At 42.9% G+C, this 268210-nt stretch overlaps 4 protein-coding genes, 1 long non-coding RNA gene, 1 other non-coding gene and 3 pseudogenes across 14 annotated transcripts; 5 read left to right on the top strand and 4 right to left on the bottom strand.

Moving 5' to 3' along the window:
- The first annotated feature begins 14589 nt into the window (after positions 1 to 14589).
- Positions 14590 to 15001, top strand: LOC138836313 (elongin-B pseudogene; annotated as a pseudogene).
- A 3984-nt stretch (positions 15002 to 18985) lies between these two features.
- Wee1 (WEE1 G2 checkpoint kinase) lies at positions 18986 to 42974 on the bottom strand. Of its 2 annotated transcripts, XM_070035286.1 has the most exons (12): positions 42138 to 42974; positions 40300 to 40505; positions 38769 to 38829; positions 38153 to 38325; positions 36313 to 36434; positions 33828 to 33974; positions 31717 to 31812; positions 31552 to 31637; positions 30154 to 30324; positions 29921 to 30066; positions 26523 to 26611; positions 18986 to 19218 (listed from the first exon to the last, which is right to left on the bottom strand). In XM_070035286.1, the coding sequence occupies exons 1-12, from the start codon at positions 42705 to 42707 to the stop codon at positions 19100 to 19102; spliced, it is 1986 nt and encodes a 661-aa protein (XP_069891387.1). In that variant the 5' UTR covers positions 42708 to 42974; the 3' UTR covers positions 18986 to 19099. The 2 variants fall into 2 exon arrangements, with proteins under 2 accessions (XP_069891387.1, XP_069891388.1); XM_070035287.1 differs by lacking the exon at positions 18986 to 19218 and having other exon boundaries at positions 25253 to 26611; positions 42138 to 42969.
- Positions 42975 to 43406: 432 nt separating this feature from the next.
- On the top strand, positions 43407 to 52812 carry LOC138836519 (uncharacterized). Of its 4 annotated transcripts, none has more exons than XR_011374960.1 (3): positions 43407 to 43601; positions 50215 to 50398; positions 52490 to 52812. It is a non-coding gene; the product is annotated as an uncharacterized lncRNA (long non-coding RNA). The 4 variants fall into 4 exon arrangements; XR_011374961.1 differs by having other exon boundaries at positions 50211 to 50398; XR_011374963.1 differs by lacking the exon at positions 43407 to 43601 and adding an exon at positions 43760 to 44103.
- A 9643-nt stretch (positions 52813 to 62455) lies between these two features.
- Znf143 (zinc finger protein 143) lies at positions 62456 to 109150 on the bottom strand. 3 transcript variants are annotated; one of them, XM_070035285.1, is made up of 16 exons: positions 109033 to 109150; positions 100500 to 100614; positions 100094 to 100186; positions 98382 to 98465; positions 96855 to 96938; positions 95334 to 95530; positions 91534 to 91608; positions 86707 to 86826; positions 82454 to 82529; positions 80089 to 80214; positions 79225 to 79404; positions 74969 to 75196; positions 71303 to 71451; positions 68383 to 68544; positions 64373 to 64519; positions 62456 to 63398 (listed from the first exon to the last, which is right to left on the bottom strand). In XM_070035285.1, the coding sequence occupies exons 1-16, from the start codon at positions 109072 to 109074 to the stop codon at positions 63315 to 63317; spliced, it is 1962 nt and encodes a 653-aa protein (XP_069891386.1). In that variant the 5' UTR covers positions 109075 to 109150; the 3' UTR covers positions 62456 to 63314. The 3 variants fall into 3 exon arrangements, with proteins under 3 accessions (XP_069891386.1, XP_069891384.1, XP_069891385.1); XM_070035283.1 differs by having other exon boundaries at positions 100500 to 100618; positions 109033 to 109149; XM_070035284.1 differs by having other exon boundaries at positions 96855 to 96935; positions 100500 to 100618; positions 109033 to 109149.
- An 8971-nt stretch (positions 109151 to 118121) lies between these two features.
- Positions 118122 to 188359, bottom strand: Ipo7 (importin 7). 2 transcript variants are annotated; one of them, XM_070035281.1, is made up of 25 exons: positions 188118 to 188359; positions 169761 to 169842; positions 163362 to 163515; positions 159919 to 160077; positions 156071 to 156227; positions 152496 to 152585; positions 148737 to 148831; positions 148525 to 148609; positions 146276 to 146410; positions 144463 to 144562; positions 142044 to 142120; positions 141518 to 141634; positions 138832 to 138921; positions 138280 to 138445; positions 137682 to 137842; positions 134964 to 135092; positions 131658 to 131724; positions 131448 to 131573; positions 130201 to 130298; positions 127794 to 127889; positions 127141 to 127361; positions 126850 to 127055; positions 125511 to 125717; positions 121105 to 121221; positions 118122 to 120025 (listed from the first exon to the last, which is right to left on the bottom strand). In XM_070035281.1, exons 1-25 carry the CDS (start codon positions 188199 to 188201, stop codon positions 119928 to 119930), a joined length of 3117 nt encoding a protein of 1038 aa, XP_069891382.1. In that variant the 5' UTR covers positions 188202 to 188359; the 3' UTR covers positions 118122 to 119927. The 2 variants fall into 2 exon arrangements, with proteins under 2 accessions (XP_069891382.1, XP_069891383.1); XM_070035282.1 differs by lacking the exon at positions 169761 to 169842 and having other exon boundaries at positions 188118 to 188191.
- Positions 138521 to 138703, bottom strand: LOC138836664 (small nucleolar RNA SNORA23). Its single transcript, XR_011374982.1, has one exon. It is a non-coding gene; the product is annotated as a small nucleolar RNA SNORA23 (small nucleolar RNA).
- A 36394-nt stretch (positions 188360 to 224753) lies between the features above and the next one.
- Positions 224754 to 225446, top strand: LOC138836312 (selenoprotein W-like; annotated as a pseudogene).
- Positions 225447 to 228891: 3445 nt separating this feature from the next.
- Positions 228892 to 259270, top strand: Tmem41b (transmembrane protein 41B). 2 transcript variants are annotated; one of them, XM_070035279.1, is made up of 8 exons: positions 228892 to 228989; positions 229110 to 229235; positions 233414 to 233531; positions 237764 to 237892; positions 245572 to 245665; positions 246285 to 246389; positions 252760 to 252898; positions 256408 to 259270. In XM_070035279.1, the coding sequence occupies exons 2-8, from the start codon at positions 229115 to 229117 to the stop codon at positions 256575 to 256577; spliced, it is 876 nt and encodes a 291-aa protein (XP_069891380.1). In that variant the 5' UTR covers positions 228892 to 228989; positions 229110 to 229114; the 3' UTR covers positions 256578 to 259270. The 2 variants fall into 2 exon arrangements, with proteins under 2 accessions (XP_069891380.1, XP_069891381.1); XM_070035280.1 differs by lacking the exon at positions 252760 to 252898 and having other exon boundaries at positions 256408 to 256530.
- Positions 251204 to 251771, top strand: LOC138836547 (small ribosomal subunit protein eS25-like; annotated as a pseudogene).
- Positions 259271 to 268210: the final 8940 nt, after the last annotated feature.

Here is a 268210-nt window from a genome sequence, read left to right as displayed (position 1 = left end):
ATTCACAATTAAAACAACCTGGTCTTTTCTATTTTTTCCCATAAAAGGAACACACTTTGACTCCCTTAGGCACACTAGCTGAGGGAAATCCCCAAGTGAAGTCAGCACACAAATTCATCTCCCCCCACCCCCCAGGGACTCCATGCAGATGTGTGGCAGTGGAAAGGACCTGAACAGGGGTGCGAAAGAAGAGCCCCAGGGCTGAGAGCTGGTGGTAAGTGAGGCATGGAGAGTTTGCATGACTAACCTGGGGGAAAAAACCCACCAGAGAGCTATTTCTATTTAAACTCAACAAAATGAAGAAGTAAACATGCTTGAACTTAACTTGGCTTTAAAAGGAAACCAATGGTGCCCTTGGAGTTTTTGTTGGGTGAGAGGTGGGAGTGGGTGGGGAAGGATAAGGAGGGACAGTCCAGTCAAGACTCCAGTGACCTTCACAGGAAAACCAAACTGTCCCTCAGGCAGCCTGATTACCCAGCCTCAGGCAAAAGTTCAGTATTAGTGGGAAGCATGTCTGATTCCATAAAACCCATTAGTATTGATTTTAGACCACCAAACTAAAAAGATGACTTCTAGTCATCACAAAAATCAACAGGTGTTCTGGGGATGTGTGGTAAAGCACTTATCCTAGTTCAAGACCCTGAGTTGACACCATAATACAAGAGCAACCACAATAAATCGATCCAAGAAAAACTACACATCAGCCCAGAAAAAGCTGAAACAATTTTGGAAATCTTATGGACCTCCTGAAACTCTATCCTTCCTAGTTGAAACCAGACCTAATTAATGACCCCCTGATGGCTCTGAATAATTACAACGTGTTCGACGTGGACGCTATTTTTCTAGTCTGCTAATAGGACTGTAATGAATAAAGACAAATTCACGTAAAAGAAATCCCGAGTTCGGAGACTTGTTAAGTATATTCTTTTCTCTAGATTGGCTGTAGATGCCTATGCAGAGCAAAGGAACATAGGAAGAGGGTCCCTGGGCCTTGCAGCAAGGATATCTTCCTAAGGGCTCAAAGGGGACCCAGTTTTCCCGTCCCAACGTGCAGGCACTGAAGGCTCTGGACTCAGTGGGCTCAGGGCTTCACGCCCAGCTGGTTTGTGAGGCTGGATTAATTAGGTTGGCTCTGTTTTGCTTTGTTTCCTTGGAAATACGGCGGCTGCAGGTCGGCTCACGGGTATTTAAGTTTTAGTCTCCAGTTCTGACCGTAGATTGTCAGCACGTGTCCAAGAAGTAACCAGCGTGATCTGGGCGCTAGGCTCAGCCACACGACCCTTAGAGGGATGGGCAGAGTGGAGCCTGGAGGGCCCAGGCCCGAGTGGGCCCTGCTCCCTGACGCCTCAACCCGCGGCCTGGCACAGCCCGCGGGCTCCCTCGCCTGGGCGCGCCCGGCCACTGCCCCGGCCCCGGCGCCCGCACACACGCGCGCGCGCGCGGGTCCTGCCACGAGCTGCACGCGCGGCCCCCGGCGGTGGCCGCAGCTGCACACCTAGCACCGGCTGAGGCTCAGATCGCTGAAGAACCGGGAGAGGGGCAGGGCAGGGACGCAGTGCCCCGCCGATGGCCCATCGCAGCCGCCTCCCGGACTGTGTTTCCTAAAACCTCGCCACCCAACCTGGCTTAGGTGCCAACGGTTGGCTCCTTGCACGACACTCCACACTCCCGGGTCTGGCACCGCAGCTGAACCCCTAACGAGGGCGCTTTGCGTGTCGGAACCGTGGGCGTCAGCACGCCTTGCAGCAGGGGGTCCTGGTCGGGGAGATGAGATACCGGGGGGGGGGGGGGGGGGAGATCGGAGGGGAAGCCGGGGAGAGGACACGGAGCGGGTCCCGAGTTCAGCTTCTGCGTGGACCGTAGGCCTCGCCGAGAGCCCCTCGCAGCCTGGCGCCGTGTGGATGGCGGTGACACGGTGGGGACCCTGCGTGGGGCCCCTCTAGAAGAGCTAAGGCCGGACACTGGAAGTTCTTAGGCGGCCAGTGAGCAGCGGGCCTGTGGGCTGTAGGTAGAGCGCCGGCTTAGCGCGCGGGAGACTCCAGCTGGGTTCCACTGAGCGCGAGAAGAAGGGAGGGGAGGGGGGTCCTGGCGCAGCGGAGCGTCCAGCGGGCCCGGCCCAGGCTTCTCAGGCCTTGGGCGCCAGGGCCGCCTGCAGGGGGCGCGATGTCCCTTGGTGACGGCTGGGCTTGCAACTCCAGACCCAGAAATAGAAGCTGACATCAGCTGAAAGGAACGAGACTGAGACGGGAGAAAAAAGAAACCCAACAGCTATGAATAATCCTGACGAAACCCGTGTGGACAAGTATTTCCAAACATGGAAGCAAGGAAGGGTTAACTATGGCAGGAATGCGAGGGGCAAGGAGTGTGGGCAGGGGAGAGGGGGGAGGGTAAAATTCCATGTGCGTCAAATACATTCCAAGGGGAGTAAAATGGTAATTATTTTATTTTTTGGGGGGGGTCCGGTTGTGGGGCCTGAACTCTGGGCCTGGGTGCTGTCCCTCAGCTCAAGGCTAGCGCTCTACCACTTGAGCCACAGCACCACTTCCGGCTTTTACCTTTTTGCTTATGTGGTGCTGAGGAATCGAACACAGGGCCTCATGCATGCAAGGCAAGCACTCTACCACTGAGCCACCTTCCCAGCCCTGGTAATTATTTTAAAGAGATACCATAGGCAAACTATGGTAAATGGGAGAAAGCAGGTATAGGTATGGTGTTCGTGGATAAGTGTCAGCCTTCTCAAAACTTGGAAACAATGGGAGTCATCACAAAACAGGAAATTAATTTGCAAAACTATAAAAATTGGACAGTTTTTAAAAATATATTTTATTGTTATTATAAAGGCTAGAGTTACCTAAGTCAGGCAAAGAGTACATTTCTTTTTTTTTTTTTAATCTTTTTTTTTTCTTTTTTTTTTTTGGTCTGGTCATGGGGCCTGAACTCTGGGCCTGGGCGCTGTCCCTCAGCTCTTCAGCTCAAGGCTAGCGCTCTGCCACTTCCGGCTTTTTTCTTTTTTTGCTTATATGGTGCTGAGGAATTGAACCCAGAGCCTCAGGCATGCAAGGCAAGCGCTCTACCTCTGAGCCATCTTCCCAGCCCCAAGAGTACATTTCTTTTTGAAATGTACAATGTCACCCCTTCCTTCACTCTCTTCCAGTTTTTCCCTCCCATCCCTACCCACAAGTTATATAGCTCATTTCCAACATAATGTCTAGTGAGTACCACTGCTGCATTTGTTCACCCTTTGTCCCTCCTAGACATGACTTTTAAAACTAAGCTTGAGAAAAATAGCACTACTGAAGAACAAGCAGAAAAACAGTTTTAATGGACAAAGTTTACTTAAATAAATAAAAACAAAACCTGTTATTCCAGCACTCGGAAGTCAGAAGATTCTCAAATTTGGAGCCAGCCTGGGCTACAGGAACTTACAGCAACCTTGCCTTTAGCACCTTTACAAAAGACTTAAAACAAAACATTTTAAAATTATAATGCATATTGAAATGGTAGCGCTTAGGGGTAAAGGGAGAAGGGGTTAATAGTAGAACTCATGTTCCAGGCCCTGATTTGGATCCACAAAAAATAAACAAACACAAAATGGTAAAAAATAAATAAGTTCTTTCTCTTCAGTATGGAGCATTAAACTCAAGGGCCTTGTAGTTCCCAGAACCCTATCATTTAAGCCACACCTCCAGTTTTGCTCAGTTCTTTTTTATGTAAGTATCTTGAGGATATCAATTAAAGAATTGCCACAGTTCAGACAAAGGGTCGTGAAAGGAAAAGAAAGAATGTCTTAAGTGTGTCTGTCCAATTTCGTGGTTTTAAATACCAATGCTGCTCTCTGTGATCTTCAAAGAATCCCTAACCCAGCCTCTGTCCAGAGCTCCACACTCAAAGGTCCTTCTGTCTACTTGACCTTTCCACTTAGATAGCTAATGAGCATCTCAAATGTAAGTGCCCACAACTGACCATTCATTCTCCATTTGCTTCACCCAAACACTCCCCCTATACACACACAATCGTTTCTTTCTGAGAGTTAATAGCAAGTCAGTTTTTTCACTTGCTCTAGCCAAAAGTGCAGACTTATCCTTGACTTCCTCTCTTTTATTATCATTTTTATTATTAGTTTTAAGTAGTTGTACAAAGGGGATTCAGTCCAATGTGTCAGTTTATGAGTATAATTCATCTCGATCAATGTCACCTCTTCCACCATTCTCCCCCATCTCTCCCAACCACAAAAATCCTCCTGGTTCCATTTTCACTTATGTACATTGAATGTATAACTGTACTTACCTACTCTCCTTTCTTTTTTCTTTTTTCTTTTTTTTTTTGCCAGTCATGGGGCCTGAGCTCTGGGCCTGGGCGCTGTCCCTCAGCTCTTCAGCTCAAGGCTTGCACTCTACCACTTGAGCCACAGCGCCACTTCTGGCTTTTTTTGCTTATGTGGTGCTGAGGAATCGAACCCAGGGCCTCATGTATTCAAGGCAAGCACTCTACCACTGAGCCACCTTCCCAGCCCCCTACTCTCCTTTCTTCCTTCCTTCTCTCTCTCTCCCTCTCCTCCCTCTTTCTCTCCCCTCCTCTCTTCCTCTCCCTCCTCCCTCCCCCCCACTGTTTTTTGTTGTTGTTCTTAGATGCTGAATTCAGCACCTGGGCGCTGTCCTAGAGCTAGTGCTCTACCACTTTGAGGCTCAGTGCCACTTCTGGTTAACTGGAAATCAGAGTCTCACAGACTTTCATGCCCCAGCTGGCTTCAAATTGTAATCCTCAGATCTCAGTGCCCTGAGTAGCTAGAATTACAGGCATGAGCCATGGGCACCTGGCTACAGCTGGGGATTTTCAGGTTGTAAGTCCTTACATTATACCATCCTGAAATTACTGAGTTTCAGTCTTAGTTATATCTACCCCGAAGCAATGGTCAGGAAAAGAAGCTAACATACTCAAAAGGCAGAACTGCCTCAGTCCCTTTCCCAAACCAATTTCTGGACCATGGGGATGATGATTCTCTGGATAGTTTAGGACAAAATGCTGGGGCTGACCCACAAAGGGCCTAACTTCCTCATAGGCTTCTCAGGAGAAATTCTGCCATTGTCCTGGATGGCCTAGTGTCCCTGTGGATAACACATTCTATAGTTTCATCTTAGAATCTCTGACCCCTTGGTGTAATCCCTGTTTTTACTGTATTTGATGTCAGTGACCTGCATCTTGAATATACATTTTTCTGATTTGGGGAGGGGAAGGGAAATAACAAAATGCTGAAATAAGGATAGAGGTTGACCCATTGTTATAATGAGATGTACAAAACACTATGCTGAAAACCAACTTTACAACTTGGCAGGGGACGGGGGGAGAGGGAGGTGTTGGAGAAGTGGGGAGGGAAAGGATGGTAGGGAAAAACAAAGGAAGGGGTAACAATGCTTGGTAAAAAATGTACTCACCTTACTCATGTAACTGTAACCCCTCTGTACAATATCTTTATTACATATGTTAAAAAAAAAATCTCTGACCCGTGGTCTCTCATGACCTGTGCCCTTCTTATAACTTGTCTCTCTCTCTATTACCACCACCCCTCTCCCCACCCCACTTGGGTAACACGCTGACTTTTGCCATTATCTAGAAGTATGCTGACAAAATCCCAATCTCCAAACACAGCCACTTGCTCTTGCATTATCCCTTCTTATCTCACACTATCTATGTATGTGTCTTACTTCTTGTCCCCACATACTGCTGGGCAATGAGAGGTAAATCCTACTATCCTGTGGACTGCTGCCTCCTGCATCTGGCCTCTTCTAGCTTTGCAGTGCTTTCTGTTTTGTTTTGTGTGTTTTTTTTTAATTTTTTTATTGTAAAGATACTATACAGAGGGTTACAGTTACATGAGTGAGGTAATGAGTACACTTCCTCTTGAACATTGTTACCCCCTCCATTGTTTTCCCCCTACCATCCCCTCCCTCCCTCCCTTCCCCAAGGTTCTTTTTTTTTTTTTTTATTGTGATTAAGTGATTACTTAATTTCCGGTAATTCACAGTATTGTGGAATAATGATGCTCGTTTAAAGTCACAAGTTCATTCTAGCTTTCCTGGAGCAAATTGTCTATCACAGTCTGTAATATATAACGGTGCTCACATGTTATATACCATATATGTGATCAGCAGCATGGGGATATTTGGTAGTGGTTCAACCAGATGAGTGGGAGTTCTTTGTTTCTTAAGTCCTGTTAGTTTTGTCATATCACCTAACATTTTGGATTTATCATCCACTTATCAGGGAGACCATATACTGTTTGTCTCTTCGTTCTTGGCTTACCTCGCTCAACATGATTCCTTCTAGCTCCATCCATTTCCCTGCAAATGCCATTATTTTATCATTTCTAATGGCTGCATAATATTCCATTGTGTATAGATACCACAATTTTTGGATCCATTCATCTGTGGTGGGGCATCTAGGTTGTTTCCATATCCTAGCTATTGCGAACAGTGCTGCAATAAACATGGAGGTGCACGTGTCCTTGTATATTGGTTCCTGTTGTTCAGGGTAGATGCCTAGAAGTGGTATGACTGGGTCGTAAGGGAGGTCAATCTTTAGCTTTCTAAGGACCCTCCAGACTGCTTTCCAAAGTGGTTGTATGAGTGTACATTCCCACCAGCAGTGTAATAGCGTTCCTCGTTCTCCACATCCCCTCCAGCATTTGTCGTTGGCTGATTTGTGGATGTGGGCCATTCTGACTGGGGTAAGGTGGTATCTCAGGGTTGTCTTTATTTGCATTTCCTTCACCACCAGGGATGATGAACATTTCCTCATGTGTTTCTTTGCCATTTTTATTTCTTCATTTGAGAAGTCCCTCTTTAGTTCCCTTGCCCATTTAGTAATTGGTTTGTTAGGTTTGGGAGGGATTAGTTTCTTGAGTTCCCTGTATATACAGGATGTTAACCCCTTGTCTGATATATTGCTGGTAAATATTTTTTCCCAATTAGTTGGTTGTCTTTCTAGCTTGGTTGCGATAGCTTTATCTGTGTAGAAGCTTTTTATTTTAAGGTAGTCCCATTTGTCAAGTCTCTCTCCAACTTGTTGTGACCCTGGGACTCTGTTCAGGAAGTTCCTTCCTGTGCCTATTAGTTCAAGTGTCTCTCCTACTCTGTCCTGCAGTAGTTTCAGAGATTCAGGTTTAATGTTAAGGTCTTTAATCCATTTTGAGTTGATGTTGGTGCATGATGATAGGCTGGGGTCCACTTTTAGTTTTCTGCATGTGGCTGCCCAGTTTTCCCAGCACCAGCGGTTGAAGAGGCTGTGTTTCTTCCATTGTATGTCTTTGGCTCCTTTGTCGAATATCAGCTGGCTGTAGGCCTGTGGATTTATTTCTGGATCTTCTATTCTGTTCCATTGGTCTTTGGGTCTGTTTTTGTGCCAGTACCATGCTGTCTTTGTTATTATAGCTCTGTAGTAGAGTTTGAAGTTCGGCATGGATAGCCCTCCCATATTGTCTTTATCCCCTAGAATTGTTTTGGCTATTCTAGGTCTTTTGTTGTTCCATATGAATTTTTGGACTGTTTTCTGTATTTCAGTGATGTACGTCATTGGGATTTTAATAGGAATTGCGTTGAATTTGTATATTAGTTTTGGAAGTATTACCATCTTTACTATATTAAGTCGGCCTATCCAAGAGCATGGGAGGTCTTTCTATTTCCTAGTGTCTTCTGCAATTTCTTTCTTTAACTTTTTATAGTTCTCATTAAATAGTTCTTTTACATCTTTGGTTAGGTTAATTCCTAAATATTTTATTTTTCGGGAGGTTATTGTGAATGGGGTTGCTCCCTTTATTTCCCTCTCTTCCTGTACATTATCAGTGTATAGGAAGGCAACTGATTTTTGTGGGTTTATTTTGTATCCTGCTATTTTTCCGAAGTGATTTATGATTTCTAAGAGTTTGGGGATGGAGTTTTTGGGATCGTGGAGGTATAGTATCATGTCGTCTGCAAAAAGGGATAACTTAACTTCTTCTTTCCCTATGCGGATCCCTTTAATGTCTTTTTCTTGCCTTATTGCTCTGGCTAAGGGTTCTAGGACTATATTGAAGAGGAGTGGAGACAGTGGGCATCCTTGCCTTGTTCCTGATTTTAGGAGAATTGGTTGTAGCTTTTCCCCTTAAGTATAATATTGTCTATTGGTCTGTCATAAATGGCTTTTATTGTTTTTAGAAATGTTCCTTCTATTCCTATTTTCTCCAGAGCTTTTAGCATGAATGAATGTTGAATTTTGTCAAAGGCCTTTTCTGCATCTGTGGCGATAATCATGTGATTCTTGACCTTGGCTCTGTTGATATGTTGGATTATATTTATTGACTTACGTATGTTAAACCATCCCTGTGTCTCTGGGATGAAGCCTACCTGGTCATAGTGAATTTTTTTTTATGTGTTTCTGGATTCTGTTAGCTAGAATCTTGTTAAGGATCTTTGCATCTGTGTTCATCAAGGAGATTGGCCTGTAATTCTCCTTTTTGGTTGGGTCTTTGCCTGGTTTGGGGATGAGTGTGATATTGGCTTCGTAGAATGAGTTTGGGATAGCTCCCTCCTTCTCTGTTTCTCTGAAGAGCTTGAGGATTATGGGTATTAGTTCTTGTTTAAAGGTCTTATAGAATTCTGCTGTGAATCCATTTGGTCCTGGGCTTTTTTTTGTTGGAAGACTTTTGATAGCTTCCTGTATCTCAATATAGGATATTGGCTTATTTAATTGGTTAACTTCTTCTTTGCTCAGTTTGGGCAACTTGTATTTCTCTAAAAATGCATCCATTTCTGCCCGATTTTCTTCCTTTAGAGAGTATAGCTTTTGAAAGTAGTCTGTTAGAATTGTTTGGATATCTTGGGTACGTGTGGTGATGTTTCCCTTGGCATCCCTAATCCTATTAATATGGGTTTCCTCTCTTCTTTTTTTAATTAATCTAGCCAATGGGCCATCAATTTTGTTTATTTTTTCAAAGAACCAGCTTTTTGTTTGGTTTATTTTGGTTATGGTTTTCTGATTTTCTAATTGGTTAATCTCTGCTTTTAATTTGGTTATCTGGCTTCGTCTAGTAGCTTTAGGTCCCATTTTTTCTTGTTTTTCTAGCTGTTTTAATTGCAACATGAGATTATTTACTTGGTCTGTCTCCATTCTCTTGATGTGGGCACTGAGGGCAATAAATTTGCCCCTCAGGACTGCTTTTGCTGTGTCCCACAAGTTTCTTTGTGAGGTGTTTTCATTTTCATTGAGTTGTAGGAAATGCTTTATTTCTTCTCTGATCTCTTCTGTTATCCAGGCATTGTTAAGGAGTGTGCTGTTCAATTTCCATGTATTAGAGAAATTTCTTCGGTATGCTTTGTTATTGAGAGCTAGCTTGATTCCACTGTGGTCAGATAGGATACAGGGGATTATGTCGATCCCTTTGTATTTGCTTAAGTTCCTTGCATGAACTATGATATGGTCTATTTTGGAGAAAGTTCCGTGAGCTGCTGAGAAGAATGTGTACTGTGTTGTTTTAGGGTGAAATACTCGGTAGATGTCAGTTAATTCCGCTTGAAGTATGGCCTCTCTTAATTCGGTAGCTTCTTTGCCAATCCTCTAGTTGGTAGACCTGTCCTTTGGCGAGAGTGGTGTGTTAAAGTCTCCTAGTATTATCGTGGGATCTATTTTATTCTGTAAGTTTGAGAGCATTTGTTTGACATATCTGGGTGCACCAATATTTGGGGCATATAAGTTGATGATGATTATATCCTCCTCTTGGATTGTTCCCTTTATTAATATGTAGTGTCCATCCTTGTCTTTCTGTACTGATTTTAATGAAAAGTTTATTTTGTCAGATATCAGGATAGCTACACCTGCTTTCTTACTGGGGGCGTTTGATTGGTAGATCCTTTTCCACCCCTTCACTCTGAGTTTGTTTGTATGTTTGGCTGAGAGGTGGGTCTCCTGAAGGCAACAGATGGATGGGTCTTGTTTTCTGATCCAGTCCTCAGTTCGTTTTCTTTTAATTGGTGAATTCAGCCCATTTATATTAAGAGAAAGTATAGAGAGATGCATTGTTGTCCCTGCCATTCCGTTTTCCTAAGTTTTTCTTCTTTCCTTTCCTCCTGTGCTTGCTCAGTTAGACTTTGAGTAACGCCTGTTTGGGGCAGGCCCCAGTTCCTGGTTGCTTTCTTCAGGTTGTGTCCCCCCTCTTAGAATTCTTTGTAATGCTGGCTTAATGTTTATGTATTCATTTAGTTTTTCTTTGCTATTAAAAGTTTTCAGTTCTCCATCGAATGTGAATGCTAGCTTTGCCGGGTATATCAGTCTGGGTTGGCAGTTATTGGCTCTCAGGGCTCGTACGGTGCTTTCCCAGGCTTTTCTTGTATTCATTGTTTGTGTGGAGAGATCTGCAGTAATTCTTATTTTTTCCCATTGTAGTATAGCTCCTTCTTCATTTTTGCTGCATGCAGGATTGTTTCCTTATTATTCATATCTATCATTTTTACTATAATGTGTCTAGAAGTGTTTCTCCTGGGGTCTTGCTTGTTGGGTGTTCGATAAGCTTTTGTGATGTAGTTAAGATGGTCGTTTTTGAGGTGGGGAAAATTTTCATTGATTATATTGTTAAATAGGTGTTGCATTCCCTTGCTCTGGAATTCCTCACCTTCGTCCACTCCAATTATGTGAAGGTTAAATTTTTTAGCATTATCTGCTTGCTCTTGAATATCCCTTTGGTTTAATTTGAGTGATTTTTCCATATCTGTCACTTTTTGGTCCAGTTGGTGTATTCTGTCTTCTGTATCTGACACTCTACCTTCCATTTCATTCACTCTGTTGACAGTGGCTTCTATTGTGGTTTGCATGGAGGAAATGGATCCCTTTATGGATTCAATATTGGTTCTCAGAGTACTGATCTCACCTCTCAATGAGGTATGCATTACCTCTAATTTGGCGTTTATCTCACTTCTTACTGAGGTTTGTGCAGCTTCTATTTTTGCATGCATCTCTTGTTTGATACCCTGTATCTCTTTGGATAGTTCATCCTTGTGCTCTTTCAATTTCTGATCAATTTCTCGCTTTATTTCTTGAGTCATTGCCTCCAGCAACCCTTGGATGTAGCTTTTGTCTTCCATTCCTGCTTTGCTCCCACTGGGGCTGTCCCCTGCGTGGCTGCTGGCTTTTGAGGTGAGCTTGCTGTCCTGGGTGGTGGTAAACCTTGTGATTTTTCTCTGTGATTTTCGCATGGAGGTTCAGGAGACTGCTCTTCAATTTTGTTTTGGTGTGTCTGTCTTTGCTTGGTTGCTGATTCTGTATTGGTAGAGAGAGTCTGTGCCTGATCTGGGTTCTGTTGGGAGCCTATTTCCAGCTGCTATTCCGACTTACTTAGGATTCTCAGCTCTTTGCTGTAGATTGCTGGCAGTTCCTGCCTTTGGAAGGGTTGAGCAGCCTAGACTGCTTGTGTTTGCTCCTACGGGTGCTCTTGTGAAGAACAGATGCTCTGGATGCACTCTCCCAAATACTGGAGTCTGCTATGGGCTCCTGATGTGTTTTTGTTTGTTTGTTTTGGGCTAGTTGTGGGCTTGAACTCTAGGTTTGGGTGCTGTCCCTCAGCTTTTCAGCTCAAGGCTGGCATGGCACCCTACCATTTGAGCCACAGCACCACTTCTGACCCTTTTTGCTTTTGTCATGCTGAGGAATCAGATCCAGGGCCTCATACATCCAAGACTATTACTCTATTGCTGAGCCGCCTTAACAGTCTGAGCTCCTGCTTACTATCAGGTGCTGGCAGCCTGTGTTGCCCAATTCCCAGTCTAGGGTATATGGGTGGAGTTTTGGTGGGGTTTGGGCTTCTCTTGTCCTGGGCCTCCAGGTCTTTTGTTGTCACAGGCGTGCTTCCTGGGGAGTGTTGTTTCCTGGTTTTCTCCCCTCTGTTGAGGCGTATGCTCAGCTTTTTACTTCAATTGGGAGGAGTTGGTTGTGTTGTTCAGGCGCCGGATCCCCGGGCCTGGTTCCGGCCCCAGCCTGGAGCGCGCTTGTTAGGCCTGTGCTGATGTGTGTACCACCTAGGTTATGCAGCCTGGAGCGCACTCGTTAGGCCTGTGCTGATGTGTATACCACCTAGGTTATACAGCCTGGGGGACACAGTTCAAATTTCTTCTACTGTTGGTAGTCTTGACCCAGGGGCACTGTTCCTGGCTTGGGCATTTAAGCTCCCTTCCAGGGGTGCTCTTGCTCTAGCCTGGCCAGCTGAGTGTGCTCCACGGGCTGGTGGAGCTCTCAAACAGTTCCCAGTTTTAGTGGGTCCTGTGGTCCGGGTGTTAGGGTAGGGAGTCTAGGTCAGGGTCTGGGGATTCCCTCCAGCTCTGGTCTCCCTTGAGGGATACACTTCCCCTGTGGGGTACTCACCCTGGAGCTGGTTGTTTCTGTGTGGTGTAGGTTGTCAGTTGTTGTTGCAATCCAGGCTGGGTTGGGCGGTGGTGGCTCTGTGTGATTCTTTTCTGTCTCTGCCTCTGTCAAAGCTGTCGGGTCAAAAGTGTCCACGCTCAGGCAGCTTCTTCGCGGTACCTCTGGGGCCCAAGCGGCCCAGCCAGGTCGCTGCAATCGCGATCGGGTGGGCGGGTGGTCTGCCGACAGGTCCCTTTGTCGCGCTGCTGGTGCCAAGCAGCTTTGGCGGGATGGAGCCTCTCTGCTCGGGTGGAGAGTGAGGGGTGGGGGTGGGATCCTCGTGGAGACTCCCGGCTGGTAGGTTTCTCTGTTCCTGGCGATCCGCTGTTCTGCAAACCAGTACCTGGTGATCTGAAAGCGGCCCCCTGTGTCTCTGCTGTCTCTAGGGCTCCCGCAGCCCCCGCCGGGCTGGTTGGCCGGCGGCTTGGCGCACTGCCGCGCGGCCAGTAAAGGTTGGGGGAGGGGTCTTCGCTTTTCTCTGTTCTGAAATTCTTCTTTTCCTCTCTTTCTTTTTTTGTTATTCTCCGCCTCTGGTTTTTCTCTGAGTGTTCGCTTTTTGTTGTTGTCGGTCTCTTGGGGAGATTAAGCGTTGGAACTCGAACTCTCTTTTTGGTTGGAGAGAGCTGTGGCGTTTCCCTACTGCTCCGTCGCCATCTTGGTCCCCCCACTTGTTTTGTGTTTTTGTTACTACAAAGGCCCTTCAGTTATTTTCTTCTTAGTCCTCTTCTCTAACAGAACCCTCTTCCTTCTTTCCTTTTTAAAAATTCCTTTTTTTCCTTCTTCCCTCCCTCCTTTCCTTTCTCCTTCCTTCTACCCTCCCTCCCTTTCTCCCTCTTTCCCTTCCTTCCTTCTTTCCTTCTTCCTTCCCTCCTACCTTCCTCACTTCCTTCCTTCTTCTTTCTTGACACAAGGTCTTGCTATTAGCCCAAGTTTAAACTGCAAATTCTCCTGTGCCTCAGCCTCCAGAATGCTGAGCTCGCAGGTGAGTAGCAACACATGTGACTCATAGATTTCACGCTTGAAATTTTCTTTTCCTGGGGCTATTAAGGTGCTAAGCACCATACATTCTTTTCCTTGTTAGCTATGTTTGATCTTTTTTTTTTTTTTTTTTTTGGTTGTGGGGCCTGAACTCTGGGCCTGGGCACTGTCCCTCAGCTCTTCAGCTCAAGACTAGGGCTCTACCACTTGAGCCACAGTGCCACTTTTGGCTTTTTCTGCTTATGTGGTGCTGAGGAATCAAACCCAGGGCCTCATGCATGCAAGGCAAGCGCTCTACCACTGAGCCACCTTCCCAGCCCCTTGATCATTTTTTTGAATACTTAATGTTTCATGTAATTTTTTTTTTTCGGTCAGCTGTGGGGCTTGAACTCTGGGCCTGGGCACTGTCCCTGAGCTCTTCAGTTCAAGGCTACAACTCTACCACTTGAACCACAGCACCACTTCCAGTTTTCTGGTGGTTAATTAGAGATAAGAGTTTCCACAGACTTTCCTGCCCAGGCTGGCTTTGAACCGTGATCCTCAGATCTCAGCTTCCTGAGTAGCATGAGCCACCAGTGCTTGGCTTCATGTAATCTTAGTATCAGCTGTAAACATAGCAATTCTAATCCTCCTTGTGTAGATAATTCAAGGACCTCAAAGGCCAAACGAGCCAAAGTTAAATGTGTGCTGAGTGACAGAGCCAGAATTCAAATCCTTATCAGCTTGTTTACTTGCTTGGTTGGGTGTTTTGGGACATCTCACTGTGTAGCCCAGATTAGCTTCAGACTCCAGCCTCAACTTCAAGTGTTGAGATTACAAAGTGTGATACCATACCTGGTTCTGTTCTATCTCCTGGGATGTTCTTTCTCCCTCTACCTTAGTGATAATTCCTTTTTCTTCATCAAACTTATTCAGCGTTGCCATTCCCAGGCTCTGTCCTAGGTTAACATATCTGTCAGATGACCATACACACAAGGTTCAACTATCTATAAATGCCAATTATGCTCAAATCAAAATCCTGGCCTTGGCATGTAGCTTATTGCTCATTGGCTATTGCTACACAGAAGCCCTCAGAAACCTTAAACTCTCGTAGCTCAAGTGGTAGAGTGCTAACCTTGATTAAAAGAAGCTCAGAGAGGAGCGGGCGCGGGGGGGGGGGGGGGGGACGCTGCCCGCTGCCCCCCAGGATGTGTTCCTCATGATCCGGCGCCACAAGACCACCATCTTCACGGACGCCAAGGAGTTGAGCACCGTGTTCGAGCTGAAGCGCATCGTCGAGGGCATCCTCAAGCGGCCACCGGACGAGCAGCAGCTCTACAAGGACAACCAGCTTCTAGATGATGGGAAAACACTGGGCGAGTGTGGCGTCACCAGCCAGACAGCACGGCCACAGGCCCCAGCCACAGTGGGCCTAGCCTTCCGGGCAGATGAAGCCTTTGAGGGCCTGCGCATCAAGCCCTTCTCCAGCCCACCAGAGCTTCCAGATGTGATGAAGCCTCAGGATTCCGGAGGCAGCGCCAATGAACAAGCTGTGCAGTGAGGGCCCCAGGCATGCCCCCAGAGGCTCATTCCCCCTACCCCCAATAAAAGAGATTTGGGTGTCTGCCAAAAAAAAAAAAAAAGAAGAAGAAGCTCAGAGACAGTGCCCAGGCCCTGAGTTCAAGCCCCAAGACTGGCAAAAAAGGAGAAAGAAGCCTTAAACTCTGTGTCTACAACCAAACTTCTAAGCAGAACCTGGTGGAACACACCCACAATCCTAGCCTTTAGGAAGTAGAGGTAGGAGGATCCCAAGTTCATGTCCATGCTGGGCTACATAGCAAGCCATTATACAAAAAATACAAAAAAAAAAATTAATGGAATATTCTAGGAAGGTAATGTTACTTACTGGCAGAGCACTTACTTAGCATCTAGGTTGGATCTCTAGTATTAGATAAAGCCCTAGATTCGATCTCTAGCATTTCAAGGAGAAAAAAAAAAGATTGTTATCAAAATTGAACTAAAACATGTTGCTTCGTGTGACATGCATACTGCATAGCAGGGTATAATTAAGACCTCTCCTGGATAGAAAAGAAATTTGGCCAGGTGCTAGTGGCTCACACCTATAATCCTAGCTACTCAGGAAGCTGAGATCTGAGGGTATGGATTCAAAGCCATCCCGGTCAGAAAAGTCCATGAGACTCTTATCTCCCATAAACTACCCTCAAAAAAATTAAAACTGGAGATCTAGCTCCAATAGTACAGCAATAGTCTTGATCAAAAGGGACAATGCCCAGACCCTGAGGTAAAAAAAAAAAAAAAAAGAAAGAAAAAAAACTTGAGCAGTATTTGTTGTAACCAATTTGAGTTCAATGGGCACCAGAGGTTTATACCTCTAATCCTATTCAGGAGGCTGAAATCTGAGGATTGAGATTCGAAGTCAGCCTGGGCAGAAAACTCCATGAGACTCCTATCTCCAAAAAACCATAAGTGGCACTGTAGCTCAAGTAGTAGAGTCCTTGCCTTGAGCGAAAGAAGCTGATGCCCAGTCCTAAATGTTCATTTTCTTCAAGTTAGTGAATATAAAAACACAATTCTGTGTTCCCTTTAAGATCTTCAATTGTTGAGCTATGAATTCTCATCCCGCCCCATGTCCTCGGGGCTGGGCTAGGCTGGGCTCGGGCCAGTTGCCCGCTGTGCACTGGGTTAAGACTTGGATCATAGAGGGCACACAGAGTTGGTGTGAGCACACACAGTGCATTTGCCTGCATATTTAGACATAGTCTGGTTTTTTGTTTTTGTTTTTGTTTGTCGGTCGTGGAGCCTGAACTCTGGGCCTGGGCGCTGTCCCTCAGCTCTTCAGCTCAAGGCTAGCGCTCTACCACTTGAGCCACAGCGCCACTTCCGGCTTTTTTCTTTTTTGCTTATGTGGTGCTGAGGAATCGAACCCAGGGCCTTGAGCATGCAAGGCAAGTGCTCTACCACTGAGCCACCTTCCCAGCCCCCATGAGTGAAAATTCTTAGGGGCATGGAAAAAGTAACCAAGGATCTGGCAACAGAGCTTCAAAACAAAACTAGCTATGAAGATGGGAGGGGGTAAAGGCTAAGCGCTTGGTGACTAGGTTTCTTGTGAATTCCCATTGGGATGGAAGGATGGAGAGTAATTTGAGTCTCAAAAGAAACTTTAGATAGCATTAAGGAAACCCAGTTGATCTGTGAGTGAAAATACTTGAACTCAAGGCCTGGGCACTATCCCTGAGCTTCTTTTGCTCAAGGCTATCACTGTACCACTTGAGCCACAGAGCTACCTCTGGCTTTTTCTATTTATGTGGTACTAAGGAACCAAACCCAGGGCTTCATATATGCGAGGCAAGCACTCTACCACTAAGCCACATTTCCAGATCCATGAGTGAAAATTCTTTTTTTTTTTTTTTTTTGGGGGGGTGGGGGGTGGGTCCAGTCATGGGGCCTGAACTCTGGGCCTGGGCGCTGTCCCTCAGCTCTTCAGCTCAAGGCTAGTGCTCTACCACTTGAGCCACAGCGCCACTTCCGGCTTTTTTCTTTTTTGCTTATGTGGTGCTGAGGAATCAAACCCAGGGCCTTGAGCATGCAAGGCAAGTGCTCTACCACTGAGCCACCTTCCCAGCCCCCATGAGTGAAAATTCTTAGGAGCATGGAAAAAGTAACCAAGGACTTTTTAAGAAAGAAAAATTGGGGGCTGGGAATGTGGCTTTGTGATAGTGTGCTTGCTTAGCATGCATGAAGCCCTGGGTTCAATTCCTCAGTACCACATAAACAGAAAAAGCCAGAAGTGGGACTGTGGCTCAAGTAGTAGAGTGCTAGCCTTGAGCAAAAGAAGTTCAGGGACAGTACCCAGGCCCAGAGTTCAAGCCCCAAGACTGGCAAAAAAGAAAAAAAGAAAAAAAAATTGAGAGATAGGCCATCAGAAAGAATGATACCACCCCATTTGTTGGGAAATGGAAATACTTGGAAAAAAATTATATTAAGTGAAGTAAGCCAGACCCAAAGGAACATAGGTCCCATGGTTTCCTTTATTTGCAAAAACTAGTATACGCATAGGATAATCTTACCAGACAAGCAGAAAAGGTCAAAAGCTATGTACATATGACCTTATAAGATAATGCTAAGCGAAATGAACACCAAGATATGGACACAAGAGATTTTTTTGTTTGTTGCTGTTATTTTTAATGTGCTATGTGATTTTTTAAAATTTCTTTTATATGTTCTTTCCCGTATGGTATAACCCCTGTTGTCACTGTATTTGATTCTGGTGCCCTGGATCTTATATATACGTTTTTCTAATTTGGGGAGGGGAAGGGTTGGGATAAAATGCTGAAACAAGGATACAGGTTGACGCACTGTAACAATGAGACATACAAGACACTATGTTGAAAATGAACTTTACAACTTTGGGAGTGGGGGAGGCTGAGGGAGAGTTGGGGAAGTGGGAAGGGAAGGTATGGTAGGGGAAAAACAAAGGAGGGGTAACAATGATCCATAGGAAATGTACTCATTACCTTATTCATGTAACTGTAACCCCTCTGAAAAATTGGGAGATAGGGCTTTCTAGAAGGACAATTGAGTCTTCAAGCAGCAGCTAAACTAGAAGAATGGAAGGGAAACCCTGAATGTGGGCCTCAAATAGATCAAGGATCAGTGACTGGTTCCAGATGCTTCAACTTTCCCCATTGAAGCCTAGAATCATTTGACTCTGATCTCAGCCTCCTGAGTAGTTAGGATTACAGGCATGAGCCACTGGTGCCTGGCCTGCTCCCATTTCTGGAAAATAATTTGTTGGTACTTACTGTGCCTGTCTCCTCATCCTCACCCCACTGCCAAGTGGCTTTTGGTCCCTTCTCTACTGGCATTGCTCATCCAGTCTCCTAATAAACTCTTGAGAGACACTTTCTTGGAAAATGTGAGCCATTTCCTAGCCCTTTTTAAAATACTCACAGTTAATTTTTTCTCCGGACATTTTTCATGGTGTCCACATTAAGTGTTCCAATTTTCCTAATTCTTATTTTGTTCTGTCTTTGCACAGCTTTGCTGACTTTACTCTGATCTTTCATTAGTATTTGTCCTCAACAATCATAGGTTGGAAAAATATGATTCTTTGCAATAAGATCTAGTTGAAATTGTCTCTGCTCTTACTAAACTTAGTTCTTATTCCTAACTTGTTTAACTCTCTTGAGCCTCCATATTCTTACCTCCACAAAGGTAACTTCTCTTCTAAATTATCATCCTAAATAGTGGTACACTGAACTGACCTGTATTTCCCGCTAGCATAATGGATTAGCAGACATAAATTAGAATTACAGGGGCTGGGAATGTGGCTTATTGGTAGGGTGCTTGCCTAGCATACATGAAGCCCTGGGGTTTGATTTCTCAGTACCACATCAACAGAAAAAGCCAGAAGTAGCACTGCAGTTCAAGTGGTAGAGTGCTAGCTCTGAGCAAAAGAAATTCAGGGACAGTGTCCAGGCCCTGAATTCAAGCCCCAGGACTGGCAAAAAATAAAATAATATAAATTAGAATTACAGATGTGCAAACTTATGATAGCATAAGGATATCAGAACTCCAAACAAACATATAGTCTTCAAAATATTTATTAATCATATAAAAGTAAACAATATGATCTATGATAGAAATGTCCTTTGGAAGTATGTTTCTTCAAGGGCTCACCTGGCCGAAGTTTCTTAGATTCTTAGTTTAATGAAGTTTCAATAGAGCATGACATCTTTTCCTGGTAAATCTTCCTAGAGCATAGATAGATATTTCTCCTTACTCCAGTGACTTTTGAACTGCATTGAAAATTAGGGACATCTGCCACAAAGAAAAAAAATTCAATGATGTTCAGATGAGTGCCTATTAACGTTTTTGAAAGCTAATTGTTGGGAGAGGGACAATTTCAATGATGTTTTATTCTTTCATTTTTTATTTAAATAAAAATCTACTTTGCTGAACTTCTGAGAAATTTGGAACAATATAACCAGTTTGAAGTAGTAACTACTACACCCACTAACTCTGCAATGTCTGCAATTTAAAAATAACGAGACAGGAAGTGGCGCTATGGCTCAAGTGGTAGAGTGCTGGCCTCAAGCAAAAGGTCAGAGACAGCACCCAAGTCCTGAGTTCAAGCCTCAGGACAGGCACCAGAGGTAGATGAGTGGGGAGATAGGCAATGTCTATCTGTTTTAAAATAATGAGACAGGTTGGGTGGCAGTGGCTCACACCTGTAATCCTAGCTACTCAGGAGATTTGAAATATCACAGTCCAAAGCCAGCTTGGGCAGGAAAAGTCCATGAGACTCTTCCATGAGCTGGAAGTGGAGCTGTATCTTAAGTGGTAGAATGCTAGCCTTGAGCACAAAAGCTTAGGGACGGTGCTTAAGCCAGGAGTTCTAACTAAGACCAGCATAAAAAATAAAAATAAAAAGCATTTCCTCAAAATCTCTAGTCCCAGAATTCACCTGATTTTCACAATATTCATAAAACCTTGAAAACTTTTTTTACCCGCTCTCTTTGATTTTTTTTTTTTTTTTTTTTGTCTGTCAGTGGTGGAAGCTGTAACCTGGGCCTGGTTGCTGTTCCTCAGCATTCTGGCTCAAGGCTAGCACCCTACCACTTGAGCCACAGCACCACTTCTAGCTTTTTTCCGAACCCATGGCCTCGTGCATGCGAGGCAAGCACTCTATCACTGAGCCTAAGCTTCCCATTGGCCTTCAAAGTGTTCACAAAAATTTCTGGGTACTGATAGCTCATTCCTATAATACTAGTCAGGAGGCTGAGATCTAAACCAGCCCAGGCAAATCTTCAAGATTCTTACCTTCAATTAAATAGCAAAAACCCAGAACTAGAAGTATGACTGAAATGGTAGGGCACTAGCTGTGGGAAAAAAAAAAAGCAAGGCAAGAGATCTGAGTTCGAGCCCCAGTACAGATACACAGGCACACATGGACATATACAGTTCACAAAAAATGCCTTAAGGAGGACTGGAGACATGGCTCAAGTGGTAGAGCACCAGGCATGAGCAAGAAAGCCAAGCAACTAAAAAGAAGAAAAAAGACAAGCAGCTGAGTTCAGTTGGTACCTAGAACCAACACACACACAAAAATGCAGGAAAGCAGCAGCATTTTCATTGGTTGGCTAAAGTCAAGGAGTTATTTTATGGAGAAGAAAAACTAGTCTAGTGCCAGGATGCTGTTATTTAAGAATTAGGTGATGGCCCTTTATAATAATAATTTTTTAAAGAATAAACATTCACAAAACAACAACAACAAAGAATTAGGTGACCTGAAGTATTACCTAAACTCAGCTATTACAAAACTTTTTGAGCTATGCTTCCATTTCTGCGTTTTGCTGGTTAATTGGAGATGAGTCTCTCAAATTTGTCTGCTTAGGCTGGCTTCTAATATCATTTCTCAGATTTCCATTTCCTGAATTGCTAGGATTACAGGTATGACCCACCAAGCACCCAGCATAATTTTTTTTTTTTTTTTTTTTTAGCTGGTCATGGGGCTTGAACTCTGGGCCTCGGCACTGAGCGCTCTACCGCTTTTCTAGTGGTTTATTAGATATAAGAGTCTCACCAACTTTCCTGCCCAGGCTGGCTTTGAACCATAATTCTCAGATCTCAGCCTCCTGAGTAGCTAGGATTACAGATGTGAGCCACCGGCACTCGGCTTCATAAATTTTTTAAAACATCATTTCTTGACTTCTGAAACAAGAGTGAAAGCTTTAGAATTGGCTCTTCAAAATATTACTTTCACTAATTAAAGGGACACTGCTCTCTTGAATTCTGATAAAACTAAGGAGTTTTCATTTGCAGTCAGCTTCAATGTGATTCCTATCTTACTTCCTTTGCTAGTCAGCTTTTGAAAAATGTTTAATCACTGGTAAATAAGTATTTATCAAACAGTAACATACTTCTGCATTTATTATTTTCTCTAAGTTCTTCAGTAATTCATTGGCATTTAAATTCCTAAACCTCAGCCAGGTGCTAGTGGCTCATGCCCTGCAATCCTAGCTACTCAGGAGACTGAGATCTGAGGATCACGGTTCAAAGCCAGCCCGGGCAGGAAAGTCTGTGAGAATCTGATCTCCAATAAACCACCAGAAAACTGGAAGTGGCGCTGTGGCTCAAGTGGTAGAGCACTAGCCTTGAGCTGAAGAGCTGAGGAACAGCTTCTAGGTCCAGAGTTCAAGCCCCACAACCGACAAAGAAAAAAAAAGAAAAAAAAGTAATAGGGCACTATTCCTGAGCAAATGAGCTCAGGGATAGAGCCCAGGCCCTGAATTCAAGCCCTACTACTGACAAAATAATAATGATAAAATCAATCAATCCCAAACCTTGATTTTTTACTTTCTCATTCTGTTACTGAAAACAAAAACTGCTTAAACTACCATACTCCCATCTAAAGAAATCTCATTCCTCTTTCATTACAGTGACAACTCTTGACATTATCTCCTGGAATCCAGTCTCCACTATCAACACCCTCCAAGGTATGCCATCTTGAGAACACTATTCTACCTTGCCTAGCCCCCTTTACTACAACATTAAGCACATGCTACTGTCATTATAAATTTACATGAATCTCCTCTATTTCACTGTCTTTGGTCTACCAGTTGGCACAGAATGCACTCCACAAAGTTGAAAATGAACCTCTTATACTCACAGGGAAATAGATAGAACTAGAAAAAATCATTTTGAGTGAGATAAGCTGAGAGCAAAGAAATAAATGGCACATGGTGTCCCTGATATGTGGATGCTAAATCCACAATGCAAGGAGATACCACAGGACTAAGGAAACAAAGGACCTCCACTCATTTTGTTTTATCATTACTAAATGACCCCATGTTTTTGACTACATATATATATATATATATATATATATATATATATATATATGTATATGTATACATAGGAGGACACAGAAACAGAAGGAAATGGGAAAACATACAACAGAGGGGCCCATCAGCTGCACTGGACATTGATGAAAATGAACTAAGCGGACTGGGAAGTTGGCTCAGTGGTAGAGCGCTTGCCTTGCATGCCTGAGGCCCTGGGTTTGATTCCTCAGCACCACATAAGCAAAAAGAAAAAAGCCGGAAGTGGTACTGTGGCTCAAGTGGTAGAACGCTAGCCTTGAGCTGAAGAGCTGAGGGACAGCGCCCAGGCCCAGAGTTCAGGCCCCACAACCGGACCCAAAAAGAAAAAGAAAAAGAAGATGAACTAAGCAACTGAAGGGCAACAATGGGAGGGAGGGAATATGAGAGGCAAAGAGGGAACAGCTTATACTAAACAAAAGGCAAGAAATGTACATATCACCTGATGTGGAAGAAATAGTTGTATTGTCAAAGCTCATAGAATTCATAAAGTTTGGGCTGGGAAGGTGGCTCAGTGGTAAAGCGCTTGCCTTGCATGCATGAGGCCCTGAGTTCGATTCCTCAGCACCACATCACCAAAAAGAAAAAAAGCCAGAAGTGGTGCTGTGGCTCAAGTGGTAGAGTGCTAGCCTTGAGCTGAAGAGCTGAGGGAAAGCACCCAGGCCCAGAGTTCAGGCCCCACGACCGGACCCAAAAAACAAAAACAAAAACAGAATTCACAAAGTTTATAGAACACGATAATGACTATTTGCCTTATGAAGGTTAGAATGTGTTTGTGATTTTAACTAAGTATCACTATCTCACAATACTGTGAAATCTATGTAATCACTTAACCACAATAAAAAAAATTATTAAAAGAAAAAGAATTTAAGACAAAAAAAAATGAGCCTACTAGCTTTCTGATGGCTTAAGAATTCCCTCTATGGCTGGGAATGTGGCTTAGAGGGTTTGTCTAGCATGTATGAAGCCCTGGGTTTGATTCCTCAGTACCACATAAACAAATAACAACAAAAAAGCCAGAAGTGGTGCAGTGATCTCAAGTGGTAGAGTGCTGGTCTTGAGCAAAAGAAGCTCAAGGACAGTGCTCAGGCCCTGAGTTCAAGTGCCAGGACTGGCAAAAATTAAAATAAAAATCCCTCTAGACACCAAATACCAGACTTTTCTCCTAAATCTAATATGCTTTAAGCAGTATGTGAAGTTTCCCACAAATCTTGATGAAAAGCACCTTTTCTATGAAGCAAGTACACTAGAGAAAAATGTACCATAGTGGGGAGTGGGGAATGTACCTAGCCTGGCACCCGTGGCTCACACCTGTAATTCTATGTACTCAAGAGGCTGAGATCTGAGTTTGAAGCCAGCCTGAGCAAGAAAGTCCTTGACTCTTTTTTTTTTTTGGGGTCCAGTAGTGGGGCCTGAACTCTGGGCCTGGGCACTGTCCCTCAGCTCTTCAGCTCAAGGCTAGCACTCTACCACTTGAGCCATAGGGCCACTTCTGGCTTTTTTTCTTTTTGCTTATGTGGTGCTGAGGAATCGAACCCAGGGCCTCAGGCATGCAAGGCAAGCGCTCTACCACTGAGCCACCTTCTCAGCCCCAGTCCTTGGCTCTTATCTCCAATAAACCACCAAAAAACTGGAAGTGGTGCTGTGGCTCAAGTGGTAGAGCACTAGCCTTGAGCTGAAGAGCTGAGGGACAGCACCCAGGCCGAGATCAAGCCCCATGACAGAGACAGACAGACAGACAGGCAGACAGACAGACAGACACACACACCTTAGTGACTTGGGAGTAATCAAGACATTACATTGTCTTTTTTCCCCCAAAGGCTATTGAAGTACTTCTCCAGTCTAAACAGCTTCTATATCTGATTTACCCACTAGCTTCTATATCTAAGTTACCCCTCACCTACCTCTCATAGTTCTAAATTTTCCTTTTTAAGATGCCACAGGGGCTGAGTATAGTACTACATACTGATCTATAACCTAACACTCTGGAGGCTGAGACAAGAGGATAAATCCAAGGACAGTCTAGGCTATATAGTAATATCCTGTCCCAAAAAGCAAAATGCAAGATTCCATAGGCTGAGGAGCTAAAATAATTACAATGATCTTACAAGATCTATTTTAATCTACTCAATAGCCTTCACAGGCTTCTGATTCTGTCAGAAGAAAAATCACAGTAAAACTACCACTAGTCACTTCAATTTACACTAAATTCATACAAGCCAGCCTAATTTAGTGAGTTCTCAGTACATATCAGTTACAAATCAGCTGCCATGGAGAATATACCTGTAATCTCAGTTTATCAGCAAGTGAGACTGAGGCTCTGATAGACATCTGGTCCAAGACAGATGTGAAGGCTTGAGCATGTAATACACTCAGGAGGTCCTATTAGAAGGACTGAGGCCCAAGACGAGCCTGACCAAGAGATCCTGTCTGAAATACAACTAAAAATAAACAAGGGCTAGGGATGTGGTTCAAGTAAATGGTAGAGTGTATGCTTAGTAAGCAAAAGTCCCTGAAACCACCAAAAAGTTATCTTATCATTTTACTTAGTAATCTACAGCTATTTAAAATTATGTTACATAGCACTTGTAGCAAGTCTGACACCTAAATACACAATGTATTATATTTAGCCAAATGCTGGTGGCTCCCATCTATAATCCTACTCAGGAGATCGAGATTTGAGGATTGCAGTTCAAAGCTAGCTCAGGGAGTAAAGTCCATGAGACTCTTATCACCAATTAAGTCAGAAGTGAAGCTGTGGTTTAAGTGGTAGTGAGCTAGCCTCAAGTGAAAAAGCACAGGGGCAGTACCCAGACCCTGAGTTCAAGCCCCAGGACTGGCACACACACAAAAATTTTAAGTTGATGGCCATATTTTCATGCAGTCCCAAAATATATCAACTGTTGCTCCTCATTCAATAGCCAGTAGGTACAATATTTCACCAAAAACATGTGCTCCACTTTTAGTACTTTATATGTATAATACAGTAGCAACAGAGATAAAATAGAAAACAGGACCAGAGATTTAACTAATTACAGTAAGCTCAGAGTGATTTTTAATATGCCAATGGATGTTGATGAAACATATGTAACAAACAAGTGCAAACAGGATTTAGACCAAAATTAATGAGAAAGCAAAGAAACAATGTTTTTTTCTTTTTTGACAACATTAGCCAATATCATTAGTCAAATGGCTAATACACATAAAATGTACTTAGTGAAGAACTTGCAAGAGTCATTCTGGCGTTTTAAACAGCTATGTACAGTATTATCAAAGTCAGTTTATATATACAAATATTGAAGAGAAACCAGGTCAAACATTTAAAAACAGATTAACTATACATCAAGTACAAAACTTGGGCAGAGAAAAGAGACATTTTTAAAAAAAAGTCAGGAAAGCACATTATCAGAAAAATTACAAAACTAGTAATAATTACACTATATTAATACATCATTCCAAAGGTGGGGGTGGGGTGCATTATTTTCAATGCACTAGCTTCAAAGTTAAAAAAAGCGAATAAGACAAATTAGCTGCTTTTATCAAGAGCAGCTACGTATTTCACATAATTGTTTCAAAAAGAAAGCCTATTAACAACGATGATTGTTTAATGCTACAATTTTACAGCAAAGACAAAACTAAAATAGCAGCAAATTCACAAGGCAATACTTCCATAGAATTGTATCACTCCATGGTTTATGCAATGCCTACAAAGTGCTCCCAGTTGAAGATACAAGTATAATTCACAATTAAAAAACAAAAAGATTGACACACAGGTGCTTCAGAGGCTGAGTAGTACTGAGTCTTAGCATTGTATGCTTATAATAAAGCCCTTGAATCCTTTCTACAAGTCACAACAGGATAGATTCCTTTTATTGCAATGCAACACAAAGTATGCACAGCATACCACCACAGTGGTTAATCCTGCAACAGCTGATACAACATCCAACAGCGACTGACATCCTAAAGAAAAAGTCCAGCAAGATTGATTAGACAAAAGCCTGATATAGCAACTGTTGAAATACAGCTTTCAACTGTAATTCACAAAAAAGATACTAAAAGGTATTTTAGTAAAACCACTGATACCAATCAATAAAGTAATTGAAACGTGAATTCTAGCAGTGATTTCAACCTAGTTTCCTCTCGTCACAGTTTTTTGGGGAGGAGGGAAATGAGCAGTTCAGTATATAGTAAGGCTGACAGAGCGGTTCATTTTCTTTCCAATAAGTCGAGAGGTTCTATTACTCTGGGTGGTAGACCTCGTGGCCATCCGGTCAGTGAAGAGTACTCTTTCCTCAGCTGCAGCTTTTGCCATCTGAGCTTTCTTGAGTTCTCTGAGGACAAGAAACAAAGGATTTTTTACTTGTTTATCTACTATATTAATCCTAGGAAGAAATTCTAAGAGGCCAAACAAACTGTGTTATCAATTGAGAAATATCCACCTACCATCATTATTCTAAGATATAAATGACAAATGGAAAAATAACATGAAACTTTAACTTACACTCAACTTCGTTTTGTGCTTTTGTAATTATAATATCACATATGCTTTTTTTGGGGGGGGCGGGGGGGCGCGCCAGTCGTGGGGCCTGAAATCTGGGCCTGGGTACTGTCCCTTAGCTCTTCACCTCAAGGCTAGAGCTCTACCACTTGAGCCACATCACCACTTCCGGCTTTTTTTTTCTGCTTATGTGGTGCTGAGGAATCGAACCCAGGGCCTCATGGATGCAAGGCAAGCGCTCTACCACTGAGCCACCTTCCCAGCCCTCACATATGCTTTTATACCAAGTGAGATGAAAGGAAAATCTTACTTCTTATTCTCAAAAGTATGATGGGTATCAATCTAGTATATAAACATTCTAATATTTAGTATAAGATTTCTATAATCTTAAAATTTAATATAAAACTTTTTGAGTTACTTTAATTAGGCCAGAATCAATATGGTAGCAATAAATTAAAAGAATTAGAAATGACAGATGTGGTGGTACATGCTTGCAATCCCAGCTATTGGGCAGGTGGAAATAGAAGGATTAAGAGATGAAAGACAACAAGACAATTGGGCACTGGTAGCTCACACCTGAAATCCTGGCTACTCAGGAGGCTGAGATCTGGGGACTATGGTTTGAAGCCAACCCAGGCAGAAAAGTTCATGAGACTCTTATCTCCAATTAACTACTCAGAAAAAGCCCGAAGTGGCACTGATTATTAAGTAGTAGAGTGCTAGCCTTGAGCACAAAGTGTCTCAGGGACAGTGCCTAGGCCCTGAGTTCAAGCCTCCAGACTGGCAAAAAAAAAAAAAAAAAAAAGCAAGATCTATCTCAAAGCCAACACTGATGGCTCACACCTATAATCCTAGCTATTCAGGAGGCTAAGATCTGAGGATCACAGTTAGAACCCAGCCCAGACAGGAAAGTCCATGAGATTCTTATCTCCAATTAATCACAGAAAAAGCCAGAAAGACATTATAGCTCAAGTGGTAGAATGCTAACCTTTAGCAAAAGGAGTTCAGGGACAGTGCCCAGGCCCAGAGTTCAAGTCTCAGGTCTGTCAAAATAAATACATTAAATAATAAAAATAAATCAATCTCAAAAAAATAAATTGGGCTGGTCGCTGGTGGCTCACGCCTGTAATCCTAGCTACTCAGGAGGCTGAGATCTGAGGATCTCGGTTCAAAGCCAGCCCAGGCAGGAGAGACCATGAGACTCCTATCTCCAATAAATCACCAGAAAACCGGAAGTGGCACTGTAGCTCAAGTGGTAGAGCACTCGCCTTGAGCTGAAGAGCTGAGGGACAGCACCCAGGCCCAGAGTTCAAGCCCCACGACCGACAAAAAATAAAAATAAAAAATAAAATAAATAAATTGGGGGACCAGGAAGGTGGCTCAGTGGTAGAGTGCTTGCCTCGCATGCATGAGGCCCTGAGTTTGATTCTCAGCACCATATAAACAGAAAAAGCTGGAAGTGGTGCAGTGGCTCAAGTGGTAGAGCGCTAGCCTTGAGGTGAAGAGCTGAGGGACAGCACCCAGGCCCAGAGTTCAAGCCCCACAATGGACAAAAAAATAAACAAACAGGGGCTGGGAAGGTGGCTCAGTGGTAGAACGTTTGCCTTGCATGCCTGAGGCCCTGGGTTCTATTCCTCAGCACCACATAAGCAGAAAAAGCCAGAAGTGGCGCTGTGGCTCAAGTGGTAGAGCGCTAGCCTTGAGCTGAAGAGCTGAGGGACAGCGCCCAGGCCCAGAGTTCAGGCCCCACGACCGGACCCAAAAAAAATAAATAAATAAAATAAACAAACAAACAGAGGGGCATGGCTCACTGGCAAAGCACATCAGGTATAGAGTTTGAGTCCCAGTGTTGGAGGGGAAGGGGAAAGGGAAAAGAGGGGTAAAGGGAAAATAAAGGAGGAAAGGAAAAGGAAAATTAAGCTATGTGGGATGCCAGTGGTTCACACCTGTATTTCTACCTACTCAGAAGGCCAATATCTGAATATCTCCATTCAAAGCCAAGTGGGCAGGCAAGTCCATGAGATTCTTATCTCCAATTAATCACAAAAAAGCTGGAAGTGGAGCAGTGGCTCAAGTGGTAGACCACTAGGCTTGAGCATCAAAGCTTAGGAACAGTATCTAGGTTCAAGCCCCAAGACAAATAAGGGACAAATTGTGAGCAAATGCAGCAGTGGTACTCACTAGACGCTATATTGAAAATGAACTGTACATCTTAGGGATGTGAGAGAGAAACTGGGAAAGAGAGGGTATGGGTGATATTGTCCCAAAAGAAATATACTCTTTACCTGACTTATGTAACTAGCTTCATACATCACTTTTACAATAACAATAAAAAAAAAATTTAACTAGCCAGGTGCTGGTGGCTCACCTATAATGCTAGCTACTCAGGAGGCTGAGATTTGAGAATGGGGTTTGAAGGAGCCCAGGCAGAAAAGTACTCATGACTGTTATCTTTAATTAACCACTCAAAAACTGGAAGCGGTGCTGTGGCTCAAAGTTATAGAGTGCCAGTCTTGAGCAAAAGAGCTCAAGGACAGCATCCAGACCCTGAGTTTAAGCCCCACACTGCCAAAAATAATAAATAAATTATAAGCTGGGTATGGTAGTACATACCTCTCTACTCAGGAGGAAGAGGTAGGAGGATCACAATGTGAGACTGACCTGGGCAAAAATGAGACTTTATCTGAAAACAAAGCAAAAAAGCTATAGGTATGGTTCAAGTGGTAAAGGGTGGCCTAGCAAGTGTAAGGCTTTGAATTCAAATCTCTATACCAAAGGAAAAAAAAGTGATCTGTGGTTACTAATACCCATATTTCTCTTTTGATATCCTTTTACCAAATATGTAGAAAGGAATGTTCTAAGGGAAATATTTTTGTGAAAGGGTCTGAGGAACAACAAAACTGGCATAGGATAGGGTCTTGTAGCTTTTTCTCTTTTACCAAATGGAGAATATAAAAATTTGTAAACACACATTAGTCTTGTGTGTAACTACAAAGCTTATTAACTACATAGACTTAATAGTTAAAACTTTCATTGTTTAACAACCTACCAAGCTACTACATGCTTCATTGACAGAAAGCTTAAATAACTTTTTATTACATACAACCTAAGAATGAAAAAGAAAAATACAAATGGTACTTACTTCTGCAAAAGTGAGTTTTTAAACTTTTCAGCATTCAATTCTATTCGTAACTGTTCTGCACTCTTTCTAGAAGCAGACAACAATACAGAATGCTTCACCAGTGCCATTGCTGAAGGTCTTTTCTCAGGATCTGGATGAATCATAACCTTAGAAACAAAAGTAAAATTGAAACAGAAATATACAACTTAACTTTGAACAGTGTCAATAAAATGCTTCATATAAAAAATGCTTACTTTTAGCAACTCTGTAAATTCCTGGGAAAGCACTTGGGGAATCCGAGGTAATCGACCCTGTCTGATTTCATGCCATTGGTCTCCATTTCTGGGAAGAGGTTCAGCACCAGCAGCACATACTACTGTGAGGGCGAGGGCAAAAATATCTGCTTTTGGTAGGTGGGTATAGTTCTGAAAAAAAATTTTTTTGAAAATTTAATGACAATATTAAAATGGTCAAAGTAAAAGATTATATATCAATGGTAATTTAATTGAGGTGTTGGACCAAAAAAAAAAAACCCCTCTAATGTCACTATGTCTTCAGAGACCAAGCTAAGTTGGAGATTTCTTTTTTTGTGTGCTGGTCCTAGAGCTTAAACTCAGGGTTTGGCCACTGTGCCTAACCTTTCTTGCTCAAGGCTCTACTTCCAGCATTTTGCTGGTTAATTGGAGGTAAGAGTCTCAGGGACTTTCCTGCTTAGGCTGCTTTAGCTTTTTTTTTTTTTTTTTTTTTTTGTCGGTCGTGGGGCTTGAACTCTGGGCTTGGGCGCTGTCCCTCAGCTCTTCAGCTCAAGGCGAGCGCTCTACCACTTGAGCTACAGCGCCACTTCCGGTTTTCTGGTGGTTTATTGGAGATAGGAGTCTCACGGTCTCTCCTGCCCGGGCTGGCTTTGAACCGCGATCCTCAGATCTCAGCCTCCTGAGTAGCTAGGATTACAGGCGTGAGCCACCAGCGCCCGGCTTGCTTTAGCTTTTTTGATCAAGGCTATTGCTCTACACCTTGAGCCACATTCTCTACTTCTGGTATTTTGATAGTTAGCTAGAGATAATAGTCTTTCAGATTAGTCTACAGAGGCTAGCTTTGAACCTTGATCTGAAGATCTCAGACTCCTAAGTAGCCAGAGTTATAGGTATGATCCACCAGTGCCTGGCCTGACATGATTTTTATTTTTATTTTTGTCAGTTGTGAGGCTTGAACTCAGGGGCTGGGTGCTGCCCCTGAGCTTGTTTGCTGAAGGCTAGGGCTCTGCCACTTTGAGTAATAGTGTTACTTTTGGTTTTCTGGAGATAGGAGTTTCATGGACTTTCCTGCCAGGGCTGGCTTTGAACCACAATCCTCAGATCTCAGCTTCCTAAGTAGCTAGGATTACAGGCATGAGCCACCTGCACCCGGCTTCTGACGATTTTAAAATACTGAAAGACACTAATACTTTGATCTTCAAAAACACTATGAAATTTTAAAATTCTACCAGTAAAATAAGGTCATACCTCTTTAACTATAACACTATTGCTATAATACTCTCAGATGTTTCCTATTTCTATTTCATTTGTTTTTAAAGTTTTGACAAAAGCTAATTTGTATTCTATCAACTAATAGGTATCACAAAGCAAATATTAATATTTAAGGAGAAAAATTACCTCCTGTAAAACTTCATTTGCAAGAAAACGGCTATCACCTTCTTCAACTTGTGGACTAGAAATTCTTGTTACATGCCCAAGATCACCTAGAACATTAAAAAAAGGTATAGCCAAGAATTCAAGTATCTCTAAATTTTAACATAATAATCCAGTTATCTGTCTTACCTATTTTAAACATAACTTTGTTCGATATCCACTCATCTTCATCTCCTTCTTCAGAAACAGCATTTGGGATTGAGGTTCGAGATATGAAAATATTACCTGTTAAAAAGTTAAGTAAGTAAGCTAAACTAATAGTATAATCAAAGCTTACAAGTAATATTAAACACCACGCAGGAAACTTTAAAAATTCAGATTCTTGGGCTGAGAATGTGGCTTAGTGGTAGAGTGCTTGCCTAGCATGCATTAAGCCCTCAGTTCAATTCCTCAAATCCACATAAACAAAAAACCAGAAGTGGCACTGTGGCTCAAGTGGTAGATTGCTAACCTTGAGCAAAAGCAGCTCAGGGACAGTGCCCAAGCCCAAGCACCAGGACAGGCAAAAAGTAAATAAAAATGCAGATTCTCATGTCCATTCCAACTAAATAAGGACCAGACTGTGTTTCCTTGGAATTTGTTTTCAAGATTAGCAGTGGCCTCTGAATATAAGAAATTCACTGTTAGACCTTTGTCATCTGCATACTAATCTCCACCAAATTATCAATAAACATAACAAAAATAACAGTCATTTGTGGTGGGGTTTTTTTTTTTACTATTATGTTTTTGTTCTGGTCCTTGAACTCAGGATTTGGGCACTGTCCCTGAGCTTTTTTGCTCAGTCTTTTGGTCCCTGTACTATGTTAACTCAGTGATAGCTTCAATTTCTTTTTTTTTTGGGTCGGTCATGGGGCTTGAACTCTGGGCCTGGGTGCTGTCCCTCAGCTCTTCAGCTCAAGGCAAGCGTTCTACCACTTGAGCCACAGCATCACTTCCAGTTTTCTGGTGGTTAACAAGATAAGAGTTTCACGAACTTTCCTCCCCGGCTGGCTTTGAACTGTGATCCTCAGATCTCAATCTCCTGAGTAGCTAGGAGGCATAAGACAACAGTACCTGGCTAATTTAAAGATTTTTAAATGTCACATTCCTCTACATCTTTTATCCTTTGTATATTGTAATATAAGGTCTACTATATATATCTTAACACTTTCTGCAACATAAAAATATAGTTAAGCCTTACTAATTCAGATTTACTGCCATTATTCCAAATATATTTTTTTTCCTTTTGAAACTATTAACTTCAGTGAGTTCCTTTATAGAAATTTTTACACAAAACTGAGAATATAAGATGAGTAAAATGACCTAAATTGTTATGAATCAACTCATTTCTATAGACTAAAAATTTAAAAACTAAAAAGCTCAGCTTACACCAGGTGTAGCTATTCAGGAGGCTGAGATCTGAGGATCATGGTTCAAAGCCAGCCCAGGCAGGAATGTCCATGAGACTCTTATCTCCAATTAACCACCAGAAAATCCAAAGCAGAGCTGTGGCTCAAAGTAGTAGAGTACTTGAGCAACAGAGCTCATAGATAGTGCCCCAGCCCTGAGTTCAAGCCCCATGACTGAAGGAAAAAAAAAAACAAAACACACACAAAAAAAACCCAAACCTCAACTAACAAACAAGCAAACAACCTAAAATGACTTGTCTGATTCCATTAACACTTCATTACAACTTTCTACTCATAGGAAATATAGGGAAGAATCAAGTTAAAGATACAAGGAAGCAGCCTTATTCTGCAAAACAAGTCTGTATCATTGGGAAAGAATAAAACCTACAAAAGTATATATAATTAAATGCACTATGTGGTCCTAAAATAGATGCCAATTTTAACAAATCAACTGTGAAAGTCCTGTATCAAATGGTGAAAATTTTAATATGGTCTGGCAGAGAAGAGTGAACAGGTTTTTTAGTTTCCCCATCATAATTTCCCCATACTTTTACTAAAAGGTCTGGACTCTGTCTCTGAGCTTTTGTGTTCAAGGATAGTGCTTTACCACTTGAGCCATCACTCAACTTCCAGCTTTTTGGTGGTTAATTGGAGATAAGGGTTTCATGGACTTTCCTGCCTGGATTAGCTTTGAACTGAGCTCCTCAGATGTCAGCCTCCTGAGTAGCTAGGATTTACAGATGTGAGCCATGGATGCCTGGTAACAATGAAATAACATGTTTTCATATTGTCAAAATGATTTGCTTTCTATAACACCCAAAAAGCACAGGATCAAGAATCTGAAATACTTACTAGGTTTTATGTCCATGTGAACCAAAGACATTGAATGAATGTATCTCAAACCCCGACCAACTTGCAGAAGGAGATCTTTCAACTCTGCTTCTGTAAAGTAACTCATGATTCTGTAGTTTTCACTTATAGCATCAGCTAAACTTCCACCTACCAGAAATAACAGAAATCAACATTTTCTTCTTTTGGAAAGTTATTTTTCTCAAACAAGAAAGCAACATTCAGTGGAACCACTACTTTCTCTCTGCTGTGAAATGAAGGTGTTTTTTTTTTTGTTGTTGTTGTTTTATGGGTTTTTTTGTTTTTGACACCAGTACTGGGGGTTGGAGTCTGTGAGGCTATTATCTCCAATTAACCACAACAAAATCAGAAGTGGCAATGTGGCTCAAGTGGTAGAGCGCTCACCTTGAGCTGAAGAACTCAGGGACAGTGCCCAGGCCCAGATTTCAAGCTCGATGACCGACAAAATAAAAAAAAACTTTCTAAACTCATACTTTGTCTCAACAGTACGATTACTATTATTACTATTTAGATCTTAAGAATAATAAAATCAGAGCCGGGCGTTGGTGGCTCACGCCTGTAATCCTAGCTACTCAGGAGGCTGAGATGTGAGGATCGCGGTTCAAAGCCAGCCCGGGCAGGAGAGACCGTGAGACTCCTATCTCCAATAAAACCATCAGAAAACCGGAAGTAGCGCTGTAGCTCAAGTGGTAGAGCGCTCGCCTTGAGCTGAAGAGCTGAGGGACAGCGCCCAGGCCCAGAGTTCAAGCCCCACGACCGACAAAAAAAAAAAAAAAAAAAAAGAATAATAAAATCAGGCTGGGTGTCAGTAGCTCATGCCTATAATCCTAGCTAGTCAGGAGGCTGAGATTTGAGGATCACAGTTCAAAGCCAGCCCAGACAGGAAAATCTGTGAGATTCTCTTATTAACCACCAGAAAACAAAAAAAGAGTAGTAAAATCAGGGCAGTAATATGGCTTAGTAGTAGAGTGTCTGGCCTAGCATGCAGGTAGCCCTGGGTACAATCCCTTACTACCACATAAAGAGAAAAGGCCAGAAGTGGTGCTACAGTGATAGAGTGCTAGTTGAGCAAAAGAAGTTCAGTGACAGTGCCCAGGCCCCGAGTTCAAGCCTCAGGACTGGCAAAAAAATAAAAATAAAAAAATAAAGGTCAAACAATATTTAGTCAGGAAAGGAGGTCCTACAACTTGGAAACTAAATAATGTAAAATGTGTATTTAAAACAAAAATAGGTGCAGCTGTGAAGCTGGGGGAAAAAAAAAAAAAAGCTATGACTTATCATAGAGCATTAGTCTTGAGCAAAAAAAGCTAAGGGACAATGCCCAGGCCCTGACTTCCAGCATTAGGCCAACAAACACAAAACATAAAATATAAATTGTCCAACCTCAGATATTCTTGTTTTTTGTTTTTTTTTTGGGGGGGGGGGGTCCAGTCGTGGGACCTGAACTCTGGGCCTGGGCGCTGTCCCTCAACTCTTCAGCTCAAGGCAAATGCTCTACCACTTGAGCCACAGTGCCACTTCCAGCTTTTTCTTTTTGCTTATGTGGTGCTGAGGAATCAAACCCAGGACCTCATGCATGCAAGGCAAGCGCTCTACCACAGAGCCACCTTCCCAGCCCCTTTTATTTGGTTTTTATCAATACAAGGTTTTAAACTTGGGTCCTCACATTTGCTAAGCAAAAACTCTCCCACTTGAGTTATTATCTCCAGTCCTTTTTGCTTTAGTTTTATTTATTTATTTATTTATTTATGCATGTATGTGTGTATGTATGTATGTCAGTTGTGGGGCTTGAACTCTGGGCCTGGGCACTGTCCCTAAGCTCTTCAGCACAAGGCTAGTGCCCTACCACTTGAGCCACAGTGCCACTTCCTGCTTTATTTTTAATAGAGTCTCCTATTTGGGCCAAGATCCGATCTGCTGCCTTCCATGTACGTGGGATCACAAGCACAAGCAACCATGCCTGGTTTTGAGGTAGAATCTCACTTTTTGCCTAGGCTGGCCTCAAACTGCACAAATCTCTTATCATCCATAGTAAGACTGTAGGCCTGAGCCACCACATCTGGCCTTCAGGCATCTTTTATAGATGCCAAAAGTGAACTAAGACAATTTTAACTACTATGTAGTTAACATAAGGACACCAGAAAATACAAGGAAAAGCCACTGTCCTTCCCCGAGATGACCATTTTGTAATAATATAATCTAGTATACAAAGTTCCATTACTGTATTATGTACAAAGTGCTTCAGAGGGAAGATTACAATGCAATTGCATGCAAAATTTATGTTATACCTCTGATCACTGAGTCTCTAAGACACGAGAAGAAGCTGAGGCTATTGCTCAGTGGGGTTAGCACATGTGAAGCCCTGAGCTCTATCCCCAGAAATGCCAAAAGAAAAACTTAAAGATAATAATAATATATTTCATTATTGTTTTTTCAAGCTCACAAGTTTATACAAACTATTACTTACCATTACAATATTCATTCTGTATAAGCATATGATCGTCTTCTGCCCAGGCAGAGAAATATCGAACGACATGAGAATGCTGTCCAAGCACTGCGTGAGCATATACTTCTCTCAAAGCATTCTGCCTTAGAGAGATTAAACATTAACAAAATTATAAACATTTTTACTTAAGACTAAAGTAAATTAATTTTTTTGTTTGTTTTTTTTGGGTCCGGTCGTGGGGCCTGAACTCTGGGCCTGGGCTCTGTCCCTCAGCTCTTCAGCTCAAGACTAGCGCTCTACCACTTGAGCCACAGCGCCACTTCCGGCTTTTTTCTTTTTGCTTATGTGGTGCTGAGGAATCGAACCCAGGGCCTTGAGCATGCAAGGCAAGCGCTCTACCACTGAGCCACCTTCCCAGCCCCAGCAAATTAATTTTACCTGAAGCTTTCATAAAATAATTTTACTTTTATAACTATTATGCTGAAAAGCAACTTGCTTAAAAGGGGGTTTACCATAAATGGTTGATTTTTTTTTGGGGGGGGGGTCCGGTCGTGGGGCCTGAACTCTGGGCCTGGGCACTGTCCCTCAGCTCTTCAGCTCAAGGCTAGCGCTCTACCACTTGAGCCACAGCGCCACTTCTGGCTTTTTTCTTTTTGCTTATGTGGTGCTAAGGAATCGAACCCAGGGCCTCATGCATGCAAGGCAAGCGCTCTACCACTGAGCCACCTTCCCAGCCCTAAATGGTTAATTTTTAAAGCCTGTTTTTTTTTTTTAGTTAACATCCATGAATTTATATTATAATGAAGTCAGATCTTTTCTCAGTTGTAGGGCTACCAAATTTTCTGACAGTCTTTTTTCTTTTTTGTGCCAATCCTGAGGTTTGAACTCAGGACCTGAGTGCTGTTTTTTTTTTGTTTAAGGATGGTGCCCTTCCACTTAAGCAACAGCTCCACTTCTGGCTTTTTTGGTGGTTAATTGAAGATCAGATTGAAGATCAGTCTCACAAACTTTCCTGCTCAGGCTAGCTTCTGTGATTGTAAGATCTCAGCCTCTTGAGTAGCTAGGATTACAGGTCTAAGCCACAGACACATGGCTTTGACAATCTTCTTTAATAGAAGCCTTTGGAATAAAAATCAGAAAAAAAAATCTGGGGTAGGAGAAGCAGGCTCAAACTCAGTCTTCCTGCCTGAATGAAATTGTAAGTGAGTGCTACCATGTCTATGAAATTACATTCTAAAACAAACACTACATATTCCCTAATAAAACCAGTAAAAACAAATGATACAAAAGTAAAAGGATATGGTTAAATCTGTATCTTCTCAAAAAGTGTAAGAGTTTAGTAATTTTCTGTGTGTATGTTTGTCGTGGGGCCTGAACTCGGCCTGGGCACTGTCCCTCAGCTCTTCAGCTCAAGGTGAGCACTCTACCACTTGAGCCACAGCACTACTTGTGGCTTTTTCTGCTTATGAGGTGCTGAGAAATTGAACCCAGGGCCTCATGCATGTAAGGCAAGCCCTGTACCAGAGCCACCATCCCAGCCCCAAGAGTTCAGTATTTGATAAATTAAAACTTATATGCAATAACATAAGAGGCAAAAACCAAACAACAGCCAGGCACTGGTAGCTCATATCTGTAATCCTAGCAATGCAGGAGGCTGAGATGTGAGGGTCGCCCTTCAAAGCCAGACCTGGCAGGAAAGGCCATGAAACTCTTACCTCCAATAAACTACCAGAAAACTGAAAGTGGCACTCTGGTTCAAGTGGTAGAGGGCTTCTTTGAGCTGAAGAGATGAGGACAGCGCCCAGGCCCAGAGTATATGCCCCATGACAAAAACAAAAACAAAACAAAACTTAATACATACTCATCAACAGAGCCTGCCAATGGCTTTTTTGATCGCTTAATGGCATAAACGCATCCATCCAGCCTCTTCACACACTTAAATACAGATCCAAATTCTCCAGACCCAATTTTCTCCAACTCATGAAATTCGGTGGTGTATCGTGACTTCATATTGCTTTCAGTAATTGTAATTCTCTGCAATAAAAAGATTATTCCTTGGAAGTAAAGCTGTGGCTCAAGTGGTAGAATACCAGCCTTGAGTGAAAAAGCTAAGGGACAACACCCAGGTGGCTAAGTTTAACCCCCCATTATCACTATTGAGACAAAAACAAAACAATATTCCACCTTTGTAAAATTGATTTTTTTGCTATGGTGACAGGACAGTATGTAAAATTTTTAAATCATTCTACCTTACATTTTACTGCTTACTCAGCATATTTACATCATTACTTATTAGGGCAGAACATTAGATTTCTGAATAGCTGAAAGCAACTTATAAGCCAGTATGGTGGCCCATACCTATAACCCCAGCATTCCAAAGGCTTACTACATTTGCCACCAGAATGGGCTACACAATAAGACCGTTTCAAAAACACAAAACAAAAATCACCAGTACACAAAACAAAAAAGTAATTTACTTTAGCAGGTCTTGTTTCATCTTCAAACTCACAATCACTGACTTCCATATCTTCACAAGAACTGAAAAAAAAACATAATTTTAATAAATATATCTAATAGACTTGACTTGAGAACCAAAGCTTTATCTTTGTGTGTGTGTGTGTGTGTGTGTGTGTGTGTGAGGGGGGGGGGGAGGGGAGTGTCATGGGGCTTGAACTCTGAGCCTGGGTACTGTCCTTGAGCTCTTCAGCTCAAGGCTAGAGCTCTACCACTTGAGTACAGTGCCATTTCTGGTTTTCTGGTCATTTATTGGAGATAAGCACCAGGCCAAAGCTTTACCTATTAAGTACATAGTATATAGCTGGGTGACAGGTGCCGGGTATCAGTGGCTCTGGCCTATAATCCCAGCTACTCAGGAGGCTGAAATCTGAAGATCACGGTTCAAAGCCAAGCCCGCGCAGGAAAGTCCTTGAGCTCTTATCTCCAATTAACCACCAGAAAACCAGAAGTGGCGCTGTGGCTTAAGTGGCAGAGTGCTAGCCTTGAGCTCAAGAGCTGAGGGACAGCGCCTAGGCCCAGAGTTCAATTCCCATGACCAACCGACTGACCCCCTCACCCACACCCACACTAGTATACAGTACAATGAGTTTTAATGGATAAAAAGAGGGGAAAAACACTTGATTTTATAATCATGAATTCAATCCAGCTGATGGAAAAGTCCCTGATGAGACAGGCTCCCTAAACCACTAGCACACATAACGAAACACATTCTCAACCAACTTTTCGCCTGCCTCATTTTTTTTTTTTTTTGCCTGCCTCATTGTTGACAGCAGACTTCCAAAAGGTATCCAGGTTTTTTATTGCTTGCTTTCTCTTTTGTTGTTGGTGGTGGTGGTCATGGGGTTTGAACTCTGGGCCTTGGTGCTGTCCCTGAGCTCTTCAGCTCAAGGCGAGTGCTCTACCACTTAAGCCACAGCAACATGTCCGTTTTTTGATAGTTAATTGGAGGTAAGAGTCTCATTGACTTTCCTGCCCAGGCTGGCCTTGAACTGTGATCTCAGATCTCAGCCTCCTGAGTTGCTAGGATTATAGGAGTGAGCCACCGGCACCAGGGCAAATTTCATTTTTTGAGTGTCATGTATGTTTATGCTCTCTGTTTTTCTCTTGGTAGCATTTAATCTCAGGAGATAGTGGGAAGTAATCGGTTGTAGGCAAGGAATACTATAAGAAAGAAAGCAATAGCCAGGCACCAGTGGCTCTCGCCTGTAATCCTAGCAACTCAGAAGGGTGAGATCTGAGGATCACGCTTCAAAGCCAAGACCAGCAGTAAAGTACATGAGACTCTCATTTATCTCCAACTAACCACCAGAAAACCAGAAGTGGAGCTGTGGCTCAAGTGGCAGAGTGCTTGTCTTGAGCTCTAGAGATGAGGGAGAGCGCCAAGGCCCAGAGTTCAAGCCCCATGACCGACAAAAAAAGAAAAGAAAAAAAAAAATGTGGCAAGTATATGAAACCAATCAGGTGTGCAGGCAAATTATTAAATTTACTTACTCATTCCAATATGTTCTCTTTCTTCGACGACACTCTCCTGAGGAATGAAGCAATAAAGAATCTGGGGTAAAAGGATTAATATTCACTTGAGGAGTTGGTCTCGGGTCAAATTCTCTTTTTCCTGATCGTTCTGTGTCCGTGAATAGAGAACAACTCCGGAGTTTAATAGCGCTGGAATCTATTCCTCGGGCTTTAGACAGCAAACTCTAGGGAAGAGAAGAAAACAAAACAAAAAATTGGACCCAAATCCAGTTTTCTCAACAGGCCTTTTAAGTGGCTTAATGTGTAGGGGGCTGTAAAAGTAGCTCAGTAATAGAATATGTGCAATTCCATTTCTAGCACCCCACAAAAAACAAAAAAACATGGGCTGGGAAGGTGGCTCAGTGGTAGAGTGCTTGCCTTGCATGCATGAGGCCCTGGGTTCGATTCCTCAGCACCATATAAGCAGAAAAGGCTGAAAGTGGCACCGTGGCTCAAGTGGTAGAGTGTTAGCCTTGAGCTGAAGAGCTGAGGGACAGCGCCCAGGCCCAGAGTTCAGGCCCCATGAACAGCAAAAAAACAAAACAAAACAAAAAAAAAACGACACAGATTTGCTATACTGCAAGTCAAACAGACAGTGGCTAAATTAGGGCTGTTAAGGGGGAATCCTCCCTACCTACCTATCTGAAAAAGCCAGCAAAGTAAGGTCTGTAATCCTAAATGGAACATTTATACTGACTAAAACGAAGTTCATCTCATTTTTCAAAAAGTGAACAAAATCTTTCAACCATCTAAAAAGAGAAAGCAGTGTGCCTTACAATCTCCCCTCCCCCATCCAAACCGGGCTTTGAAAACCACAGGCAGGACTCCGCCCCTCCCTTGCAGAGGGATCTTGCCTTGGGCAAGTCTCACAAACACTAAAGTTCCCAGCGCACGAACTCCGAAGTGGTGATTAACGGTACACCGACCAGAGGCTGTCTGTGCAGACTCACTTTAAAGTTACGGAGCCTTCAGGTGTGATATGAGGATCCTCACTTGGAAATGTCCCCTTCCTATAGTGTCGTGTGGTCTCTTCAGTCCCAAGGGTCGTCACCTGCACACTCAGTGGCCATCCCACAAAACAGGTGCTCCACACAGCCACTGCTGGAAGTCACGTAACACAGGTGACTTCCTGGCCACACATCACTCGCCGCCCAAACGGACGGACACGACCAGCCGCAGGTCAGAACGAAGCGTTCTGGCCCCCAAAAGAGACTTAAAAGCCAAAACCTTCACCCTCCCCCGGCCATAAAAAAGGACTTAAAAAGCCACACTGAGTTAGGGAGTGTGTCTCCACGCCCGGAAATGCAAGGAAGGCTAGCTATCCACTCCCAAGTGGAGGTGAAGACACCCCCCCCACCTCACCCTGTCCCCCCCCCCCCATCGCTCAAGCTACAAAACCATAGGCGCAGGTAATTTTGTTTTTAACCGACCTCCTTCTGCCCGCACCGCCCAAATTACAAGCCCGACAGCGGAGTTTCAAAAGGCACCATATGGCTCCCGCATCTTTGCACACCCGGGCTAAAAAAGTAGCCGGGGCGGCAGCTCCCCACCCACCTGCCCTGCCCCCAGTGTAAGATAAAGACGCTCCCGAAGAGGCCCATTGTTCAATTACATAATCTTAACGGCCAGCAGCTTCTGGGCCGGGCTAGAAAGAGGGGCTGCCAACTTTCAGTGGCAGCGCTTGAGAGCGAGTGGGGTGCGGCCGGGCGGTTATGTAACCGAACCCCGGCGGCAGCGGTGGCGGCGGAGCCTCGGCCTTCCAAGGAAAAAAAAAAAAAAAAAAAAAGGCCCAGCCACCCCGCGACCCGCCAGCTCACCTTCGGTGTGTGCGGGGTGTCGAAGAGCCGCAGCTTGCGGAAGGTCTTGTGCGGCGGGGTGCCCGGCTGGTCGGGCAGCGGCGAGCCGGGCACCACGATGGCCCGCCGCGCCCCGCACACCCGCGGGGACGCTTCCCCCGGGGCCCCGCAGCGCACCGGAGAGAACGAGCTGCCCAGGAAGTAGCTGGCAGTCGGAGACTTGACCGGCGATGAGGAGCCGAAGCCTTCCTCTTCCCACGAGTCGCCCTCCGCCCCGCCGCCCGCAGCGTCCGCGTCCGGGCTGGCGCCCTGCAGCAGTATGTCCTCCTCCAGCTCCCCGGGACTCCCGGGGGCCGGGCCGGGAGAGCGGCGGTGCTCCGGCCCCGGCTCCGCGGGGCTGCGCGCGGGCGGCAGCGGCGAGTCGGGCTCCTGAAAGGCCGAGTCCTCCCCGGTGCTGTGGCCGCTGCCCTCCTCCTCTTCCTCCTCCTCCTCTTCCTCACAGTCGCTGCAAGGAGAGAAGATCAGCTTCTGCCGCAGAGTGCAGGCGGCTCCGAAGCGGCGGGGCGGCGGCTGTCGGCTCAGGAAGCTCATCGCTGGCCTGGGGTTGGGGCCGAGGGCCCGAGAGCCGAAGCCGGCCGAGTCCAGGTCGCGGCCGGCCCAGGGGGGCGGGTCCGCCACGTGCAACTGGGCGCGTCGGGCGGCGGCGGCGGGCCTGCGCGGCGGCGGCGACCACTCCCGGGCGCTGGGAGCTGGGGGCGCGGCGGCGGGCACGGGGCGGACTGTCCAGAAGACGCTGGGTGGCTCGGGCGCCGAGGCTGGGGTCTCGGAAAGTCCAGCCGCAAGTTCGGGCTCTGCGGCTTCCCGCGACCGTTAACCACGTGAGGGCCCAGCCCACCAATCCCCGCCCAGCCCTGGGTTTGAAAAAAAGGGAGGGCGCGACGTAGCCCGCGGGGGTGGGACCAGCTACGCGATTTTGGCGCGAACCTGCTGGCTCCGCCCTCTCACTCGGCGCGCCGCCAGGCCGGGGCGGAGCCGCGGAGCGCTAGTGCTCACTCGGCGGTGGTGAGGCCGGGCTCGGAACCCCGAGGTCACTGTGGGTGGGAGAGCTGGAGGGAACGGTCGTCTGGCCGGAGTCGGGGTTGGGGGCCGCCGCAGACCGTGAGGCCCTTCAGCCCCACGCTCCTCGGGGCTGGGCCTCGGGGACGTCCTGGGCGTGGCTGTGCGAAGTCACGTTCCGGTGGCAAGGTCTGGAGCGGGGGGGGGGGGGGGGGGGGGGTGGCGGCTACTGCCTCAGGCTGCTTCCGAACCGTCGGCCGAACCCTCCGAGTCCATGCGGGAAGGGCGAGCGAATTGAGCTGTGCGTGCTGGGACACTGGCACCGGTGTTCTCGGTCTGTCCCCTCTCACCCCGGGTGGCCACGTGCCCACCCCGACGTGAGCTCCGCCGGCCCGGAGCCAGCTCGGCGGCGGGGCCGGACTTCGCCTGGTAAACATGCAAAACCCTGGCCCCTCCCCCCTCGCCCTCCCCCCCCCCTCCCTGCGGCCTTCCCCCCTCCCCCTCCGTCCCGCCAGCCCCCGCACCACACTGAGCCACCACTAAGCTACTACGGTGTTTTGGTTTGGTTTGCGTTGGCCGAACTGATTGGCCTGGTGTGCAGTTCTCCCTCGTAACAGGACTCTTCTTCCTTCTTAGTGGTGGTGGTTTGCGGGTCCTGGGGCTTGAGCCTCTTTGTGCTTGAGCCACGGCGCCACTTTTTCTGCGTAGTTTATTGGAGTCTCACGCGGACTTTCCAACTGCGTCCTCAGAGCTCAGCCTCCTGTGTAGTTAGGATTACAGGCGTGCGCCACCAGCGCCCTGACAGTAGGAATTCACTGACAGTAGGAATTTCCAGAGTCCAAGGACATAAGATTGCCAAACTTACCTGCAGAAAATCAATTTGGATACTCAGTCACAGTAGATTAGAGCTCACTTTTTGTGAATTCTGGAGGTAAGTGTTCTTGTGGATTTGCTCTGATTCACATTGCTAGACAGAAGTCTTGGGTTGAATGGCCTTTTACATTTTTTTTTTTTTTGTCAGCTGTGGGGCTTGAACTCTGGACCTGGTTGCTGTCTCTTGGCTCCTCAGCTCAAGGCAAGCACTCTACCGCTTGAGCCACAGTGCCACTTCTGGTTCTTATAGTGGTTTATGGGAGATAAGAGTCTCACACTTTCCTGCTTGGGCTGGACTGATCCTCAGGTCTCAGCCTCCTCAGGAGCTAGGATTACAGGTATGAGCCACCGCACCCAACTTTTTACACTTATTTCTGATATCTTTTAGCCCTCTGTGAGTTCCACCAGTTTCTGATGTATGCTGTTCTATTCCAACACTTATAAAGGCTCAGATCAAAATACCTTTTTTTTTTGTAAAGAATCTATGAAACCTGGCATCGATGATTATTGCCTGTAATCCTAAAGATTGCCTTTCAAAGATAGCCTGAACAGGAAAGTCCCTGAGACTCTTCTGCAATTAACCACCAGAAAAAGGGGAAACAGCACTGTGGCTCAAAGTGGTAGAGCACTAGCCTAAGCAAAAAAAGTTTAGAAACAACAAGCCGGGCACCAGTGGCTCATGCCTATAATCCTAGCTACTCAGGAGGCTGAGGTCTGAGGATCGAAGTTCAAAGCCAGCCTGGCAGGAAAGTCTGTGAGACCCTTATCTCCCATAAACCACTAGAAAACCGGAAGTGGCGCTGTAGCTCAAGTTGTAGAGCGTTGGCCTTGAACTGAAGAGCTGAGGGATAGCGCCCAAGCCCAGAGTTCAAGCCCCACAACCGACCAAAAAATAAAAATGAAATAATAACAATAATAATAAATGGGAAGGGGAAACAAAGGAGGAGGCTACAATGCTTGATAAGAAATGTACTCATTATCTTGCCCATGTAATTGTAACCCCTCTGTACAGTATTTTCACAATAAAAAATAAATAAAACTTTAAAAATAATAAGTTTAGGAACAGTGCCTAGGCTCTGAGTTCAAGTCCAAGACTGGCAAAAAAAAAAAAAGTCAATGATTGTATCCCAGACTGGCCTCCATCCTCTGGCCATCTCTCCTGCTCCAGCCTCTGGTGTGCTGGGATCACAGCACCCAGCCAAGCTGAATTTTTAATGAAAATACATCTTAGTACTTAACAGAGAATTTCCTGAGATCACAACTGATGACCCAGTAAAGAACCAACAACTGCCAGGCATTTCCTAGCAAATACATAAATATATCTTTTTGGAGGCTAACCCAAACTTTAAACTAGTACAGGATCAGAACAGTGCTCTGGTCCATTTCAGGGAGAAGCATTCTCAGATACACAGATGCCAGGACTAAAGAAGTGATAGCTAACACTCTCCTGCTGCTAACCCTTATCCTCTTCTGTCACATCTGAGGACAACATTATTTGATTATTTAGATATTTAACATTTACTCAATTGTATGCCAATGTTAATAAACAACTTTTAAAACATTTTATTGGTCAACAGCTTGAGTTGTGTGTAAAAATGTGCTATTTATGTAAATAGGAACTTTAAAGGCCCCTGGACACCTGTTGAGTTTCCAATGAAACCTTGCTATATGAGTTCTGTGACATCAAACTCACCCCCCCATACACATACACATGCTCAGACACACGCACACACCTTTAGTGCATTCCCAATACTGTTTATTGTCTTAACAGCCTTCATAGTTATCTTAAATTATATCGTCACTATACCCTTTTAGAAAAATGTTCTTGTTGATAGGGACCTTTTCTGCAGTGTTCATTGTAGTGATCTGATATGGATTAGGTGCTCGCTCATAAGAGTCTAGCCAGTAATAGTTTGTTTCCTAAATTAGCAGATTTGCTGATATTCTTCCCTTTGTAAGACTTTGAGAGGTTAGAGGCATGACTCAATTGGTAAGAGTCCTAGCTAGCCACTGGGCAAAAGCATCAGGTACCTCATTCAAGTCCCTGACCTAACAAAAACCAAATTTGAACAGATTACAACTTTACTCAATGAAAGTTTTGACTAGGGGCTGGGAAGATGGCTCAGTGGTAGAGCACTTGCCTTGCATGCCTGAGGCCCTGGGTTCGATTCCTCAGCACCACATAAGAAAAAAGAAAAAAGCCGGAAGTGGCGCTGTGGCACAAGTGGTAGAGCGCTAGCCTTGAGCTGAAGAGCTGAGGGACAGCGCCCAGGCCCAGAGTTCAGGCCCCATAACCGGACCCAAAAAAAAAAAAAAAAAGTTTGGACTAGATTAATGAGTATCACACCTTATTTATTTCCTCCTTTATCTGTATTTTCCTTTTCCTGTCTCAAATAAAAATATAAATTGTGGGCTTGGAAGGTGGCTTAGTGGTAGAATGCAAGGCTACCATGCATGAAACCCCTGGTTTGATTCCTCAGTTCCACATGAACAGAAAAAGCTGGAATTGATGCTCTGGCTCAAGTGGTAGAGTGCTAGCCTTGAGCAAAAGAAGTTCAGGGACAGTGCCCAGGCCCTGAGTTCAAGCCCCAGGATTGACAAATTTAAAAAAGTTTCTTTAAATTAATTATCTATCTATCTATCTATCTATCTATCTATCTATCTATCTATCTATCTATCTATCTATCTATGTGTGGTAAGATACCAGCTCAATTCCCTTCTCTGGAGGTAAAACTTTTAATAGTATTTGTTTTGTCTTCTTTTCACTCCTACTTTGCTACCTATGAGCTCCCTAAAATGGGCTGGAGCAAAAGGGCCTGGGAATAGTTTTGGTTCAGAGTGAAATGCACAACAAATGTGTAGAATGACTTAGGGGAAAATAAGCATTTTTATAAAGTTGAAAATGTGTGTGGTAGAGTGCATATTGTTGAGGCCCTGGGCTGATTTCCACACAGGAAAACAACAAAATCCTAGAGCCACTCACTCCCTTATAATGCCTTTGCCTACGTGTCCCTCATACCTACACTGGACACATCCATTACTGATTGTTGGTTATCAACTTGCACTTGATTGGGTATTGCTGTTGTGGAATTGAGGACTGTGGAACATTTATTTTGTGTACTCCTTTCCTTCCCACCCAGTTTTGTCTTTATTTAGAGCCTAGCTCTATGCCTCAGTCCCTGAGGAAGTACTTAGTAAATGTTTCTGGAATGATTAAAGGAAATTATAGTCATCTTTAAAACCAGTTCAGAAGTAGGAAACCCAAGTCCTGTGTCCTCCAACTAAACACATGGCACAATGTTATGGTTTAAATACAGCCACAACCTAACTGAAGTTTTAAGTAACTGTCCTGATTTTTTTTTTTTCTAATTTCAAACTGAAGTAGAGGACACACTGTTCTAGAGAGAAGGGTTCCACCCACCTGCCCGGCATAGCTAAGTCATGTTTTTAGTCCTTTCCCCTCCCAGTATTATTTCCAAGCATAATGTTGCCTGGCAACTTGTGCAGAATTCACATGCTTGTGGTAATGTTGCAATAACTGAGTAAAAATTGTGTGTACAGTGGGGGGAAAGAATCTTGTTTGTCTTCTTTGACCCATTAGCCAGTAAAAGGCTTTAATGCCACTATTGTCAGCCCATTCAGTCTTCTTTGACAGCAAAACAACTAACATTCTTGCCCTAAAGATTTATAATTGAGATTTTTAAATCGCCCTCTCTACTTTAAATACATATAGCAGAGTCTAAATGCATATGCTTAATAACATTAGGTTTGAAATCTTATAGAACTAAGAACTTGTACTCACTAGATAGGTGCTTTACCTTCAGCCTTTAGTTTCTTTCAACTGGGATGGAATGTAGTAACTCTAGTTTTTGTTTTTTGTTTTTTGTTTTTCCGGTCCGGTCGTGGGCCTGAACTCTGGGCCTGGGCACTGTCCCTCAGCTCTTCAGCTCAAGGCTAGCGCTCTACCACTTGAGCCACAGCGCCACTTCCAGCTTTTTTCTTTTTGCTTATGTGGTGCTGAGGAATCGAACCCAGGGCCTCATGCATGCAAGGCAAGCGCTCTACCACTGAGCCATCTTCCCAGCCCAGTAACTCTAGTTTTTTTCTCATGCTTCTCCCCCCCTTTACAGATACATAAAGGACTGTTTGGGGGAGTTGTCACTTACTTTGACAATACTGACCTGAGCTTGCTAGGCAAGCTTGCCAGTCTCTACCACTTAAGGCATACCTCTGTACTTTTAAGGAGTTTCAATAACTGAAAAGGTCACTTCACAAATCATTAATGGGAAATCGTGAATTCAGTATGCTCAAAAAAAAGAAAGAAAGAAAGAAAGCATAGATAATTGTTAATTTGTCTGCCCTTTGGATTTGAGACATACAGGAAATAACCTGGATAACCAAGAAGAATGAGGACATGAGGACTGGTCATTTGTGATTATTTATACCAGCTGTGTTGAAATGACTGCAGCACAAAATATGTTAAGACTCTTCTTCAGTGAGTGGAGGTTGTGGGGGGTTGTATTACTAGCAGGGAAAGGAGATAAGATAGACACCCTAGTGGGGCAATGGTGGCTCACTCCTGTAATCCTAGCTAGTCAGGAGGCTGAGATCTGAGGATCGTGGTTCAAAGCCAGTCTGGGCAGGAAAGTCCATGGGACTCTTATCTCCAATAAACCACCAGAAAACCGGAAGTGGTGCTGTGGTGTTTGCCTTGAGCTGAAGAGCTGAGGGGCAGCACCCAGGCCCAGAGTTCAAACCCCACAACCAAAAAAAGAAAAAAAAAAAAAAAAAAGACACACCCAATTGCTGTTTTTTTGTTAGCAACTTGAGCTTGTTTGGTATTGCTATGTTTTGATGATTCAGTGGTGAGTCACTTTTAAAGTTCTGCAAATGTCCTGCTCAGCTCCAACAGAGTTGAGAGATACACTCATGGAGTAGCTACTCCATGGATAGATAATCCAGTTGTGTGACATATTCAGCCAGTTGGAAGCACATATACATATATAGATGACACTGGTTCCTAAATGCAGAAATAAGCTTTAGTTGGAGGTCTTCTTTTGAGTGTCTGTTTTTTTTTCCCCCAAGCATTTATTTCAGAGGGCTGGGAATGTAGCTTAGTGGTAGAGTGCTTGCCTAGTATGCATGAAGACCTGGGTTCGATTCCTCAGTACCATATAAACAGAAAAGCCCCCTGAACTTTTTTTACTCAAGGCTAGTACTCTACCACTTTGAGCCACAATGCCACTTCTGGCTTTTTCTGTTTATGTGGTACTGAGGAATTGAACCCACGGCTTCATGCATGTTAGGCAAGCACTCTACCACTAAGCCACCTTCCTAGCCCTTTACTTACATTTTATGGACAAATAAAATGAAATATATTGTTAGAAATATAGCCCAGTGGGGGCTGGGAAGGTGGCTCAGTGGTAGAGTGCTTGCTGTGCATGCATGAGGCCCTGGGTTTGATTCCTCAGCCCCACATAAGCAGAAAAAGCAGGAAGTGGCTCTGTGGCTTGAGTGGTAAAGCGCTAGCCTTGAGCTGAAAAGCTGAGGGACAGTGTCCAAGCCCAGAGTTCAAGCCCCACGAGCGACCAAAAAAAAGAATATAGCCCAGTGGTAGAGCATTTGCTTAAATATGCTCAAGGACTGGTTTTACTGTAGTACCTAAGGGGGGAAAAGTCACAGATTTAAAAGTGCTGCCACAAATTATTACTGATGCTATTTTTATTATATATTAATTGAATTATATAGTAATTGAATAAGTTTCCTATGACTCATTCCTGTAATCCTATTCAGAAGATTCAGATCTGAGAATCAAGATTCATAGAAAAATCCATGAAACTCCTGTTTCCAATTAACCACCAAAAAGCTGGAAGTAGAGCTGTGGCTCAAGTGATAGACTACCAGCCTTTGAGCAAAAACTGAGGCACAGCACTCAGGACCAAAGTTCAAGTCCCAAGAATAGCCAAAGTAAGAAAAAAAAAGAAAGAAAATGTCACAGTGAAACTTAGGACTTTTTGTTGTTGTTTGGGTGCCAGTACTGGGGCTTAGCCATAGCTGGTGCTAGCTCAAGGCTAGTACTCTACTATTTCTGTTTCAGCCACAGCTCTACTTCCAGCCTTTTGGTGGTTAATTGGAGATTAGAGTCTCACAGACTTTCTTGCCCAGGCAGGCTTTGAAACTGGATCTTCAGCTGTCAGCTTCCTGAGTACCTAAGATTATAAACATGAGCCACTAGCATCTGGCAGGACTGCAGACTTTTATTGGGTCCTGGACACATAAGGATAGTCAATTCTAGAAAATGGATTATGATGTACTGAAGCCACAGCACCACTTCCACATCTGGTTTTTTGGAGGTAAGAGTTTCATGGCCTTTATTGCTGGGGCTGGCTTTGAATGGTGATCCCTCAGATCTCAGCTTCCTGAGTAGCTAGGGTTACAGACATGAGCCACCAATGCCCACCTTGTACTTGTCTTCTAGAGACTAGTTTGCATTATCAACTATTCCCAAATGTTGGGTAGGGAAAGTCTTGACCTTAAATGGTCAGACCAGGTTGTCATTTTTCACAGGCAGTGTGGGGATGTGTCATTAAGTGCCTGTTACAAGTCATTGCATTGACATCAGCAATCCAGGATGTGATTTCTTCTCAATATCCAGGCTAGAATTCTCAGCCATCCTCTCTTTGCCTAACTCCTGTATTATTCCTCCTCCACAGAGAATGCATTGGGTAAGATGAAAGGTAAGAATTGGGCAGGGCTGGGAAGGTGGCTCAGTGGTAGAGTGCTTGCCTTGCATGCATGAGGCCCTGAGTTTGATTCCTCAGCACCACATCAGCAGAAAAAGCCAGAAGTGGCACTGTGACTTAAGTGGTAGAGTGCAAGCCTTGAGCTGAAGAGCTGAGGGACAGCGCCCAGGCCCAGAGTTCAGGCCCCACGACTGACAACAACAAAAAAAAAGTTAATTAGGAGATTTGGCGAGTCACTGGTTTCAGCTGTTGAGGCAGGATATACTTGATGTGAGATTGGGAAGTGGATCCAGAGGAATGCAGATTTGCACTTCTACTTTTTTGTTTTATCATAAATCCCAAATGGCCAGGCACATTGGCTTACTCCTGGTGGCTTACTAGCTGTTCAGGAGGCTGAGATCTGAGGATTGCAATTCCAAGCTGGCCTGGGCAGGAAAGACCCAGTGAGACTCTTATCTCCAGCTAACCACCAGAAAACCAGAAGTTGTGCTGTGGCTCAAAGTGGTGGAGTGCTAGTGTTGGGATAGCACTCAGACCTGAATTCAAGCCCACTACTGGCAAAAATATATATATATAATAAAATCCACATATTTTATTTATGTATTATTTATCTTTTTTTTTTTTTTTTGGGTCCGGTCGTGGGGCCTGAACTCTGGGCCTGGGCGCTGTCCCTCAGCTCTTCAGCTCAAGGCTAGCACTCTACCACTTGAGCCACAGCGCCACTTCCGGCTTTTTTCTTTTTGCTTATGTGGTGCTGAGGAATCGAACCCAGGGCCTCAGGCATGCAAGGCAAGCGCTCTACCACTGAGCCACCTTCTCAGCCCTATTATTTATCTTTTTGTGCTGGTCCTGGATCATGAACTCTGAGCCTGAGATTTGTGCTCAAAGTTAGAGCTCTACCACTTGAGCCACAGCTTCACTTCTGGCTCAGATCTCAGCCTCCTGAATAGCTAGGATTATAAGTGTGAGCCATCAGTGCCAGGCAATTACTCCCCACAACCCTTTTTTTTTTTTTTAATTTTTTATTGTGAAAATACCATACAGAGGGGCTGAGAAGGTGGCTCAGTGGTAGAGTGCTTGCCTTGCATGCATGAGGCCCTGGGTTCGATTCCTCAGCACCACATAAGCAGAAATAAAAAAGCCGTAAGTGGTGCTGTGGCTCAAGCAGTAGAGTGCTAGCCTTGAGCTGAAGAGCTGAGGGACAGTGCCCAGGCCCAGAGTTCAGGCCCCACGACCGGACCCCCCCCCCAAAAAAAATATATATATATATACCATACAGAGGGGTTACAATTACATGGGCAAGGTAATGAGTACATTTTTTTTATTCTTTTGCTTTTGCTTATTTATTTTTATTATTATTTTTTATTCTTTTGCTTTTGTTTATTTTTTTTTCTTTTTTGCCAGTCCTGGGGCTTGAACTCAGGGCCTGGGCATTGTCCCTGAGCTTCTTTTTGCTCAAAGCTAATGCTCTACCACTTGAGCCACAGCACCACTTCTGGCTTTTTTTCTGTATATGTGATACTGAGGAATCCAGGGCTTGATGCTTGTTAGGCAAGCACTCTACCACTGAGCCACCTTACCAGCCCGATGAGTTACCAGCCCGATGAGTACATTTCTTATCAAGCATTGTTACCGCCTCCTGTTTCCCCTTCCCATCCCTCCCATCTCCCCCTCCCCCGCAACCCTTTTGTTTTTTTTCAGTCATACTGGTGAGGTCAGCTCCTGGAAGGCAAGAAGACTCCACCTCCCTCGCAGCAAAGTCTCCGCCCAGAACCTGTGTTACCTAGGCAACTGGCACACCTGAAAGAGGTCACCTCGATGTGGCCACACCTTTCCCTACCTCTACCCTAGATAAAGCCTAGACCAGTGCCAGCCGTCCTCTTTCCAAGCCTTGTGGAGTGCCAACATGGCCTGGTGCCAGCCAGAACGATGAATTAACCTAGCCCTTACCTGAATACCACGTGCGTGCCTGGTACTGTTCTTACTCAACCTCTTTTTAAAAACCTGAATAAACCTACACCTTACCTGAATACCACGTGTGTGCCTGGTACTGTTCTTATTCAACCTCTTTTTAAAAACCTACCAGTGGGGGCTTGAACTCAGGTCCTGGGCTCTGTCCCTGAGCTTTTTTGCTCAAGGTTAGTGCTGTACCACTTTGAACTATTGTGCCACTTTTGGTTTTCTGGTGGTTAATTGGTGATAAGAGTCTCAAGGACTTTCCTGCATGGGCTAGCTTTGAACCATGATCCTCAGATCTCAGCCTATTGAGTAGCTAGGATTATAGGTGTGAGCCACTAGTTCCCAGCTGACTTCATTTTTTTTTTTTTTTTTTTTTTTTTGGTCTGGTCGTGGGGCCTGAACTCGGCCTGGACACTGTCCCTCAGCTCTTCAGCTCAAGGCTAGCGCTCTACCACTTGAGCCACAGCGCCACTTCCAGCTTTTTTCTTTTTGCTTATGTGGTGCTGAGGAATCGAACCCAGGGCCTCAGGCATGCAAGACAAGCACTCTACCACTGAGCCACCTTCCCAGCCCATAATAGACTGAATGATATACAAAACTATCAGAGTGCCTACCCAAGAAAGCCAAAGGAGGCCTATTGTTATCTCTAAAGTGGGACAAGACAGAATTATGATACATGAATCCAGGACAGACTTATACCTGTAACCCTATTTTCTTAGGCGGCTGAGATCTGGAGTATAGGGTTAAAGCCAGCCTGAACAGAAAAGTCTGCAAAACTCTTCAGTAAAATGCTGGACTGGAAATGTGGCTCAAGTGGTAGAGTGCCAGCTGTGAGTGAAAATGTAAGGCCCTGAGTTCAAGCCCTAGTACCAGTATATAATACAGTACTAGCAGTCAACTAAGAATAGTGGTTAAGGGATAGAGCATGGTTCAAGGGATAGAACACCTATCTAACAAGCACAAGGCCCTGAGTTTAAATTCTACTACCTCTGAAAACATTCTTCATCCTCATCATCTAGTAGTTGGAAGCCAGGCAGATGTCCTTGATTATCCAACATTCTTGGTACATATGGAGGGCTCCTCTGTTTCAGGTCTCGACTAGTCTCTTCCTCCTTACTCTAGGAAAAGAAGCCTGGTATATAATTCCATGTATGTATGAAAATGACAGAAATTCCCTTATATACTACTATATGCTCATAAAAAATCAAGGAAGGAAGAAACACACACACACAAAAAAAAAAAAAACACAAAAGGAAGAAAGGAAGGAAGGAGAAAGAAAAGGAGCCTTGAACTTTGTTTCTTAATCTGTTTACTTCATCCAGCCTGGCCTTCCTCACAGCCTCCGACAAGCAGCCTTGTGCTCTGGTTTCAGTCTGTGAGAGGTGCTGATAAGAAAAAGAGCTTCCTGCCCTACGCCCCCGCCCCCCCCCAATTTGCCTCCCAAAGGGCTTTGTTCTCAGTTAGCCTAGTGAAAGTATTAGGATTGCTGACCACACCCACCTGCAGTGTTAGCCCAACTTCCAGCCTTCCATTTAAGGTATTTGAAGTAACCAGTCCTTTGTTCTTTTGTTCATCCCCCCCCCTGCCCCCCCATTCAGCCTCCTCCACCAGCTCTGCTTACTTCCAGGGCCCTATGTGGCCAGTATTCTGTCAAGTGACCTTAAGAAACAACAGAAGAGCTACACACAAAAAAACCAGACAATGTAAATAAAGATATAATATTCTTTTTCCAGTCCTGTGGCTTTCCACCTGTGTGCTCTCCCTGAACTTCTTTTTGCTCAAAGCTAGTGTTCTACCATTTGAGCCACAGCACCACTTCTGCCTTTTTCTGAGTAGTTTACTGGAGTCTCACAGAGGGGCTAGGAAGTTGGCTCAGTGGTAGAGCGCTTGCCTTGCATGCCTGAGGCCCTGGGTTCAATTTCTCAGTACCACATAAGCAAAAAGAAAAAAAACCAGAAGTGGTGCTGTGGCTCAAGTGGTAGAGTGCTAGCAAAAAGAAAAAAACCAGAAGTGGTGCTGTGGCTCAAGTGGTAGAGTGCTAGCAAAAAGAAAAAAGCCAGAAGTGGCGCTGTGGCTCAAGTGGTAGAGCGCTAGCCTTGAGCTGAAGAGCTGAGCTGAGGGACAGCGCCCAGGCCCAGAGTTCAGGCCCCACGACTAGCCCAAAAAAAAAAAGTCTCACAGACTTTTTTGACCTGGTTGGCTTTGAACCAAGATCATCAGATCTCAGCCTCCTGAGTAGCTAGGATTACAGGCGTGAGCCTCAGGCACCCAGCTAGAAAGAATAGTCTTTTCCCTCGTATTGTTTCCAACAGTAATTTGTTTTTATTACTTTGGATACCTAGTTATAGTCTCTAATCGATAATAATTCTCTTCCCTAACATTTTGACTTATTGTCATTACATTTACTGGCACTTCTAGAGCAGCATCAAATAATAGAAGTGATGCACATTCTTGTCTTCTTCCTGACCTTAGTGGAGATTTCAAGGATAATGGTGCTTTAGCCAGATGTTGGCTCAGACCCGTAACCCTAGATACTCAGGAGGCTGAGATCTGAAAATGGCAATTCAAAGCCAGCCCAGGCTGCAAAGTCCATGATGAGACTCTAATCTCCAATTAACCATCAAAAAGCCAGTAATAGCACTGTGGCTCTAGTGGTAGAATAGCAGCCTTGATTAAAAAAGCTCAAAGAGCATGCCTAGGCCCTGAGTTCAAGCCCCAGGTTTGGTGAAGAAGAAGGAAGCCCCTTGCCACAACAACAAAGAAGTGGCCTCCTGTGTTTCTTAGCTTGTGTCCTCCTTCAACGACATCACTACTGTAACCATATCACTGTCTCCCCAGTGGCCTGCTGGTTCCCCCCAAAAGGACCACCTAGATAATTTAGGATAGTCTCTCTACCTCAAGATCTCACATCTGCAGAGTCCCTTTGACACAGAAAATTAAGCACAACCTACTTGTGGGGACGAGATTTTGGCCATATTGAGGAAGGTACTGTAGCCATCCACATCCCTTGATGTCACCAGGCTGTTCTACCCAGAGCAAGCCATCTAAAACTATCCTACACAATCCCAAAGCCAAGAGGAGTCCTGGGCAGTATGAATCCCTTGATTTGTTGGAACAGTTTTCTTTTAGGCTATTTCTAAACTTTTTAACTATTAAAACTAATGTGACTATAACTTTACGACATGTGATTGGATGAAATATTTCTGGGTCAAGGAATTGTGCATTTTTAAATTTGTTTCTATAAATCCTTGCCCAGAATGTCAACTTTTTGGGTTGAGGTGCTAGAAATGGAAATTAATGCCTTATATGTGCTTGGCAAGTGCCAAGTTGAGCTCCCCCAACCCCATCAAAAAAATTTTTATTTCCCAATTTGATAGAGAAAATATGGGATCTTGTGTGTGTGTGTGTGTGTGTGTGTGTGTGTGTTTCTTATAGTAGGGTTTGAATTCAGGGTCTTGTACTTGCTTGGCTGCTTGTTAACAGCTACCACTCTACCACTTGAGCCATGCCTGAAGCTCAGCTTTTAGGTGAGTATTTTGGATAGAGTCTCTCAAACTCTCCTGCTGAGGCTGGCTTTGAACTGAGGTCCTCTGGATCTTAACCTCCTAAGTATCTATCTGGATGCTGGTGTAAGCCTGCAGCATCCGGCTTCATACAGGTTTCCTTTCTTAATTTTATCATTTTTATTTTGAATCATTCCAGTAGACTTTTAATATTGATTTCTCTTATTATAAGTGGGTCTATGCAATTTTTCATTTGTTTAAAAGGCCATTTCTTTTTTCTTTTTTCTTTTTTTTTTGGGTCGGTCATGGGGCCTGAACTCTGGGCCTGGGCGCTGTCCCTCAGCTCTTCAGCTCAAGGCTAGCGCTCTACCACTTGAGCCACAGCGCCACGTCTGGCTTTTTTCTTTTTGCTTATGTGGTGCTGAGGAATCGAAACCAGGGCCTCAGGCATGCAAGGCAAGCACTCTACCACTGAGCCACCTTCCCAGCCCTAAAAGGCCATTTCTTGACCAGAGTATTGCTTAAGTGGTACAGCAACAGCCATGAGCAAGAAAGTCATACAAGAATATAAGGCCCTGGGCTGGGAAGGTGGCTCAGTGGTAGAGCGCTTGCCTTGCATGCCTGAGGCCCTGGGTTCGATTCCTCAGCACCACATAAGCAAAAAGAAAAAAGCCGGAAGTGGCGCTGTGGCTCAAGTGGTAGAGCGCTAGCCTTGAGCTGAAGAGCTGAGGGACAGCGCCCAGGCCCAGAGTTCAGGCCCACGACCGGACCCAAAAAAAAAAAAAGAATATAAGGCCCTGAGTTTAAGCTTTGTTACCAACACATCCTCATGTACACAATAATAGTAACAATAGTAGTGATAGCCATTTCTGTGTTGTTCCTGTGATTTATTGGCACAATCAGGTGAAAAGTTATGTCAGGATTATAGGCCCCTCTGAAGATGATGGTAGGGACAGAGGTTTTTCAATGAGCAAGGAAGAATCTGTAGAACTAAGATCCTTGTTGACTTCCAAAACAGGAAGGATTCCTTGAGGTTGTACTAAGCTAAACTTAGAAACAGTTTAGTGATCTGGGTTCCAGGGTTCTTGGAGAGGTGATGGAGGCATTCAGAAGTTAGGAGCAAGGCAAGCAAAGGGATATTTATTTTGGAGCTCCTGTTCAAGACTATGCAACAGAGGCTAGCATGGTAGCTTCTTATCTTTAAGTAAAGCTTTCCTGGCATGTGCAAGCCTCTGGGTTCAATCCCTAGCACCACCAGAAAACAACTTGTGCAAGATGTGGTGATGCATACCTATAATCTCATTCCAGAGGCAGAACTAGGAGGATCACAAGTTTGAGGCCAGCTTGGTCTGTTGACACCTGTCACAGTCCCTTTTCTGTGACTACAACAACAAAATACAGACTGGATATATATATATATATATATATATTTTTTTTTTTTTTTTTTTTGGTTGTGGGGCCTGAACTCTGGACCTGGGCGCTGTCCCTCAGCTCTTCAGCTCAAGGCTAGTGGTCTTCCACTTGAGCTACAGGGCCACTTCCAATTTTCTGGTGGTTTATTGGAGATAATAGTCTCACAGATGGGCGGGAGTTGGCTCAGTGGTAAAGTGCTTGCCTTGCATGCATGAGGCCCTGGATTTGATTCCTCAGTGCTGGTGCCACATAAGCAGAAAAATCTGGAAGTGGCACTTATGACTCAAATGGTAGAGTACTAACCTTGAGCTGAAGAGCTGAGGGACAGCACCCAGGCCCAGAGTTCAGGCCCCACGACCGACAAAAACCCATGACTGACAAAAAAAATAAATAAAGTCACAGACTTTCCTGCCCGGGTTGGCTTTGAACAGTGATCCTCAGATCCCAGCCTCCTGAGTAGCTAGAATTACAGGAGTGAGCCACTGGCACCTGGCCAAACTGTATAATTTATAAAGAAAAGAAATTTGTCACATATCAGCAGACTTGGATGTCCAAGACTGAGAGGCCAAATATCATAGGGTTTTTTATTTTTTGCCAGTCCTGGGGCTTCAACTAAGGATCTGAGTACTGTTTTTGGACTTTTTTTTTTTGGTTGGTCAGAGGGCTTGAATTCAGGGCCTGGGTGCTGACCCTGAGCTTCTGGCTCAAGGCTAGACGGTACCATTTTGAGCACCACTTCCAGTTTTCTGGTGGTTAATTGGAGATAAGTTTCTCATGAACTTTCCTACCTAAGCTGGCTTTGAACTGTGATCCTCAGATCTGAGCCTCCTGAGTAACTAGGATTACAGGCATAAGCCACCAACTCCCAGCTCTCTATTTGTTTTTTGTTGGTTTGTTGCTGTCCGTCAGCTCTTCAGCTCAAGGCTAGCGCTCTACCACTTGAGCCCCAGTGCACTTTCGGTTTTCTGAGTGGTTTATTGGCAATAAGAGTCTCATGGATTTTCCTGCCCAGGCTGCCTTTGAACCTCGATCCTCAGATCTCAGCCCCCTGAGTAGCTAGGATTACAGCCCTGAGCCACTGGCACCCAACTCCATGAGCTTTTTAATTCAAGGCTAGCACTCTATCACTTGAGTCATAGCTCCATCACTGGCACTTTGGTGGTTAATTGGAAATAAGAGTCTCACAAACTTTCCTGCCTCAACTAACTTTGAATTGTGATTTTTAGATCTCAGCCCTGTGTAGCTAGAGTTACAGGCATGAGCCATTGGCACCCAGCTTGTAAGGGCCTTCTTGGTGGTCATAGCACAGTGAAAGGTGCATGGCAAGAGGTTGTTTAAACCAGAGAGAAAACATCAGGATTGAAGGTTTCCCTTTTGGTGAATTTATCTCTGATAGTCTCTTAAAGAGCTTACCTTTTAGCTGGCACTGGTGGCTCATACCCTGTAATCCTAGCTACTCAAGATGCTAAGGTCTGAGGATCATGGTTGGAAGCCAGCCCAGGCAGGAAAGTCCGAGATACTCTTATCTCCCAATAAACTGCTCAGAAAAGGCTGGAAATCGAACTGTTGTGGTTGTGAAGAGCTAGCTAGCCTTGAGCCCAAAGAAGGTCAGAGACAATGCCCAGGCCCTGAGTTTAATGAGCCCCAAGACTGGTGAGAGAAAGAGAGAGAGAGAGAGAGAGAGAGAGAGACAGAGACAGAGACAGAGACAGAGACAGAGACAGAGACAGAGAGAGAAACTATCCTCCCAGATTGGCTGTAAATATTTCTTCCAGGTGGCAGTCGATATCCTTCTCTTCCCTTCTTTCTCCTAGCCTGAAATGACTTCCATCAGGGTGTGAGGGCTCAGAACAGGATATCTCAGAGTATGTTTTGACATTCTGCACTTTTTTTTTTTGTCAGTCCAGAGGCTTGCTCTCAGGGCTGCCTGGGCACTTTCACTGAGCTTCCTTCGCTCAAGGCTAGGACTCTCACCACTAGAATCACAGCTCCACTTCTGGCTCTTTGGTGGTTAGAGATTAAAAGTTGTATAGCCGGGGCTGGGAAGGTGGCTCAGTGGTAGAGTGCTTGCCTTGCACGCTCAAGGCCCTGGGTTCGATTCCTCAGCCCCACATAAGCAAAAAGAAAAAAGCCGGAAGTGGCACTGTGGCTCAAGTGGTAGAGTGCTAGCCTTGAGCTGAAGAGTTGAGGGACAGCGCCCAGGCCCAGAGTTCAGGCCCCACGACCGGACCAAAAAAAAAAAAAAAAAGTTGTATAGCCTTTACTGTCAGGGCTGGCTTTGAACAGAGATCCTCAGATTTTAGCCTCCTGAGTAGCTAGGATTATAGGTGTGAGCCACCTGAATACTGAGTAGTTTAAAAGGGGGGAGAGGAAGAAAAAGCAATTTGAGAACCATGGTCTTGGGCTGGGAATGTGGCTTAGATGTAGAGTGCTTGCCTAGCATGTATGAAGCACCAGGTTCAATTCCTCAGTAGCACATGCACAGAAAAAGCCAGAAGTGGTGCTGTGGCTCAAGTGGTTGAGTGCTAGCCTTGAGCAAAAGAAGCTCAAGACAGTGTACAGATCCTGAGTTCATGCCCCAGGACTGGCAAAAAATAAATGAAAAGGCCTTTGACCTGTTCACTATAAATTCCCTATCCCCATCTCACTCCTCTGCTTCTCCCAGAACACAGAACTAAATCCATTCTGAAGCTGTTATCCAAGGCAAGTTTCTCCAGCAGAAATGCAACTGTGTTGTGCCCTTTCCCTCAGGAAACAGAAAACACTGACTCAACAGAAGAGGAGACTGAAGTTAACACCATACAGAGAGCCCAGAGTTTGTCTCAGGATATTGTCTACTCTTCAGGCCTATTTCCCCTAAAAATCATGTATAGCACAAACCCCTATGGAACCCAAGCGACTCCCCACCCCACCCCCCTTTTGGGATAGGGTCTCTAAGAATGGTCATGAATGGCAAACTCCTGCAATCTCAGCCCTCAGGAGACTGAGGCAGAAGTGAAAACTCAAGCCCAGTCTAGGCTACAAATTGAGATCCTGGTTTGTTTTTGTTTTTGTTTTGAGACAGGTGTCTCTTGATAGCCCAGGATAGTCTTTAATGAGAAATTTTTCTGCCTCAGCCTCAAAACTGCTGGGATTATAGGTGTGCACCACCATGCCCAATTTTGCTTTTTTCGACTCAGGTTTTGTGTGGCTTTCCTGTGCTCATGCATACAGTAAATTTGCATGCCTTTTTTCTGTTAGTGTGTCTATTGACAGTGTTATTTTTGTCAGCTTACTTCATTACACTCAATTATCAAAACTTCAGAGGGAATATGTCTTTTTTCCTACTAAAGACTGTACAAGTCAGGACACTGTGTCAGAAGGAAGTGGTACACAGGCCGATGAAGTGGCTATGGATGGCTCCCTGACCTCTATAGCACCCTCTACTGACAACGAACCCCAGAGCCTACCACATGCCTTTCATTCATGAGCCAGTTTCTTTCCTTTTGGGCTTTGAACAACCCACAAGAGGGCTAGGGTTATGGTTCAAGTGGTAGAACATCTGCTTAGCAACTGCAAAGTACTGAGTTTAAGCCCCAGCACTGGGGGGAAGAAAAAAAAAAAAAGGGAACCAGGCACCAGTGGCTCGTGCTTGTAATGCTAGCTACTCAGGATGCTGAGATCTGAGGACTGTGGTTCAAAGCCAGCCCAGGCAGTGAGACTCTTATCTCCAATTAACCACTGAAAAACTGAAAGGGAGCTTTGGCTCAAAGTAGCATGCTAGCCTTGAGCAAAAAAGCTCAGGGTCAGCACCCAGGCCTTAAGCCCCAGGATATTGGAGGGGGGGGTGGGCGGTGCAGGAGAGGTTATTTTTGTTGTCGCTGTTTTTCTGTTTGAAAGAGCACAAGCAATTTCAGGATAGAATGTCATAAAGAGTACATTTTTTTTTTGTCAATCATAGGGCTGTGCAGACAGTAGCTAGTGAAGTTGCCATAGGGTCTCTTCACAGCGCAGGATGTACAGTGAGTCATCAAACATAAAAATCTCCAAGAGGGATTGTAGTAAATGGAGCTAGTTGCTACAGAATTCTCTGCAATATATCCTGGAAATGTTCAAGGTAAACCCTTCTTCCCATTCAAGAAAACACCCTGATCTTACTCTTCTCCCAGACACAACTTAAGGTTGCTACAAAGAAAAACACACCTGGCCTACAGTTTCCACTCCTTATAAGAATTTAGAGACTAGGGGCTGGGAAGGTGGCTCAGTGGTAGAGTACTTGCCTTGGTATGAGGCCCTAGGTTCATTTCCTCAGCATCACATAAGCAGAAAAAGCTGGAAGTGGTGCTGTGACTCAAGTGGTAGAGCGCTAGCCTTGAGCTGAAGAGCTGAGGGACAGCGCCCAGGCCCAGAGTTCAGGCCCCACAGCTGACAAAAAAATAAATAAATAAAAATTAGAGACCAAAGTAAGGGAGTTTCAATGTTCCTTCACAGGTACAGCTGACCAGAGGGCCAGATCTGTCTCCTCCTTGCTGCAGGGGCAAGCCTAGGCTCTCCAACCCATACTCTGCCTTTCACAGCTACAGGCTTGGGAGCCATCATTGGATACTGTTTCCTCATGTATACAATGTAGTGGTCTCATGACAGTAAATCCCACAAGCCCACCGCAAGTCCACAAAAAATATACATGGAAAGTGCTTATTCTGTGTGTTACACACAATATGCTGTCAACCTATGTGTGCTGGAACATTCCCCCCAAACTCCACCCAAATTTAATAAAACAAATAAAAGGTAACATTTAAAAAATTGCTGTATTCAAAATTAATAATAAACTTTAGGGTAAATAAGCTTTAAAACAAAAGTACATAAGCAAAAATAAATAATTTACACCAGTGTACTAGCCTAATTTTCAGAGTAAAGCCATTTCCAATTATTTATAGCAGTTACCTGGGCACCAACTTGTGGTCAAACTTTAGAGTATTAATTATCATTTAAAAACAGTTACAAAAAAACTGAACACTTAGTAAAATCTTTAACAAAACCCAAACACTGGATTTAATGTTTTAATTTTAAATAACCAAACTTTATAATTTTATACATAATCCAATGTAATGCTAGTGCATTACAAATTGAAAAGTTGGTATGTAACAGGAAAGGGAAACAAGAAATGTACAGTCTTCAAACCATGAAACAAATAAAAATGGACAATATATAACAGAACAAAAACTGCAGACACTCTACTAACAGGGGAAATATCTGAAGGCTTCACACCTTTATTGTCCATGATGGCTTTTGGAGTTTTGATTGTTTGACATCTAGAACCTTCAACAGTTTTCGTTACAGCCTTTATTCTCTTTTTCACAGTAAGTTAAAAATCCATCATAAGACTCCATTAAGACTTCAGTGGTCTTGCGAGTAGATTGCAATCTGATAAAAGAGTAACATGAAAATGTACTGTATTGCCCTAATTTCAGGCTTGTACACAATCACTTTGGGAACTTATTCCAGGGGTTATATACACAAAAGTGTCAAGAATAAAATGTTCTCCACTCTTGCATTAAAATGTGTACAGTGTATCGGGAATGGAACTTCTGGTTTTCCTGGGCCCCGGCTTCAGGGATTTCTGCTGCCAGAAGATGAAAGGCTCCTGCTTTATTGCTCCATTGTTCTGAGGATTAATCATCCAACCCTGGTGTTTCTCCTTGTTGGATCCTAGATGCTATTCTAATGGCTTCTTCCAGAGATGGCTGTTCTCCAAGCTGAAACAGAAGATATACCTCAAGAATTAACAATCCAAAAGCCACAATCAAAATAGTGCTGAAGAAATATTACATGGCAGAAATAAAACTTCTCTTCATAATTCTGACTCTTGGGCTTGTTAAAGACAATCTCTTGTTAGGAAGCTCAAAAAAAAATAGTAGACTGGGACTGTGGTTTAGTGGTAAGAGTGCTTGCCTAACATGAATGAAGCCCTGGGTTCGATTCTTCAGTACCACACACACAGAAAAAGCCAGAAGTGGCACTGTGGCTCAAGTAATAGAGTGCTAGCCTTGAGCAAAAGCAGCTCAGGAACAGTGCCCAGGAAATAAGTCCAAGCCCTAGGACTGGTAAAAAAAAAAACAAAAAAACAAAAAAAAACAAAACCAAAAACAAAAAAGCTACTGTTGACTCTATTATTAAGCACATAAAACTCACCTTCTCTACAGGAGAATAGTTTATTTGGGATTTTTTTTTGTGTGTGTGTGTGTGTGTATACTAGTCCCGGGGCTTGAACTCAGGGCCTGGATGCTGTCCCCTTTGTGCTCAAAGCTAGCATTCTACTACTTGAACCACAACTCTATTTCTAGCTTTCTTCGTGGCTAATTGGAGATGAGTCACAGATTTACCTGTCTGAGCTGACTTCAAACTGAGATCCTCAGATCTCAGCCTCCTGAGATGTTAGGATTATAGACCATGGTCGCCTAGTTTATACTTTTATTTTGACAGTGAGGATAGCTATCTGAATGCATACAGGGATACATGCCTGAATTTGTTTTTCTTGCTATCAATTTCTCAACAACATGCAAAGTAGTAAAGTCACTTTGAGATCACCTAAATATACCTATTTCCTTAAAAGCTAGGTATCCAGATCATTCTGTATCCTGCTTCCTCTAAGCTATATAAAACCCAGGACCCCAGGTTAAGAGCTATGAAGCACTGCTGTCAACTGAGGACTGGATGTCCTTGTACTCACCTGAACTGCAATCTGGGTGCCATTGGATGTTGCCACTAAGGTTAGAGGTCTGGTTTCTGTGGTTACTAAGTGATGGCTATGCTGCTGGTGCCCCATTTCTGATGAGGCAGTGTGGAATGCTGCCAGGTCTTGAGCCACAATCGCAACCTTAACCAAATTAAATAAAACACATATGAAGAATTCAATCTACGATGCAAATAAGTTAAAGTCCATTTTATACAAGGTACTGTAAGTTTATAGAAGCCTATCACTGAAGAAACCTTATGTATTGCCTTATCTAGACTCTTTTTTTTTTTTTTTGGGGTCTGGTCGTGAGGCCTGAACTCTGGGCCTGGGTGTTGTCCCTCAGCTCTTCAGCTCAAGGCTAGCGCTCTACCACTTGAACCACAGCACCACTTCCAGCTTTTTTCTTTTTGCTTATGTGGTGCTGAGGAATCGAACCCAGGGCTTCAGGCATGTAAGGCAAGCGCTCTACCACTGAGCCACCTTCCCAGCCCCAGAATCTGGAGTCTTAATGCAAAGAGACACTGGAAGACTTGAAATTCCTGAAGTTATCTTGATGGTCAGGTTGGATTGGGGGCTGCCTGTCTGTCATTTTTCTCTCATCTTTCTGTCTCCCAGCCCCTTGTCTAGACTCTTGAGGAAGACTCACAGAGAGGAGATTTATCTAAGATTACAAAATTAACAAACAGTACAACAGGGTACAGGACACAGAAAAGTGATGTGTCACACCATGTTCCATCAGATACAGCTGTCCCTAGGTTCTGTTTCCTGTAAGTACCTACTTGGGAAATTAAACAGATAGACTAATTACTATCATAATGTCTATTTAGTTCTGAGAGCGGATCAGTTCTGTGACAGACACTATTTTTTCCTGTTTACCTGTTATGTTTCCTAACTAGAATTAACTGGTAAAACTGAAAAGATCAGTGACATTACTGACAAAAAGAAGCATCTCTTCTCATACTCATTTCCTATCTTTGACTCCAGGGAACTTTTTCCTAATCCTCCTGAAGTTCCTAGCCAGAAGAAACAACAGACTTTTGTGACTCTTGTACCACAATCACACAATGATAGTGTACCAGGGATTGACCTCAGGGATTGAACTGCCACTCACGCAGTCCCTTTTCAACTTGAGCTGTGCCTTTAACTCCTTTGTACAATTGTCACTTTTTTTTTTTGGTCGGTTGTGGGGCTTGAACTCTGGGCCTGGGCGCTGTCCCTGAGCTCTTCAGCTCAAGGCGAGCGCTCTACCACTTGAGCCACAGCACCACTTCCAGTTTTATGACGGTTAACGGGAGATAAGAATCTCATAGATGTTCCTGTCCAGGCTGGCTTTGAACCACAATCCTCATATCTCAGTCTCCAGAAGTTAAATAGCAAAAATCTAATCCACAAATCAAAGGAATGATAAAAAATTCCAAATTAAAATTTAGTGAATCAGCCAGCCACCCGTTGCTCACACCTGTAATCCTAGCTATGCAGAAGCTGAAATTTGAGGATTGTAGTTCAAGGCCAGCCCAGGCAGGAAAGTCCTTAAGACTCTTTTCTATAATTAACCAGAAAACCAGAAGTGGCACTGTGGCTCAAAGTGGTAGAATGCTAACCTTGCATGAAAAGAGCTCAGGGAAAGAGCCCAGGCCCCAAGTTCAAGCCCCTAAACCACCACCACCAACAACAAAACAGTGGTAGAGCGCTTGCCTTGCATGCATGAGGCCCTGGGTTCGATTCCTCAGCACCACATAAGCAGAAAACGCTGGAAGTGGCGCTGTGTCTCCAGTGGTAGAGTGCTAGCCTTGAGCTGAAGAGCTGAGGGACAGCGCCCAGGCCCAGATTTTAGGATCCACAACTGGACCCCCATAAAAAAAATTTTTTTTTTTTTGAATGAGCTGGGTGCCAGTGGCTCAGGCCTGTAATCCTAGCTCCTCAGGAGGCTGGGATCTGAAGATCGCAGTTCAAAGCCAGCCCCAGCAGGGAAATCGGTGAGATTTTTTTTTTTTGGATGGTTCCTGGGGCCTGAACTCTGGGCTTAGGCACTGTCCCTCAGCTCTTCAGCTGAAGGCTAGCACTCTACTACTTGAGTCACAGTGCTACTTTCCAGCTTTTTCTGCTTATGTGGTGCTGAGGAATCGAACCCAGGGTCTCACGCATACAAGGTAAGCACTCTACCACTGAGCCTCCCTCTCCCCATGAGATTCTTATCTCCAATTAACTGCTCAGAAAACCAGAAGTGGCACTGTGGCTCAAGAGCTGAAGGGCTGAGACAGCACCCAGGTCCAGAGTCCAAGCCCCACAACCGACAAAAAAAGAAAAAAAAATTTTTTTAAAATGAAAGCTAACTAATATCAAGAATGAAAGATCCATTTCCAGAGCCTATCTCTATTAGGATAATAAAACAGTTAGGGCTGATGGCATTAGGTTCGAGGATAGAACAGCCAGTAAGCCTAAAAGTCCAGAATTCAAGCTCAGTCCTGTTATCATTATACTAATGATAAAGGCAATTTAGATGCAAAACACAAACTCCACTAGAAACAAAAGGTGGTGGGAGGGGGGCTATGGATAGAGCTCAGGATCTGTCCTGGCCTGGCACTAGAGAGGTCAGAGGTTTGATCCCAGTACCACTTTTTTAAAAAAAAGGGGGTATGAGAAATAATAAGAGAAGAAGAAAAGGGAAAATGGAGAGAAGGTGGGAGAAACAGAAGGAGAATGAGTCAGAGAAGGGTTTTGTTCCTGTGAACATAAACAACTTAAGTGTTTTTAAGTGTTACAGATAATTCACAGGCTGAGTCCAAACATCCTAAGGGGAAGCCAACATTTGTGCAATGGTCTACAGCTGCAGCAGAAGGAACAGTGACAATGTCTAGTCTCATATCTTCAGTTTCCCAAAGCTGTCTACTTTTATTTTGGCTATAAAAGCCTCATCTCTGGCTTAGTGGTAGAGTATTTGCCTAGCATGTGTGAAGCCCTGAGTTCGATTCCTCAGTGCCACATAAATAGAAAGGCCAGAAGTGGTGCTTGGCTCAAGTGGTAGAGTACTAGCCTTGAGCACAGAGAAGCTCAGGCTCCAAGACTGAGTTCAAGCTCCAAGACTGGCAAAAAAAAAAAAAAAAAACAACCAAAAAAAAAAAAAAAAAAAAAAAAAACCCTCATCTCCAGACTAGTTGAAGGACCCATAAGCTCCAGACAAGGATCTGAGGAATGTTTGCCTTAGGGTCACTGTTTTTAAAGACTAGCAACTATAGCTGTAAATCTATCTTAGGTAATACCCAGCCAGGTATTTACCCAAACAGGGCTATAAACCTATTCAGGAGCCTTAGAGCCTCAGAAATGACGCATTAGTTGGGAATATCAGCCTGAAGGCTAGTGGTTGTTTTGGTCATTTGGTTGGTTGGTCTGTTTATCTGTCTCTCTCAAGCAAATAGTATAATAAAATACATGAGGGCTGGGGAAGGGGGCTTAGAGGTAGAGTGCTTGCCTAGCATGCATGAAGCCCTGGGTTCCATTCCTCAGTACCATATAAACAGAAAAATATAGAGTGGCTCCAGCGATAGAAGCTCTGGGACAGTGTAAAGGCCAAGTTCAAGGCCCAGGACTGCCAAAAACAAAAACAAACCATGAATCACAGGGCACTGGTGGCTCAAGCCTATAATCCTAGCTACTCAGGAGGCTGAGATCTGAGGATGAGGGGGTTCAAAGCCAGCCCAAGCAGAAAAGTACATGAGAGTCTTATTTTCAATTAACCACCAGAAAACCAGAAGTGGCGCTGTTACTGCATTAACCTTGAGCAAAAGAGCTCAGGGACAGCGCTCAGGCCCTGAGTGTAAGCCCCATGACCAACCAAAAAAGAAAAAAGATTCTCATGGACTTTCCTTCTAGAGCTGGCCTTAAACCTCAGTTCTCATATCTCAGCTTCCTGAGTAGCTAGGATTACACATGTGGACCACGGGTACTTAAATATAGTTTTACTACTGATGTATGTACTATTTGATATAAAAGTCAGAAGTATTTACCTGTTGTCCTTCTGTGCCCTCAGCAGTGACCATAGCGACAGAGTGTGTTCCTGCTGAGGAGATGACTGCATCATGAGTAGGCACTGTGATAGGCGTGCCATCCTGTGTTACCATTGTGATGGTGTTGCCAATGGCCTGCATGTCAGCCTGAGATATATTGACCTGCAAAAAAAAAATAGTTCATTTTACTGCTCAGTCAATATTTCTTGCTGCATTTGTCATAAGTAAGGATTGAGCTTAATCCTTGCATAAGTTTACTTTGTAGGAACAAATATACCTTTACAAAGGAATTGAATTCATATAATCCTTTTTATCTCTATTGCTAATTTAGATGATTATTTCTGCAATAATTTCTATAATAATTCAACTTCTCTCTAATCCTGCTCTCATTACTCTCTATACCTTGATACTTTTTTTTTTTTTGGCCAGTCCTGGGGCTTGAACTCAAAGCCTGCGCACTGTCCCTGAGTTTCTTTTTTTTTTTTTTGCCAGTCATGGGCCTTGAACTCTGGGCCTGGGTGCTGTCCCTCAGCTCTTCAGCTCAAGGCTAGCACTCTACCACTTGAGCCATAGCACCACTTCTGTTTTTTTTCTGCTTATGTGGTGCTGAGGAATCGAACCCAGGGCCTCATGCATGCAAGGCAAGCGCTCTACCACTGAGCCACCTTCCCAGCCCCTGTCCCTGAGTTTCTTTTGCTCTCTACCACTTGAGCCACAGAGCCACTTCTGGCTTTTTTTGTTTATGCAGTACTGAGGAATTAAACCCAGGACTTCATGCATGCTAAGCAAGCATTAAGCCACATTCCAAGCCCATACCTTGATACTTTTCTAAAACAAAGAAGAGCAAGTCTCATCGTGCTCCCTACTTAATTTTTTTTTTGGGGGGTCCAGTCGTGAGGCCTGAACTCTGGGCCTGGGCGCTGTCCCTCAGCTCTTCAGCTCAAGGCTAGCGCTCTACCACTTGAGCCACAGCGCCACTTCCGGCTTTTTTCTTTTTGCTTATGTGGTGCTGAGGAATCGAACCCAGGGCCTCATGCATGCAAGGCAAGCACTCTACCACTGAGCACCTTCCCAGCCCCCCTACTTAAATTCTTATCCTTAACTACAGTTCAGACTTCTTACATGACATTCCTGACCTTTCATCATCTGGCTTCTACAAATTCTCCAGATTCATCTTCTACTATATTCAAATGTGCATCTGACAGCCATGACTGTTTGCAGTTCACACAGTGTCACATTTTGTTATATTTTCATGGCTTTGCTGTTTCCTTCGTTCTCTCCCTGGTAAACTCAAGAAAATCCTCTAAAACCTCTCTGATAATGACCATTCTTTAGGAAGGCCTCTAGGATTTCTTCTGAGAATTACCCTTTACTTTAGAGATGTCTTTCTCCTGCTAGACTCTGAAACCTCTCATCATTTTCTTCTAGTACTGTACCTAGTACTGGTAGATGATTAATAAATGTCTATGTTTGACTGACTTAATCTCTCAAATCTCTGAAAGACATGGGAAAATTAGGTATAGAGAGAACTGATATAGGAAGGATAGTTATTTTGAAATACATGGAGAGGAATTACATTTTGTATGGTCAGAGACTGAGCTATGAATGGATGACACTAGAGTTACTGAACAATGGGACAGGCTGCCTCTTTAGAGAAACTGCCCAACCATCCAGAGTATCTCAGTAGGGGTAGTTTCAAAGCTGCTGCAAAAAGGATTTCTCTTGAATAAGGAGGGAGAAAGATTAGATCGAATGACCTCAGAGGAACTCTGTATGTGGTGATCTCATTAAAGACAAAGTGTTAGGGTTGACATTGAATTAAAACTAGGTTAAGTAATTCTGTTCAACCTTGTATATTAATCAATGGAAAGAACGCACTGTGCTGAGAACTGTGTTATTGAAGTGGGCAATGTGGAAGGGATGTGATGCAATGGTAGGGGTACCTTGTATTATTCAATCCAGAATATGTGCAGTTTCTGAGCTAATGCCAGAATGGTAACGGGTATCAAAACAAAGGCAAATTAAATGTGAAATAATGTGAGATGGGTAAGGAAAAAGGCTCTGAGGATAAAGAAATACAAACTAGAGGAGAAAAGGGACATCATACCCTATGTACCTATTTTTACCAGATTCTAAAACACCTTTAGCTAAAGCTTAAAAGAAAATCAAAGCTGAATTAATGTAGACTAATGGCACCTAGAAAATAATGACAGCTATCCAAAAATAGCTTTTCTTGTGGAAAACTGAAATGTCTACTCATAAACTCTGTGAAGCAGGTTGAATGAACTACCAAGGCTCCTAGTAAAAAGAGTATGGGAAATTTTGAGGTTTGCCTGATACTTATTTCCCAGCATTTTAAAAAATGTTTCCATCACATCCGCATCACCTCAGCCAATGATGTGTTACTGCTTTCTCATTCTCCCTTTCATTCTTTGAGAGGTGTTTCATACCTTGACTCAATCACCTCACCTTTTCCCCCCACCTTCGATACTGTCCCTGAACTTTTACTCAGAGCTAGTGCTTTACCACTTGAGCCACAGCTCCACTCCCCCTGCTCTGCCCACCCCCTTTTTCCCTGTAATTTATTGGAGGTAAGAGTCTCACCGACTTTCCTGCCAGCTGGCTTTGAATCAACAATCCTCAGCTCTCAGCCTTCTGAGTAGCTAATGTTACAAGCATGAGCCACCGGCTCATTACCTCACCTGTGCTATGCTAGTAATACCATTTGGATTTTACAGAGGTGCAAGCCTTTCCTCTATTAATCTTGCTTCACATAATCTTTTCAACAGAATACAGAAAACCTTTAGGGTGCCTGTCACTGCCTAGCAACTTTATGTCTTCATATTCAAGACCCAGCTTGTCTTTCAAGCCCCAGTACACAGAGAAGTATTAACTTGTTTGGTTTTTGGTAGATACTTACATGTTGAGTCCCATCCTGGGATATGAGTGTAACTTGCTGACTCAAACCAGACTGAGTTACTGTGGCTACTTGTGTAGATACAACATCATCCCCTTCAACGCCTGTAACATATGTGATCTGGGACCCTTTAAGAACATCTTCACCTTGACCTGTTTTAAAATAAATGAATGATTTTTGTGACCAAGTAACCAATCTTTACAAAACAGAAGACATTTTAAATATTAAAATTATGTGTATATATATATATATATATATATATATATATATATATATATATATATATATAGTTAAAATGTATTACATTCTAAACCATGAAAATTGGCTTCTTCTACCTCCACATTACCAAATCAAATCAGTCCAAATCAAACCTTTCCCATGAAATTTAAGCGCTTTTATTTTTCTCTTGGTTGGAATAATTACATGATATTGTTTGTATACATGTGTTGGGGATAAGGAGAAGAGGAACTGTATAGAAAGACTGGCAGAAATAACTCTCAATATAAGATAATATCTTCTAAATTCTTTTTTTTTTTTTTTTTGGGTCTGGTTGTGGGGCCTGAACACTGGGCCTGGGCGCTGTCCCTCAGCTCTTCAGCTCAAGGCTAGCACTCTACCACTTGAGCCACAGCGCCACTTCCGGCTTTTTGCTTATGTGGTGCTGAGGAATCGAACCCAGGGCCTCATGCATGCAAGGCAAGCACTCTACCACTGGGCCACCTTCCCAGCCCAGTTTTTTTTTTTTGTTTGTTTTTGTTTTTTGTTTTTTTGGGTCTGGTCATGGGGCCTGAACTCTGGGCCTGGACGCTGTCCCTCAGCTCTTCAGCTCAAGGCTAGCGCTCTACCACTTGAGCCACAGCGCCACTTCCGGCTTTTTTCTTTTTGCTTATGTGGTGCTGAGGAATCGAACCCAGGGCCTCTGGCATGCAAGGCAAACGCTCTACCACTGAGCCACCTTCCCAGCCCCCTAAATTCTTGTAGTAACTTCAGATGCCATAAAGGGAAAAAGGCAGTCTTCCTAAACATTAACCACAAAACCAGAATGGTTTGTAAATAAATCTACTAACTCATTTAACACAGAGGGTACAAGTTATCAGCACACAATGACATCATTGTGTAAAGCAATGTAATGCTGTATATCTGGAGTGAAGTTAATCATTTAATAAGTGACAAAACAGGAATACTGGCTCACTTCTTTATCTCACAAAGAATCAGTAAACAGTAACTTCTACAAGTCATTACTGCTATTCTTGGCAACCAATGAGATTACAGATCCATCTCTTCCAATATTTTCCACTATCCATGACACCAGAGAGGAAATTTTTTCCTTCCCCAATTAAAAGGACTATACTAATTTCAGAACATTTCCAAAGTCAGTGGTTGATGCACGCTTTCATTTGACTACAGTCATCAAGGTGTAATTTCCAGATGGTCATTATTCTACTCCTTTTTATTTCACAGCTATTTACTTTTTATTATTCCAAAGACTTAGAAAACTCAGGGGTTATATAAGAGAAAAAGAACACAGATCTATTCCTACTAGAAAAGCAATTGTAGTTTTAGTTTTTTTTTTTTTTTTTGTCGGTCGTGGGGCTTGAACTCTGGGCCTGAGCGCTGTCCCTCAGCTCTTCAGCTCAAGGCGAGCGCTCTACCACTTGAGCTACAGCGCCACTTCCGGTTTTCTGGTGGTTTATTGGAGATAGGAGTCTCACGGTCTCTCCTGCCCGGGCTGGCTTTGAACCGCGATCCTCAGATCTCAGCCTCCTGAGTAGCTAGGATTACAGGCGTGAGCCACCAGCGCCCGGCTTGTAGTTTTAGTTTTTTAAATGTTATTATAGGCAAAGGAATAAGAACCCCTAATAATCTGAATTATCAACATGTAAGGAAAAGAATAAAAAAAGCCTTATAAACCACATTTTATATAATTAAAGTCAGCTTTCTAACTAGAAAGATTTAGCAGTTATAGTATCATTTTATTTCCTTTGAACAATTTCCAAGTATACCATTAATTGTAGTCATCATGATGTACAACTGCTACAGAATTTACTCCTGCTGCCTAACTAGAATTTCATACCCTTTGACCAACATCTCCCCACACAGTATAAATCTAACTTGGAGTACTTTGGCTAGAAAATAATTTAGCACTCAAGACCACAGGAACTGGGGCTGGGAAGGTGGCTCAGTGGTAGAGTGCTTGCCTTGCATGCATGAGGAATCTAACCCAGGGCCTCAGGCATACAAGGCAAGTGCTCTACCACTGAGCCACCTTCCCAGCCCCCAATTCTTTATTCTTCAACCAATTTTTTACCTAAAATTTTTTTTTTTTTTTTGGGTCCGGTCGTGGGGCCTGAACTCTGAGCCTGGGCGCTGTCCCTCAGCTCTTCAGCTCAAGGCTAGCACTCTACCACTTGAGCCACAGCGCCACTTCCAGCTTTTTTCTTATGTGGTGCTGAAGAATCGAACCCAGGGCCTCAAGCATGCAAGGCAAGTGCTCTACCACTGAGCCACCTTCTCAGCCCTTACCTAAATATTTTGACTATTTCAATCAGTTGTTAAAAACGAGAAAAGAGTGAGGAGCCAATCGCTCATGCTTGTAATCCTAGCTACTCAGGTGGCTGAGATCTGAGGATTGCAGTTCAAAGCTACCCTGGACAGGAAAGTACATGAAACTCTTATCTCCAATTAACCACCAAAAAGTTGGAAATAGAGTTATGGTTCAAGTAATAAAGAGTGCTAGCCTTGAGCATAAGAGCTCAAGTACAGTGCCCAACCCCTGAATTCCAGACTCAGGATAGACACAAGAGAGAGAGAGAGACAGACAGACAGATAGAGAGGCAGAGAGAGACAGGGACAAAGAGACAGAGAGAAAAATGACAGAGAGACAGAGACAGAGAGAAAGAGAACAGAGAGACAGAGAGGGAAGGTGGGAGGGTAAGATAGCCAGGTGTTGGCTCTCATGCCTATAATCCCAGCTACTCAGGAGGTTGAGGTTCTCAGTTTGAAGCTAGCCTGGACTGAAAAGTTTATAAGACTTTATCTCCAATTAACCAGCAAAATGCTTAATCGGAGGCATGGCTCAAACAGCAAAATACCTAGTCCTGAGCAAGAAAGTTTAGCAAGCTCAAGGGCCTAAGTTCAAGCCCCCATACTGTCTTCTTACTGCATTGAGGAAATAATGAATTGTCTCTTATACCTAAGAGCATTTGAATCAATGAAGGATTATTTGGAACACTTCTCTGCTCTTTAATTAAGACAAGCATCATTAATGAACCTAAATTAACTACTCCAGTCTCATCCTCTAGGCTTCTTTCACTATCTCCAAATTATTTTCCTTTCCCAGCTTGTAGGCCTGTCAAATATGCCAGTCTCTCTACATGGCAGTTTTCTTGCCCTTACCTCTGCTGCCCTTCCCCAAACCAATTTTCCTCACCTAGTTAACAAAATTCATTTTCATCTCTCCAAAAATGGTTTTACAGGAAAACCATTTCCCACTCATAACTACCTGGAGTACCAGTATCTTCCTCTGATAGCACTTATGCTACTTGTAAGTTATGTTTGTGTGATTATATGAACAAAGTTTCATGATTTGGAAAACTACCATAGATAATAAGTTATGTGCCTAGCTGTTAAGATTCCCACTCGGGAACAGACAGAATGGACAAAACTTACCTGGAGGAGGCTCAAAGAAGGCTTCCTGCTCCTCCTCGATGGGCTCTGTGTCATTGTGGGCTGTCCGTTTGTGCATGGCCAGGGTGGAGATCTGTTTGTATGTCTTCCCACAGTGGTTACAGTTGTATGGTTTGGAGTGAGTGTGAACAACGTGATGTTTATACAAACTGGAATATTCTGTAAACCTTTTGTCACACCCAGGAACTGTACAAACATATGGCTTTTCTCCTAGGTAAAGAACATATAAAAAAGTCACCTTCTACATAGGCAGATAGTTATACCTGAGAGGCGTTGGGACATCTAAAAATACTAGTTGCCGGGCGCTGGTGGCTCACACCTGTAATCCTAGCTACTCAGGAGGCTGAGATCTGAGGATCGGGGTTCAAAGCCAGCCCGGGCAGGAGAGACTGTGAGACTCCTATCTCCAATAAACCACCAGAAAACTGGAAGTGGCGCTGTAGCTCAAGTGGTAGAGCGCTCGCCTTGGGCTGAAGAGCTGAGGGACAGTGCCCAGGCCCAGAGTTCAAGCCCCACTGCCGACCAAAAAAAAAAAAAAAAAAAAATACTAGTTGATCAATCTGGCTTGAGGTGTAACAGCACTTGCCTAGTTTATGTGGGAGGCCAAGTTCAATCCCCAGCACTGAGGGATGGGGGGAGGGAAGAAAAATCCCAAATCCCTTCTCATTCTACAATAAAACCATATAAGAAAAGAATACCAAAACAAAAAATTCTCTTTATTGTGGTTATGGATTTTGACTTGGCTCAGAAGGCAGTTTGCATCCTGAGAGAATTAATGGCCTGGGCATAAATCTTTCTTTTCCCTTAATTTCAAAGGAAATTAAGAACTTGGTTTGAGAAAAGTAAGGATGGAGTTATTGCCCAGTCGAATTTTAATGAAATTTTGATGAAATTGATTGCTTCCTATAAGTAATATAGATATCATTAATGCCATTATTTTAATATTAACAATAATAAGTATAAGTATTACTATAACCAATACAGCTTACCCTAACAATTTTCTAAAGATAATGAAAAGGAATTTTCTAAAATGTCTATTGAACATATTTAGACGTGTCAGTGTCTAAAAGGGCATACATGTTTCATTTAAGTCCATCCGACTTTTTCTTCTCAGTTCTAGAGACTGAATTCAGGGCTTATATTTGCTAGTCATGTGCTCAACCACTTGAGCTACTGTTTTCTATCCCTTTATTTGATACCCTCCCCAAATACTTGGGGAGAGTATTCAATCGGCAGAAGCTCTAATGCTGAGCCATGTCCCCAGCCATATAATATGACTTATTATTGCCAATCAAATGCTATTCAGGACCAGGCACCAGTGGTCAATGCCTATAATCCTAGCTACTCTGGAGGTTAAGAGCTTAGGATGAAAGTTCAAAGCTAGCCTGAGCAGGAAAGTTTGTGAGACTCTTATCTCCAATTAGGCACAAAAAGCCAGATATGGAGTTGTGTCTCAAGTGGTAGAGTGCTAGCCTTGAGAGAGAAAGGTGAAGGAAAGCACCTTGAGTTCGAGCATCAGGACTGGTCTAAAGGAAAAGAAAAGCTATTCAGGGACTGGAGGTGTAGCTCAAGTGCTAGAAAACCAGAGGAGAGCAAGAAAGCCAAGTGAGAGCTCAAGAACCTGAGTCTAAGTTCCAGTAGCAACACACACACACACACACACACACACACACACACACACACACACACACACACACACACACACACACACACACACACACACACACACACACACACACACACACACACACACACACTACTCAGTATTTACTAACAGCAAGCACATTATAAAGGCAAGTAAAAGTTTTAATTCTTTTTTTTTTTTGGTCATGGAGCTTAAACTCTGGGCCTGGGTGCTGTCCCTTAGCTCTTCAGCTCAGGCTAGCACTCTACCACTTGAACCACAGTACCACTTCCAAAGTTGTTTTTTGGTTTTTTTTGGGAGGGGAGAGGGTCGGTCATGGGGCCTGAACTCTGGGTCTGGACGCTGTCCCTCAGCTCTTCAGCTCAAGGCTAGCGCTCTACCACTTGAGCCACAGCACCACTTCCGGCTTTTTCTGCTTATGTGGTGGTGAGGAATTGAACCCAGGGCCTCATGCCTGCAAGGCAAGTGCTCTTCTATTGAGCCACTTTCCCAGCCTCCTAAATATATTAGAAAAAAAAAAGGGAGGGGCTGGGAAGGTGGCTCAGTGATAGAGCGCTTGCCTTGCAGGCATGAGGCCCTGGGTTCCATTCCTCAGCACCACATAAGCAAAAAGAAAAAAGCCGGAAGTGGCGCTGTGGCTCAAGTGGTAGAGCGCTAGTCTTGAGCTGAAGAGCTGAGGGACAGTGCCCAGGCCCAGAGTTCAGGCCCCATGACTGGACCAAAAAAAAGCCAGGTGCCAGTGGCTCATGCCTGTAATCCTACTCAGGAGGCTGATTAGGATCTGGTTAAAGTCGGCCCGAGCAGGAAAGTCCATGACACCCTTATCTCCAGTTAACCACCAGAAAACCAGAAATGGAGCTGTGGCTCAAAGTGGTAGAGCACTAGACTTGTGTTGAAGAGCTCAGGGATAGTACCCAAGCCCAGAGTTGAAGCCCCAGGACAAAAAAAACCCCAACAAACCTCCATCTAAATTGAGTGCTAGTGGTCCACATATGTAATCCTAGCTACTCAGGAAGCTGAGATCCAGGACTGAAGTTCAAAGCCTGCAGAGGCAGGAAAGTCTGTGACATTTTTATTCCTGATCAGCCAACAAAAAAGCCAGAATAAGTGAAGTAAGCCAGGCCCAGAGACTCTTTTTTTTATTTTTTGGTCAGTCATGGGGCTTGAACTCTGGGCTTGGGCGCTGTCCCTGTGCTCTTCAGCTCAAAGGCGAGTGCTCTACCCCTTGAGCCACAGCGCCACTTCCAGTTTTCTAGTGGTTTATTGGAGATAAGAGTCTCACAGACTTTCCTGCCTGGGCTGGCTTTGAACCATGATCCTCAGATCTCAGCCTCCTGAGTAGCTAGTATTACAGGTATGAGCCACCAGTGCCCAGCCTGTGAGACTCTAAAAAAACCAGAAAACTGGAAGTGGCACTGTGGCTCAAGTGGTAGAGTGCTAGTCTTGAGCTGAAGAGCTGAGGGACAGCGTCCAGGCTGAGTTCAAGCCTCATGGCTGACCAAAGAAAAAAAAAAGCGGGCTGGGAAGATGGCTCAGTGGTAGAGCGCGTGCCTTGCATGCCTGAGGCCCTGGGTTTGATTCCTCAGCACCACATAAGCAAAAAGAAAAAAGCTGGAAGTGGCACTGTGGCTCAAGTGGTAGAGCGCTAGCCTTAAGCTGAAGAGCTGAGGGACAGCGTCCAGGCCCAGAGTTCAGGCCCCACAACCGGACCCCCCCCCAAAAAAAAAAAAAGAAAAAAGAAAGCAACAGAAAAAGAGATAGAGAGGAAAGGGGAGGAGAAAAGAAAGAAGAGGAGGGGAAAAGGAGGGAATGGAAGAGAAAGGGAAGGGGAGAGGTGAAGGTGAAGACGAAAGGAGGGGAGGGGAGGGGAAAGGAGCTATGACATGGTTGAACCTCAAAAAGCTGCCAGGCATGGTGGTACAGGCCTGTAATCCCAGCATTCAGGAGAATTTTGAGTTTGCTGCTATCTTTGCTACACAGTGATACTCAGTTTCTAAGCATAAACAAAGAAACCCACTACACTAAAGCCTGACTTTGCCATAGCATTGTGTTCACATACTAGGAGACTCTAATCAGCAAGTCCATGTATACTTTATCTCCCTAAATAAATAGCCTCTGCATCTGCATCTCTAGTGTCTGGCAGTTAAGCCCATAAAAGATGCTCAATGATTAACAAATAAACATCTGAATGTTAAATAGTACTTTTTTTTTTTTTTTTGGTCAGTCATGTGTCTGGAACTCCAGGCCTGGGCATTGTCCCTCTGCTCTTTAACTCAAGGCTTGCGCTCTATCACTTGAGCCACAGTGCCACTTCTGGTTTTCTGGTGGTTAACTGGAGATAAGTTTCATGGACTTTCCTGCACGAGCTGGCTTTGAACCAGGATCCTCAGATCTCAGCCTCCTGAGTAGCTAGGCGTGAGCCACCAGCGCCTGGCTAAACAGTATTTTTTAACTGAAAAACTTTAAAAATGCTTAACCCCTTTCCAACATGTCATGTTATAGGAAGGAGGGAAGAGATTAGCTGGAAAGGTTTCTGGAAGAAACCATGGCAGGAGTCAAATTGAAACAAGATGAATGGATGTGTGACAGTTACCTGTGTGTATCCGCACATGGTTTTTATAATTGGTTGCACTGGCAAATGCCCTTCCACATCCTGGTTCTGTGCAGTAATAGGGTCTTTCTCCTGTGTGTGTCCTAATGTGCACTTTCCTGATATTTGATGTTGTAAAGGACCGACCACAGCCTTCAATGGGACACTTAAAGGGCCTTTCTCCTGAAAATATAAAATGGAATAAATTAAATGGTACAAAAACACATAGAAGATTGGAAGGTCTTATCCTTCAGTTCTGTCTAGGATCATACTCAAAACTACCATTTTTGTGCTGAGGTTCCCTTTCGGGCATTTCTCATTTTCTTGGAAAAGGCATCTTCTACTACAAACTTAAATTTTCATAAGGAAAGCTGAATAGCATTCAAAACTCATCAGTGACTATATGACTTCCCAAGACAGAATCATCTAGATAGGCATAAATTGAGCAGAAAAAAACAGAGAAAGAAACAAAAGAAAGAATAAGGATTAAGAAAAACTCCAGGATATCCTAAAAGTTTATTTATTCTATATTATTGAAAAGAAATTTAATTTTAGTCTTTTTATAATCTGTTGCCTTGACAGAATATACATTATGCTGAACATGTTACTATTTTCACATATAAATTTATGAAAACATTAATCTGCCAATTATACTACTTTTTTTCATATTTGCTTTGTATAACCTTGGAACCTAAAGGCTTTTAACTGTTAGGCAAGAAGTAGCCTTTGCCTATGAGATCTTTGTGCTCAAATTAAACAACTTCTAGGGAGAAGCCCCCTTCAACACACACACAAATATACATACCCCCACATACCCAACAGACACACATAAAATGGCTATATATGATATTCTATTCTCATCAGTACCTGTATGGGTTCTGATATGTTTCTGTAGATCTCCTGAAGTTTTGAAAGATTTAGTACAATTATCTTCTGAACATCGATATGGCTTTTCTCCAGTATGAGTTCTAAAATGACTTTTTAATCCATAACCTTTAAGGGAAATTCCAAAAAATTAATACTTCTCTAAACAAGCAGACTGGGATAAAGCAATTACAAATATAGCAAAGCTGGGCACTTATGATCCTACCTTCTCAGGAGGCTGAGATATGAAAAAGTGCTGTTCAGAGTCAGTCTCGACAGACAAATCCGAGACCTTTTTTTTTTGTGTTGGCCATGATACTTGAACTCAAGGCTTGGAATTGTTCCTGAGTTTTTCTGCTCAAGGCTGCTAGTCTCCCACTTTGAGCCACAGAACCATTGCCTGTTTTCTGATGGTTAATTGGAGATAAGCGTCTTGTGGAGGCTGGGCATGTGGCTTAGTGGTAGAGTGCTTGCCTAGCATGCATGAAGCCTTGGGTTTAACATTCCTCAGCACCACATAAACAGAAAAGACCAGAAGAGGCACTGTGGCTCAAGTGGTAGAGCAATAGCCTTGAGCACTGAGAGGCTGAGGGACAGAGCCCAGGCGCTAAGTTCAAGCCCCAGGACTGGCAAAAAAAAAAGAAGAAGAAGAAAAAGAAAAAACGGTTCAAAGCTGGCTTTGAACCTTGATCCTCTGATCTCAGCCTTCTGAGTAGCTAGAATTACAGACATGTGCACATGTGCATGCGTACCTGTGTGTGTGTGTGTGTTAAATAATAAGGGCAAAATACTGGGCAAATTCAGTGGAAAAACTACTAAAAATGCATGAGAAAATATTGAGCTCAGGCCTGTCATGCCAAAAACTCAATATTTTATCTTTGTTTAGAAAATGATGTGATCTCTTCCTTTTTCCTTTTTATTTTTTGCCAGTCCTGGGGCTTAAACTAGGGGCCTGGGTATTATTTTTGCTCAAAGCTAGCACTCTATCACTTGAGGCACAACTTTACTTCCAGCTTTTTCTATGATTAACTGTAGATAAATCCCACAGGGCTGGGAATGTGGCTTAGTGACAGTGCTTGCTTAGCATGCATGAAGCCCTAGATGTGATTCCTCAGTAACACATAAATGGAAAAAGCCCGAAGTGGTGTTGTGGCTCAAGTGGTAGAGTGCTAGCCTTGAACAAAAAGAAGCTCAGGCCCTGAGTTCAAGCCCCAGGACTGGTTAAAAAAAAAAGTCTCAAAGATTTTCCTGTCTGGCTGGCTTCAAACCTTGATCATCAGATCTCACCCTCCTACATAGCAAAGATTATATTGTGAGCCACCAGCACCTAGCCCTTTCTTTTCTTTTTTTTTTTTTGTTGGCCATTTCCGGTTTTCTGGTGGTTAATTGGAGATAAATAGTCTCATGGACTTTTCCTGCCCAGACTGATTGGCTTTGAACTGTAATCCTCAGATCTTAGCCTCCTGAATAACTAGGATTACAGATGTGAGCCACCAGCTCCTCCCACTTTTTTGTGTGTGCCAGTCCTGGGGTCTTGAACCCAAGGCCTTGTACTGTCCCTGAGATTTTTCAGCTCAAAGCTAGCATTATACCACTTGAGTTACCTTTCTACTTTGGCTTTTTGGAGGTTAATTGGTTAATTGTGGCTGTGAATCACAATCCACAGATCTCAGCCTCTTGAGTAGAAAGAATTATGGTACTTTTTTTTTTTTTTTTGGGTCCAGTCATGGGCCTGAACTCTGGGCTTGGGCGCTGTCCCTCAGCTCTTCAGCTCAAGGCTGGCGCTCTACCACTTGAGCCACAGCACCACTTCTGGCTTTTTTTTCTGCTTATGTGGTGCTGAGGAATCGAACCCAGGGCCTCATGCATGCAAGGCAGGCACTCTACCACTGAGCCACCTTCCCAGCCCCTTGAGTAGAAAGAATTATGGGCATGAGCCACCATCACCCAGCTGACTCATCCTTTTAAAAATGCCCTAATTTTATCCAATGTTACTCATAACTCATACTCCCAAAGCTTAAAGTAGAATTAAGATAAAAATGAGAAATGGAAGGCAGGAGGCTTAATCAAGTCTAAGCTCCACCACATGAGTCCCGAGAGTGGCCCTGGCCAACTAAGTCCCAATTTCTCCATACTCAAGGTGCCTGTATTAATTAAACTGAAAGGTCACCTTCTAAAACTTGGTTTTATTTTTCCTGCTTTTTTTTTTTAAAGTAGGTTGTGAAGTGAGGTGAGGTTCAAATGGTAGAGTGCCAGCCTTGAGAGAAGCTAAAAACCTCATGTGCTTCTGTAGACATGAGAGTTCCTGCCTCTAGCCTGTATGCTCAGTTCTCCTTTAGAACCAATAAACAAAAATTTATGTTTTTACCTGTTGCAAATGCTTTCCCACAGCCCGCATGCTCACACTGATAAGGCCGGTCTCCTGTGTGTGACCTCTCATGGACCTGTTATTAAAATATAAGCACAATTATATTTTCTTTATACATTCTTAGGTTAAGATGATCTCAACACAGGACTACTTTTTTCTCTCACTGATGACTTGGGTTTTTGCTTGTTTTTGCCAGTATCAGGGTTTGAACTCAGGGCCTTATACTCACTTGGCAGTGTTCTACAACTTGAGCCATGCCTCCAAGCTTTGCTTTTGCTGGTTATTTTGGAGATGAAATCTGGTAAATAGCTGAGCCCAAGCTGCCTTCAAATTTTGATCCTCTAGATCTCAGCTTCTAGAGTAGCTAGGATTATAGGCATGCATAATCAGTGGCTGGCTTAGTACATTTTTTTTTTTTTTTAAGACAGCCAGGCACCAGTGGCTCATGCCTATGCCTATCCTAGGTACTGAGGAGGAGGCAGAGTACTGAGGATCAAAGTTCAAAGCCAGCCAAGAGCTGGTGGCTCATGGCCCTCATTAAACCTCAGGAGGCTGAAATCTTAGGGCCATGCTTCAAAAGCCAGCTAGGGCAGGAAATTCCATAATTCGGAGGTAGAGCTATGACTCAAGAGACAGAGCACTAGCCTTGGACAAAAAAGCTTAAGGACAGCAATCAGGCACTGAGCTGAAGTCCCAAGACAGGCACAAAAACAAAACAAAACAAACAATAAAGTTCAGAGCAGCCCTGCCAGACAAAACCAAGAACTTTCATTTCCAATTAACCAGCAGAAAGCTAGAAGTGGAGGTGTAGCTCAAGTAGTAGAGCACCAGCCATGAGCAAAAGAACTGAGTGGAAGTGGGAAGCCCAGAAACAGCACAAAAATAAATAAAACAACAACAAAAGACACCTTTTTCACAAAACTATAGCTCAATATAGGCCTAAATGGTATATATTAAAGGGGACTCCTTTGACTCCTTTTAAACAAGGTAAGGGAACATTGAAATTTCAGTATTTCCAGAGTGGCCAAAAGTACAATAAACTAGAGAACTAGTAACAGAGTGCAGGAAGATAGTTAGTACCCAAAGTAAGTTAAAAGTGTGAAGAAGCAGGGCAGTCCTTCCTTCCTTCCTTCCTTCCTTCCTTCCTTCCTTCCTTCCTTCCTTCCTTCCTTCCTTCCTTCCTTCCTTCCTTCCTTCCTTCCTTCCTTCCTTCCTTCCTTCCTTCCTTCCTTCCTTCCTTCCTTCCTTCCTTCCTTCCTTCCTTCCTTCTTCCTTTCTTTTCTTGGTCATGGAGCTTGAACCCTGAGTCTGGGAGCTGTCCCTGAGCTCTTCAGCTCAAGGCAAGCACTCTATCACTTGAGCCACAGCACTACTTCCAATTTTCTGGTGGTGTGGTTTATTGGTGATAAAGAGTCTCACAGAAGGGCTGGGAAGGTGGCTCAGTGGTAGAGTGCTTGCCTTGCATGCCTGAGGCCCTGGGTTCGATTCCTCAGCACCACATAAGAAAAAAGAAAAAAAGCCGGAAGTGGCGCTGTGGCTCAAGTGGTAGAGCGCTAGCCTTGAGCTGAAGAACTGAGGGACAGCGTCCAGGCCCAGAGTTCAGGCCCCATGACCGGACCCAAAAAAACAAAAAGCAAAAACAAACAAACAAAAAAAACAGGGCTGGAAAGGTGGCCCAGTGGTAGAGTGCTTGCCTTGCATGCATGAGGCCCTGGGTTCGATTCCTCAGCACCACATAAGCAAAAAGCCGGAAGTGGCGCTGTGGCTCAAGTGGTAGAGTGCTAGCCTTGAGCTGAAGAGCTGAGGGACAGCGCCCAGGCTCAGAGTTCAGGCCCCACGACTGGACCCCCCCCCCCCAAAAAAAAAAAGAGTCTCACAGAAGCTGGGCACCGGTGGCTCATGCCTGTAATCCTAGCTACTCAGGAGGCTGAGATCTGAGGATTGAGGTTCAAAGCCAGCCCGGTCAGGAAACTCCGTGAAACTCTTATCTCCAATAAACCACCACAAAACTGGAAGTGGCGCTGTAGCTCAAGTGCTAGAGCACTAGCCTTGAGCTGAAGAGCTGAGGGACAGTGCTCAGGCCCAGAGTTCAAGGCCCACGACCGACAAAAAAAAAGAGTCTCACAGAAAAGCCGGGTGCCAGTGACTCACGTCTAATCCTAGCTACTCAGAAGGCTGAGATCTGAGGATCATGGTTCAAAGCCAGCCCAGGCAGGAAAGTCTGTGAAACTCTTATCCCCAATAAACAACTAGAAAACTGAAGTGGTCCCCAAGTGGTAGAGCACTTGCCTTGAGTTGAAGAGCTGAGGGACAGTGCTCAGGCCCAGAGTTCAAGCCCCACGACAAAAAAAAAAAAAAAAGAGTCTCACAGACTTTCCTGCCCAGACTGTGATCCTCAGATTTCAGCCTCCTGAGTACCTAGGATTATAGGTATGAGCCACCAGTGCCAAGCTAAAATGAGTAATCTTGAGAGTAACCAACAAACACTGAACATTTCATGCATGTCATTTCACTCTGTTTAGTGCCTTACATGAACTGTATTAACTTATTTAATTCTCACAACCGTTCTATAGGGATTTAATTTTGTAGATGGAAAAAATGAGGTATCAAAAGGTTAGTAAACATACCCAAATCACACACTGCCATATGAGGAAGATAGGCTCTCAGGCCACTACTGCAAAGATGCTAAATTTACACTTCCTGATACATTATAAATTGTTCAATAAATATTAACACGGAGAGTCAGTCTACTCAACTGCTTTCTATTGTAATTAAAATTAAAATATTTGGCCCAAATACTTGGAATGCAACACAATTTTCCAATGCCGAGGAACTGAACCTAGGACTTTGTGCATACTAAGCATAACACCAACTTTTGCTAGATTCCAGAGAATTACTGTTAACACAAAAATTAAAAATACCTCTGAAGCTGGGTGCTGCTGGCTCTCGTCTATAATCCTAGCTACTCAGGAGGCTGGAATCCAAGGACCACAATTCAGAGCTAGGCTGGGCAAGAAAAGTCCAAGACTCTTTTCTTTTTCTTTTTTTGTTGTCAGTCATAGGCTTGAACTCTGGGCCTGAGCACTGTCCCTCAGCCTTTCAGCTCAAGGCAAATGCTCTACCACTTGAGTCACAGCGCCACTTCTGGTTTTCTGGTAGTTAACTGGAGATAAGAGTCTCATGGACTTTCCTGCTTGGGCTGGCTTTGAACCACAATCCTCAGATGTCAGCTTCCTGAGTAGCTAGGATTACAGGTGTGAGCCGCTGGAACCTGGCACCTGAGACTCTTATCTCCAATTAATCAACAGAAAACAGGAGGTGGCGCTTGGGCTCAAATTAGTAGAGTGCTAGCCTTGAGCAAAAGAGCTCAGGGAAAGTACCCAGGCTCCAAATTCAAGCCCCCACAACCGACAAAACAAAAATAAACAAGTCTATCAAATAATTATATAAATTTTGTACTTGAAATTTATTGAATCCATACGTAATTACCATGTGCCAAATAGTATGTTAGAATGAGGGATATATAAAGAAACATAGTATGGTAGAATAAGGGATATATAAAGAACATACAGTACAATTATTTAAAAAAAATAATCATTTCTAGGGACTGGGAAGTTGGCTCAGTGGTAGAATGCTTGCCTCGCATGCATGAGGCCCTGGGTTCGATTCCTCAGCACCACATAAGCAGAAAAAAGCCGGAAGTGGCGCTGTGGCTCAAGTGGTAGAGCACCAGCCTTGAGCTGAAGAGCTGAGGGACAGCACCCAGGCCCAGAGTTTAGACCCTATGACCGGACCCCCCCCCCAAAAAAAAAGGAAGAAAGAAAGAAATAATCATTTCTAGAATCTATATAGCCCTTTGTTGAGTCTGAATGTGAATATATCAACCTTTTTTTTGTGATTTGCCAGTACTAAGACTTGAACTCAGGGCCTGGGCATTGTCCCTTCGCTTTTTTTGCTAAAGGCTAGCACTCTACCAGTATCATAAGTGGGAGAAAACAGTGGTATTTGAACACTATAAGCATACCAGGGTGCTGGAATGTGGTTGAGTGGTAGAGTGCCTGCCTAGCATGCATAAAGCCCTGAGTTTGATTCCTCAGTGCCACATAAATAGAAAAAGGTGGAAGTAGTGCTGTGGCTCAAGTGGTAGAGTGCTAGCCTTGAGCAAAAGAAGCTCAAGGACTGGCAATAAAAACAAAAAAAGCATACTGTACGGGTATTCTCATAACTAGATACAATATTTCTCTTGCATGTACCTTAAGATGATGAGCTGTTGTGTATAATTTTCCACACCCCTCGTATTGACATCGAAATGCCTTTTCTCCACTTTGTTGAGGTTTAGCAGTTACTCTTGTTGCATGCCCTTGTAAGACAATCTAAAAAGAAATAAGTATGAAGTTTAAAATTACATAGAAATTAAAAAGATAGATAAACTGTAATTTGAGTTCTAGACTTGGGTCATCACTGGATGTCTATAATGCTAAATCAGGTTCCTCCTATTGCATGGCTGAAGTCAGCCCCTTTAGAATAGTCATTGACACTTCTGGGAGCCAAAGGAATGCATAGCTGAAGCTTACAAATCCATTTCCATTCTTTTAGAAAACATCTATTGTATGCAGATATTCCTAGACATACTCAAGGAGTATCTGTAACTGTACTTTTTTTGTTTTTATTTTTGTTTGTTTTTGCCAGTGTTGGTGTTTGAACTCAGGGCCTGGGCACTGAATTTTTTTTGCTTTTGCTCAAGGTTAGCACTACCACTTGAGCCACAGTTGCCACTTCCAGCTTTTTCTGTTTAAGTAGTACTGAGGAATCAAACCCAGGGCTTTATGCATGCTAGGCAAGCACTCTACCACTAAGCCACATTCCCAGCCACTGTGCTTTTTTTTTTTTTTTAAGACTTGAATACAAAAACAATGTAGAGGCATTTTAAATTTCAGAAGTAATGAAAATAAAATCTTTAGGTCAGCTGTAAAAAATGTTAGAGAGTCCAGTCTAAACTTGTATATATCTTTATTTTTTCCTGGACATAATACCATAAGAATTCAAAGAATAGGGGCTGGGAAGGTGGCTCAGTGGTAGAGCGCTTGCCTTGCATGCCTGAGTGCCTGGGTTCGATTCCTCAGCACGACATAAGCAAAAAGAAAAAAGCCGGAAGTGGCGCTGTGGCTCCAGTGGTAGAGCACTAGCCTTGAGCTGAAGAGCTGAGGGACAGCACCCAGGCCCAGAGTTCAGGCCCTATGACCGGACCCCCCCCCCCAAAAAAAAAAAAAAGAATTCAAAGAATAGCAGTGATTTTAAATACTTTTTAAAGATGACCATCTATTTCAAAAATTATGATATCATAAAAGTTAAATAATGGTTTTCTTCTCTTTTTGTTTTATGTGCCAGCTCTAGGGCTTGCATCAGGGCCTGGGTGCTATCTTTCAGCTTTTTAACTCAAAACTAACGCTCTTCTACTTGAGCTACAGCCCTATTTCCAGCTGTTTTTGGTATTTAATCAGACAAGAGCCTCACAGACTTTCCTGCCTGGGCTGGCTTCGAACCATGATCCTGACCTCAGCCTCCTGAGTAGCTAGGATTATAAGCATGAGCCAATGGTGCCCTATGGTTTTATTTGTTGGTGTTTGTTTTTTGCCAGTCCTAGGGCTGGAACTCAGGGCTGGGCACTGTCCCTGAGCTTCATTTGCTCAAGTCTAGCACTCTACCATATGAGCCACAGTGCCATTTCCAGCTTTTTCTGTTCACATGGCACTGAGGAATCGAACCCAGGGCTTCATGCATGCTAGGCAAGCACTCTACCACTAGGTCACATTCCCAGCCCTCCCCCATGGTTTTATTATTATTATTATTTTTATTTTGCCAGTCCTGGGGCTTGAACTCAGGGCCTGGGCACTATCCCTGAGCTTCTTTTGCTAAAGGCTAGCACTCTACCACTTGAGCCACAGCATCACTTTTGGCTTTTTCTGTTTATGTGGTACTGAGGAATCGAACTCAGGGCTTCATGCATGCTAGGCAAGCAATCTACCGCTAAGCCATATTCCCAGCCCCTCTTTATTATTTTATATATGTTATTTTTGCTGGTACTAGATTTTTTTTTTTTTTTGTAGGTCGTGGGGCTTGAACTCTGGGCCTGGGCACTGTCCCTCAACTCTTCAGCTCAAGGCAAGGGCTCTACCACTTGAGCCACAGTGCCACTTCAGGTTTTCTGGTGGTTTATTGGAGATAAGTTTCATGGAGTTTCCTGCCCAGGCTGGCTTTGAACTGCAATCCTCAGATCTCAGCCTCCTGAGTAACTAGTATAACAAGCGTGAGCCACCGACGCCCGGCTTGGTACTAGATCTTGAGTTCAAGGTCTAATGTTCTTACTTTTCTTTTTTGGTCACAACTAATACTCTACTACTGGAGCAAGGTTTCCAGTCTAGCTTTTATTTTGCTGGTTAATTGAGAATGGAATCTTGTGGGCTTTTTGGCCTAAGGTGGCTTCAAGCCTTGGTGTGTCAAGTGACTCTTTAGGCTTTTTGGTAATAGTGTTGTAATAACCTGCTATGTAGACTGTCACACATCAAAAATTATTCTTCTGGAGCTTTGGTTTCATTGTGATATTCCTATACATGTATATATTTACTTTGATCAAAATTACTCCATCTCTTTAGCTCTTTCTTGTCACCTCCTAGCTTCTACACTTTAAATAACTTTTAACAAGTTTCATTCTTTGTTCCTTTGTGTTCCTAGATGCTGTCCTTGAGCTTCTGTGCTCCAAAAAAGCATTCAGGGCTCCATTTTTGGCTTTTTTTTTTTTTTTTTTTTAATGGTGGTCAGTTAGAGATAAGAGTCCATCCATCCTGGCTTTGAACTGGGATCCTCAGATCTCAGCCCCTCCTGTGTAGCTAGGATTATAGATATGAACCACTGGCACCCGGTTTATTTATTTTTGCCAGTCCTGGGGCTTGAACTCAGGGCCTGAGCACTGTCCCTGAGCTTCTTTTGCTCATGGTTAGCACTCTACCACTTGAGCCACAGCATCACTTCCAGCTCAGAAAATGACTTCATGGTTATTTATGTTTAATGTGTATTCTGAGAATTCTAATAACTTCTCTGCTATAAATTCGCTGTTGATTTTTTCAAATCCCATAGGGCCTAGTTGCCTGCCAGTAAAAGAATATATTGCACTAAATCAGTGATTTTTTTTTGGAAGAAGTCAAATTCCCACAGCAAAGAAAATATTGCATATCATTCTACTATATAAAATGGATAAAGAAATTACTGCTACTGGCCCATGCAGTTGTAGGAACTCAAGAGTCCTGTCATTCCTTGAGAGAACTCAGAAAAGCCATAGCTCTCCCAAAGACATAGAAAGTCATTATAGGGGCTGGGAAGGTAGCTCAGTAGTAGAGTGTCTGCCCTGTATGCATGAGGCCCTGGGTTCAATTCTTCAGCACCACATAAGCAGAAAAAGCTGGAACTGGCATTGTGGCTCAAGTGGTAGTGAAGAGCTTTGGGACAGTGCCCAGGACCAGATTTCAGGCTCCTTGACCGACAAAAAAAAAAAAAAAAAAAAAAGTCATTATACAAGAAAATGACCTAAGTATATTTCTGAAGCATAAATTCTAGTAGTCATTATAGACCACTGCATTTTAAGGAGTTGCAAATCCCAGGGGTGAACATTGGACAGAATCTAAGATTAAATTTCAAGGTGACCTCAATAATAAAAAAGGTTAACTAACCTTTATTGAGGAGTTGTACTTACATGATGTCCTGTGATGAGTATTTTATATAAAAGGTATAATCTGTTCCTTATATCAATGATTTACAAATATGAAAAATGAGACTCATGGTGGTTAAGTATAACTTGGTCAGAGTCAAAAGCTAGGAAGTGAAATTTGAACAAACTGGACCTAGAGTTCAAGTTGTCAGCCAACCAAGCCTCAGGTTGTCGCAGGCCAGTGGTAGCTAACTGGTAGAACTCCAAGGATCACTGAGTGAGAGACCAGTGGGGTTGAGGGTAACTACTACATTTTGTTATCTAGCTAAGTATGTCAAATTACACTTACTATAATGACACATGGTAGATACAACCTCCATTATCTGATGTGTACAAATCTGTGTATTTTGAAGTAATTTATATGTGTAGGAAAAATGCCTCACACGTGCAATCCTAGCTATTCAGGAGGCTGAGAAGCTGAAGACTGCAGCTTGAAACCAGCCCAAACAGGAGATTCTTATTTCCAATAACCAGCAAAAATCTGGATGAAGTTAAGCACCAGCTTTAGGCAACAAAGGCTCAGGCTATGAGTTCAAGCCCCAGGACTGGCAAAAGAAAGTCTCATGCCCGGCACTGGTGGCTCATGCCTGGAATCCTAGCTACTCAGGAGGCTAAGATCTGAGGATCATAGTTCAAAGCCAGCCCAGGCAGGAAAGTCCCTGAAACTTTTTTTTTTTTGGTCCATTTGTGGGGCCTGAACTCTGGGCCTGGGCGCTGTCCCTCAGCTCTTCAGCTCAAGGCTAGCACTCTACCACTTGAGCCACAGTGCCACTTCCGGCTTTTTTTTTCTTATGTGGTGCTGAGGAATCGAACCCAGGGCCTCAGGCATGCAAGGCAAGCACTCTACCACTGAGCCAACTTCCCAGCCCCAAGTCCCTGAAACTCTTATCTCCAATAAACCACCAGAAAACTGGAAGTGGTACTGTGATTCAATAGAGTGCTCACTTTGAACTGAAGAGCTGAGGGACAGCACCCGAGCCCAGAGTTCAAGCTCCACGACCCAAAAACAAAAAAAAAGTCTCATAAACTGCGCACAATGATGACTCCAAGTATAGCTCTAGCATGTGGGAGGCTAAGATAGGAGGACTGTGAGGTCAAGGTCAGCCTGGATTTATTCAAAGATCCTTATATGAACTAGAAGAGAGCAAGACAAGGGGTTACACTGTCCAAAAAATAAATGTACTAATTAACTGACTTATGTAACTGTAACCTCTGTGTAAATTACCTTTATAATAATAAAAAAATTAAAAAAAAAGACCCTCATAATAAAACAAAATGAAAAACCCTCAAAGAACAAAAATCCTCCAGCTTTACATACCTGCATTTTTTTCTCTTGTTCATTTTCTCCAATCATTCCAGTACCTGTTACACTTTCACTTCCATCAATAGACACCTACAGGAATAAAAGAAAGCTTAAACCCTGTGGCAGTGAGGATGGAACCCCAAGTTTCATCCATTCTAGGTAAACACTCTACCACTGAGTTAGACCTTTTCCCTCAAAGACCTTTGAGATATACAAGTTGAATACAAGAAAAATAAATCATGACCACCACCCCCCATGTTATTTTTATTTAATCTTTCTGAATTCCCACCCCTTTCCTCTTTTTATTTTTTATGCTATTGGGATTAAACTCAAGCCTTGCACTTGCAAGGCAGGTACTCTACTATCTGAGCCTGGCCTCTTGCTCCTTTTTGCCATGGTTATACTTTTTTTTTTTTTGTCGGTCGTGGGGCTTGAACTCTGGGCCTGGGCGCTGTCCCTCAGCTCTTCAGCTCAAGGCGAGCGCTCTACCACTTGAGCTACAGCACTACTTCCGGTTTTCTGGTGGTTTATTGGAGATAGGAGTCTCACAGTCTTTCCTGCCCGGGCTGGCTTTGAACCGCGATCCTCAGATCTCAGCCTCCTTGAGTAGCTAGGATTACAGGCGTGAGCCACCAGCGCCCGGCTGCCATGGTTATACTTTATGCCTAGGCAAGCCTGGGTTATAATCATCCTACTTGTTTCCTCATATCCATGGGGATGGCTCATGCTACTGTACTTAGCCATTGAGTGAGATGGAAGTCTCCTCAACTTTCTATACCTAGACTTTCCTCAAATTACAATTCCTCAATCTCTACTTCCCAAGTAACTAGGATTATAAGCGTGAGTCACCGTGCCCAGTTCCTCAAATTTTATTAGCATCAGTTTGTTCTAGAAGGATTTTTGTTGTTGCTGTTGTTGTTGTTGTTGGTTACAAGACTTCAACTCAGGGCCTGGGCACTGTCCCTGAGCTCTTTTGCTCAAGGCTAGCACTTTACTACTTTGAGGTATAGAACACTTCCAGTTTTTGAGTGTTTAATTGGAAATTAAAGTCTCATGGGGACTTTTCTGCCCAAGCTGGCTTTGAACCATTATCCTCAGATTTCAGACTCCTGAATAGCTAGGATTACAGATGTGAGCCACTGGCACCCGGTGTTCTACAAGTTTTATTTTGTCATGTCCTATATATGAACACAATGTGTCTTTTTTTTTTTGGTTGGTTGTGGGGCTTGAACTCTGGCTTGGGTGCTGGCACTGCACTCTTCAGTTCAAGGCGAGCGTTCTACTGCTTGAGCCACAGCGCCACTTCCGGTTTTCTAGTGGTTTATTGGAGATAAGAGTCTTACGGACTTTCCTGCCTGGGCTGGCTTTGAACCATGATCCTCAGATCTCAGCCTCCTGAGTAGTTAGGATTACAGGCATGAGCCACCGGCGCCCAGCCACAATGTGTCTTTATCAGTCTCACTCCTCAGATTATTTTTTTCTATGTTGCCTACAATGGCTTTGAATTTCTAGAGTAACAGTCTTGCGCTAATGTTCCAAGTAATTGGGACTATAAACACACACAACCATATCTACCTCAGAGACAAACTATTTTGCCTGGAATGGGGTACATATTTGAGATCATGAATTCAAGATACATCTCAATGCCCTCCCCTCAAACAAAGAAAGCTAGCCACTGGTGGCTCATATGTACATGGTTCAAAGCCAGCCCAGGCAGGGAAGCCCATGAGATTCTTTTTTTTTTCCAGTCCGAGGGCTTGAACTCAGGGCATGGGCACTGTCCTTGAGCTGCTTTTGCTCTAGCACTCTACCACTTGAGCCACAGTGCCACTTCTGGCATTTTGTTCATGTGGTACTGAGGAATTGAACCCAGGACTTCATGCATGCTAGGCAAGCACTCTCCCAATAAGTTAGATTCCCAGCCCTCCATGAGACACTTATCTCCAATTAACCACAAAAAAAGCTGGAAGTGGAAGTATGGCTCAAATTGCAGAGCACTAACCTTGGCCAAAATCAGCCCAGGGACAGTATCCAGGTCCTGAGATCACGCCCCAGGATTGGTAAAATAAACCAAACAAAGTAAATACTAAATCATTATCAACCCTGTGATGTAAAATTTGAGATTGTTTTCCTTTACTTTTATTTTTTTTGTCAATATTGGGGTTTGAACTCAAGGCCTTGCTCAGTTTGCTTGCTTTATTGGTGCTTGATCATGTGAACCATATATATATATATATATATATTTTTTTTTTTTTTTTTTTGGTCCAGTCGTGGGGCCTGAACTCTGGGCCTGGGCGCTGTCCCTCAGCTCTTCAGCTCAAGGCTAGAGCTCTACCACTTGAGCCCAGCACCACGTCCGGCTTTTTTCTTTTTGCTTATGTGGTGCTGAGGAATCAAACCCAGGGCCTCAGGCATGCAAGGCAAGCGCTCTACCACTGAGCCAACTTCCCAGCCCGTGTGAACCATATTTTGACTCTACTTTTGCTAGATATTTTGGAGATGGAGTCTTGTGAGCTTTTCTGCTGAGCCTGGCTTCTAACTGCTATCCTTTAGAACTCAGCATCCTAAGTAGCTACGATTATAGATATGAGCCATCAGTACTGAGTTTCCTTACTCTTTCTAATCTCTACTTTCTTAATTCAAAATCAGTTCTATTTATGCTTTATTCTTCTTTTATGGCACCCATCCTTGATTATCTATTTTTGTGAATTGTCAGTTATCTATTTCTTTTCTTCTTATCTATTTCTTTTTCTTCCTTACCTCATTCCTCTTTCTCTCTTAATATTTGTACATTTCACTTTTGGAGAAAAGATCTTGTTAATGTAGCCTAGGCTAATGTGGAACTTGCTATGTAGCCTAGTTGGAGCTTGAACCTAAGTCTCTTGCCTCAAATTTCTGAGTGCTTAGATTAGAGGCAAGTACTACCATGGTTGGTTTCTACTTCTTTTAAAATATATGGTAGTCTCTCTCTCTCTCCCCCTTTTTTTATTTTTGGTGCTGGTCCAGGGGCTTGAACTCAGTGCCTATGTGTTATCCCTGAACTTCTTTGCTCAGTGCTAGCATTCTAACATTTACGCCACAGCTCTACTTCTAGCTTTTTGGTGTTAACAGAAGATAATAATCGTCGGACACTGGTGGCTCACGCCTGTAATCCTAGCTACTGAGGAGGCTGAGATCTGAGGATCGCGGTTCAAAGCCAGCCCGGGCAGGAAAGTCCATGAGACTCTTATCTCCAATAAATCACTCGAAAACCAGAAGTGGTGCTGTGGCTCAAGCAGTAGAGCGTTCACTTTGAGCTGAAGCGCGCAGGGACAGTGCCCAGGCGCAGAGTTCAAGCCCCACGACCAACCAAAAAACAAAACAAAACAAAACAAAAAAAGAAGATAATAATCTCATGGAGAGTTAGGAATGTACCTTAGTGGCAGAGTACTTGCCTAGCATGCATGAAGCTCTGGGTTCTATTCCTCAGTACAACATAAACAGAAAATGCCAGAAATGGCACTGTGGCTCAACTGGTAGAGTGCTACCCTTGAGCAAAAAGAGCTCAGGGACAGTGCTCAGGCTGAGTTCAAGCCCCAGGTCTTGGAGGAAAAAAAAGTCTCATGGACTATCCTGCCTAGGCTAGATTTGAACTGTGATCCTCAGATCTCAGCTCCCTGAGGGGCTAGGATCATAGGCATGAGCCACCAGAGCCTAGCGATGGTTTCTTTGATGCTGTCTGATTTTGATTCTAATTGCTCATTTCTTGATAAAGTATGCTTTTTTTTTTTTTTTTTTTTTTTTACTTTTCATGTAAAACAGAGGCTTTATCATACCTTTGCTGCATACTGTTCCAAAGCACTGATGGTGTCAGGGTCAATTGTTGCATCCCCAGTATGCAGCCCTGCCACTGTTCCATCAGCTTGAATTGCCAAGATGGTGTCAGATTGTGGAACTTGCACTGCATGGTGGATGTAGGCTGTGGTGCCATCTTCCAGTTGAACTGCCTGCAATGCACTCTGGTCATAACTATCTGGGGAGGTGGATGAGAAGGAAATTAAATGAAAAGTCCAATAAATAGTCTAATACAAATTTAACAAATGAATGAACTTTTACTAAGTAGTTACTATGACACGGGACCATGTTCCTTGTTTGTGTTGCTTCTTTCAATCCTTTGAGGCTACATTTACCACCTCCACTGTACAAATGGGTATCTGAGGTTTGGGGGAATTTAAGTTCCTCTCCTTAGGAATCATGATTTTTTTTTTTTTTTTGGTGCCACTCCTGGGGCTTGAACTCTGGACTCAGGGTTTGGGTGCTGTCCCTGAGCATTTATGATCAATGCTAGTACTCTAGCACTTGAGCCACAGCTTCACTTCTGGCTTTTTAGGTGGTTAGTTGGAGATAAGAGTATCATGGACTTTCCTACCCAGGCTAGTTTTGAACCGCAATCCTCAGATGTCAGCCTGTGAGTAGATAGGATTATAGGCAATGAGCCATTGGCACCTGGCAGGAGGTTTTTGTTGCTGCTTAAACTCTGGGCCTTACGTTTGCAAGGCAGGCACTCTATTACTTGGGCCATATTTCCAGCCTTTTTTATTTTATTTTTTGAATAAGGTTTATGCCCAAGCCAACCTGAATCACAATCCTACTTACAGTTCACACACAACTGGGATAATAGGTACAATCCACCATGCTCATTGTATTAGTTGAGATGAGCTCTCTTAAACTTTGAGCAAGGCTGGCCTTGAAATTTATTTCTTTGGTTCTGTACCTCCCAAGTAGTTAAGTGTTGCAAGCGTGAGCTCCCATACCTGGCTAGAAATTAGGAAATTTTAAAAATTTAAGAAGCAATAGTATGTGCTGGTGGCTCATGCCTGTAATCCTAGCTACTAAGGAGGCTGAGATCTGAGGATGATGGTTCAAAGCCAGCATGGGCAGGAAAGTCCATGAGACTCTTATCTCCAATAAACCATCAGGAAACCAGAAGTGGCACTGTGGCTCAAGTGGTAGAGCACTTGCTTTGAGCTGAAGAGCTGATGGACAGCACCCAGGCCCAGAGTTCAATCCCCAAAACTGACAAAAATAAAATTTTAAAAAGTAGTACATAGAGAAAAATAGGATTTGAACTCATGTCAGTTTATGGTGTTCCAACTTGAGATCCCAGTGTCCAAGGTGTTTGCTATTCCAAACTGTTCTTGGATAGCTCAGATTATCAGAAAGTTTTTCCTTAAATCATGCCCAAATATGCTGCCTTGTACTTCAAAGAATAAACACTTTAGAAGCTAACGGCAAATTTTATTTTTTCCACACTACTATTTCTCCCTAATTCTATCTTGTTTCCAAAGCTATCGTACCTTTAGAGGTATGGTGAATAAATGCGGTGGTTCCATCTTCTAACTGTACTGCTTGACCATCTTCTAGACGCAAACTGTCCCCTGCTCAAGGACAAGACTTACATTTAGATTTCATGTGTTCCAGCATCTAATTAACTTACTTGGCAACAACCGTCAGTAAGCCATTAAATACATCATGACAACTGACACTTGCTTTATGAATTTCTGCACATTTAAGCCATTTCAATAAAGCTGCTTTGAGAAAGTATTTAAAGATAAAAATAAGAATATATTTGTTTGACAAAGGATGTGGAAAGTTGAAAGGGGGAAAAAAGAAGACTATGAGTGACACACAGGATTCTAGCACAGACAATAGATTCATTTAGAACTGTTACCTACTCTACAGTGGGGTCTGTGGAATAATTTCTTTTCCACTATCTTTTATTTACTTATTTATTTTTAATTGATTGATATATATATATTTTTTTGGGGGGGGGGGTCAGCTGTGAGGCTTGAGCTCTGAGCCTAGGCGCTGTCCCTGAGCTTCTTTTGCTCAAGGCTAGCACTCTACCATTTGAGCCACAGTGCGACTTCCGGTTTTTTCTGCTTATGTGGTACTGAGGAATCGAACTCTACCACTAAGCCACATTCCCAACCCCTATCTTTTAATTTTTGTTTTTCTGTCAGTCATAGGGCTTGAAATCAGGGCCTGGGTGCTGTCCTGAGCTTTTTTTTTTTTTGCCAGTTGTGGGGCCTGAACTCTAGACCTGGGCACTGTCCCTCAGCTTTTCAGCTCAAGGCTAGCGCTCTACCACTTGAGCCACAGCGCCACTTCTGGCTTTTTCTGTTTATGTGGTGCTAAGGAATCGAACCCAGGGCCTCATGCATGCAAGGCAAGCCACCTTCCCAACCCTCCCTGAGCTTTTTACAAGGCCAGTGCTCTACTACTTTGAGCTACAGCACCACTTGCTGTTTTCTGATGCTTAATTGGAAATAAGAGTCTCATGGGCTTTTCTTGTCCAGGCTGGCTTCAAACCACACTCCTTAGAGCTCAGCCTCTTTGGTAGCTAGGATTACAAAGATGAGCCACTGGCATTCAACATTTTCTACTGTCTTTGAACAAAAGACCTGTTTAAATAAAAACAGTCTACAGCTGGGATCTGGTGGCTCCCACCTGCTAGCTACTCAGGAGGCTGAGATCTGAGAATCACAGTTCAAAGCCAGCCTGGGCAGAAAAATCCATAAGACTCTTATCTCCAATGAACTACTCAGAAAAAGTTGGAAGTAGCACTGTAGCTCAAGTGGTAGAACACTAGCCTTGAGCACAAAGGCTTAGGACCAGCACCTAGTCCGGAGTTCAGGCCCCAGGGCCAGCAAAAACAAACAAAAAACAATCTACAGATCCTCTCTTTCGCATCTAGTGACTTCCGTTTTCAGAAGGAAGACCAGAAATCAGGAATAAGTTTAGGTAGTAAGTGGGAACTGGAAGCAGCAAGTACTGAATGTGACAATCAGGAGTATTTCCTGTGTTGTATCTTAAACACTTACTACTTTTAGGTATAGGTACATGTTGAACATAGGCAGCAGAACCATCCTCCAGTTGAATGACCTGGCCATCAATGAGTCTTCCATCTGCAATGAAATGTAAAGTCAATAAATTAGGACAAATGAAAAGTTAAAACTTTATACAATTTCAAAATAATAGCAACTATAAAAACATACACTACTTAAGCTCATGTTCATCTTGATTCTTCCCTCAATGTTCTGAGGCAATGCAATAACACATCCAGTGATCCTATAGAAAGCAAAAAATCCTCCCTCAGCCATCCTTCCTCCCCTCCCATTTTCAATCACATGAGTTCAAGAGGAAGAGTGGCGCATACGGCAACCTACATCAGGTTGAACCTCTATATATTTTTCAAAATCTCTTAGGATTAATGACCTTGACCATAGGAAGCTGAAAGATATCAGGATATAAGAAGCCAGTTATCGCTGGGAAGGTGGCTCAGTGGTAGAGCGCTTGCCTTGCATGCCTGAGGCCCTGGGTTCAATTCCTCAGCACCACATAAGCAAAAAGAAAAAAGCCGGAAGTGGCGCAGTGGCTCAAGTGGTAGAGTGCTAGCCTTGAGCTGAAGAGCTGAGGGACAGCGCCCAGGCCCAGAGTTCAAGCCCCACGACCGGACCCCCCAGCCAAAAAAAAGAAGCCAGTTATCATTCTCACCTCTGGTGGGTAGATAGACCCTAGTCTATGCCTGGTAGGTTTCCATAAAAACAAGGAGTTTTGGAACCGAGCTATTTCCTAGAGCGAACTAAACACCAATAAAAGACAAAATTCCTCAAACAAAACCAAATGTCTTTTTTTTTTTTTTAAGCTAATCCTGGGACTTGATGGGCACTGTCCTTGAGCTTCTTTTGCTCAAAGCTTGCATTCTACCACTTGAGCCACAATGCTGCTTCCAGCCTTTTCTGTTTGTGTGGTACTGAGGAATCAAACCCTGGGTGGGCTTCATGCATGCTAGGCAAGTACTCTACCACTAAACCATAGTCCCAGCCCAAATCAAATGTCTTTACTCTTTAAATAACTGTAATTTAAAAAAAGCAAGAATGTTCTTAAGAGAAATATCAGAGAGATCTGGAGGCATGGCTCAGTGGTAGGTCATTTGCTTAACCAGTGTAAGGCCTTGAGTTCAAATCCCAGTAGTACTACCACCCCACCCCCCCAAAATAAAAAATGGGTGTCCGTGTCTTCTATCTGTATATCCTAGCTACTCAGCCAGCCTGAGCAGAAAAAGTCATGAGAAAAAGTCTTATCTCTAATTAACCACTAAGAACAGCTAGAAATGAAAGCTATGCTCAAGTAATAGAGCACCAGTCTTGAGCAAAGAAGCTAAGAGACAGCTAAAACCCTGAGTTCACACTATGAGGGCACACACATGCGCACACACACACACACACACACACACACACACACACACACACGGAAGAACAAAGAAGGAAACAAAGAAAGAGGCTAAAAACCAGAGATACTTCCTACTCTGCTCTCCTCTACTAATTTTGGTGCCCCAAAATATCTTTCAAATATCTTGAACGATGTCCCTAAATTATCAAAACAAAATTTTAGTTCAATTGAAATAATTTTAAATTATCATATGCAATATAGCATCTTTAGGAAATTGAAAATGTAGTAAAGTTACTAGGGGCTCCAACTTTACAGTTCTAAAACACTGTATTAACAAACTGGTTGTGTAAGAGACACATACCTTTAGAATTGTGTTGTATGTAAGCAGTAGAACCATCTGCAAGTGTCACTGCTTGTAAGCTTACACCTTCCATATTTTCTAAATTGTCACCATCTAGTATAAAACAAAATTGCTTTCTTTAGATACTATCATACACATACACATATACTGATTAAACTATTTTTTAAAGAAGAAAACTAGGCAAAAGGTATAATACTTAACTCTTAAGACTCTTTCTTAGCATTTAGAAAAAGTATTTCCCTACTCTACCAGCATGCATGACATGAATGGCAAGTTAAAAACAATACTCATAAAAAGGCCTTAGTATGAGCTGGATCTCACTAAATAAGAAACACAGTGTTACAGATTTTTCCTTAAGATAAATGTTATTTCCAAACCCACACAATCCCCTTAAATGAATGCTCACCTGCCACGGTAACTGCCTCTGTCAGGCATAAGGTAACATGTTGAGCCTCCATGCCTCCTCCAGGAAACTCTGTCATTCCCTGAGAATCCCGATTTATTTGGGCTAACAACATTTTCTGCCTTGAAGAAAAATATAGACACTTAAGAATGATACTTAGGAAAAAGTTGCAAATAATTGTGAACCTTAAAAGTGGTATTTGAAAGACGATGATATCTCACTTAAGACTAAAAAAGTAGCACTGGACATATAGCTCAGTAAATGTACACCTGCACAGGGAAGCTTCAGAAATAAGGCTGGTTTGCTTTCAGTGCGATTAGTGTGTATGAAGAAGAATGAAGTAGAAAGGCTGGGCTCCAGGCTGTTCAGGAGGTTGAGATCCAAGAATCAAAACCAGCTCAGATAGGAAAGTCTATAAGACGTTTATTTCCAAACAACCATCCAAAAGCCAGAAGTTGAAATGTGGCTCAAGGGGTACAGTGATAGACTGGCAAAAATATTTTCTAAAACATCTGTTCATACTCATTCTCTATGTTATCTTGTGTGTGTATGTGTACGCACATGCGTGTGTGCATGCAGGTACTCACGCACACGCATGTGCCAAGGAACAAGGCTAATAGCCCATCCATGCTAGGCAAGCATCCTACTACTGACTTGTACAACCTCAGCTCAAAACAAGAATTTTACTAACAATTCTAATGGTGTAACTCCTTTGAATGGTTAACTGACAGATTAACAAAATGTGTACCAGGAAGATGTTTTGTATGAGAGAGGATTTAAGGGAAGGTAGGTAGAGAGAGAGGAATGGTGGATGAATACAGTCATAGTATTCAATGGAACCAGGTAACTTGAGGAATGGGTGGTGTTGGGATAGATGTGGGAGAAAATGATGGAATGGGTGACATTGATCAAGATGCACTGTAACATAAATTGACAAGTTGAATTGAAACCCCTTTGTACAAATATTTAAAGATAATAACCAACTAAAAGTTTTATTAACAGATATTTCTTAGTATATTTTCTTTTAATAATGTCTTTGGGATTCTCAACTAATAAGCATCTCAATTTCAAAAATCTCCCAGCAACAGATGACACTGCACAAAAAGAAATGTACTCATTACGTGACTCATGTAAACATAACCCCTCTGTACTTCACCTCTATAATAACAATAAAGTAAATTAAAAAAAAAAAAGATGTGGCTCAAGTGGTAGAGCACTAGCCTTGAGCAAAAGAAGCTCAGGGACAGTGCCCAGGCCCTGAGTTCAAGCACAAGACTGACAAAAAAAAGGCTGGGAACGTGGCTCAGTGGTAGAGTGCTTGCCTAGCATGCATGAAGTCTTGGGTTCAATTCCTCAGTACCACGCAAACAGAAAAAGCCGGAAGCAGCACTGTGGCTCAAGTAGTAGAATGCTAGCTTTGAGCAAAAGAACCTCAGGAATAGTGCTCAGGCCCTGAGTTCAAGCCTCAGGACTGGCAAAAACAAACAAACAAATGGAGTTTAACATATATTTGTTGTTTTTTTATTTCTTTTTGTGCCAATCCTAAGGCTTGAACTCAGGGTCTAGACATTGTCCCTGAGCTTTTTTTTTTGGGGGGGGGTGAGAGGGGGTCTGGTCGTGGGGCCTGAACTCTGGACCTGGGCACTGTCCCTCAGCTCTTCAGCTCAAGGCTAGTGCTCTACCACTTGAGCCACAGTGCCACTTCCGGCTTTTTTTTTCTTTTTCTTTTTTTTGGGTCCGGTCGTAGGGCTTGAACTCTGGGCCTGGGCACTGTCCCTCAGCTCTTCAGCTCAAGGCTAATACTCTACCACTTGAGCCACAGTGCCACTTCCAGCTTTTTTCTTTTTGCTCATGTGGTGCTGAGGAATTGAACCCAGGGCCTCAGGCATGCAAGGCAAGCGCTCTACCACTGAGCCACCTTCCAAGCCGCCCTTTTTTTTTTCTTTTTGCTTATGTGGTGCTGAGGAATCAAACCCAGGGCCTCATGCAAGCAAGGCAAGCACTCTACCACTAAGCCAACTTCCCAGCCCCTCCCTGAGCATTTTTTGCTCAAGGTTAATACTCTACCACTTGAGCCATACCTCCACTTCCCACTCTTTGATGGTTAAATGGATATTAAGAGTCTCATTAACTTTCCTCCCTGGGCTGGTTTCAAACTGCGATCCTCAGATCTCAGCCTCATGATTAGCTAGGATTACAGGTATGAGCCACTAGAGCCCAGAAGGCTTGACTGAAAAAAATGCAGATCTGAAATACATCAACTAAAAACATGCACCTATACTGACTGTCAAGACTCAATCGAACTTCCTATCTACAAGTCTGCCAGTGATTTTTTTTTTTTTTTTTTTTGCCAGTCCTGGGTTTGAACTCAGGGCCTGGGCACTGTCCCTGAGCTTCTTTTGCTCAGGGCTAGCACTCTACTCCTTGAGGAACAGTGCCACTTCTGGCCTTTTCTGTTTATGAAGTACTGAGGAACAGAACCCAGGACTTCATGCATGCTAGGCAAGCACTCTACCACATTCCCAGCCCTCTGCCCTTTAACTATACAGATCGTTAGTTTAGATGTGTGTCTCAAGTGGTAGAATGACTAGTGAGCAGCAAGAATAGGTGAATGACAATGAAAAACATTATAGGACAGTGGAAAACTTCAGGTTATATCTGTCCCTCACCCTTTTTATGTTTCCTGAACTGAACTCATGATCCTGTGCACGGTGAGCACTAGCATTCTACTCAGCAATACAAAGAGTGAATGTTCAACGAATGAGACAGATCAATATGATATGATGTGAAGCATTCCATTAAAGAAACGTACACTTTAAATTTCTATATTCCTAAGCTTTCTCTCCCATCCCTTTTTTGGTGGGGGGAATGGGGCTTGAACACAGGGGCAGGGTACTCCACCTAATAGCAAAAGAATAAATGTAGACTGACTACATTCATGTTTTTCATAATATACTTAACAGGCCAGGTGCAGAGGCATACATTTTAATCTCAGCTACAGAGGAGGCATAAATAGAGGATCGAGGTCCAGATCAGCCTGGGCAAAAACATAAGGTTCTAAAAAACTGAAGTAAAGCCGGGCAAAGGTGGCTCCCACCTGTAATCCTAGCTACTCAGGAGGCTGAGATCAGAGGATCATGGTTCAGAGGCAGCCCAGGCAGGAAGTCCATGAGACTCTTATCACCAATAAACCACCAGAAAACCGGAAGTGGCGCTGTGACTCAAGTGGTAGAGCATTCGCCTTGAGCTGAAGAGCTGAGAGACAGTGCCCAGGCCCAGAGTTCAAGCCTCACAACCAAAAAAAAAAAAAAAAAAAAAAAAAGTGATTTCAAAAGAAAGACCAGGCAGTATATATTATGGTTTGATTCCCAGCAGGCCAGTCCCTGAAAGGATGATCAATGTGAAGCCAAAAGTGTAATGGAGATTCCAGGACTGTGGAACACATATAGAGGAAACCATAAGCAGCAGCGCCAGAAAGATCCCATGTGGGCTGCAACTCATAAGAAAGACAGCAGGAGCAGGTCTGCCTAAGGACTGGAGCTAACCATTGACTCCAGATACTAGACACAAAGTTTAGGATTTAATATTTGCTCTGCTGGGTGTGAATCTTGCTTTGGTTCAGTTCTTCCTCAATACTTGTCCACTCTCTTCTTTGGTATGAGAATGTCTCCCATTTTATGTTGGAAATATAACTGTTTTGGTATTACAGAAGCTCACTGCTAACAGTTTGCCTTGAATCTCAGGAGACTTTGGACTTGGACTTTCAAGCAATGCTGAAACTGCTAAGACTTTGGGGACTCTTGGAGATGAACTAAACACATGTTGAGAATACAGGTATAAGCATTTGGGACCTAGGGACAGAATGTTATGGTCTGAATTCAAAGTGTCCCCCAAAGACTGTATATTAAAGGGTTACCAACTAAAGGGCTTTTAGGAAGTGACTGGATGCTCAGGGCTCTGATCTAATCAATAGTTAATCTCTTAATGGATTCAAAAAATGTTGGGATGGGAGGCTAGTTAAGAGAAGTAGGTCTCTGTGGACATGCCCTGAAAAAATATAGCTTGCTCTTGGCTCCTGCCTGCCTGTCTCTCTGCTTCTGGACCATCATGTGGTAAGCAACTTTGTTCTACAGTGATGGACTGCCTCAACATGGCCCAGACAAAACAATCCCTCATGGACTTCTGAAACTCTGAGTTAAAATAAATTTATCTCAGATGACCCTGCCTATAATCCTAGCTCTTCAGGAGGCTGAAGTTTAAGGATTCAGGTTTGAAGTCAACAGGGCAGACAAATCCTCCAGACAATCTCCAATTAACTAGTAAAACACTGGAAGTAGAGCAAGTGGCTCAAGTGGCAGAGTGCCAGTTGTGCACAAAAAAGCTAAGCAAGAGCTCCAGACCCTGAGTTCAAGCCCCAATATCAGCTCTCCAATCCCCCTCCCACACATAATTCCATCTCATAATTAAGTTTAGAAAGGAGCAATGGTACATGAACTCTTTCAAAAATCATTTTGGCCAGACATCAGTGCCTCACGTCTATAATCCTAGCTACTCAGGAGTTTGGTATCTGAGGATCACAGGTTGAAGCCAGGTTGGGCAGAAATGTCCCTGAGACTCTTACCTCCAATAAACTACTCAGGAAAAGCCGGAAGTTGGATGGGAATGTGTCTTAGTAGAGTGCTTGCCTAGCATGCATGAAGCCCTATGTTTGATTCCTCAGTACCAAATAAACAACAACAAAAAGTCAGTGCTGTGGCTCAAGTGCTAGCCTTGAGCAAAAGCAGCTCAGGGACAGTGTACAGGCCCTGAGTTCAAGCCCCAGGACCAGAAAAAAAAATCATTTTGGCCTGAAATAAAGCCAGGAACAAAAAGTAAAATCTCAGACTTAAAACACAAACCCTGATTCTCAGAAAAGAGAAACAAGAACACTACATTAAACCTCAAAACTAACAAATAATGAGTCAGGCCAGGCACTCAAGCTTGTAATCTAGCTACTTGGTAGGAAAAGAAAGGAATGGCGGAATTGTGGTTTGAAAACAAAACAGAAGTTTGAAACTCCATCTCAATCAATGGCTGGGCATGGTGGCCTACCTTTGTTAACACAGCCATGGGGGAAGCACAATGGTTGGGTGAAGTGGCAATGCTTATCATCACCAGCTACATGGGGAAGCATAAAAAAGGAACACAGACACCCCTTCCCGCCCACAGCATCTTTACAATAAAATAAAGTTAAAAAGAAAGAGGAAAAAAAGGAATACAGCCCAAGGTCACCTGGGCATAAACTGAGAACCAGCCTAAAAAGATAACAAATGTAAAAAGTGGTACAGTGCCTGCCTAGCAACATGAGGCTCTGTGTTCAATCCGTAGTACAAAACAGTAACTAAGTAACTAAACAAACAATAATTTGGCAAGCCAGACACTGAAGGTCATTCTTGTAATTTTAGCTAGTCAGGAAGCTGAGATTTGAGGATCAAGGTTTAAAGTCAGCCTAGACAGAAAGTCTGTAAGAATCTTACCTTCAAATAGCAAAAAGCTGGAAATGGAGGTATGGCTCAAATTGTAGAGCACTAGCCTTAAGCAGAAAAAGCCAAGTGAGAGTTTGAGGGTGAGTTCAAACCTCAGTACCAGCATCAAGAGAGTGGCAGAGGGGGGGGGGCAGGGAGAGAAGGAGAGAGGGAGAGGATGGAAGGGAGGGAAGGAGATAGAACCCAATGAGCCTTTACTTCATAGCAATATTCCAACATGCAAAATAAGTGCTTAGACAAATGCAGCAACGGTACTCACTAGACATTATGTTGAAAATGAACTCTACAACTTGTGGATAAGGATGGGAGGGAAAAACTGGGAGAGTGAGAGGGAAGGGGTGACATTGTCCAAAAAGAAATGTACTTTTTACCTAACTTAGGTAACTGTTAACCTTTCTGTATATTACCTTTGTTAATAACAATAAAAAAAACAAAAAAAAGTAAAAATTAAAAAAAGAAGATCTAAGACATACATGTGTATCTTTTCAAAAGATATACAAATGACCAATAAACACATGGTGAAATGCACATCATTAGCTACCAGAGAAATGCAAGTCAGACCCACAAGATATATTTCATACCCACTAGCATGGCTATGAAAAAGAATGATAATAGGTATTAGCAACCAAGAGGAGAAAGGGGAACCCTTTCCTTGGTAGATGGCACAAAAAGTTTTGACAGTAGCTGGGTACCAGTGGCTTACACCTGTAATCTTCACTACACAGAAGCTGAGATGTGAGGATTGTGGTTTGAAGCCAGAGCAGGCAGTAAAGTCTAGGTGACTTAAATCCAATAAACTGCTCAGAAAAAGCCAGCAGTAGCACTGTGGCTCAAGTGGTAGAGTGCTAGCCTTGAACAAAAAAACAGCTCAGAGAAAGTGTCCAGGCTGAGTTCAAGAGACAGGACAGGCAAAATAAATAAATAAAAAGTCTGATTGTGGTTGAAAGCCAGCCAGGGCAGCAAAGTCCCTGAGACTCTTATCTCCAATTAACTACCAGAAAAAACAAACAAACAAAAATAATGGAAGTGGCACTTTGGCTCAAGTGGCAAAGCACTTGCCTTGAGCTGAAGAGCTCAAGGACAGCACCCAGGCCCAGAGAGTTCAAGCCATGACCGACCAAAAAAAAAAAAAAAAAAAGTTTGTCAGTTTCTTAAGATTCAATGTAGTGTGCTAATGGCTCATGCCTGTAATTCTAGCTACTCAGTAGACTGAGATCTCAGGATTCAGGTTCAAAGCCAGCTTGGGCAGGAAAGTCCATGAGATGCCTATCTCCAATCAACAACCAAAATGCTAGAAGTAAAAAAAAAAAAAATGCTAGAAGTAGTTTAAGTTGAAGAAAGCCAGCCTTGAGTGAAAAAGCTAAGGGACAGTGCACAGGCCTTGAGTTTAAGCCCCAGTATCAGAAAAAAAAAAAAAAAATCCATGTAGAATTACAATTCAGTAGCCCTAACCCTCCATATATATGCCCAAGAAACATAAAACCTATGTCACCTGAAAGCTTGTACTTAGATGTTTTAGAAACATGCCTAATAGCAAAAGGTAAAAACATCCATGTGTCCATTAATGAAAAAAATGTGCTATAACCGTATGTATAATGGAAAAATTAAAGCAGAACTAACATATGCACTGACATGAACTGGCAAATACCAACCTAGGCAAAATAAGCCAGTCAGGGTTCACATACTATATGATTTTATTTATTTGAAATGTGAAAAATAGGTAAATCTACAGATTTAAGGGTAGGGAAGAAATAAGGGAGTAAAGTGTAGGTAGTTTGGGACAATGGTGAACATATTCTGAAGTTGACTGTGATAAGCATATAAATATAAGTGGTAGGTATAAGAAATGTACAACTCAGAAAATATCGAAATTCACCTAAGCAGTGTATTAAGGTATGTAAATTCAGTCAATAAAGCTGTTATTAAAGTGGGAGAAATGTAAATTATTAAGTATTTTCCAAATAACCAAAATACCCCAGGAGAAATTATTTATACATATTATTGGGACTTTGGGGAAATCTCATCATAAATAATATTTATAAGTACACATTGCCAAGAAAATAGTACTCAATAATACTCATGTTTTAAGTACATCAGAACACGTGTATGTTCTAGTAAGATTAAGGACAAAGCCAATCATAACCAGGGATCTACATTTTCTCACCCGCTGATTTAAGAAGCTTCCAAAATAAAGGGAGTTGATTCAAGACAATTGTCTGGCAATAGCTTTTTTCTTTTTCTTTTTTTCACTTTTAAAAACTTTGGGTAACAAAAGGGGGAATTGAAGGGGGAGAAAAAACCAACAAAACAAGAGCGACAAGGGGTAACAAAAAATTTGGTTCAGGTCTCACAAATTATATTCTTTGGCCAAAATCGGGAGGGAAAAAGAAGGGGAGGAAGAAAATAATAAGTTGTTAGCTTCTAATTTTCAATATTGTTTCAGCGATCTTAAAAAAAAATAGACAAAACACAAGGAAAACCAAGAGATCTGCCCGCGATTATGCGGGGGAAACTCTTGGCGCGGTGGACAGACGGGGTCCCGAGTGGGCCCCGGGCCAGACTAGCAGCCGGCGCCCCTGCTGGGGCCTGGCGCTAACCGTGGCCCCAGCGTCCCGAACCGAGATGCTCCGACTCGGCGCGCCTGGGGACACGCTCCCCGCGAAGGTCAGGCGCTGAAACGCCGCCGGGCGCCCGAGGACTCCACCCTCCCCACTCCCTCCCCTCGGCGGTCCCCAAGGGGAACAGGCGGGGCGCGGCGCGGAGACCAGGTGGGGGGGGCGTCCGCAGTGAGAAAAGCTCTGCCGCCCTAGAGTGGCGGCTGCGGGTTATTAATAAACTCCGCTTCTGCTCAGGCGCCGTACCGAAGCGGCCGTAGCATCGGCAAGGCCTGAAGCCCAGGCTTGGAAGCGAGAAGCCAAAGCCCAGGCCCAATGGGCCCGCGCCGCCGCGTTGAGGGCGGCGGCCGGGCGAAGAATAATGCACACTGGGTAAAAACACATTTATATACGAACCTCCGAGAAAATTTTCCAACAATTCCTTCGTCCGACCACCATGCACCAGGACAGGAAACAGCCGCCCGGCCCCCAGGCCCCGCAACTCGCATAGGAAGTCTGAGGCCCGCCCTCAGCTTCCATTGGGCTGTCAGTATGTCACTCAACGGACGCTTCCTGCTTCCTATTGGTTCAAATTCAGGCGACGCCAAGGGAAACTCCATTAGTCCCTTACGTCATCCTAGCCTGGCCTTCCCGCCAGCGTCTGAGTGGCTCGTGCGAAGTGCAGAATCTAAGCTTCTACGTCTGACTGGTTGGCAGAACGGCTCGTCCCAGCCCTACACCACTTCGCTAAGACGTGAAGTATGCCGATTCTGGGGCCCGGGCGGCAGACGCCATCTTGTAGCGAGGGTGGGAGGCTGGTCCTTGTGATTACCCGGGAGGGAGAAGGAGTGACGGGCGCCATTTTCCCCACAGGGGCGAGGACGCAGCTTGGGGGCTCCCGGTGGGCTTGCCGGAGCACATTCTGGAGACCGGATGGCCTTTGCCTCGCGGTTGCCGGATGTTGTCTCGTCCGGAGGGAGGAGAAGGGAAGGAGGAGGACTGGCTGCGAGGCCCTCAGGCTCCCCGGAGATTCCCAGTGCTGGCCGAGGCCTTGGGTCTCGGGCGAGGGCTCTGCTTGGCGGAGAGCGGGCGTGTGCCGGGAGCCGGCTTCCTGGCGTGCCGGTGTTTCCACCGTCGCCGGGCGGGTGTAGCGAGGACGGGTTGGCGGAAGGGTGATCCTTCAGCCCCTGCGGAGCTCGGTGGCCGGGGCCTTGGACTCCGCAGGGAGACGATGTCGGTTCTGCTGTGCGGTCTTGTCCTTTTGGGTCTTGAGTTTGAAGTCGATTGAAATGCTGTCCTTGCATTTGTATGTTTTCTCCCTGTTGTGTGTCGTGGAATTAAAGTCAAAAGGATGGGAAGAGCATTGGGTGGGAATCCCGAATAGGTTCGTTATGGCATGAGTGATACTGCTTCTTGCTCTCAACCCAATCCTTTTCTAAACCATTGGCAAAGCTAGTAAACCCTCATTTGTTTGGCAAGCTAGATCATGGCAGTTCTCTCTTTTAAGTCGAGTGTGTACGAAGAATGGGGAGGCTGGGCTCAGATTTGAATCCTTTCATAAACTGGGAGATTAAGGTGATTATATAATGGATAATCAGGGCTTTGGTTATATTTTCGCTTAGAACTGACTCTAGTTTGAGTTTGGAATGTTGTTTCTGTACATCTCCTTGATATCCAAATACAATGTGAAAGAAAATCGTTTTGATGCATAATAAACAATTTTAAAGTAGTTCTGATTTTTTGTGGGGGTGGGGTCGGTGGCTCACGCCTGTGATCTAGCTACTCAGTTCCGATTATTTACAGGCCACGGTGTCAGATTACATTGGATTAGGCCACCTGATAAGTAGGGGTTTTGCTCATTTCAAGTTCACAATAGCTTCTCTTGAGAAAATGAAAAACACGTGCTTTTGGTTTAAACTTTGTGCATCCTTCAGAAAATATCTGTATTTTATAACCAAAACTTTGCCTTTTTTTTTTTTTTTCCCCCAGATAGGTTCTCATGTAGGCCAGGTTGGCCTGGAACTCCTACCTTAGTTTCCAGAGTGCAAGGATTACAGGAGTATATCACTAGCTGCACTATTAAAACTTTTTTCAGGGCTGGGAATGTGGCATAGTGGCAAGAGTGCTTGCCTAGCATGCATGAGGCCCTGGATTCGATTCCTCAGTACCACATACACAGAAAAAGCTTGAAGTGGCATGGTCAAGTGGTTAAGAGTTCTAGCCTTGAGCAAAAGCTCAGGAACAGTGTCCAGGCTTCTGAGTTCAAGCCCCAGGACTAGCAAAATAATTTTCAATTTGTGAAGCAGTGAAAACTTGTATTAATCCCACACAAGTTTTTCTAACTATAGCTCTATGAAAGGTGGTTTTTGGTTTTTTTTTGGGTCCAGTCGTGGGGCCTGAACTCGGCCTGGGTGCTGTCCCTCAGCTCTTCAGCTCAAGGCTAGCACTCCACCACTTGAGCCACAGTGCTACTTCCAGCTTTATTTTTCTGCTTATGTGGTGCTGAGGAATGGAACCCAAGGCCTCATGCATGCAAGGCAAGCGCTCTACCACTGAGCCACCTTCCCAGCCCTGAAAGGGTTTTTTTGGTTGGTATTTTGTGCCAGTACCAGGGCTTGAATTCAGGGCCAAGTTGCTTAGCTATTTCATTCATTCCAGTACAGCTTTATTGCTAATTAGTGGAAGATGAAGGTTATCAGACTTCTGCTTGGGGTAACTTGAAACCACTGAACTCGGATTATAGACCCATGCCACCACATTGATGCATTAAACACTTAAAATCAGTTTTTGTGGGAGAAGACTTCTAGGTGACTTATCTATAACAGATTTTAATAATTCCCTCCCACCTCCCTATTAAACACTAAAGAATTGAAAACCCACAGTTGGTTTCATTAGGAGATGTGGCTATTGATGTCTTATTTTAGCACCTGTTGGTAAGGTAAAACAACCTATTTCCCACTTATAGGGAAGATAGTTATAATGTATATTGACAAAACATAGCAGTTCCTGGTCGAGATGTGCAAATAAAGTTTTACCTATCTCTTCCCAGTCCCCATTATATGGTTTATAGAGGTTCTTAAGCACCTTGACAACTTTGAAATTTTGAGGAAAGCTAGGAAAAAAATACACCTCAAATAGTTGGGCGCTGGTGGCTCACGCCTATAATCCTAGCTATTCAGGAGGTTGAGATCTGAGGATCACAGTTCAAAGCCAGTCCGGGCAGGAAACTCCTCGAGACTATCTCCAATAAACCACTAGAAAACCGGGAAGTGATGCTGTGGCTCAAGCTGTAGAACACTTGCCTTGAGTTGACTCCCAAGCCGAGTTCAAGCCCCAAGACCAACAAAAAAACCCCAAACAAACCCAAGTGATCCACTTTTGTAGCAAACAGTGGATCAATAGCTGAATCCTCATATTTGTAGACAATTTATTTAATCCGAGTTATCTTCCACACTGAAAGTGACATATCAGATGACATTCTATTTGTCAGGGTTTAATGAAAACCATATATATATATATATATATATATATATATATATTTATTTATTCATTTGGAATCTTTGGAGTTCTCAATATGTATGTTGTCAAACCACAGGTATTGGTAGCATGATTTTCATCATTTCAAAGTGGTTTATACTACCAAATATGTGTGCAAGTTTTCCATGTTAAAGTTCTATTCTTCAACCACGTACTAGGTCTGTTCCATCTTTGCAAATACCCAACTCGGGGGCTGGGAAGGTGGCTCAGTGGTAGAGCACTTGCCTTGCACGCATGAGGCCCTGGATTTGATTCCCAAGCACCACATAAGCAAAAAGAAAAAAGCCGGAAGTGGTGTTGTGACTCAAGTGGTAGAGCGCTAGCCTTGAGCTGAAGAGCTGAGGGACAGTGCCCAGGCCCAGAATTCAGGCCCCACGACCGGACCCCCCCCCCCAAAAAAAAAATTCAAAAAAAAAAAAAAAAAAAGGAAAATACCCAACTCGAACAATAGGTCCAACATATACCAATTATTTATGTATATTAGGGTTAAGTAATGACAAACTAGGAAGATACTCAGTATGTGTGCTCCTGGGGATTGAATCTAGGACCTGGAATAAACTAGGCAAGGAATGTACTTGAAACATACACCTTCACCCCTGTATGTCTGTGAAACTGATTGGCTCTGCAAGATTCTACCATTTTTGTCTTCTGATTACTTTGATTAAGTCCATTTTAGAACATTCCAGACAAAAGGAAAACTAATGTCAATGTAAAACACCAGGTGCTGGTGGTGCATGCCTATAATCTTAGCTACTCAGGAGGCTGAGATCTGAGGATCACAGTTTAAAACCAGTCTAGACAGGAAAGTCCACGACACCTCCAATAAACAAAAAAAAGCTGAAGTAGAACTGTGGCTCAAATAGTAGAACAGACTTGAACATAAAAAAGCTCAGGGACAGCAGGGTGCTTGCTGGTGGCTCTGTAATCCTAGCTACTCAGGAGGCTGAGATCTGAAGATCATGGTTCAAAGCCAGCCTGGGCAGGAAAAGCTGTAAAACTCTTATCTCCAATAAACCACTCAAAAAACTGGAAGTGGTGGCTCTGTGGCTCAAATGTAGTGCTAGCCTTGAGCTGAAGAGCTGAGGGACAGCAGCCAGGCCGAGTTCAAGCCCCATGACCAACCAAAAAATAAATAAATAAATAAAAAGCTCAGGGACAGCCCCCGAGACTGGCCAAAAAAAAGTCTAAGAGTACAACAGTACAGTTACACAGTAATCCAGGAATGAAATAGCTGTCTGCCATTACTGGGGCCTGAATTCAGGGCCAGGGTGGATACTGTACCATGAGCTATAGCTCCTCTTTGTTTTTTTGGATGGTTAACTGGAGGTAAAGTTGCATAGTTGAACCCTGATCCTACACCTCAGACTCCTGAATAGCTAAGATTACAGGTATGAGCCACCAGTGCCTGACTCCATGAGATTCTTACAGGTGTGAGCCACCAGCAAGTGGCTATTAAATTCTTAATACGGGCTGGAAAGGTGGTTCAGTGGCAGAGTGCTTGCCTTGCATGCATGAAGCCCTGGGGTGATTCCTCGGCACCACATAAGCAAAAAGAAAAAAGCCGGAAGTGGCACTGTGGCTCAAGTGGTAGAGCGCTAGCCTTGAGCTGAAGAGCTGAGGGACAGTGCCCAGGCCCAGAATTCAGGCCCCACGACTGGACCCTCCCCCCCCCCAAAAAAAATTCTTAATACATCTTACAGTAAAAGTTAAATGCAACACAGCAAAAGGAAAAAAAAAAAGGCATTTAACATTTTATCCCTTTAGTCTGATAGGTAATATACACAAGTATTTTGGTGGGAGAGGGGGGAGTGGGCCTGAACTCAGGGCTTGGGCACTGTCCCGGAGCTCTTTTGCTCAAGGCTCATAGACTACCATTTTGAGCTACAGCACCACATCCTGTTTTATGTTGGTTAATTGGAGATAAAGAGTCAAGTAGACTTTCCTGTCAGGGCTGGCTTCAAACCATGATCCTCAGATCTCAGCCTCTGGAGTTGCTAAGATTACAGGTATGAGCCACCAGTGCCTGGCTCTTCATGTTATTTTATTTAATTAAAAAAAAATTTTTTTTTTTGGGGGGGGGGTCCGGTCATGGCGCCTGAACTCTGGTCCTGGGCACTGTCCCTCAGCTCTTCAGCTCAAGGCTAGCCCTCTACCACTTGAGCCACAGTGCCACTTCCGGCTTTTTTCTTTTTGCTTATGTGGTGCTGAGGAATGGAACCCAAGGCCTCATGCATGCAAGGCAAGTGCTCTACCACTGAGCCACCTTCCCAGCCTGTTATTTTATTTTTTGCCAGTACTGGGGCTTGAACTAGGCCTGGGCGCTGTCCCTGAGCCTTTCGGTGCTCAAGGCTAGCACTTTACCACTGGAGCCAAGCTCTACTTCTGGCCTCTTCTGTTTATGTGGTACTAAGGAATCAAACCCAGGGCTTCATGTATATTGGAAAGCTTTCTACCACTAAGCCACATTCCCAGCCCTCATGTTATATATTTTTTAGAACAAAACATATGTAGAAAACTGGTTAGATTTGAGTGCCAGTAGCTCATGCTTGTAATCCTAGCTACTCAAGTTGCTGAGCTCTGAATGTAGCAGGGAAAAGTTCATGAAACTTCTATCTCCAATTAACCACTAAAAAGTTGGAGGTGGAGCTGTAGCTAGTAATGAAGAAGCTAAGGGATGCAACATAAACCTGTCTTCAAGCCCCAGTACTCCCACACACACAAATACTGTGGGCCTGGATGTAGCTCAGTAGAAAGAGCATACACAAACAAGGAACTGAGTTGGATCCTTAGCTTCTCAAGGAGGAACAGAGCAGCTGCTTATGAAGCTGTGGCAGGAGGGTTGAGTTCAAAGCCAGACCCATCTACAAAAACAAAAACAAAACACTTGAGTGCTGATGGACTATGCCTCTAATCCTAGCTAATCTGGGAAGCAAAGATGGAAAAGATTGCTGTTTTAGGCCAGCCCAGGCAGGAAAGTTCGAGACCTGATCAACCAATAGCTGGTGTACAAGACATCCTAGTGATATGTAAAGTTGTTGTAATCAAGACTGTGGTTCCTAGCTGGGCACTGGTGGCTAATACCTTTAATCTAGCTAGCTACTCAGGAGTCTGAGATCTGAGGATCATAGTTTGAACCAACTCTGGCAGGAAAGTCTCCATGAGACTCTTATCTCCAATCAACCAGCAGAAAACTGCACTCAAGCCCAAAGTTCAAGCCCCAAATCGATCCAGAAAAGACCATGGTTTCAAGCCAGCCTAGGCAGAAAACTTTGGGAAATTCCATCAAAATAGAAGCTGGGTGGGTAGCTTGTCATTTGGGGCTATAACAGGAACCCTTTAAAAATAAGCAGATCATCTGGGTGCTGGTGGCTCAGGCCTGTAATCCTTACTACTCAGGAGGCTGAGATCTGAGGATCCCAGTTCAAAGCCATCTGGGGCAGGAAAGTCGGTGAGAATTTTATCTCAAATTAACCACCAGAAAACCACAAGTGGCACCGTGGCTCAAGTGGTAGAGCGCTAGCCTTGAGCTGAAGAACTAAGGGACAGCACCCAAGCCCAGAGTTTTAAGAAGCACAAGCGACCCCCCCCCCAAAAAAAGTGCAGATCACAGAGGATCATGATTCAAATATAGCCCAGGCAGTTAACTCTGTGTCAACTTGTTCTTCCAATTAAGCAGCAAAAAGTCCAAAATAAAGCTGTGACTCAAGTTGTAGAGCACTAGACTTGAGCAAAAGAGGACAGCACCCAGACCCGTAATTTACGCTCCTGTACTAGCACAAAAAGAAATCACCACCTGAGCAAGAAGTGAAACTAGCTGCACACTGGTGGCTCCTGCCAGTACCCTAGCTACTCAAGAGACAGATCTAAGGATTGCAGTTCAAAGCCAGCCCTGGCAGGAAAGTCTATAAAACTGTTAACTTCAATTAACCACCAGAAAACCAGAAGTGGCACTGTGACTTGTGATTCAAAGTGGCAGAGTGCTGGACTTGAGCAAAAAGTTCAGGGACAGTAGCCAGGGCCTGAGTTCAAGTCCCATTGCCAACAACCACCACAAAAGGAAAACATTCAGTGCAAAACCAAGGCTGGAGACATGATAAACACTACAGCATATTCCCAGCAAGTGTGAACCCAGGTTCAAATCCTAGTATTTCTCACTGAAAATGTTAAATGTATATAAAACTTTCTCAGGCACCTACCCAAGTCATTACAAGTCAGGATATGGTAAAGACACCTGTGCATTTATGTTCACCGTTGCTCTGTTCACAATACCTAAGTTATAGAAACAGCCCAACATCCAACAACAGATAAATGGCTCAAAAAAAGTGGCATTTATATGTGTAATTTTACTCATCCATTATAATTAAGATTGTATTAACTGCAGAGAAATGGATGGACTTAGAACAACCCATACTGAGGTAAACCAAACTCAGAGACACAAACAGCATAGGTTTTCTCTCATATGTGGAAGTTACATCTAAACTATAACTGGATATAACCTATGTAGGACATCTATCTAGGCATATTCACACATAGACTACAGGATACACTGAGGAGAGAACCCCAAAGTTCAGAATATGGAAACATTTTTTTGTTATTGTTGATGATATTTGTTTTAGGGGGTAAAAGGGGAATACAGAAATAGAGGAAGGATGAAAAATGTAATCATGCTATTCAGTATACATTACATGGAAAATGATCTATGTAACTTGTGGGCAGAAAAAAGGGGAAAATTACAGGGAAGTGAAGAAAAGGGAGACACCGTCCAATAGAAATGCATGCTGGGGCTCCATGGCTTATACCTTTAATCCTAGCCACTCAGGAGCCTTGAGATTGGAGGATCCTGGTTCAAAGCCAGCCTGGACAGGAAAGGCTGTGTAACTCTTATCCCCAGTAAGCCACCAGAAAACAGGAAGTGGCTCAAGTAATAGAACTCTGTCCTTGAGCAGAAGAGCTGAGGGCCAGTGCTCAGGGCCAGAGTCCAAGCTACATGACATCAAAAAAAAAAAAAAAAAAAAAAAAAAGTAATCCCTCTGTACAGCGTGGAAAGTAGGGTCTGGTGGTGCACACCTGTAAGTCTAACTACTCAGGAGGCTGAGGACTATGGTTTGAAACCAGCCAGGGCAGTGAAGTCTCTGGCACTCTCATCTCCAATTAACTATCAAAAAGCTGGAAGTCAAACTGTGACTAAAGTGGCGAGTACTAGACTTGAGCAACAAATCTCAAGACCACTGTCAGCATTTTATTTTAATTTTTTTTGCCAGTTGTAGAGCCGAATCTCACTGAGACTTTTTCCGCCTGAACAAGGATCCTCAAATCTTGACCTCCAGATTATAGGCATGAGCCACCAGTACTTAGTGACATTTTTAAGGCCTTTTTTTCATGTTTGTTTCAAAGCAGCATATAGGTCACCCCTACCTCTAGTTTCATCCTAAGTATAGCAGAGTGAAAAAGTTGGCAGGGCCAAAAAACTCTGGGTAAGGCTTTATCATTAAAAAAAAAAAAACTATATGTACAACTATATGTACAAAAAGTACTGTATCTTATACAAACCCAGGCATTATGACTTAAGATCTATAAGAAATTTAAGGAAATCATAAAGATTAAGGTATATATTTGATACATTAGAAACTACAACTTAAACATTAATATGTCTCAATTAACATCTATAGAGATTAGATTGGATTATATGACACAAGACAAATCTTTCTTCTTTTCCATGCCAATACACATTTCCTTAAACAAAATCTCAGAAAACAAGAATTTTTGTTTTGTACATGGGAATAACTAAAACCTTTATTAGATATTTTTTTTCAGTAACAATAATGTGAAACCTGGAATTTTCAAAGAGCAGTGAGTTCTGAAATCTTATCAAGTAGACTAGATATAACGGGACAAATAAAAGTTAAGACCAGAATGTCAATAGTATTCAGAGCTCCACTCTGTAGACAACGTTGTAATACACAACTCCATTTTTATTTTTACTGATTTTATATAATTGTGAAATCCCCTAAAGCAACCTAAGATACACTTGGTGTCCAACTTTGGGGGAAAAGGGAGTAGAAACACACTTGATTAACATTTTTCAGCCACACATCTTAGACATTTTTTTCCCCAAGATTTTAGTAGTAAATTCATAAATATAGGAAATACCTTCACTCCTTCAATGTTAAAATAGAAAACCAAACAGTGCCAACAGCAGTGGCTAAATTACTGGTATACAAGAAAAACACAACACCAATGAGTTTTCTTAATTATGCATTTTAAATATCAATATGTGCATTTCATTTTACAGTTATAAATTTTCTAATCTGTTTTAGACAACAGCATGTAGTAGTTTTGAATCCACTGAGATGTTGCTTTCAATTTGAAATATTTGTGTATACATGTATATAAAAAATAATCCAATGTATGAGTCATCCTACAGATGTTTAAGATCAGTAAAAGCTTTTTTTTGAACATGCAGTTAGGAAGAGAGGGAAGCAACCCAACCTCTCTACACTGTCTTGTTGCTGGCTTGTTTTTGCAGTGGTATCAATAGTGGTTTTGGGAGGGAACCATGTGCCTTCAGCCTAAGTAGTTAACATCAGATACCACAATCTTTAAGAGGGGTAGAAAACATGGAGAAAGGGGAATAGGCCAGTTTAAAAGAACAAATGAAGTGTGTATTTTGTGTACTTATACAAGATAAAAACAGGCCAATGGGAAGGAGATAATTATAATTAAGAACAAAAGTGCAATCAAATCACGACATAATAGCCGAATTAAGTTCTTTTAATAGATTGCATATATAGATGTTTAGCCATACTCTTAAGATCACCTCTTTAAGAGTAGAACTTCATATATCCAATTTACACGCTTCAGATATTACCTTTCCTATTTGTTACAGTAAGGTCTTATATCCAAATATCCACTTGTACACTGAGAGCTTTAAGGAAGGAAAAAAAAAAAAGAGGACACAGAGGGAGTTGCCATTTTTAGCAGCAATGAATATCACTAACCCCTTTTTACATACCGAATTCAAGTCACTATCAGAGGTGAGTGCACCACAAAGTTACCAGGTACAAAATTGCTAGTTCATTTTTAAATTAATAATTAACCTGAAATTACCCCACCCCCACCCCATTATATCCCTTCTTATAAACAGCAAACATTTTTGCTTTTATACATAGGCTAGCAGGCTTGTTTCAATATGAAAGTGCTAATTCATTTACAGATTTTTAAATCAGTTATGTAGTGCTACAATAAATGTCCAATAATCTACACGGGAACAATCTTTGATGAATGATGAAGAAAATGAATAAGGCTATCAGATTACCTTATCATATTTACATATAAAGGTTACCCAATGGTAAGAGACAGAAATTGAATACTCATAGGTGTAAAAATTACATCTACCTTTGAGCTTTATACTGTAAATGAGACATTTTAAATAGTCCTGTAGCCCATGCCTATTTTTTTTCCTCAGAAAAAGAAAAGCTGCCTTCATGACATCCCCTCGTTTCAGATTTCCACAGTGTCATTTGAAGCTTCAGAGTCTGGATCTTACTTTCTTCAAAAAATAAAGAAAATACCCCTCCCCAAGTTTCCCTACCCCAATCCCTCTGGTTTTTCTTCCAGTGCCAGGTTGCATGATCAGGTCCCACCTCCTGGGGTTTTCTTGTCCATCTATTGATCAATTAGTTTAGAATAGATAACATGAACCAGTTCTGGAACCACTACTAGGAGGAACACAAGCTCTTCACTACAATCACACAGCAGGAAAGAAAGTGATATACTCAATTCATCCCTGGTGCTGGGCCTCCAAAATTAAAAGAACTTGGCACGACTGGAGCACTAAATTTGTATCCTCCATGCTTCTCAATCATTTTGGATTCTAGAAAACAAAAAAATAAAACTTTTAGTCTTTCTCGAACTCCAAATGTGTACTATATAGAAGATAATCTAGTGTGTATTATAGACTTTGTTCTGCTCACTATGTAAAAAAGTCACCTTATATAAAGAATTTTATTCAAGCCAGGCGCTGGTGGCTCACGCCTGTAATCCTAGCTACTAAGGAGGCTGAGATCTGAGGATCACGGTTTAAAGCCAGCCCGGGCAGGAGAGACCGTGAGACTCCTATCTCCAATAAACCACCAGAAAACCAGAAGTGGCGCTGTAGCTCAAGTGGTAGAGCACTGGCCTTGAGCTGAAGAGCTGAGGGACAGCACCCAGGCCCAGAGTTCAAGCCCCACAACCGACCAAAAAAAAAAAAGAATTTTATCCTATCAGACTAGCTAATTATTATGAGCAGACTGTGAACCTGAGCTCAACCAATTTAAGCTAAGAGGCAGGGCCTGTTTCCTTAGGGATGAATAGGGACACAGCCTGTGTTCTTGTTTGTCAGATTTTTGGCTGATGCCACAACCTTATGCAGAAATAAATTTTCCATTGCTGACAAAGACAAACCAACACCAAACAAAAACCCACGTCTGCAACAGAACTTTCCATTATCAAACCATCACCTTGAGCTGAAAAGCAATATTCAATCCCTACACAAAGTAGTCTTTCATTTATATATTAAAAATCAACAAACTATAAAAAAAACCAAGGTCATTTCTCCTAATCCTCTCAGCAGAATATCAAGCACCTGCAATAGCTATGTACCTTTGTATTAATTCATTTGGAATGCTAGAGAGGGACAACAGGGTTTAGCATGTGTGAAGCAAGAATTTCACTCAGCTACACTTGCCACTTGCCTTCAATGTTAAATCCTTTCATAAAATTTTAAAGCTTTACAAACACACACACACACACACACACACACACACACACACACACACACACACACACACACACACACACACACACACACACACACACACACACACACACACACACACACACACACACACACACACACACACACACACACACACACACACACGAATGAGAGGTTATATTTCACTACCATACCATGGGCTGCTCTTCTTTGATCAGCTAGAGTTGCTATGTCCTGTAACTGTTTTCTTTGTTCTTCATTAAGACCATGAGTCAAAGCCTGGTACCACACAGGATTACGATTCTGAATAGCTGTATTGAAACAAACCGGAGAAAATAGAGCATTAATAACAGATGTTCCTTTCTATTTTGTTCCCAATTCAGTCACATAAAATACTTAAAATTCTGCTCTATTTTATATTTCTCAAGGAATCAGGAATTTTAAAAGTTATTTTTGAAATGAGGGCTGGGAAGGTGGCTCAATGGTAGAATGCTTGCCTCGCATGCATTAGGCCCTGGGATTTGATTCCTCTGCACCATATAAACAGAAAAAAAGCTGGAAGTGGCACTGTGGCTGAAGTGGTAGAGCACTAGCCTTGAGTTCAAGCCCCACAACTAACAAAAATTTAAGAAAATTTAAAAATTAAAGTAAAAAGAAATGAAAGGGGACTGGGAAGGTGGCTGAATGATAAGAGTGCTTGCCTTGCATGAATGAGGCCCTGGGTTCAATTCCAGAGTACCAGAAAAGCAGAAAAGGCCGGAAGTGATACTGTGGCTCAAGTGATAGAGGGCTAGCCTTGAGCTGAAGAGCTGAGGGACAGCGCCTGGACCCAGAGTTCAGGCCCCACGACCGGCATAAATAATAAATGAATAAATAAATAAATTTCTTGATGGATCCTACCAATTTTTTAAAAGATAATGGGGATAAGAAGTCCAGTTTACCTTCGGCCTCAAAAAAAAAAATCTAATTGCTCTCATAATTGGTAAAAGATTGTCTACAACTCAGTTTTACACAAGTAATCAAATAAGACTTCAGGAATAAAATTAACTCCCTTCAAAGCTTCACAGTTAACCCAACTTAGGAAATGACCAAATTTCAAAAAAAAAAAAATTAGTACTAAACTTAAAAAGATACTAAAAACACTAGAGACAGGAGAAAGATAAATGTTACAAAACAAATCCTTAACTTGTTTGGCCTACTCAAAAATCAACCTTCCTTTTCTTTCTCTTTCTTTCTCTCTCTACCCCCTCCCCCCCCTCTTTCCTCCCTTCTTTTCTGCCAGTCCTAGGTTTGGCCCTACTAGTTTATGGCCCATCCTAGCTACTCAGGAGGCTGAGATGTGAGGGTCACTGTTTAAAGCCAGCCTGGGCAGTGAAGTCGGTGAGACTCTTATCTCCAATTAACTAAAAAGCTGAAAGTGGAGCAGTGGTAGACTGCTAACATTGGGCAAAGAAGCTCAGGTATAGCACCTAGGCCCTGAGTTCAAGTCTTAGGATAGACACACTCTATTTCTCTTTCTCTTCCTCCCCCCACCCCCGCCTCTCTTGGTCAGTCATGAGGTTTGAACTCCACTTGGGCACTATCCCTCAGCTCTTCAGCTAAAGGCGAGCTTTTACCACTTGAGCCATAGCATCACTTCAGATTTTGAGTGGTTTATTGGAGATAAGAGTTTTACCTGGGCTGGGAAGGTGGTTCAGTGGGTAGAGTGCTTGTCTTGCATGCATGAGGCCCTGGGTTTGGTTCCTCAGCACCACATAAGCAGAAAAAGCCAGAAATGGAGCTATGGCTCAAGCAGAAGTCTAGCCTTGAGCTGAAGAGCTGAGGGGCAGCGCCAAGGCCCAGAGTTCAAGTCCCACAACACACACTTCCCTGCCGGGAGATCCTCAGGTCTCAGCTTCCTGAGTAGCTAGGATTACAGGCATGAGCCACCAACTCCAGACTCGCACACTTTCTTTTTTTTTTTTTTTGGGTCCAGTCATGGGGCCTGAACTCTGGGCCTAGGTGCTGTCCCTCAGCTCTTCAGCTCAAGGCTAGCACTCTACCACTTGAGCCACAGTGCCACTTCCGGCTTTTTTCTTTTTGTTTATGTGGTGCTGAGGAATCGAACCCAGGGCCTCAGGCATGCAAGGCAAGTGCTCTACCACTGAGCCACATTCCCAGCCCTGGCACACTTTCTTATCATGCATTTCCTGACTGGAGATACAACTCTGTGATAGAGAGTGGTTGTTTTGAATGTATGAGGGCCTGGTTCAAACCCAAAAACCATCAATTAGCCATTAGACATTTTTTTTGGGGGGCGGGGGGAGAGGGGAGGTAGAGGGAAGGTCAGTCATGGCTTGGGCACTATCCCTGAGCTCCTCAGCTCAAGGCTAGCGCTCTACCACTTGAGCTACAGCACCACTTCCAGTTTTCTGAGTGCATTATTGGAGATAAGCCTCTCATGGACTTCCTGCCCATGTTGGCTTTGAACTACAATCCTCAGATCTTAGACTCCTGAGTAGCTAAGATTACAGGCATGAGTTACCAGTGCCCAGTGCCATTTTATCTTCAATTGATCGAACTCTGGAAGTGACACAGTGGCTCAACTAGTGGAGTGCTAGCCTTGAGCAAAAGAGCTCAGGGACAGTGCCCAAGCCCCAAATTCAAGCCCCATGACTGGGGAAAAGAAACAAAACAAAAACATGTTTATCAAGACAAAAGGCTTTACAATTTACTCTAATATGGACTTGTTCAGAAACCAAAAACAAAAGAAAAAAAAAAAACAATTAAATGACAACTGTTTTGTCATGGTCTTAGAATACTTAAAACTTGGTTAACAGATCTGTATCAAAGTTCTACCCCTACTCATTACCTGAGTTATGGAACATCCTGTGTATCACTTTTATAGTAACAATAGAAAAAGAAATTTGGGCTGGGAAGGTGGATCAGTGGTAGAGTGCTTGCCTTGTATTCATGAGGCCCTGGGTTTGATTCCTGAGCACCATATAAGCAGAAAAAGCTGGAAGTGGCACTGTGGCTCAAGGGGTAGAGCTCTAGCCTTGAGCTGGAGAGCTGAGGAACAGTGCCCAGGCCCAAAGTTTAGGCCTCATGACCGGCAAAAGGAAAAAAAAAAAGAGAGAGAGAGAGAGAAAAAGAAAATTAAAAAAAGTTTCTACCCTCTGTACAAGATAATAAGAAAAATTTCTATGTGGGAATGATAAATAGGAATAACTACAGGGAAAACAAGTGTTTATTTTTTTTTTTTTTAATTTATTTATTTTTTGGTCCGGTCATGGGGCCTGAACTCTGGATCTGGGTGCTGTCCCTCAGCTCTTCAGCTCAAGGCTAGCACTCTACCACTTAAGCCACAGCGCCACTTCTGGCTTTTTTTCTTTTTGCTTATGTGGTGCTGAGGAATCAAACCCAGGGCCTCATGCATGCAAGCGCTCTACCACTGGGCCACCTTCCCAGCCCCAGGGAAAAAAAATAATTTTAAATAGCATTGGGATTTAATTTATTAGGATAGGTCTAATAGACCTTGAAATCCAAATAAATGCTTGTAACTAAAATGGCATCTAGTATTCTGGAATCATATACTTTGACACATCCAGAAGTATATGAATATTTAGGTATATATAATCCAAAAATCTTAGTTAAAGCTAAAATCCTGCCAGCTGTCCTAATTTAAAATGCTGAATTAAATTAGTTAATACAGAACATAGGAAAAAAAGAAAGCTGAATTGCAACTGATGATATGGATAGTCATACAGCCTTGATAGGTAAACCAGAGAAGAATGAATAAAGGTACTTAAAGCTGAGTGTAATGGCATATGCCTGTTATCTCAGCTCTGAAAGTTTATGCAAGAGGACGTTAAAAAGCCAGCTATGCTACAAATTGAAACCCTGTCTTAAAAACAAAACAGGCTCATGCCTGTAATCCTATCAACTCAGGAGGCTGAGATCTGAGGTTCTCGGTTCAAAGCCAGCCTGGGCAGGAAAGTCCGTGAGATTCTCATCTCCAGTAAACCACTAAAAAACCAGAAGTGGCACTGTGGCTCAGTGGTAGAGTGCTTGCCTAGCATGCATGGAGCCCTGAGTTTGACTCCTCAGTACAACATAAATAGAAAAAGCTGGAAGTAGCACTGTGCCTCAAGTGGTAGAGTGTTAGCCTTGAGCAAAAAGCAGCTCAGGGACAGTGCCTAGTACTGAGTTCAAGTCCTAGGACTGGCAAAAAAAAAAAAACCACACAAAAAAAATCCAAAACCAAAAATCCCCTCAGTATACTGAAAAACAAATCTAAAAATACCCAAATGTAAAATAATGAGGAAAAAATAATCTTAAACTCAAACCCAAATTTGATGAAAACATTAGAAATAATTTGCTTTGACCTTAAAGAATAGGCCCAAATATTAGGAGCGATGGGTAACAATGTTGTCAGACACCTTGTATTCATATACTGCTTTGTAGAATGGGAACTTCTTTGTACAACTACTTAAGAGATAATAAATTTTTTTAAATGTTAAAAAAAAAACCACAAAAAAATAGAAGAAAAAAAAAAAAAGAAGAGGCACAAATAACAGATTTCTTCAATGAAATGGCTCCATTCAGTTAGTTGACTTACTTTGGAATATAGCTTTAAATATCTGATACTCATCAACAGGGTTGTCTTCATCATCAATGATTGTAGAGTAGCCTTCCAGAGCTGTCTCCTCAGCATCGTCTTCTTCCCAGTCTTCATCATCTCCATCTTCTCCTGCTTGCTTGGCCAGAATCTCCAAATATTCTTGCCCATCTTCATCAATGTCATCTTCATCACTCCCAAGTTCCTCTGCAAAGTCATAAGATTGATACTGAAATATTTTGTTACTAACCAAAGTGACAGCTATATAACACTTGCAGTAAAAATTACAAATCATAAAATTCAAGTTCCAAGAATTTGTATTTAAATACATCTCACAATAAACAGACACATCACAACCCTGAGCTACACCTCCTAATGCAAGAGGGTTTTTTTTTTTTTTTTTGGGGGGGGGGGTCCAGTCGTGGGCCTTAACTCTGGGCCTGGGTGCTGTCCCTCAGCTCTTCAGCTCAAGGCTAGTGTTCTACCACTTGAGCCACTTCCGGCTTTTTTTTCCTGCTCATGTGGTGCTGAGGAATCGAATCCCGGGCCTCAGGCATGCAAGGCAAGCGCTCTACCACTGAGCCATCTTCCCAGCCCAAAAGGTTTTAAAAGGTTTTATGTAGGATTGAATATCTTGAAATATTTTACTTGCCCTTGAGTTCTCCTGGTTGAAAACTGGTACAAACTAAATACTGATAACAAAATATAAATCCATATAATTTCTAATTTGAGAATTACATTATAAAGTCTATATTAGACTCAAATTCTTTTTGCTTTAGCCTACGATTACATATTTTTCCGTTTTTCAAAAACCACTGTCAAGAGGCAGAAAGGCTCTGTTATCCCAATCTGAGACATAACAAGGAGTACAAAAATAGAGATTATAAAAATATTGAATCATCACTGTACCTGGCTTTTATTTACTTTTGTTTTCCAGTGCCAAACATATGTAGAGTCAAGTGTGTGTGTTAGCTGTGGGGCTTGAACGCGCTAGGCCTAGTGCTGTCTCTCAGTTCTTCAGTTCAAGGCAAGTACTCTGCCACACAGTGCCACTTCTGGTTTTCAGGTGGTTAATTGCAGGTAAGTCTCAGGACTTTCCTGACTGGGCTGGCTTTGAACCCTAATCCTCAGATCTCAGCCTCCTTGAGTAGCCAGGATTACAGGTATGAGCAACTGGTGCTTTTGCAGTTAGTAAGAAGACAAATCTTTCTACGAATTAACCAATTTTACAGAACTTGGCTATATCATAGATTTGTTGGGACAAAGGCCAGCAAACAAGTTCAGCCAATGGTATTTATAACAAGGTATGTTTTATATTTTTGCATCACAAATGCCTTACCAGTTTCATCATCATCTTCAGCTTCATCATCATCATCGCTGTCATTTTCATGTTCTGCATGACAGGCATATGCTCTTTTTAATCCATTAAATAAAAGGATAAAAGCTGGCAAGATCTGTCCTGATACTTGATTTAAAACTTGTGGTATTTGTTCCATATCAATAAGAGCACACAGACCCAGTACACACATCTTTCTATCATGAAGCCTAAAAAGAGATAAAATAAAATTTTTTTCTTTATTTAATTAAAATGATAAGAGCTCCTCATAAAGTTCCAATTTATTTCACTTACCCTAAGAAACAGTCAACATCATTAAGCCACTGTGTAATAAAATGATTTGTAACCGGTTCAACATTATTAGGGAAGCGCAGATTTTCTAAGGTATTGAGTAGTAGGTGTGGATTGTAATACAAAGCTGCAATTGCAACTTGCAGGCACATTGTTCGAAGTTCACTTGTCTTGACCTCTCTTGTCAGTCTCTCTAATGCTGCCTCCACAAATAAGGGAATGCACTGTAAAGAAAGAATCCAAGATATTTCAAAATCTGCCCATATTAACTTATTACATAACTAACCTTTTGCCCCATTACATGACCCAAATTTAATTTAAAGGCATTGCACCAGAAAATCTAATCTTGGAGAAATGAAGTCTTCACTCAGCTATTAGAGCCTGACCATTTATCAGTTATGGATTCACAAGGTTCCTATTTAAACTGACCATGAAAATTTAACTATTGGAAGTCTTCAAGCTACCTTGAATGATAACAAAGCACATATAAAACTGTCACATTTCTCTACATATTAAATACATGACCATTATTAATTCTTGTTAAATTTTAAATGGGCATAATATTGTACAAAATACATACTAAATGTTCCCTCTCTGATGAAAGAGTGGAAAGATTAGCTCTCTTAAGCCTCAAATATGAAGTTAGCCTTCCTGACCTGATCAATGCCACGCCCTTTGCACTGTAGAATGATGACCTCTAACAATTTTGCAGCATGACACTCTGCATCTTCTCCTGCAACTCCTGTAAGAACCTAAAAACCACAGAAATTAAAAAATGCAACAAGGCTCCAAGATATTTAAACCAGAGAAATAATTATCTTTTCCAATTATATGGGTCAGGTAATGAATACATTTCCTGAGACTCTTATCTCCAATTAACCATTCACAAAACCAGAAGTGGTACTGTGGCTCAAGTGGTAAACCACTAACTAGCCTTGAGCTGAAGAGCTGAGAGACAGTACCCAGGCCCAGAGTTCAAGCCCCACTGATTCCCCCCCCCCAAATTCTATTAGTTAAAAAAAAAAAAAAATCAAGTAGCATATACCATATAACTGTCTGTTGATTTCTCAGGAAATGGCAGCGTACTTTGATGTAAAAATCTCAGATTTTAGCTGGGCACTTGTAGCTTATACATATAATCCTAGATACTCAGGGGGATGAGATCTGTGGATCACCATTTAAAACCAGCCCAGGCAGAAAAGTCGATTAAGATTCTCTCTCTCTCTCTCTTTTTTTGGTCTGGTCGTGGGTCCTGAACTCTGGGCCTGGGGGCTGTCCCTCAGCTATTCAGCTCAAGGCTACTACCATTTGAGCCACAGTGCCACTTCCGGCTTTTTTCTTTTTGCTTATGTTGTGCTGAGGAATCGAACCCAGGGACTCATGTATGCAAGGCAAGCGCTCTACCACTGAGCCACCTTCCCAGCCCCTCGAGTAAGCCCCATCAGAAAACCAGATGTGGCACTGTGGCTCAAAATGACATAGCACCAGTCTTCAGCAACTGTTCAGGGACAGTATGGCCAGGCCCTGAATTCAAGCTCAACCACCACCTAAAAAAACTCAATCCAGAATTATAAAGGGCAACAGTGACTCAAGCCTGTAATCCTAACTAATCAAGAGGCTGAGATCTGAGGATCACAATTTAAAGCCAGCCTGAGAAAGAAAGTCTTGGAGACTATTACCTCTAATTAACCAGCAAAAAGCCAAAGTAGAGATATGGCTCAAGTGATAGAGGGCTAGCCTTGAGCAAAGCAGCTTAGCACAGAGTAGAGTTCGAGCCCTCGAACCAGTATACACAAATATTCAGATGTCAGCCAAGCACTGATTACACCTGAAATCCTAGCTGTTCACAAGACAGAAAGCTAAGGAGGGGAGAGGGAGTTTCCAAAGACAGCTGGGACAGAAAAGGGGCTGCTTCTTGTATCAGAAAACCAGCCCAAAGTAAGCTCCAAGCACTCTCAAACTCAAAACATTATTTATTTGGGGGGGGGGGTAAGGGAGCAGGGGGTAGGTTGTGGGGCTTGAACTCTGTGGGCCTGGGCACTGTACCTAGCTCTACAGCTCAAGGCAAGCCCTCTACCACTTGAGCCACAGCACCACTTCTGGTTTTCAGGTAGTTAATTGGAGAGGAGTCTCACAGACTTTCCTGCCCAGGCTGGCTTTGAACTGTAATCCTCAGATCTCAGCCTCTGGAGTAGCTAGGATTACAGTGTGAGCCACTGACACCCAGCTCAAAACATTTATAAAACTCCTGTTTTTACTGGAGTTTTAAGAGACATAGATTTTTTTTTTCCTTTTGTGTCACTCAGGGCTTGAACCTGAGTGGTTGGGCACTGTCCCTGAGCTCTATTTGCTTAGTGCTTGTGCTCTACCACTTTGAGCCCCAGCTCTACTTCTGGTTTTCTGGTGGCTAATTGGAAGTAAGAGTCTCAGGGACTTTCCCGCTCAGGCTGGCTTCTATAACCACCATCTTCAGATCTCAGCCTCCTGAGTAGCTAGGATTATAGGCTTAAGCCACAGTGCCCAGCTTCAAAGATGTTTCTTTTCTTCTTTGTTTTACCTGTTTATTTTGTCTATGGTCCATACACCCATCTACCCTTCCTTTCTTCCTCCTACCCTTGAACACAGGCCTTTACATGGAAGGCAAATGCTGTACTACTGAGCTACATTCCCTAGCCCTCTACAGTTTTTTGGTTATTTTTTAATAATTAATTTGCAATATTGTTATTTGTAAGGGTGATATACAGAGAGATTACAATTACATGGGTCAGGTAATGAATACATTTCCTTTCTTATAGTGTCTTCTGTTTTCCAATTTTCTCCCAGTCCCACCCTCCCATCTCTTTCACTTTCTTCTGGGTCCAATGAGCTGCACTGCTTCATTTCTTTCACCTTTTTCCCATTCCCCCTACACTCCTGAAGTTAAACACTTGAATAGGTTAATAAGTTGTTAAGCCTTTAATTCTGTTATACCCACGATTGATATGTTTGTCACAATGTGGTATTGCATGTATCGTCATAATGTTCTAATAGCAACTCAAAATCTGACATCTGAAAACGACTTACCTTTTTACACATACTGTATATCATCTCAAGATACTTGGTATCAGAAAGAAGGGTGTCTGTATCAACTGTTACATAATTATGTAGAAGAGGCATCATGTCTGTATTAATAAAAAGCAATGATTATATATCTTTACTAAATTGTTTGCATATGGGAAAAAAACCTCCAAGGGAAAGGCAAACCTATAATTTGTCACTCAGTTTTTAACTCAACGTTAATTAAACTCCTTTGTATTTAGTATTGGGTTATAAATACATTTATATGGAATAGTTATGGAGTGTATTTTTAAAAAAAAAAAACACTAACTATAATATTAACAGAATGCTTTTAGGTCCTTGTTGACCTGTTATTTGCAAATAAAATGTTACCCAGGCACTGGTGGTTTATGTGTATAATCCTAGCTATGCAGGAAGCTAAGATGTGAGGATCACAGTTCAAAGCCAAGCCAGGCAGGAAAATCTAAGACTCTTATCAAAAACCTACACTATAGGGGCTGGGAAGGTGGCTCAGTGGTAGAGCACTTGCCTTGCATGCTTGAGGCCCTGGGTTCAATTCCTCAGCACAACATAAGCAAAAAGAAAAAAGCCGGAAGTGGCGCTGTGGCTCAAGTAGTAGAGTGCTAGCCTTGAGCTGAAGAGCTGAGGGACAGTGCCTAGGCCCAGAGTTCAGGCGCCACGACCGGATCCAAAACAAAAAACCAAACAAGAAACACCTACACTATAGCCAGGTGCTACAGTACATTAATAACAGCTCAGCACCAGTGGCTCACACCTGTAATTCTAGCTACTTAGTAGGCTGAGATATGAGGATTGCAGTCCAAGCCAGCCCAGGCTTATCTCCAGCCCGGTTTATCTCCAATAAACCACCAGAAACCAGAAGTGGCACTGTGGCTCAAGTGGTAGAGCACTTGCCTTGAGCTGAAGAGCTGAGGGACAGCACTCTAGTCCAGAGTTCAAGCCCCACGACTGACCAAAATCAAAAACAAAAAAACCCCACCAACACTATCAAAACAGCCAGAACTGGAGCTGTGGCTTGAGAGGTAGAGTGCGAGCTTTTAGGAAAGGAAGCTCAGGGACAGCACCTAGATCCTGAGTTCATGCCCAAGGACCAGCATAAAAATTTATAAAAATCATAAAAATATTTTAAAAGTTAAGTAGTCAAGAATATGTGTTCAAATAATAAATTAAAATTAAAAAGTGAGGGTGGGAGCACAAAATTACTTAGTATTTCCCCAATAAGTTGACTTTACCTGTGAAGTAATCAAAGCCATCCTGTTGAAAGACCTCAAATACAAGGGGTAGCAGCTGCCACATCTGTGGTGACACTTGTTGACATGTCAAGCTATGTGCTAAGGAGAAGATCTCCTCATAGAATTCTAAAAGAAAATACCAAGTCATCAATAAAAATCTTAATCATATAAACTGGCACTAAATGCTTAACACAATTAGAGTTATTATACCTAAGACATGCTGTTGTAAAACAGTACCAATGACCTGTAGGCAGATTCCTTCAAGCTGCTGGGTTATCTAAAAAAAAAGGGGGGAAGGGGAACAATAAGGAAGGAATTATTAAAATAGTAAAATATTTTACTACAGATAAATATAATATTAAAACATTATTATTTGTCTATTTGGAACTGACATGTATTATGAAATTATGAACCAATTCAAAATGGAAATTTCATGCAGTATCATTACTGTAAGAAAACCACAAGAAATTACCTACCTTATTTATAAAAAATAACATTCTGGAGAAAACAGGACATGCAATTTTTTTTTTAAAGTATGTAAGTATAGACCAATTAGGACCAAATAGAAATCAAGTCACAGTGATTTAAAAGACTAATGATTTGAAGGCAATGTCAATAGTCATTTCCAATGCCAACAGTCGTTTTCATTTTTCAAGTTATATTACATACTGATCTATGAAAATGTGAGCCCAGGGCCCACCCAATCAAGATGAAAGGAAAATACAAATTCTTCTTTACTTATTAGTGAGCTCCTCAATTGGACTCCAAATCTATGAAAGCTATCAGAATGTTTTTTGGTTTGTTTTTTTGGTACTGGGGACTCAATCCAGGACATGATACTTGTAAGACAACCACTTTGCCATTGAGTTACATCCCAGCCTGGACATCAGAATATTAAGAGATGAATATGAGAGAGAATTAATAAATGTATATACCAATCAAATATAAAAACAGAACATCCATTTTAAATAGTACATAATGTATTTCCAACTTTTTAAGAAAATTTGCAAGAGTTTTTATGCTTCTTCAATTATAATACAAAATTTTAGCCAGGCACCAGTGGCTCCAGCCTGTAGTCCTAGCTACTTAGGAAGTTGATCCAAAGCTCAAAGCTAACATAGGCAGCAAAGTCCAAGAGACTCTTTATTTCCAATTAATTATTGGGGGGGGGGCAGGGGGCGGGGAAGAGGCCCAAAGTAGAGCTGTTGCTTTAATGGCAGAATGCTAGCTCATGTCTAGACCTTGAGTTCAAGTCCCAGGACTGGCACACAAAAAGAGACAGACAAACAGAGGGGGAGAAGGAGGGGAAAGGGGAGGGGGAAGACAGGGAAAGGGAAAGGGTGAGAGGGAGAGAGACAGGGACAGAATATAAACCTTTATAACAGATGTATCTGCACTGAAACTATCAACACAAAATTCACACTGTAGTTACTCCCAAGGGAATGGAAGGGAGTAGGGACAAGATTCAACTGTATCTTAAACTGCTGGATCTGGTGTGTAGCTCAGTGTAGTGTACATGAGGCCCCATATTCAATATACTGCATCAATGGAAAAAGGAAGGAGAGGAAGAAAAAAGGAAAGAGGCTGAATTAATTTTTGTTGGGAAATAAAATCTTAAGAAAACAATGTAAAAATGCTCAAATGCAATAAATTAGGTAATGAGTAAGTAGAATCAGTTTGTTTTCTGTCCTTTATTTTTTTGTATGCTTTAGGTGATTCAACATCTAAAATTCCAAATTATTCCCTTATTTTTCCAAAGGACAACTGGTGGCTCAGACCTGTAATCCTGGCTACTCAGATGGCTGAGATTTGAGGATCATGGTTCAAAGCCAGATCAGGAAGGAAAATCCATGAGACTCTTATCTCCAATTAACCAAGAGAAAAGCAGAACTGTTGCTTTGGCTCAAAGTACACTCAGGCCCTGATTTCAAGCCTCATGACCGAGTGGGGGAGGGGGAGAGGCAAAGAGAATGATAATGATTGCAGAACAATTTGAATGTATATTAACACTAGTTAATTGCTTAAATGGTTATTGGTAAATTTTATTATATATTATACAGAATTTCTCAAAGCAAAATTACTTTTTTCTGTATGTTGGTAGTGGGGCTCCAACTCAGGAACTGGGTATTGTTCCTTAGTTTTCTATTCAAGGCTAGTGCTCTACCACTTAAACCACAGCTCTACTTCTGGATTTTTGGTGATTTATTGAAGGCTGACTTCCTGCCCAGGTTAGCTTTGAATGACAATTCTCAGATCTTAGCCTCCTGAGTAATTAGGATTACAGATATGAGGCAATGATGCTGGGCCAAACCAAAGTAAACTTAAAATGCAAATTGGTGGTAGAGTATTTACAAGTTATCACACTTCTGGATCAGAGAAACATAACCTAATAGTCACTGGCACTGAGCCAAACCAATTTTTTTTAAATAGTTACTTTAGTAGTTAGTTTAGTAAAGATAAGGACCACACAGGAAGAGTGAGCAGCAGAACTTGGAAACCGGTTGTCCCAAATTAATATTTAAATGAAAATTGGTGATAGTACACTTAATGTATCACCATACTTATGGAACCTAGAAACATAACTTAACAGGGAACCAAAAATCCTGAGACACAAAAAGATGAAATCGGGGCTGGGAAGGTGGCTCAGTGGTAGAGCACTTGCCTTGCATGCACGAGGCCCTGGGTTCAATTCCTCAGCACCACATAAGCAAAAAGAAAAAAGCCGGAAGTGGAACTGTGGCTCAAGTGGTAGAGCACTAGCCTTGAGCTGAAGATCTAAGGGACAGTGCCCAGGCCCAGAGTTCAGGCCCCATGACTGGGACCCCCCCCCCAAAAAAAAAAAAAAAAAAAAAGATGAAATCTTAGCCGGGCGCCCGTGGCTCATACCTGTAATCCTAGCTAATTAGGAGGCTGATATATGAGGATCAAGGTTCAAAGCCCATGAGACATTTTTTTTTTTTTTGGTCGGTCATGGGCCTGAACTCTGAGCCTGGGTGCTGTCCCTTAGCACTTCAGCTCAAGGCTAGCACTCTACCACTTAAGCCACAGTGCCACTTCCGGCTTTTTCTGCTTATGTGGTGTTAGGAATTGAACCCAGGGCCTCATGCATGCAAGGCAAGCGCTCTACCACTGAGCCACCTTCCCAGCCCCCCCATGAGACTCTTATCTCCAATAAACCACTAGAAAACTGGAAGTGGCGCTGTGGCTCAAGTGGTACAGTGCTCGCCTTGAGCTGAAGAGCGCAGGACAGCGCCCAAGCCCAGAGTTCAAGCCCCACAATCTACCAAACAAAAAAACCCAAAAAAACAAATACCTGCTTCCTAAACCTACCTAGCTTTTTGGAACTTAAATATTTAAGCTATCAATTGTATCTTTTGAAAAAGGAATTAAAAATGCCCAAATCAAAATGGGTGAGATGGTCGTAATTACCTAAGTCAAAGCCTTCCCAAAACCACTGAATGCTTACTATAAAATGACCTTCCCTAAAACTTGTGCAACACTGAACCATTATCTTACCTCTTTATGATCCTCAACCACACTAAGAAGTGTGTCAATTGTATTCAGAATTCCCATAGCAGTAACTGCTTTGTCATCACTTCCTTCTTCATCTGGCCCAGTCTGGATTACCTGGTTAAATGTCATTGCCTAAAGTGGAGAAAATGCAACTCAAATCCACCACTGAAGCAATATTAACAGTTTCGCCCAAGATTTATTTTGTCTGAGATAGAGTCTCACTATATAGCCCTGGCTGGCCTCAAAATGCATAATCCTCCTAATTCAACTTTCTGTGTACTCAGAATTCAGACATACATGCTACAGGCTGGCTTGGACTTTGCTACCACTTGGATAACACCTTCACTGCCTGGCTTTTTGGTGGTTATTCTAGAGATTTGAGCTTCTCATACTTTTCTGCCTGGGCTGGCTTTAAACCATGATCCTTCAGATCTCAGCATCCTGAATAATAAATATTATAGGCAAGAGTCACTGTTTTCCCTGGGACAGCATAACAAATGAATGGCTTCCAGGTGATTAATAAATTTATAAGCTTAGGCTCTATAATCAAAGGATCCTATTCTGCCACTAGATAGGAAAATAAACTCTTGGCCATTCTTGACATATCATTTAGGGGTTTTCAGAGATAATGTTGAGTAAATAAAGCAAGTAAGTAATGACCGTAATATATAAATATTTTTATTAATAGTACAGGCTAAAGATGAGCACAGCAAAGTGCCTGTAATCCTAGATAGTCATGGTGCTGAGGCAAGATAGCCTAAAAGTTCAGGGTGTTCAAACAATAGAAAAAAATTTTGGCAGGAAGTAGAACACTAGCCCAGCAAGCAAGAAGCTGAGTCCAAAACTCCAGTAATGTCCGGCCACCAGTGGCTTAAGCCTGTAATCCTAGCTACTCAGGAGGTTGAGATCTGAGGATTGCCCAGGCAGGAAAGACCTTGAGACTCTTATCTGCAATAAACCACCAGAAAACAGAAAGTGGCGCTGTGGCTCAAAGTGGTAGAGTGCTAGCTTTGAGCTAAAGAGCTCAGGGACAGCACCAAGGCCTAGAGTTCAAGTCCCACGACTGACAAAAAAACAAACCAAAACAAAACAAAAAACAACAACCTCCAGTAATGAAAAATAAAAAAGACTGGTAACATATTACATACAGTATTCTAAATATAATCCTTCCAATCACATTTGTTCATTTTTTTCTGTTTAAAACCAAACTCATTGTTTTGAGTACTCCAAAACAACAGAGATGCTATATACAGCCTAAATAATGAAGACTATAAACTCTACTGTCTACCATACACAAGTTATTTAACCTTTAAATACTTCACATTTTCTCTTTTCTTTTTCTTTTTTTTGTCAGTTGTGGGGTTTGATCTTTGGACCTGGGCACTGCCCCTCAGCTCTTCAGCTTAAGGCAAGAACTCAACCACTAGGATGACAGTTCCACTTCCAGTTTTCTGGTGGTTTATTGGAGATAAGAGTCTCATGAGCTTTCCTGACGGGGCTGACTTTGAACCGTGATCCTCAGATCTCAGCCTCATAAGTAGCTATGATTGAAGGTGTGAGAGCTACTGGGCCTGGCATACTCACATTTTCTATCTGTAAAGTAAGAACAGGGCTGGCAGAATGGTCTAAGTGATAAAGTGTTTGGCTAGTATGCTCAAGGCATACTAGCTCAAGACAAGACAATTCTCCAAAAGAACAAAGTGAGAAATAAATTACTTAAGAATCTACCAGCCGGGGGGCTGGGAAGGTGGCTCAGTGGTAGAGCGCTTGCCTTGCATGCATGAGGCCCTGGGTTTGATTCCCCAGCACCACATATGCAAAAAAAAAAAAAAAAAAAAAAAAAAAAAGCTGGAAGTGGCACAGTGGCTCAAGTGGTAGAGCACTAGCCTTGAGCTGAAGAGCTGAGGGACAGCGCCCAGGCCCAGAGTTCAGGCCCCACGACCGGACCCCCCCCCAAAAAAAAGAAAGAATCTACCAGCTGGGCGCCAGTGGCTCATGCCTGTAATCCTAGCCACTGAGGAGGCTGAGATCTGAGGACCGCGGTTCAAAGCCAGCCCGGGCAAGGAAAGACCAGACTTTGAGACTCTTATTTCCAATAAACCACTAGAAAACTGGAAGTGGCACTGTGGCTCAAGCAGTAGAGCACTCGCCTTGAGCTGACGAGCACAGGGACAGCACCCAAGCCCAGAGTTCAAGCCCCACGAGCAACAAATAAATAAATAAAGTATTAAAAAAAAAAAAAAAAAAAAAAGAATCTACCAAACCAATGGGGCTGAGAATGTAGTTAAGTGTTAAGAGTGCTTGCCTCACATGCATGAGGCCCTGGGTTCGATTCCTCAGCACCACATAAGCAGAAAAGGCTGGAAGTAGTGCTGTGGCTCAAGTGGTAGAGTGCAGCCTTGAACTGAAGAGCTGAGGGACAGTGCCCAGGCCCAGAGTTCAGGTCCAAAGACAGATCAAAAAAAAAAAAAAAAAAAAAAAGAATATACCAAATTGAGTACTGTTGACTCATGCGAGTAAGACTAGCTACGCAGGAGGCTGAGATTTGAGGACTGAGCTTTGAAATCACACCCGCCAGTCAAATCAGATACTTACCTCAAATTAATCAGCAAAAAGCTGGAAGTGGAGGTGTGGCTCAAATGGTTAAACAATGGTATTAAGTAAAAGTGTGAGGTCCCAGTACTGCCACAGAACAAAGAATCTGTCAAGAGGATTACATACCAAATGTTGTGTCATTTCTACTGCAATAGGAGTAACTTCTTCACTATATTCACAAATCATCTTCTGAATAACATTGGTAAGATCATCATTTTCTGTTTCTCTTATAATATGAAGAAGAGCCTGCATTACAGGTCTGATAAATGGTGTGATATATTCCTTAGCTGTAAGAGAAAAAGCAAAATATTTTTTGTGTGCCGGTCCTGGAGCTTGAACTCAGGGCCTGGGCACTGTCCCTGAGCTTCTTTTGTTCAAAGCTAGTGCTCTACTACTTGAGCCACAGCACCACTAGGTGGTACTGAGGAATGGAACCCAGGGTTTCTCATGCATGCTAGGCAAGCACTCTACCACTAAGCCACCTTCCCAGCTCAGAACTTTTAAACTCATAAGTATGGAAGTGGCGCTGTGGCTCAAGCGATAGAGCACTCGCCTTGAGCTGAAGAACGCAGGGATAGTGCCCAAGTCCAGAGTTGAAGCCGCACAACCGACAAAAAACAAAACAAAACAAAACTCGTAAGTATTTTACATAATAAATATGCTAACTCTACTGGTAAAAATCATATGTAAAGCCATTTATTGTTTTTGGTACACAAATCTTTACCTTTTTCTTGATTGCTAATCAATACTTGAAGTGCAATCGCAGCTTCTACTTTTACAGGCATTTCTCTATCATCAATCAGACATCTTCGTGTCAGCTCTAAGGCCGTTTGGAGGTTCTGATCACTTTTAAACTTCACTTCACAAAAATAGTGAAGAACCCAGCAAGCCTTAGGGAAAAAAAAACTGATAGGCTATAATTATCTTTCATTAATTACTTCCCAACCCAAGCTCTTTCCAGAATTCTGTGTGCGGGAATTTGGAGGCTGGCCAGTGGTAGGTGTGTCCAAACAGACAACACTAGACCAGTACTATGATCCCAAGTTGCTTTTTGGCTACATGAGTTTGTGTGAATAGCAAGGTCTGAATGCAAAACACAGACAGACTATGCTACCAGACACAGATAGAAACTATGCACACACTGTAGTAGCCATTTAAAGATTTATTTTAAACTTAAGTTGTAAGTGAAATAACTTTTAAAGTGAATATATAACAAGTTTCAATACAAAAATATTTTGAGATACAAATATATTAAAAATGTAGCTTCAAAACTTACCCTTGCTCTCATGTAGCCCAGTTCACTGCTGAATAGAGGGAACACATGATTTTGCAACATATATTCCATTTGATCTTTGTAGATCTTTTTCTGTAAGTACAAACACTTATTTTATTATAGTTCAACTATTATTATCTCAATTTTCAAGATGATATACAAGGGTTAAAAACAACATCTAGAAAGCTGAGCACCTGAAATCTTAGCTACTCTGGAGGCTGAGATCTGAGAATCATTGTTGAAAGCCAGCCCAGGCAAGAAAGTCTGAGAGACTATTGCCAATTAACTTCCAGAAAACTGGAAGTGGCTCTGAGGCTTCAAGTGGTAGAGCACTAGCCTTGAGCAAAAGAGCCCAGGGACAGTGCCCAGGCCCTGAGTTCAGGCCTACAGCCAACAAGAGTACTAGAGCCCAGCATCAATGGCTCATGCCTATAATCTTAGCTGCTCAGGAGATTGAGATCTGAGAATCATGATTTGAAGCAAGTCCAGGAAGGAAAAGTCTATGAGACTCTTATCTCCAATTAACTACCAGAAAGCTGAAGTAGAGCTATGAATCAAGTGGCAGAATGCTAGCTTTGAGCAAAAGAAGCTTGGGGACAGCACCTAGGCCCTGAGTTCAAGCCCAAGCACCTCTCTCCCCCAAATACTAACCAGGTTCTGGGACACTTACTGGTGGCTAGTGCCTATAATCCTAGCTACAAAGGTAGGCTGATATTTGAGGACTGTTTCAAGGCCAGCCTGAGAAGGGAAGTTGATAAGACTATTACATCCATATAAGCATCAAAAAGGTGGAAGTGGAGGTATAGATCAAGAGGTAGAGCAAGCACTAGCCTTTAGCAGATAAAGCTAGGGGGCAATGCTCAAGCCCTGAGTTCAAGCCCTAAATTCAGCACCAAACAACAACAAAAATGGTTGAAGGCAAGGCTCAAGCAAAAAGTGACTATCGAGCCGGGCGCTGGTGGCTCACGCCTGTAATCCTAGCTACTCAGGAGGCTGAGATCTGAGAATCGCAGTTCAAAGCCAGCCCGGGCAGGAGAGACCGTGAGACTCCTATCTCCAATAAACCACCAGAAAACCGGAAGTGGCGCTGTAGCTCAAGTGGTAGAGCGCTCTCCTTGAGCTGAAGAGCTGAGGGACAGCGCCCAGGCCCAGAGTTCAAGCCCCATGACCGACCAAAAAAAAAAAAAAAGTGACTATTGATGTCAAATACACACTTACATTGATACCTTTTTAGGACCTATAACCAAAAAAATCTATTTGTTTTTACAGTTGTGGTTCTTGAACTCAGGGCCTGGGCACTGTCCCTGAACCTCTCTGTGCTCAAGGTTAGGGGCCTACCACTTGAGCCACAGTGCCACTTCCAGTTTTTGAGTAGTTAATTGGGAGGCAAGAAGAGTCTCATGGGGACTTTTCTGCCAGGGCAGGCTTCAAACGGTGATCCTCAGGGCTCAGCTTCGTTGAATAGCTAGGATTACAGGTGTGAGACACCAGTGCCCAGAGTATTATTATATTAGGGAAGGGATGAAGACAGGGTATCACTAAATAGTATAGGATGGCTTTGATGTCAAAATGCTCTGGCCTCAGGCACACTGAGCACATTTTTATGTTTTTCAATTAAATTTTTGTTTGAATGCTTGAATTAGAAAGCAATTACAAAATCTAGTGTTAATAAAACATATGTAATCCCAACACTCAAAAAGTGGCTTTAAAGTCTGAGAACAGCCAGGGCCATACAACAAGTTCAGGTCTGCTCGGAGCTATGCAATGAGATACATTCTGAAAGATAGCTGGGCACCTGGTTAATGCCTAGCTACTCAGGAGGCTAAGTTCTGAGGATCCCAGTTCAAACCCAGCCCAGGCAAGGAAAGTCCAGGAGACTCTAATATCCAATTAACCACTAGAAAACTGGAAGTGGCACTATGGTTCAAGTGGGAGGGGCTCTTGCCTTAGGCTGAAGAGCTCAGGGGCAGCACCCAGGCCCCAAGTTCAAGCCCTTCAACCAACAAAACAAAACAAAACAAAAAAACACTAAGGACTAGAATTATAGATCAGTACAGTACTCACTTAACATACACAAGACTTTGGTTTAATCTCCATTATAGCAAAACAAACAAAAATACAGACAATATTTGAACTGCACATTAATAAACATTAAAAACTGACTAGCACTTGCAAAATTGGAGAAGACCTAACCTAAGACATGAAAATTAAATGCCATGTAGGATCCTGGAGGGATCACAGACCCGAAAAAAATAAATAAATAAAATATATAGTTATATAAAAAATATATACTCAGGCAGCAGCAAAGTAAGACTATATCTCAAAAACAAAAACACACATATATAAAACACATATATATTATATATACTATGTTCGTTTTTCGTTTTCAGTGACATTTTTGATTTAGTGTAATGTTCTTAAGATTTGTTGTGAAGCATGTAACAGTATATTACATAATATATATAAAATATATATTACTACCTGATTTAGAGACAAAATTTGGAATAGGAGTGGTTGGGCTTAGAGACTTGGTATAAAACAGAGTAACTGCTAACTTATACAATTTTCCACTCAAGGTAATGAAAATGTCTAGGAATTAGATAGGGAAAGTGGTAACAACTGTAACTACTGTTTCTCAGGAAAACTGGTAATTTAAATACTTATACACACAGATGTTAAGAAGAAATACCTTCAGAAGTATTTCAGCTAAAGAGCCAATCATATGTAAAGCTCCATCTTTTTTCCGAGGATCAGCATTTGGTTCTGTAAGAATCTGGTAACAAAAGCCCATAGTCTTCTGTAGTACCTAAATTAAAAGATAATGTTTGATTGAATAAATCAACAGCTTTTTTTTTTTTTTTTTTTGGGGGGGGGTCCTGTTGTGGGGCCTGAACTCTGGGCCTGGGTGCTATCCCTCAGCTCTTCAGCTCAAGGATAGCGCTCTACCACTTGAACCACAGCGCCACTTCCAAGCTTTTTTTTCTTTTTGCTTATGTGGTGCTGAGGAATTGAACCCATGGCCTCATGCATGCAAGGCAAGTGCTCTACCACTAAGCCACCTTTCCAGCCCAAACCTACAGCTCTTTAAAAATAAATTAGCCAAAAAAAAAATAAACTAGCCAAACAACTCACACAGCTAACATTTAAAACAGAGAGTATATTTGAGTAACTTTTTCGTGATGTAGTAAAACTATTCTGCACATCAAATAACTTACCTCTTTCCTCTTACTACAGGCTGTAAACAAAAGTGTCTGGGCAGCAGTGGTAGGAGAAATGAAATCTTCAAACACATCTAGAAAAGAAATATAAAAATCGAATAGCAAACAGTAATTTAACACCTTTGCAAAATATTTTCATATTATTGAATTTGTAAGTTATGCTTTATAAAAAACAAGGCACTTACATGGGTATAATAGTACATACCTATAAATTGTTATACTAAGGAGGCTGAGACTCAATGTGCCAGGCATAGTCCCTAAGTGAGCTTTTTTGCTCATAGCTAGTGTTCTACCACTTGAACCACAGTACTTTCAAGCCTGGGTTTGCGTCAAATCATTTTCCTCAGATCTCAGCCTCCTAGTAGCTAGGAGTACAGGCATGAGCCACTGGCAAAATCTCAGATTTGAGGCTACTTTGAGCCATGTATCAACACCCCATTTCAACTACAGGAAAAAGTAGGAAGATGAAGGAAGCAACAGAGAGAGACCTAGATACACACACATATACACCTCAGATACCCACATAATTTTGTTTTTGACATGAGGTCTCACTTTGCTGCTGCCTCACTATAATACAATAGCAACATGAAGTGATCCACCTACTTCAGTCTCTTGCAATGTGCTACCACACATGAATTCTATGTGTTATCATACAAATTAAATGTTAATCCACTGACCTTTTTTTGTGAAAATACTGTACAGAGGGGTTACAATTACATGGGCAAGATAATGAGTACATTTCTTACCAAGCATTGTAGACTCTTCCTTTGTTTCCCCTTCCCATCCCTTCCCATCCCCCCCCCGCCCCCCCACCCAATCCACTGACTTTTAACACTAACATTCTTTCATACAAGAGACTGAAATAACATTTCTTTACAATAGTGTTATAAAATTATAATCTACAAAAACATCTGGCAGGAAATACCAACACTCAATATTTGCCAAATTATAATTCTTTGCTTCCATGCAGGGAATACATGCATTTTTTTTCAATTCTCATTATGTATTTGAAAAGCAGTTTTAGATACTTAGCTAAGGTATCAGCTTAACTAGTTCACTTCAAGCACATGCTAAGAATATATCCTAGTACAGTAACACTATTGTATTTGTGTCTGCTAAAACTAAATACCATTAAAAATGAGTAGCACCAAAACAATCTAAACAAGAAATTATACCAAGCTGGGCGCTGGTGGCTCATCCTGTAATCCTAGCTAATCAGAGGTTGAGATCTGAGGATCACGGTTCAAAGCCACCCCCAGCAGGAAAGTCCGGGAGACTCTTATCTCCAATAAATCACCAGAAAATTGGAAGTGGTGCTGCGGCTCAAGTGGGAAAGCACCAGCTTTGAGCTGAAGAGCTGAGGGACAGTGCCCAGGTCCAGACTTCAAACCCCACGACCAGCAAAAAATACACACACACACACACACACACACACTATTCAAAATAAAGGGCCAGGCACACTGGTAACAAAGGTAAGATCTGAGAATCATGGTTCAAAATCAGACCAAACAAAAAGTCCATGAGACTCATCTCCAATTAATAAGGAAAAACCCAGAAGTAAAGCTGTGGCTCAAGAGATAGATCACCACCCTTTAGTGGAAAAAGCCCAGTTAAGAGAATGAAGCCCTGAGTTCAAGTTCCATTAGAATGAATAACATTATATCACTGCAGGGATCTGAATGTACCTAAACAAATCATGTTAAGTGAAGTAAGCCAAGCTCAAGGAGACAAATGGCATATATATGGAAGCTAGTTTACAACTGGATATGATAACTTAAAACAGTGCTTTATGTACTTACACACAAACAAGGAAGGAACTCTTAGGGAAGGAGCCCAAAAGTCCAACACCTCTGAATATCTCAAATACTATTTAACAAAACAATTCCATGAGCTGGGAATGTGGCTTAGTGGTAGAGTGCTTCCCTACCATGCATGAAACCCGGGTTCGATTCCTCAGTATCACATAAAGAGAAAAAGTCAGAAGTGGTGCTGTGGCTCAAGTGGTAGAGCAAAGGAAGTTCAGGGACAGTGCCCAAGCCCTGAGTTGAAGCCCCAGTACTGGCAAAAAAAAAAAAAAAAAAAAAAAATCCAAGAAATGGAAACATGTTTTGTTTATGGGAGACAAAGAAATGGAGGGTAAATAAATGTACAATATTCAATATATAAGATGTAAAAAAAAAAAAACTATATAACTTATGGACAGGGACAGGAAGGGAAACGTAGGGGAAAACAAAGGAAGGGGTGACAATATCCAAGAAAAATTATACTCATTGTCTGATTTATATACAATTCCTTAGTAATAATAAATAATTAATAAAGATGTTCAGTACCAAGAATGACAAAATAATACATCTTACGTTGGCTATATATAACCCTCACTACCTGACATTTTGTTTGGAAAGTAAAAATTTCTTACCAAACTTCATGCGAATATATTCATAAGGGTCTTCTTGCCAAAGTTCCTCATCAGCATCTGTATAGCACATCAATGGAAAAATAACATCTTGGATAATGCCCTGCAATTTAAAAGTTAAAAAAGTAACAGCCTTCAGCTTTCAAATATAACTGTCATATCTCCTTTAAGTACTCAAAAAGAAATAATTTTATAAAATGTATTTTAAAGCTTAATGCCAAACTTTACCAATACACTTTTTCTTGAATTGACTACAGGTTCTTGACTTCTCTGTAACAAGTTTTTATGGAATTAATAATTTAAAAAGCTGCGTGGTGCTGGTGGCTCACACATGTAATACTAGCTACACAGAAGGCTGAGATCTGAGGATCACAGTTCAAAGCCAGCTTGGGCAGAAAAGTCCCTAGGAGTACAAAGGAGGGGAAAGGAAGGGGGGAGGAGGAAAGAGAGGAGGGAGGGTGGGGTGGGAAGAAAGATCCTCAAGACTCTTCAATTTTCCACTAGAAAACCAAAAGTAGCACTATGGCTCAAAAAGGTAGAGTGCTACTAGCCTTGAGCTTTTACTCAGGGACAGAACTCAGGCCTCAGTTCAAGCCCCATAACTGGCAAAAAATAAATAAATAAAAAATAAAAAAACCAAATAGGTCTGTGAAAGTGGCTTAGTGGTGCTTGTCTAGCTTGCAGGAAGCCCTGGGTTCCGTTCCTCGGTACCTCATAAACAGAAAAAGCCAGAAGTAGCACTGTTGCTCAAGTGGTAGCCTGGAACAAAAGAAGCTCAGGGACAGTGCCCAGAGCTTGAATTCTAGCCTCAGGACTAGCCAAAAAACAAAAAAAAAAAGCAGGGTGTTAGTGGCTCATGCCTGTAATCCTACCTACTCAAGAGGCTGAGTTCTGAGGATCCAGGTTCAAAGCCAGCCGGGGCAGTAAAATCCATGAGTAAAATCCATGTTTATCTCCAATAAACAACCAGAAAACTGGAAGTAATGCTGTGGCTCAAGTGGCAGAATGCTAGCCTTGAGCTGAAGAGATCAGGTACAGTACCCAGAGATCAAACCCCATGACTAACCAAAAAAAAAAAAAAAAAAAAGCCAGAAATGGGGCTATGGCTCAATGAAACATTAGCTTAAGTACAAAAGCTCAGGGACAGTGACCAGGGTTTGAATCAAGCCCCAATACACACAGACACACACATACAGACATGAACAGATGGACACACACAGACAGACACAAAACAATGCAAGCTTAAATGCAACAGTAGACTAAAAATAAGTTAAATACTTATAATTAACATCAAATGCTAAATCTTCTTTTCTCTATTCTATGTAAATAATCACTAGAACTAGACTAACAAAACTCAACATGATTTTCAACTTTTTTTTTTTTTTTGGGGGGGGAGGGTGTGGGGAGGCTCGGTCATGGGGCCTGAACTCTGGGCCTGGGCGCTGTCTCTCAGCTCTTCAGCTCAAGGCTAGTGCCCTACCACTTGAGCCATAGCCTCATTTCTAGCTTTTTCTGCTTATGTGGTACCGAGGAATCAAACCCAGGGCCTCATGCATGCAAGGCAAGCACTCTACCACTGAGCACCTTCCCAGCCCGATTTTCAACTTTTTTAGCAATTCCGTTTGATGTGCTTGAAAAAAGATGTATACACAGCAACCTCAACTACTCTAATATAACCTGTTTTGCATCATCAAAATTTATTACCACCCATCCTGATTAAAAGATATATACCATATTTGATTTTTTATACTCTTAATCCACTTACTCCATCTCAAAAAGCTTTGATAATCTTTAAAAAATGTTAGAAATTTATTACTTGTATATGAGGCTTCAGATTCTTCCAAGTAAGGGCATGGGATACTCCTTGATTAATATAGTTTAATGTCTGTTGTAAAACTCGAGGAGCCATATATTGCTTCTCTTTGTATTGATATAACACCTTCAATAAAACCTTTGGAGGGAAAAGAAGTTTAATCAAAACTAAGCTCAGAGAAATTTTAACCATTTACAAGCCATTAAAAGCATCTCACATTAATCTTTAAAGCTAAAGTCATCATCACAAAGTAACAACTATTCTTTTAAAAATAAAACCTTGAAAGTTAAGAGAACTGTATTTCTTTGTCCCAAGGGATTTAACTAACAAACATGCTGACCTAAGAATGTATGAAAGGCCTACTTTCTGGCTAAGGAAAAAACCATATGCTCCCTACTGACATAGCCTTATTTTACTGACCATCTTCTAAGAAAATCCTAATTCAGTCAGTCACCTACTTATGTATCTTTAGTTTAAAGTTCTAATTCTATTGGCTGTTTCAAACTATCAATTTTCAAAGTTTAAGTCATAGACATCTGGTAGTTGCCAAGACCCTTGCAGTGAGCCTGGAAGGTGAAAGTGGCTCAAGGTTAATTGCTTAAAAAAATTGACATTAATGTATTAATACCTCCCAATGACTAACATCCATCAAAGAAGTGGTACTGCAACTAAAGTTAAAATAATAATCACATACTTGTAGAATCAGTTTTCCTTAAGAATGTCCTTAAGAAACCAGAAATATTATGATTTTAAAATGAGTATGCCCAGTAAATACCAAAGTACAATAGTTGAGAGAAATGTATTTTTTGGAAATTGAATTGCAATTAAAAGGTTGCTATTCCATGATATACTATTTTCTTTGAAAGAACTTACAGACAAATAATGATTTGGACTTGTACAGGTGGCAGATTATTTTTAATTTTCTCAAAAATGTTATTCCAAAGAGCTGACATCATGTTACTTGTGCTAAATTCAAGCTTTCAAAGAAAGATCAGAATTTGACAAATCTTGGAATCATTACCATTAGCATGATAGCTTCCCAATATTAAAAGATATTAAAGATTTCTGATGAGACTGGTGTTTTGTTTTGTTTTGTTTTGTTGCAAAATTGGCATTAGATTTTAAGTCTCTTAACTGAGCCACACTCAGCCAGTCCAAGCATTTCTTTCTTGATTCTAACTATTTAGGAAGATAAGGGGTGGAGAGGGAAAAACATAGAAATGGACGACAGGCAAGTAAATCTGATTCTGTAAGGGAGTGGATACCAATGGAAGTGAGGAAGGCTAACAAAGGTGTAAATGAAGGCAAATAACACTGTTTAAGAAGGGGAAAGGTTGATAGGCAGGGTAGGAGGAGAACAGAAGAGATGAGGTTGGTCAGGATACATTTGTATAGATATGTGAAAATGTCACAATAAAACTCCCTTATACAACTAATAAAAAAATAATTATTTAGTAAAATGTATTTTCAGAAAGTCTACATGAACTATATTAATCAACATGTTCAAAATGACAAAAATTACAAAACCATGTATATATAGCAAATTCATTCAAAATATAGTAATATACAATACTGTGTGCAAAAGTATGGGACCCTGAGTTCAAGGCCCAGAACAAACAAAAAACTGAATACCAGCTGAATACCAGTAGCTCACACCTTTAATACTAAGCTACCCAGGAGGCTGAGATCTGATTATCATGGTTCAGGGCCAGCCCTGGCAGGAAGGTCCATAAGACTCTTATCTCCAAACAACTACTCAGAAAAAGCCAGAAGTGGTGCTATGGCTCAGTGGTAGAGCACTAGTCTTGAGCACAGAGCAGTTCAGGGATAGAACCCAGGCCCTAAGTTCAAGCTCCAGGACTGGAAAAAAAAGAAAAAAAGAAAAAAGTTAACACCTAAGATGTTTCAGAACTGCTACAAAGGTCAAATATACTGTTTATAGCTGAAAAAAGAAACTAGAAGTAAGTCAGACACTGGTGCTTCATGCCTGTAATCCTAGCTACTCAGCCTGAGGATTCAGGTTCAAAGCCAGCCTGAGCAGGAGAGACTGTTAGACTCTTACCTCCAATTAACCACCTAAAAACCAGAAGTGAAGCCATGGCTCAAAGTAGTAGAGCCAGGCCTACAGATAAAACCCAATGACAAACACAAGAACAAAAAGAAAGGAAGAAAAGAAACTAGAAATAAACAAGAAAAAAAAAAATCAAACCTAAAAGCCATTTTTCTACTTAGAAAATCTGTGTTAGACGTACTTGCTGAACACCAACAGCAAATGCCTTCAAAAATACTTCAGCAAATTCATTATACTCCTTGGAAACATTCCCAGGACTTCCATATCTAAAAAAACAAAATAAAATACATACATATGACCATTATTTCTTTAAAGTCCTTTATATATCTATACTTGCAAAATCAAAATCTTTAAAAAAAGATGACCTGAAATTACCAAATATAGAGAACTTACCTTTCAAAAAGCCTTGCTAAAATATGTAAGGCCCACTTCTTACATTTCCACCATGGTAATTCAGGTCTATCATCTTCTTCAACTTGAAGTGTTTCCTTTAAAGAAAGGTTTATTTAATGAAATAAGAGATAAGAAAAAAAATAAGCTAAAGAAGTGAAAATACAGTACTGAATCTCCCATACATTTCCTTTCCAAACAATTATTTAACTACTTTGAAAGCTATTTTGGAATTACTTAGAAAATTAAACATACACTTACTCTATGACCCAATTCAACTCTTTGGTATTCATGTAAGAATGAAAGCATACAGTGGCTCTATCTCTAAACTCAAAATCTGAACATCAACTTGATATCTATCAACATGGGAAAGATTTTGGTCTATCTGTACAAGGGAACAGTAGCTGGATTAAGAAGGAGCAAACCATCACTATAAAACAATGAATGAGAGGCTGGGAAGGTGGCTCAGTGGTAGAGTGCTTGCATGCCTTGCATGCTTGAGGCCCTGGGTTCAATTCTTCAGCACCACATAAGCAGATAAAGCAGGAAGTGGCACTGTGGCTCAAGTGGTAGAACACCAGCATTGAGCTGAAGAGCTGAGGGACAGTACCCAGGCCCAGAGTTCAAGCCCCCCAACCAAAAAAAAGAATGAGTCTCATGAATATTTTAAGCAAAAGAAGCCCAAAGAAGCTGGGCGCTGGTGGCTCATGCAAGTAAGGCTGAGACCTAAGGATCACAGTTCAAAGCCACACTGGGCAGGAAAGCCCATGAGACTATTATCTCCAATTAACCACCAGGAAACTGGAAGTGGCGCTGTGGCTCAAGTGGTAGAGTGCTAGCCTTGAGCTGAAGAGCTAAGGGACAGCATCCAAGCCCAGACTTCAAGCCCCATGACAAAAAAAAAAAAAAGGTTCAAAATACTACCTTTTATATTAATCTTTAAAAATATAAGATGTTGAGGGGCTGGGAAGATGGCTCAGTGGTAGAACGCTTGCCTTGCATGCATGAGGCTCTGGGTTCGATTTCTCAGCACCACATAAGCAGGAAAAAAAAGCCGGAATTGGTTCAATGGCTCAAGTGGTAGAGCGCTAGCCTTGAGGTGAAGAGCTGAGGAACAGAGCCCAGGCCCAGAGTTTAGGCCCCATGACTGGACCCAAAAAAAAAAAAAAAAAGACGTTGAGAACAATGACTCAGAGGATTAGAGCCAGTCATGAATAAATATTCTGGGATAGTATTTACATAGTGTGATAATAAATGCATTATAGTAAGTCATTAAACTTTTGTAATCTGCTACTGAATATAAATTATACCGTAACAAGTACAGAATATGTATACAAGACTTTATTTTTTATTTGTTTATTTTTTTTTTTTGGTCTGGTTGTGGGGCCTGAACTCTGGGCCTGGGCGCTGTCTCTCAGCTCTTCAGCTCAAGGCTAGCACTCTACCACTTGAGCCACAGCACCACTTCCGGCTTTTTTCTTTTTGCTTATGTGGTGCTGAGGAATCGAACCCAGGGCCTCAGCCATGTAAGGCAAGCGCTCTACCACTGAGCCAACTTCCCACCCCATAGACTTTAAAAACTTGTATTTCATTTTAATGTATACATAAAAACCTGGTGCCAAATTAGCATGATTCTATGGTGTGGAAGAAATATTCTAAGTAATTTAGATTATTTAAATTTTCTTAGAGCAAATATTTAAATAAAGCTAGGAATATACCACAGTGGTAGAGTTTGTTCTTAACATGTATAGGCCCTGGGTTCCATCTCTAGCACTAAAAAAAAAAAAAAAAAAAGAATGAAACAAGATTTTTGTCTCATCGAAATAGATTAAACCTCTCTGAATAAGTTAAAATCTTCAAAAATACAATGTTAAAAAATAGAAGGATGGGCTGGGAAGGTGGATCAGTGGTAGAGCGCTTGCCTTGCATGCCTGAGGCCCAGGGTTTGATTCCTCAGCACCACATAAGCAAAAAGAAAAAAGCCGGAAGTGGCGCTGTGGCTCAAGTGGTAGAATGCTAGCCTTGAGCTGAAGAGCTGAGGACAGTGCCCAGACCCAGAGTTTAGGCCCCATGACCGGACCCCCCCCCAAAAAAAACAAAAACCAACAAATAAACAAACAAAAAAAAACCCAGAAGGACTTTTGAGAATTAAATTAGTATGTTCAAGCACTTAAACATACTAGAATAATATCTTATTAAATAATCTATACCTAGCCGGGCGCTGGTGGCTCACGCCTGTAATCCTAGCTACTCAGGAGGCTGAGATCTGAGGATCGCGGTTCAAAGCCAGCCCGGGCAGGAAAGACCGAGAGACTCCTATCTCCAATAAAACCACCAGAAAACCGGAAGTGGCGCTGTAGCTCAAGTGGTAGAGCGCTGGCCTTGAGCTGAAGAGCTAAGGGACAGCACCCAGGCCCAGAGTTCAAGCCCCACGACCGACAAAAAAAAAAAAAAAAAAAAAAAAAAAAAAAATCTATACCTCTGTAGAAAACATTAAAAATTGTGATTGATAGAAGCAACACAACTGCAAAACCCTGAATGCACTAAAAAGCAACTGAATTATATCCTTTAAAAGAAACAGCTGGGCACTGGCAGCTCATGTCTGTAAACCTAGCTATTCAGGAGACTGAGATCTGAGGATCATGGTTTAAAGCCAGACTGGGCAAGAAAGTCTATGAGACTCTTTTTTTTTTTTTTGTCGGTCGTTGGGCTTGAACTCTGGGCCTGGGCGCTGTCCCTCAGCTCTTCAGCTCAAGGCGAGAGCTCTACCACTTGAGCTACAGCGCCACTTCCGGTTTTCTGGTGGTTTATTGGAGATAGGAGTCTCACGGTCTCTCCTGCCAGGGCTGGCTTTGAACCGCCATCCTCAGATCTCAGCCTCCTGAGTAGCTAGGATTACAGGCCTGAACCACCAGCGCCCGGCCGTGAGACACTTATCTCCACTAAACCACCAGAAAACTGGAAGTGGTTCTGTGGCTCAAGTGGTAGAGCAGTAGCATTCAGCTGAAGAGCTGAGGGGCAGCGCCCAGGCCAGAGTTCAAGCCCCAGGACAAAAAAAGCAAAAAACAAACAACAACAAAAAAAACAAAAAACAAAAGCAAGAGGGCTGGGAAGGTGACTCAGTGGTAGAGTGCTTGTCTTGCATGCATAAGGCCCTGGATTCGATTCCTCAGCACCACATAAGCAGAAAAAGCCGGAAGTGGGGCTGAGGGTCAAGTGGTAGAGCGCTAGTCTACAGTTGAAGAGCTGAGGGACAGCGCCCAGGCCCAGAGATCAGGCCTCACAACCGACAAAAAAAGAAAAGAAAAGAAAAAAAAAAAAAGGGAAAAGGAAAACCAAGAAAACAAAACAGAATTATCTTGAGATAAGCAAATATGCACAAGTAGTTAACTTCTAATATGAAATCATTCCTCAAAATTTTCAACTTAGTATAAGCATATGTGAATTACCAAGGAAAAACAATTTCCTACAATATAAGAAAATAAAACAGGTTATGGATGAAAGCAAGTACCAGTGGAAGTGAGGGTCAACAGAGAGGAAAAATATGGTAAAAGCACTTTATATGCATGTATGAAAATAGAACAATGAAACTGCTGAAATAGAATCGACGTAGGAAAGGGATTAGAGATAGTGAGTCACTTCATAACCACCCCCCCTTACACTATTAGTAAATGCTAGTAAAAATAGTAATTATTTTCTTAATGATTAAAAACTGAAGATGACTATTATTCTTATTTTATCAGAAAACATGCAGAAACTTACATTAGGTACATCCCTATTCACAACAGTCTTCAAAATTTCTACCCATTCTGTCAGATTCTGTTGATTTATCAGTTCCAGTGGTAGCGTATACTAAATAAAAAAAAAACAACTTACTGTTTAAAATCACTACTAAAGAATTTCAGTTAACTTACATTTCTACATTAGTACACAGCAAATTTTGTTATGTTAATTGTCTAGAGTACTTAACAGTAGTAAAGAACATGGCATCTGGGCACTGGTGGCACACACCTGTAATCCTAGCTACTCAGGAGGCTGAGATCAAAGGATTGAGGTTCAAGGCCAGCCCCTGCAGGAAAGTCTATAATACTTTTTTTTTTTTTTTTTTTTTTTTTGCTGTTGGTTGGGCTTAAACTCTGGGCCTGGACCCTCTATCACTTGAGCCAAAGTTCCACTTCCGGTTTTCTGCTAGTTTATTGGAGATAAGAGTCTCATGGACTTTACAGGCATGAGCCACCCTGGCGCCTAGCTCTCTGTGAGACTCATCTCCAATAAACCACCAGAAAATCGGAAGTAGCGCTGTGGCTCAAATGGTAAAGAGCTAACCTTGAGCTGAAGAGCTGAGGCACAGCACACAGACCCTGTGTTCAAGCCCACAACCAACCAAAAAAGCAAAGGCATTTTTGCTCTCAATTTACTGGAGATCATGATCTCATTTTCACCCCAAGGGGTTATACTTATCAGAGATTTTTGTTAATACTCTATATCAAATTAAAACATTTTATTCTTTTTATTTTTTGGTGCCAGTCCTGGGGCTTGAATTCAGGACCTGGGTGAGGTCCCTGAGCTTCTTTTGCTCAAGGTTACCACTTGAACCACTTCCAGCTTTTTGAGTAGCTTGCTGAAGGTAAGACTTTCACGGACTTTTCTGCCAGGGCTAGCTTTGAACTGCTGTCCTACTGCAAGGATTACAGAAGTAAGCCACTAAGCTACACTAAAACTTTAATTAAATTTTTCCTTCAGGGGCTGGGAAGGTGGCTCAGTGGTAGAGCGCTTGCCTTGCATGCCTGAGGCCCTGGGTTTGATTCCTCAGCACCACATAAGCAAAAAGAAAAAAGCCGGAAGTGGTTCTGTGGCTCAAGTGGTAGAGAGCTAGCCTTGAGCTGAAGAGCTGAGGGACAGGGCCCAGGTCCAGACCAGACCCCCCCCCCAAAATAATAATGCTGTGTAGTTAAAAGGTATAAAACAAAAATCAGTATCTGAACCTGATGAGAAAAATCTGTTCTGGGTGGCAATGTGGCTTATGGTAGAGTACTTGCCTACCATGCATGAAGCCCTGGGTTTACTTCCTCAGTACCACATAAACAAAAAAAAAAAGGCCAAAAAGTGGAACTATGGCTCAAGTGGTACAGTGCTAGCTTTGAACAAAAAGAAGCTCAGGGACAGTGTCCAGGAACTGAGTCCAAGCCCCAGGACTGTCAAAAAAAAAAAAAGGGGGGGGGGGAATCAGTTCTAAGCTCAATCCTACTAAGAATATAGATTCAACTTTTTTTATTTTTATTTTTTTGGGGGGGATATGCTGAGTTAGACTACACAGAAATGATTAAACCTATAATTATCAAAATTATTTTTAGGGCTGGGAAGGTGGCTCAGTGGTAGAGTGCTTGCCTCGCATGCATGAGGTCATGGGTTCGACTCTTCAGCACGACATAAACAGAAACAGCGTGAAGTGGAGCTGTGGCTTGAGTGGTAGAGCGCTTGCCTTGAGCTGAAGAGCTAAGGGACAGCACCCACGCCAAGTTCAAGCTCCATGACCAACCAAAAAAAAAAAAGATAAATGTAAGAAAATTGCACTAAGTTTAGCTACATGTGGCTCCAGCTATATGGGATAGCTAGTGCAAAAAAATGTCCTGAGCCTCTGGGTTTCAAGAAGAGTTTACTTGAGGCTGGGAAAGTGACTCAGTGGTAGAGTGCTTGCCTTGCATACGTAAGGCCCTGGGTTCGATTCCTTAGCACCACATAAGCAAAAAAAGCTGCAAGTGGTGTTTTGACATACATGGTAAAGTGCTAGCCTAGAGCTGAAGAGCTGAGGGACAGCGCTCAAGCCCAGAGTTCAGGCCCCATGACCGACAGAAAAAAGAAACAGTTTACTTAACAAATCAAATCCCAATCTCAAAAAAAAAAAGGAAAAAAACAACTTTGTTATGTTGGATTTTCTTTCTTTTATTTTTGGCCAGTCCTAGGGCTGAGCTCAAAGCCTGAGCACTGTCCCAGAGCTTCTTTTGCTCAAGACTAGCGCTCTACCACTGAAGCCATAATACCACTTCCAGCCTTTTCTGTTTATGTGATACTGAACAATCTAACCTAGGGCTTCAATCACATTCCCAGCCTATGCTGGATGATTTTTGGGGGGAGGGTTGGTCATGGGACTTGAACTCTGAGACTGGGTGCTGTCCCTCAGCTCTTCAGCTCAAGGCCAGCACTCCACCACTTGAGCCACAGTGCCACTTCCGGTTTTCTGAGTAATTTTCTTTTCTTTTCTTTTTTTTTTTTTTGGTCGGTCGTAGGGCTTGAACTCTGGGCCTGGGTGCTGTCCCTCAGCTCTTCAGCTCAAGGCCAGCACTCTACCACTTGAGCTACAGGGCCACTTCCGGTTTTCTGGTGGTTTATTGGAGATAGGAGTCTCACGGTCTCTCCTGCCTGGGCTGGCTTTGAACCGAGATCCTCAGATCTCAGCCTCCTGAGTAGCTAGGATTACAGGCGTGAGCCACCAGTGCCAGGCAGTAATTTTCTTTTTTAATTGGAGATAATAGTCTCCTGGGCTTTTTCTGCTCATGGTTGGCTTTAAACTGCAATCCTCAGATCTCAGCCTCCTGAGTAGGTAGGATTATAGGCGTGAGCCACCAGGCTGGCTCTGGATGATTTTTTTAAACCTGTCCTGACACCAGGTTCTTAGCCCCAAAAGATTGACTATCCCTAACATTTTTTATTTTACTTTATTTTTTTGGTCAGTCGTGGGGCTTGAACTCTGGGCCTGAGCGCTGTCCCTCAGCTCTTCAGCTACAGGCTAGAGCTCTACCATGTGAGCCACAGTGCCACTTCTAGTTTTCTGGTGGTTTATTGGAGATAAGAGTTTCACGGACTTTCCTGCCAGAGCCAGCTTTGAACCTCGATCCTCAGATCTCAGCCTCCTGAGAACTTGCAATTTTTTTATTGGGCAAATATGCTTGTTTAAATTTGTAATTTTTTTTCCAACCTCCCTTTTAATTTTTTTTCCTTTTCTTTCTTTGCCAGTCCTGTGGGTTGAACTCAGAGCCTGGGCACTGTCCCTGAGCTTCTTTTGCTCAAGGCTAGCAATCTACCACTTGAGCCATAGTGCTACTTCCAGCTTTTTCTGTTTATGTGGTACTGAGGAATAGTACCCAGAGTTTCATGCATGTTAGGCAAGCACTCTTCCACTAAGCCACATTCCCAGCCCAACTTACATTTTTCTAGCAAATCATCTAGTTAATCTAGATCTCCAAATGTAATTATTATATTTCAGATGCTGAAATTCTTAATTTTTGATATGGTAAATTACCAGCAGACTCTAAACTGCTTTATAAAATAAAAAATACCTGAACAAGAGCGTAGAAGATCTTGAATATTTGTTTCTGGATGAGGACAGACTGATCTGACTGATCAGGAAGAAGCTGAATAAAACGATCCTTCAGAACTGGCAGGAAATGCTGCATTGCTGCCACCAGTGGACTCCTTTCCTCTGGTTTCTTGTACCTATGGATAGGAATACAAACTAATTCTGTAAGAATTTACTTTACAGCTTATATGTACCTGCTTTTATATACAAATGTACTTTCTAACAAGTTTAGAAAAAAAATAAGAATATTCTAGAACAGGGGCTGGGAAGTTGGCTCAGTGGTAGAGCGCTTGCCTTGCATGCCTGAGGCCCTGGGTTCGATTCCTCAGCACCACATAAGCAAAAAGAAAAAAGCCGGAAGTGGCGCTGTGGCTCAAGTGGTAGAGCACTGGCCTTGAGCTGAAGAGCTGAGGGACAGTGCTCAGGCCCAGAGTTCAGGCCCCACAACCGGACCAAAAAAAAAAAAAAAAAAAAGAATATTCTAGAACAAAACCACAAACGCAACTCCAGTAAAAGCCCTAAATAACAGAATTATCATGTATTTACTCAACATTTATTAGAAGGTCAATGATGTGCATGGCCCCCATTAGTATTCTCATGTTTACAACTGAAGAAACTAAGAAACAGCAGAACTATCTTTCCCAGTTACACATCTAGGTATAAACCTTGGCAGTTGGGATCTAGGTTCTTTCCTCTGATCAATTCAGTACATAGTCTAATTGTGAATACTTATGCAAATATGGAGGTACAATGGTCTGGCTTTTAAACAGCAATGCTAATGAATAAATAAAATTAATTCTACATTACCATCCTTATTCAGACACCAACTATTTTATGACTAAAAGCATCACAAACCAGACATAGTATAACTCACCTGGCAATAAAACATGAACAACATGTTTTAAAATATCTTCATTTACCCTATTTGGAAGTCAATAATCACCTATTTCAGAAATATGTTCAACTATTGGATACTGCTACAGAATAGGACACAAAATTTTATGAGTATTACCTTCCTAAAATCAGAAAAATTCCTTATTTGAATTACACTGTTCCAAAAGTTATATATGAAAAAGTGCATATGAAATTGAAATTATTTCTGTATACACCCTACTTATTATCATTTTAACAGTATTATTATGGTCTATTGGATTATTTAAAAAGGAAGGAAATAACTGGATTTTTAAGTTACAACTGTAGAAATAAAGTAACAGTTTCCATATTAAGGAAGCAACAGGCACAATCAATTTGCAAATACAGATTACTTGTTGTAGAAATCATGATTATAATAGCTATCACTTGTCTTTTTGGAATAGGTGATTATTTAAATTGCTTTAAATTAGTTCTCATAGCAAGTTATGAGTTCTCATTGGTATCCTAAAAAAAAATTTTTTTTACTCAAAAATTGAGTACCTGAGTACTTTTCTTTCTTCCTTTTTCTTTCTTTCTTTTTTTTATTTTTATTTTTTTTTGGGGGGGGGGGGTCAGTTGCAGGGCTTGAATGCTATCCATGAGCCTCTTTGTGTTCAAAGTTAGTGCTCTACCACTTGAGTCACAGTACCACTTCTGGTTTTTGAGTAGTTAACTGGAAATGAGAGTCTCACAGGGACTTTTTTACCCAGATTGGCTTCAAACCACAATCCTCAGATCTCCATCTCCTGATTAGCTAGGATCACAGACATGAGCTTAGCTTCTGGGTACTTTTTTTTTTGGGGGGGGGGTAGGAGGGGCAGCGCATGGGGCTTGAACTCTGGGCCTGGTTTTGGGCACTTTCACTCAGCTCTTCAGCTCAAGGTAAGTGTTCTACCTCTTGAGCCACAGAACCACTTTAGGTTTTCTGGTAGTTAATTGGAGGTAAGAGTCTCATGGACTTTCCTGCCCAGGCTGGCTTTGAATTGCAATCCTCAGATCTTAGCCTCCTAAATAGCTACAGGCTTGAGCCACTGGCACCCAGCTCTGTGTACATTTTTAATAGGTAAAGATTCTCTTTAAAATCTGGATTTTTTTTTTCCTTCTGGGTGAAATAAGAAACAAAATAAATTCTCAAGAGGAAAGAATAGGAAATGTTCACACTAATGATGACTAATAAGGCTAGTAACACAAACTGACAAATCATTTCCAAAATTTCATTATTTTAAGAAATTGTATCTCACATACATCTTTTAAAAAATTAATACAGGAAATAGATGTATGGCTAAAATGATAGATTGCTATCTTTGATGGGGGGGGCGGAATCAAGCAAGAAAGTAAAGTCATGAGTTCAAATCCCAGTACTGGCACACATACACAAAGAAATTAATGTAGTTCTACTTCCACAAGGCCAAACTTCATAGAAATTTCTTCAACTAGTCCATCACTTTTAGGTTAAAAAACAAAATCTACTGATACTTCCTCAGTATCTATAGTAATATCCAATTTTCTGACTATTTTCATTCAAATCATTCCTCTATGTGTTTGCATAGAAGTGATCTCCTTATCATCTAGGTAACAGTCTTATTTCCACCTCTGTACTTTGCTTTCTTTGCTCATATTACTCAATGTGGTGTGACATACCTTCCTCTTCAAATGTTCCTTCTGTACATAAGTAATTCCTGAGGATCTCTATTTCTAAAAGCCATCAAACTCCAATTCTTATTTTCTGAAACTGCTTCAGTCCACATAGGTCCCTTATATTAAATACCTTGTGCTCCACCAACACTGGCTTATAATAAACTGGAAGTCCAATATTGTATTAGGCTCCTGTATCTATTTAAAAAGCCCTATCACACTCTCTCCTGGTAAGATTATAAAACAGGAGAGATTTGAACCTCTTAAGTGACACTGACAGCTTATTGTTATTCTCTCTGGTTTTAGTCACTCACTTACCAGAACTACAACTGGGACTCTGACAGAGGTTGGAGCAACAGCTGGAACATTCCTTAGCAGGAAGATGGGTAGCTGGTGGGAACACAAGAAAACACCAGTACCAATGCTGTAAATGATGTATTTTTGCCTGCTCAGAGCAGCAGCAGTTCATCGGCTATTTCAAAATGGGACCCACAAAGGGTATTGAGGCTAACCACAAATCCCAGAATTAGAGAGCACACAATGGGATTTGTCTAGCTGTTAGAAGTTGAAGTCATCATTGTAATATTAAGTCTTCTTCCCTTGCTTATTTTTCCCACAAACTTCTAAGTACCTACCAATTTTCGTCATTTTCATGCTTTAAGGAAAACACCTTCATCATTGAGCTTACCACTCTATTCCCTCAACTCCCAATGTTTTCTTTTATAATGATCCCTAAATCCAGATCTAAAATGATCTCTTCCTCTAAAATCATTCTAATACAATTTACTTACATGAGCTATAACTTGCTAAAATATGCAAAAAATGAAATAGGTTGAGTATGAATCTCAAAAATAACTGATAAATTAGCACATGAAATTCGAATTTATTTTTCTTAGAGGTTCTTAAAGTTTACCAAAAACACAAATTAAGGCAAAAATTCACAAAAAGACAAGTAATAAAGAGCTCTAATGTTCACAGTACTCCAATATACAATAAAAAAAGTATCTAAAGGACTTCTATCAGCACCTATTGAGAATCACAACCTTAGATTTTTGAATGGGGAAAAAGAGATAATGATTGGGGGAGGGGACATAAGCAGTGTCATTTCAGAATTAGAGTAAGACATCCTACTTCTAAAAAGAAAATATAAAATTCAAGTAACAGTACAGTTCACTAATTTTCTTAACAATGCCAAAATTAATTTTATATGTCCAAATTAGCTTTCAATCTTTCCAACTCTTCTTACTTCCCAAAATTCCATAGGAAATGGAAAACACTTACTCATAATTTTTTACAAGCTGATAAAGGCAAAGAAGAATTCCTAGCCAACAAGCACTGTTGTCAGACTGAAGATAAAAGCCAATCTTGTCTACAATGGCAGTCCAGCGGCTTGGATAGTCATGTTTGATGATGTGATGAATGCAAGTAGTAAGCTGTACCCTGAAAGACAAAATAAACAGTAAGGAAGAAGAAAGATTATCTAGACAAAATGCTGCTAAAATGTAGTGCCAGGCACAATAGCTCATACCTGTAATCTTAGCTACTCAGGAGCTGAGATCTGAGACTCATGGTTCGAAGACACCACAGGCAGGAAATTTTTAAAGTTTAATCTCCAATTAAGCACCAAAAAAGCAGAGCTGTGGCTTAAGTGGCAAGAGTGTTAACCTTGAGCACAAAAACTTGTACCGTACCCAGGACTGGGGTTCAAGCTTCAGGGCCAGCACCCCCCAAAAAAAAATCCAGATGATATGTGGGTGAATATAAGATGCATATAATTTGATGAGTATGATGGCTCAAACAAATAATCCTAGATATTTGGAAGGCAGGTATGAGGAGATTAAGCTTTGAGGAAAGTTCAAACAAAAAAAGAGATTGGTTGAGACTATATCTCACCAATAGGCACAGAGGCACATTTTTGTCATCTCCAAGGGAAAGAACAAGTAGGAAGTTGGCAGGCCAGGCTAGCCAAGGAGCAAACCTGGACCCTACCTAGAAAGGAACCAAAATAAAAAGGGAAAAAAACTCATTCAGCAAAAGCTACCACATAGTCTAGGATGACCTCTTTCTGTTTGTTTTTGTTGGCTTGAACTTTGGACCTGGGCACTGTCCCTCAGCTCTTCAGCTCAAGTGCTCTACCACTGAGCCACAGTGCCACTTCCGGTTTTCTGGTGGTTTACTGAAGTCTCACTCACTTTCCTGCCTGTGCTGGCTTTGAACCATGATCCTCAGTTCTCAGCCTCCTGAGTAGCTAGGATTATAGGCGTGAGCCACCAGCGCCCAGCTAGGATAACCTCTTTCTATAGAAAAGAAACACATAAATATTATAAATGCAGGTGTTCTTTCTCTTGCGGAGCCAAATCAATTTCATCAAGAAAACCAACTAATCCCATTAATAACTACACTCACACAAAATCCTATACATGTAAGGAGTATTCACGACTAGGAATGAAGTACAGAAATAGTTATATCCCTAGAATGAGCAGGCCCAAGATTCAATCCTGAGCATGAGGTTGGGATGGTACACAAATAGCAAAACATAGATAGGGCAGGACACAGGAATTTATAATATCAAAAGCCTATAAAACAAAAAGGATAAAGCATTCAGTAGTTTTGTTTCTGTTTATTGAGCAATGCAGAGCCTGGGGCAGGCTAGGCAAATGCTCGGTTATGAAACTGCACCTAGGCATTGGCTTTTTAAGTCACAATATATTGTCCAGGGAAGCTATGAACTGCCACATGACCCACGCTGCCCTCAAACTAGTAATCCTTCTGCCTTCCAATACTGGGATTAAAGAAGCTCAACAACAAGCTTCAATCTAGTTTTTTTGGTTGTCTTCTTAAAAATTCTCACCCATATGATCACAACATGTTCTACTAGTTTATATTACATTGTTTAAGCTCTTAGTTTTATTTTTTTTTTTATTTCTTGCCAGTCCTGGGGCTTGAACTAAGGACCTGAGCACTGTCCCTGAGCTTCATCAGCTCCAGGCTAGCACTGACTACATGAGCCATAGCACCACTTACGGCTTTTCTGTTTATATGGTACCAAGCAATCAAACCCAGGGCTTCACACATTCTAGGCAAGCAATCTACCACTAAGACATATTCCCAGACCCAAGTTCTTATTTTGTAAATGGGGAAAAACAGTAAGGCAATAAATCAAAAGGGCATTCCTCTATATTGGTATCTGTTGGCTTAAGTTTTCCTGGAAAAAAAAATCTATACATATAATAAACAAATGCTTGTGAGAACTAGTAAATCTGTTTTTCAGTCATTAAACATACTATTATTGTGCCCCAAATCTTTGCTCAGGGTTGAGTTGGAAATGCCCTATACTTGAGAAAGTGCCCTATAGTTTTAGTTTTCTGGGGTGTATGCATATACACGTTGTTACTGGGGCTTGAATTCAGGGTCTGGGCACTGTCCCTTAGCTTTTTCAATTAAGGTTAAAGCTCTACCACTTAAGCCACAGATCTAATGGCTTTTGGTAGAGTTAATTGGACATAAAAGTCCCATCAACTTTCCTGCCTGGACTGCCTTTGAACCTAGATATCAGATTTCAAAGCCCCAAGTAGCTAGAATTATAGGTATAAGCCTATTAGCCTTTTTTTTTTTTTTGGTCAGTCTTGGGGCTTCAACTCTGGGCCTGAGAGCTGTCCCTCAGTTCTTCAGCTAAAGGCTAGCACTCTACCACTTGAGCTACAGCACAACTTCCGGTTTTCTGGTGGTTTACTGGAGATAGTTTCACATAAGAAATGTACTCATTGGGGCTGGGAAGGTGGCTCAGTGATAGAAATGTACTCATTACCTTGCCCATGTAATTGTAACCCCTCTGTATGGTATGTTCATAATTTAAAAAAAAAAAAAAGTTGCACAGACTTTTCTGCCCAAGCTGGCTTTGAACTACCATCCTCAGATCTCAGCCTCCTAAGTAGCTAGGATTACAGGCATGAGCCACTAGCCCCCCGGCAGCCTTTTCTTTTTTAATTGATATAGTCTTACTAAGTACCTTTTGCATGGCCTCAAACTTAAGATTCTTTTGAGTGTACACAGGGGTTAACTCACTCAATTTCATGTCTTTAGCTTTCTCTATAAGTAGATTAGTCTTTCCAATACTATGGTCAACACACACACACATCATACTTGCTTTGAACCACTGTTAACATTTGAAGACTTTTTTTTTTTTCTATCGCTTATAGGGCTTGAACTCAGGGCCTGGGTTTTGTCCCTAAGCTCTTGCTCAAGGCTAGCACTCTACCACTTTGAGCCAGAGTGCCACTTCTGGTTTATGAATGGTTAATTGGAGATAAGAGTATCAAGGGGACTTTTCTACATGGCCTGGATTTGAGCAGTGATCCTCAGATCTCAGCACACTTGAATAGCTAGTATTACAGGAGTAAGCTACTGTACCTATCCTAAAAACTATTTTATTAGCATAGCATATTAGTTGTACAAGAAGGGATTCTCTGTGACATGGCCATAAAATGTCAAATCAAACTGACCCTCTCCTTCATTGTCCCTTCTTAAAACAATTTCAAAACTTTTCATTCTATTTTCATATATCATAAAAGTATTCGCTAACTATACTCAACCCCATTGGCCCTCCCCCCTTTTAATGTTATGTGCCTTCTACCACAGCCTTTTTACTTGCTTTCGATTTTTGCTCAAACATGTACACATTAAATAAGTAAGATATAGATAAATGTACATACATACATACATACCTGATGAGCTCAGGAGAGTGAATAATGGCTTCTACAATATTTTCTCGAATGCAATGTCGATCTTCTTCTGGAATACTATAAGGGGCTATATCCCCAGGTGCTGATTCTCGATCAGGCCAATACTGTGTTATCATATTTTTCAAATAGATAACACCTAAAACATAGATAAGTTTGTGAAAAGGTGTTTACAATGAAAGCTCCATAAATATTCTTTGTAAGTAGTAACCATATTTCAACTTCTTCCATGTCACTGTATTAGACTTTTTTTATTTTGCTGATGCTAGAGCTTGAACTCAGGGCCTTGAGATTGTTCAACTCATTTGCTAGGCTGGCACTCTACCACTTCGGCCAGTTTAATTTTTTTACTGTTATATTAGAAATGGGAGTCTCTCTTTTCTTTGTCTGTCGCGGGCTTGAACTGTGGGCCTGGGCGCTGTCCCTCAGCTCTTCAGCTCAAGGCTAGCGCTCTACCATTTGAACCACAGCATCAATTACCGTTTTCTGGTGGAGATAAGAGTTTCATGGCTTTTCTTGCCCGCGCTGGCTTTGAACAGTGATCCTCAGATCTCAGCCTCCGGAGTAGCTAGGATTACAGGAGTGAGCCACTGGGAGTCTCATACTTTCCTGCCTGGACTGGCTTCAAACTTCCAACTCTCATTTTTTTTTTTTTGGGTTGGTCGTGGGGCTTGAAATCTGGGCCTGGGCACTGTCCCTTAGCTCTTCAGCTCAAGGCGAGAGCTCTACCACTTGAGCTACAGCGCCACTTCCGGTTTTCTGGTGGTTTATTGGAGATAGGAGTCTCACAGTCTCTCCTGCCCGGGCGGGCTTTGAACCGCGATCCTCAGATCTCAGCCTCCTGAGTAGCGAGGATTACAGGCGTGAGCCACCAGCACCAGGCCAAGTCTCTTTTTTTTTGAGTAGCTAAAATTATTAGCATGAGCCACCAGCACCCAGTAAAGTTTGTTTTGTTTTGTTTTCTTTCGATAATGGGGCCTGAACTCTTGGCCTGGGCACTGTTCCTCAGCTCTTCAAGGCAAGCACTCTATCACTTGAGCCTGCCACTTCTGGTTTTCTAGTGGTTTATTGTAGAAAATTCTCGCAGACTTTCCTGCCTTGGCTGGCTTTGAACAGTGATCCTCAGATCTCAGCTTCCTGAGGAGGATTATAGGCATGAGCCACTGGCACTCTGCTTACATATTTATTTTAAAACACTTTTATTGTTTTATACAGGACAAAATAATTTTAGCTTCTAAAGCCAAAACCATGTGGGTATAATGCCTCAATCCTACAACCCTAACAACTAAGAAAGCAGATACTAGGCCAGCTGGGACAAAATGTTAGCAAGTCCCCATTTCAACCAATAGCTGGGCATGGTGGCTTGTGACTATCCTTCTTCTTATAGCAGGAGGCATAAATGAAAGGGCTGTGAGGAGACTCATGCCTGCAATTCTAGCTATTCCGGAGGCTGAGATCTAAGAATTACAATTCAAAGTAAGGCTAAGAAAGTTGTGGTTCAAAGGGAAGAGCACCAGCCTTGAGCAAAAAAGCTAAGGAACAGCTGTGTAGGCCCTGAGTTCAAGCCCCAATACTAGCACCAGAAAGAAAAAAAAGACCATCGTCAGCCCAACCCAGGAAAAAAAGTGAGATACTATCTCAAAAATAGCCTTAGGAAGGTCTAGCATGCAGGTTGGATTCCTCAGTACCACATAAACAGAAAAAGCCAAAAGTGGCACTGTGGCAAGTAGTAATGTGCTAGCCTTGAACAAAAGAAGCTAAGGGACAGTGCCCAGGCTCTTAGTTTGAGACCCAGGACTGGCAAAAAACAAATATGAATAAAAATAAAAAAAACACAGCCATAGGAAAAAGGTCTAGAGACATGATCCAAGTGGTAGAAGAAGCGTGAGTTAAGTAGTAAAGTGTCTAGCAACATGAAGCCTTGAGTCCAAATCTTAGCACCACTAAATAAATAAAAATCATATGACAGCCAGAAGCTAATGATTCATGCCTGTAATCTAAAGCTACTCAGGAGGCTGCGATCTGAGGATTGTGGTTAGAAGCCAGCCTGGGCAGGAAAGTCCATGAGATTCTTATCTCAATAAACTACTGGCAGAAAAAAATATATATATATAACAATATAGCTTTTATTTTTGGGGGGAGGGGGGCGGATCACGGACCTGAACTCTGGGCCTGGGCGCTGTCCCTCAGCTCTTCAGCTCAAGGCCAGCGCTCTACCGCTTGAGCCACAGCGCCACTTCCAGCTTTTTCTGTTTATATGGTGCTGAGGAATCGAACCCAGGGCTTCATGCATGCAAGGCAAGCACTCTACCACTAAGCCACCTTCCCAGCCCACAATATAGCTTTTATAACTAATCACACAAAGATGATTTTAAAATGTTCACCACAGAAAAAAAAAATCATGCCATACATAGGTTTTATAATTTATAACCTTCAATCACATTTCAAAGTTGTATTGTTTTATGGAGAAGTTTCCTTGCTCTATGCTCAAATATTAGAGATTACCATAAGGCACCAGTGGCTCACACTTACAATCCTACCTACTAAGGAGTAGGTAGAGATCTAGAGGAGTGAAGCTTCAAGCCAGCCTAGGCTGAAAAATTCTGTGAGACTCCATGTCCAATTAACCAGCAAACATGAACTGCAGGCATGGCTTAAGTGGTAGAGTACTAACTATAAGCAAGAAAGCCCAAGTCCTGATAATAGCATAAACAAACAAACAAATAAATAAATAATTTCAACTTTTTCTTGTAACTTTACGTACTTGTAAAACGGAATTTCAATTTAAGTCAGATTATGAGTACACTGCATCTTGATCAATGTTACCCTTTACATCATTCTCCCCCATCTTTCCCAATTCCACAAATGACATGATAAAATCCAGGTAACTAAAAAAGACTTTTTTTTAAAAGTAGTGATATTGGTAAATGTTTATTATACTTTACAATATAAGGTCAGTAACAATGATTATTTTAACAAATCTAGCTTAATTATGTTAAAAAAGACTTTTTAATTAGCCATATGGTGATAAACATTTCAAATATATAAAACCTAAAGGGAAAATTCCTAAACTCTGTAAAAACACTGGGTGTGCACACGTATGTGTTCATGTGTGCACGCTTACACATACCAGTCCTGGGGCTTGAGCTCAGGGTCTTGGAACTGTCCCTGAGCTTTTTGCTCAAGACTAGCATTCTACCAGGTGAGCTACAACTCTACTTAACTTTTTGGTGAATAACTGGAAATAAGTTTTAAAAGTACTTTCCTGAGGCGGGTGCTGGTGACTCATGCCTATAATTCTGGCTACTCAGTAGGCTGAGATCTGAGGATTACAGTTCAAAGCCAGCCCAGGCAGGAAAGTCTATGAAACTCTTATTCCCAATAAACCACCAGGAAACCAGAAGTAGAGTTATGGCTCAAGTGGGAGAGAGCTTGCCTTGAGCTGAAGAGCTGAGGAACAGTGCCCAGGCCCAAAGTTCAAGCCCCAGGACCAACCAAAAAAAAAAAAAAAAAAAAAAAAAGGTACTTTCCTGCCTGAACTGGCTTCAATCTGAGATTCTCAGATCTCAGTCTCCTGATTACATTACTGACATGAACTACTGACCCTAGCAACAGTGGCTCTTACTGGCTATTCTTTTTGTCAGAAATGAGGTTTGAACTCAAGGCCTCCTACTTGCCAGGCAGGTGCTTTATCACTTCAGACACACTGCTAGCATGCGTGCGTGTGTCACACACAGGTAGTGAGGCTTGAACTCAGGCCTCCCATCCCTGCTTAGGTTTTTACTAAAACTTGAGCTAACACTCTGAACACTTAAGCCACAGTTCTAGCTCCAGCTTTTTAGTGGTTAACTGGAAAGAAGAATCTCTTGAATTTGTCTGCCCAGGTGGTTTCTATTTTATTTATTTATTTATTTACTTATTTATTTGCCAGTCATGGGGCTTGGACTCAGGGCCTGGGCACTGTCCCTGAGCCTCTTTGTGCTCAAGGCTAGAACTTTATTACTTGAGCCACAGTGTCACTTCTGGCCTTTTCTTTTTATGTGGTACTGAGGAATCGAACCCAGGGCTTCATGCATTCTAAGCAAGCATTCTACCATTAAGTCACAATCCCAGCCTGGTTTCTAATTTTAATCCTTAGATCTTAGCCTCCTGAGTAGCTAGGATTACAGGTATGTGGCACCTGGCCAGATAGTCACCATACCTATTTGAACAGAGATAACTGACAGACAAGCATTTGTATATTCTAGTTAGTGCCAGCCTTGAATGAAAAAGGTAAAGGAGGGGCTGGGAAGGTGGCTCAGTGGTAGAGTGCTTGTCTTGCATGCATGAGGCCCTGGGGTTTGATTCCTCAGCACCACATAAGCAGAAAAAGCTGGAAGTGGCACTGTGGCCCAAGTGGTAGAGCACTAGCCTTGAGCTGAAGGGTTGAGGGACAGCGCCCAGGCCCAGAGTTCAGACCCCATGGCTGACAAAAAAAAAAGAAAAAGAAAAAGGTAAAGGAGAGTGCCCAGACCCTAAATTTATACCAAGAAAGAAGGCAGGGGAGAGAGTATTGTTACTTATTCCAGATTGATACTACTACAAAATTGTAATTATCTCCAAAACTGAGCAAGACCAAAATGAAGACCTAATAGTTGATATTTTTTCTAGATATAACATGAGTATTCTTTCTATTGTGAGTAAAGGAATGATACCTACACATCTGATTCAGTGATCTGAAAGGAGGACATACTGAATTCTACTCCAATCAGAATTCTTAAGTGTTATTACAAAGACAGAATGAATGATCTAATCGCTCAAAATCTAAATGAACAGGTGCTGGTGACTCATGCCAGCAAACAGAGCTACTCAAGAGTGAGATTTGAGGATCAAAGTTTGAAGCCAGTCCAGGCAAGAAAAGGCCGTAAGAGACTCTTTTATCACCAATAAACTACTCAGAAAAAGCCAGAACTGCAGCTCAAAGTGGCAGAGTGCTAGCCTTGAGCATATAAAGCTCAGGGACAGCCTCTAGTGCCCAAGTTCAAGCCCTTAGACTCGCAAAAAATTTAGATGAAACCAGTTGTATACTAAAGTTTCTAAGGATATAATTCCAAAAATATTCCAGCAGGGCTAGGAAAGTGGCACTTGCCTTGCATGCATGAGGCCCTGGGTTCGATTCCTCAGCACCACATAAGCAAAAAGAAAAAAGCCGGAAGTGGCACTATGGCTCAAGTTGTAGAGCGCTAGCCTTGAGCTGAAGAGCTGAGGGACAGGGCCCAGGCCCAGAGTTCAGGCCCCACAACTGGATCCCCCCCCAAAAAAAGAATACCTGATATCAGGAATAGCGCTGTTATCCTATTCCTGGGGCTTGAAACTCAGGGGTCTGGGCTGTCCCTGAGCTTTTGTGCTCAAGGCTAGTGCTCTACCGCTTAAACAACAGTGCCACTTCCAGCTTCTTGTACTTAAATGGAGCTAAGAGTCTCATGGACTTTTCTGCCCAGGCTGTCTTCAAACCATGATTCTCAGGTCTCAGCCACCTGAGTAGCTAGGATTAACAGGCATGAGCCACGGGCACCCAGTGAATAGCACTTTTTTAATTGAAGAAACTGAAGCTCAAATAGAAGAGCCCCTGCCTACCAAATGAAGGCTTCAATTCAAATCTCAGAAGAGTTAAATCGTTAAGCAAAAAGGTGTACGAATTAGCCATGTAGACACAGAAGTTTGTGTTTGAGAAACCACTTCAGGAACCAGAATACATAAAATCTTTTAATAAAATGTTTTTTCTACTACTTTAAGTACTAAATTATTCCTTATTCTATACCATGAAGTATTAAGAAGGCACCTCTGTCACAAACACTGAAGATAAATGAGTTCTTAGCATTAAAAAAAAAATCACTTAAGAGCCATGGAAATATTTCTGTTATTCAACTTAGAAAAAAAAAAATTGTTATCAGTATGGAGGCTTGGATTTGTCGCTCAAAGCTGGTGCTCTACAACTTCCAGCCATTTACTGGTTAAAGTTTCATGGATGGGCTGGGAAGATAGCTCAGTGGTAGAGTGCTTGCCTTGCATGCATGAGGCCCTGGGTTCAATTCCTCAGCACCACATAAGCAGAAAAAGCAGGAAGTGGCACTATGGCTCAAAGCGGTAGAGCATTAGCCTTGAGCTGAAAAGCTGAAGGACAGTGCCTACATCCAGAGTTCAGGCGCCCCATGACTGGCCAAAAAAAAAAAAAAAAAAAGTCTCATGGACTTTGCTGTCTAGGGTAGCTTGGAACCACAATTCTCAAACCTCACCTCCTTAGTAACTAGGATTATAGCATGGGCCACTAGCACTCTGCTATTTACAAATCTTTTAAATAATGTTTATATAGAGAGAACAAAATAAATAATTCAAGAAACTTGCCTGCCTGTCTCACAGGTAAATCCAGTTGCTCTGACATGGTAATCTGGAGCAGTGTTGAAACAAAATTCAGAGACTTGTGTGCCTACAAAAAAAACAAACAAAAAGCATTTTAATTTCCTATAAATGAGTAATTTATTTGCTTATTTTTATTTTGGGGGATGAGATGTTTCCATATAGCCCAGCTTGACTCTGAACTGGAGATCCTTCTGCCTTAGTCTCCTGATCCCATGATTCTCTACTATAGTAAGTAAATTTAAATATGACAAATCACTATCATTTTCAGATATTTGGATTTATCAGAATACCATTATACTTCCCCATTAATCCTAATTAGCATCTTAAACCTACTTAGGTAACAACAGCTTAAAAAAATATCCTGTCATAATTATCTTTCCCTTCCAGTAAGTAATTTCCTATGCATGTATCCTAATAAAGTAGCTAGACCTGAACTAATGCAACAAAAATGAATGGCTTGGGGTTCTTTCCAGGGTTTTTGTTGTTGTTTTGAGATAAGCCTTCACTATAGAGTGTAGTCTAGCCTCAAGGCTCTCAATGATCCTGCTTTCTTGTAAGCCTCCCAAATGCTGGAAATATAAGTCTACATCACCAATGTGCTAATAAAGCTTATTTCCTGGTATGGTTGTTTTAGACAAATATGTTTAACTGAACTGTTAAGTTACATTTTCTCTTGTATATTTTTACAGTTTCATCCAAATCCATCCCACTAAGTCCACTCCTTCCAGCTACCTCTTCAATCCAAGTTTTGGTATTTTTCCATACAGGTTAGATGAACATCATTCTTGGTTTCATTTTAGTTTTACAGATTCTAAAAAGTTCTGCAAACCCATTTTTTATTTTATTTTGTACTCTGTGCCTCTAGCTCTGTTTTCGCTGGTTAGCTGAGTGGTAGAACTCTGCCAGTAGAGCCATGCCTTTAGTCCACCACTTTTGACAGTCAATTGCAGATTAAGAGTCTCTCAAGGTTTTTCTGTCTGAGCTAGCTACCTTTTTTTGTTTTTTGAACTTGGCCTGGGCGCTGACCCAGAGCTTTTTTGTTCAAGACTAGGCTTACCACTTGAACCACTGCTCCACTTCTGGCTTTTGGGTGGTAACTAGAGATAAGAGTCTCAAAAGGACTGGCTTCAAAGAACCTTGGTCCTCAAACCTCAGCCTACTGAGTAACTAGGATTCCATGGATACCCAGCTGGGTTGGCTTTTAAACATAATTCTCATATTCAGATTTCAGCTGCTTGAGCAGGTACGGTTACAGATGAAAGTCACTATTCACAAGCTTACAAACGCATTCTTTTATGGCTGGTCCTGGGGCTTGAATTCAGGGCCTGGGCTCTGTCCATGAGTCTCTCTGTGCCCAAGGCTAGTAGTACTCTTATCACTTGAGCCACAGTGCCACTTCTGGCTTTTTCTTTTGGGGGGCAGGAGGCGGGGGGGGTGGTCGTGGGGGGCCTGGGCACTGTCCCTCAGCTCTTCAGCTCAAGGCTAGTGCTCTACCACTTGAGCCACAGTGCCACTTCCGGTTTTTTCTTTTTGCTTATGTGGTGCTGAGGAATCGAACCCAGGGCCTCATGCATGCAAGGCAAGCGCTCTACCACTGAGCCATCTTCCCAGCCCCACTTCTGGCCTTTTCTATTTATGTGGTACTAAGGAATCAAACCCAGTGCTTCATCCATGCTAGGCAACCATTCTACCACTAAACCACATTCTCAGCCCACAAACACATTCTTATACAGAATTTTTTTTCAGTAAAAAAACAAAACAACAAAAACAAGCAAACAAATACCTTATTCTACATTATTATCCACAGTGAAACTTTATTCATTTGGACAGTACAAAAATTATTTAGCTTGGGGCTGGGAAGGTGGCTCAGCGGTAGAGTGCTTGCCTCCCATGCATGAGTCCCTGGGTTCAATTCCTCAGCACCACATACACAGAAAAAGCTGGAAGTGGCACTGTGGCTCAAGTGGTAGAGTGCTAGCCTTGAGCTGAAGAGCTGAGGGACAGTGCCCAGGCCCAGAGTTCAGGCCCCACGACCGGACCCCCCCCCAAAAAAAATTATTTAGCTAGGTGTTTCTGATGTAAGACATGCCAGAAGCTTATACCACACAGGGTCCAAATTAGATAATCAAGATAACTTCATGGAAACATATATAAGATAACAAATAGCCGGGCGCTGGTGGCTCACGCCTGTAATCCTAGCTACTCAGGAGGCTGAGATCTGAGGATCGCGGTTCAAAGCCAGCCCGGGCAGGAGAGACCGTGAGACTCCTATCTCCAATAAACCACCAGAAAACCGGAAGTGGCGCTGTAGCTCAAGTGGTAGAGCGCTCGCCTTGAGCTGAAGAGCTGAGGGACAGCGCTCAGGCCCAGAGTTCAAGCCCCACGACCGACAAAAAAAAAAAAAAAAAAAAAAGATAACAAATAATTGTAACAGTGTATAGTGGAAGTAGTGAGCCCTGTTGAAGAAGCAAAAGGAGACTCTACTAATATAGAATAAAAAAGACCTGAGAGGGGGAAAAAAAAGTAGGTAGGTGTAGAGTAGGTACTGAGCCAACCTTTCCACTACTCCAAGTAGATTGGAACACAGTAAACACTATAACCACCTTTACATCTTTCTATCTAGTCCACTCATTACATATTTTTCCTGATCCATCTCCTCGGGCTCCTTGGCTGATTTCTATCTTGGTTAATCTGAACTTACTAAAACCCAAATTGGAGGTCATCTTTTCCACTCTCAAGCTGATTTTACCCATTCTGTTTTAAATATTATATATGTCAAATACATTATTTCCTATTTAGGTTATTATAAGAACCTGTCCGGGCTGGGAATGTGACTTAGTGGTACAGTGCTTCCCTAGCATGTATGAAGCCCCAAATTTGATTCCTCAGTACCACATAAACAGAAAAAGCCAGAAGTGGCACTATGTCTCAAGTGGTAGAGTGCTAACTTTGAGCAAAAGAAGCTCAGGAACAGTGCCCAGGCCGAGTCCAAGCCCCAGGACTGGCAAAAATAAACAAAAATTAAAAAAAAAAGACCTATTAAATATCCCTGTTTATTATTCTAATACCTAATATATCAAATCATCTTTCCTCTACAACTATTCATTCAGTTTTGTGCCAGTACTAGGGCTTGATCTCAGGGTCTAGGCACTTTTTGCTTGTTCAAGGCTAGTGCTCTACCACTTAAGTCACAACTCCACTTCCAGTTTTTTGGTGATTAACTAAAGATAAGAGTCTGAAAAACTTTCCTGCCTAAGCTCGTTTTGAATTGCAATCCTAAGATCTCATCCTCCAAAGTAATTAGAATTATAGGCATGAGCTGACTTCTCCCAAGATATTAACACTATCTTCACATTTCCCACTTCTTTGTCTCAATTTAATGTATCAAGTCCTGTCAATTCTAAAGTGCTTGTTATTAAATACATCTACATTTCTACACCAATATTAATAACACCATAGCCAAGTACTAGTGGTTCATGCCTTTAATCCTACCGACTCAGGAGCATGAGAATTGTGGTTTGAAACCAACGTAGGCAGTTAAGTCCATGAGACTCTTATCTCTGATTACAAGCAAAAAGCTGGAAGTAGAGCTATGGACCAAGTGGTAGTGTACCAGCCACCCAGGCACTAAATTCAAGCCTCACTAGAGGAGGGTATGCATGTACACACATGCACACACAGTGATTATGCCCTTTTTTTTTTTTGGAACAGTCGTGGGACCTGAACTCTGGGCCTGGGCACTGTCCCTCAGCTCTTCACCTCAGGGCTAACGCTCTACCACTTGAGCCACAGTGCCACTTCCGGCTTTTTTTCTTTTTGCTTATGTGGTACTGAATCGAACCCAGGGCCTATGCATGTAAGGCAAGTGCTCTACCATGAGCCACCTTCCCAGCCCTTTATGCCCTTTTTATGAATTTTGTATTTGTATGTGTGGGAGTAGAAATCCAGGACCTCATACATAGTAGGCAAGTGACTTTACTATAGATCTATATTCTCACAACTTTTAACTATATACATATATCTCTAACCATTCTCTACTTACCAGCTAATGATTATTTAAAAACTAAAGGCTGGGGCTGGGAAGGTGGCTCAGTGGTAGAGCGCTTGCCTTGCATGCTTGAGGCCCTGGGTTCGATTCCTCAGCACCACATAAGGAAAAAGAAAAAAGCCGGAAGTGGTGCTGTGGCTCAAGTGGTAGAGTGCTAGCCTTGAGCAGAAGAGCTGAGGGACAGCGTCCAGGCCCAGAGTTCAGGCCCCACAACCGGACCAAAAAAATAAAAAATAAAAAATAAAAATAAAAACTAAAGGCTGGGATGTAGATTTCAGTGGCAAAGTGCTTGTCCAACGTCCTGGTTTCCATCCCCAGTACCAAATAATAACAACAACAACAACAAAAAACAAATAAAAACATCACTTTTAAACAAATATTTTTGGGGGGAAGGGTTGTTCTAATTCTCATTTTCTTTTTTTTTTCCTTGGGTCCGGTCGTGGGGCCTGAACTCTGGGCCTGGGCACCGTCCCTCAGCTCTTCAGCGCAAGGCTAGCACTCTACCACTTGAGCCACAGTGCCACTTCCGGCTTTTTTCTTATGTGGTGCTGAGGAATCGAACCCAGGGCCTCAAGCATGCAAGGCAAATGATCTACCACTGAGCCACCTTCCCAGCCCCTAATTCTCATTTTCTAGTGGTTAATTGGAGATAGAAGTCTCATGATGAATTTTCCTGCCTGGGCTGGCTTCAAACTGATCCTCAGATCTCAGCCTCGGAGAAGCTATGATTACAGGTGTGAGCTACCAGCACCCAGCTTAAACAAATCTTTATATTAACTTACTAACACACCTTCCAAGTTCTTAAACAATAATATCGTGGCCCTATTTCTTCACCCCATGAGAAATTTTCTCATCCCACACTTGCCCATCTTACCAGCATTCTTTAGGTTCTCTCACAAGAAGGAAAATACATCACCCCATTTCAGAGTCATACATACTGTGACTTTCTATATTCAGGTTTGTTCTCTCCCATGGGCCTACCAAGTTGGTTTACAGCTTCCCATTCTTTTGTTCTGAGCTTTAACATTATTTCCTTAGAAATGCCTAATCAAGCTAAAATATGTCTATTATTCCAATAACTTTCATTTTCTTTTCCTCAACATAGTTCAATCTATGTAATCTTTGATTAAATCTTGAGCAAGTTGATATAGCAAGTCATCTCAATCACAAAATGGGAATAAAATCCACTTCATAGATGTAAGGAGTAAATAAAAATATTTTAGCAAAGCCAAGACATAAATGCTAAAAATGTAGCTCAGTGATAACAGTGCTTGCCTAACATATGAAACACATTACCCCACCCACGGTCTCTTGCTTTCTAGCTATCAAGTTTTTAGTTTTGGGCAGTACTGTGATTAAACTCTGTGCCTTGCACCTTCAAACAGGTAAGCTTACCATTTAAGCCATGTCTCCAGAATTATATGACCATAGTCAGTAGCACCTTATTTTTCTCAATGAGTATGTTCCACATCCATAAGGCATAAACTGAATATGGCCGGCCTACTTAGGTCCTTAAATAACCCATTAAACAAAGGATATGTGATTTGGGGTATATGTCTTTTGAGGTCTCAACTTAAGCTTTTCTAGTTTACATGAAATTAAAACATTGCTTTTTATAACCAGAAGCCAAGTTGTTTAGGAGACATGTTAAAATATCAAAAACCTTAACATCCACCTGTACTTTTATACATCCCTGTATTATATGAGCATCATTCTATCTTCCTACAGCACAGAGGCATATCATAAATGTTACATTCAGAAAGTACCTCAAAGCCAGGCACCAGTGGTTCACGCCTGGAATCTTAGCTACTCAGGAGGCTGAGATCTGAGGATCGAGGTTCCAAGCCAGCCTGTGAGACTCTTATCTCCAATAAACCACTCAGAAAACCAGAAGTGGCACTGTGGCTCAAGTGGTAGAGTGCTCATCTTGAGCTGAAGAGCTGAGGGACAGCACCCAGGCCCAGAGATCAAGCCCCATGACCAGCCAAAAAAAAGAAAGCACCTCAAGTCAACTTCTAGCTTTTCAAATTAGGAATGCTTGAGTCATATCCCCAAGTCCTTTTGGGTTTTATTTTTATTTTTTGGTGGCAGTAATAGGACTAGAACTTGGGGGTGTGGGGGGCTAAATGTGATTCCTCGGGTTTTGTTTTTTTTTTTCTTTCACTCAAGGCTAGTTCTCTAGGGGCTGGGAATATGGCTTAGTGATAGAGTGCTTGCTTAACACACACAAAGCCCTGGGTTCAATTCCTTAGTACCAAATAAACAGAAGAAGCCATCAATGGCACTGTGGCTCAAGTGGTAGAGTGCTAACCTTGAGCAAAGAGTTGTTCAGGGACAGTGCCCAGACCCGAGTTCAAATCTCAGGACTGGCAAAAAAAAAAAAAGAAAAAGAAAGAAAGAAAAAAGAACAAGAAAAATAGATTAAGTATCCAGATTCTTAGCCTGAGACAGCCTCAGATTGGGATCATTCTATCTAAGAATCTCGCTTAGCTGCTATTAAAGCACATACCCAGCTTGTTGGTTAAGATAGGATCTTTCAAACATTTTGCTGGGTCTGGCTTCAAACTTTATTTTATTCTATTTTTTGGTCAGTTGTGGGACTTGAACTCTGGACCTGAGCGCTGTCCCTCAGCTCTTCAGCTAAAGGCGAGTGTTCTACCACTTGAGCTACAGCGTCACTTCTGGTTTTCTAGTGGATTATTGGAGATAAGAGTTTCATGGATTTTCCTGCCCGAGCTGGCTTTGAACGTGATCCTCAGATCTCAGCCTCCTGAGTAGCTAGGATTACAGGTGTGAGCCACTGGTGCCCGGCTCTGAGCTGCTTTTTTTGCTCAAGGCTAGCACTCTCTGACTTTTCATGTGGTACCAAGGAATCGAACCAGGGCTTGATGCATGCTAGGCAAGCATTCTACTTTCTTAGCCCTTGGGAGGATTAAAGTTTGAAGCCAGGGCTGGGAAGATAGCTCAGTGGTAGAGTGCTTGCCTTGCATGCATGAGGCCATGGGTTCCATTCCTCAGCACCACATAAGCAGAAAAAGCCAGAAGTGGCACTGTGGCTCAAGTGGTAGAGCATTAGCCTTGAGCTGAAGGGCTGAGAGACAGCACCCAGGCCCAGAGTTCAAGCTCCATGACCAACGAAGAAGAAAAAAAAAAAAAAAGAATGTTCAGCCAAATGACAAAAACAATTAGTACAACTGTGCAACAGTCAGTGTCCTCCCAAAATAGTGCAATATGTTAAAATGTTGATAAGAGTAGGAAAATAGGGCTGGAAAGGTAGCTCAGCGGTAGAGTGCATGCCTTGCAAGCATGAGGCCCTGGGTTCGATTCCTCAGCACCACATAAACAGAAAAAAGAAAAAAGCCGGAAGTGGCGCTGTGGCTCCAGTGGTAGAGCGCTAGCCTTGAGCTGAAGAGCTGAGGGACAGCGCCCAGGCCCAGAGTTCAGGCCCCATGACTGGCAAAAAAAAAAAAAGAGTAGGAAAATAAATAAAAGGTACAACTGTATTAGAAAACTGGCTAGGTACCTATCTTACATCTTAGCAATTTTGCCCTTACATACACAATATATGAGGAGTGCATAAGTCTATAATAATTATAAATGAATGTACAGTGAAATACTTAAAACTGCCAGGAACCTGTAATCATAATCCATGCTACTCAGGAGGCAGAGATCTGGGGATCTAGATCTGAAACCAGTTCAAGTAGACAAATCCACAAGAATTCTCCAATTAACCACCAAAGACAGGAAGTGGAGGTGTGACTATAGTGGTAGGAACCAACTTTAAGCAAAAAGGCCAAGTAAGAGCAATCCTTAGATGAAGCCCCACTACTAGTACCAAATAAATACATTCATGCAAACATAAAATCCTATCAATAGAATCAAGCAGTGCTAGCCGGGCTCTAGTGGCTCACGCCTGTAATCCTAGGTACTCAGGAGGCTGAGATCTGAGGATCTCGGTTCAAAGCCAGCCTGGGCAGGAGAGACCATGAGACTCCTATCTCCAATAAACCACCAGAAAACTGGAAGTGGCGCTGTAGCTCAAGTGGTAGAGTGCTCGCCTTGAGCTGAAGAGCTGAGGGACAGCACCCAGGCCCAGAGTTCAAGCCCCACAACCGACCAAAAAAAAAAAAAAAGAAAGAATCAAGCAGTGCTACTCATCTCAAATATATGTTGAAGAATAAGGGGTAGGTAGTTTAATGGCAGAAGGCTTACCACCAAAATGGAAAAATAAACGCTAAAACCAGCCACATCTGGATGTCTGTGGCTCACACCTATAATCCTCGCTACTCAGGAGGCTGAGGTCTGAGAATAGTGGTTGGAAGCTAGCCCAGGCAGGAAAACCCGTAAGACTCATCTTAAATTAACCACCAGAAAACCAGAAGTAGAACTATGACTCAAAAAAAATTGAAAAACTGAAATGGAATTTTTTTTTAATTTTTACTTCTAGTTTTTGGTGCCAGTCTTGGTGCTTAAATTCATGGCCTGTATGCTGTCCCTGGGCTTTTTTGCTCAAAGGTAGCATTTTTATGTCCATCCTGAGTCTTGAACTGTGGGTATGGGAACTATCCCAGAGCTCTTCAGCTCAAGGCTAGTGCTCTACCACTTGAGCCACAGAGCCACTTTCAGCACTGGTACCCGGCAAGGCTAGCATTTTACTACTTGAGTCACAACTCCACTTGGGAAGTTTGTAGTAGATAAGAATTTCATGGGCATCACCGGGAACCCGTGGGTCAGGCCTAAAATCCTAGCTACTCAGGAGGCTGAGATCTGAGGATCGAGGTTCAAAGCCAGCCCAAGCAGTAAAGTCAGTGAGACTCTCATCTCCAATAAGCCACTAGAAAACCAGAAGTGGCGCTGTGGCTCAAGCAGTAGAACGCTCGCCTTGAGCTGAAGAGCAGAGGGACAGCACCCAGGCCCAGAGTTCAAGCCCCACGACCGACCCCCCCAAAAAAATTATTGGGCAGGGTGCTGATATAAGGAGTACAGTTCAAAGCCAGCCTGGGCAGGAAAGTCTCTGAAACTCTTATCTCCAATTAACCACAAGAAAATTGGAAGTGGCAGGCTCAAGACATAGAGTGCAGCGGGTGCTAGTGGCTCATGCCTGTAATCCTAGTTACTTAAGAGGCTGAGGTCTGAGGATCATGGTTCAAACCCAGCCTGGTTAGGAAAGTCCGTGAGACTCTTATCTCTAATTAAACACCAAAAAAGCCACAAATGGAACTGTGGCTCAAGTGGGAGAGCATTAACTTTGAGCAAAAGAGCTCAGGGACAGTGCCCAGGCCCCAAGTTCAAGCCCAGTACCAGAACAAAAGAAGAAAAAGAGGCAAAAAGCTGAAGTGGTACAGTGGAAGCCTAAAAAATTAGGGAAAATTGAAAGTTTGGTATGGTATGTACTGAACAGGAAATAAGACACTACCTCAATAAAAGTACTAAAAGGTGTATGGCTCAGTGGTATAGTGTTTGACTAAGGGTGAATACCTTCCCAAAAAGGAGGGGACATTCTAAAATTGCATACAAAAGGTATCTTTTAAAGCATTAATTTATCTCTAACATTTCTGGCATTCCTGAAGTTCCTGGCAGGGCAGAGGTGATTCATACTAATAATCTTAGCTAACTTCTGGAGGTGGAGATCTGAGGTTCAAAGCCACCCCAAACAGACAAATCCAAGAGTTGTCTCCAATTAACCAGTAAAAAGCTAGAAGTGAAGATGTGACTCAAAGTTGTAGAGTACCAGCCTTGAAGAGAAAAAGGTAAGAGTGAACTCCAGAGCCTCAGTTCAAGCTCTAGCATTGGCACCAAAAATAAAAACTATCCTTAATTAAAAAGGGCTCTTGCTGGAGCTGATGGCTCACGCCTGTAATACTAGCTACTCAGAAGACTGAGATTTGAGGACTGCAGTTCAAAGCCAGCCCAGGCAGCAAGGACTATGAGACTAGTCACCACCAGAACACAGGAAGTGAAGCTGTGATTCAAGGTGGCAGAGTGCTTAGCTTTGAGCAAAAGGACTCAGGGACAACACCCAGACCCTGAGTTCAAGCCACACAACCAACCCCCCCCCCAAAAAAAAAAGCTTTTAATGCTGTTTTTTTCTTGTTTTTGTTTTTTTGGTCAGTCGTGGGGCTTGAACTCTGGGCGTGGTCGCTATCCCTGTGTTCTTCAGCTCAAGGCTAGCGCTCTACCACTTGAGCCACAACACCACTTTCGGTTTCCTGGTGGTTAATTGGATATAAGAGTCTCACAGACTTTTCTACCTGGGCTGGCTTTGAACCATGATCCTCAGATATCAGCCTCCTCAGTAGCTAGGATTACAGGCGTGAGCCACCGATGCCTGGCTTAACTAAGGTTTATACATATAAAGCTTCTAATATTCAAGTTTAAAAGCTACTAACCATGCCCATGTAATTGTAACCCCTCTGTACGGTATTTTCACAATAAAAAAAAAAAAAAGCTACTAACTATAACATAAAAGCACCTTCTAAACAACCATGTAGGAAGAAACCAATCCTAGCTACTCAGGCAGCTGAGATCTGAGGATGGAGGTTCGAAGCTAGCTCAAAGCTAGCTTGGGCAGGAAATCTCATGAGACTAATCTACAACAAGCTACCACAAAAGTCTGAAGTAGAGCTGTGGTTCAAGTTGTAGAGTACTAGCCAGAGCAAAGAAACTCAAGGACAGATGTTCCTGAGAAGCTTTTTTTTTTTTTTTTTTTTTTGGGGGGGGGGGTCCAGTTGTGGGACCTGAACTCTGGGCCGGGCGCTGTCCCTCAGCTCTTTAGCTCAAGGCTAGCACTCTACCACTTCAGCCACAGCGCCACTTCCAGTTTTTTTCTTTTTGCTTATGTGGTGCTGAGGAATCGAACCCAGGCCTCATGCATTGCAAGGCAAGCACTCTACCACTGAGCCACCTTCCCAGACCCATGAGCAGCTTTCTCTCCATAGCTACTCTGTACCAGATTTATCTACAATATAGAGTTTAGGGGCTGGGAAGGTGGCTCAGTGGTAGAGCGCTTGCCTTGCATGCATGAGGCCCTGGGTTTGATTCCTTAGCACCACATAAGCAGAAAAAGCTGAAAGTGGTACTGTGGTTCAAGTGGTAGAGCGCTAGCCTTGAGCTGAAGAGCTGAGGGATAGCGCCCAGGCCCAGAATTCAGGCCCTACCAATGAGAAAAAAAAAAAAAAAAAAAAAAAAGAGGGCCTGGGAAGGTGGCTCAGTAGTAGAGTAGTAGAGGGCCCAGGCCCAGAGTTTAGGCCCCACGACCGACCAAAAAAGAAAAAAGGGAAAACTCACTTTACCTACATGATTATATGAAGTATAGTGAGGTTAAGTCATTAAGAAGTAGAATCAGGACCAAATTGAGTCTGTTATATTACTCTAACTTTATCATATAATAGTAGCACATGCTTTTTAACCTGAAAACTTTAAAACCTTCATTAAAAATTACACAAAGCAAGCTGGCACCGGTGGCTCACGCCTGTAATCCTAGCTACTCAGAAGGCTGAGATCTGAGGATCATGGTTCAAAGCCAACCCAGGCAAGAAAGTCTGTGGGACTCTTATCTCTAATTAAGCACCAGAAAATGGAAATGGCGCTGTAGCTCAAGTGGTAGAGCACTAGCCTTGAGCTGAAGAGCTGAAGGACAGCACTCAGGCCCAGAGTTCAAGCCCATGACCTAAAAAAAAAAAATACACAAAGCAGGCCTGCAAAGGTGGTTCAGTGATAAAGTACCTGCCTAGCATGCATGAAGCCTTGCGTTCAATTCCTCAGTACCACAAAAATAGAAAACGTGGTGTTATGGTTCAAGTGGTAGAGTGTTCCTTGGCAGTTGAGGCTCAAAGCCAGCCTGGGCAGGAAACTCCATCAGACTCTTATCTCTATCTAATTAACCAGCAGAAAACCTTAAGTGGAGCTGTGGCTCAAAGTGGTAGTGTACTACCTTGAGCAAAAGAGCTCAGGGACAGGACTCAGGCCTTAATTCAAGCCCCACCACCTACAACAACAACAACAACAACAAAAAGTGAGGTCTTGAATTGAAGCAACATTACCAGCACTAAAAATAAATCTAATTTTTTAAAAATTATTTTTCGATGGACCCAGAGCATTAGTGGCTCTTGTCTGTAATCCTAGCTACTTAGGAGGCTGAGATCTGAGCATCACCGGCCGAAAAGTCCCCTTAAGTCTCTTATCTCCAATTAGCCACTCAAAAACTGCAAGTGGCACTGTGTCTCAAAGTAGTAGAATATCAGCCTTGAGCTGAAGAGCTGAGGGACAGTGCCCAGAGTTCAAGCCCCATGACCAACCAAAAAACAACAACAATTAAAAAATAAAACAGGAAAACATATTAGCAAGGACAACACACTTTTAAAAGTCAAGTACTAGAGCAGGGCGCCCGGTGACTCACACCTGTAATCCTAGCTTCTCAGGAGGCTGAGTTCTGAGGACTGTGGTTCAAAGTCAGCCTGGGCAGGAAAGTCAGTGAGACTCTTATCTCCAATAAAAACCACTAGAAAACCGGAAGTGGCACATTGGCTTAAGCAGTAGTGTTCGCCTTGAGCTCAAGAGCGCAGGGACAGGGCACAAGCCCAAGGTTCAAACCCCATGACACGCACACACGCACGCATGCACGCACGCACGCACGCACACAGAGTCAAGTATTGGGCTGGGAAGGTGGCTCAGTGGTAGAGTGCTTGCCTCACATGCATGAGGCCCTGGATTTGATTCCTCAGTACCACATAAACAGAAAAAGCTGGAAGTGGTGCGTGCTGTGGTTCAAGTGGTAAGAGTACTAGCTTTGTGGCGAAGAGCTCAGGGACAGCACCCAGGCCCAGAGTTCAAGCCCCACAAATGACCAAAAAATAAAGTGTCATTACTTTCAAACCAAAAATATTATATTTGACACATGTTTAGGAAATGTAAATAACAATCACAAAAATGACTGAAAGGATTAAGACAGGATTAGCAACATTCACTGTTCCACAATATTCCAAAATAGTGTTATGGGTTTGTTTTTTTGGGTCCATCACGGGTCTTAAACTCAGTACCTAAGCACTATCCCTGAGCTTCTTTGTGCTCAAGGCTAGCGTTCTACCAATTGGCAACAGTGCCACTTCCAGTTTTTGAATGGTGAATTGGAGATGAGTCTCACTAGGACTTTTCTGCCCAGGTTAGCTTCGAACCAGCTCCGAACTGCAATCCCCAGATCTCAGCCTCCTGAGTATCTAGGATTACAGGTTTAAGCCACTTGCACCCAACATAGTAGTACAAGGTTTTAAACAGGAGCTATAATCGCAACCTCAGAAAGCACAAACAGGAGGATGCTGAACACTGGTGGTTCAAGCCTCTCATCCTAGCTACTCAGGAAGCTAAGATATGAGGATCAAGGTTCAAAGCCAGCTCAGGTAGTTAAGTCTGAAAGATTCTTATCTCCAATTAACAACCCAAGTGGAACTAGGGCTTAATTGGTAGAGCACTGTCCTTGAGCTTCTCTTGCTCAAGGCTAGCACTCTACCACTTGAGCCACAACACCACTTCTGGCTTTTTCTGTTTATGTGGTACTAAGGAATCAAACCCAGGGCTTCATGCATGCGAGGCAAGCACTCCAACCACTAAGCCATATTCCCAGCCCTGGCATCAAAAAATGTTTTTAAATTTAAAAAAACAGAAGGAGGGGCTGGGAAGGTGGCTCAGTGGTAGAATGCTTGCCTTGCATGCAAGAGGCCCTGGGTTCGATTCCTCAGCACCACATAAGCAGAAAAAGCTGGAAGTGGCGCTGTGGCTCAAGTGGTAGGGCTAGTTGAGCTGAAGAGCTGAGGGACAGTGCCCAGGCCCAGAGTTCAAGCTTCATGACCGACCAAAAACAAAAACAAAAACAGGAGGAGCTGGACAGCAGTGGCTCATGCTTGTAATCCTAGCTACTCAAGAGGCTGAGATCTGAGGATCCTGGTTCAAAGCCAGCCCAGGCAGTAAAGACTGTGGGACTCTTATCTCCAATTAACCACCAGAAAACTGAAAATGGTGTTATGGCTCAAGTGGTAGAGCACACGCCTTGAGCAAAGAGCTGAGGGACAGCACCCAGACCCAGAGTTCAAGCCCCATGACTTAAAAAAAAAGGAGGGGGAGGGGCTGGGAAGATGGCTTAGTGGTAGAGCGCTTGCCTTGCATGCATGAGGCCCTGGGTTCAATTCCTCAGCACCACATAAGCAGGAAAAAAAAGCCGGAAGTGGTACTATGGCTCAAGTGGTAGCATGCTAGCCTTGAGCTGAAGAGCTGAGGGACAGTGCCCAGGCCCAGAGTTCAGGCCCCACGACCAGACCCCCCCCAAAAAATAAAAAAATTTAAAAAAAGGGATGAAAGTTCAAGCAAGTTGGAGACCCTCTCTGAAAAATAAACTGCAGGAGGGATGGGTGACTCAAAGGCCCTTAGTTTAAGAGCTCAAATTCCAGTATAATTTAATAAGGAAAAAAAAAAAGCTTTGGGTATCATTTGATTATCTTGCAAATTCTAGGTTGTGAAATACTTACCCCAGGTCTCTAATGTAAGTGCATATAACCAAACATTTGCTAATTGCTTGCAGAAAAAAAACCAATTTCAAATTTTCCCCAAGTTTGTATACAGTTATCATTTCAACTGGTGCTGGTTTGATGACCCAGAGCGGGGTGCTGTCTCTTAGCTCTTTTTGCACAGATCTGGAGTTCTACCACTTGGGCCACAGCTCCACTTCTAGCCTTTTTTTTTCCCTCAGTACTGAAGTGCACTTCATAGGCAAGTGCTTTGCCACTGAGCTACAATACATCTCAGTCCATACACTTCTACCTTTATGGTGGTTAGTTGGGAGATAAAAATGTCACAGGCATTCCTGCCTAGGCTGGCTTTGGACTGTAACCTTCAGATCTCAGCCTCTTGAGCAGCTACTTCAAGTAATTTTTTTTTTTTGGGGGGGGGACGGGTCAGTCATGGGGCTTGAACTCTGGGTCTGGGCACTGTCCCTCAGCTCTTCAGCTCAAGGTGAGCGCTCTACCACTTGAGCCACAGCGCCACTTCCAGTTTTCTGGTAGTTAAGTGGAGATAATTGTCTCACGAAGTTTACTGTCCAGGCTGTCTTTGAACCATGATCCTCAGATCTCAGCCTCCTGAGTAGCTAGGATTACAGGTATGAGCAACCAACGCCCAGCAAGTAATATTGTTTAAAAGTAATTACATGCAAGTGCGTTTAGTAAAAATAATGTGTTATTAGGGCAAATCACCAAGATGAAACTTTCAGGATTATTGTTATTATTATTATTATTGTCAGTGGGGCCTGAACTTGGCCTGGGCGCTGTCCCTCAGCTCTTCAGCTCAAGGCTAACACTCTACTACTTGAGCCACAGTGCCACTTCTGGCTTTTTCTGCTTATGTGGCGCTGAGGCATCGAACTCAGGGCCTCATGCATGCAAGGCAAGCACTCTTACCACTGAGCCACCTTCCCAGTCCTATAATTATTATTATAAGAAAAACATGATCCTGGAAATGCATGCCTATCACAAAATTTTAAAAAGTAAAAATTTCCTCCACAGAATTGACATCCAGTGGCGAGAGATATGGTAGACCATCAGCTAATGAACAGAGAGTCAGTTCCAGTCTCAGACAGACAAAAAAAAAAAGAAAGGAAAATTATATATCCAATAGAAATCTAAACTCTTAAGCAATCTGAAGTCTAACAGTCTCATTTACATGTAAAAATACCTTTTTATTTTGAAATAATTTTACACGTGTCTGATCTGTAGGTGGTCTTCTTGAACACTAAGTTGCTAGAGGGCAGGATCTTAGGACAGCATTGTACATTGAAGTGGTTAAATTAGTGGTATCCTGCTGCTTCTGTTAAATTGATAAAAATAAAGCTTACTGAGCCAGGCACCAGAGGCTCACGCCTGTAATCCTAGCTACTCAGGAGGCTGAGATCTGAGGATTAAGGTTCAAAGCTAGCCTGGGTAGGAAAGTCTGAGAGACTCTATCTCCAATTAACCACCAGAAAACTGGAAGTGGCACTGTGGCTCAAGTGGCAGAGTGCTTGGCAGAGTGCTTGCCTCGCGCTGAAGAGCACAGGGACAGAGACCAGGCCCAGAGTTCAAGCCCCACGACCATCCAAAAAATAATAATAAATGAATAAAGCTTACTAACCAGCTAAGGAGAACATAAGTAGCTGCATTTCTTTAAGGTGAGGCTTCTTTTACAATGTTAGATGAAGAACAATATATTGCATCTTTCAATAAAGACAGCAAAGCAATTCACTGGTAGTTGCTGAATAACAGGAAGGAATGGGGATGGAAAAAGTGAGAGTAAGCAAGGAGGTCAATCTGACTAAAATAATGTCCATGTGTGTGAAATACCAGTGAGCTAACACACACTTAAAAAATGGATGAACTATAAAACTCATAGGTAGGAGTGGGAGGGGAAACTTGAGGAAAGCAAAGAGGTGACACTGTCCAAAAAAAGCAATGTACTCATTACCTGAAATGGTAAACTTTTTGTACACCTTAGTAACAAAATTGTATTTAAAAAAAAAAAAAGGGGGATGACAAGAACGTATTTACTAGGCCAGGCACAGGTGAATCATGCCTATAATTCTAGCTACTCAGGAGTCTGAAATCTTAGGATACCAGTTCAAAACCAGCCCAGGCAGTCAAACCCAAGAGACTGTTATCTTCAATTAACCAACAAAACACTGGAAGTGGAGGTGCACATTAAGTGATGGAGCATTAGGATAGAGGGGAAAGGGGAAGAATGTAAAACAGGTATCATCTGGGATATGTACGTGTGTGAAAAATGGAACAATAAAGTCTGTAAAAATTGGTTTCAGGAGGTAATGAATGGGGAAGTAATGAGTGAGGGAAAAAGGGTTGATCCAGATCTACTGTGTACCTATAGACATGTCATAATGAGATATCCTTGTAATTAACCAATAGATGCTAATTTTTTTTAAATGTGGGAGGGAAAGTGGGGCTTCTATTAAAGTTTTAAAAAAATGTACAGTAGCTGGTTGTGGGTGGCTCACACCTTTAATCCTAGCTACTCAGGAGACCCAAAGATCACAGTTGGAAGCCAAATAGGATTCCCACACTTGAGACTCTTTATCTTCAATTGATCACCAAAAAGTAGAAGTGGAACTGTGGCTCAAATGGTAACTTTGAGCATGAAAGCTCAGAGACAGCACCCAAGCTCTGAGTTCAAACCCAGAGCAAGCACACAGGCACACAGACACACACAGAGAAAAAAGTACAGTAAACCACTAAAACTGACAGACTTAGTAGTATACTAAAATAGTATATAATAATTTAGAGGTCCTTTTAGAAACCTTTCAAGAACTTTTGATATATAAGCCCGCAAAGTTTACAAAGAATGACGACAGATATAGTAAATGTGTTTTCCTTGGTGTTCCCCCAAGATACAGAGCAAACAAAAAACCCTCAGCAATGCAGTATCAGAAATGATGAAGCGTGGCACGTTTCAAGTCACTCAGATTTACGTTATCTCGTTGGACTATCACAACAAACCCAGAGTTCTAATTTTATGAATGGGTAAAATTCAGGATCAAGAGATTAAGAGACTGGCCCAAGGTCACAGAAGAGATCAGTGGTGCACCTCCCTAGAAGGGTGCACTTCCCCTGACCCAGTCCACATCACCCCGCCTCCCAATTGTGGCATTATGACAGGAGAGCACAGATCAGACTACTATGTGTAACTCGCACTACCCCTGCCCTGCCAAAGAGGCGCAGGCCTGTATCTAAAAGCTGTCCCTAGCACCTCGCCAGAGGAGGAAGTTGTCCCCGAGACTGACCACGGATCTGCTCAGAGAAGGGACGAGGCTGACAGGTACAGTCTCCAGTAGACCCCGTCAGCATTCCCAGCAGTCCTTCCAGACCCGGCGCCGGCGAGACTGGTCACAGAAACGTCTGAAAAAACCTCCCAGTGAGTTTCGCCCCCTCCTGGACGCGAGAGACGAGCTGGGAGTGAGCCAGAGGGCGGCCCGCCACCCGAGCCGGCCATGTGTCCAGCCGGTCACGCCCGCCTCGCCCGACCGTCTCCCCAAGCCTAGACCGCAGCCAAAGGCCCCGCTTGGGATTCGACGCAAAGGCAGCCTCGGCGCGGACACCGCACCCGACTGGGGCGCCCAGGCGAGGCACTACCGCCAGGGCTCAGCCCCACCCCTACAGCTGGGCTACTCGGCGACCCGATGAGCTCCCCCGGACAGGCCCGGAGGGTTCGGCCTTCCAGTCTGCCCGCCCGCCCGCCCGCCGCCGGCACCAGCCGGGCGTCCTTACTTCATTGAGCTGGCGCTCCGCGGCCTCACGCAGGGCCGGGTCCATGGTGCCCCGCAGGGCCTCGATAATGGTGTTGGGGTCCATCGCTGCGCGAACTCGGTCAAACCTGGGGGCACGGGTGCTACTAAGCCAGGAATAGCGCCACTCACTGCGCACATGGACTCGCCGCGCTCCGCAGCGGCAACCGGCGCGAAAGGAAAGAGAAGCGCCAAGGCCCCGGATAGAACCTCCTCGCCTCAGCGTGGAGGCGGGAGATGCTCCGGCCACTTCCTGTCGGCGCGCCCGCGGAGCATCCTGGGAGATGTAGTCTGCGAACGCAGCCGAAACTCACATGGCTGGCTCCTCCTCGAATCTTCATATAATCTAAGAGAACAAAACATCAAACGTCGCAGGGAGGAAACGAGAGCAGTTACGAAGATTTAATGTAATCTTCCTGGAGAATCTCATACCAGCGGGCTGAGAAGGTGGCTCAGTGGTAGAGTGCTTGCCTCTCATGCATGAGGCCCTGGGTTCGATTCCTCAGCATCTCTATAAGCAGAAAAAGCCGGAAATGGCGCTGTGGCTCAGCCTAGCCTTCAGCAAAGAAGCTCTGGGACAGGACCCAAACCCTGTGGTAGAGTGCTAGCCTTCAGCAAAGAAGCTCTGGGACAGGACCCAAACCCTGAGTTCAAGCTACAGGACTGGCAAAATAAAAATAAAAAGTAATCTGGGGTACTTTAAGACAGTGATTAAACCGATATACATTGTATATATGTGTCGAACTGATACAATGTAACCTCCCTCCTACAATTAGGAAGTATGAGACCTTAAATTCAACCTCCCTCAAAAGAAAGAAAATCAGGCTAGGAGCCTGTGGCTCACACATTCCTATAATCCTAGATACTCAGGAGGCTGAGATCTGAGGATCAATCATGGTTCAAGCCAGCCCAGGTGAGACTTTTATCTCCAATTAACCACCAGAAACGCTCACCTTGAGGTGAGGAGCTCAGGAACAGTGCCCAGGCCCAGAGTTCAAGCCCCATGACCAACCAAGAAAAGAAAGATCATTCAGATAATCTCTCTCTCTGAGAGTCCAGGACCAGTACACACACACACACACACACACACACACACACACACACACACACACACACACACACACGCAGCAGCAGCAAAAAAAAAAAAAAATAGGGCTGGAAACATGGCTCAACAGTGGATCTTGGTGGCTTCTATTACTCAGTAGCACATAAATAGAAAAAGCCAGAAGTGGCACTGTGGCTCAAGAGGTAGAGCATTAGCCTTGTGCAAAAGAAGCTCAAGGACAGTGCCCAGGCACTGAGTTCAAGCCCCAGGACTGGCCAAAAAAAAAGTTGTAACTCAGTAGTAATTTGTTTGTTCAAGATGCACTAGGCTCTGAGTTCTACCCCAACAACCCCCCCCCCAAAAAAAAACACTTGATACATAAATGGTTATATTCCCTTTACTCATACTACCTCCCTTCCCAAAGTAGAATGCAGAAGTCCTTCCATGAATGAATAAATGGTTAAATAAACTGTAGTACACCCACAGCATGGAACATTACTCAACAATAAACATGAGCAAACCACCCACACCAGTGCATTATGCTAAGTGAGAAAAGCTAACCCTAAAACACTACCTACTGTATTATTTCATTCAATAATATTCTTTGTATGTGTGTTTTTCATTCTGGGATTTGAACTCAGGGACTTCAATTCACTAGGCAAGTAGTCCATAACAGAGCCAATTCTCTAACCCACATTTCTCTAATTCTGAAATAACAAAGAAATGAAGAAACTCTCTAGGGTACGTAGTTTGTGTCTGTAATCTACTCAGGTCATTGAGATCTGAGGATCAAAGCCAGCCCAGGCAGGAAAATCTGTAAGACTCTTATCGCCAATAAAGCAGCAAGCAGCTAGAAGTAGAGATATAGCTCAAGTGGTCAAGTGCCAGCTAAATAACCATGCAAAAGTATGAAGCTCTGAGTTCAAGCCTCAGTACTGGCACAAAATAAGATAAAATGTAAGTAAAGCAAAAAAGACTGGGGTATGGCTCAAGTAGTAGAATTCTCACCTAGCAAATGTGAAGCTTTGAGTTCAAACCCTATTAACCCTAAAAATAATATTGGCAACATTATCATTATATGAATCAGAGCATTACCTGTATTTTAGAAAGGCCACTCCAGTAGTAATATGAGGGTTAAGATGAAAGGAAAGGTAGCTGGGAATGTAATTCAGTGGTAGAATGATTGCCTAGTATGCATGAAGCCCTGGGTTCAATTCCTCAGTACTACATAAACAGAAAAATCTGAAAGTGGCGCTGTGGCTCAAGTGGTAGAGTGCTAGCCTTGAGCAAAAGCAGCTCAGGCATAGTGCCCAGGCTCTGATTTCACAAGCCTCAGGACTGGCAGGGGAAAGAAAAAAAAAAAAAAAAAGATGGAAGATAAGGTGCTAAGAGCAGGTAAAAGTGGGTGAGGAGCTGTATGATCTGAGTGATGACCCAGGAATTTAGGTGAAAGATAAGTCTTACATACATAACTTTAGCTAGAGAGAAGTTTTTCAGGAAGTAAAGTTCACAGGTCTTTCCTTTATACCTCTTTTCACTTCTGGCTTTTTCTTTGGTACTAAGGAATTGAACCCAGGGCTTCATGCATCCTAGGCAAGCACTCTACCACTAAGCCACATTGCCAGCCCCTCCTTTACCTCTTAAGAACTAGTTCATATCATTTTGGCTCTTTGACTAATCTGAATAGTCTACAACCACCTTCATGCTGATACAACTTGATAGCACCTCATCTCAGAACTGCAATTTACCTCTCATTCCTGCTTTAGGGCTTCTGTGTGACACATCTGGGATTCCTATGGCCTCCTGCTTGGTATTTGCACAGGTGCAGCACAGGTGTAGAAATGTCCAGGCCACGTTAGCTGGACCTTGTATGGCAACCCTTTGCCAGTAGAAATAGGAATAGGCATATAAATATGTCTCTATCTCATCCTTAGATGGATAGTCTTGGGTTATGTTTCAGATGATTCCTCTAAAGGTCTCACAGGTTCTGGCAGCTGCCAAGAACAATGACAGAACTGCAGAGTTCATATTTGAAATGTCTTTGCCCACTCCCTGTCATCCTCACATTATCCTTCATGCCTGCTCTCTGGAATCACACTCCAAATAAATTTACAACTCTGTCTCAATGTCTGCTCTCAGAGAAGCACAGAGTAAGAATGTTGCTACATAAAATGGTCTTAGAAAGCAAATTGTATAAGGGCTGGGAAGGTGTCTCAGTGGTAGAGTGCTTGCCTCACATGTATGAGGTCCTGGGTTTGATTCCTCAGTACCACATAAGCAGAAAAAGCCAGAAGTGGCGCTGCGGCTCAAGTGGTAGAGCGCTAGCCTTGAGCTGAAGAGCTAAGAGATAGGGCCCTGGCCCAGAGTTCAGGCCCCATAACCGACAAAAAGAAAAGAAAAGAAATTGTATTTTGTTGTTGTTGGTGGTGGTGGTCATGGGGCTTGAACTCTGGGCTTGGGCGCTGTCTCTGAGCTCTTCAACTCAAGGCAAGTGCTCTACTACTTGAGCCACAGCTCCACTTTTGGTTTTCCAGTGGTTTATTGGAGATAATAGCCTCATGGATTTTCCTGGCCTGGCTGGTTTTGAATCCCGATCCTCAGATCTCAGGGTCCTGAGTAGCTAGGATTACAGGCATGAGCCACCAGCACCAGGCTAGTAAATTGTATTTTTTGGTTTTTTTGTTTTGTTTGCCAGTCCTGGGGCTTCAACTCCAGGCTGGGCCACTGTCACTGAGCCTCCCTGTGCTCAAGGCTAGTTTCTACAGCACCACTTCTGGTTTTTTCTGCTTATGTGGTACTGAGGAATCAAACCCAGGGCTTCATACATGCTAGGCAAGCGCTCTATCATTAAGTCACATTCCCACACTGAAAGTAAATTATGAAAGAGAGAAAGAAGGTACCACTAAGCCACATTCCCACACTGAAAGTAAATTATGAAAGAAGGAAAGAAGGAAGGAAGGAAGGAAAGAAGGAATGAAGGAACGAAGGAAAGAAGGAAAGAAGGGAAAGTAAATTGCATTTAACTAGTTTTTTATATTGTATTACAATCAGGTATGGTGGCACATGTCTGTAATACCAGCAATAGGAAGACTGACTCAGGAGAAAGAATTTGAATTTGGGGGCCAAGCTGGGCTGCATAGCAAGATCTGTCTCAAAAAATAAATAGCCAGGGCTGGGAAGGTGGCTCAGTGGTAGAGCGCTTGCCTTGCATGCTCAAGGCCCTGGGTTCGATTCCTCAGCACCACATAAGCAAAAAGAAAAAAGCCGGAAGTGGCGCTGTGGCTCAAGTGGTAGAGCACTAGCCTTGAGCTGAAGAGCTGAGGGACAGTGCCCAGGCCCAGAGTTCAGGCCCCACGACCGGACCCAAAAAAAAAAATAAATAAAAAAAATAAATAAATAGCCAGCTGGGCGCTGGTGGCTCATACCTGTAATCCTAGCTACTCAGGAGGCTGAGATCTGAGGACCACAGCTCAAATCCAGCCCAGGCAGGAAAGTCTGTGAGACCTTTTTTGTTGTTGTTGTTGTTGTTGTCAGTTGTGGGACTTGAACTCTGGGCCTGGGCGTTGTCCCTAGGGCTTCAGCTCAAAGCTAACACTCTGCCACTTGAGCCACAGAACCACTTCCATTTTTTTAAGTAGTTTATTGGAGACAAGAGTCTCACGGATTTTGCTGTCTGGGCTGGCTTTGAATGGCGATCCTCAGATCTCAGCCTCTTGAGTAATTAGGATTACAGGTATGAGCTACTGCTGACCAGCTAAAGAAGACTCTTACTTCTAATTAAACAGCAGAAGGCTAGAAGTGGAGGTGTGGCTTTGTGGTAGAATGCCAGCTTTAAATCAAAAAGTCAGTAACCTGACTTGGACAGACCTTGCTTCAAGCCTCGGCCACAGATCTATCAATTCCTGTCCCAGGACTTCTGTGATGCCACGGCAGATGATGTGTCATGTGAGATTCTCAGGCATTGCCAACCTAGAAGTATGTAAAAGTTCACACTCTATAATGAAATTCTTGACCCTGGATCATAAGTAATGATTCCTTTTGCATCACTTTGGGTTTGAGACAAATTTCATAAATCTACTCAAATCCTATAGGATCAACATAATCTCTTTTAATATTAGAAAACTAGCCTTCCTTTGTACTGGCCTTTTCTCCTTCTTTCCCACATCTACTTGTATATCTTTGGACAATATTTTTTGGCAGTAGCAACAACAGCACTATGCCTTCTTGCCTAACTGCCTTTTTTTTTTTTTTTTTTTTTTGGTAGGGCCTAGGCACTATCCCTCAGCTCTTCAACTCAAGACTAGCACTCTACCACTTGAGCCACATCGCCACTTCCAGCTTTTCCTGCTTATGTAGTGCTGAGAAATCGAATCCAGGGCCTCATGCATGCTAGGCAAGCACTCTACCATTGAGCCACCTTCCCAGCCCTGCCATTTTTTTGTTTGTTTTTGTGGGTCATGGGGCTTGAACTCTGGGCTTGGTCACTGTCCCTGAGCTCTTCAGCTCAAGCTTAACACTCTACCACTTGAGCCACAGCACCAATTCTAGTTTTCTGGTAGTTTATTGGAGATAAAAGTCTCATGAAGCCAGGCGCTGGTGGCTCACGCCTGTAATCCTAGCTACTCAGGAGGCTGAAATCTGAGGATTGCAGTTCAAAGCCAGCCAGGGCAGGAAAGTCAGTGAGACTCTTATCTCCAATAAATCACTAGAAAACCAGAAGTGGCGCTGTGGCTCAAGTGGTAGAGCGCTTGCCTTGAGCTGAAGAGCGCAGGGACAGTGCCCAAGCCTAGAGTTCAAGCTCCATGACCGACCAAAAAACAAAACAAAACAAAAAGTCTCATGGACTTTCCTAATCAGGCTGGCTTTGAACCAGGGTCCTCAGAGTAACTAGGATTACAGGTGTGAGCCACTGGAACCCAGCTTTGTTTTGTTTTTTGTTTTTTTAACTGTATTTTCTTTTTTTGTCTTTTCTTCTTTGGTACTGGGGATCTAACTCAGGACACTGCACTTGGTAGGCAAGCACTTTGCCACTGAGCTACATCCCAGCTCTCTGCCATTTTTCTTTAATGGCATTATAATAAACGTCTGGTTTTCCTACTTTGTCTTGGTAAATTCTTGTTCCAATCTAGGGTTCCAAAAACTCCCATGACATTTTGGTGGTTTATTCAAAGACTTGGGAAGAATTTCTTTCTTGTCTTACTAGGTCCTTTAGTGGTGCTGCTTTCTTTTTTTTGGTGGGTCATGGGGCTTAAATTCTGGGCCTGAGTGCTGACCCTCAGCTCTTCAGCTAAGACTAATGCTCTATCACTTGAGCCACAGCACCATTTCCAGTTTTCTGGTAGTTTATTAGAGATAAAAGTCTCATGGCCTTTCCTGCCTGGGCTGGCTTTGAACTGTTATCCTCAGATCTCAGCCTCCTGAGTAACTAGGATTACAGGCATGAGCCATCAACACCCTGCTAGTGGTGCTGGATTCTAACTTGAACAAAACTGTGGGTCTCTGGCTAGGATGATTCCTTGAAGGATTTATTTCTTCCAAGTAGAAGGAATTGGTGTGGGGCTGGGAAGGTGGCCCAGTGGTAGTATGCTTGCCTCCCATGAATGAGGCCCTGGGTTAGATTCCTCAGCATCACATAAACAGAAAAAGCCAGAAGTGGCACTGTGGGTCAAGTGTTAGAGCACTAGCCTTGAGCTAAAGAGCTAGGGACAGTGCCCAGGCCCAGAGTTCAAACCCCACAACGGACAAAAAATATAACTAAATAAATAGGATCTTGAGCCAAACACCGGTGGCTCACGCCTGTAATTCTAGCTACTCAGGAGGCTGAGATCTGAGAATCATGGTTCAAAGCCAGCCCCAGCAGGAAAGTCTGTGAGACTCATCTCCAATAAGCCACTCAGAAAACCGGAAGTGGCACTGGGGCTCAAGCAGTAGAGGGCTAGCCTTGAGCTGAAGAGCTGAGGGGCAGCGCCCAGGCCCAGAGTTCAGGCCCCACGACCGGACCCAAAAAAAAAAAAAGCAGCTCAGTGATATTGCCCAGACCCTTAGTTCAAGCCCTAGGACTGGCAAAAAAAAAAAAAAAGCAAAAGCCAGAAGTGGACTTGTGGCTCAAGTGGTCGAGTACTAATTTTGAGCATAAAAGTTCAGGGACAGCACTAGGCCCTGAGTTCAACCTCTAGCATCAGCACAAACAAATCAACAACAAAGAATATGTCAGTGAACCCAAACTGGTTGGCATATGATAGATAGAATTCCAATCTGCAGCTATATTTGCCGAATGGAAGATCTAGTGTTTCCCTTATATCTAGGCTACCGTATGGGCTAGGCTTCATAGAAAATATTCACAAATATTTAAAATTAAAGATGTCAAGGAGCAAATAACTTCCTCCTACTACATTACTGATTTCTTCTGATAGAATGAACACCCTCTGACTCAGGCTCAAAAATGTTAGAAGTCATCATGTTACCATAGTTAAAGTTCCATTGCCACAGTATGGGTTTTGCCAAAAGTAGAATCTGAGACATAATATTAGTAGTTTATTTTGGAATTATAATTACAGAGAGCTGGAATGAGATATAGGTGGAGATGAAAAATATACCAGAATGTGAGAATATGATGTTTAGAGAATATGATAGCTAGGATATTTGGTTACAAAGATCATATTACTTAAAATGACAAAATTTTATTCCAAAGATAGGTGGGGGGAAAAAAGACAGGAATGGAATCTCAGTCACAAAGGACTGAGGCCTTGTGAGGTATTAAATTTAATTTGTAGGAACAGGAAGGGGAAATTGTGGGAGAACAAAGAAGGAGTGACATTAACCAAGAAGTATTATGCTGACAACCTGACTCATGTATGGAATTGTAACCCTTTTGTACAACTACTTAATTAAAAAAAAAGTCCAGGCAAGATAAGGAAAATGGGAGTACCAAAGCAGAGAAAGGCTACTGTTTCAAAATTGAGGAAGATGTCACTAATAAAATAGTATTTGAGGGGCTGGGAAGGTGACTCAGTGGTAGAGTGCTTGCCTTGCATGCATGAGGCCCTGGGTTCGTATTCCTCACCACTACATAAGCAAAATGAAAAAAGCCGGAAGTGGCGCTATGGCTCAAGTGGCTCACTAGCCTTGAGCTGAAGAGCTGAGGGACAGCGCCCAGGCCCAGAGTTCAGGCCCCATGACTGGACCCCCCCCCAAAAAAAAATAAACTCTCTCTGTTCTTTTCTAGCTCTTTCTTAGCTCTTTCCTTCTCTTCTCTTTCCTAGCTCTCTTTCCCACCTTTCCCAGATGCTCTCTTTTCTAGCTCTTTTCTCTCTTTTCTAGCTCTCTCTCTGTTCTTTTCTAGCTCTTTCTCAGCTCTTTCCTTCTCTTCTCTTTCCCAGCTCTCTTTCCCATCTTTCCCAGATGCTCTCTTTTCTAGCTCTTTTCTCTCTCTTTCCCAGCTCTCCCAGCTCTCTTTCCCAGGCCTTTCCCCACTGCATAGAGGACCAAGATGGCCTGGTGCCAGCCAGAATGATGAATAAACCTACCCCTTACCTGAAAAAAAAAAGAAAGAAAGAAAGAAAAAGAAAAAATAAATAAAAAATAAAATAAAATAGTATTTGAACAACAACAAAAAAATTTTTTTTCATCTGGAAGCTGAGTGCTACACTGAATCTCAAGCAGACAAGCAATAGAGTATATTTTCTGGATTATTCATTGCATTCTGTCTTCTACCACTTACCTTCTTTCTATGCTTTTGAATACTCATGACTTCAATCTACTCCTGGCTTCTAGCTTCTAGTTAAGACATATTCTCTATGTGCCTTCCAGATTCTGACCCTGCTATTAACTACTTTACTATCTGGATCTCAAATTCAATCTTTGCAAGAAAAAAATGATTCTTCTGGTTAATTATTATTATTATTATTATTATTAAACATCTTTCTTGGACAATTGGACAAACTATGACTAGACTCCCTTAGGTCAATTAGATGTGTCAAAGGTGACAAAGACCTAAAGTATAGAGCCAAATCAATTCAGATGGAACTGCGAGGAGAGGATATTGAGAAAATCAAGTAAAGCAAATTGATCTGAAGTATAGCAAATAGGGGTTATAGACCAGTCAATGAGTGAATGAGTGAAAACTTCAGATATCACATTCAAGTCCCAGTCTCAGACAGAAAAAAAAAAGCAAATAGGGATGAATCTGGAAGCTCGGCACTGTGGGCTCATTTCTGTAATCCTAGCTATTCAAGAGGCTGAGATCTAAGGATCGTTATTCAAAGTCAGCCTGGGCAGGAAACTCTGTAAGACTAATCTCCAGTTAACCACCAGAAAACCAGAAGTGTAGCTGTGGCTCAAAGTAGTAGAGCACTAGTCTTGAGAGAGGAGAGCTCAAGGATAGTGCCCAGGTCCTGCATTCAAGGCCCAGGACTGACAAAAAAAAAAAGAAGAAGGAGGAGGAGGAAGAGGAGGAGGAGGAGGAGGAATCTGGGACAAAACAATGATGGTCCCAAGTAGATCATTTACATTTATTTGAGTAGAGGTGTACCCCGTAAGAAACTGCTTTTGTAATTTCCTCTCTAACTTTTTTTCAATACTGGGGTTTGAACCAAGGTATTCATGCTTTCTAGGTAAGTACTCCACCACTTGAGCAACATCTACAACCCCCTTGAGCCCCATTCTCTACCATTCTCTTTTTTGTGTGGGAAAGGCAGTACTGGAGCTTGAACTAAAGCATTCTTTCTTGATTTTTTTTCTCTCAAGGCAGGTACCCTACCAATTGAACCACAGTTACACTTCTGGGTTTTTCCAAGTTAACTGAAGATAAGAATCTCTTGGATTTCTCTGCTTGGGTTAGCTTCAGACTGACCTTGACCCTTAGACCTCAGCTTTCCAAGTAGTTAGAATTACAGATGTGAGGCACCAATGCCTGGCAGAAAATAATTTTTTTTTGCCAATCCTGGGGCTTGAACTCAGAACCTGGGCACTGTCCCTGAGCCTCTCTTGCTCAAGGCTAGCACTCTACCACTTAAGTCTCAGCGCACTTGTGGCTTTTTCTGTTTATATGGTACTGAGGAATTGAACCCAGAGCTTCATACATGCTAGGCAAGCACTGTACCATATTCCCAGCCCCAGAAAATTATTTCTAATGAAATAATATACAAGTAAATACATAATTGGTCATGCTCAACTACACTATGTCATAAAGCAGTAGCTAGCTGCTTGCAACTATATATTGCAATATCACAAATGTTACAACTACAAGTTCAGATTTTTTTTTTTTTGGGTCCAGTCGTGGGGCCTGAACTCTGGGCCTGGGCACTGTCCCTCAGCTCTTCAGCTCAAGGCTAGCACTCTACCACTTGAGCCACAGCGCCACTTCCGGCTTTTTTCTTTTTGCTTATGTGGTACTGGGGAATCGAACCCAGGGCCTCAGGCATGCAAGGCAAGCGCTCTACCACTGAGCCACCTTCCCAGCCCACGAGTTCAGATTTATATAAGCATATTGTGACTCAAATTCCACCATTAAAGTCATCAGCAATATAATTTTCTGAAATACTAACTCCAAGGTCAGTGTCTGGTATTCAGTTAAAATTCAGTTTTCTAGGCATTAGTGGCTCACACCTGTGAGACTCTTATCTCCAATTAGCTACTAAAAAAACAGAAGTTGGGGCGGGGAAGGTGGCTCAGTGGTAGAGTGCTTACCTTGCATGCATGAGGCCCTGGGTTCGATTCCTCAGCACCACATAAGCAGGAAAAAGCCAGAAGTGGCGCTGTGGCTCAAGTGGTAGAGTGCTAGTCTTGAACTGAAGAGTTGAGAGACAGCATCCAGGCCCAGAGTTCAAGCCCCACGACTGGCAAAACAACAACAACAACAAATAAATAATAATAATAAAAAAACCCAGAAGTGGTAGAGTGCTAGTCTTGACACTAAAGGTCAGGAACAGGCCCAGTGCTGGTGGTTCACGCCTGCAATCCTAGCTACTCAGGAGGCTGAGATCTGAGGATCTCAGTTCAAAGCCAGCCTGAGCAGGAAAGTCCATGAAACTCTTATCTCCAATTAACCACCAGAAAACTGTAAGTGGCACTATGGCTCAAGCAGTAGAGTGCTTACCTTCAGCTGAAGGGCTGAGGAACGGTGCCCAAGCCCTCAGTTCAAGTCCGAAGACTGGTACAAAAAAGAAAAAAAAAAATCAGTATTTGGGTAGGGGTGTAGGTCAGCAGTTGAACACTTGGCCAAGCATGTCCAAAATCATGGTTGGCTGCTTGACTATTAGTTAACCCAATGTGACCTTAAATTATTTTGCCTCTGCCTCTTAAGAGTTGAGTTTAAGCCGGGCGCTGGTGGCTCATGCCTGTAATCCTAGCTACTCAGGAGGCTGAGATCTGAGGATTGCAGTTCAAAGCCAGCCTGGGCAGGAGAGACTGAGAGACTCCTATCTCCAATAAATCACCAGAAAACCGGAAGTGGCACTGTGGCTCAAGTGGTAGAGCACTCGCCTTGAGCTGAAGAGCTGAGGGACAGTGCCCAGGCCCAGAGTTCAAGCCCTACGACCGACCAAAAAAAAAAAAAAGAGTTGAGTTTACAGGTGTGTGCCACCATACCTAAAGAGGTGAAAGGTTTATTTAACCATGTAATGGTGCAACCATATGCTATCACAGTTCCAAAGCAATTAGCCAATAAATCATTGCCTGAAATTCCTAAAACTGTGAGTCATAATAAACTGTTTCTTCTGTATTGATGACCTCATGCATTTGTTATAGTAATGGAGAGCTGACTAACACAGAAATCTACTGAAGAGAAGTGTCTGAATCAAAACAGGCTTAGGAAGATTTGTGACTACCAAAGATGATGACCTCAAAGGTCAGGATTGTTTTTCATCTTTAGTTCATCTGCCCTACTACATATTTTAAGTAGTCAAAACAACATGCATTAAATTAATTGAGTTTAGTCAAGTAATATCTTCAGAAAAATTTTAGTATATCCTTTCTTTCAAGGCACAGTTCCAGCAAAATAGTAATATTGGAAAAGAACTCCCTTACCACAGGACTCAAAGTCAGTCCTATCTCTATTGTATAGAGACATGTATAGGGCTGGGAAGGTGGCTCAGTGGTAGAGCACTTGCCTTGCATGCCTGAGGCCCTGGGTTCGATTCCTCAGCACCACATAAGCAAAAAGAAAAAAGCCGGAAGTGGCGCTGTGGCTCAAGTGGTAGAGCACTAGCCTTGAGCTGAAGAGCTGAGGGACAGCGCCCAGGCCCAGAGTACAAGCCCCACGACTGGACCCCCCCCAAAAAACCTGTTGATAGAGACATGTATAGAACAACTGATGGAATGTTCTAGGTTTAATTGTCACAAAGAAATCTGTATTGAGATCATTCCAAGATTCACTTAGCAGCAAGGGCCTATTCTATATAGATAGCACACAAGAGTCTCCACATTTTGACTGGCTGGAAGATTATTTTTAGTACCTAAACATAGTGGCTGGCACACAACATTAACTGGTTTGAATATGGTTTGAAGGGATGAATGAATAGCAGCAGTTGACCACACTGTCTAAGACAGAACAATGAAATAGCATAATTTGTGTGTGTGTCATACCAGAATCACATCTGGGACTCTTATTAGTGTCCTTCCCCACCCCACCCCCACCCCGCCATGTGTTTGTGGATGTGTGTGGAGGTATTGGGCTTGAGTGTGGGCCTTGTGCTCTTGCTTGGCTTTTTTGTTCAAGGCTGATGCTTTACCACTTGAGACATATCTCCACTTCTGACTTTTTTTTTCTTTTTTGCTGGTCCTAGGGCTTGAATTCTGGGGCTGGGTGCTGTCCCTAAGCTTCTTTTTGCTCAAGGCGAGTGCTCTACCACTTGAGCCACAGCAACACTTCTGGCTATTTTGAGGAATGTTTTTTCTTTTCTTGTCGGTCATGGGGCTTGAACTCTGGGCCTGGGCACTGTCCTTGTGCTCTTCAGCTTAAGTGCTAGTGCTCTCCCACTTGAGCCACAGCACCACTTCTGGTTTTCTAGTGGTTTATTCGAGATAAGAGTTTCACAGACTTTCCTGTCCAGGCTGGCTTTGAACTGCAATCCTCAGATCACAGCCTCTTGAGTAGCTAGGATTACTGGTATGAGCCACTGGTGCCCAGCTCATACATTTAATTTTTCAAATTGTTATTATAAAGATAATAGAGGAGTTACAGTTATGTACTCAAAGCAATGAGTACTTTTTTTTTTTTTTGGGTGGTCATTGGGCTTGAACTCTGGGCTTGGGTGATGTCCCTGCGCTCTTCAGCTCAAGGCAAGCACTCTACCGCTTGAGCCACAGCACTACTTCTGGTTTTCTAGTGGTTATTATTGGAGATAAGAGTCTCATGGATGGGGCTGGGAAGGTGGCTGAGTGGTAGAGTGCTTGCCTTGCATGCATGAGGCCCTGGGTTTGATTCCTCAGCACCACATAAGCAAAAAGAAAAAAGCCAGAAGTGGCGCTGTGGCTCAAGTGGTAGAGCGCTAGCCTTGAGCTGAAGAGCTGAGGGACAGGGCCCAGGCCCAGAGTTCAGGCCCCATGACTGGACCCCTCCCCCCCCCCAAAAAAAGAGTCTCACGGACTTTCCTGCCCAGGCTGGCTTTGAACCACGATCCTCAGAACTCAGCCTCCTGAGTAGCAAGGATTACAGTCGTGAGCCACAGGCGCCTGGCTATGAGTACATTTCTTTTTGGACAATCTCACCCCTTCCTTCACTCTCTCTGAGTTTTTCCTCCCATCACCACCCACAAGTTGTATAATTCACTTTCAACATACTGTCTAGTCTGTACCACAGCTGCATCTGTGCATCCTTTGTCCCTTCATTTACTCCTTTTTACTGATTAACTGGAGATGACTCTCAAGGATGTGACTCCGTGAACTTCAAATCTCAATCCTCAGGTCTTAGCACCACCCCCTTTTTTTTGGTTGGTCATGGGGCTTGAACTCCGGGCTGAGGTGCTGTCCCTTACTCTTCAGCTCAAGGCTAGCTTTTTACTACTTGAGCCACAGCACTGGGCATCAATGGCTCAAGTCTATTAATCCTACCTACTCAAGAGGCTGAAATCTGAGGATCTTGGTTCAAAGCCATCTGGGATAAATCCAAGAGTCTCCTTTCAATTATCCATCAGAAGTAGAGGTGTGGCTCAAATGATAGACCAACAGTAGTGAACAAAATCGCTGAGTGGGAGTGAGAGGCCCTGAGTTAAAAGCCCCAGTACTGCCACAAAGAAAAACAAAAAAATGAAGCTGGGTGCCAGTGGTTCATGCCTGTAATCCTACCTACTCAGGAGGCTGAGATCTGAGGATCAAGGTTCAAAGCCAGCCCTGCAAGAAAGTCTGGGAAACTCTTATCTCCAATAAAACACTAGGAAATTGGAAGTGGTGCTGTGGCTCAAGTAGTAGAGTGTTTGACTTGAACTGAAGAGCCCAGGGAAAGTGCCCAGGCCCAGAGTTCAAGCCCCAGGACCGACAAAAAGAAAAAGAAAAAAAAAAATAAGGAGGAGGAGGAGGAGCAGCAGCAGCAGCCATGCTTGCATATGTTACAAAACAGTACATAGGAGCTTAGATGGAAAGGAATAGCTTTCTGTCTTCTATTTCTCTTTCCCTTCCTTCCTTCGTTCCTTCGTTCGTTCGTTCGTTCCTTCCTCTTTCTCTCTGTCTCTTTCCTTCCTTCCCTCCTTCCTTCCTTTCTTCCTATCTTTCTTTCTCCCTTTCCTTCTTTCTTTCTTTTTTTTTTTTTTTGGTCAGTCTTGGGGCTTGAACTCTGGGCTTGGGCACTGTCCTTGCACTCTTCAGCTCAAGGTGAGCGCTCTACCACCTGAGCCACAGCACCACTTCTGGTTTTCTAGTGGTTTATTGGAGATAAGAATCTCCTGGACGGGCTGGGAATGTGGCTCAGTGGTAGAGCGCTTGCCTTGCATGCATGAGGCCCTGGGTTCAATTCCTCAGCACCACATAAGCAAAAAGAAAAAAGCCGGAAGTGGTGCTGTGGCTCAAGTGGTAGAGTGCTAGCCTTGAGCTGAAGAGCTGAGGGACAGTGCCCAGGCCCAGAGTTCAGGCCCCATGACCGGACCCCCCCCCCCAAAAAAAAAAAAAAAGAATCTCACGGACTTTCCTGCCCCGGCTGGCTTTAAACTATGATTCTCAGATCTCAGCCTCCCGAGTAGCTAGGATTACAGGCGTGAGCCACCGGTGCCCGGCTTGCTCCTTCCTTCCTTCCTCCCTCCCTTCTTCCCTTCCTCTCTCCCTCCCTCCCTTCCTCCCTTCCCTCCTTCCTTCCTTTCTTTCTTTCTTTCTTTCTTTCTTTCTTTCTTTCTTTCTTTCTTTCTTTCTTTCTTTTTCTTTCTTGCTATCTCATCAGGTATCAGTGGCTGACACTTGTGATCCTAACTATTCTGGGAACTGAGATATGAGGATCACAATTTGAAGCCAGCCTGGGTAGAAGAAAGTCTATGAGACTCATCCTTGAGTTACCATCAAAAGGCCAGACATGCTAGGAACCCGTGGTTCCCACCTGTGACCTAGCTACTCAGGAGGCTGAGATCAGAGGATCACAGCTCAGAGCCAGCCCAGGCAGGAAAGAATCGTATCTCCAATTAACTGTCAGAAAAACAGAAGTGTGCTGTGGTTAAAGTGTCTGTAGAGCGCTAGCCTTGTGCTAAAGAGCTCGGGGACAGCACCCAGGCCCAGAGTTGAAGCCCCACAATCATGGGGTGGTGGGGGCGGGTTGGGGGGGAGTAGGAGAGGAAAGCCAGACCTGGAGCTGTGACTCAACTGACAGAGCACTAGCCTTGAGCAAAAAGTTCAGGGACACTACCCAGACCCCAAGCTCAAGCCATAGAACTAGAAAAAAAAAAAAAAGCCACAAATGGAGGCATGAGGGCTGGGAATGTGGTTTAGTGGTGGAATGCTTGCCTAGCATTCATAAAGCCCTGGGTTCAATTCCTCAGTACTACATAAAAAGAAAAAGCTGGAAGTAGCGCTGTGGCTCAAGTGGTAGAGCACTAGCCTTGAGCACAGAGAGGCTCAGGGACAGTGCCCAGGCCCTGAGTTCAGTACTCAGGACTGGCAAAAAAAAAATGGAGGCATGACTCAAGTGGAAGAGTTCTAACCTCGAGCAAAAAAGCTAAGGGACAGTACCCATGTCTTAAATTCAAGGTCCTATACAAATGCACATAAAGAAAGCCTAATATTGAGAGGCTAAAACACTTGCTGCTGAAAGTTATACCCCTCATAAATATTGGTACCTACACTGAGTACCAAATTGCTTGATGAAAATCTGAATGTGTCTCAGACATAATTGTATATCCCACTCATGTCAGACTCCTGGGAAGGTCTACTCTTTTTTTTTTCTTTGCCAGTCTTGGGGCTTGAACTCAGGGTGTGGCACTGTCCCTGAGCCTTTCTGTGCTCAAGGCTAGTGTTCTACTACTTGAGCCACAGTACCACTTCCAGCTTTTTCTGTGTATGTGGTATTGAGGAATGGAACCCAGGGCTTCATGCATTCTAGGCAAGCACTCTTCCCAGCCAGTCTACTCTTTTTAGTTGTGTGCCAGACTCACTTACAGGTTCAAAGAAAAGTTGTGATACCCAACTAGGATAAAATATCAAGACTATTTGAGGACATTATGCTTTTTACAAGGAACATAAGCTTTCCTATTGTGCAATAGATAGCAGTTACTTTTCCTCCAAGGGTTCTGAAATTTCACTCATTAGAACATTTCCAGAAAAGTATAGACACTGACAATCAGGAAAATAAAAGTAACAAGTAACTTTAGCCAGATAAGCAACCTACACATACAATATAGTTAATACAGTAAGCATAATGAAGGTATTTAAAGTAATGCTCTCATCCTAATAAATCTCTAAGACATGAGTAAATGTTTGCCTAGTATAACTTTAGGGTAATATACCCTGAGCTAGGGTTTCCAGTCCAAATTTCTTTCTTTCTTTTTTGGTCGGTCATGGGGCTTGAACTCTGGGCCTGGGCACTGTCCCTCAGCTCTTGAATTCAAGGCTAGCGTTCTATCACTTGAGCCACAGCGTCACTTCCAGTTTTCTGGTGGTTTATTGGAGATAAGAGTCTCATGGTCTTTCCTGTCCAGGCTGGCTTTGAACCGTGATCCTCAGATCTCAGCCTCCTGAGTTAGGATAACAGGCGTGAGCCACCGGCGCCTGGCCAATCCAACTTTCTTGCTGGATAATTGGAGATAGTCTGTGGGAAGTTTCTGCCAAAACTGGCTTCAAACAATCACAGCCTCCTGAATAGCTAGTATTACATATGTGAGGTACCAGTGCCTACCTGTAAAACTTTGTGTGTGTGTCACTCACTCCTAGGGCTTGAATTCAGGTCTGGGCATTGTCCTTGAGCTTTTGTGCTCAAGGCTAGTGCTCTACTATATGAGCCACATCCCCACTTCTGGCTTTTTTTTGGTAGTTAATTGGAGATAAGCATCTCATGAGCCAATGCCCAGCTCAATTAAACATCATGGGGTGTTTTGGGGTTTTTTTTGGGTCCGGTCGTGGGGCCTGAACTCTGGGCCTGGGCACTGTCCCTCAGCTCTTCAGCTCAAGGCTAGCACTCTACCACTTGAGCCACAGCACCACTTCCGGCTTTTTTCTTTTTGCTTATGTGGTGCTGAGGAATTGAACCCAGGGCCTCAAGCATGCAAGGCAAGCGCTCTACCGCTGAGCCACCTTCCCAGCCCGTTGTTGGTTTTTTTTTTGCCAGTCCTGGGATTTTAACTCTAGACCTGTGCTCTGTTCCTGGGCTCCTATTGCTCAAGTCTAGCACTCTACCACTTGAGCCACAGCGCTGCTTCTGCTTTTTTTCTGTAACTAGTTGGAGACAAGTGTCTCACAGACTTTCCTGCCTGGGCTGGCTTCCAACTGTGATCCTCAGTTCTCAGTTTCCTAAGGAGCTAGGATTAAAGGCATGAGCTAAACAATGCCTAGCAGCAAAACTTTTATGAACAAAAAAACTATGGCAAGCCAGCTGGTGGTTTACACCCATAATCCTAGCTACTCAGGAGGCTGAGATCTGAGAATCATGGTTCAAAGCCAGTCTGGGCAGGGAAGTCTGTTAAACTCTCATCTCGAATAACCCACCAGAAAGCTGGAAGTGGTGCTGTGGCTCAAGTGGTAGAGTGCTCGCCTTGAGCTGAAGAGCTCAGGGGCAGCACACAGACCCAGGGTTTAAGCCCCACAACCGACAAAAAAAAAAAAAAAAAAAAAGTGGGTAGAGAAGCAAAAGTAATTGTGGTTTATGGACTGGAATTAGATACGTCTTATTTTTTTCCCAGAAAAATCATGTAAGCTTAACAAAAAACTGGAACCGAAATATTAATGCAGTATTACACAAAAATGGGTGAGTCTGGCCTTCGTAGTTTAGGAGTGACAGAAACTAGAAAAAGAGATCAACTAATTTCCTTTGGGCCCAGTTTCTCAAAAGACAGGGAACATTTCCTTTGCTGAGAGTTCCCTATCTGAAGTTCCCCTATTTCAGCTTGAAACCAGGGTCTACCTTATTTTCTAAGTCTGAAAGTTTTTCTTTTGCATTAAGAAAATAATTGGGTTTACAGGGGAGAGCTGTAATTATGATCGACTGCATTTTGGAACTGATCGAGGCACATCATTTTTGCTCCTAGGCAAGAGCCTCTGACCTTCACCCAGTCTTCCAGAACTTGCAAGCCTTCCATCTGTAACTGTCCCAACTCAAATGTGTGTACAGTTACTGTGTGTTGCTTGGGGACACGTGAGGACTTCTAAATTCCAGTGTCAGATTCCTCACTTGGGTCCAATTGGGTACAGGGATCGCGCATACCCCATGCCTGAACAGGGCGGGGCGGGCACAGATTGGACTTCGCGGAATCCGGCCGCTCTCCAGCCTCCCCCGCCTCCCCGCTCGCCCACCCGCCCGCCTGGCCCGCGCTGAGTCAGCTCTTCCGGTCCCTGCCGTCACCCGTAGTTCCCGACACGCCTGAAGACGGACGCCACGCAGAGCGCGCGGCCCGGCTCCGCCATGCGCGGAGGCCGCCGGCGTCTCCACGCCCGCGCCGTGAGTCAGCCGCTTCCGCTCCGGGCTGCGCGCGGCTCGCGGGCACCTCCATCCTCTGGAAGAGACTAGCTGCTGGGTAAAGCGTCCCCGAGCCTCAGTCCCGCCCTCAGGCCCTGCCCTGCGCTTCTCCCAGCTCGGGGCGGATGGCTCCACACAGGACCGTGTTCTTCACCCCACAGAGCAGAGAGGGCGTGGGGTGATCTCCGACTTACCCAGGCACGCGGGTCTCCCACAGCACGGCGTTGGAAGCTCGGTATTGCCTATCTGACCCCCTCTCCTTTAATCTGGCTGAATCTCACTGAATCATGGTGGTGGTGCTGGCCTGGCCTAACACTTAGGCATAGTTGCAGATCGCAACTTTGGTGGTTATTTCTCTGAAAATGTCTTTTTTTAGATGTGTTTCTTTGGCTCCTTGGCCACCACTACCACCTTGGACTCACTTCAGCCAGTTCCGCTGCATTTCCCATCCAACCCTGTCCCACTGACTAAGTACAATTTTGTGGCACACTGATCTTCCAGCTATTCCTTCTGCACGAGAAAATATTAACATCCTTTTTTTGGCTTAAATGGAAAGTCATTTTCTTGGTATTTAAGGCATTCCACCACTGTATAACCAAACACATCCCCTCCCATAAATACTGTACCTATTCTGGCCCTCCCATCGGGTGTGTGTGTGTGTGTGTGTGTTGGTCCTGGGTCTGAATTCTGGCCCTCCCATCGTGTGTGTGTGTGTGTGTGTGTGTGTGTGTGTGTGTGTGTGTGTGTGTGTGTGTGTGTGTGTGTGTGTGTGTGTGTGTGTGTGTGTGTGTGTGTTGGTCCTGGGTCTGAATGCTGTCCCCAAACTATTTGCTCAAGGCTCACGTTCTACCACTTGAGCCACAGCTTCACTTCTGGCTTTTTCGTGGTTAATTAGAGATAAGAATCCTACACATTCTCCTTCCATGGACATGCTTTGAACTGTGATCCTTAGATCTCACTTCCTGAATAGTATTATAGGAATAAGCCACCAGTGCCCTCTTGTACCCTCTTGATGCATAGATTCCAGCTTATAGTAGCTTTATAGGATGACATAAACACAATCACATAATTATAGTATGTATAATAATTACTTGGGTGGAATATGAGGAGGAGAAGGAACATAAGGGTAAAATCTATCAGATTTCACAAACCCTTCCTCATTCATTAGTGTCTCTCCCTATATTACCTGCTCTGGGAAATCTTTCTAGCACTGATATCTGATCTTGGTTGCTGTAGACCCTAGAGATCAATATTGTGATCTTTCCTGTTGGTGTTACAGAATTTGTGAAATGTTGGCCCCATCCCTTGATTTCTTGGGTCCAGAAGTACTATGATAAATGAAATATGGATCTAAAAATGAATGTCACCTGCTGAAACAGAGATTATAGAAAGAAATAGTGGGGGCTGAGAATGTGGCTCAGTGGGGGCTGGGAAGGTGGCTCAGTGGTAGAGTGCTTGCCTTGCATGCATGAGGCCCTGAGTTCGATTCCTCAGCACCACATAAGCAGAAAAAGCTGGAAATGGCGCTATAGCTCAAGTGGTAGAGTGCTAGCCTTGAGCTGAAGAGCTGAGGGACAGCATCCAGGCCCAGAGTTCAGGCCCCACAACTGGCAAAAAAAAAAAAAAAGAAAAGAAAAAAAGAATGTGGCTCAGTGGTAGAGTGCTTGCCCAGCAAGTATGAAGCCCTGGGTTCTATTCTTCAGCCACATAAACAGAAAAAGTGGGAAGTGGTGCTGTGGGAAGTGGTGCTGTGGCACAAGTGGTAGAGTGCTATGTTAGCTTTGCACAAAAAGCTCAGGGACAGTGCCCAGGCCCTGCATTCAAGCTCCAGGACTGGCAGAAAGGAGGGAAAGGAAGCAAGAAAGGGAGGGAGGAAAGGAGGGAAAGTATATTCTTTTCTTTCCTTTTTTTTTTTTTTGGTAAGTCATGGGGCTTGAACTCTGGGCCTGAGAGCTGTCCCTGCACTCTTCAGCTCAAGGCGAGTGCTCTACCTCTTGAGCCACAGCGCCACTTCTGGTTTTCTAGTAGTTTATTGGAGATCAGAGTCTCATGGACTTTTCTGCCTGGGCTGGTTTTGAACCATGATCCTCAGATCTCAGCCTTCTGTGTAGGATTACAAGCGTGAGCCACTGGTGCCCAGCCAAGAGTATAATCTTTTTTTTTTTTTTTGTCGGTCATGGGGCTTGAACTCTGGGCCTGGACGCTGTCCCTCAGCTCTTCAGCTCAAGGTGAGCGCTCTACCACTTGAGCTACAGCGCCACTTCCGGTTTTCTGGTGGTTTATTGGAGGTAGGAGTCTCATGGTCTCTCCTGCCCGGGCTGGCTTTGAACCGCGATCCTCAGATCTCAGCCTCCTGAGTAGCCAGGATTACAGGGGTGAGCCACCAGCGCCCGGCTCGAGTATATTCTTTAAAGGAAAGATCTTACCAGCTGACAAAGCAGAAGATACACACACACACACACACACACACACACACACAATGTGTGTTGCTGAACATGATAGACACATCTGTAATCCCAGCACTTGAGAGGTTAAAGCAGGAGGATATTGGACACACCTATAAACACAACAATCAGGAGGCTGAGGCAGGAGAATTTTGGGCCTACATAGCAAGACCTTGTTTTCCTACTCCTATCCACCTATGCCCCCCCCAAAGTAAACATGGTGATTAATGAACCAGGAGGTCCATTGATGGAAATTCTGCTTTAGGACTGGATCAGGGTCACCACAAATATGCCTTTCTCTTTCAGTTTTGCTTTCCTTTGAGTTAATATTCTCAGGCAGGATCTTTCTATATGATAACTAAGATAGCCACCAGCAATTTCATATTACATTCTGCCAATTTGGTAACCCAATATGGTAGAAAGCAGCTCTTTCCTAATAGCTCCAATCAAATTCCAAGGTAAGACTGTTACTAGTCCAGCATAGGTCAGGTGTGTTTGCTTGAAACAATCATCATATCCAAGCAGTATGATGTAACTTTGAGAGCTAAAGCTCAAGTTTGGGTTATCCCTACCAGAGCTCCATGGATTAAAACAGAAAGAAATTACAGAATCAGATAAGAAGAGATGCTGTGTGTACAAAATGTATGTCCACTGAATGGGAGCCAAGGCTCAACAGTCTTTATTCAAGGAAACTATGTGTGGAAATTACAGGTGACTATATGATATGTTGCTAATAAATACTGTCCTCAAAGGGCTCATTACACAGGACTATGCTTTTTTTCTGGTTTGGTCCTAAGGGATTCACTGTTCTTCATTTGGAGCTGGGAATGTGGCTTAGTGGTAGAGTGCTTGCCTACCATGCATGAAGCCCTGGGTTCGATTCCTCCATACTTCGATTCCTCCATACCACATAAGCAGAAAAAGCCAGAAGTGGTGTTTTGGCTCAAGTGGTAGAGCACTAGCCTTGAGCATTGACACGCGCAGGGACAGAGCCCAGGCCTTGAGTTCAAGGCCCAGGACCAGCAAACAACAAAAAAAACCCCACATTCCATTCATGGGAAATGGTCCATCTTGGTTGAGTCATCTGGTGGCCCGGGGCCATTTGAGAGGATGAGACTGGTATCTGGTACTGCACGGAAACAGAGTCTCAACTGTAGTAGCACTGGGCAAGCCAAATCTGTCATGGAAGGATACAGTGACAAATAGCAAGCATAGTATAGATCAGGTAATAAACATCTGGAGCCATACAGAAAGAGAAAGATAATTTTGAGACATACTCATCAGGATTTCAGACAAGCAGACAGGTCTGGTCAACAGGTAGTAGAGTCTTTGTCAACTGGACAAAGTTCAGGAGCATTCTAGTCCCAAGGAATAGGATTTGAAAGGAGCAGCCAGTCCTCAGTTGCAGAGGGTCAGAAAATAAGGTAGGGTATCCAGAGAGGATGCAAGATACTAGGCTGAAATCTGTGCTCTGGGTCTGGAGATCAAGGTGGGACTGAGGTCAAGAATGAGGCTGAAGCTGAGTGCCGCTGTTGGCTCAGGTCTGTAATCCTAGCTACTCAGGAGGCTGAGATCTGAGAATCCGGTGCAAAACCAGCCCAGGCAGGAAAGTCCATGAGACTTTATCTCCATTTAACCACCAGAAAACCAGAAGTGGCACTGTGTCTCAAGTGGTAGAGCACTAGACTTTAGTTGAAGAGCTGAGGGGTAGTGCCCAGGCCCAGAGTTCAAGCCCCATGACGGACAGAAGAAAAAAAAAAGGGAAAAAAAAGGAATGAGGTTGAAGGTCGGTTATGTGATAGAACTGGGACATAAATTCAGACTATATACATCCTTGATAGAAAACCCCAGACTAGCCAGGCCCTGATGGCTCAATCCTAGATACTCATAAGGCTGACAGCTGAGGATCTGATTTTGAAACTATCCCGGGTAGGAAAGTCCATTATACTCTATCTCTAATAAACTACCAAAAACCTGGAAGTGTTGCTGTGGCTCAAGTAATTGAGTGTTAGCCTTAACCAGAAGAGCTCAGGAGACAATGCCCAAGCCTCAAGTTCAAGTCTTAGGACTAGCACACACACAATCACACAGAGGTAACCCCAAAGGCAGATCCTGGCTGCTCCAGCCTGTAATCTTAGCCTCACAGGAAGCTGAGATCTGAGGATTAGGATTCAAAGATAGTGCAGGCAAGAAAATCCATAAGACTCATCTCCAATTAAACACTAAAATGCTAGAACTGTGGCTTAAGTGGTAGAGCACTAGCCTTAAGCAAAAAAGCTCAGGGACAATGCCCAGTTCAAGCCCCAGGACTGGCACCAAACAAAAACAAACAACAACAAAAATAGTCTAGGAGACCAAAGAGCTATAAATTTCTGCAGGTAACATTGAATGCTCCCAAATAAGATAAAAGAGAACCAGCGGTTAATTCTACAACAGAGCCTAACAAACTAAAAACATGTAGAAGTGTTCTGTCAATGGAATTAATAGCTAATAAAAATTGAGTAATAAACATTATTTAACTAATATATGTTAAAAAGCAAAGGCAGGGGCTGGGAAGGTGGCTCAGTGGTAGAATGTTTGCCTTGCATGTATGATGTCCTGGGTTTGATTCCTCAGCACCACATAAGCAGAAAAAGCCAGAAGTGGCACTGTGGCTCAAGTGATAGAGCGCTAGCCTTGAGCTGAAGAGCTGAGGGACAGTGCCAAGGCCCAGAGTTCAGGCCCCACCACTGACATAAATAAATAAATAAATACAAATAAATAAAAAAACAACAGGGATCCAGGTGCCACTGGCTCACGCCTGTAATTCTAACTACTCAGGAGGCTGAGATCTGAGGATCATGGTTCAAAGCCAGTCCTGACAGGAAAAGTCCATGAGACTCTTACCTCCAATTAACCACCAAAAAATCAGAAGTGTCGTTGTGGCTCAAGTCGTAGAGTGCTCACCTTGAGCTGAAGAGCTGAGGGACAGTGCCCAGGCCCAGAGTTCAAGCCCCACAACTGACAGAAAAAAGAAAACAAACATACAACAAGGCTGGAAGTGTGTACTCAGGTGGTAGAGGGCCTATTTACCATGCATAAGGCCCCTGAGTTCAAATCCTAGTACCCCAACAAAATAAAAACCAATTAAAAATTTAAAAAAAAATTGATCACACCTGTCATCCAGCTACAAGGGAAGTACAGGAGGATTGAAGTCTAGGCCAGCCTGAAGGGGGAAAAAGTGAGCGGCTATCCACTCAAGTGGTTGAGCACCTGTCTAGCAAAGCATGAGACTCTGAATTCCAGCCTTAGTACTGCCAAAATATTTTTTCTTCTTTGTAATTAATAATATGAAGAGTGGGACTTTCTTACAGTAATTTTCTTTCTTTCTTTTTTTTTTTTGGGGGGGGGGGTCCAGTCATGGGCCTGAACTCTGGGCCTGGGCACTGTCCCTCAGCTCTTCAGCTCAAGGCTAGCGCTCTACCACTTGAGCCACAGCACCACTTTTGGCTTTTTTTTCCTGCTTATGTGGTGCTGAGGAATGGAACCCAGGGCCTCATGCATTCAATGCAAATGCTCTACCACTGAGCCACCTTTCCAGCCCAAGGCTAGCATTCTATTACTTGATTTTTCCTTGCCTGTACAGGCTTCCAACCTTGATCCTCACATCTCAGCCTCCTGAGTAGCTAGAATTATAGGTGTGAGTCACTAGCACCCTGTAAAAATATTTTTGTAAACCTCATTCCTTCTCTGTCACTGGGTTATATACCAGTTCATCTGCTAGTTCATGTTGTGACTCTTTAGGTAATATAAAATGTTTTCCACTGATTTTTTTTTTTTTTTTTTTTTTTTTTTTTTGTCGGTCGTGGGGCTTGAACTCTGGGCCTGAGCGCTGTCCCTCAGCTCTTCAGCTCAAGGCGAGCACTCTACCAATTGAGCTACAGCGCCACTTCCGGTTTTCTGGTGGTTTATTGGAGATAGGAGTCTCACGGTCTCTCCTGCTCGGGCTGGCTTTGAACCGCGATCCTCAGATCTCAGCCTCCTGAGTAGCTAGGATTACAGGCGTGAGCCACCAGCGCCCGGCGTCCACTGATTTTTTTATTCAGATCTGGCAGGACTTGGACTCTTGCCTTCACACTCTGACTCAGCTTTTTTTATTCACAACTGATTCTCTACCACTAAAACCACAATTTTGTTTTTGTTTATTTATTTATTTTTGCCAGTCCTGGGGCTTGAACTCAGAGCCTGGGCACTGTCCCTGAGCTTCTTTCTTTCTTTCTTTCTTTCTTTCTTTCTTTCTTTCTTTCTTTCTTTCTTCTTTTCTTTCTTTTTTTTTTGTTGGTTGTGGGGGCTGAACTCTGGGCCTAAGGGCTGTCCCTCAGTTCTCCAGCTAAAGCCTACTGCCCCACCACTTGAACCACAGTGCCACTTCTGGCTTTATTCTGCTTATGTGGTGCTGAAGAATCGAACCCAGGGCATCATGCATGTGAGGCAAGCACTCTACCACTGAGTCAACTTCCAAGACCTGTATCCCTATTTAAACGATACGTTTTTTCCCTTCCCCTCCACAAATTATACCAACATCAAATACAGTGAAAGCAGGGGTTATACAGTAGGGGAGGGACATACAAAACAACAAAGAAATCATATTATAAATATGTTAGAAACAACCCCATGAAAGGAAAAACATTTGAATACTTATCTTGGAGTTCATTTCACCTAACATCAATATATCTGACCTTTTCTGCTTGTCTCAGACATATACTAGTTATTGCAAATAAAGGAAATCATGGATAATATGAATGAAATATAATGAAATTATTAACTATTGAGGAATCCTCCCTACCTAAGTTATTCTTCTGTGCTTTTTTTTTTTTGGGGGGGGGGTCCAGTCGTGGGGCCTGAACTCTGGGCCTGGGCTCTGTCCCTCAGCTCTTCAGCTCAAGGCTAGCACTTTACCACTTGAGCCACAGCTCCACTTCTGGCTTTTTTCTTTTTGCTTATGTGGTGTTGAGGAATCAAACCCAGGGCTAGTGCTCAACCACTGAGCCACCTTCCCAACCCCTCTTCTGTGCTTATTGCATCCATTTATTAATAACTCGTTCCTGAAGTAAAACAGAAAACCATCACTTAGGAAGTGGCACTGTGGCTCAAAGTGGTAGAGTGCTGGCTTTGAACAAAAAAGGGGCTCAAGACTAGCGCACAGGCCCTAAGTTCAAGCCCTACAACCAACAAAAAAGAAAAAAAATCAGTTGAGTGCTGGTGGCTCACACTTGTAATCCTAGCTACTCAGGAGGCTGAGATCTGAGACGGTTCAAAGCCAGCCTGGGTAGGAAAGTCTGGAAGACTCTTATCTCCAATAAACCACCAGAAAACCGGAAATGGTACTGTGGCTCAAGTAATAGAGCACTTGTCTTGAGCTGAAGAGTTAAGGGACAACACTCAGGCCCAGAGTTCAAGCCCCAAAAACAAACAAACAAACAAAAAAAGCAGCTCAGGGACAGTGCCCAGGCCGAGTTCTACCCCCAAGACTGCAAAAAAAAGAAAAAGAAAAAAAAACCTTAATCCTCCTAATCTCTGCTTTCCAAGTTTGTTAGAGTTATAGGCATAAACCATCATGCAGTCCCTGGATCATCTCTAATTTAATAGGATTCAAGTACAAACCTGACACTGTGGTTCAAGCCCCATGACCGACAAAAAAGAAAAAAGAAAAAGAAGAAAAGAAAACCTTCACTTAGGATTCCTATATTTATGTTTCTCAAAAGAGATCCTACAGGGAAGTGGCGCTGTAGCTCAAGTGGTAGAGCAATAGCCTTGAGCTGAAGAGCTGAGGGACAGCGCCCAAACCCCATGACCCACAATAAATAAATAAATAAATAAACAAATAAACAAACAAAAGAAAAGAAAAAAGTGGGACTTGTAACTTTTGGACTGGAAAGGTGGCTCAGTGGTAGAGTGATTGCCTTGCATTCATGAGGTCCTGGGTTCCATTCCTCAGCACCACATAAGCAGAAGAAAAAAAGCCAGAAGTGGTGCTGTGGCTCAAGTGGTAGAGCGCTAGCCTTGAGCTGAAGAGCTGAGGGACAGCACCCAGGCCCAGATTTTAAAAATAAAATAAAATAAAAGATCCTACAGTTTACTTTCTAATTGTAAACTGCTGTTAGCCATGCCTCAAGGCAATAAAAATAGTTTTCATATGATGACGTTTTTGGAAGTTTGTCACAAAATGTGATTTCACTTAGTTTAGCATGACAGCCGAAATTACCACTTTCCAGCTTTGTGCTTCAATACTGTATGCCTGAACTGCTTATTTCTTGTTGTGACTGGCTTTTTAGTCAGACAATCTCCTGAGACACACTCATAAAGAGATGTTGACAGATCATAGAGTTCAAAACTGGGCTGTGTCCCATCCAGAAGTACTAGTCATGGGCATGAGTGCCTATTGGTCTATAGAAGGCTCAAGTTATCTGGGCAGTAGTCAATAGTCATGCATGGGCCAGCATGCTTTGGTAGGAAGACATTGGACCAGTTCAACAAGGCAAAGAAGTTAGAAGTAGTATGCTTAGCCAGGCACTGGTGGCTCACCCCTGTAATCCAGCTACTCAGGAGGCTGAGATCTGAGGATAGCAGTTCAAAGCCAGCCCTGTCAGGAATGTCCATGAGTCTCTTATCTCCAATTAACCACCAAAAAACTGGAAATGGCACTATGGCTCAAGTGGTAGAGCCACTTGAAATGAAGAGCTCAGGGACAGTGCCCAGGCCCCAGAGTTCAAGCCTTATGACTAACAAAAAAAAACATTCATGAAGCCCTGGTTCAATTCCTCAGTACCACATAAACAGAAAAAGCCAGAAGTGGTGCTGTGGCTCAAGTGGTAGAGTGCTAGCTAGCCCTGAGCTTCAGGCCCCACGACCCACCAAAAAAATCAAAAATCTTTTTTTTTCTACCAGTCCTAGGCACTTGAGCTTTTCTTTCTTTTTCTTTTTGTACTTTGTGTGTGTGTGTGTGTGTGTGTGTGTGTGTGTGTGTGTGTGTGTGTGTGTGTATGTGAAAATACCTTACAGAGGGGTTACAATTACATGGGCAATGAGTACATTTCTTTTCTTTTTTTTTTTTTTTTGGGGGGGGGGTCCGGTCGTGGGGCCTGAACTCTGGGCCTGGGTGCTGTCCCTCAGCTCTTCAGCTCAAGGCTAGCGCTCTACCACTTGAGCCACAGCTCCACTTCCGACTTTTTTCTTTTTGCTTATGTGGTGCTGAGGAATCCAACCCAGGCATGCAAGGCAAGCGCTCTACCACTGAGCCACCTTCCCAGCCCCCCATGAGTACACTTCTTTTTCTTTTTGTCGGTCATGGGGCTTGAACCTCTGGGTCTGGGCACTGTCCCTCAGCTCTTCAGCTCAAGAGCTAGCGCTCTACCACTCGAGCCACAGCGCTACTTCCGGTTTTCTAGTGGTTTATTGGAGATAGGAGTCTCACGGTCTTTCCTGCCCGGGCTGGCTTTGAACCGAGAGATTCTCAGATCTCAGCCTCCTGATTAGCTAGGCGCCCAGCATGAGCACATTTCTTATCAAGCATTGTTGCCTCCTCCTTCATTTCCAATTCCTATCCCTTCCCATCTCCCGCCGCCCCCCAACCTCCCCCCTCCCTGACCACCCCCACCCCCACCCCCGTGGCCAAATTTGTAAAGTTCGTTTTTCTTTTTTCTTTTTTATTTGCCTGTCATGGGGCCTGAACTCTGGGCCTGGGCACTATCGCTCTACCACTGGAGCCACAGCGCTACTTCCGGCTTTTTCTGTTTATGTGGTGCTGAGGAATTGAACCCAGGGCCTCATGCTTGCAAGGCATGCACTCTACCGCTGAGCTAGCTTCCCAGCCCTAAAGTTCGTTTTTCGACATAACCACTTGTACATCTCATTGTTGCCATGGGTCCACCTGTATCCCTATTTAAACGATTTGTTTTTTCCCTTCCCCTCCACAAATTATACCAACATCAAATACAGTGTAAGCAGGGGTTATACCGTGGGGTAGGGACATACTCTTTCTTATTTTTTCTTTCTTTCTTTCTTTCTCTCTCTCTCTTTTTTTTTTTTTTTTGTGGGGCTTGAACTCTGGGCCTGGGCGCTGTCCCTCAGCTCTTCAGCTCAAGGCGAGCGCTCTACCACTTGAGCTACAGCGCCACTTCCGGTTTTCTGGTGGTTTATTGGAGATAGGAGTCTCACGGTCTCTCCTGCCTGGGCTGGCTTTGAACCGAGATCCTCAGATCTCAGCCTCCTGAGTAGCTAGGATTACAGGCGTGAGCCACCAGTGCCCGGCTCTCTCTCTTTCTTTCTTTGGTCAGTCATAGTCCTGGGCGCTGTCCTTAAGCTCTTTTTGCTTAAGGCTAGCATTCTACCACTTTGAGCCTCAGTGCTACTTCTAGTTTTCTGATGGTTAATTGGAGATAAGAGTCTCAAGGACTTTCCTGCCAAGGCCGACTTTGAACTGATCTTAGCCTCTTGAGTAGCTAGGATTATAGGCATGAGCCACTAGTGCCTAGCATTAGTATTGTTATTAAGTACTTGTACAGGGGCTGGGAAGGTGGCTCAGTGGTAGAGCGCTAGCCTTGCATGCATGAGGCCCTGGGTTCGATCCCTCAGCCACATACACAAAAAGGAAAAAGCCAGAAGTGGCGTTGTGGCTCAAGTGGTAGAGCACTAGCCTTGAGCTGAAGAGCTGAGGGACAGCGCCCAGGCCCAGAGTTCAGGCCCCACGACCGGACCCCCCCCCCAAAAAAAAAACAAAAAACAAAAAGAAGTTATAATTCCATGAATCAGGTTATGAGTACAATACACCTCCATCAATGTTACCCGGTGTAGCATTTTCCCTCACGTTTCTCCTCCCATCTCTACCCTTAAGTTACACTTCAATTTTTACATATTGCACACTGAATATAATGATTTTATTTGTTTACCTTCCCTTCTTCTATTTTGTCTTTTTAACTTTATCCTAGATGGCCTCACATTTAAGAGCTACTCCCAAGTAGCTGGGATTATATAGGAATCCTTCACCAAATTCTACTAATTTTCACATTTTGAACTTTACTTTTTTTGGGGGAGGATAATGGGCTTAAACTCAGGGCCTGGGAGTTATCCCTGAGCTTTTTCGCTCAAGGTTAATGCTCCACCATTTGAACCATAGCTCCATTTCCTTTTTTTGTTTTTGGTGATTAATTGCAGTTACAGTCTCACAACCTTTCTTGTCTGCATTGGCTTCAAATCCTGATCCTCAGATCTCAGCCTCCTGAGTAGCTAGGATTATAAGCATGAGCTACCAGTGGCTTTTTTTTTTTTTTTTTTTTTTTTTTTTTTTTGGTCACAGGGCTTGAATTCTGGGCTTGGGTGCTGTCCCTGAGCTCTTTAGATCAATGCTAGCACTCTACCACTTGAATCTCAGCACCACTTCCCATTTTTCTGGTGGTTTATTGGAGATAAGAGTCTCATGGACTTTTCCTGCCCAAACTGGCTTTGAACCATGATCCTCAGATCTCAGCCTCTTGAGTAGCTAGGATTACTGGCAAGAGCCATCGGTGCCTGGCTGAACTTTTTTTTTTTTTTAATTTAATTTTATTGTAAAGATGCTGTACAGAGGGGTTATAATTACATGAGTAAGGTAATGAGTACATTTCGTGTCTAGCTTTCTTACCCCCTTTTTTGTTGTTCTCACACTATTCCTTTCCTTCCCCACCTCCTTTACTCCTCCCTTCATTATCATTATTATTACTATTATTATTAGTTCGTCATGGGGCTTGAACTCTGGGCCTGGGAGCTATTCCTCAGCTCTTCAGCTCACTGCAAGCACTCTATCACTTGAGCCATAGCACCACTTAGTTTTCTATCGGTTTATTGGAGATAAGAGTCTCACCGATTTTCCTGTCCAGGCTAGCTTTGAACCTGATTCTCAGATCGCAGCCTCCCGAGTAGCTAGAATTATAGGTGTGAGCTACCAGTGCTCGGGTGAACTATAATTTTTGACCTTTGTAAAAGTGCTCTGTGGAGTCCTCCTTATAAAGAGAGGTAAAGAAATGGAGGGACAAAAGGTAAATAAATGCAGAACAGTGGTATTCAGTAGATACTATGTTGAAAATGAACTGTGCAACTTGTGGGTGGGAATGGGATGGAAAAACTGGGAAAGGAAAGGGGTGACATTGTTCAAAAAGAAATGTACTCTTGGGGCTTGGAATGTGGCTTAATGGTAGAGTGCTAGCTTCAGATGCATGAGGCCCTGGGTGCAATTCCTCAGTACCATATAAACAGAAAAAGTGGTGCTGTGAGCCAGGCACCGGTGGCTCACGCCTGTAATCCTAGCTACTCAGGAGGCTGAGATCTGAGGATCATGGTTCAAAGTCAGCCTGGGCAGGAAAGTTTGTGAGACTCTTATCTCCAATAAACCGCTAGAAAACCAGATGTGGTGCTGTGGCTGTAGAGAGCCTGCCTTGAGCTGAAGAGCACAAGGACAGTGCCCAAGCCCAGAGTTCAAGCCCCACAACTGACAAAAAAAAAAAAAAAAAAACCAACAAAAACCAAAAAAGTGGTGCTGTGGCTCAAGTGGTAGAGTACTAGCCTTGAGCAAAAGAAGCTCAAGGACAGTGCTCAGGCCCTGAGTTCAAGTCTCAGGACTGGCAAAAAAAGAAAAAAAAAAGAAGAAATGTACTCTTTACCTGATTATGGAACTGTAACCCCTCTGTATATAACCTTTATAGTAACAATTAAAAGTAAAAAAATTTTAAATTTTTACTGTGCTCATAAAGCTTACATTCCAAAACTGGAGAGATATACTAAACCAACAGACACATACACACATGTCTTAAAGTGAGAAAGACTGGTACTGGGGACATGGCTCAAGTGGCTGAGCATCTATCTGCCTTGCAAGCATGAGGCCTTGAGTTCAATCCCTTGGACACCAAACTAAGTGAAGGATGACATACCTGGTAAGAAAACTAATTTTAAAAATAAAGCTGTTCTTGGGGTGGGAAGGTGGCTCAGTGGTAGAGCGCTTGCCTTGCATGCATGAGACCCTGGGTTTGATTCCTCAGCACCACATAAGCAGAAAAAGCCGGAAGTGGGGCTGAGGCTCAAGTGGTAGAGTGCTAGTCAACAGCTGAAGAACTGAAGGACAGTGCCCAGGCCCAGAGTTCAAGCCCCATGACTGACCAAAAAAAAAAAAAAAAGCTGTTCTTTAAAAGGGCTGTCATGTTTTGATTTATTCAGATATCTGGGACTCATTAGAAGTAAGGAGCTGGGCACTGGTGGCTCTTGCCTATAATCCTAGCTACTCAGGAGGCTAAGATCTGAGGATCTGGGTTCAAAGCCAGCTAGGCAGGAAAGTCCATGAGACTCTCTTTTATTTATTTATTTTTTTTGTCGGTCATGGGGCTTGAACTCTGGGCGCTGTCCCTGCTCTCCTCAGCTTAAGGCGAGCGCACTACCGCTTGAGCCACAGCGCCACTTCTGGTTTTCTAGTGGTTTATTGGAGATAAGAGTCTCAGGGACATTCCTGCCTGGGCTGGCTTTGAACCACAATCCTCAGATCTCAGCCTCCTGAGTAGCTAAGATTACAGCCGTGAACCACCTGTGACCGGCTTCCATTAGACTCTTATCTCCAATTAACCACCAAAAAAATGGAAATGATACTGTGTCTCAAGTGGTAGAGCACTAGCTTTGAGTTGAAGAGCTGAGGCACAGTGCCCAGGCCCAGAGCTCAAGCCCCATGACTGACCAAAAAATAAATAAATAAAAAGAAGTCAGGATAGTTTCTTGGATTAGGCAAATAGCACTCAGAGAAATAGTCCAGACACCAAGTCTCAAAGCTTGTTCTATCTGGACTCTGGTTCAGTCCTCTCTAATACAAATGAAAGGCACACAGAGCTGCTGGTATTCTTTTGGCATACAACTGATGTCAATCCAGAGTTTGTCCTGGCTGGCTGGTTGCCCTTGACTAGAGGCCAACCCCCTGGCCATAGTTGGAGGACAGAGCTCATTGCTGTGCCCATATTTGAAGGTGCCAACCCAATCTACCCTGCATTCATAGCCTACTGCTTCACCAGCTGGTTTCTTTGGAATCTGATCACACTGGCTTCTGGTCTGCCTTGTCTGACAGCTGCCTGGACACTGGCACTTAAAAATGAGTTATAAATGCCTGACTTGAGCCACCACATTCAAATCTATTTTTAGGACATCTTCCCTTCCTTGCCTGAGAAACCATCCCTTTTCCTTCTTTCTTTCTTTCTTTCTTTCTTTCTTTCTTTCTTTCTTTCTTTCTTTCTTTCTTTCTTTCTTTTTCTTTCTTTCTTTCTTTCTTTCTTTCTTTCTTTCTTTCTTTCTTTCTTTCTTTCTTTCTCTCTCTTCCTTCCTTCCTTCCTTTCTTTTCTTTCATTGTTTCTCCCCACCCCCTTCTCTTTTTGTTCCAGTCCTAAGGCTTGAACTCAAGGCCTGAGCATTGTCCCTGAGCTTATTTTCCTCAAGCCTAGCACTCTACCACTTGATCCACAAATGTCACTACTGGCCTTTTCTGATTATGTGGTACTGAGGAATCAAACCCAGGGCTTCATGCATGCTGGACAAGCACTCTACCACTAAGCCACATTCCAACCCTCCAAGAAGTATTTGAGTATACTAAATTTCTCTGGTCAAAAAATATCAAATTAAAGAAATGCAGCTTTTTGGAGGCTGAGATCTGAGGATGGATTTTTTTTTTTTTTTTTTTTTTTTGTCAGTAGTGGGGCTTGAACTCAAGGCCTGGGTACTGTCCCTGAGCTGAGCATCTTTTTTGCTCAAGGCTAGCATTGTACCACTTTGAGCCACAGTACCACCTCCAGTTTTTGAGTGGTTAATTGGAGATAAGAATCCTATGGGGGGGGGGCTGGGAAGGTGGCTCAGTGGTAGAGTGCTTGCCTTGCATGCATGAGGCCCTGGGTTCGATTCCTCAGCACCACATAAGCAAAAAGAAAAAAAGCCGGAAGTGGCGCTGTGGCTCAAGTGGTAGAGTGCTAGCCCTGAGCTGAAGAGCTGAGGGACAGCGCCCAGGCCCAGAGTTCAGGCCCCACGACCGGACCCAAAAAAAAAAAAAAAAAAAAAGAATCCTATGGGGGGGCTGGGAAGGTGGCTCAGTGGTAGAGCTCTTGCCTTGCATGCATAAAGCCCTGGGTTCGATTCCTCAGCACCACATAAGCAAAAAGAAAAAAGCCGGAAGTAGAGCTGTGGCTCAAGTGGTAGAGCGCTAGCCTTGAGCTGAAGAGCTGAGGGACAACGCCCAGGCCCAGAGTTCAAGCCTCACGACTGGACACCCCCCAAAAAAAAAAAAAGAATCCTATGGGGACTTTTCTTCCCAGGTAGGCTTTGAACCGCTACCATTAGCCTCCTGAATAGCTAGGATTACAGGCATGAGCCACCGGTACCTGGCATGAGAATGGAATTTCAAAGCCAGTCAGGGTTGGAAAGTTTGCTAGGTTCTTATTTTCAAAGAACAGAAGTGAAGCTGTGGCTCAAGTGTTAAAGCAATAGCCTTGAACCAAAAAACTCAGGGGCAGAGTGCAACTCTTGAGTTCAAGCCCAGGACTGGTGCATGTGCGTATTGCATGCACACACACACACACACACACACACACACACACACAAAGAAAAAAAAAGTAAGCTGTGCATGGATGGTTCGTTCATGACTGTAATATTAGCTACTCAGGAGCCTGAGATCTGTAGTATCAAGGTTCAAAGCCAGCCTGGGCAGAAAAGTCCTCAAGACTCCATCTCCTGTCAATCAGCAAAGTTCTGGACTAGAGGCATGCTTCAAGTGGTAGAGTGCCAGCTGTGATCAAGAAATCAATATATGGGGCTGGGAAGGTGGTTCAGTAGTAGAGTGCTTGCCTTGCATGCATGAGGCCCTGGGTTTGATTCCTCAGCACCACATAAGCAGAAAAAGCTGGAGTGGGGCTGTGACTCCAGTGGTGGAGCTCTAGCCTTGAGCTGAAGAGCTGAGGGACAGTGTCCAGGCCCAGAGTTCAGGACCGACGACCAGCAAAAAAAAAAAAATATATATATATATATCAATAGAGCCTAGCAACTGTGAGACCCTGAGTTCAAGACTCAGTACCAACACACAGGTGCATGTGTGCAGACACACACATATACATGTGCTCAAGCTAAAGAAATGTAACATTTTAAGTTACTTTTGCCAGCGGGGTGCCGGTGGCTCACGCTTGTAATCCTAGCTACTTAGGAGGCTGAGCTATGAGGATCAGGGTTCAAAGCCAGCTCAAGCAGGAAAGTCCGTGAGACTCTAATCTCCAATAAACCACTAGAAAACTGGAAGTGGCGCTTTGGCTCAAGTGGTAGAGTACTAGTCTTGAGCTGAAGAGCTGAGAGGCAATGCCCAGACCCAGAGTTCAGGCCCCACAACTGACAAAAAAAAAAAAAAAAGAATCTCACAGACTTTCTTGCTCTGGCTGGCTTTGAACCATGATCCTCATATCTCAGCCTCCAGAGTAGCTAGTATTACAGGTATGAGCCACTGTTGCTGGGCTCCACCTGTAATCTTAAGTACTCAGGAAGTTGGGATCTGAGGATCATGGTTCCAAGCCAGTGAGATTCTTTTTTTTTTTTTTTGGGGGGGGGGGTCCGGTTGTGGGGCCTGAACTCTGGGCCTGGGCGCTGTCCCTCAGCTCTTCAGCTCAAGACTAGCACTCTACCACTTGAGCCACAGCGCCACTTCCAGCTTTTTTCTTATGTGGTGCTGAGGAATCGAACCCAGGGCTTCAAGCATGCAAGGCAAGTGCTCTACCACTGAGCCACCTTCCCAGCCCCAAGCCAGTGAGATTCTTATCTCCAATTAGCCACCAAAATGCTAGAAGTGGAGCTGTGACTCAAGATGTAGAGCACTTTCCTTGAGCAAAATGTCCAGGGACAACACAGAGACCCTGAGTTCATGCCCCAGCATCAGCAAGGGAAAAAAAATAATCCAGGTATCCATGGTTTACACCTGTAATCCTAAGTATTCAGGAAGCTGAGATTTGAGGATCATGCCAGCCTGGGCAGTGTTAGGTTTTTAAAAAGAGTTGATCGAGCGAGTTTGGGGCGTCGTCGCTGGTGGTCGCCGCGGATCCCCCCAGCCATGGTCCTCACCGTGCGGGTCGTGTACTGTGGCGCTTGAGGCTACAAGCCCAAGTATCTCCAGCTCAAGAAGAAACTGGAAGATGAGTTCCCCGGGTGTCTGGACATCTGTGGCGAGGGCACACCTCAGGTCACCGGCTTCTTTGAGGTCATGGTAGCCGGGAAGTTGGTTCACTCGAAGAAGAGAGGCGATGGCTACGTGGACACCGAGGTGAAGTTTCTGAAGCTGGTAGCCGCCATCAAAGCTGCCTTGGCCCAGGGCTAGAGTGGCCCTGAGGGCAGAGCCCGGGGCCCTCGGCCCTGCCCCTCCCCGCTCGCTTGATGACAGGAAGGACTGAAATGTCCGAGGACCCCTGGTCCTTCCTCGATGTTCTTGCGGCCTCCAGGTGGGGGCAGCGATCGACGCCCCTGGGCTTTGCCTCTGCGTGGGAGAGTGAGGACTCCTGGTCACCTCTGCCCGCAGCCCCCCCTCCTGCCCCGTTTACCCCTCCACACTCTCCCCCCCCATCTCCCACACTCCCCTTTCCCCACGACCCTGTGCGAAGCCTGTGGCTGCCTTCTCCATCTCCTGCCATGAGCAACGGCTCCAATAAACATTCAGTAAACCAATGAGTTCAGAAAAAAAAAAAAGAGTTGATCGAGTAAGAACAGCACCACACACGTGGTATTCAGGTAAGGGGTAGGTTTATTCATCGTTCCGGCTGGCACCAGGCCATGTTGGCCCTCCACGCGGCTGGGAAAGGCCTGGGAAAGAGAGCTGGGAAAGAGAGAGCTGGTAAAAAGAGTTGGGGAAGAGAGAGAGAGCTGGGAAAGAGGGCGTCTGGGCCTGGGCTAGGCCTTATCTAGGGTATGGGCGAAGAAAGGTGTGGCCACATCAGATTCAGATGTGACTTCAGCAGATGCAGATGTGACTTCTTCTAGGTGTGCCACTTGCCTAGGTAACACAGGTACTGGGTGGAGACTTTGCTTCAAGGAGGGTGGAGTCTGCTTGCCATCCCGGAGCCGACCTTACTAGAGAGAAAGTTCTTGAGACCCTTATCTCCAGTTAATCTCCAATTAATCACCAAAAAGCTAGAACTGGAACTGTGGCTCCCCAGGGAAGAGCTGCAATAGCCAAGCTGTGAGACCTGAAAAGAATGGGAGTTTGGAAGGCCTTCTCCCAACATATTCTCAGAACACTGAGAGTTTCCTGGAAAATTCTATCTGTCCAGGCTTAACAGGAATTCAAATCTATCCTGGATGTGGGCTAATTCCACCCTAAACTTTGTGGGAGTCTGGGGGTAGACTAAGGTTTATGCAAATTGTAAACTGTTTAGCTCCAGTTCCCCAGAAGAGAAAGTCATCTACTACTTGTGATAGCAAATTAAGATTAATGGACTTTGCCAGAAAACTACGGAGACATCCAAGTACAGAGAACAAAGAAGGATTTATTGCCAGGAAAGGGGGGCCGGCTAGACGCCTTCTCATGAGGGAGGAATGAGAATCAGCATTGGCTATTGTCTGGGGTGACCTATATAACCTAGGGGGGTTAGGAGGGGCTAGAAGGGGCTAGGAGGCGGAGACCCTGGTGTGGACATGTGGGCCAGGGGCTTCATCATGGTGGACTAGGATTTATGGCTGCTGTCCAAGTAGTAGATAAGGGGTCCTGCAGCTGCCCAGTCCTGAAGGTCACTCTAAGGGGCTCTTGTTGCTTTATATGGTGGTAGCTGCCCCAGAGAAGTGCCATCCCAAGGTAAAGGGGGTTGGAAGTTGCTTATTAACTGCCTTTACTACGAGGGCCTAGTGTTGCCTAGGAAGGGAGCATGCTAAGCTGTGGGGAAGGGAAGGAGTGGACTAAGTTATGGGAAGGGACTCATTTTGCTAACAACATTTTTGTTTTTTGTTTTGTTTTTGTTGGTCATGGGGCCTGAACTCTGGGCCCTGGGCACTGTACCTCAGCTCTTCAGCTCAAAGCTAGCATCCTACCACTTGAGCCACAGTGCCACTTCCAGTTTTCTGGTGGTTTATTAGAGATAAAAGTCTCACGGACTTTCTTGCCCAGGCTGGCTTTGAACTGCCATCCTCAGATCTCAGCCTCTTGAGTAGCTAGGATTACAGCTGGGCTTCATTTTGTATAGGGAAGTATGTGCAGATAGTAAGGTATAACATTAACATGTGACAATATTTTGTATACAAGTAGTAGATGATGCCTGTAATCCTAGCTACTCAGCAGGCTGAGATCTGAGGATCACAGTTCCAAGCTAGCTGGGACAGGAAAGTCCACAAGACTCTTTATTTATTTATTTATTTTTTGGTTGGTCATGGGCCTAAACTCTGGACCTGGGAGCTGTCCCTCAGCTCTTCAGCTCAAGGTGAGCGCTGTACCACCTCAGTCACAGTGCCACTTCCGGCTTTTTCTGCTTATGTGGTGCTGAGGAATCGAACCCAGGGCCTCATGCATGCGAGGCAAGCACTCTACTACTGAGCCACCTTCCCAGCCCCTAGAGCTCTAATCTTGAACTGAAGGGCTGAGGGACAGTGCCCAGGCCTAGAATTCCTGAGTTCAAGCCCCATAACTGGCAAAAAAAAAAAAAAAAGAGAAAGATTTTTTGGTTGTTTTAAAATTTTTTAGTATCTTTAATTAGTTGTACAAAGAAGTTCCCATTCTACAAAACAGTATATGAATACAAAGTGTCTGATAACATTGACACCTATCTCTCCTAACCCACTCCTTCTTTCACTTTTCTGAAAAAAGAAAGATTTTAAAGGGGCTGGATATGCTAAAGCACCCATGCTTTGCGTGGACAAGGGATTGGGTTTGAATCTGGTATCAAAATTTAATTTTAAAAGATGGATTTTATTTTTTAAGGCAAACAAGTTTAAAATGCAAAGATCCGGGGATGGGAAGGTAGCTCAGTGGTAGAGTGCTTGCCTTGCATGCATGAGACTCTGGGTTCGATTCCTCAACACCACATAAGCAGAAAAACCTGGAAGTGTCACTGTGGCTCAAGTGGTAGAGCACTAGCCTTGAGCTGGACAGCACCCGGGCCCCAGGATGCCAAAAAAAAAAAAAAAACCCCACACAAAAAAAAAAACATCAAGACCCAAAGAGGAGTCACAAAAAGGGAATTTATAACACATCCAACTATGTAAACTGAAAAGCTGCTTAGGGGCAGAGTAGAAAAAAATAATTTGTTAAGAAGGTGTGTTTGGCAGCATCTATATACTCACATACAATGAGACCAAAAGAAGATAGTCTTAGGAGAGACTCACAAAGGCACAATTGTATTCACGTGAACATCTGTAGTAGGGTAGGGGGAGGGCACAGAATCTGAGGAAAAAGGGGGGAAGAGTGCAGAAGTGTAGTGCACTGGACATTGATGAAAGTGAACTATGCAACTCATGGGCAGAGATAGGAGTGAGGGAATAGGAGAGACTGAGGGAACGGATGACTTGACTCAGGTAAATATAGCCCAGCTGTATGTTACTCTAAAACATCAATAAATTTGGAAGAAAAGAAGGTTTTAATGATTGTACAGATGTTTCCATTGCAGTAAAAAATAAAGCTTGTTAATAAACGTTCATGGGGGGGGGGGCAGGGGAAAGGTGTGTTTGGGTTGAGAGAAAAGCTAAGTGTGACCGGGATTTGCTAGACAAGGGTGGCGGGTGGGAGAGCATTTGCTTGTGAACAAGCTCTCTGGGATTCTAAACCCATTCCTGCCACCCTCTGACCTTCACAGGTTACTGCTTCTCTCCCAGCCTTACTTTTCTGAAATTTGGATGAGTTTGATTTAGGTCTTATATCTTCCACCATCTTCAAACCAGACTTCAACTAACAACTGCTAATAAGAGTGTCGGAATCCTGAGGTGCGGAACGCCAATCACTCACTCATAAGCATTTCCGGTCGGCCGGGACAAAGAGTTTGAAGTCCTTGGACAGCACTTCCGGTAATGAAATCTGCACTTCAGACGTCAGTCCTCGAGCGGCACTGCGTGACCTAGCACCCAACTACGCATGCTCCACTTAGGCTTCAGGTGGGCGAGGCATGGGGTGGAGTGGGCGGGGCTTCTGACTTGTCTCGCGGTTACTGGGCAGGCGCGAGCGCGCGAGGCTCGCGAGCGACGCGGGGCGGGGCCTTGTCCGAGTCGGCAGTGCCGGTCTGGCCGAACGTCGTCGAGCTGAGGTCAGCTCAGGTGAGGAGGTCGCGCCGGAAGTACCTCTGGCCGTGGCTAGCCTTGGAGACAGCCACCGCGACGAAGTTTTGTTGTTAAGGGGGCGCGGCACCACTCAACTCTCCCCACTTTCCCTTGCAGCCGCCATGGCCAAAGGCAAAGCCGCCGAACGGTCGCCAACGGGGGCACTCCACAAGACCCCAGTAGAGGACCAGGCTGCGCGGACGCGGGATTCCGCGGAGCCGGGCAGCGGAGGCAGTCTGAAGGGTGAGTGGGCCTGAGGGCCGGAGCTGAGGCTTGTCCAGCGGGGTCGTGTGCCGGGGGGCGCTCCGGGGGCGGGGGGCGGGGCAGTCAGAGACCCCAGCAGGTCTCCAAGGGTTGCGGTGTAAGAGGGAACCTGCCGACGTCCGGGAGAGAGTGGGGCACTCGGCTTGGGCCCCAGAACAGCACAAAGCCAGACGCGTAGTCGGTGCGTCTTGGTGCCTTATAAATTGGATTCGGTTACCAGAAAGGATGACACACCAGCTTGTTGACGCTAGGGCGATTGTAAGGTTGATAGCGAAGCCAGACAGACCTTTAGCATTTGCTGCGTGCGTTTTTTACAGATGAGAAGACTGAGGGGTGTAGTGGCTTGCTGACTTGTAGAGAGTCACAAAGCCAGCTTAGAAAGTGAGATAAATGTGGCTGTTTCAGGTGGCAGTTTCAAGTGATAGGATTACCTGGCTTTGAGTCCCATCGTTCTACCATTAGAGACTTTGAATGCTAACTTTCAAAAGCTCTGTGAAACGGGTATATGAAACCATTTAATTCAGGCAATGTTTGGCGTATATGAAGTGGGGGCTAAATGTTTACAATTACTGCTACATACAGGTGACATTCTAAACTTCTCTCCTACCCCTCAAAACACCGTCCTAGTAATTTTCAGAGCTTTTAAGATTTATTTTGCAGCGCTGGGAATTGAACCCAAGGCCTTGGCACAACGTAGGCAAGGGCACTATTACTTGACCTATGCACCTATTCTTTTAAGCACATTTGTTTCTCCTCTCTCTCTCTCTCTCTCTCTCTCTCTCTCTCTCTCTCTCTCTCTCTCTCGTTTCTGTTTTCTGTCTGTCTCTCTCTTTGTGGTCCTGGGGTGTGTTCTCAGGGTCTCCAGCTCACTGCTTGCTTGCTTATTTGACTGGAGCTCTACCATTTGAGTCATGCCTCCAGCCATGCTTTTTGCTGGTTATTCTGGAGATGAAGTCTTATAAACTTTACTGCTGGGGTAAACCATGATCTTTTGACCTCAGCCTCCTAAGTAACTAGAATTACAGGTGTGAGCCATCAGTTCTCAGTTTAAATACAGTTTTAAACAAAACACACGCCCAAAACAAAACGGAACCCAAAACAAAACCAAACGAAGAAACTAAATGCTTTGATTCTATCTTGGCATGAAATTGTTTATTATTTTCCAGAAGTTGAAATGGTTAAGCTTAAGCTCTTTTAAGTGCTTTTTTATTTTTATTTTTTTGGTAAGTGCTTTTAAAGCTCATATACTTGAAGTAATCAGAACAAATGGCTATTAAATTGTCCACAGCTCATATCACATATGCTTATGTTCTACCAATAATAATAGCTATGGAGCAGCCTTCTTCCTTCCTTCCTTCATTTTTTTCTTCCTTCTTTCTTTCCATCTACTTCCCTGCACCCCCCTCCCATTTTTTGGGAACAGAGATGTCTTATGTAGTCTACAGCACTCCCATCTTTCTGCCTTAGCCTACCTATTGCTGAGATTACATCACCATACCCAATTTAGAAGTCATCTTTTAAGAATTTATAGCAGGAAATATTTATGTTTAGAAAATTTTAAACATCTCTAATTGTCTCTTTGAAGTTTCTATAATCTGGTTGTCTTTCTATATGGTGGTGAAACTTTTCTGTGTTATAGAAGGATATATCTGATCTAGCTTAAAAGAACGTTGTTCTAGCCGGGCGCTGGTGGCTCACGCCTGTAATCCTAGCTACTCAGGAGGCTGAGATATGAGGATCGCGGTTCAAAGCCAGCCTGGGCAGGAGAGACCGTGAGACTCCTATCTCCAATAAACCACCAGAAAACCGGAAGTGGCGCTGTAGCTCAATTGGTAGAGCGCTCGCCTTGAGCTGAAGAGCTGAGGGACAGCGTCCAGGCCCAGAGTTCAAGCCCCACGACCGACCAAAAAAAAAGAACGTTGTTCTGCTACTACAACAATAATACAATAGTTTTTGTTGTTGTTGTTCGTTTTTTTTTTTTTTTTTTGGTGTCCAGTCATGGGGTCTGAACTCTGGACCTGGGCTCTGTCCCTCAGCTCTTCAGCTCAAGGCTAGCGCTCTACCACTTGAGCCAGAGCTCCACTTTTGGCTTCTTTCTTTTTGCTTATGTGGTGCTGAGGAATTGAACCGAGGGCCTCAGGCATGCAAGGCAAGTGCTCTACCACTGAGCCACCTTTCCAGCCCCTACAATAGTTTCTTGTAAGGGCAATCCAGATTATTTTCATTTGGTTTGAGATGGTGGTGAGTTTTACTATTATTTTTTAACCTAAAGTTTTTTTTTTCTAGTTCATCTTCTTAGAAGTTTTATATTGTTCTGCTAGATGCTTAGCAATAACAGAAGAACAACCTTATAATCAATCAGATTAAAAAGGGAGGAATATTATGACAGCTAGCATTTATTAGGTATTTTGTGTTCAAAATCAAGAATACTATACACATCATATTATTTAATTCTCTCAATTATATATGGCTTCCTTATAAACAAGAGAACTAATAAAAGCATTTAAATGTACATAGCATTCAGGTTTACCCAAGGTAACCTAAAGTTTTCAGAAATAAAACCTTAAGACTTCCAGAGGGCCTTTATAAAAGTTTATTTTATCTTTAGAACAACACAGTCTATATCAGTTATTCTTGACTTCTACAGAGGACAAATCTCTATAAAAGCAAAAAAAAAAGTCATATCATCATGGAGATATAGGGGTTGGAGAGTGGAGAGAAGGGTATGCTGGGGGAAAAAAAGAGTAGACAAAAGGGTTATTGTGAACCTTTTATGTGTGACAGTGAAGAGATTAATTTATCTCCCGTGAAGAGTTTCTGTTGCAAGGTAGTAGGAGATAGGTTGGACTGTTTAGAATAATGTCAGATTATAGTTGCAAGGCTTTTTATTTTTATTTTTATTTTTTGGGTGCAAGTCCTGGGGCTTGAGCTCAGGGCCTGGGCACTGTCCTTGAGCCTCTTTTGCTCAGGGCTAGCACTCTACCACTTGAGCCACAGCACTACTTCCAGCCGTTTCTGTTTATGTGGTACTGAGGTACCAGGGCTTCATGTATGCTAGGCAAGCACTCTACCAATAAGCCACATTGCAGCCCACATAGCTGCTTTTTTTTTGTTTTTGGTTGTGGGGCTTGAACTCTGGGCCTGGGGCTGTCCCTCAGCTTTTCAGCTCAAGGCTAGCACTCTACCACTTGAGCCACAGCGCCACTTCTGATTCTCTGAGAGGTTAATTGGAGATAAGAGTCTCAGGGACTTTCTTGCCCAGTCTGGCTTTGAACCATAATCCTCAGATCTCAGTCTTCTGAGTAGCTAGGATTACGGACATGAGCCACCACGCCCGGCCCACATAGCTGCTTTTACATTTATCATGCTCATCTTGTTGGTTGAGAGGGGGTCTCACTAACTCTTTGCTGGAGCTGACCTTGAAGCATGATTCTCCTAGTCTGCCTCTTGAATAGCTGAGGTTAAAGGTGTGTTGCACCATACATCTATTTAATAGTGAGTTAAGCTCCTGTAGTCTTATCACTGTTAACTCCTTCCTGGCAAAACAGCTCTGTTCATTTTTCTGCTTGCTGTGTACTGGATCTCATTCTGTATTTTACCTGCACATAATGTTTATTATAACATCTTTTCAGGTTTAGAGTCACAGACAGAGTGTCACTCAAAACATTTGAGATTCATCTGAACACTCTGAAGCCTTTGGTATAAAAATAAACCATACATTGTCCAGTTGTCTTAGTGAATATATTCTTATGACAGCTCAATTTATTTATTTATTTATTGGACTTGGGGTGTGAAAGTGGGGTTTGGACTCAGGGCCTTGTGTTCTTGCTTGAATTTTTCCAATTAAAGCTGATACTCTACCACTTGAACCACATTTCTACTTTTTGCTTTTTTGCTGGTTAATTGGAGATTAGGATATCACAAATTTATTTGGTTGGCCTGGTTTTGAACTGTGATTCTTCGATCTCTCCATCCTGAGTAGCTGGGATTACAGGTGTGAGCCATTGGCACTGGTGAAAGAATTGATTAATGTCAATGTTTGGGTAAAAGATTGAATAGTTTTCTCTGAGGAATGCCTTTCAGGAAGTTGTTGGCTTGAGATACTATCTTCTTTTATATTTATCTTAATTATACTTTTCATTTTTTTTCTTTTTCAGAAAAAGCCTGTGCGGAAGCTGGGTCAGCAAGAATGTCACTTCTTATATTGGTGTCCATTTTCTTGTCTGCAGCCTTTGTTATGTTTTTGGTATATAAAAATTTTCCTCAGCTTAGTGAGTAAGTATGCCATGATAGAAACTTGAAATGTGCATATAGTTATGAGATGAAAATGAATTGCAAGCCAAATCTACTTTAGACAACAGAACTGTTGTGACTACGTATCAGTCTTCTGAAGTGCAAGAAGCCACATCTGTACTGTTGTTTAAACATTTGTTTCTAAATTTGCCTCATTATTTTCTAACAGTTTTGATTTTCTAACAGTATTGCTTCTCTAATTAAGATGTCATCTTTCCCTGGGTGTCAGTGGCTAATGCCTCTAAGCCTACCTAATCAGGAAACAAATCTCAGGATCAAGATTTGAAGTCAGCCTGGGCAGACAAATTTGTGAGACTTTTTCAGTTAGTTATCAGAAGCCAGAAGTGGATGCATGACTCAAGTGGTAGAATGCCAGCTCTGAGCTAAAAAGCCAAGTAAAAGCTCAAGGTCACCTATGGCAAACCACTAAAAAATATAATTTCAAGAAGGACAATTTTATATTACAGCCCTATACAACTGTGCTTTCTTTCTTTCTTTTGGTCTTACATATTGAGGACTAAATGGGGTTTTGGGTACAGCTCAGTATTTGATTGAATGCTTAACATTGCAAGTCCGTGGGTTCAATACCTAGCAATAGAAAAATAAAAAGAAAACCAAGTTAAGCCAGGTGCTGGTGGCTGTAATCATAGCTACTCAAGAGGCTGAGATCTGAGAATCTTGGTGTTCAAAGCCATCCCAGGCAAGAAGGTTCATGAGAATGCTCTTAATCTCCAATTAACCACTAAAAAGCCAGAAATAGACTGTGGCTCACAGTGATAGGGCACTGGCCTTGAATATAAAGCTCAGGAACAATACCCAGGCCCTGAGTTCAAGTCTTAGGCTGGAGCAAACTCCCCCCCCCCCCCAAAAGCAACAACAACAACAAAAACTGTTAAAATTTCCTAAAACAATTGGTGTGTTCTGTTGTTTTCTATTTGTTTTCTCTTATTGTTTACTGTTAGTAGTAGTGACCAAGTAAGTTTATATTTCTTCTTACAGTTGATATTGATATATAGTTGTTGTTTTTTTTGGATCCGGTCGTGGGGCCTGAACTCTGGGCCTGAGTGCTGTCCCTCAGCTCTTCAGCTCAAGGCTAGCGCTCTACCACTTGAGCCACAGCGCCACTTCAGCTTTTTTCTTTTTGCTTATGTGGTGCTGAGGAATTGAACCCAGGGCCTCAGGCATGCAAGGCAAGTGCTCTACCACTGAGCCACCTTCCCAGCATTTGATATATAGTTTTAATAAACTTAGTATTCTCTGCTTTCTTCCATCCCTATTTTCCTCTTTTCCACTTTGTCTTGTGATTTATTTATATCTGGCTCTATTCATCCACATCTCTGTCTCTTTTTCTCTTCCTTATTTTATTGAGATAGGTATGATTTTTAACCAGAGGGGGAAGAGCAGTACTGGGATTTGAACTTGGGGCTCTCTGGCCTTGCTAGGCAGGCACTGTACTATTTGAGCCATGCCTTCAGACTTTTCACTTTGGTTATTTTTGAGGTAGAGTCTTGCTTTTTGCCTCATCCTCCTTTTGTGGTTTCCTGCATAGCTGACAGGCATGTATGACCACATCTCAAGTTTTCTATTGATTTAGGTCTCCTGAACTTTTTTCCCCTGGCTGGCTTTAAGTTTGATCCTTTCAATAGTCACATCTTGGGGTTTTTTTGTTTTTTGTTTTTTGGGTTCGGTCATGGGGCTTGAACTCAGGGCCTGGGCGCTGTACCTCAGCTCTTCAGCTCAAGGCTAGTGCTCTACCACTTGAGCCACAGCGCCACTTCTGGCTTTTTTCTTTTTGCTTATGTGGTACTGAGGAATCGAACCCAGGGCCTCAGGCATGCAAGGCAAGCGCTCTACCACTGAGCCACCTTCCCAGCCCCAATAGTCACATCTTAAGTAGTGAATTGTTACTTTTCATAGTGAACTTGATCTTGTAAAACAAAACAAAACAAAAACTATAGCTCATATCCATTTGGCAAAGACCATGGTAAATTTGTTTCCAGAATTAAAAATTTTCACTTGCCACCAGTGGCTTAGGCCTATAATCCTACCTGCTTAGGATGCTGAGACCTGGCTGATCTTAATTCCAAGCCAGCCCAGGAAGGAGAGTCTCTAAGACTCCATCTCTATTAGCTAGCCAAAAAACGAATTTAGAATTTTTTTCACTTTGGAAGGATAACAGAATACATACTATATTATATAATACCGCTAGTTGTGTTTAGAGCAGCATCTCATAATCTAGTACATTAATAACTATGCAGAGAAGCCTTCATTGTAACTTCTTTTTTTTGTTGTTGGTCATAGGGCTTGAACTCAGGGCCTGGGCACTGTCCCTGAGCTCTTTGTTCAAGGTTAGACTGCTGTACCACTTTGAGCCACAGCTCTACTACCAGAGATAAGAGTCCCACAGACTTTCCTGTCCAGGCTGGCTTTGAACTCTATTCCTCAGATATCAGCCTCCTGAGTTGCTAGGATTATAGATATAAGCCACCAGTGTCAGTATTAAAGACTAAACAACTTTAGGTAAATTCTGTTTTGTTTTTAGGTTTGTTTTTTTCCCCCAGTCCTGAGGCTTGAACTCAAGGCCTGGACACTGCCCCTGAGCTTCTTTTGCTTAAGGCTAACACTCTACCACTTGAGCCACTGTACCACTTCCAGCTTTTTCTGTTTATGTGATACTGAGGAATGGAACTTAGGGCTTTATGCATGCTAAGCAATCACTCTACCATTAAGCCACATTCCCAGTTCCAGTGTCTAGTTTTTTTGATCAGTGAATAGAGTTGATTGACAGAGAATCTACAGAGTAAGTTTGTCTTTGCTCCTAATCTAAGAATTATAATGTATTTGTTAATTATATAATGATGTAATTACAAACCTTTTACATTCCATTGATTACATATTTTGTGTATGCAGGTTTTAAAATTTTATAAATGAGAAGCTATTTTAGCTTACCAGGTATTTTTTATAGGACTTAAGAAAAGTAGCATTCAGCTATAGCTATTCAGGAGCCTGAAGGAGGAGGATTCCTTGAGACCATAAGGTCAAGATCAGCCTACCTAGTCCAGAGGCTAAGATTTGAGGATTGTGGTTTGAAGCCAACCAGGGCCAAAAAGTCCATGAGACACTTTATCTCCAATAAACTACCAGAAAACTGAGCTGTGGCTCAAAGTGGTAGAGCTCTAGCCGTAAGTGAAAAAGCTCAGAGACAGCACCTAGTCCCTGAGTTCAAGCCCCATGACCTAACAAAACAAAGCATTCTAGCTGCAGTCATTGTTCTACAGATAAACACATGTAAATAATTGTACATAATGTACTTTAAACAAAAATGACTTGAAATTTTCATAAGCAAGAGTTTGTGTAATCCCCAACATGGCTTCAAATAGCACATAAAATGAAGAGAGAAAAGTAAAAAGCTACCAGGTGCTGGTGGCTCATGCCTATAATCCTAGCTACTCAAGAGGCTGAGATCTGCATGTAGTTCAAAGCCAGTCCAGAGCAGAAAAGTCCCTGTGATACTCTTATCTCCAATTAACACCAAGAAGCTAGAAGTGGAACTTTGGCTCAAGTGGTACAGTGCTAGGCTTGAACACAAAAGCTCAGGGACAGCATCCAGGTCCTGAGTTCAAGCCCCAACATTGGCACATAAACAAAAGTCAGCAAATTGCATGGGCTTAAGATTCAGCTGAATCAGCAGGATTTCAAGTTCATGACTAGTCTGGGCAACAAATCAAGACTCTGCTTTAAAGAAAATGTGAAAAATGTTCTTTTTTTCTGGTCTTCGAATTGGAATATTCCAGAAAAGGTATAAAGTATAAATTCATTAAAGTTTCTATTTGGGTTCTGTTATAAATAATTATTGACTTCAGCTTATCATGAGGATTACCCAAAATGATGTTAAATAAATTTTAATAGTTTAAACACTAGTGGTTTATTTCTTAATGTTAATTTAACATTTAAACCAATATTGGAGCATATGCTTTTAACCTTTAGTTTGAATTATTCTGAACTTTAACGTTTCATAGCCCAGAGAATTATATTGTTAAAGCACTGAAGAACAAATAATTTATAGGCTTTTAAGCTTAGTAATTTGGCTTTAATAGATTATAGATAAATTTATCAAATCATTTTGGATAAAACTCAGTGTTTTCAACTCAACTTGGATTTTATTATGGTAAAGTTCTGTTTAAAAATCTTTTACTTTAATTTTATTTCTTTAGAGAAGAAAGAGTGAATATGAAGGTCCCCAGGGATATGGATGATGCCAAGGCTCTAGGAAAAGTTTTATCCAAATATAAGGACACCTTTTATGTACAAGTACTTGTAGCTTACTTTGCTACGTATATTTTGTATCCTTTTAAATGTTTTCTAATTTTGTTCAAGAAAAGGTTTGAAGTCTGCTAGTTAAATGTTTTTCCCTTTAACAATTGTTCATGCAATGTTAAGATATTTTTTTAAAAGATTGAAAAGAAAAATGAAAAAAATTCCTGCTTTAATCCTTCCTTCTCAACCCAGTCATTTTTATTTCTGAATATCTGTTACCATTTTCTTCTGTTTTCCTTTCCTCAGTTCTTATTTGATTTATAATTGATAATTAACCATTAATTTTAAATAATTATTTTGAATTCTTTTTTTTCTGTCGGTCATGGGGCTTGAACTTGGCCTGGGCGCTGTCTCTCAGCTCGTCAGGTCAAGGCAAGCGCTATGTCACTGGAGCCACAGCACCACTTCTGGCTTTTTCTGCTTATGTGGTGCTAAGGAATCGAACCCAGGGCCTCATGCATGCAAGCACTCTACCACTGAGCCACCTTCCCAGCCCAATGTAGGTGCTGGTGGCCCATGCCTATAATTCTAGCTACTCAGGAGGCTAAGATTGGAAGATTGCAGTTCAAAGCCACTCTGGGCAAGAAAGTCCTTAGGACTCTTATCTGCAGTTAACCACCTGAGAAGTTGGAGGTAGCTCTGTGGCTCAAAGTGATAAAATGCTAGTCTTGAGCAAAACAGTTTAGGGACAGCAGCCCAGCCCTTGAGTTCAAGCCCCATGACCAACAAAAAAAAAATTTCCGGGCTGGGAAGGTGGCTCAGTGGTAGAGCACTTGCCTTGCATGCATGAGGCCCTGGGTTCAATTCCTCAGCACCACATAAGCAAAAAAGAAAAAAGCCGGAAGTGGCGCTGTGGCTCAAGTGGTAGAATGCTAGCCTTGAGCTGAAAAGCTGAGGGAAAGCGCCCAGGCCCAGAGTTCAGGCCCCCACGACTGGACCCAAAAAAAAAAAAAAAATTCCCTTAGGTTTGGTAGTATATATATATTTTTTACTTTTATAAATGTTTTGAGAATCTCCTTTTGTTAATGTTCTTTTACAAAAAATTTTAAGAAAGTTGTGTGCTGGTGTCTCACGCCCATAATCCTAGCTACTCAGGAGGCTGAGATCTGAGGATTACAGTTCAAAGCCAGCCAGGGCAGGAAAGTCTGTGAAACTCTTATCTCCAATAAACCACCAGAAAACTTGGAATGGCACTGTGGCTGAAGTGGTAGAGTGCTTGTCTTGAACAGAAGAGCTGAGGGACTGTGCCCTGGCCCAGAGTTCAAGCCCCACAACCAAATTTTTAAAAAAAAGGGTGGATGTGGGGGGCTGTAGTTGAGGAGGTGGGAGGGATGGGATCGTAGGGGAAAAACAAAAGACGCAACAATGCTAGATAAGAAATGTACTCCTTGGGCTGGGGAAGTTGGCTCAGTGGTAGAATGCTTGCCTTGCATGCATGTGGCCTTGGGTTTGATTCCTCAGCACCACATAAGCAGAAAAAAAAAAGCGGGAAGTGGCGCTGTGGCTCAACTGATAGGGTGCTAGCCTTGAGGTGAAGAGCTGAGGGACAGTGCCCAGGCCCAGAGTTCAAGCCCCATGACATGTAACTGTAACCACTCTGTACAGTATTTTCACAATTAAAAAACCTATTTTAAAAAATCAAGAGGAGGGGCTGGGAAGGTGGCTCAGTGGTAGAGCACTTGCCTTACATGCATGAGGCCCTGGGTTCGATTCCTCAGCACCACATAAGCAGAAAAGGCCAGAAGTGGCACTGTGGCTCAAGTGGTAGAGTGCTAGCCTTGAGCTGAAGAGCTCAGGGACAGTGCCCAGGCCCAGAGTTCTGACCCCATGACTGGCAAAAAAAAAAAAAAAAAAAAAAAAAAATCAAGAGGATATTCATTCAAAGAAATGAATATATTTGCATTTTTTTTTTGTTTTGCAGAAATGTGTATTTCAGTTGATCAGGAAAATTACTTCATTCTTTTTTTTTTTTTTTGGGGGGGTCGGTCGTGGGGCCTGAACTCTGGGCCTCAAGGCTAGCGCTCTACCACTTGAGCCACATTGCTACTTCCGGCTTTTTTCTTTTTGCTTATGTGGTGCTGAGGAATCAAACCCAGGGCCTGAAGCATGCAAGGCAAGCCCTCTACCACTGGGCCACCTTCCCAGTCCCCGAAAATTACTTCATTCTATGTTTACTTTTTTGGGGGGGGGGTCTAGTCGTGGGGCCTGAACTCTGGGCCTGTGCGCTGTCCCTCAGCTCTTCAGCTCAAAGCTAGCGCTCTACAACTTGAGCCACAGCGCCACTTCCAGCTTTTTTTTTTTTTTTTTTTTTTTGCTTATGTAGTGCTGAGAAATCGAACTCAGGGCCTCATGCATGCAAGGCAAGCGCTCTACCACTGAACCATCTTCCCAGCCCTCTATGTTTACTTTTAAACTGTGTATTGATGATTCCAATTTGTGGACTTTTCTTTCTTTCTTTCTTTCTTTTTTTTTTTTTGTGGTTGTAGGCCTTGTACTCTGGGCTCTTCAGCTCAAGGTGAGCACCCTACCACTTGAGCCACAGTGCCACTTCCGGTTCTCTGGTGGTTACTTGGAGATAAGATTCTCATTCTCACTGACTTTCCTGTACAGGTTGGCTTTGAACGTTGACTTCAGCCTCCTGAGTAGCTAGGATTACAGGTTGAGCCCCTGGACTTTACTTTTCTTACTGATTATTGTGTCTTCTACTTTTGTCCAGTCTATCTTCCTACTCTTCTTGGTTAATGAAATACATTATTTCTTTTTTTTTTTTGGTTCAGTCGTGGGGCCTGAACTCTGGGCCTGAGCACTGTCCCTCAGCTCTTCAGCTCAAGGCTAACGCTCTACCACTTGAGCCACACCGCCACTTCTGGCTTTTTTTTTTCTTTTTGCTTATGTGGTGCTGGGGAATTGAACGCAGGGCCTCATGCATGCAAGGCAAGCGCTCCACCACTGAGTTACCTTCTCAGCCCTGAAATACATTATTTCTTGTTGCTATGAAAATAGTCATTATCTTTTAAAACCAGATTTTTGTTTTTTGGGGTTTTTTTTTTTTTTTTCTGGTCAGTAGTGGGGCTTGAACTATGGGCCTGGGCGCTGTCCCTCAGCTCTTCAGCCGAAGGCTCATGTTCTACCACTTGAGCTACAACATGGTTTTCTGGTGGTTTATTGGACATAAGAATCTCATGGACTTTGCTCCTGGGCTGGCTTTGAACCGTGATCCTCAGATCTTAGCCTCCTGAGCCACCCACACCTGGCCCAATTTTATATTTGTTTATTTATTTGTTTGTTTATTTATTTTGTTGGTCATGGGGCCTGAACTCTGGCCCTGGGCACTGTCCCTCAGCTCTTCAGCTGTAGGCTAGTGCTCTACTACTTTGAGCCATAGCACCATTTCTGCTTATGTAGTGCTGAGGAATCAAATCCAGGGCCTCATGCTTTCAAGGCAAGCCCTCTACCACTGAGCCACCTTCCCAGCCTCCCCCCTTCCCCCCAGTTTTATTTTTTATTTTTATTTTTATTTTTGGTGGGTCGTGGGGCTTGAACTCTGGGCCTGGGCACTATCCCTCAACTCTTCAGCTCAAGGCGAGTGCTCTACCACTTGAGCCACAGTGCCACTTCCGGTTTTCTGGTGGTTTATTGGAGATAGGAGTCTCAAGGTCTCTCCTACGGGGCTGACTTTGAACCACGATCCTCAGATCTCAGCCTCTTGAGTAGCTAGGATTACAGGCTTGAGCCACCAGTGCCTGGCCCCAGTTTTATTTATTTATTTTTAAGCCAATTAGCTACTTAATTCTTTCAGAGCATTTCAGAGCTTTTTTTTAATTTCCTGTATGTTTTTTTTGTTTGTTAGTTTTTTACTAAAACCATTTGTCCTGCAAAATTTAATACTTTAATTTTTTTTTTTTTTTGGTTGTTGTGGGGCTTGAGCTCTGGGCTTGGGCTCTGTCCCTGCACTCCAACTCAAGGTGAGCGCTCTACCGCTTGAGCCCCAGCGCCACTTCCAGTTTTCTAGTGGTTTATTGGAAATAAGAGTCTCATGGACTTTCCTGCCTGGGCTGGCTTTGAACCTTGATCCTCAGATCTCAGCCTCCTGAGTAGCTAGGATTACAGGCTTGAGCCACCGGCACCTGGCTTATTTTTCTTTTCTTTGAGTTACATATATTGTATATATATATTTTTTATAGTTAACTTTATGCAAATGCTTTGGGTATATTTGTAAATATATTGAGGAAAGTGTTATTAACATAAGCTGCTTAGCGCATTTGTTTAGAAAATCACTACAATATACATGTTACTTGTTTGCCAACAACACAGTGAAGATGCATTTATATTTAGGTTCTATACTTTAAGTAGGTACTTCTACCCAGTTCTTAGAAAAATTCAAATTTGGAAATACTATGCTCCTATATATATATATATATATTTTTTTTTTTTTTTTTTTTTTTTTTTTTGGTCTGGTCGTGGGGCCTGAACTCTGGGCCTGGGCGCTGTCCCTCAGCTCTTCAGCTCAAGGCTAGTGCTCTACCACTTGAGCCACAGCGCCACTTCCGGCTTTGTTTTTCTTTTTGCTTATGTGGTGCTGAGGAGTCGAACCTAGGGCCTCAGGCATGCAAGGCAAGCGCTCTACCACTGAGCCACCTTCCCAGCTCTCCTATATATTTTTTGACAAGCAGTATTTGTAAAGTTATTTAATTGAACATACACTGTTTTAAGAAATCCATAACTCTAGTTGGTTGTGTGTCAGAAGAATCAACAGTATGAGGCCACTTGGACTACAGAGTGAGCCTTTGTCAAAAATCAAAACAAAACCCATAACTATATTGTCAGGAGGTCATCAGTAGTCACCATCATTTTAGCTGGAATATAAAGCATGAACAGGATCAAGAAATATGTAGGAAGTTCATGAGGTTTGTTCAGATTGTAGAGAACTTTAAATATCAGAGTAAGAAATTTATTTGGATACTAGGTAGACATTGAGAATTTTTGACGATATTAAAAGTGTCACTTTTGGCCCAAGCCCATTATCCTAGCTACTCAGAAGGCTGAGGTCTGAGGGGGTAGTTAGAAGCCAGCTAGGGCAGGGAAAGTCTGAGAGACTCACAAAAAGCCAGAAGTAGAGCTATGGCTCAAGAGATGCTAGCTTTGAGCAGAAAAACTTACAGTGCCCAGGCCCTGAGTTCAAGCCCCAGTACTGGCAAAAAATAAAATAATATACCAACCCCTCAAATAGCTTGTAGTGTAGCTCAGCACTTCCCTAGCATGTGTGACACCCTGGGTTTGATTTCCAAAAGATTATTTGCTAACAAAAAAATGAGCCATGGGCTGGGAAGGTGGCTCAGTGGTAGAGCGCTTGCCTTGACTTGCATGCCTGAGGCCCTGGGTTCGATTCCTCAGCACCACATAAGCAAAAAGAAAAAAGCCGGAAGTGACACTGTGGCTCAAGTGGTAGAGCATTTGCCTTGAGCTGAAGAGCTGAGGGACAGCGCTTAGGCCCAGAGTTCAAGCCCTAAAGCTGACCAAAAAAAAAAAAAAAAAAGCACATGAAATCTATCTATCTATTTTTTTTGGGGGGGGGGGTTCCGGTCGTGGGGCCTGAACTCTGGGCCTGGGCGCTGTCCCTCAGCTCTTCAGCTCAATGCTAGTGCTCTACCACTTGAGCCACAGCGCCACTTCCAGCTTTTTTCTTTCTGCTTATGTGGTGCTGAGGAATTGAACCCAGGGCCTCAGGCATGCAAGGCAAGCACTCTACCACTGAGCCACCTTCCCAGCCCGAAATCTTTTAATATAGAGTTAATACTAGTTTCTTCTATGTATTTGAAATTTTCTATTGTAAGATCTTAACACTGAAAGATGTGTGTTTAGTTTTTTAAATTTGCATGTGCTTAATTCTATCTTGACTAAAAATATGAGATTGTTATTAGGTTGAATCAAAGTGAATCTAGAGTTACTGGGATGTATGGCTGATACTGGAAGTCTGGAATTGCTGCATTTGTCAAAGGAAAAGGAAAATATGACTTATAGAATGTTATAGAAATCTGATTTGAGGGCAAGAAGCAAAACCTAGAGAAGAAATGATGTGCCATGTAAAAGAAAGTACAATTTACTGAAGCTGAGTTTCATGTAAGAGGAGGTCTCATCCTATTCAGGGATCACTAATAGATGAACAGAGGGAACTAATAGATGAAAAGTCATTTGGGCTATGAAGGAGTTTCACTGCAGTGGTGGATTGAGTAAATCAGGTTGTTGGGAACAAAAAGAATGTCCAGTGAGCCTGTGAAATAAAGTAGGATGGAGAGAGATTGAAGGGATTCACTCTTACCTGACTGACTTGTAGCTAAATTCTGTTCGGGTGAGAAAGAGGGGTCCAGATCAAAACTGGGAACCAGAGCAAGTAAGAAAAGTGTGATTACATTTTAAAAATAAGATTTGTGATTTTTAGTAAGTTTTTTATTGTGAAAATACTGTACAGAGGGGTTATAGTTACATGAGCAAGGTAATAAGTACATTTCTTATCAAGCATTGTTGCCTCTTCATTTGTGATGTTTGTCAGTCATTTTAGATGCTTCATTTAAGTGAAATCATTCTGGATGCTGATGGCTCATGCCTGTAAAACTAGCTACTCAAGTGGCTGAGATCTGGGGACTGAGGCTTGAAACTTCCTGGGCAGAAATGTCTGAGAGATTATTTATCTCCATCTAATCATCAAAATAACATATCCCCAGTACCAGCGTACATGAACCCATCTGTGCACATACACAAAGATTGGTGATTTAGTAACATCTGGTGTTTTAGTAACATCTGTGTTTAATAACATCTGGTCTTTTTGTAATTAGTAGTTAATCGAGGTAAGTTTCATAGTTAAGTTAGAAATCAACTATTATAACTTTTATGTACCTAGAAATTATATTTTCTGAAATTATTGGAGTAAAGCAAATGCATTAGAGAAGCATGTTGTTGTTTAAAAGAATTGAAGACTTTTTTTTTCTCAGATCACCGAATTTCTTTCTATATGGTATATATTGGAAATTTGCTTTAGTTTCTATTTTAGTAACACAATTTTAGTAGCATGGTACTTACTGCATTTTCTGTTTTTGAATAATAACAGTTTGAAGTTGGAAGCATTGGAGCAAGACAGATATACTTTAAAATTAAAAACTTTGTATATAATTTTACATCTTTGAATACATGTTGAACATTCCTAATTCAAAAATCCAAAATGCTCTGAACTCTCACTTTCTCAGTGCCAACATGATATGTCACAAGTAGAAAACTGCCACATGAACTCATGTGACATTTTGGTCAAATATAAGTATATAGAATACTTTGTAATGCTACCTTTAGGAAGTGTATGTATAAGGTATACATGAGTTTTGTCTTTAGATTTAATTCTCATCCTTAAGACATTTCACCATGTGGCTCCTGAATTTTTTTCCTTAGGCTAAATGCTAATATTACTTGGATATAGTCACTAAGTATAATAGTATGTGCAAATATTCCAAAATTGAAAAAAAAAAACCACAAAATACATCAGTTCTGATTTCAAGCATTTGGATGAAGGTTGCTCAACCTGTGCTGAAATATGAGTATAATCTTATTAGCATGGTAATTTCTGTATTTGTCTTTTGTCTTTTTTCTGAAATGCTAGGTTGGTCTTTTTTAAAATTCCATCTAATTATGTTTTCATCCTTAACTTAGAAGTTAACAGCTTGCAAACATTTGCTATTCCTGGCTCTATTTTTCTCAGCATACTCTCAGGGTTTCTTTATCCCTTTCCACTAGCCTTATTTCTTGTTTGTTTGGTAAGTATATAAAAGGAATTGGGAGACTGGAAAAAATAGCCTTAATTAGAATGCTGATGGTGATAATAGAGTCCTAGTCCCACTAAACTATGTAAGCAAAAATTCACTTGTTTTATGGGACTTAATATTAAAGTGCTATCTCTTAATTCTTTCAGTAAGGAGGTGTTATCCTTTGTTTTTGTTTTTTTTTTTTCTGGAACAAGAGTATTATAAACTCAATTGGATTTATAAGTGCTGTTATAGCCTTTCTTTCTTATTGTGTATTGTCATTCAGATAGTCTAAAAGTTTAGGGCATAGTGAGTCCCAGGGCTGGGGGTAGTGCTTTCATGAAGAGCAGTTAGGGTTTAAAAAAAAATCCTGAATTTTATTCTTAGGCTAAAGTTATTTATTTGATATAGTAGTAAGTTTAATCACAAGTGCCAAATTGTTTTAACTGGTCTCATTTGAGTTTGTTTGGTCCCAGAAAGGACTAGATCAAATGTTTTTAATGTATGTCATGTAGAGTATCCTCCCTATCCCTGAAGTAAGAACACTAGTAGATCTGCTTTACCTTAGTTAAATGTATCTATGTGAATGAAATGTAAAAATACAAAATGCATGTGGCTTATTATTTTCTAGTGTTCCGGACTTGGTGCCTCATTCTGCTATATGCTCTCCTATTTAGTTGGAAGACCAGTTGTATATAAATACTTAACAGAGAAAGCAGTAAAGTGGTCACAACAGGTAAACACATATTTTTTGTTATTGTTGTTTTTGTGTGTGCCAGTAGGGCTTAAATTCAGGGCATTTTGTCCTTTCTTTTTTTTTTTTTTTTTTTGGGTCCGGTCATGGGGCCTGAACTCTGGGCCTGGGCGCTGTCCCTCAGCTCTTCAGCTCAAGGCTAGCGCTCTACCACTTGAGCCACAGTGCCACTTCCGGCTTTTTTCTTTTTGCATATATGGTGCTGAGGAATTGAACCCAGGGCCTCAGGCATGCAAGGCAAGCGCTCTACCACTGAGCCACCTTCCCAGCCCCGCATCTTGTCCTTTCTTAGCTTTATGCTCACAGCTGATGGTGCTCTACCATTGGAGTTTTACCTATTCTTCTGGCATTTTGCTGGTTAATTGATATAAGAAACTCTTGGATTTGTCTGCCTACACTGGCTTTAAACCATAGTCCTCAGATCTGACCCTCCTGAGTAGCTAGGATTACAGTTATGAGCCACATTCTATCACTTGAGTCACACACAGTTCTACTTAGGGCTTTTTTTTGCTGGTTTGTTAGAGATTAAGAGTGTCATAGATTTTCCTGCTCAGACTGGCTTTGAACCTAGATCCTCAAATTTCAGTCAGCCTCCTTAGTATTTAGGATTACAGGCATGAGCCATTGCTACCTGTCAGTCTGGCTCTTTTTTTGTTGTTGTTGGTCCTGGGGCTTGAACTCTGGGCCTACGTGCTGTCCCTGAGCTCTTCAACTCAAGGCTAGCACTTTACCACTTGTCTGGCTCATTTTTTAAGTAATGTAATATAACTTTGATTAATTGAGTGGTAAGTGTGTACTTCTTACATACATTAAATATTACTTTTTGTAGAGTATTTATATATTAGCTCAGATAATTAAGTTTGATATATGGGTTTATCTCATGATACAAATTACCTTTTTGCTGGGTGCTGGTGGCTCACACCTGGAATCCTAGCTACTCCGGAGGCTGAGATCTGAGGATTGCAGTTCAAAGCCAGCCTAGGCAGGAAAGGTCCATGAAACTCTTAATCTCCAATTAACCACTAGAAAACCAGAAATGGCCGGGCTGGGTAGGTGGCTCAGTGGTAGCGTGCTTTGCATGCATAAGGCCCTAGGTTCGATTCCTCAGCACCACATAAGCAGAAAAAAAAAAAAAAGCCAGACCCCCCCCCAAAAAAAATAAATATTTTTTAAAAAATAAAAAGAAAGAAATGGCACTGTGTGGCTCAAGTGGTAGAGTGCTAGCCTTGAGCTGAAGAGCTGAGGCAAAGTGTGGAGGCCCAGAATTCAAGCCCCAGGACTGACCAAAAACACAGAAAGGGACAAATTATTTTGCCTCATAGTTTTTTTTTTTTTTGTCGTGGGGCTTGAACTCTGGGCCTGAGTGCTGTCCCTGAGCTCTTCAGCTCAAGGCGAGCGAGCGCTCTACCACTTGAGCTACAGCGCAACTTCCGGTTTTCTGGTGGTTTATTGGAGATAGGAGTCTCACGGTCTTTCCTGCCCGGGCTGGCTTTGAACCGTGATCCTCAGATCTCAGCCTCCTGTGTAGCTAGGATTACAGGCGTGAGCCACCAGTGCCTGGCTTTGCCTCATAGTTTTAAAGGTTTCATTCCATAGCCCTTGGCTCTGTTAACCTTGAACATCTTGTGAAGTAGAGCTTGATGGTAGGTGGATAGGAAGCAGAGAAAGATTAGAAGGGACCAAGGATGAGATTCCCTCAAGGATCCACTGTCAATTAGATCCCACTTGTTAATGTTTCCATCTCCCAGAGAGCAACCCCAGTTGGAGAGACACTGAGGTTTCAAGACATGAGCCTGTTGGGGTCATTTGTAAATAATCAGGAATCACAGGAGTTTTAGAGGTCATTTTGCATACTTGTTTTATAGATTACAAAATTAACAGAAATTTAATATTTTCTACAAATCCTGATCATTTACTTATAAAGCATTGCCTAACATCTCAGATTTTTACAGTTTCAATTTTGTATTCTTTTCATTATGCCACATATGTACTGAATATTAAAATAGCTATTCTATCCCATAATTTTTTCAAATCTAAATTTACCAAAAAACAATTTATATATGAAATTATTATTATTATTATTATTATTATTATTATTATTATTATTATTATTATTGTCAGTCATGGGGCTTGAACTCTGGGCTTGGGCACTGTCCCAGTGCTCTTCAGCTCAAGGCAAGCGCTCTACCACTTGAGCCACAGCGCCACTTCCAGTTTTCAAGTGGTTTATTGGAGATAAGAGTCTCATGGACTTTCCTGCCTGGGCTGGCTTTGAAGTGTGATCCTCAGGTCTCAGCCTCTGGAGTAGCTAGGGTTACAGGTGTGGGCCACCAGCGCTTGGCTATATATGAAATTTTTTACGAATAGCTTTTTTTTGTTCTGGTCCTAGGGCTTGAACTCAGGGCCTGGGTGTTGTCCCTGAACTTCTTTTGTTCAAGGCTAGTGCTCTACCACTTAAACCACAACTCCACTTTCACCTTTTTTAGTAGTATAGTGGAGATAAGAGTCTCACATATTTTCATGCCCAGCCTGGCTTCAAACTATGATCCTCAGATCTCAACTTCCTGGGTAGCTAGGAGGCTGAGATCTGAGGATTGCGGTTCAAAGCCAGCCCAGGCAGGAAAGTCCATGACCTTCTTATCTCCAATAAACCACCAGGAAACTGGAAGTGGCGCCGTAGCTTAAGTGGTAGAGCACTAGTCTTGAGCTGAAGAGCTGAGGGACAGCACTCAGGCCCAGAGTTCAAGGCTCATGAACAACCAAAAAAAAAAAATTATTTTATGGCTGGGCATGTGACTTAGTGGTAGAGTGCTTGCCTAGCACGCATGAAGCCCTGGCTTTGATTCCTCAGTACCACATACACAGAAAAAGCTGGAAGTGGTACTATGGCTTAAGTGGTAGAGTGCTAGACTTGAACAAAAGAAACTTAAGGATAATATCCAGGCCCTGAGCTCAAGCCCCAGGACTGGCATGAAAAAAAATTGTTTTAGGGGCTGGTAAGGTGGCTCAGTGGTAGAGTGCTTGCTTTGCATACATGAGGCACTGGGTTTGATTCCTCAGCACCACGTAAGCATAAAAAGCCAGAAGTGGCACTGTGGCTCAAATGAGTGCTAGCCTTGAGCTAACGAGCCGAGGAACAGCTCCCAGGCCCAGAGTTCAGGCCCCACGACCCACCAAAAAAAAATTTAAAACAAGCCAGGTGCTGGTGGCTCAAGCCTATAGTCCTAGCTACCCAGGAATCTGAGATCTGAGGATCACAGTTTGAAGCCAGCCTGGGGAGCAAAGTCCGTAAGACTCTCCAATAAACCACTAGAAAATCAGAAGTGGCACTGTAGCTCAAGCAGAAGAGTTCAGGCCCCACAACTAACAACAACAACAAAATTAAAGCAAAAAAAATTTTTTTGGGGGGTCGCCACTTCCAGTTTTCTGAGTCTCATAGCCTTCCTGCCTGGGCTGGCTTTGAACTGAGGTCCTCAGATCTTAGCCTCCTGAGTAGCGAGGGTTATAGGTGTTAGCCACCAGCACTGGCTATAGGAAAATTTTTTGAGGTAGCTACTTTAAGTAAGTGAGCTTATTAGGTATGTACAGAAATGTAACTCAGTGCTTATATTTAAGCAGTGAAATATTCTCATCAGCAGTGTATGAATTCACTCATTTGGTATATATGTTGTAATAGGATGCTATTACATTATTTGAAAATTTTAAAAATTGGGGCTTGGAATATAGAACACTTGCCTAGCATGTGTGAGACTCGGGATTCCACCAAAAAATAAAATTCCCAGCATATGATGAGGGGGAGAGGGAGAAAGCAGGGAGGAAAAGGGAGGGAATGAGAAGAGAAAAAGAGGAAAGGAAGGAGGAAAGAGGGGAAAAAATTGAGTGCCAGTTTTATTAATGTGATGTATTAATCCATTTACATTAAAGAAAGTTAAAAAAATTTTAAAGCCAGACATGGTGTGGTATATGCCTAAAATTCCAACACTGGGGATACTGAACTAAGAGTCTTGAATGCAAAGCCAGCCTGAACTACATCTCAAAAATGAAAACAAAAAAGACATTGAAAAGTTAGCCATCTCTTCAAAAGCAATTTATGTATTTTCAAAATTTAAAAAGAAGGGCTGGGAAGGTGGCTCAGTGGTAGAGTGCTTGCCTTACATGCCTGAGGCCCTGGGTTCAATTCCTCAGCACCACATAAGCAAAAAGAAGAAAGCCGGAAGTGGTGCTGTGGCTCAAGTAGAGTGCTAGCCTTGAGCTGAAGAGCTAAGGGACAGCACCCAGGCCCAGAGTTCAGGCCCCATGACCGGACCCAAAAAAAAATTTAAAAAATGAGAAGCTAGGCGCCAATGGCTCATGCTTGTAATCCTAGCTACTCAGGAGGCTTGTAGTTCCAAGCGATCCCAGGCAGGAAAATTTGTGAGGCTTTTTGTTGTTGTTGTTGGTTATGGGCCTGAATTCTGGGCCTGGGCACTGTCCCTCAGCAATTCAGCTCAAGGCTAGCGCTCTACCACTTGAGCCACAGTGCCACTTTCAACTTTTTCTGCTTATGTGGTGCTGAGGAATTGAACCCAGGGCCTCATACATGCGAGGCAAGCACTCTACCACTGAGCCACCTTTCCAGCCCTTTGTGAGACTCTTTAATTAACTACCAAAAAACTGCAAGTGGAGCTGTGGCTCATGTGGTAGAGTGCTAGTTAGTCTTGAGCAAAAGAGCTCAGTGACAGTGCACAGGCCCTGAATTCAAAACCCAGGACCTACACCAAAAAAAACAGCTTTTCAGCTAAACTTACTCTGCATGGCTCTACTTCTCACCCCAGAAGTACTTGGTGAGGTTTCTGGATTTGATAGTAAGCAGCTTATCTTTTTTGTCCTACAACTTGAGGCTGCTGTCCAAGGATGACAAAAGGGGGGAAAATGCTGGGAAGTCAGTGTAGAAAGACAAGGACCCAGTATAGAAGTCTGGGGCAAGGCCAAGAAGAAGTGGTCTAAAGGCAAATTTCTGGACAAGCTCAACCACCTAGTCCTGTATGACAAAGCTACTTAGTACATACAAACTCTTAGGGAAGTTCCTAGCTGTAAGCTCCTAACCTTGCTGTGGTCTCCAAGAGAAGATTCATGGTTCCCTGGGTAGGGCAGTCCTTCAGGAGCTCGTTAGTAAAGGACTTACCAAAGTAGTTTGAAATCACAGAGATCAAGTGATTTACACTAGGAATACTAAATGTGGACATGCCCCAGCAGTTGGAGAAGATGCAGGAACAGGTCCAACAAACTTATACCTTTGGAGGGGCGGGTGGTAGAGTGCTTGCCTTGCATGCATGAGGCCCTGGGTTTGATTCCTCAGCACCACATAAGCAGAAAAAGCCAGAAGTGGCACTGTGGCTCAAGTAGTAGAGTACTAGCCTTGAGCTGAAGAGCTCAGGGACAGCACCCAGGCCCAGAGTTTAGGCACCTTGACGGACAAAAACAAACAAAAACTATCCCTTTGGAAAAATTACTAAATTAAAAAATGCATTTTTTTAAACTTAGGGTTTGGGTATTATCCCTGCACTTCTTTTGCTCAAGGCTTGCACTTCACTACTTGAACCACAGCACCACTTTTGGCTTTTTTCTGTTTATGTGGTAATGAGGAATCAAACCCAGGGTTTCATGCATGTAAACCCCCCCACCCCCAAGTTGGCAACTTCGATAGGCACCAGTAGCCCACACCTATAATTCCAGCTACTTGGAAGGCTGAGATATGAGGATTATGGTTCAAAGCCAGCCTAGGCAGGAAAGTTCTCATTAAATTGGCAGTAAAGAACAGGACTAGAGGTGTGGCTCAGGTGGTAGAGTGACAGCCACCGTGCCAGGACCTGAGTTCAAACTGATATCTCCAGATGATATGTATGATAGGTATGATATGTATCATACCTAATTTTTATATAAGTTTACCTCTGGCATTTTAGGTGTAAAATTCTACCAGACCATGAACCATCTTTAGTAATATAACATCAACTTACAAACACAGCTAATTGTCATTAGCTCTGGTAATGAGGTTTCTGGGTTCTGAGTTTTTGGTGTTCAAGGCTAGCATTTTACCACTTGAGCCACAGCTCCATTCCCAGCTTTTTGGTGGTTACTTGGAGATAGGAGTCTCACAGACTTTTCTTCCCAGGCTGGCTTCAAGCCATGATCCTGTCTCCTGAGTAGCGAGGATTACAATGTGAGCCACTGGTACCTAGCTCAAACTCCTTTTTAATACATTTCTGTTTGATAAATTGTGATGTATCAGGGAAGAGAATATGAAATAAGGTATTTGTATTAGCTTATTTTCAAGATTAATGTAATATAATGGTAATTCTCTTTCTTACGACAGGTTGAACGTCACAGAGAACATCTCATAAACTACATAATATTTTTGAGAATAACACCATTTCTGCCTAATTGGTTTATCAATATTACATCTCCTGTGATAAACGTGCCACTGAAAGTTTTTTTTATTGGCACTTTTCTAGGTAAGGCCTGTGGTTCATGCTGTGTTAAGCTCACTGTTTAAATACCTGGCAGTATTCAGCTGGCCTACATTGTGCAGACTTGCCAATATTATATAATTCTTGGGCATAAAACCTGGCCTGTACAAATGCTTAGGATGATTATCCATTGTGTTAAGTATTTTTGTGTTGTTATCTCTTTAAAGATGAATATTTACTACGGGGTGTTATTTTAAGCAATTTTTCTGGGTTTTGAATCTGGCCTTATGTATGCTGGGCATGCCGGTCTACCAGTGAACCACAACTTTAGTGGAAGCAGAAATTTTGAACTCCACTCTTGCTCAGTGGAGGAAAATGGCTGTTTTAATTTTTCCTTTGCTTTGTAATCAAATATTAAAATATTGAGATCTAGTTTTCAGTAGAGAATTGTTCCTTTTTTTTTTTTTTAATTGGCATTTGTTATAGGCACTACCAAAGCTGCAAGGAAAAGCAGTTTCAACAGATACCAAGGAACTTGATTTTGAAATAATCTGGACATGAAGACTTGTAAAAATTTTTCTGCTTTTCCTTCCAATTTAAATTGTTTAAATACAATGTGCAGATTTCTTGTCTTTTTTTTTTTTTTTTTGGTGCTGGGGCTTGAACTGAGGGTGTGTCCCTGAGCTTTTATATTCAAGACCAGTGCTTTACCACTTGAGCCATAGCTCTACTTTGGCTTTTTCTGGTGGTTAAATGGAGATAAGAATTCATTGATGGGCCTAGGAAGGTGGCTCAGTGGTAGAGTGCTTGCCTTGCATGCATGAGGCCCTGGGTTCGATTCCTCAGCACCACATAAGCAGAAAAGGCTGGAAGTGGTACTGTGGCTCAAGTGGTAGAGTGCTATCTTTGAGCTGAAGAGCTGAGGGACAGTGCCCAGGCCCAGGATTCAAGCCCCAGGACCAAAAAAAAAGAATTCATTGAGTTTTCTCCCTGGGCTGGCTTTGAACTGAGATCCTCAGATTTCTGTCTCCTGAATATCTAGAATTACAGGTGTTAGCTACTAATGCTGGCTAAGATTAGGTCTTTTTGAAAAACAAAAATACTTTGGTGTTAGGGATTGTCAGAATTACTCATTTAAAGGGCTGGGAAGGTGGCTCAGTGGTAAGAGGGCTTGCCTTTCATGCATGAGTCCCTGGATTTGATTCCTCAGCACCACATAAACAGAAAAAGCCACAAGTAGTGCTATATCTCAAGTGGCCTTGAGCTGAAGAGCTGAAGAATAGTGCCCAGGCCCAGAGTTCAAGCCCCACAACTGGCAAAAATTAAAAAAAAGAAAGAATTACTCATTTAATGCAATTTTATTATTTTTGTGGTGCCAGGGATTGAACCCATCCAATCAATACTTTTTTTTTTGGTCAGTTGTGGGACTTGAACTCTAGGCTTGGGCTCTGTCTCTGCGCTCTTCAGCTCAAGGCGAGCGCTTGAGCCACAGCACCACTTCCGGTTTTCTAGTGGTTTATTGAAGATAAAAGTCTCACAGACTTTCCAGTCCAGCTTTGAACCATGATTTTCAGATCTCAGCCTTATGAATAGCTATAGGATTACAGGCATGAGCCACCAGCACCTGGCTCCATCAATACTTTATCACTAAGCTACACCCTCAGTCTTCAGCCTCTTTTTTTTTTGGTTCGGTCGTGGGGCCTGAACTCTGGGCCTGGGCTCTGTCCCTCAGCTCTTCACCTCAAGGCTAGTGCTCTACCACTTGAGCCACTTCTGGCTTTTTTTTTTTTTTTTTTGCTTACATGGTGCTGAGGAATTGATCCCAGGGCCTCATGCATGCAAAGCAAGTGCTCTACCACTGAGCCACCTTCCCAGTCCCAGTCTTCAGCCTTACTTTTGAATGTTTAGATTGTTCCAGAATATTTTTGTGTTTGCCATTTCTGGTATTTGAACTCAGGGCCTGGGTGCTGTCCCTAAGCTTTTTTTTTTTTTTTTTAATTGTGAAAATACCCTACAGAGGGTTTACAATTACATGGGCAAGATAATGAGTACTTTTCTTTTCAAGCACTGTTGCCTCCTCCTTTGTTTCTCCTTCCCATACCTTCCCATTTCCCCCCTCCCCCAGCTTTTTTACTCAAGGCTAGTGCTTTACAACTTGAGGCATATCTCTACTTTGGGTGCTTTTTTATTTTTATTTTTTGGTGGTTAATTGGAGATAGAATCTCAGATACTTTCTTGCCCATGTTTACTTCTTGAGAGCCTGTTTGGAGGTTCTAGCAGGAGAGCACAGCTACTCATATACCCTTGACCGAAGACCAGTCCTCCCTCCTCTATCGGGGATGGCCGTCTTCTTCTTCGACCCAGCGCACAGCTTCGGGAGGGTTACACATGGAGTGGTGAGGGACAAAGGGGACACCCGCCTCGCCAGCCAGATCAGCCGAATCAACCTGGTGATCAGTGGGGTGACAGATGTCCCAGCCAGATCACCCTCACATTCCCCAGTTTTACTTCTAACCTGAACTCTCAGTTCTCAGCTTCCTGAGTAGCTAGGATTACAGGTAGCTTGTTTTGTTTTGTTTTTGTTTTGTTTTTGGGTCAGGTCTTGGGGCCTGAACTCTGGGTCTGGGCGCTGTCCCTCAGCTCTTCAGCTCAAGGCTAGCACTCTACCACTTGAGCCACAGTGCCACTTCCGGTTTTCAAGTGGTTAATTGGAGATAAGAGTATCAGACTTTTCCTGCCTGGGCTGGCTTTGATCCTTACACTCAGCCTTCTGAGTAGCTAGGATTACAGGCATGAGCCACTAGCTCCAGCATTTTGTTTTGTTTTTTTGAGACTTATTAAGCATAAGATTGTTCTCCGAACACTTACTACCTTTTAAAATTCATTATTAAGAGTTGATTATGAGCCCGGGCTGGTGGCTCATGCCTGTAATCCTAGCTACTCAGAAGGCTGAGATCTGAGGATCACACTTCAAAGCCAGCTGGGGCAGGAAAGTCCATGAGACTCTTTATCTCCAATAAACCACTTGAAAACCGGAAGTGGCGCTGTGGCTCAAGTGGTAGAGGGCTAGCCTTGAGCTGAAGAGCTGAGGGACAGGGCCCAAGCCCAGAGTTCAGGCCCCACAACCAGACCCCAAAAAATAAATAAGTAATAAAATAGAGTTGATTATTAAAGATTGAATTCTTTAGATGGGAATAAATTTGAGGACCTTTAAATTCTGAATAATCTTTTAAATGGAATAGCTGTGTTCTTGCATGGAATTTTGTTCACATAGAAATTTAATTTTAGGGGCTGGGAAGGTGGCTCAGTGGTAGAGCGCTTGCCTTGCATTCATGAGGCCCTGGGTTCGATTTCTCAGCACCACATAAACAAAGAGAAAAAAGCCGGAAGTGGCGTTGTGGCTCAAGTGGTAGAGCGCTAGCCTTGAGCTGAAGAGCTGAGGGACAGCGCCCAGGCCCAGAGTTCAGGCCCCACAACTGGACCCCCCAAAATTTTTTTTTAATTTTTGAAAACATTGGTATTTACTGTATGTTTTTTTTTTTTATTTATTTTAGGCGTTGCACCTCCCTCTTTTGTAGCAATCAAGGCAGGAACAACACTGTACCAGCTTACAACAGCCGGGGAAGCTGTTTCCTGGAACTCAGTATTTATTCTGATGATTTTGGCTATTCTTTCTATTCTGCCAGCTATCTTCCAGAAGAAACTAAAGCAGAAATTTGAGTAAAAAATTAAAACTAGGTTTTTCTGTCATCTTCATTTTCATCATCTCAGGATTAGCAGGTGCATCCATTTGTTTTTAAATAATCAGTACTCGAAGTATTGTTTTATGGGATATTTGTAAAATATGTAATGATACATTTTAAATAATGCATTAAAATGACAAGAGCGCACAGAATTTAAAAGGAGAAATTGGCATACTAAGAAAAGTGCTGTCATCTATAGTTACGATAGACATCACAAACTACTAACAATGGCTATAGACAGACAATAGAGGCATGGTAGAAACTTCTTGGTCTGAATACATCCAATATTTATTTTTATGTCTAACAAGTAAAATAGATAGTGAAGCCAAGTGCAGTGGTGTGCACCTATCATCCTAAGCCACTCAAGAGACTAAAGATTGTGAATTTGAGGCAGCCCAGGCAAGTTAGCAAGATTCTGTCATAAAATAAGAGGTACAGTTTTTGCTAAAGTTTAGCCTAATGTCAGAGCATAAACTGGATAAATAAAATTTAAAAGAGGTTTACATTTTCTTTTTCTGTTACCCTTTGAGGTAATGAATTTCATTAGGGACTGTATCTTCAGCGACCAATGAAAATAGGATATCAAGTTATTTGTCTTACAAATTTATCATTTTCTGTTTTAGATTTGTATTATGGAATAGTCTGATAATGTAAATTCTGGCCAGTCTGTTTTCATTCATGTTTTTTTCTAGGTTTTGCAGTATTTCCACACTATATATGCAAAATGAAGATGCATACCTATATAATATTGGTGTTGATAATGTATACTTAGATATTTTGTTATAACATCTCTAATATCTCAGTAGAGGGTCTGAAAATACCAATTCCAGACATTAGATGGTTATTTTATTTTGAAACAAACAGTAACAGCACAGCACTAATGGTTAATTACAGTTTATGGTTCTAATGACTGTAAATTTTACCTCATTTGATAATTAAGCAACGTATTATGTAATTATTCTTTTTAATGCATGATACACTTGTAAGACTATCTTGTTTATATGATGGCTTTTTGTTTGGGACTGCTTTAAACTCAAGCCATTTCACAATTTAGTTTTTACTCTTCTGTTTCAAAAAGTAAACTACCTGCTCACATAGTAACTATTAAGTTTGAATAGTTCTGGAAAACTGAAAAGCTTTTTGCTGCTTGGTATGCCCTTGTGGCCTTGATTCTGGGACAGAGCCAATCTAAAGTACTTCCTCAGTTTTACTTTCACCCTAAGAATATTAATGTTGAAAAAGTGCTTTAGCTCTGTAAGAAATCCTTGTATGTTTTCATTCATTATCAGAGGTGTGGTTGTCCTCAAAGCCTGTCTTACTGCATAATATGGACTGATTAATTTTTTTCTATCACAGTATTAACAAATGGATATGTTGTACATACAAAAATAATAGATTAATATAGTGGTCTTAATGTCACCTGGTCTTTTGTGCAAAATTATTTATTGTTATTTCTAGCAAGGTTTTCTTTCCTATTGACCAGAGTAGCAAGGTTTTCTTTCTTATTTACCAGAGACTGACTGGTAAAGCTTTTGTTATTTTTACAATGAATTTAAAACATAGCCTTTTGAGACAAAGTTCACTAAATATTAATGTACAAAATGTAATTGCGTAAATTTTTATCAGACTTTCAAAAATAAAAATAAGAGCTTTGACTCAAGAAACCTCAGTATTTATTCTGGTGTGTACATTGTACTTACTCTATTCTCAGAGTACATTCTTTTGTCTTGTTAGAAAACTGTAGCTGTCATTTTAGGGTTGGGTGTATTTTCTTCCCCAAAGTGAATAGCCAATCTTCTTTTTTTTTTTTGCCAGTCCTGGGGCTTGAACTCTGGGCCAGGCAATGTCCCTGAGCTTCTTTTGCTCAAGGCCAACGCTCTTCCACTTGAGCCACAGTACCAGTTCAGTTCATTTGAGTAGTTTATTGAAGATAATGAGTAGTTTATTGAAGATAAGAGTCTCATGGAGTTTCTTGCCTGGGCTGGCATCGAACTGTGATCCCCAGATCTCAACTTTCTGAGTACCTAGGATTACAGGTTTGAGCCACAGGCACCTGGTTGAATAGCCAATCTTTATCATTGACTGTCATGAAAGAACGCTTCAGCAGGTTGTACCCCAGATACACATGGTGGCCCATATTCACAGAGTCAAAGACTTGCCCTGATGCCAAAAGTCAATTCAAACTTCAGCTCCTTTTTTTTTTTTCCCCTTTCATTTCTTTGATGCTGGAGATTGAACCCAGGACCTTATACCAGCCCCAGGACTGGTAGGAAAAAATAAATAAGGTTATTGAGAGTCAAATACTTTGCTCAAAACAGATTAATACAAGATCTATTATCATAGGGATCTGCTATAATGCTATTTTATATTCCACACTTACTTCTACTCTACATTTACTTCTTCCTAAGCTCCTGGCAACCATTAACCTCTTTTGTTTAAAACATCATACAAACAAAGTCATACAGTATATGGCCTATTGTGATTGGTTTATCTCAATCAGAATAATTTAGTCATTTAACATAAGCAGTCATGTATGTTGTTATATGAATCAATAGTTCTGTTTATTTCTCAGAAGTATTCTGTGGTATAGATGAACCAGTTTTTAACAACCCATCCATTTGAAAAATCATCTGAGTTGATTCTGCTATCTGGATATTCTGAATAAAGCTGCTAAAAATGGAAAATCAAAGTTATTCATCATACATTGCTGGGGGGAACACTGAATGTCATAGCTGGTCTGAACATGCTTAGGTTTCTTTAAAAACTACATACCTGTGATTCCAGCAGGAAGGGGAAGACGGGAGGAACACAAATGTAAGGCCAGCCTGGCCTGGGCTACATAGAAAAACTGCCTCAAAAACTAGTAAGTCAGGTACTCACACTTGTAATCCTAGCTACTCAGGAAGCTGAGTTCTGAGAATCACAGTTCAAAGCCAAGCCCATGCTGGAAAGTCTGTGACTCTTACCACCAATTAACCACCAAAAAGCTAAAAGTGGAGCTGTCGGTCAAATGGTGGAGTGCTAGTCTTGAACCAAAAACTCAGGGACAGTACCCAGGCCTTGTGTTCAAGCACCAGAACTGACACCCGACACACTACACACACACACACACCTTTAAAACTTGAACTTATGGCCTGGGTTCTGTCCCTGAGCTCGTTTGATTAAGGCTAGCACTCTACCACTTGAGACACAGTTCCACTTCCAGTTTTCTGATGGTTAATTGGAGATAACTGTCTAAAAGACTTTCCTGCCCAAAATAGCTTTGAACCTCAATCCTCAGATCTCAGCCTCTTGAGTAGCTAGGACTACAACTTGAGTCACCTGAGCCCAGCAAATTCAAGATAGAAAAAAAAAAATCTCAAAGGAATGCTTTTATTCATTGAAGTTGGGTTTTTTGTTTGTTTGGGTCCGGTTGTGGGGCCTGAACTCTGGGCCTGGGCACTGTCCCTCAGCTCTTCAGCTCAAGGCTAGCACTCTACCACTTGAGCCACAGCGCCACTTCCGGCTTTTTTCTTTTTGCTTATGTGGTGCTGAGGAAGCGAATGCAGGGCCTCAGGCATGCAAGGCAAGTGCTCTACCACTGAGCCACCTTCCCAGCCCTCATTGAAGTTTTTTTTTTTTTTTTTTTCTTTTTTTTTTTGGGTCCGGTCGTGGGGCCTGAACTCTGGGCCTGGGCGCTGTCCCTCAGCTCTTCAGCTCAAGGCTAGCGCTCTACCGCTTGAGCCACAGCGCCACTTCCGGCTTTTTTCTTTTTGCTTATGTGGTGCTGAGGAATCGAACCCAGGGCCTCATGCATGCAAGGCAAGCACTCTACCACTGAGCCACCTTCCCAGCCCCCTCATTGAAGTTTTTAATAAAAGTGTTTCTATGAAATCCTAAATATGACATTTAAGTTACTCTAGTACAATTTATTATTTCATTTTACTTTATTTTTTTTTTTGTTGGGTATGGGGCTTGAACTCTGGGCTTGGGTGCGCTGTTCCTGTACTCTTCAGCTCAAAGTGAATGCTCTACTGTTTAAGCCACAGGGCCACTTCCAGTTTTCCAGTGCTTTTACTGGGTATAATGCTTTTACTGGCTTTGAACCTCAATCCTCAGATCTCAGCCTCCTGAGTAGCTAGTATTATAGGCGTGAGCCACCAGTGCCTGGTTTACTTTCATTTATTGTGTTAGATATATTACATTCAAAGTAACACAGTTCCAGAGAGATACTATTAACTATGTAAACTTCCTAGCTCATCTCCCCATTACAGTGCTTGACCTCTTGTGGTTAGTACTATGTAACTGTTAACCTGGAGGCATGCCTCAAGTGGTAGAGGACCTTCCTGGCAAGTGCAAGGCCCTGAATTCAAAACACAATATGGTCAAAAACAATACTAGGTAACTGAGACATTACAGAAGGATTAAGGGGTATAGGTATCTTTATGGTATAAGGGCATGGGAGTTCTTGAGTTTCTTTTGCTCAAGGCTAGTGCTCTACCACTTGAGCCACTTCTGGCTTTTTCTGTTTATGTGGTACTAAGGAATCAAACCCAGGGTTTCATGCCTCCTAGGCAAGCATTCTACCATTATGCCACCTTCCAGCCCTGAGTTTTAGTAACTTTATAAAGGAGTCTTTGGCTCCTTAATCTAGAGATCCAAGGCTGAAAGACCACACCTTATTGGTCCTTTATTGCTAGCAGGTAGTAGTAGCTAGCTAGTCCCTAGGTAGTACAAAGCATCAGATAGGACAAGTATCTTTCTGAGTCATCTAGTCTCCTAAAGCCACTAAGTATTCAGTCATGGGGCTCTACCCAGAGGATTTTGTCTAATCCTAGTCACCTCCTAAGGCCCAGCCTCTAAGCATTGTTGTTGGATTAACTCAATTCTACATAATAGAGATTTAAATTTCAAATTTACGGAGACACATCCCTTTGTATCTTGGCTGTATCAATATCTTGGTTGTGATGTACTATATCTTTGCAAGATGTTACCATGGGTTAAGTGATACATGGGATTTCTCTATCCCTTCTTCAATAAATCTATCTCAAGGTAAAAAATTTTAACCAGGTACACATGGCTAATGCCTGAAATTTTTTTTTTGGGGGGGGGTGGTCATGGGGCATGAACTCTGGCCCTGGGCACTGTCCCTCAGCTCTTCAGACCAAGGCTAGTGCTCTACCACTTGAGCCACAGTGCCACTTTTGGCTTTTTCTGCTTATGTGGTCTGAGGAATCAAATCCAGGGCCTCATACATGCAATGCAAGCACTCTACCACTGAGCAGCCACCTTCCCAGCCCCAATGCCTGTAATCTTAACTTCTCAGGACACGGAAAATTGGATTGTGGTTTGAAGCCAGCCTGGGGAGGAAAGTCTCGAGATTTTTTCTTTTTTTTTTTTTTTCTGTCAGTTGTAGGTCTTCAACTCTGTCCCTGTGCTCTTCAGCTCAAGGCTAGTGCTCTTCCACATGAGCCACAGCTCCACTTCCAGTTTTCTGGTGGTTAAATGGAGATAAGAGTCTCACAGACTTTCCTGCCCGGGCTGGCTTTGAACCATGATCCTCAGATCTCAGCCTCTTGAGTAGCTAGGATAACAGGCGTGAGCCACAGGTGCCTGGAGTCTCTTGAGATTTTTGCCTTCCAGTCAACAAAAAGTGAGGTGCTTAAGTGATAGAGCACTAGCCTTGAGCACAAAGCACAAAGGCTGGGGCTGGGAAGTTGGCTCAGTGGTAGAGCACTTGCCTTGCATGCCTGAGGCCCTGGGTTCAATTCCTTAGCACCAAATAAGCAAAAAGAAAAAAAGTCGGAAGTGGTGCTGTGACTCAAGTGGAAGAGCGCTAGCCTTGAGCTGAAGAGCTGAGGGACAGTGCCCAGGCCCAGAGTTCAGGCCCCTATGACCGGACCCAGAAAACAAAACAAAACAAAAAAAGCACAAAGGCTCAGGTACAGCCCGGTGCCAGTGGCTCATGCCTGTTATCCTAGCTACTTAGGAGGCTGAGATCTGAGGATCATGGTTCAAAGCCAGCCCAGGCAGGAAAGTATGTGAGACTCTTACCTACAATAAACCACTAGAAAACCGGAAGTGGCCGTGGCGCTGTGGCTCAAGCAGTGGAGGCTTGCCTGGAGCTGAAGAGCTGAGGGATAGCACCCAAGCCCTGAGTTCAAGCCCCATGACCACCAACAACAAAAAGACTCAGGTTTATTGTCCTGGCCCTGAGTTAAAGCTCCAGGATTGGCACAAACAAGTTTAATTAAGAACAAAACAAAAGCCAGACACTGGTTGCACACACCTGTAATCCTAGCTACTCAGGAGGCTGAGATCTGAAGGTCGGGGTTTAAAGCCAGCTCAAGAAGGAAAGTCTGTGAGACTCTTATCTCCAGTTAACTCCAGAAAACCGGAAGTGGTGCTGTGGCTCACGTGGTAGAGCACTAGCCTTGAACTGAAGAGCTGAGGGACAGCACCTGGCCCTGAGTTCAAGCCCCACGACCAGTGAAAAAATAATAAAAAACGAAACAAGCTGGGTGCTGTGTCTCATGTCTATAATCCTAGCTACTCAGAAAGCTGAGATCTGAGAATCACAGTTCAAAGCCAAGGCTACATAGGAGATTCTTAGCTCTAATTAACAAAAAGTCAGAAGTAGAGGGGCTGGGAATGTGGCTTAGTGGTAGAGTGCTTGCCTAGCTAGCATGCATGAAGCCCTGGGTTCAATTCCTCAGTACCACATAAGCAGAAAAGGCAGAATACAGTACCCAGGAATTGATTTCAAGCCCCAGGCCTGACAAAAAAAAAGGGGGGGTGGGTCTAGGTAGGGTGGGGTAAGGAAGGATAGAAGAGAAAGGCTGGTCAGTTATGCATCTACTAACTTCAGGAGAAGTTGAGTTCAGGGCATTTCTGCAGTTATAAAGAGCGGGACCTGAAACTAATAAAGTTACAAACAAAGCCAAGTACTGATGGCTCATGCCTATAATCCTAGCTACTCAGCAGATTGAGATGTAAGGATTAGGATTGGAAGCCAGCCATCATAAGAAAGTGTGAGATTCTTATCTCTGACTACTAGAAAGCTGGAAGTGGAACTGTGGCTCAAAGAAACTCAGGGACATCACCCAAGCCCTGAGTTTAAGCTCTAGGATGGGCAAACAAAACACACACACACACACACACACACACACACACGCACGCACGCACGCACTCACGCACGCACGCACGCACAGATTAGAATTTTCAGACCACAACAGCATAGCATTAAACCAAGCACATTGCCCTGACGTGACGGGAATGACAATATGATCCTAGATGGAGAAGCAGGAGGTAGGAACAGACATTGAGTTCAACTGACTGTATCTAGCAAAGAGTACTCTTGTGAGGCTGGAAGGTAAGAGAGAAGAATGGAGCAAACGTACAGAGGAAGCTATTTGTTTTTGTTTTTTTGTTTTTTTGGGTCCGGTTGTGGGGCCTGAACTCTGGGCCTGGGTGCTGTCCCTCAGCTCTTCAGCTCAAGGCTAGCGCTCTACCACTTGAGCTACAGCGCCACTTCCGGCTTTTTGCTTATGTGGTGCTGAGGAATCGAACCCAGGGCCTCATGCATGCAAGGCAAGCACTCTACCACTGGGCCACCTTCCCAGCCCCAGAGGAAGCTATTTGATATCAAAGGATGATGACTTTTTTTTTTTTTTTTTGTCAGTTGTGGGGCTTGAACTTTGGGCCTTGGCACTGTCCCTCAATTCTTCAGCTCAAGGCAAGCGCTCTACCAATTGAGACTGAGGACCACTTCCTGTTTTCTGGTGGTTTATTGGAGATAAAAGTCTCACAGACTTTCCTGCCCAGGCTGTCTTTGAACGGAGATCCTCAGATCTCACTCCGGCGCCCTTTTGACTTTGTAGTTCTGTGTTTGGCCATTTCCAGCCCCAGGCAGGGCAATACAGTGTGCATCTCATGGCCAGTTTACTGGTTACTTGAGTGAACTAGAAAAAGATGCCCCTTTCTTCAGATACTTGACTGCCATCTGTTGGGAAATGTCATAATAAGCTAGTACTGAATATAAGTTAGTGGTGACTTCAATGAGTTACGTTTCTTGGTACAATATGTACATGAGAGTGGCAGCCCTGTCCTTTAATCAGATTCTGATAAACTGAGCTTAGAAAAAAAATAGTTAAGGGCTGGAAAGATGGCTCAGTGGCACAGCGCTTGCCTTGCATGCATGAGGCCCTGGGTTCGATTCCTCAGCACCACATAAACAAAAAGAAAAAAAAGCCGGAAGTGGTGCTATGGCTCAAGTGGTAGAGGGCTAGTCTTGAGCTGAAGAGCTGAGGGACAGCGCCCAGGCCCAGAGTTCAGGCCCCACGACTGGACCCCCCCCTAAAAAGAAAAAGTTCAGAGACCCCCACTATACGCCTGTAATCTTAGCTACTCAAGAGTCTGAGACCTGAGAACTACAGTTTGAAACCTACTTGGGCAGAAAACTGATATTCTATCCCCAATTAACCAGCAAAAAATTAAAAATAAAAAGGTTTGGACTGGAGAGGTGATTCAAGTGGTAAAGCTCCAGCAGGGGGTGAGAAAGTTAAAGCAGTAGAACCTGAATTTAAGTCCTAGTACTTATAAAAGGAATAAAAAAGGAAGAAAAAGAGAAAAAAGGAGGAGGAGGAGAAGCAGGAGAAGGAAGAAGAAGAAGAGGAGGAGGCGGCAATGTAGGAAGAAGTGCAGAAGTCATGTGCTGTTGACTCATGCTGGTATACCTAGCTACTCAGGAGGCTGAAATTTGAGGATGATGGCTCAAAGCCAGTCTGGGTAAGACAAATCTGAGAAACTCTTATCTCCAACTAAGCAGCAAAAATCTAGAAGTAGAGGTGTGGCTCAAGTGGTAGCTTACCAGTTTGGATCATAAAAACCAAGCAAGAATGTGAGGTTTGCTAGCCTTGAGCACAAAATCTCAGAGATAGTAAGTCCTGAGTTCAGGCCCTAGTGCATATACTCCTCCCCCCCGCCCCACCAACCTGGATTTTTGAGTTTGTGGCTCAACTGGTACAGTGCCACAGAATAAGAAAGCTGAATTAGAGCTTGGGACGCCCTGTGTCCAAGCCCCAGCACTCACACATTGGTTTACTCTGGGAAAGCAAACCATGTGATTGCTGGGAGCCATACAAGTGAGAGAAACTTTCGATTGTTTTTTCTATCTGTATGAATATATTAAATGTTAACTATTAATATATAAAAAAATTGAAGCCAGTTGCTGATGTCTCACACCTCTAATCCTAGTTATTCAGGAGGTTGAGATCTGAGGATTGTGGTTCAAAGTCAGCCAGAACAGGAAAGTCCATGAGATTCCTACCTCTAATTAACATCCAAAAAGCTGGAAGTAGAGCTGTCACTCAAGTGACAAAGCACCAGACTTGAGTGAAAATACTAAAGGATAGCCTAAGGCCCTGTACTCAGTACCAGCACACTCAAAAAATTAAAAAAATTAAAGTAGTAAAATAAAAATAAAACAAATGCAGGTATCTGTGGCTCATACCTGTAATAATCCTAGCTACAGAGGAGGCTAACATATGAGGATCACAGTTTGAAGCCAATCTGGGCAGGAAAGGCCATAAGAATCTATCTCAAAATTGTCCACCAGGGCTGGGAAGGTGGCTCAGTGGTAGAGCACTTGCCTTGCATGCATGAGGCCCTGGGTTTGATTCCTCAGCACCACATAAGCAAAAAGAAAAAAAAAAGCCGGAAGTGGCACTGTGGCTCAAGTAGTAGAGCGCTAGCCTTGAGCTGAAGAGTGGAGGGACAGCACCCAGGCCCAGAGTTCAGGCCCCACAACTGGACCCCCCCCCAAAAAAAAGTTATCCACCAAAAAACTGGTAGTGAAGTTGTGGCTCAAGTGGTAGAGAGTTAGCCTTGAGCAAAGATGCTCAGGGGCAGTGCCTAGGACCTGAGTTCCAGCTCTAGGATCAGTACAAAAATAAATATAATAATAAAACAATTTTAGTGAAATGATTTGACAGTTGTTAGACAACATGACATATCTAAGCAAGAGTTCAAGCTGAAAGTCCCTAGCTCATATAGTATATATATATATATATATATATATATATATATATATATATATATATACACCCAGGACCATGGCTGCCATTTTGAGTCTCTCTGCTCCTTCTGTGTGTGAATCAGGAAGTGCTTCTCTTTTTCTCTTTTCCTTTTTTTTTTTTTTTTTTTTGCCAGTCTTGGGGCATGAACTCAGGGCCTGGGCACTGTCCCTGAGCTGCTTTTAGTCAAGGCTAGCACACTACCACTTTAGCCACAGTGCCACTTCCAGCCTTTTCTGTTTATGTGGTACTGAGGAATTTGAACCCAAGCACTATACCACTCAGCCACAATCCCAGCCCTCTTTTCCTTTTGTTAAAACTTTCTTTACCCTACTTTGCTAAATAAACCCTTGTTAAACTTTTACCTGTATGTTCCTTTTTTTTTTTTAAGTCTTTTTTTTTTGGGGGGGTGGTCCGGTCGTGGGGCCTGAACTCTGGGCCTGGGCGCTGTCCCTCAGCTCTTCAGCTCAAAGCTAGTGCTCTACCACTTGAGCCACAGCACCACTTCTGGCTTTTTTCTTTTTGCTTATGTGGTGCTGAGGAATCGAACCCAGGGCCTCATGCAGGCAAGGCAAGCGCTCTACCACTGAGCCACCTTCCCAGCCCCTGTATGTTCCTTTTTATTTATTTTTTGTGGACCTTCTTGAAATGCTTTTTGTTGTGGATTTCAAAATTCTGTGGTTTGTGTGGAAATTGGGAAACTGAGGTGAGGATTGCCTGTCCTCTTATAGCGGATCCTCTTTCCTGTTCCTTTCTTTGATGACTAATCATCAGGACAGTCAAGGTTCCTGATGATTCCATCAGTCTTCTAAATCTTTGAGAACTCAGCTACAGATAAATATATCATCCTATTGGGATCTGATCCAAGGGTCGTAACATTTCTCCCTTACTAGACCAGCCTGATGGGAATAACGAGGCTACTGTGTTCACAGTCTAAGGGAGAGAGCTTGGGTACAGCACATACAAGGTCATCCATTCAGACTGTGAAAAGGCTCTTAATCCAGGGGGACACAGGAGAGGAGACAAACTGAGAGAAGTATCCATTAAGTCATTTCTGAGCTTGAAGAGCCAAAGATATCCTTTTCAGCTTGGACTACTCTGTCTACATCAGTCTCTTCAGACAGACACACAAAATTTATGAGAACAAATACACAAATGTACATTTGCTATATATAAACACTCATAAATAATTATTCATGTACACAAATGTTTAGTTACATAGAAATAAATTCAGACATGCACCTAGATCCACATGCTCATGCACTACTTTTGGGAAAGTTGAATCACTTAGGGATATTACCAGCATTTGCTCCTTCTATTGCTCAGTCTCATACTTCCTCATACATAAGTTATCAGATGCAGCCCAAGGCTGTTGCTGTTTCTTTGGAACTTTTTTTTTTTCTAGTCATTAGGTTTGAATTCTGGTCTTGGGATTTTCCCCCAAGGTTCCCCCACCCTCAAGGTTGGTGTTCTACTGCTTGATTCACAGCTCCACTTCCAGCTTTTAGGTGGTAAATTGGAAGTAAGAGTCTCATGGACTTTCCTGCCCTGGCTGGCTTCAA

This window comes from Dipodomys merriami, unplaced genomic scaffold (assembly GCF_024711535.1).
Source record: "Dipodomys merriami isolate MVZ:Mamm:240054 unplaced genomic scaffold, mDipMer1.0.p SCAF_25, whole genome shotgun sequence".
NCBI classification, from domain to species: Eukaryota; Metazoa; Chordata; class Mammalia; order Rodentia; family Heteromyidae; genus Dipodomys; species Dipodomys merriami.
The sequence above is the reverse complement of the archived record's forward strand: the minus strand, read 5'-3'. Positions and strand labels throughout refer to the sequence as shown.

Excerpts from the sequence above, each read along its gene's own strand:
- Wee1 (XM_070035286.1), bottom strand. The coding sequence starts at position 42,707 with ATGAGCTTCCTGAGCCGACAGCCGCCGCCCCGCCGCTTCGGAGCCGCC. Across the intron at positions 38,830-40,299 it reads AAGAGAACATATTGGAATGA|TTCTTGTGAAGATATGGAAG; the intron begins GTAAGTAAATTT and ends TTTTTTTTTCAG. Across the intron at positions 33,975-36,312 it reads ACAGAATGAATATTGTAATG|GTGGAAGTTTAGCTGATGCT; the intron begins GTAAGTAATAGT and ends TATTTCTGGTAG.
- Znf143 (XM_070035283.1), bottom strand. The coding sequence starts at position 109,124 with ATGCGAGTTGCGGGGCCTGGGGGCCGGGCGGCTGTTTCCTGTCCTGGT. Across the intron at positions 96,939-98,381 it reads TGTACCTATACCTAAAAGTA|CAGGGGACAGTTTGCGTCTA; the intron begins GTAAGTGTTTAA and ends CTTGTCCTTGAG. Across the intron at positions 95,531-96,854 it reads TATTCACCATACCTCTAAAG|ATAGTTATGACCAGAGTGCA; the intron begins GTACGATAGCTT and ends CCACCTCCCCAG.
- Ipo7 (XM_070035281.1), bottom strand. The coding sequence starts at position 188,201 with ATGGACCCCAACACCATTATCGAGGCCCTGCGGGGCACCATGGACCCG. Across the intron at positions 160,078-163,361 it reads CACTCTCCTGAGCTCATCAG|GGTACAGCTTACTACTTGCA; the intron begins GTATGTATGTAT and ends TTTGTCTTTCAG. Across the intron at positions 138,922-141,517 it reads TAGCTGAAATACTTCTGAAG|AAAAAGATCTACAAAGATCA; the intron begins GTATTTCTTCTT and ends TTGTACTTACAG.
- Tmem41b (XM_070035279.1), top strand. The coding sequence starts at position 229,115 with ATGGCCAAAGGCAAAGCCGCCGAACGGTCGCCAACGGGGGCACTCCAC. Across the intron at positions 237,893-245,571 it reads TACTTTGCTACGTATATTTT|CTTGCAAACATTTGCTATTC; the intron begins GTATCCTTTTAA and ends AGAAGTTAACAG. Across the intron at positions 252,899-256,407 it reads TTTTATTGGCACTTTTCTAG|GCGTTGCACCTCCCTCTTTT; the intron begins GTAAGGCCTGTG and ends TATTTATTTTAG.